At 44.6% G+C, this 285,954-nt stretch overlaps 8 protein-coding genes and 1 long non-coding RNA gene across 34 annotated transcripts; 6 read left to right on the forward strand and 3 right to left on the reverse strand.

The window, feature by feature from the left end:
• Positions 1 to 884: 884 nt before the first annotated feature.
• On the forward strand, positions 885 to 32,548 carry SUPT20H (SPT20 homolog, SAGA complex component). Of its 18 annotated transcripts, none has more exons than XM_060268924.2 (24): positions 885 to 933; positions 1,759 to 1,857; positions 4,076 to 4,111; positions 4,733 to 4,791; positions 4,871 to 4,937; positions 6,741 to 6,867; positions 7,672 to 7,775; positions 9,362 to 9,478; positions 9,601 to 9,654; positions 11,344 to 11,483; positions 14,145 to 14,301; positions 14,393 to 14,449; positions 15,283 to 15,354; positions 16,675 to 16,832; positions 17,388 to 17,420; positions 19,872 to 19,989; positions 20,875 to 20,983; positions 22,477 to 22,632; positions 24,303 to 24,615; positions 25,480 to 25,634; positions 26,382 to 26,440; positions 28,342 to 28,455; positions 29,857 to 29,965; positions 32,103 to 32,548. In XM_060268924.2, exons 2-24 carry the CDS (start codon positions 1,852 to 1,854, stop codon positions 32,216 to 32,218), a joined length of 2,436 nt encoding a protein of 811 aa, XP_060124907.1. In that variant the 5' UTR covers positions 885 to 933; positions 1,759 to 1,851; the 3' UTR covers positions 32,219 to 32,548. The 18 variants fall into 18 exon arrangements, with proteins under 18 accessions (XP_060124907.1, XP_060124908.1, XP_060124909.1 ...); XM_060268925.2 differs by having other exon boundaries at positions 32,106 to 32,548; XM_060268926.2 differs by having other exon boundaries at positions 26,385 to 26,440.
• On the reverse strand, positions 32,377 to 46,900 carry EXOSC8 (exosome component 8). 3 transcript variants are annotated; one of them, XM_088658299.1, is made up of 11 exons: positions 46,797 to 46,900; positions 44,669 to 44,705; positions 44,499 to 44,562; positions 41,741 to 41,814; positions 39,907 to 39,952; positions 38,852 to 38,957; positions 38,724 to 38,769; positions 37,929 to 38,025; positions 33,665 to 33,782; positions 32,974 to 33,075; positions 32,377 to 32,681 (listed from the first exon to the last, which is right to left on the reverse strand). In XM_088658299.1, the coding sequence occupies exons 1-10, from the start codon at positions 46,841 to 46,843 to the stop codon at positions 33,009 to 33,011; spliced, it is 702 nt and encodes a 233-aa protein (XP_088514425.1). In that variant the 5' UTR covers positions 46,844 to 46,900; the 3' UTR covers positions 32,377 to 32,681; positions 32,974 to 33,008. The 3 variants fall into 3 exon arrangements, with proteins under 3 accessions (XP_088514425.1, XP_034996367.1, XP_088514426.1); XM_035140476.3 differs by having other exon boundaries at positions 32,974 to 33,080; XM_088658300.1 differs by lacking the exon at positions 32,377 to 32,681 and having other exon boundaries at positions 32,927 to 33,075.
• A 1,082-nt stretch (positions 46,901 to 47,982) lies between these two features.
• On the forward strand, positions 47,983 to 60,103 carry ALG5 (ALG5 dolichyl-phosphate beta-glucosyltransferase). The gene is made up of 10 exons (XM_035140465.3): positions 47,983 to 48,083; positions 50,062 to 50,233; positions 50,362 to 50,408; positions 50,556 to 50,624; positions 51,754 to 51,846; positions 53,880 to 53,993; positions 55,487 to 55,546; positions 56,372 to 56,523; positions 57,513 to 57,598; positions 59,202 to 60,103. Exons 1-10 carry the CDS (start codon positions 48,024 to 48,026, stop codon positions 59,312 to 59,314), a joined length of 966 nt encoding a protein of 321 aa, XP_034996356.1. The 5' UTR covers positions 47,983 to 48,023; the 3' UTR covers positions 59,315 to 60,103.
• Positions 60,104 to 63,063: 2,960 nt separating this feature from the next.
• On the forward strand, positions 63,064 to 90,045 carry TMEM39A (transmembrane protein 39A). Of its 2 annotated transcripts, none has more exons than XM_088658298.1 (9): positions 63,064 to 63,259; positions 77,007 to 77,200; positions 79,767 to 79,989; positions 80,999 to 81,082; positions 84,467 to 84,621; positions 85,163 to 85,511; positions 86,571 to 86,758; positions 88,303 to 88,432; positions 89,585 to 90,045. In XM_088658298.1, the coding sequence occupies exons 2-9, from the start codon at positions 77,088 to 77,090 to the stop codon at positions 89,816 to 89,818; spliced, it is 1,476 nt and encodes a 491-aa protein (XP_088514424.1). In that variant the 5' UTR covers positions 63,064 to 63,259; positions 77,007 to 77,087; the 3' UTR covers positions 89,819 to 90,045. The 2 variants fall into 2 exon arrangements, with proteins under 2 accessions (XP_088514424.1, XP_034996829.1); XM_035140938.3 differs by having other exon boundaries at positions 88,303 to 88,423.
• A 2,305-nt stretch (positions 90,046 to 92,350) lies between these two features.
• Positions 92,351 to 125,856, reverse strand: LOC118097823 (uncharacterized). Its single transcript, XM_060268952.2, has 20 exons — positions 125,689 to 125,856; positions 121,662 to 121,718; positions 118,199 to 118,236; positions 116,088 to 116,228; positions 114,630 to 114,692; positions 113,556 to 113,676; positions 111,325 to 111,417; positions 109,695 to 109,855; positions 108,118 to 108,203; positions 107,595 to 107,678; positions 105,932 to 105,994; positions 103,748 to 103,825; positions 103,561 to 103,649; positions 102,898 to 102,934; positions 101,752 to 101,900; positions 100,877 to 100,939; positions 98,055 to 98,130; positions 96,556 to 96,640; positions 94,975 to 95,062; positions 92,351 to 93,584 (listed from the first exon to the last, which is right to left on the reverse strand). Exons 1-20 carry the CDS (start codon positions 125,854 to 125,856, stop codon positions 93,471 to 93,473), a joined length of 1,854 nt encoding a protein of 617 aa, XP_060124935.1. The 3' UTR covers positions 92,351 to 93,470.
• CHD1L (chromodomain helicase DNA binding protein 1 like) lies at positions 125,742 to 160,439 on the forward strand. Of its 4 annotated transcripts, none has more exons than XM_088658291.1 (23): positions 125,742 to 126,072; positions 130,731 to 130,843; positions 130,948 to 131,051; positions 132,250 to 132,364; positions 132,941 to 132,972; positions 135,423 to 135,504; positions 135,935 to 136,097; positions 137,135 to 137,290; positions 138,687 to 138,779; positions 141,587 to 141,683; positions 142,239 to 142,312; positions 145,199 to 145,309; positions 146,715 to 146,829; positions 147,348 to 147,501; positions 148,623 to 148,797; positions 151,242 to 151,387; positions 152,050 to 152,213; positions 153,991 to 154,199; positions 156,395 to 156,493; positions 157,949 to 158,019; positions 158,230 to 158,344; positions 159,191 to 159,299; positions 159,916 to 160,439. In XM_088658291.1, exons 2-23 carry the CDS (start codon positions 130,754 to 130,756, stop codon positions 159,986 to 159,988), a joined length of 2,547 nt encoding a protein of 848 aa, XP_088514417.1. In that variant the 5' UTR covers positions 125,742 to 126,072; positions 130,731 to 130,753; the 3' UTR covers positions 159,989 to 160,439. The 4 variants fall into 4 exon arrangements, with proteins under 4 accessions (XP_088514417.1, XP_034997013.2, XP_034997014.1 ...); XM_035141122.3 differs by lacking the exon at positions 125,742 to 126,072 and adding an exon at positions 127,542 to 127,954; XM_035141123.3 differs by lacking the exons at positions 125,742 to 126,072; positions 130,948 to 131,051 and adding an exon at positions 127,759 to 127,954 and having other exon boundaries at positions 130,731 to 130,875.
• Positions 160,440 to 163,677: 3,238 nt separating this feature from the next.
• On the forward strand, positions 163,678 to 169,524 carry LOC132591227 (uncharacterized). Of its 2 annotated transcripts, none has more exons than XR_009556840.2 (3): positions 163,678 to 165,677; positions 167,089 to 167,238; positions 168,230 to 169,524. It is a non-coding gene; the product is annotated as an uncharacterized LOC132591227 (long non-coding RNA). The 2 variants fall into 2 exon arrangements; XR_009556839.2 differs by having other exon boundaries at positions 163,678 to 165,672.
• Positions 169,525 to 175,277: 5,753 nt separating this feature from the next.
• VANGL1 (VANGL planar cell polarity protein 1) lies at positions 175,278 to 220,070 on the forward strand. 2 transcript variants are annotated; one of them, XM_035141198.3, is made up of 8 exons: positions 175,278 to 175,710; positions 180,902 to 181,140; positions 187,064 to 187,190; positions 189,580 to 190,187; positions 205,147 to 205,280; positions 208,398 to 208,530; positions 215,324 to 215,558; positions 218,375 to 220,070. In XM_035141198.3, the coding sequence occupies exons 2-8, from the start codon at positions 181,070 to 181,072 to the stop codon at positions 218,633 to 218,635; spliced, it is 1,569 nt and encodes a 522-aa protein (XP_034997089.2). In that variant the 5' UTR covers positions 175,278 to 175,710; positions 180,902 to 181,069; the 3' UTR covers positions 218,636 to 220,070. The 2 variants fall into 2 exon arrangements, with proteins under 2 accessions (XP_034997089.2, XP_034997090.2); XM_035141199.3 differs by having other exon boundaries at positions 187,067 to 187,190.
• Positions 220,071 to 231,642: 11,572 nt separating this feature from the next.
• Positions 231,643 to 266,817, reverse strand: CASQ2 (calsequestrin 2). Its single transcript, XM_035097320.3, has 11 exons — positions 266,092 to 266,817; positions 254,578 to 254,662; positions 250,223 to 250,323; positions 248,559 to 248,670; positions 246,379 to 246,452; positions 244,551 to 244,681; positions 238,624 to 238,669; positions 235,373 to 235,427; positions 233,424 to 233,524; positions 232,929 to 233,003; positions 231,643 to 232,059 (listed from the first exon to the last, which is right to left on the reverse strand). Exons 1-11 carry the CDS (start codon positions 266,323 to 266,325, stop codon positions 231,889 to 231,891), a joined length of 1,185 nt encoding a protein of 394 aa, XP_034953211.1. The 5' UTR covers positions 266,326 to 266,817; the 3' UTR covers positions 231,643 to 231,888.
• Between the last annotated feature and the right edge of the window lie 19,137 nt (positions 266,818 to 285,954).

Raw genomic sequence — 285,954 nt, forward strand, 5'->3', positions numbered from 1 at the left:
AATGACAAACCCAGACAGCATCTTAAAAAGCAGAGACATCACCTTGACGACAAAGGTCCGTATAGTTAAAACTATGGTTTTCCCAGTAGTGATGTATGGAAGTGAGAGCTGGACCATAAAGAAGGCTGATCGTCGAAGAATTGATGCTTTTGAATTATGGTGCTGGAGGAGACTCTTGAGAGTCCCATGGACTGCAAGAAGATCAAACCTATCCATTCTTAAGGAAATCAGCCCTGAGTGCTCACTGGAAGGACAGATCGTGAAGCTGAGGCTCCAATACTTTGGCCACCTCATGAGAAGAGAAGACTCCCTGGAAAAGACCCTGATGCTGGGAAAGATGGAGGGCACAAGGAGAAGGGGACGACAGAGGACGAGATGGTTGGACAGTGATTCTCGAAGCTACGAACATGAGTTTGACCAAACTGCGGGAGGCAGTGGAAGACAGGAGTGCCTGGCGTGCTATGGTCCATGGGGTCACGAAGAGTCGGACACGACTAAACGACTAAACAACAACGCACTCCCAGCCTAGCCTTACCTCACAGGGTTGTTGTGAGGATCCAAAGTGGAGGGAAAGATCCATGTTGCCATGGACGCCCTGAGCTCCTTGGAGGCATCAATGGGCATCAATGTAAATAATGATAATGTGCTCTTCTCTTTCACATGGGGGGATTAAGATTTTTATTGAAAGCGGTTCTCCATGTGATTGCTACTTGTCTGTGGAACCTGGGCCTTTGGAACTGAACGAGCTCCCGGCGGCGACGATGACGACAACGACAACAAGCAGCGCTTGGCCGCTTCCCGCGTTTCCGTGGCAACCGCGAGCGTCCGCTGCACCCCAGCGCGCCTGCGCGGGTCTCTCTCGCGCGCGCGCCCCGGAAACACTTACGGCGGAAGTAGGCGATGGAAGCGCTGCTCGGACAGAGGCGGAGGCGGGTAGGTCTCCCGTTCGCCTCGGGGGTGGGAAGGTAGGATGTAAAGGAAAGGGGTTGCTGAGCGAGGGGTCGTGCTGGGGGTGGGGTGGGGCGGCAAAGCATGTGTCCCCACACACCTGTGTCCCCTGCATCGAGGATGGGGGTGGGATAATGTGCGTGGAAGCAGCAGGGAGCGTCCGCCGCCCCTTCTTCTGCTTCTTCCTCTTCTGTTTCTTTTTTCTGCTCCTCTCCCCTCCTCTCCCCTTTCTGGAGGGGTTATTTGCACGGAATTGTGAAGCTGCGGCTGCTCTATAGGTGGCCATTTCCCCCGTCGTCGTTACATACTAACCGTACATATTTCTTTCACAAGCTTGCGTCTCCAGCTGTTGTTGGATTACATCTCCCATCATCCCTGGTCCAAAAGCAGCTAGAGACCCAAGCTTGGGAAACACTGATCTAATTAAATGAAATGCAGATAAACTTAATATCAGTGCTTTTTTTCTTTCTAAAAAAATGTATAGGGGGTTCTCTCATTTTCTTGTTCGTATTGAAATACTGCCCCTCAAGGATTGGTGGGAGTTGTAGTCCAACAACAGTTGCTGGAGACCCAAGTTTGAGAAGTCTATTAATTGCGCCTACATCTTTAGCTGCTCTTCTTTTTCATCAGTAAGCCACCTCAATGACCGGTGTATATGTGCAGGGAAACCCCAGATTCCTATCCCAGTCAACTCCCGTTCAACCTCCATTTAGATTTTATTTTCCTATTTTTGACAAGTACATAGAATTTAAATAGAATGCCTTATCTATTTTGCAATAAGTGCTTTTCCTCTTCTTTCACCAATTCTAGAGTGCCTTAAACATGGACACAGGAAACTGACAGTGCTCTTCTGCGCCCATTTCCAAAAACATCACTTTTGGATGTTGTCATTGGGCTTCAGTCATGATGGTAAGATTTTTCTCTCTTCTACTGTCAGATTCTGGTTTATGAAATGCGTGCTTGGGACAGGGGAGAATAAATTAACTGCATCTTCTCTTTTTAATATTTATAATTGGAATCAAAACACTGTGCTATAAGGCGTGTTCAGACCTTGGTCAAATTAAACCATGGTGTTTTAGACCAAGGATGCTACATCTGAACCAGTTCAGGGATTTTTCAAGATGATAGTGAAATGTGGATAGTGAACAGAGGAGCCAGATGTGCAGCGACAACCTTTCTTAAGATCTTTCTTGAGGCTCCTCTCTTTTCTAGTGAACACTTGCTAGCAAGATGGCGTGAAAGGGTTATTTGCTGATTGTTGTTCAGTAGATTATACAGGCAGTGACCCATTTGCGCAGGGTGTTACATTCTGGACTGCCATGTGCTTTGACCACACTGCCCTGTTCCTCCCCTTTTTGTGACTTTTGGGGTCTCTTGGATTCAGGCCAATGCACATGTGCACGGTTGCACACATTTTGGACAAGTGTAAAATGGCCATTGTCTGTATAGCATATGTGTGAGTGCTATTGACATGTCTGTTTGCCTCTGTTAGTCACTATACTAATAGAGTATAGTCTTGGATGGATGAAATAAAAAAGCAAGATGCAAATCTGATGGAAAGCTACTTTTAAGTGCTGTTACTAGTTAGTGACAAGTGATGAAAAGCCAAGAACAGCCCATTTCTTCACCAACTTTTCCAGTATTGCCTGAGATTATTAATACAAATACAGTGGTGCCTCGCTAGACGAAATTAATTCGTTCCACGGGTCTTTTCTTATAGCGAAAAATTCGTCTAGCGAATCCCATAGGAACGCATGGAAAAAATTTTGATTTTTTTTTTTTTGCCCATAGGAACGCATTAATTGAATTTCAATGCATTCCTATGGGAAACCGCGATTCGCTAGACAATTTTTTCGTAAAACGCAATTTTCTAGCGAGGTAACCTCCGCTCGAAAAATCCTTTCGTTAAGTGGAAATTTCGTTAAGCAGGGCATTCGTTAAGCGAGGCACCACTGTACAGTATTTGCATTTTTGTGACTATGGTTTAAGATTATTTTCTTTATCTTGTACTAACAAGCTTTATAGAGCACATGCAGTTGTGTATCTTACTATAATTAAAAAAACATATGGTACTTTCTTCAAAGTTCTCTAATCCAGGAAGTGAATTCTTAATTGTGATTAAGCATTAATGTTAACACCAATGTTAATTGTGGATTAGGCTACCCAGGCTTCCTGTTTAACCCTGATTTGAAATTAGCGCTAGTTCTGTCTTGAAACCATAGTTTCAAAACATAGTTCAATAAGAGTCTTGTTCAGCTGTAACCATAATTAACAACAGTTCTGACATGCTTAACTGCTAAAGGAAAAACTGGAGAATTTGCTGTCAAGGTGGGAGAGAGCAGCCTGCTCATATGTCTGCATCAGACTATAATGTAGGCATTGCCAGTTATACAACTGCTTTGAGGTAGCCGCTGCTGTCAAAAACCACAATGTAAGCAAACTTGTACTTGTCTCAGATATTGTCTTAATTGTCTGTGACTGGATGATTGTTGATAACATATTGCTTGCACTCAGGTCCTAATTATATTTACTCAGAAGTCTAATTTTAATGAGATTTGCTTCTAGGTAACTACACTATTAAATAAGGTTTTTGTAATAATTGGTCAAAACACTTTATCTGCTGTAAAAAAGATAGAATTAATAAATATTATATGATACTAGCAGTGTTCGAAATTAGCCAGGGGCCAGGTGCATTTTACACCTGAATATTGACCCCTTGTGACCAAGTGAAGATGCCTGGGTGCCAGAATGGCGTCTGGCATCTCCACCATCTGGAAGGATCATCGATTAGTGACTGTTTTCACACACTAATACCCCATCCTGTAGAATTCTGTCCGTTCTATTTTATCTGCACAATCAGAATGAATTTCCGGAACCAAAAAGTTGTATTGAAAAATATGATTTTGGAGCCACCTTTCCCCAAAATGGCAACTAGGCATTCCACTTTGATGACTAACCCTGGTTTTAGGAGCCATTTGGCGCCCAGCTGATATATCTGAGTTTCTAACACTGGGTACTATTTTATATCGGATGCAATAGTACAAGAATGTATATTAACATCAAGTCCTGCTTTCTTTACCTTTACCTTTACCCGCTTTCTAAGAAAGCTCTTTTTATCATTTTACAGCAGCAAGCTTTAGAACTTGCGTTGGATCGTGCTGAGGCAAGTAGTAGATTGTATGAATTGCACACATATTTTATGTTTCATTTAATAATCATCTGCATTGTACCAAAGTTTCCCCAGTTATTCAAAACACTGTACAGTAAATAAATTTCATGAGCTGAAAATGTAATAGGAGAGAGATTTATCACTTACTTTTTTGTTTAATTTAATGTAAACATAAAGGTAAAGGGACCCCTGACCATTAGGTCCAGTCGTGACCAACTCTGGGGTTGCGGCGCTCATCTCGTGTTATTAGTTGAGGGAGCTGGCGTGCAGCTTCCAGGTCATGTGGCCGGCATGACAAAGCCGCTTCTGGCGAACCAGAGCAGCACATGGAAACGCCGTTTACCTTCCCACTGTAGCGGTACCTATTTATCTACTTGCATTTTGACGTGCTTTCAAACTGCTAGGTTGGCAGGAGCAGGGACCGAGCGACGGGAGCTCACCCCGTCGCGGGGATTCGAACTGCCGACCTGATCGGCAAGCCCTAGGCTCTGTGGTTTAACCCACAGCGCCCCCCGCACTGTAAACATACTGTAAACATACACACTCCTAAATCCCCTAAAGCAGTTTGCATATCTGTGTACCACTAAGCTTATTTGTGTGGTTTTTCCCCCCCAGTATATCATTGAAAGTGCACGCCAGAGGCCTCCCAAACGAAAATATTTATCCAGTGGGAGGTAAGAATTATTTAGTGCCTCTTGTTTACTTCAACAGACAAAATGGTTACTGAATTGTGTTTCCTCTTCACAATTTTAGAAAATCCGTGTTTCAAAAATTATATGAACTGTATCTGGAAGAATGTGACAAAGAGCCTGAAATAAAGGTAGGTGGGACTTATTTGCCAAGCACTCGCTTCATTACTGTCTTGCTGGTGGTCTGCACTAGAGCTCTGATAAGCCCCACTTTCATTTTGTGAAACAAACAAACAAACAAATATTTAGAATATTTATATACTGCTTTCTAAAAAAAAACTATTAAAGGAATAGGCATTTTCACGCAATGCCCAGTGTCAACTCAGATTCTGACTTGGTGTTGAGGATGGGGAGGAGCAACACCTCCCTGAAAGTAAAATCCCAAAGCAAGGTGTGCTTCTCCACATAGTGCTTCCCAGAGGCAGGTTGCTCGATTGAAGGGTGCATGGTGGCCGTCAGGGCTTTGGTGGTACAGCAAAGAGCGCTTGCTTCCTAGATCTGATCTGAGAGGAGAGCAGATAATAATGTCTGGGTGAGATCCTGCTGTGTAGGTCTTCCTACAGATTTGTTGGCAGATAGAACTTGAGCAATGCTAAATGATTCCTTCCTTATAGAATCGAGTTTGGAAGCGGCGGCCCTCCAAATGTTGGAACTCCCATCAGTCCCAGCCTGCATAGCATGGTCAGAGATGTTGGGAGTTGTAGGACCAGGGGTTCCCCATTCCGCCTTTAGAAGGTCATGAGGAAAGCCCTCTTTGTGAGGGATCTAAAACCCCACAGCCCTTATTTTCCAGCAGGAGGAGTTCAAGGGTGCCTAACAAGAAAGAAATGGAGGCACTCTTTTGGGAAGCGATCAAGAGATTGTAGTTCTGGACAGGGCAACATTCTATGAAAACTCATTGCAGCAAACGCAAGCTAAAGCCTCGTTTTCTTAGTGGATGGTTTTATTAGAATAGAATAGAACAGAACAGAACAGAACAGATACTTTATTGTCATTGTACATAGCACAACGAAATTGAATGCCATCCCATAAAAAACAAAATAAAAACACAATTAAAGCGCCACACACACACACACACACACACACACACACACACACACACTCCAACTCCCCAGAACTCAGGAAAGTGGTGGTGTTAAATTATTTTGAGAGATTCAAAGCAGTTCTTAAAACCTTCACATAAATGAAGGTGCACCAACTTTGTTGAATAAAAGTAGGTGGAGGGGGGCACTGCAGAACCTGTATGTGCTGCCTTGAGTTCCGTGGAAGAGAGGCAGAATATACATGTAAGAGATAAACAGTAGACATAATTATTTGTTATTGGGAAGTGGAGTGGATAGGAATGGTTGAAGGCAGGCCGAGTGTAGTAATGGGTGAAATTGTCCTTCTGGGAGAGAAGTCTCCTGTTCTTGGCTCTACCTTCACCAGGAGAGCAGAGTGAATACAGTGGTACCTCTACTTACGAATTTAATGCGTTCCGAACACACATTTGTAAGTCGAAAAAAATTATAAGTCGAATCCCATAGGTATGCATTGGGAGAAAAAATTCGTAAGTCGAAGCAACCCTATCTAAAAATTTGTAAGTAGAAAAAATCCTATCTAAACCGCATCCAAGATGGCGGACGGAGCTCCATTTGTAAGTAGAAAAATTCGTAAGTAGAGTTATTTGTAAGTGGAGGTACCACTGTAATTTGTCCCTAGGCTTTTCTCAAGATTGCTCCAAAATATCGAGCCCTTCCCTTTTTGTTTCTTTCCCTGCAACCATTAGTTCTTAAGCACATAGAATGAAATGTTACTTACGAAACCAAGGTAGACTTAGTAAGGCAATTATAGTGAATAGCTGCTCGTTTCCATGTTCATTATTTCATGTTGTTAGTAAACAGTGTTAGCTCCTGGATTCATTGTTTTCATGAGTGTCACCCATTTTGAAACAGAAGCTGAGGCGAAATGTGAACTTGTTGGAGAAGCTGGTTTTGCAAGAGACATTGTCCTGCCTAGTAGTGAACCTGTATCCAGGAAACGAAGGTTATTCGCTGATGCTGAGAGGGAAGAATGGGTCAGGTAAAGTTAACACTAAATAGCTGTTAACCTCCTAATTGTGCCTTAAAATAAACAGTGCTTCAAGTTGCTGGTTTTATTAAAAACACTTTTGTGCCTGTTTAAAGGATCTTCTGGTTTTCTGTGCTCTGTGTGCCTGTTTGAATTCTTCCAGCTACTGGATTTTGTTTTACTTAGTAGAAGAAAGACCATGCCTGTCTTTCTCTTGATTGTGGTGGCTAACCAGTGTGCCCCTATCCCCAGATTTTTTTTTCCTCACCATGCCCTCAAAGTTGTCATTGGGGGAAAAGCATTTTTTGATACACAGATAGACAGGCTGGTCCGTGCGATCCTCCACTACCACAATGTACTCCAAGGCTTCTCTGAAACGTATCCTTTTTAAAAATCACTGACTTCTCCCTTTTATCCATATATTAAATTGTACTGATCACACCTGTCGTGACGTCAAAAGTATTTTTGTGACCACTGCCCCCAAGACTGTTAAAAATGTGCCCTTTACGTTTTCTGGCCATGTCCACTTTTAAACATTTTGGCTGCGCCCACTTTGACATGCCCCCTCCCCCAATGAGAATTGACAGTGTGGCCTTGATAGAACGAAGGTTGGCCACCCCTGTTCTAGATCATCCATTCATTTAAAACATTTTTAACCAGCCTCTCCTCGGTGTGGGGTAGCTTGTTACGTATCAGAATCACAATTTTGTAAGTTACAATACGGTTTTCTTCTTTTTTGCCCAAAAGGAATAATTGTGAAAGCAAATAGTTCACACCCGTATTCATAGTCAAATGCATTCTTTGGTTTTAACACAGATTCAGAAACCATTCGGCTTCCTTATGAAGAGGGAGAATTGCTTGAATATTTGGATGCAGAAGAGCTGCCTCCGATTTTAGTTGATCTCCTGGAAAAATCACAGGTTTGAAATGGTGTTTCTGGTTTTGTTTGTAGTGGTTGGGGGGGGGGGTAATGGAAGTAGCAGTGACCATACAGTGGTGCCTCGCTTAACGAATGCCCTGCTTAACAAAATTTCCGCTTAATGAAAGGATTTTTTGAGCGGAGCTTGCCTCGCTAGACGAATGCGTTTTACGAAAAATTCGTCTAGCGAATCGCGGTTTCCCATAGGAATGCATTGAAATTCAATTAATGCGTTCCTATGGGCAAAATTTTTTTAAAAAAAAATTCAATGCATTCCTATGGGATTCGCTAGACGAATTTTTCACTATAAGAAAAGACCCGTGGAACGAATTAATTTCGTCTAGCGAGGCACCACTGTATACAGTAGTAACTATAGGGGGGGGGTACCAAAAAAACAACATCACCCCAATGTGGCTGAACTAGAACTTTTCTTGCCATGCTTGCTGAGGCTGCTAGGAGCTGTGATTCAGCAGCCTTTGTAGGACCAAGGGTTCACCATTCCTGCTATATTTGGTATGAGTTCAACTAACTGACCAAATTCAGTGCTGAAGCAATGATTCTTCAACATCAACTTTGTTGGGCTGGTCATGTGCGGATGCCTGATTACTGTCTTCCAAAGCAACTACAGTGTTACCTTGGGTTACAAACGCTTCAGGTTACAGACTCCGCTAACCCAGAAATAGTACCGTGGGTTAAGAACTTTGCTTCAGGATGAGAACAGAAATTGTGCTCCGGCGGCAGCGGGAGGCCCCATTAGCTAAAGTGGTGCTTCAGGTTAAGAACAGTTTCAGGTTAAGAAGGGACCTCCAGAACGAATTAAGTTCTTAAACAGAGGTACCACTGTACTCTATTCCAAACTTTAAAATGGAAAGCGTAATGCTGGTGGTCAACAAAAGAGGTTTAAAGACTTTCTCAAGGCAATTTTTTAAAAAATGTATAAACACCAGCAACTGGGGAACACTTGCCTGCAAGCGCTCTCCAATTGGAGAACAGCCTTTACCAAAGGTGTCATGGGCTTTGAAAACACTCGAACTCAGAACTCAGGGAGAAACGTGCTAAGAGGAAGGCACGCTTGGCAAATCCACACTGTGATCAACTCCCACCTGGAAATGAATGTCCCCACTGTGGAAGGACGTGTGGATCCAGAATTAGCCTCCACAGTCACTTACGGACTCATTGTTAAAACTGTTTATGGAAGACAATCTTACTCGGCTTCGAGGGATCACTGACCAAATTCGCTATCCTGTCTGGAGACCAAACTACCATTTGGGTTCTAAAACTATGGTGACAACAAACCACAGTTTGGCATAATGTCTAAATTGAGCACTAGTATGAAATTGTAAATTTCAAAATTTATGAACCAAGCTTGAAAAATATTTCTAACCCTTAGGAACAAGCACCAGTTTTTACATAATTTGGTTATTGTCCCTGTTAAGTTATATAATATTAAGAATAAGAATAATACATGGAGGGTTTTTTTTTTTAAAAAAAAAAAGAGGAAGTAATCCCAGAGATCTAAACAGAGATCTGCTTAGTTCCGGGTATATGGAAGTGCTGATACGTACATTTTTGTTTGCTTTTAAACAGATAAATATTTTCCATTGTGGCTGCGTCATAACAGAAATACGTGACTATAGACAATCTGGTAATCTGAAATCTCCAACATACCAAAGCAAGTACATACTTCTGCGCCCAACAATGCAGGTAAACTCGTGTTTTTCAGCTTTGGTGTTACTCTAATTTTTTTTGAAAAAAACAATCCTGATGCATCGTATTTAGAAATCCTGTACTTCACAAGTAATAAAAGGTTTGCCTCATTTTTCTAGACCTTGGTTTGTGATGTGCATTCCATTACAAGCGACAACCACAAATGGACGCAGGTAACAAACGTAGCAGCTAAAGGAGTTGACTTCACTAGTGTGGGAGTTTCCTCGTATTATGGTATATTGTGATGACAATTTCTGGTGCAATATGGTCTTCCAACCCCAGGAAAGGCCATCTTGTTCAGTGGCATAAAGGTCTACTAGGAGATGAATAGGCCTAGGTCTCAGTGAAGTGACAAGGTTATGTCTGGGCTCTGCTATAGGTCTCAAGTGATTTAATTCAGTGCGATAGATAGATAGATAGATAGATAGATAGATAGATAGATAGATAGATAGATAGATAGATAGAGTGGTACCTCGACTTACGAAGATGATCCGTTCCGCGGCCGTCTCTGTAAGTCGAAGTCTTCAGTTGTTGAAGTGCCCATTCTGCGCATGTGCGCAGGGCGAAAAGACTTCCGGGGTTGTCGACTTCGGAAGTTGAAACCTTCAGAAGTCGAGTCGTTCGGATGTCGAGGTATGACTGTGGATAGATAGATAGATAGATAGATAGATAGATAGATAGATAGATAGATAGATAGATAGATAGATATTTAAAACCCCTCCAGATAAGAATGGAAAGCAAGCATGTTGGAGAAAAGGTTAGTTTAGAGTCTTCCCTGGCATCTAATATTATTTGTGCTGGACATGTTTTGTATGAAGAAAAATTTGCGCAAGACCCCAACCCTGCAGTTTGCCACTTCAGTGAGAATATGTCATAGTGAGTCGAAGGAGTAGACCTATTTTGCATGATTATATTTATTAATATCAATATTAGGCAGAATCCAGAACATTTTTTCTGCAAGATCTGTTTGTATTCTGGGGGGTACTCCATTTTCCTTCCCCTTTCAAGTTCAGGATCCTCTTAACACCTCCCATGCCATTCGGGGGGGGGGGAGCTGACCCTCCGGGCAGCTTTGGGGGTTGCCCACAAGCGGCTGCAGCAAGAAAGAGGAGGCTGAAAAGCATTGTTGCCCAAATAGAATTCCACCTGACCCCATCTGTAATTCTAATTGCCCACGCTCCGCCCTAAGGTTCCATTGTTATGGTGGATGGCAGAAAGGGGCTTGTGTGCATGCTCTGGTTCTTGAGTTATGCTCACATGTGCAATTTCAAATTGGGAATCTTCCGGAGATTCTGTTAATAGAAATTTCGGTTTAGATTATTGAAACTTTGGCAAGAACCATAGTAGTTCTGAAGAGAGATGTCAGATTTTGGGCAACTGTGTTTGCTGGTCCCCTCTCTCAAACACAATCTTAAGTCCCTGTGATATGAAAGTATAATAATCAGTTAGATTACAAGTCGAGAACAGCTACCTATTTCACACTGTGCAGACACTCAACTATCATGTATGTTAATGCCAAAAATACTGTTCAAATATTTACAAATACTGTTTAAAATATTTGCAACGTGCAGCCCGTCCTATGCATGCTTATTTATTTATAAAAATATTTATCTGTTGAAATGGTTTACTGCAACAAAACATAAAACTGTACTGTTAAAAAAACCATATAAAAAGGTTAAAAACAGACATCAGTTAACCATTGTGGAAAGACGGACTTAAGTTGCAGGGTTTTCAGCAAGCATTCAAAAGCTGGCACTGAAGTTACCAATAAGTCCTATTGAGTTAAATGGGACTTACTCCCAAGTAAATGTGTATAGGATTGCAGTCTTTACTGCGGTTTTAGAACACTCTCTGTATTATAGGAAGACAAACTCCTGCTAGAAAGTCAACTGGTACTGGCTACAGCAGAACCTCTGTGTCTAGATCCTTCGATTGCAGTAACTTGCACAGCAAACAGACTTCTCTATAACAAGCAGAAAATGAATACTCGTCCAATGAAAAGGTATTGGAAAGTCATAATATATAGATGGAAAAATTCTGAAATGCTCGTTTATAAAAGTTCCAGAAATGTTCTTGCTGGGAATGTTAAGTGAGGAAATGAAGGGAAAAGACAGGTGTCTAGTAATGTATGCAATCGCATCCGCCAGACTTCTTGTCACAAAAAATTGGAAAAATGATTTAATTTTAAAGGTAGAGGATTGGCAAACTAAAATGATAAGATATCAGAACATGGCGAGGAAATTAGGAGAAGCTAAAGGGATATCACAACAGAAAATTGATAAGGATTGGGAAAAAATTTAACGAATACAAAGCAAAAATTGTAGAAAATGTTGATCTCTTAGCAGATGGGTGAAGGGCTCAAGAAATTGTAAATAGTAATGGAAGAGAATGAGAAAAAGGTATACAAAAGAATTTGGAAACAGAAACTGGAATAGAGAAAAGGCTGGAAGTTATCACAAGGTGGTGGGTGGGTAAGGGGGGGCCATCCTTTATGTTCTTATGTTCTGTTTTGATGATTATTTTATGTTATTAATGTTTGATAATTGTTTAATTCCTTAATGTATTGTTTTTATTTTTCCATTTTTTTCTATCTTTATTCTTATTGTATCACAAAAACTGAATAATTTTTTTAAAAAAAGATTTATAAAAAAATCTGGCTGCTTTAATGGGGGAAAGTTTTTTGTTGATAAGTTTTGGAGAACATTTTAGTTGACCTTAAAAATCTCTACAATGACCTGGAACATCTGTAGAAATTTTACCCAGAAAAAACACCCTTAACATTTTGTTTGGAGCAGAACATATTTGTGATGAACTATGATCATTTAAATATGAATCACTCAGCAGGCCCTAGAATTGCATCATCGGATAGCTCTTTGAGTGAATGCAAGCTTTAGAGCAGGCATCCCCAAACTGCGGCCCTCCAGATGTTTTGGCCTACAACTCCCATGATCCCTAGCTAACAGGACCGGTGGTCAGGGAAGATGGGAATTGTAGTCCAAAACATCTGGAGGGCTGAAGTTTGGGGGTGCCTGCTTTAGAGCATGGGTAGGCAACCTAAGGCCCGGGGGCAGGATGCGGCCCAATCGCATTCTAAATCTGGCCCGCGGACAGTCCAGGAATCAGCGTGTTTTTACATGAGTAGAATGTGTGCTTTTATTTCAAATGCATCTCTGGGATATTTGTGGGGCATAGGAATTCGTTCATTGTTATTATTTTTTGCAAAATATAGTCCGGCCCCCCACGAGGTCTGAGGGACAGTGGACCGGCCCCCTGCTGAAAATGTTAGCTGACCCCAGCATTAGTGGGACTACTTGTTTGTCGTACAGAAGAAGAAGAAGCTGTTCACCACCAAAAGAGAGGGCCCAAAGTTGCATAGAGGGTTGCCCTCCTGTTACCACAAGGACTTCCACCTGCAGAAAAAGACTTTTCTTCCCTGCACTCCTAATTGGTGCTAGGGTGGTGCATTGGGTTAGATGAGGAAGAGGAAGTCCCGTTGTGCAGGCAGACATCCTTGTGCTATCAGGACGATTTTGTTGGCTACAACCCCAGATTTGCATACATTATACATTTATAGAAACAATTACCGTGGTACCTTGGTTCTCGAACACAATCCGTTCTGGAAGTCTGTTCAACTTCCAAAACGTTTGCAAACCGAGGCACAACTTCTGATTGGCCCCGGAAACAATGCCAACAAACGAAATGGATGTTGGGCTTCTGAAAAACATTCGCAAACTGGAACATTTCCGGGTTTGCGGCGTTCAGGAGCCAATTTGTTCGTCAACTAAGCTGTTCAGGAACCAGGGTACCACTGTATTAGAATTAGGCTCCTGAGAAGTTGAATAAATTAATTTCCCATACAAATTGCCTCAAATACATTAATTGGTTAATTTGTACTTCTCCCCAGATCGCCAAAATAAATTATTTTGGTTAATTTACCTCCCAACTCATTTCCGATTCAGATCCTGCTCCAGTATGAATTTCTCTTTAATTACCCTCACTCACCAATCATTATTACCCCCCACTAAAATAAATTCAACCCCTTGGCTGTGAGGGGATGTGACCAGAGAGTGTAGACATGGTCTTTCTTCCTTCCTTTATTCATTATCTGTTGTACTTCGCCTAGAGACATCTGTGTGGATGATGATTAGTAAATAATAATAATTCAGCCCAAGCTCAGCCGGTGGCCTGTTGCCATGACAGAAATTGAAACCTCGTTTTGCCGCTGGAAAATTGCCCCTGAGAAATGACTTCCCATTTCCATTTCCAGAGAAGTTACAAACAAAAATAGTGACTACTGTTTTAGGGCTTATATGGGCCCTAAATCTTTCCCCATACAATGCCCATTGAAAGAAATGGTAGTCTTCCATCACATACTATAATTTCTCAGAAGCATTTCGAGGTTCAGCTCAGCAGGCTGGCAATGCAGTCCAGCCAGTGGGTTGACATTGGATTAACTAGGGAAAAGAGAAATATTGACAACTCACTGGCCATATTGTCTCTTGAACTGATATCCCCTTCCCTGTATATCTGGTATCAGACACACAGTAAATTGCATTCTGGATTATCTGCTATGAAAGAGGATGCCTGGCCACTCTAGCAAGCGTGTATGAAAATTATCCAAACTGCCTGTATTCTTTCCATTAATATTTTTAATATTTTACAGGTGCTTCAAGAGATACTCCAGGTCATCTCTGAATCGGCAGCAGGAGGTGTCTCACTGTACAACACCACCGCAGCTCAGGTTGTTTGATTATTTGCAGAAAAGAAAGGAAAAGAAGGGAGCCCAGCAGTACGACCTCAAAATTTCCAAAGCTGGAAATGTATGCATGTTTTTAAAAGACAGCATATTAGATAATCTTTCTTACTCCGATAACCATTGTTCATTTATATATTTGGTTTCCTTTTTTCCAGTGTGTGGATATGTGGAAACAGAATCCTTGCTATTTGACGGCGCCATCTGAAGTGGATGTAAGTGCAGAGGCTTCTGAAACACACCAAGATGAGTAATAATTGCCATTCCTAGGATTGTATCCAAAGCCGTCAGTCTACTGGTGGAGCTCTGGCCCAGGAGCTTGTACATACAGATCTGTACATGCCAGTGTAATCTCTCCGCTTTTGAAGCATCTTGTTCAAGAAGTTCTGCTTATACTAGCAGAACAAGTTCAGCACCACCTCTGTTTAGCATAGCACTTGGTTGGACGTCACTCTTTGTCATTCTCTTCTGAAAAGAAGACAGATCCCAGTCAATAAGAATAAATTGGCTAGCCTAAGAAGAAGAACATTTAAAAATGAAAACGTCTAGATTCGAAATCAGATTAATTACACTGTTTTTGGAAGGCCTGTTAAAATAAGTCAGGCATAGGCAACCTTGGCTCTCCAGATGTTTTGGAACTACAACTCCCATGATCCCTGACCACTGGCCCTGTTAGCTAGGGATCATGGGAGTTGTAGTTCCAAAACATCTGGAGAGTCAAGGTTGCCCATGCCTGAAATAAGTGAACATGTAAGAGCCATTATTTAAAGGATGTACTATATCTGAAGAGGATGGGATCTATCAAGATACAAACTGGACTGAAAACATGTGAGGTTTATAATCATGCCTGTTTTGGGAATTCTTTTTCTCCCACTTATAAGGATCATCACAACTCAATAAACCCTCATTAGGATTGTCTTGCCTTAACTCTCTGAACCCATCAGTATGATTATAATTCTTTTCCCAGTTATAAGGACATTCACACTCCTCATCCACATCTTTAATCTGCTCTCATTGTAATTTACCGATCTCTTCACTGTTTCTGAAGGTGGAAAAATATGCCAAAGTGGAAAAATCTATCAAACCTGATGACTCACAACCCAGTGTCTGGCCCGCTCATGTGAGTAACAGTAGATTGCTTGCTAACCTTTTCGATAATTAAGAGACTTCTTGTTCCGAAAGATAGCAACTTGAAAGAACAATCAGTACTTGAATGTGTTTAGGTGAGTAAGTGAAGGCTCTAGGAATCATTTCAAATTGTTATTACGAAATACGGGGAAGTGGGTCTTGTGATTTTTTCAGGAGTGCAGCTGCATGGCATTGAGAGGTAACTCTGCTGTTGCTGCTGTTGATTGTGCAAGTAAAACTAACATAGATCTGTAGTCTTCTCCATTAATGAGTCATGTCTCATGTTGAGCCTCAGAAGCAACTGCCTCAGAACTAGGGTGTTTGATCAGTTAAACCTCCCAAGTCGGTGGGATTGGTAGCAGTTTAAAATGTGATTTTTTTTTAGCAAATTCAAACCACTTTGTGTACTCCAGGTAAAGGTAAAGGGATCCCTGACCGTTAGGTCCAGTCATGACTGACGCTGGGGTTGCGGCGCTCATCTTGCTTTATTGGCCGAGGGAGCCGGCGTACAGCTTCCAGGTCATGTGGCCAGCATGACTAAGCCGTTTCTGGCAAACCAGAGCAGCACATGGAAACGCCGTTTACCTTCCCGCTGTAGCGGTTCCTATTTATCTACTTGCACTTTGACGTGCTTTCGAGCTGCTAGGTTGGCAGGAGCAGAGACCAAGCAATGGGAGCGCACCCCGTTGCGGGGATTCGAACCGCTGACCTTCTGATCGGCAAGCCCTAGGCTCTGGTTTAACCCACAGCACCACCCGCATCCCATGTACTTCTCATCAATTATGTGGTCAGTTGCCCTGTGTTGTTTAATTTCTACCACCATCCCTTCTCAGTTAAAAAAACCAACACAATTTAACTCAGGGGTGTTTACTATTGGGACAGAAGGAGTAGGGTAGACTTTTACAAAAGGCACTGACATTTGTAGCTTCACTTAGCTGTGTGGCGACTTTGCAGCTGCCTTCCCCTGTTCCCTGAAACTGCTCCAATAGTGGCCCATTTGGAACTCTGGTGCAGCAATAAAACTGCTAGCACATTTGCAAAGCTAAGCAGGGACAAATATAGTTTCACATTGGATGGGGAACCGCTTGTTGAGATTCCTGCATCACCGGGGGTTGGACCAGATGACCCTTGGGTGTCCCTCCCAACTCTACGATTCTGTGATTCTATTATTCTTCCTCTAGAATTTACTTGGAAGCAAAATTTAAAAATGCACAGCCTGCCTCTTTTCTCAAGGGCTCTCCTGCGGTTTGTCTCCTTTTAATCTGTGAATTGGAGGAATCTTTTGAAATGTCAACATTTCTCTCTTTGACAGGAAATAAAAGATGATTATGTCTTCGAATGTGAAGTGGGCAGTCATCTTCAGAAAACAAAACTGACCATTTTTCAGTCGTTGGGAAATCCATTATACTACGGTAAAATACAAATGATTCAAAATGACGAAGACGACGAGAGCTCAACAATTCCATCACAGTAAGTGGCCTTCATCTTAATTTTGGACACATTTTTTGTGGGTTTATAGAAAATGGCATCTCTTTATTTTTCTTTGTTTTTTTAGAAAAATAATTTTTACCTGTTACTGTTTGAGTCATTGAAGAAATGAGGGTTAGTGAGGGAAGACAGCTAGCCAGCTCCTTCAGCATAAGAACCATACCGAGTTAGACCTTGCAGCCCAGTATTCTTTTCCAAAAGTGTTCATACAAAAATCTCTGGTACAATCAAGCAGAGCCTCAAGGCAACAGACCTTCCCCTGTGGCTCATTCCCAGTATCTGATACTTTGAAATACACGGCTTCCGAATATAAAGAAGCTTCCATTTGCAGCAATGACTAATGGTCATTTTATTTATTCCATTTATATTGCGTCTGTTCTCCAAGGAGCTCAAGGCGGTGTACATGCTTCTCTGTCTCTCTCTCCACCCACCATGAAAAAAGTTAGGCTGAAAGATGGTGACTTCTCCAAGGTCGCTGTGCGAACTTCAGGGCTGAGTGGGAACTAATCTTTAATTCCTGTATTGTATCCCCTACAGTTTTCTTATTGGCTCAAAGACAGAGGCAGAAAGGTAAGGGCTTCATCAGTATTTTTGTGATTCTCCATTCATGCTTCTTAGCGCTAGAATTAACATTGGTCCATCCAACCTGCATTTTCCGAGTTTATTTCCCAACTTTGCTGTTGGAGCACTTTGGGCTGGATCCATGGAAGGAGATCCCATGGAAAGGGACTGGCAGAAGCTGACTTTAGAGCCCTCTCTTGCTTGTCTGCTCACTGAATAGCCGCTTGCAAGGGTAGGAAGTCTTGGTGAATGAAGCATGCTTGGTCTGGGGGAAGGGGGAATCCCTAAATATCAGAAGGAGACCCTTAGGAAAGAAATAAGCTTTTTATTGGCCAGTCAAGGGGAGGAAGAGGTAGAAAAGTCAGCTTCAGCTCACACTTCCATGGGCATTATTCACACTTTTACACTAACAGTATATGTACTTTTTTTCTTCTTCTTCTTCTTTTAAAAAAGTACTCCTGGTGGTACTAGGTGAAAGTCGTCAAAGCATCTTTCACTCTTCTTTGTGTTCTGTAGTTGAAATGTTTCTTACATATTACTGAAACCCTTTTGTTGCTACAATTCTGGGGAGGGCGAAATTTCATCCCTCTAATAAGGCAAGGCAATTTGTCATCTAATCGCACTCCTGTAATGGAACCTGACTGCTGTTTCTTTAATTATACCATGCTAACGTCATTAGTCATTTATTGTCTCTCTCTAAATATTTCTTGTTTTGCTAAGAACTAAGTTCTCCTGCAGAATCTATTAGGCAGCTTTCCGAGCTGTGTTTATTTTCTGTTCCATCCTCCCTTCATACTTGCATGTATACCCTTGCTCACTAGCAAGCTTTTATTCCTGAACAGTCTCCACCCATTAGCAGTGTGCTTTGAGTGGCTATTCTTCTGCTCCCAGATCCAGCGGCGTCGCTAGCCTTCTGGCTGCCCGGGGCGGCAAACCAGAAGGCACCCTGCCAGGGGGCGGGGCATCTATCGCGCGCATGCATCACGTCGCGCTACGGAGCGGGTTGCCGGGGGGGCGGTGCTCCAGCGCCTGGATCGGCGAGGGGCGTCTCTCGCTGCTCCACCTGAAGAAGCACACGTCGCACTACGGAGCGGGTTGCCGGTGGCGGTGCTCCAGCGCCCGGATCCGATAGCAAGCCGATCCATAGCGCGACGTATGCTTCGTGTGCTTCTTCCTACTCAGGCGGAGCGGCGAGGGGTGTCTCCGCTGACGCCCCTTGCCGCTCCGCCTCCGCCTGAGTAGGAAGAAGACAAAGCGCGCCATGGATCGGCTTGCCGCTGCTCTCTGGCCCGCCCCTTGCCTCCGCCCCACCAGGAAGAAGCGAGGGGCGAGGCCAGAAACATCGGGGCTTCCGCGCTGGTGGTCACGCAACCGCCACAGTAGCGAGGGGGCGCTACGCTGCCCCCCGCAGAGCGGAGCCCGGGGTGCCCCGACCCCTATTGCGACGCCCCCTGCCCAGATCAGCTGTGTGGAAGATGCCGGCAGCTAACCGCCACCTCTATGGCGACCCTCAGTTTTCTTTGTCCTCTTCTTCAGGAATGAACTCAGTGCCATGAGGGCAGCCCTTCAAATGTTGCAGGGCTCCAACTCCTGTCAGCCTCAGCATGGGCAGTGGTCAGGGATGATGGGAGTTGTAGTCGAGCAACATCTGGAGGGCCACCATTTTCTCATCCTGGTTTTAGATCAATAGTTATCAATAGACTAGCCTCTGTGGTTAGTGCTGGTCATTTTCTGCATGACAGAATGAGGATTTTTATTTTTATTTTTTACAGAATTTGGAAAAACAACATGCACATAATCCAAACTCTCTTATTTTCCCTAGCCCTTAATGGTTTCAGCACGGTGTTTGGAAACAGAAGGGATCTCTGATAGCTCAGTCGGTAGAGCGTGAGACTCTTAACCTCAGGGTGGTGGGTTTGAGTCCCATATTGGGCAAAAGGTTTCTGCATTGCAGGGGGTTGGACTAGATGACCCGCATGATCCCTTCCAGCTCTATGATTCTGTGATTTTGTTGTTGTTGTTGTTGTTTTTTTAAAAAAAGAAACCTTCAGTGTTCATGGAAGAGTTTCATCCTCTACATGTTACCATGCTCATCCATCTCCTGGTTGCCTTTGTTCGTTATGCACACACCTCCTCATTGTACTGCTTTTTGTACTATCCCAACCCCATCTGCTTCTCAAAATAAATGTTGAGGTTGGTAGAAGAGGATGCCAAATTAGACTGTATTTGTCAAACAGGAGGATTTTTAACAATGGAGTAAAATCTGCTCATATCACTTTAATTATTGCATCTTACATGTGGTCTTTTACTTCAGTTCCATAATTTGTTGATTGGAAGTAATGAATAGAGAAAATGCAAGAATATAGAAGCCTCTTCGTTGTTTTGGTTCTGGAGATGCCTTCAGCTAGTACTTACCGTATGTGATCTCATGAATGACCTCTGCTTAATGTTACGTTACAGAGTAGTCAATCAATACCAGGAGCTAGTTCAAAATGAAGCTAAATGCCCAGTGAAAATGCTTCACAACTCCTGTGGATCTGTCCATCTAAGCCAGCTCTCTCCTGGGAAGGAAATGGAAGTAAGTTTTTAATGAATGAATTAAATGACATCTTTGTAACTCTTAAAAAATGCAGTGATTCCCTGGGATTCCATTTCATCTCAGTTTACAAAACAGGGACAATAATGCTTTCCCCTAAGACTTTTTAACTGCTTGGCTTTTCCCCCATCCACTTTCTTCCACCTTAAGGCTCTGCTTTTCGCAATATGCATGAATGAGAGCCATGAGGACAGGGCTAAATCTGTCCACTGGTGAAATTTTTGGCCCCTTTTAATTACATCTTCAACTACAACCCCAGTAATTTGTGTGATAGAACCAAATCAGCCCCAACTGTTTCCTGAGCAGTCTGAAACATTTTTAGAATGTTGGGAGAGTGGGATGGAATGCCGTGAACTAGTCTTAAAATAGAGGTACCAGTGGCGCTATGGGTTAAACCACAGAGCCTAGGGCTTGCCGATCACAAGGTCGGCAGTTCGAATCCCTGCTACGGAGTGAGCTCCTGTTGCTCAGTCCCAGCTCCTGCCAACCTAGCAGCTCGAAAGCACGTCAAAATGCAAGTAGATAAATAGGTACCGCTCCAGCGGGAAGGTAAACGGCATTTCCGTGCGCTGCTCTGGTTCGCCAGAAGCGGCTTTGTCATGCTGGCCACATGACCTGGAAGCTATATGCCGGCTCCCTCGGCCAATAATGCGCAACCCCAGAGTCGGTCACGACTGGACCTAATGGTCAGGGGTCCCTTTACCTTTTACCAGTGAATTGGGGACAGGTGTTTTCCAGAATCAAAAATTAGGAACTCGGGTGTTCGTTCTGTCAAATTGAGAAAGGGAAGAACGATAAAGAATGAAAGCTGGAAGAAAAGGTTGACATCTAGTAAGAAGGGTTGTTGTTGTTTTGCTTTGCTTCTAGCAGCCTGAGAGTGTGTCAGGCTATATTCAGTCTTCAGTGCTGGGGAAAGGTGTGAAACATCGACCACCTCCCATCAAACTACCTTCAAGTTCAGGAAGTAGCTCATCAGGTAATTGTTGGGTTTTTTTAAAAAAAAATTAGTAGGTTAAGAGAGCAAAATACATCACATCTGGCAACCAATGGTCCCCATCCTTTGCTTTCAGATAGTACATGGGGAAACGAGTCTAAAAAGCCCAGGACATAATTTTTCACGGCTCTCTTGCATCTATGGTGGCTCATTTACCAGAAGCAATATGTTTAGTGTTAACTCTGGAGGTGTATACTCGATTGTTACCAAACTAAGCCTCCTGGTGTATATTTTGCTCAAGGAGACTTAGTTTGATCAGAATTGAATATACTCTTCCACAGTTAACTCTAAATATATTACTTCTGGTAAGTGAGCCACCATAGCCGCTAGAGAGCTGTGAAAGTTTGTGTCCTGGGCTTTTTAGACTTGCCTACCCATGTACTACCGTATCTGAAACCAAAAAGGCACATTGGTTGCCAGATGTGAAATATATTTGCATTAGCTTCAGATTTCCTACCCCTTTGTTTCTCCTTTGTTTCAATTACTGCAGAGTAAACCTGGCTGTGCTTTGCTTTTTTTGTTTTTTGTTTTTTTCTCAGTGTCCAAATACATTCATAAATTTGCCCTGCTCATCCTTTTACCTGCTGTAGCAATGGCCAACCTCGTCAGCTTTTATTAAGGTACCTACCTGGCTAAATCTGCTCGAGGAACAAAGTCCCCTTGACTTAAACCGCCGTCATGCCCTCCCTGGCAGCAGTTTTGATTAGGGAGAGTCTGCCCTCCGAATAGACTGGCAGATACCCCTTCCACTGGGAAATGAGGTGAATCAGGCTTCGGGGAAACGGCTTCCTCCCTCCCTTTGGCCATGGATAAGCAGAACAAAGCAAAATTAGTCTCTTACCATTTAAAGAGATTTTAATGATCACAGGAAAAGAACAAAGCATCCATTCTTGGAATGAAGGTGCTCCCAATTAAGGTTTCGACCCACTTCCTGCCTAGTCACTTCCACACCTTGCAACCTGATCTCGCAACCACCATTGTTTTTTGTGTAGCCACCTTATCTTCTCTACATGACCTTGGACTGATAGGCTGGACACTTTCCAGCCAGAGAGAGTCTGTTAGCTCTCTCTCTTCTTCACCTTGCTGTTCACCCCCCAGTTCTTCCCAACTTTTGTCTTCACAACTATGCCCCTCTACAAACCACTGTTCCAAATCTATACTGCTCCACTGCTTCTGGGCAGGAGCAGGGGGAGGGGGAGGCCATTCCTCATCAGAGCTGTATTCCTCAGCCTGGTCTTTGACAGGTGTCATCCTAGAGGGTCCCTCATGCTTCAAACTTTGGCACAGGAAGGGGGTGAAGACGTCTACATCCCTGCAATATGTAGATTCCGGTTACCTTTTGCTGCAGGTAGCAATGGCAGATGTTGCTGTGCACTTCTTATTTTGCACACCTAAAGCGCACACTTTAGAGAATAAAGTACTCTTTTCTGGTATTGGTTCACAGAACGTAACGTGGATTATTCGTGCTTTTTCAGGTAATATTTTTAGTTCACAGCAGTCAGGTGGCCACCTAAAATCCCCAACTCCGCCTCCTCCCAAGCCTCCCACCGTGTCTCGGAAGCAGTCTCTGGACCTGAATCAACTGAGCATGCTTTCTCCAACCGCCATGTCTCCTGCAAGCTCGTCACAAAGTGAGTCCCGCCCTAAATTGTCCATTAAGTCTTCCTAGGCTTCTCGTGGTATAAACTTCCTAACCAGCTGATTGGAGACTCTAAATGTCCATTGTACCCTAGATTGTGTATAAAGTTTGCATCACTTAAGGCAGGCTGTATGTACTGTACTGTACTTCGTTTGCTGTAACTGTACTTGTTTCTCTGTATAAATATATGTATGCACCGTTTGTGTATACGTTCTATTCCGTTTTATGCAAGAAGCATTGGTCCCTTGCTTTGACGCAGCCTGGTAATTAATGTGACTGTAGAAGCTCCCAAAGGGCAGCCCTTTCTGCTAGTGTATAAACAGTAGCTTGTTTAATGCCTCCTTAAATTTGCATTTTTTAAAAGCAGCTAAAACTTCTTAAATGTCGTCAAGTACGGTGCAGTTGTATCTCTGTGTATGTAAATAACCTGATCAGTCTCGAGGTGGTGATACAATAAACTACAAACTGATTTTTTAAAACACTCCTATATCGTTTTACAAATCATTGCTGACGATGAAAATGTAAGAATAATTTCAAGACAACACCATTTTGCTAAGTGTTTACTCAGTTGAGTGGCAGGCAAGTTTTAATTTTGGGGCAGAATCACTGCATCATCACTGTGGATTTTTACCTACTTTTGAAATATTTACATGTCTCAATAGATAGTCAGTAGCTCGTAAGGAGAGAAAGAGGGAATCGGTACGAATAGCTCATAGCTGCCTGCTCAGGTCTTTAGTCTGCTGCACAATGTCCTGTCGCTTCAGTGTGGCATAATATAAAATTGTCTGGTTGGCTCAAAAGGTGTCATTTTTCTGCCTTCCTGTTTTGCACAAAGAAAACCTGTAAGGAAGCTTTGATCAATTTTCCAACAGTTTGATTCACACAACCCTCTCCCCTTCTTTTTATGTTGCTAGTAGTAATTGTATAAATCTGTTGCACACAGTTGTTGCTGTAAATAAGGCTTTGCTCACAGCTTCTGGACATTCACATTTCTTTCCTTTCTTTCTGCAGGACATGAAAGCTAAAAAAAACAAAAACATAAAACGAAAACACCTCAAGAGCTTTGGTTTTTTTGTTTTCATTCCATTGATATGATGTCATCATGCCAAATTTATGCTTTAAAACACACAAGTGTTTGTTTTCTGCCACAAGCACTGCTACTTCCTTCCTTTGCAAATTAGGCCTAAATTAATCAAGCTGGTTACCGATAACTATTTGTGCTGTGCCCCCCCCCCCGTTTGATCATAGTCTGTGTTTTTTGTTCAGATCTTTGTTTTATGACACAGATGTTCTATTACATGTGTTGAATGCATATATTTTTGGCAAGCAAAATGCTTTGTTTAAAGGTCTCTCTCAAACGGTTCATAGCAGTTGCACAGCTGTTCATAAGTGTGTTGGCTGTGTTAGAACGACTTAATTTGGGGGGGGGGTGTAACCTGATCAGTCTCGCAAATCAATCATTTGCAGGATTAAGCCTGATGGTATTGTTTGTGTGCACCTGTAATTAACAGCAATTACTAACCCTTGCGCTTCGCTGATTTTTATTTTTTATTTTAAACTGGAGCAAGCTATCAGAGCTAAGTAAGATTCCATGAACCTTATTTTACAAAAGGACTGGCCTTTTATAACAAACTAGTGCTTTTTATTTTTCTCAATGAGCAGGGTCTGGAGCTCCTAAGCCATCTACTCCTACTCCAACCAACACCCCTTCATCGACCCCACACCCTTCTGATGCTCAGAGCTCAACTCTGATTACCCATTCTGCCTCCCCTACTCCCCACGATTCAGGCTTCGCCCCTCAGCCCACTTTGCTCTCCCCGTTCGCTCAGCAGCAAATGTCTCTGAGCCAGGCATTGCCTGTAATGACCATTCCTCTTTCCACCATGGTAACGTCCGTTACTACAGGAACCTCCTCCAACCAGGTCATGGCAAACTCTGCAGGACTTAACTTCATCAATGTAGTGGGCTCTGTGTGGTAAGTTGCTTTTGTCTAACGGCGCTTCACACTTCTTGATTGTTACAGTCATTTTGCCCCGGAATTATGCTGTACTGGTGACACGATGCCAGGCTTGGGAAGGGCTTGCTCTGCTCTGCGTTCTTAAGTATTAAAAGATAACCGTAATTATGTGGAGTTGGCTCAAAAAGCAAAGAATTGCTAAAAGCTTCGTTTTTGCTTCGCTTGGAGACGTCGTTCCTTGTGAGATTCCTTCGCTTGGAGACGTCATTCCTTGTGAGAGCTTAAAGTTAACTATTACTCGTGAAAAGTGGAAAGAACAAGCAATTTCATCTAAAGACGAGTGGCAAAAAAAGTTGGTTGAATACACAGAATTATCCTGCATGATGACAAAAGTCAGAGATCAGGATGAGACACGGCTGAGGGTAGATGACGTAAAGAGAGAAACAAACCAAATGTCGATAAGCAGAAATTTTTGTTTTTGTTTTCTTTTTTATTATTTAGAAATACATGTTACGCCATAGAACTGAGATGTTATCATGTGATTCTATGAATGTAAATTAAAAGAAACCAATAAAGATGATAGGGGGGGGATAAGATGTATGAGCAGCAGTAATTAACAACCAAGAGAAAGACTAGAATGAAATAGGGTGGCTAAAGAGGTTATGCAGTATAACAAGTAAATAGGATTTCATTTTACTTGCAAGTTTCAGTACATTTTTTTTTCTATCTGAGTAATAAGACATAATTAAATCAGCTGGTGATTGAACTATATAACCTCAACCTTAATGATGCGAATGTCTTTGCTGTGTTAAATAGCAAAAACCGTGCTTCGTGCTGTTTTACGACATTCTGGTCTCATGCTTGCTCGTTCCTTTTGCACAGTGGAGCGCAGACATTGATGAGCGGCTCAAACCCCATGCTGGGGTGTAGTACCAGCGCAATAACCCCTGCAGGCCTCAACCTAAGTGGCATTTTACCATCCGGAGGCCTGGTGCCAAGTGTGCTGCCTGCTGCAGTGCAACCCTCCTCACAGCCAGGTCAGTAGGAAATTCCATCTTGGTTGAATGGGAATGGCGGAGTGTGGAACTACTTTCACCGTAATGGGAAAAGCCATGGAAAAACTGAATGCAGTAGTTGATTGGCTCATTAATGACCCGTGTAGTCGGTGATTTAAAAAAAAATAGAAATTACTTCCGATTACAATTGATAGCATGTGAATTAGTCATCTCCAGGGCTTTGGAAAAATTCATTTATGCCATGTGACTGAATCTCCTAAATACATTCGTTCCTTGGTTTTTGAACAGCTTAGTTATCAAACGTTTTGGCTCCCGAACACCGCAAACCCAGAAATGGCTGTTCCAGTTTGCGAACTATTTTTGGAAGCTGAACGTCCGATGTAGCTTCCGATTGGCTGCAGGAGCTTCCTGCAATAATGCGAGATGAGCGCCGCAACCCCAGAGTCGGTCACAACTGGACCTAATGGTCAGGGGTCCCTTTACCTTTTTAATATAGGAGAGGTTCAGTGCAGATGCTCTCAACCATTCTTCTGAGCCTTAATATTGTGTTGTTGAATATAATTAATAACCAGTTTTTTGTCTCTCATGTTCTAAATTTTGGCTGAGTCAATGAGAGAGTTTTTCAGAAAAGCTGTAGTTTCATTCAAAAGGGGTGAAATATTTTTGCTTTATCAGCTGCTTTTGTTTTATCAGCAATACAATTCTACCTCTAGTTTAGATGTAACTGGAGAGGGATGAAAATCACAATGTTCTCTTAATTAATCTCAGCAGGTGGCCCTTTTGGCTTAAAAAATGCTCCAGGCCTTCACCCTTTGAATTTGCTACAGGTAATATTGTATGGTGATGTATGTTGTCCTATGTTTCTAAATTGATCGGGAAATTGTTTTTGTTTTTATATACTGGTTTTGTGAGGGGCACATTAGATGTGAATTCAGATAGCTCCACACATTAGATGTGAATTCAGATAGCTCCATCCCCTTGGACTGATAATTAAGAATATTCCAGGCTGTTGAAAATATAGTTTCACATATGCAGATGGTTATCTGTCTCCCTTGGTGCATAGCAGTAGGAAAACAACTGATAAGAATGCTGTAGCCATGAAACGTTGAGGACATCAAAGCTAGAGCTGCCTGTTCCGTGGAGACCTGGGTCTCAGAATACAGTTCTCATTGGCCTTACTAAGCATTTTCCAAGACAATAATGCGCAAGTACACTAGAAAGAACTAATAACCCACTTACTCTCCGCAACCAGAAGCACCATAACCAGACACTGGAAAGACCTGTCAGGAGTCAGCATGGCCCAATGCTACCAAATAGTACTAGAAAATTTAACCAATAAGCTGAAACGGACACGGGGACAAATAGAAGAAAGAGGACTTCACCCCGGTATGGCTCCCCTTTATCATATACACAGCCCAACAAGATAATGACAAAAATCCACCAACAACATACAAATCAATATGGCTAACTGATCCAAAACACCCACCCCCCTCACACACAAAACAAAAACCACTACAGCCAACCACAAATGAACAACCATACCCTAGGCCAGGCATCCCCACACTGTGGCCCTCCAGATGTTTTGGCCTACAACTCCCATGATCCCTAGCTAACAGGACCAGTGGTCAGGGATGATGGGAATTGTAGTCCAAAACATCTGGAGGGCCAAAGTTTGGGGATGCCTGCCCTAGGCCAACCCCAACCTCTCTCACCACCAAAGGAACACAAGGGAACAACAGATAACCTGCACAAGCGACGCTGACAACCCCCCCCCCAATATATTAAGTGAAATAGAAACATCGTCACCTGACCCCCCAATCTCCTCCCATCTACTTCTATCCCCCTCTTTCTTCCCAATGTCTCAACAAATGAATCCGATTTGTAAAAATGTTACGAGAGACATTGCATATATTTCTGTAAATCAAGAAAATCTTTAATAAAAAAAATCTACAAATCAGTAGGCTGTGAATTCATAGCACCCGGGAGTAACACTTTTGCCCACTTGCCACACTTCCCTTGCAGTCACCTCTGTACTCTGTAAGGAAAAATGGATAGGGGGAAAGCAGTTGAAAGGGAAATTCAGCAAGCTAGGTTAAATGCTCTCATCCAGCATTTATCAAGTGCAAATTTTGCAGCTATTGGCAGAGATTCAGGTTCTTGGGGGGCCTAGGCTGGGCATAGAAGTCTGAGCAAATGAAGTAGAACGAGTTGCGGTCTGGTTGACAGTGACTGGATGAGCAGGTTACTTTTTTTGTGTGTGGCTGCACAAAACATAATTTGTTGTAAGACCCATTCGTTTTGCTTTTGGCTTCTTTCCTAGTTGTGATCTTGATCTAGATCAGGCATCCCCAAACTGCGGCCCTCCAGATGTTTTGGCCTACAACTCCCATGATCCCTAGCTAGCAGGACCAGTGGTTGGGGAAGATGGGAATTGTAGTCCAAAACATCTGGAGGGCCGAAGTTTGGAGATGCCTGATCTAGATGCACCACACTAGAATCCCCCAAATTTTGTTGAAATGGTGGCGGGGACTTCACCAGGAGGGATGCTCTTATAGCAGATACTTTCCTGCTGTCATCTTTGAAAACAGCAATACTAAGTTTATGTGAAGCCACAAATGAAATTTTCAAAGAATATTAAATGTTATCTCTCTGTCTTGGTTGTGATGTAGCTCATCACAGGAGAATGAGGCAAACTGACCTATCCCTCTCTTATCTTTAAACCTAATAGCTTCCAGGCGGCTCATTGATTTTCAACTCCCTCCAGCAACAGCAGCAGCAGCAGCTATCTCAGTTTTCATCACAGCAGCCTACAACATCTAGTCCTCAACAGCAGGGAGATCAGGTGAGGCATTCCTGTTGAAACTAATATTATAAGCACATACATACTGCCTGTGGGAATATGAGTAGAGAGATGGTCAGTTACTTGTAAGCTGCACATGAAAAGGACTTGGAATAAGGATAGCTGAAGTCAAAGTCAAGATTTAACCTCATTAAAGAACTATTGGAGAGCAGCTAAAGCTACCTTAAACTGATTCAAGCTATGTAGATTGGAAATGTCTATTTTGACTGGCAGTGGTTCTCAGCAAAACATATTTCCTAACCTTGAGAACCTTATTTCCCTCCCCATGCCCCCCAAATCATCTCCACGGTGTTGGGTGGGAGGGGTTCCATACAGGAAGAGGAAACCCTGTTGCATAAGCAGGAATCCTTGTCCTAATGGGATGACTTCATTGGATACAACCCAATAAAAATAACATATAATCACATGCATTATTTGGCATGATGCTGATAAGTGAACAGCCACATAGGTTTTGCTGAAACTGTTGTCATGCAATGAGGTTGCTTCAGGTGAGAGATAAATATTTTATATATCTGGATATGTTAAAATTGCTACTTGGGCACCGATATCAATTAGATAATTGTTCACCGTAGGACATAATTTTCAGAGTTATTACTTCCCATAGGTAGCTTACTCAGAGAAAGTCCTCTGTGAGCAATAAGCTTTTAGAAGTGTTCATAGACCTATCTTTATCTTTTTGAATTTTGCTTTGAACAGGGAAATGGTATGGTGATCCTTCTTGGATAGCACCTTAATAGTCCACGGATAGACAGCACAGACGAGAGCGCTGGTATAGATGGAACAATGGCTTCATGCAAACCATGGTTTGCAATTTGAGTCAGTGTTTTGAAAAGGACTTCCCTGTCCCACCCCCGCTTCCCAGAGTTAACCAGTTTCACGTTATGCACATTCCACTGTGAACTGTGGTTATGAGTAATCAGCATTTATGTCAACCATTGCTTCCATCAGCACCCACGTAAAGAGAATTATTGTGAATGCTGGAAAGGGGAGATATCGCTGTGGAGGGGTAGGAGTCCACATTCCTGAGACTGACTCCTAATTTACACACATGGCTTGCAGGAAACCACTCTTAGTTCTGCACCATCCTAGAAAATACTTGGAAATTTATCTTTTGATCCTCATCAGAAGATAATTTGAGGTTATGGCAGATAGATCTTTTAATCTTGATTTGTGCATAGGTCCTGCTTTTGGGCTTCCCATAGGCATCTTGCTGGCCACCAAGAAAGCAGCAGAGTGCTGGGCTGGGTAGGCCATTGGGCTCTTCGTATGTTCTTAAGAACATTGTCCAGTGCCGAGTGTTGCTTCCAAGCCCTGTATTAACCACCTTAACCGTCCAAGGGTCCGTTACCTTTTTTACCTATTACCCTCTTCTCTCTTTGCCAGGGTTCTGATCAAGCTTCCACGAATCAAGACCAGACTTTATCAGCTCAGCAGTCAACTGTAGTTAACCTGACTGGAGTAGGGAATTTTATGCAGCCTCAGGGAGCAGCAGGTATGTTGCTCAAGCATCCTTACAGGGCTGTTTTGCTGCAAATTTGTTTCTTAACCAGTTGCCCTGGAGGGCGGGTTTTTTTCTACCTATGCTCTATACCCGGCTTAGGCAACCTTGGCTCTCCAGATGTTTTGGAACTTCAACTCCCATGATCCCTAGCTAACAGGGCCAGTGGTCAGGGATCATGGGAGTTGTAGTTCCACAACATCTGGAGAGCCAAGGTTGCCTATGCCTGCTCTGTACCTTCTTTGTCATGCACCGACAGACTCCTCTTCCAGGAATAGCCATATCCCATTGGTTCCCTCCATTCCACACTGTCTATGGTCTTACTTAAAAGCATTCCAGCACTCCCCTTGCGGCTACCTGTTATTATTGTTTCCATCTTTAAATGCATTTTCCCTTGCAGACCTTCAGTTTATTTACATATGGGTGTTGCGTCTTATTCCACACTCATTTCCTTGTTCTAGCGTGTCCTCATTTGGAATACCTGGAACATTTTGATACTCATCCCCTATGGAATAATAATCCCAAAACCACATGCTGACAAGCCGCTGTCCATTTTCTGCACATTCCAAGTTTTAAAAGCTGCTCTGCAACTTTTTGATACTCATTTCCTACAGCTTGCCTCTGCTTAGGTTCAGAGCTTCCTTTCTACAGGCTCCCTTGCCCAAAAACATTTCCCAGTGCTTTACACAACCCCCCTCCATCTGACCACCACTGCGTTGACAGACCCCCATCATTTCTGAAGGCTAGGTGATTTGGTTTATATTTTACTTTCCACACACAAGTGGGATTGCAGCAGCATGTTTTTTCTATATAAAATGTGCAAACTGTGGCTGCTCTTTGTGTGGAGGAAAAAAAACTGATCTAGAGTGTATTCATACTGAAATTGCTAACTACCACAAGTGGTTACAAAAGCCATTGGCGAGGCTCTGTCCTCAGTGTTCCCACATGTAGTGGACAGGGCTGGTTATTTTGACTGCACCGAATTACATAAGCAAGTGCTCTGACTGCATGGTATATGACCTGTCTAATCAAACTGTAGTTGCAGAGACAGGCAACATCTAACCTGTTTTCACCCAACCTCGTCCACTGGGCATCATGTGGGACAGGGATAATGTAATAATTATAATTTATTATTTATACCCCACCCATCTGGCTGGGGTTCCCCAGCCACTTGGGGCAGATCCCAACAGAATATTAAAAACACGATAAAACATTTAAAATTGTCCTAAACAGGGCCGCCTTCAGATATCTTCTAAAGTCAGATAGTTGTTTGTTTCCTTGACATCTGATGAGAGGGTGTTACACAGGGCGTGTGCCACTACCAAGAAGGCCCTCTGCCTGGTTCCCTGTAACCTCACTTCTCACAGGGAGGGAACCGCCAGAAGGCCCCCAGGTCCAGGCTGAACGATGGGGATGGAGACGCTCCTTCAGGTATACTGGGAGACATGGCTTATTTGTGGCGAGTCGAAACCTGCTTGGTTGCTATCTCCCCTCACCTGACAGGAACTTTTGACTGGTGGGCAGGGCAGCCCACCTATCAGTCAGCTGGCATACCATGAATAAAAAGGATTGGTCACACCCACCAGTCCAAATTTGGCCACAAGCTTCAAGGAAATAAAACATCTGGGCCAAAAAAAAAAAGCTCCCTGCATCTACCTTAGTGAGAAGTCTAGCTGACTTGATAGTTTTCCTCCTGTGATAAGCCAAGCCTTTAAAAATTGGTAACTTTGTTTTTTTAAAGTTCCTAAGTTCATTTTTGAATATATTCAAATTTCTTTTCCTGCCTTCATGTGAAGACATGTGAAAGCCATATACAGTGGTGCCTCATTCCACGGGTCAATTCTTATAACGAAAAATTCGTCTAGCGAATCCCATAGGAACGCATTGAATTTTTTTTATTTTTTATTTTGCCCATAGGAACGCATTAATTGAATTTCAATGCATTCCTATGGGAAACCGCGATTCGCTAGACAAATTTTTCACAAAACGAATTCGTCTAGCGAGGCACCGCTGTATTTTCTATTTCTAATGTCTCACATGGAAAAAAGAAACCCTTATGTATCATGTCATCATTTTTTCTTGAAGTGAAAGCTCACCTCTAAAAAGTTTCTTCTTTTCTCCTTCCTGGCAGCAGTTACGCTTCTTGCGCCTTCAAATGGCTATGGCAGTAGCAGCAGTACAAGCAGCTCAACTACGACACCATCATTCAGGCAGGCAGTCAAAAAACAAAGAGAAGCACCTCAGTGATGCTAAAGTCCTAAAATCTGCATTTGAGATAGAATGTATATTTAAATTTAAAGGGTTTTTTAAAATAAAAATTATAGTTTTCTGGGGAAATTGAATGTTGAGGTTACACTGAAGCATGTAGGATTGCATTTGACAAGAACAAATCCTGAAGAACAAGATTTCTTTCCTTAACAAAAAATTTTTTATAAAAAGTTGTATTTTAAGAAGCAATTTGCAGTATTGTACATATTTCAGGGTGGACTGATATTTTGAAATAATTGAGCTTTATAAATGTAGTCTGTTTGAGAGAAGGAGTCTGTGCAACGTAGCAAATACAATTTTTACAAATTACTTAAGAGACCCATTGTTTATGTTGGTTGTACGCTTTTGATCATTTTATCCATTAGTTTCTTCACTTCTTTGTGCCGTACTGTTGCCCGGCTGATACAGTCTTGAAGCTTTGTGCCTGTTATTACACTTCCTCCTTAAAAGGAAACAGAAAAAACAATGTTGGTATAATTCCAACATTTCTATCACATTGGCTTTAAAAGAGAGCAGATTTGAGAGCTGCCACACTTTGAGAGTTGCATAGTACAACTTCATGGAGTTAAAGCAATACTTAGAATGGAAATGAAAATGAATGTAGAGCTTTGGGGCAGCTATAGGTGCAGTTAAACTATGCTACATTCAGTGCAGAACTGCAGTTTGCCAAATACTTTTAATGAAAGACTGATTAGTTGACCTATCCACAAAGTCATTACAGTTTGGCACAGTACCTGGCTTATAAACAGAACACAATTTGCCTTCTTCATCAGTTACAATAGTTAGATTCCCAGTTGCCAGGTCTTCCTCTTCTGCAGTTGGGTCCACAATTATTACTGTGCTTTTGAGGACACACAAAAATGCTAAAGTTGGAATAATTTTACATAAGAGGTACAGACATGTTGCTTGCAAGATACAGAAAGAGTTATGCAGGAATTTGCATGGGTTTACACAGTTCAGTGCTATTCTGAGATAGTCTAATGCAGGCATCCCCAAACTTTGGCCCTCCAGATGTTTTGGACTACAATTCCCATCTTCCCCAACCACTGGTCCTGTTAGCTATGGATCATGGGAGTTGTAGGCCAAAACATCTGGAGGGCCGCAGTTTGGGGATGCCTGGTCTAATGCATGAGAGTTAACAACAGCAAAGCTGTTTTGCTCATTTACATACGCCCTGAAATAATTATTAGAAAGCTCCAACAGTAGACTAATCTTGAAATAAAACTTTGCTCTTACAAGAGGGTGATTAAAAGTAATAATAAATTCTTAGAATGGTTTATACAGTGAAGGTTTTACTAAGCTGATGCTCTCAGAAACATTGAAGAAGCAAAATCATATGAGAGCTATAACATGGTACCTGCCCCCAATATTCTCCATTTCCCGATTCACATTTAACATGTATTAGGAAACTTTGTGGGTACTTACTCAAGCAGCACAAAGGATGTAGCCACTGGTTGCTTTTTAATAGTTAAAGGGGTCTTCTCTTTGAAGTTAACTTCTGCTAACCCCGTTTCTTCATTTACAGTAACGGCAGGCAAATAGACTGAAATAACAGAAGCAATTATTGAGAAAGCAAGACTGAGGTCTTGCTTTAATGCCGGGGGTGTGTGTGTGTGTTTTGATAGGGGCATTCTGGAAGGAATATGTGACAATGAAAAGAAAGTAATATGCAGGACTATGCTTCTGACTTAGAAGTATGGAAAAGCATAGAAATACTTGATTACTGTGTATTTGTCATTAGCAACCGGAACTAAAGTATAAAGTAAGATATTTAGGGTGCCTTAGGTCTCTGAAAATTCGTCTCAGGAGCCATAGGATAAATTGGATTTATCCAAAGGTAGACTCTGGTGTCCGTAGGGCCAATGTATCAAAAGACCACCTGATTTAAACAGAACCTCTCCTTTTGAAAAAGAAGAAAATGATTTTCTCAGCCAAAAAGAGAGAGAGAAAACACACTTGGAAATAGATGTAGGAAAACAAAGCTTTCCTCCATCCTTACCCTGCTGGCAAAGTCTTAACTTGTCTTTGTATCTCCCCCACCCCATTAAGATAAATTATCATATTCTTTTTGCAAACTGCAAAAGAGCATCTGAGGGAAAGGCAAGGATAACTGCACAGTGCAGGATTTGAGCTAGGTTAGAATTTCAAAGCTATTTGTGGTTTTTGATTTCTATTTTGACATGTGAGACTTACGACACAAATGGGGGGGGGGGTATCTGAGAGACTGGGTCAATAAAAAGCCAAGTACTTTTGCTTCTCAGTTAGGTTATTGCTTCTTCAGCTTGCTTGAAGGCTTTGCTGACCCCTTTTCCTGCTGCTCCTTCAGTTTAGTTTCCTGTCTTTTGCTTCAAGCAGAAGCATTCCTGTCTTCTCCAGCACACAAGCTGCCTCTACTCTTTACTCACATTGCTCTCTAACGCCTCCTTTGCTTTTTCCCAGTTTCCTGTCCTCCATCCTCTTCAAACAAAAACCCAACGCCTCTTCACTCATTCCCTTTTCAACTTCATCTCATAGCACCTCCTTTTAAACTCTATATTCCAACCAGGCAACGTTCTGCAGCTAAGGTCAAAATGGAGATTGCTCATTGTCCGACAGTCTCGTGCAATAATCCCACATGCATTGGACTGCCAGTTCTGCCTCTAGGTGGATGTTGCAGTGCCATTCCAATACCAATCAAATCTCAGCATTTTTCTGGCCACCAAATGGCACAGGAACATTCCATAAGCCCATATGTTCCTGACTGATGGCAATGCTACAAAGGGAACAACAAACTGATTGGCAAGAAGTGCCTGCTCTTACAGAATTCTAATACTTCTGAGGATCCCCTTTTAAAAGATGCTATTGCTGTTAAGTTTCCGTACAGAGTAAAAGGAAAGGGACACATGCTCATAAAAGTGCAGCCCTCTCTTCATTGTTCTCTGAACCGTCTCTTGTCAAGGGGAAGACCCACAGAAGGGTAAAGCATAGACTTGATTCTAGGAAAGCTACAGTGCATAGGATCCTTCCTTTGAGGTAGTTGCTTATTATTCCCCAGATCCTGTTTTGCTGCCCAGATATTTATCCTCTCACTGACCCAACAATCAACCTACTCAACCACTGGGTCCTCTTCCCATGAGAAATCAGGTGTTTTTTCTGGAATCCAAATTCCAGCAAAAAGTAAAAGTATTAAATGTACTCAAGGTGAAATGGGTTGCCCCTTTACTAAGTAAGAAACCCAGTAACTTTGCTCAAAGGCTTTCCATCCTTGAGCAGACCATGGAGGACCTTAATATCACTGCTTGAAGTACCCACAGCAGCTCTTTTCTGATGCCACTTTACCTATGAATGGGAATGAGGCTTTGAAAGATTCAGGAGAAAAATGCAGACAGGCCACCTTACAGCAGGAACCCAAGACATCCACTTTATCAGAAGTGCCTCTTCAGGCTCCCTGTTTGCATAAGCTTTCCTTCTTTTTCTGAATGATCCAACAGAAAATCCAAACCAAGATCCAGCCAGGCTTTGCAGAATGTATCAGAAACTCACTAAGCAATAGCTTTCATTACTGATGCCACCCTCGACTTTCCCCACTTTGCAGCCTGGTCCCTTGCAACTAATGCCTACGGCTGAAGCTATATAACATGAATACTGCTTCAAAATCTAACTTGGCTTCTGTTCCCTAAAAGGAAACCAAGTTGTTTGAGGTGAAGGCACTGGAAGGTCTTTGTGCAAAGGACAATTGCAAGACTGTGCCTTCTGTCCCCAAACAAAACAGATTCCACCCAGATCAGAAAGAAAGGGGAGAAATAAGTAAAGATAAGTTATGTGAGATACAGCTTTAATTAATACGGTATGTAGGTTAATAACCAAGACAATACGCTCCAACATCCCATCTGTCCTTTCGGATTGACTCAATAGTTTTGGCCAGACCTGCAACTAACCTTTTGGGGGTTTTTTCTTACTGTAACCATCATTGTCTACCACATTTTTCTCATGCTTTGTGCCACTACGGTGATTTTGTACTACTTTGTTTTTGTGAAAAAAGTTCAATAAAAAACTTATTTAAAACAAAAATGTGAATCCCCAGGGTGCCTAATGTCCTGTCTTCTGTCCCAGTCTGAAATTGTTCCTGAAGGTTAAGCCATTACTCAGCTGTCTAACTGTCCCCAGGTTCCACCCTGGAAACTGCACATCATCTTGCAGGGAAAAGCTAAAAGTTTCACATTTTGCAATCACTACAATACAGAAAGGGTGGCACTGTGGTCTAAACCACTGAGCCTAGGGCTTGCCGATCAGAAGGTCGGTGGTTCGAATCCCCGCAGCGGGGTGAGCTCCCGTTGCTCGGTCCCAGCTCCTGCCAACCTAGCAGTTTGAAAGCACGTCAAAATGCAAGTAGATAAATAGGTACCGGTCCGGCAGGAAGGTGAACGGTGTTTCCGTGTGCTGCTCTGGTTTGCCAGAAGCGGCTTAGTCATGCTGGCCACATGACCCAGAAGCTGTACGCCAGCTCCCTCGGCCAGTAAAGCGAGATGAGTGCCACAACCCCAGAGTCGTCCGCGACTGGACCTAATGGTCCCTTTACCTTTACCTTACAATACAGAGAATGATGGGAGCTTTATCCCTTTCCAATAGCCAGCTCTGCATAATTCCACAGAGGTAGGGGATCTTAAGGCCAAACCCTTCCTATATCCCAAATGTTTACTATCTCAGATCTTCCCTGTTGAATAAGTTGGATATCAACTCTCCTCTCTGGTGAGGTAAATTAAAGCATCTATAGCATGTGTTTACGAGACCCAAAAAATCACTTTGCCTCTTCATGTCAGGACTCAATTTAGTCAGGCTGGCAGGCCCTGCCAGCTAACACCCCCTACCTCTCATCTGTGGCGCAGCCAATCTCCCCTGCAAAGGTACATATTGTGGGCTTAGAAGGGTTTGCGATGTGAGACGCCACCTCCAGGCATGTCTGCTGGGTGGGTAAGTGGTCTTGCTGAGAACAAATGGTGAATGTAGTGCCTAGGGTTGCCATATTTCAAACAGTGAAAATCTGGACAGAAAAGTTGTTGAGCTTTCTTAGATGGGCAAACTCACTTTTCAAAAATGGCAAATTTTGAGCTATTTTTATGGGGAAACGGCACTGCCGTCATGGACTGCCATACGTCTGGATTTTCCCAGACATTTCACCTGATTTCCACCCAGGCACTGCTGCCAACTGCAGTATTCCAGATATGCCCGGGAAAATCCAGACATATGGCAACCCTGGTAGTGCCACAACTCTCATGAAGGTTGGGGATCTAACTTTATGATTAGTAGAACAGAATAAGAGTTTGGATTTGATATCCTGCTTTATCACTACCCGAAGGAGTCTCAAAGCGGCTAACATTCTCCTTTCCCTTCCTCCCCCACAACAAACACTCTGTGAGGTGAGTGGGGCTGAGAGACCGGTTCCCCAGATTACGAGTCTACCGCTCTTACACTACACCACACATAATTCTAGGGTATTGTAGGCAATTAAAATTGCAGCTGCTAACCTTCAGAGGAGCACTGGAAAAAGGGAACCAGAGCAGTGATGCCACACAGCAGTGGACCCAGTTGGCTTACATCTCTACTACAAGGTCCAGGCCTTCATAGGAAATTCACTGCATACTTTTAAAAATACTTTGTAGGCACAATCTGCAACTGTTTAAAAGTTTGCAACTATAACGGGGCAACTTACCATTTTTTAAGGCTGCTAGTAAAGCACACATACAGGCATCCAGGAGGTTTCCATCATAGTCTAAGCATATAATGTCGCAGTATAGAACCCAAGCAATCTAAGGAAATAAGATCTGTTAATTTAAATACTGAAAAGGCTCTTAAGGGGCATCACAAGAGTGAAAAGGTTTGAAAGGTAAGTAAGTCAATGTGTTCCTTCACAGGACTTTCCCAAAAACTAAGACTGAAACAAATTAAAGATGGCAAGCCATTATCCAGAAAACTAAAGTACCAGTCTGTAAATGCACACAATGAAATACAGCTACAACGTACTATAACAATGCACTACAACTTTATAAACATTCACTGGTTCTTGCACAAGAGCACTGGCTGCCTATTTGTTTCCAGGCCCAATTCAAGGTGCTGGTTTTGACCTTTAAGGCCTTTGTGACCTCCTTTTCCCATATGAAGTTGCTTAGATTTCAGCACATTTTTCTTTTCCCAGGCATCTCTGCATTATACTGCATTATGTAGTTAAATATGGACTTCGAGTTTATGGAAGTTGTAGTCCGGCGGAATCTGGAGGACACCATATTAGCTACCCCTGGGTTATACGCTTCCTGTCTTAATAATAGGAGTAGGAAGATATCACAATAATTAGTTAACTTACCCATATATCCATGGCACATGTGGTAATGTAAAGTAACACTTAAAAATTTTCTATGTGATGTGGAGCAGAAATGGTTCAAGGGTGCCCAACTAGTCCTCAAATCACTCCCCGATTAATATTCTTCATGAAGACTTAACTTTTACTTACCTTCTCCTCTACAATGCACAGGTCTTCTTTCTGAACCATCTGTGAACTAAACCAGTAATGCAGTGAAGACAAAAATCCATTTGATCTCCCCATTTTTATTGAAAAAATTAAATAATAACATTTCTTACTTTTCAATCACATCTGCAATGAATTGACTAGCTGCCTGAGCCTCTTCCCCTGGAGGTCCAGGTCGAAACCTTGATGAACAGAGTGGAGGAAGGTCCACATTAGGAACTGAGGAGGAAAAATGTGAATCAAAAAGCAAATTGAATAAATCTAGTTTGAAACACGTTTCTCAGTTGGTTGGTTGGTTGGTTGTTTATTAGTGGAGAATGAAACAAAAAGGCTATCTAAATTTTATTAAAGTACAAGGTTTGAAGTGGTGGGGGAATAAGAAGCTTCACTAGAAGCTACAAAGTAGAAGACTATTTTACAAAATAGTTTAAGCTGCTGTTAGAGCAGTGTTTCCTAACTTTTTTCTGACCATGGCCCCCTTTCGACCTTGTTTCCTGCCTGTGCCCCCCACCCCCATGAGCGTAGCAGCTAAGGAGGGCAGTGAGGGACTGCTATTATATACATTTCCCTGTGGGATTTTCTGGGCTTTATTTGAAATTACTTCATTTTTAATTTTTTGTGCTTTTATAAACTGCCTGAGAAGTGCAACTTAAAAATAAATTGCTTTCCAGTAGACATGCATAGGATAGTACTTTTACTGCAAGATAAATCATGTAAAATCAGCAGCATAGCAAGCTGGGCCGGGGGGGGGGGGGTGCACACTGCGCACAGGGGCAGGGTGTTCTGAGTGCCCTCCCGGCACCATGCCCCATGCTGTTTTTTCTGGCAGCGCTGGGCCCACTGGAGGGTGGCCACGGTTGAGCGGGAGGAGGCAGCTGGGGCGCCCTGCAGGCTGTGCACCACCTGTGTCCCATGGATTGGCCCCCCTCTGGAAGCTGATGCCCAGTGAGGACCACCACCACCCCGCCCCTCCTGAACTACGCTATTGTGTAAAGTGCAAGTATAGCAATACACCAATATGCTAATTACATTTAAGAATAAGTGTAATGTTGTAAAACATCAGGAGTACCGTGAATTCAAATGGAATTGCCAAAGTATCATTCTAATTACTAGAGAATCAACAAAATTACTCGTCGTTTCAGGAAAATAGTGACTAACCAAACCTTACCAATATATCCCTTGTTACTGGAATCAATAGGGGGTGCTGCAAATTCCTATATGCAAAATGATAAAAGAAAATGTTTAGAACTGGAAGTTTAGAAATAGTTTTTCTTGACCTCTTCTTAGGTTCAATACACATTTGGGGATCAATGTCTATTTCCCCCATGTTTTACAAATATTTAATATTTACAAATATTTAATGACAAAATGTACACATCATCCATTAAAATACCAATGGCATTTCTAGTATTGCATTCTCATTTATTCATGATGTAATAAATTTAAATGGAAACATTGTAAACAGCAGGCTGGGGGCTTTTTTCCTATCCGAGTACCGGTATAACACTTTAATCTTTTTCATGCCGTATGATTTAACGTCGGACTAATTTTTGGTTCTAACCGTTTTCAGGTAACTCCAAATTCTCTTGATGTTTTAACATTTTATCCCACCCAGCTTCTGGCGAATTGCAAGACGCACAGCATTTAACTCTGATATTTTAAAAATAGCAGAGAGGTAAAAATTCCAAACACACAATGACTCTAAATTTGAGTGGGCGGTGCTTCTGATACATGGGCCATATAGGCCGTCCCCCCACCCCAGGCCTGCTCCCACATCCAGCCTGTAGTTTCTCCTCCACACAACAGCTTAAACTAACTGGCATCTATGGAAGCTGATTTTTAACCCTAATTGTTGTGGGGAAGGCAAATGAGCAGAGGTTAGCTCCCACTGTGCCCTTGTGCTGCAACCTTCCTGAAAATCCCCCTAGTGCACCAATTAAGCTTAAAGAGATGGGGGAGAAAGAGGGGGTGCATATGAAAAAGAGGGTGGAGAGGAGTGGCTCTGGGCCCTTTGCACTTTTGGCTCCACCCCCACCCACTGCCGCCATGCAGTCCCTGAGAGATGTCCTCCAAGGAAATGTGGTGCACGCGCGCACACACACACACACACACTGCTTCTCTCTGGCTATCAAATTTTGCATACCTGCCCCCTGCCCCTGTAGGCAAAATCCAAGTATTCCATTATCCAAACAGCCAAGAGATTGCGCCTGCCAAATGGGCAGAGACAGCCTCAGGCATAGTCAGCGATCCCTATTCTGAGCAGTTCTGGTGGACAGGGCTTTATAGACACTATGGTGGGACAACACAACATTTCTACTGCCTATAGCAAAAAAGTGCTCTGTGCTGCAATCAATGAGCTACAACACAAGTTGCATGTTACCTGTGGATAGCCAAGGGCGTTTATCCACCCTCTCACTTCATCATCTGGGCTCTTCAGGAGAGCAGTTATAGAAGGCCCTTGGAAGACACTGATTTGGCTTAGCAGTAATGGAAAACTGGTTGCTTGTTATGGGAATGCACCATAACAAGCCTTAACTTCTATTTTCTCCACTTTCACACATGAAGTTTAAAGTTTCCTTTTGTGGTCAGTCATAAGCCAGTTTTCCTTTACAGTATGTCTGAATGTGGGGAAGTTGTGATCAAGGCAGTTAAATGACCAGGATGCTTTTTGATGCTCCTTTAACCATTTGTAGTTTGAACAAGCCAGCTTCACATATTTGGAAATACAAGAAAGCCTGTTTATTTCAAATCACAAAAAGCCTTCATTGCATATGAAGGAGGGAAGGGGAGTGGCTTAGTGCTTGAGGCCAAGGCTTACCACTAATGGGAAAAGATTGGTTTTCATCACATTTGAAGTGGATAACTGTGTCAAGTCTGTTATTCTGTCAACAGTGTAAGGCGGGTGGGGGGAATGCTACAGAGTTCTGAGGCCCTATTGGATCCATACGGATTCTGTAACCTGAAACTACATTAACTTAAAATAAAACTATTCACAAACCTACCGCCTTAATGCCGCAAATCACTGTTGTGTTTCCTAGCTTCACAAGGGCAGAGCCATCCGCAGTTGTAATTGAACCTAAAAAGAGACCATTTAACAAAAGCAAAGCTTTCTACCTGTGAAATAACCTTTGCAAATCACACTGGCAGCACTAACACTGCTTGCAGAATAAGACATTGGTTACAAATAGATTATTAGCTATTCAGAGTTGCTGATGCATTCCATACTCAGGGGTTTTGCTGATTATTATTTGGGGGGGGGAATGTAAGATTTGTTTTCTTGTGACCCTGCCTTTCTCTAATTCTGCAAGAAGCCACCCTCCTTTTGACTTCTTACTCTCTGGAATCAGAGCCATATTTTCTGATCCCTTTGGCTGTATTAGCAGCCAGGGGAAGAGAGCAAGGCTTATACGTCTAGAGCAGCCTAGTGAGGAAGCCCCAACTGATGAAGTGTCAAGCAAACAGGTGAGTTAAGCAGTGCTGAGCAGAAAGAGGCCAGGGCAGACTACTCTGTCCCTCCACACTTTGAACAAACTCCAAGTTCCCAAATAAAGTAACACAATAAACTAATAAAATAAATTAAAAGCCAAAGGGGGTATGGTGGCTTTCCAGCACATAATACAGTTTGTCACATGTAAAACTATCTGCTTGATGGACAGATGGGTCATGGGTGTGTAACTGGTGCAATGAGCTCCAGGCCCTCAGGGAACAAGTTTGTTCCCTTGAGGTCAAGTTGGCTGACCTGAAGAAGCTGAAAGAGGCAGACAGGGTGGTTTGGGATGAGATAACGCTGCCCCACTCCCAGGTAGTACAAGAATACTTGGCTAGTTTAGATGTATTCAAGTCTCCAGGGCCGGATGAACTACATCCAAGAGTATTAAAAGAAATGGCAGAGGTGATTTCAGAACCACTGGCAATAATATTTGAAAATTCCTGGAGAACAGGCGAAGTTCCAGCAGACTGGAGGAGGGCAAATGTTGTCCCTATTTTCAAAAAGGGGAAAAGAGAGGACCCAAACAATTACCGCCCAGTCAGCCTGACATCAATACCAGGAAAGATTCTAGAGCAGATCATTAAGCAAACAGTCTGTGAGCACCTAGAAAGAAACGCTGTGATCAATAAAGTCAGCATGGGTTTCTGAAAAATAAGTCATGTCAGACTAATCTGATCTCATTTTTTGACAGAATTACAAGCTTGGTAGATGAAGGGAACGCTGTGGATGTTGCCTATCTTGATTTCAGCAAGGCCTTTGACAAGGTGTCCCATGATATTCTTGTAAAGAAGCTGGTAAAATGCGGGCTAGACAATGCTACCATTCAGTGGATTTGTAACTGGCTGACTGACCGAACCCAAAGGGTGCTCATCAATGGCTCCTCCTCATCCTGGAGAGTAGTGACTAGTGGGGTGCCACAGGGTTCTGTCTTGGGCCCAGTCTTATTCAACATCTTTATCAATGACTTGGATGATGGGCTTGAGGGCATCCTGAGCAAGTTTGCAGATGACACCAAATTGGGAGGGGTGGCTAATACCCCAGAGGACAGGATCACACTTCAAAATGACCTTAGCAGGTTAGACAACTGGGCCAAAGCAAACAAGATGAATTTTAACAAGGAGAAATGTAAAGTACTACACTTGGGCAAAAAAAATGAAAGGCACAAATACAGGATGGGTGACACCTGGCTTGAGAGCAGTACATGTGAAAAGGATCTAAGAGTCTTGGTAGACCACAAACTTGACATGAGTCAGCAGTGTGATGCAGCAGCTAAAAAAGCCAATGCAATTCTGGGCTGCATCAATAGGAGTATAGCATCTAAATAAAGGGAAGTAATAGTACCACTGTATTCTGCTCTGGTCAGACCTCACCTGGAATACTGTGCCCACTTCTGGGCACCACAGTTCAAGAAGGATATTGACAGGCTGGAACATGTCCAGAGGAGGGCAACCAAAATGTTCAAAGGCCTGGAAACGATGCCTTATGAGGACCGGCTTAGGGAGCTGGGTATGTTTAGCCTGGAGAAGAGAAGGTTAAGGGGTGATATGATAGCCATGTTCAAATATATAAAAGGATGTCATATAGAGGAGGGAGAAAGGTTGTTTTCTGCTGCTCCAGAGACACGGAGCAATGGATTCAAACTACAAGAAAGAAGATTCCACCTAAACATTAGGAAGAACTTCCTGACAGTAAGAGCTGTTCGGCAGTGGAATTTGCTACCAAGGAGTGTGGTGGAGTCTCCTTCTTTGGAGGTCTTTGAGCAGAGGCTTGACAGGCATATGTCAAGAATGCTTTGATGGTGTTTCCTGCTCGGCAGGGGGTTGGACTGGATGGCCCCTGTGGTCTCTTCCAACTCTAGGATTCTATGATGAAAGTTCCCCTCTTCATGGAGAGATTCTTGAGGAAGGGAAATGATCCGTTAGGTGAGATCCATTCCTTGAGGGGAAAGCAGTTATCCTCTCATACTGAGGATACTCCTCCAGGGGGTGGAGGGATTCTGGTAGTGGATGACTCAATTGTTAGGAACAGAGAAAGTTGGGTGTGATGGACAGGCAGATCACAGGGGGAATTGCCTGCCAGCTGATGCTAAGTTGTTTTTTTGTTACATCATTAATTAAATTAGAATTTGTCTTTGGTGAGGGAGAGAAAAAGGGAATCTGTATCTGTGTTACACTTCTATCAGTTCCCACAGGAAAAATTCTGCAATATACAGAAGACCATTTCTTTTCTAGTACATTCAAAGCACAGTCAGTCTACCAAGAAACACTCACCTATGTTGACAGTTGTGGTTCTGAATTCACCAAGATCCCTTCCATCAGGCCGGCAGTTTTCTTTCTAAAAAAGATCATCAAGTCTCACATACTTATCCACTAGCAATGTAAGAGCTTAAAAATTCAGGACCAACAATGTTTTAACACACACAAATGCTCACTGTACTCACTAAGAATCTTCGGTAATATTCCAAAGGTTCCACAGTTCTGAAAACAAATAGAATTGTAAAGACAAAATGTTTTGCAAAGCGACTGCTTGCAAAAAGACAAAGGGCGAGAACCAGACTGAATAATGTTTTCAGTAGACCCAATGAAATAAGCAGTACAAAGTAGTCATGACTTACTGAAATCCCATTGATTTCAGCAGGCCTACTCTGAGTAAAACTTTGCTAAATATGTGTCTCGGGGGACAATGGAGGAGTGTGCCCTTAGGGCAGTGGTGGCCAAACTCGGCCCTCCAGATGTTTTGAGACTACAACTCCCATCATCCCTAGCTAACAGAACCAGTGGTCAGGGATGATGGAAATTGTAGCTCCAAAACATCTGGGGGGAGTGAGTTTGGCCACCACTGCCTTAGGGGTAAAGTCAAATCGCTGGAGGGCTACATCGTCTGCAATTGCATGGTTTTAAAACTGACAAGCAGCTCTGTGGAGCTGGTCCAAGAGTAAGATGGAGCCAAATTATTATCTATTGTGGAAAAATGGTTATTGAAGTTAATGAATTTAGCTGAGATGGCAAAGTTGACATGCTTAATTTGAGAAGAATCACTGTTGGCATTTACTAATGATTGGAAACCAAATTCTGAGAAAATTAATAATTTGAAATGGATAATACAAATTAATAAAAGACATATTTTAACTGCCTGGTTTAGTAGTTTCACCTTGACAGATGTGTCCTATTAACTCAGATACAACTAACCACAAATGTGAATTTGGTTTCAGTAAAAATAACTATTATTAGAGACTTCTCCAAGTTACTTTGCTGCCTATAAAGGGTCACCATTTTCTAAACAATAATTACACCCCTTCAAAGCTGGGTTGGTGCCATGATGGTCTGTGGCATTGCATTTATGTAGCCCTCTATATTTTTACATGAATAGCACATGTGTGTGTGTGTGTGTAGGCTTTTCTTCTTCTCTTCACATACAATTATTTTCCTCAATTGCTCTATACGACAACATGCTCAATGCTTGGGGTATGCTGTCATCCTCTTTCTTTTCTCCTTATGTGCCATCCTACATTACCAAAACATATTATTCTTGTTACGTCAATAACATAGATTTCTCATACACTTTCCTCTGCCAAATGACACTTTCCCTGCTAAGTCTACGAACTGAATATACAAATCCTATATATGTTATATATGAGTACTTAAAGTAGAAGGTGTTACCCGAATATCTACTTACCTATTTTATTTGTTCCCATTTGGGGAAATAATTTTTTTGTTTTCAACTCTAGGGAGGATAAAATTGAACTGAAAGTGAGAAATTTGGCATGGGAAAGGGAAGAAAACTCCAGATACCTGTCCAGCCTCATTCTGGAAAAGGGGGAAAGCTCCTTTGTAATGTATTCTGCAGTTGACCTCCTTTGTAATGTTTTATTCTGAAATCTTTAAGATAATATTTAAGCTTTCTGTTATGTTACTTTAACTGTGTACACTATATTTGACTTTCTTCAGATTGTTTTGTTCATGTTTTATTGATTTAATATGCTGCATTTGCCATTTTTCTTAAAAATATAAAGCGGTATAGAAATTTTAAAAATAAAATAAATAAAATTCTCATTCTTTTAAAAGTACACTTGCGCACCGAAATATTTTTAATACAATTATTTTCCAGAATTGCTCTACACGACATCATGCTCAATGCTTGGGCTATATTGCCATCCTCTTTCTTTTTCTCTTCCTGTAGTTTTTTTTGGGGGGGCATAGGTTTTGGGGGGGGGCAAGATTCGGACCCTCGGGGCTCGGCTTGCTCTCCGGCAACGTTAGGCAAAAAAATAAGGCGGCGAAACCCGCCATGAGGGAACTGCAGGTCCTCGGCCGGCGCCAAGAACCTGAACGAAAACTCCCGCCGCCAACTCCTCCTCCCACGTGCGGTGAGTTAGGAGTTCGCGCCCCAGGACCCCGCCGAACTCGCTGCGTTCACACGTGCAGAGCGTTTTCACGAGACCAGGGGGAGGGAGGGTAGCGGCGAGGGCCTGGGAAGCAGAGACGCCGTGTCCCGGCCGCAGGCTCCGGCTGAGAACCGGGCGCCGTGAGGGGAGAAGGGGAGCCGCCGCTCGAAGCGAGTTCACCTACCTGAAGCCAGCCGCGGCCGCCGCCGCCGCCATCGCCATCGCCATCATCGCCGCCTCAGAGGAGCCGCTGCTCTCTCGGCAGTTGCTGCAAGGCCTCCCAGGCGCAGAGGACGCTGCTGAGGCGAGGCCGGAAGTGGCCCTCCAAGGGCGGGGGAGGGGTTCTTGTAACGTTTCCGGTAGGGACGGGAAGCTGTCATTGACCGTCAGCCTCTCACGAAACACAAATATATTTTTTTTAAAAAAAAAATGAAGAGTAGGCCATCTCACCGTCTGGGTATGGAGCTTCCGGGTTTGCTTTGTAAGGCGGCGGCGCCTTCTTCTTCTTCCAACTCAGCGTGGAAGCGAGAGGCGCCCATCATCAACCAGCAGAGAAATGCATGAGATACAGCGAAGTAACCCACTCTCCCTCTCCCCCGGAATAATGAAACTTTATCTTAAAACAAACAATAGTTTAAAAACATACGGACAGTTCTAAGACCCTAATATGCTTGAGCAAATATGTAAGTCGTGGTCAGGCGCTGAAATGATTTTATAAGAGGTGGGGTTTTGGGTTCACTGTCAATTCCCTATGCAAAAACCAGTCAGCTCGCAGCATACATGAAATAACTAATTCTTATTTATTAAGTTATGCCCCGCCTTTCTCCCCCTGACAGGTACTCAAGACGGCTTACAGATAATTAATACCAATAGCGATAATAACAACACTTTAAGTGTACTTCAGATCCCAAACGGAACCCTAAATTGGACGCCATTATTATATTATTCATTATAAGTATTAATTATAATAATAATTATTATTATTATTTGTTGTTATTTTATAATATACCTCCCATCATACGACGATCACGGGGAGGTTTACAAGCACAAAATAGCAAAATGTAAAACACAAAATACATATCTTAATAAGAAACAGAACAGAACAATATCTGCCCTCCCTGTAAAAGTCTTGAATTCCACTGATTCTCCCAAAATTTTCAATCCTACAATTCCAGGTTTTGGTTCGGAGGGGGCGGGGAGAATGAGTCCAAAGTCGACTTGCAAGTCCGCCTCTTTCCACGCATCTATTTGTTATGGGTCTATGAGGACCTTGGTGTCGACCAATAGCAACGCTCGACGTCCCTCCGGAAGTGCTGGCGGAAGCCCCGTGCGCTCTCTCCCTCCTAGTCGTTCTCCACTTCCGCCTCCGTGTCCCTTGCTTCGAGTCTCTGCCGGCGGCGGCGCAAGGGCGATGGAGCTGCTTTGGCTGGCTGAAGCGTCCGTGGCTCTGGCGGTCTCGGGGCTGTTCCTGGTGAGGGGCGGCGGGGGGACGGGGCACGGGGTCCTAGTCCTGGAGCTTTCCCGCTTTCCCCATCCTAGTCTTCTTTCCATCCCTCACCGTCATAACCCCTCCCAAGCAAGAGGACCTCTGAGCTCGCGCAGAGTGCCTTTCACTGGCCGCCGAGTAGCCCCGCCGCATGACTGTGGCGCTTGGCATCCCCAGGCCCTGCAGCTCACGACTCCTCTTTATATGGGATTTAAACAGCTGGAACCTGTAAAACAGCAGTGCCCCCAAAGGGGGGCTGTTTGCATTTCGCTTTGAGGGTTGTTGTTTGTTTGTTTGTTTGTTTGTTTGTTTGTTGTTGTTGTTTCACAAGCATTGGATCGCAGTATTGTAGAACTGGAGGGGAGCACAAGGATCATCTAGTACTTCAATGAAAGAATCTTTCGCCCAATTTGGGGCCCGAATCTACAACCCTGAGATTAAGTCTTGTGTTCTGCCCAGTTTTGGTGTATAAACATTTATACAATCAGTGTAAAAATTGTATTAGATCAGACATGTCTACCAGGGTTAGGGTTAGGGCATGTCTACCAGTAGATCACTGAACGCCTGCAGTAGATCACCCCCCAAAGAAGCTGAACAACTGCGGCTCCCCTAAAAAAAGCTCAACATTTTACCTCCTCCCTTAAAAAACTCAACAACTTTGACCCGAACCCCGCCCCAAGATGGGCCTTCCTCCTTCCTAAAAAAATGCTCAACAACTTTGACCTGAACTCAAAAAAAGGGGGTAGATCATTGTCAGTTTTTAACTCTGTGAGTAGATCGCAGACTCTTGAGAGTTGGCCACCCCTGTATTAGATGAATAAATAAATTATATCAGGGCCACCTTCAGAAATTGATTAGAATCAGAGAGTTGTAGAGTTTGAAGGGACCCACCACAAGGGTCATCTATTCCAACCCCCTGCAGGTTGGGAATCTTTCAGACCTATGACCCTCAGGTTGAGGATCTCCTGCTCTGGAAGTCTATGTTCTGTGTTCAACACTAGATCATACATCTAGTCCACCCACTATAATCCAGCAATCCTGCCACAGCCATCCATGGGGTGGGTTCTCACCACCAGTCTTCTGATTAGCAGCCAGACACTGACCTATTGTGCCACTGGAGACCAGTAATTGTAATGCTCCCCACCCCTCACCAATATAATCTCCTATATTTTATATTGTGCTTTGACTTGCTGATCTTATTATTTTTTGATAGCAGACCAGAGAATTACTGCTTTTATTACTGTTGTGTGGAGGAGGAGGTCAATAGCCATGAAATGTCTCCACAGGAATCTGAATCCATGCCCACCTAGCCTGCATCCCAGTGTTCTTTTAACAGGAACATGCTGTAAATGAACTTCAACCTCTTTCTTCCTCTCCTCAATAAACTTAACTTGACTGGGCTATGAGTATATTGTAGTTTCTTCTTTCCCAACTTTTCTCTTGGAAGAGGCAACTGAACCTTTCCCAAATGACTGACATGCTTGCTGTCTGTAGGTAGATGCTAACCAGCTGATTGGAGCCCTAAGATTTGAAAATGTAGCAGAAAAGGTTTCTCGTTATTTCAAGCAATTTAAAGGAAACAGGCCACAAAGAAAAACTATTTTAAGTTCTAGGCAGACAGCAAAGCAGGAGCTCAGAAATTGTGAGGGTCTGATCTAATTTTACACGACGTGTCTACACCAAGTTACTTTTGTGCAATAGCAAGAGGCACTAATGCAACTGTTATAAGAGCTCAAAAAGGCTGAGTTGCAATAGCTTCTTACATAAAATGCAGGAAGCAGTTTCTTTCCCCCCACAAAACCCTTGCTTGCCAATTGTATTCCTTTTGATAATGAAAGGTACTTGGCTATTGCTGCCTCACCCTTTCTAATTTTAAGAGGAATTATTTTCTCTCTGCAGAATGCTATTGTGTAAATAATATATAACTCTTAGCTGCAAATCTTCTTTTCTCCCCCTCTCCCAGATTGCTGTCATTGCCCACATAACTGCAACAAAGGTTCCAAACCTTAATCGACACGAGGATGAAAAATACTTTTTGAATGCTGAAAATGAGAAGGAACATGTGCCCAGCATCCATGATCCCCCAACACGAGACCTTTCCGTAGTTGTGCCTTCATATAATGAGGAAGAACGGTGTAAGAATAAGTCCTTGTTTTCTTTGTGTGTATGTATAACACTGAATGTTGTCTTATCTTTTTTTATTTTACCTGTTCAGCATTACTCAGACCAGATCTGTGGTTTTATTTCTTTCTTTTTCTTACAGTACCATCAATGCTGAATGAAGCTTTGGACTACCTAGAGAAGAGACAGGTATTTTTTTAAAAAAAAAATCACATCTAATTGCAATATTTAATAACCATGAGATAAAAAATATCATTTTGCTCCTGTTCTAGTCATCCTAGTAAGAGAACATTTGATGCTAAGACAAATGCACAAGATCTGTGTTTACTTTTACAGAGGCAAGATCCTGCATTCACATATGAGGTCATAGTAGTTGATGATGGCAGCAGAGATCAAACCACAAAGGTAGGAGACGTATTTAGGACTCGCTGATTCTAAATATATTGACAGTGCCAGCAAAAGGTAGAAAATAAACAGAAGTTCATATTTACGATTTTGAGGGCCTGACTCAAGGCAGCTTACATTCGGGGCTGCCTCTCAAGGGGATGCCACTAGCTATTTATGTGCGCATATATCTAAAATTATCTATTGGATTTCTTTGAATTTGTACTTAAGGTGCCTCAAGCAAAAATTCTGTGAACATTAATAATTAAATAATAATTTGAAATGGATAATTAAAATTAATCAAGAAATATTTTAACTGTCTGGTTTCACCTTGAAAGATGTGTCCTATTTACTCAGATATGACTAACCACAGATGTGAATTTGGTTTCAATAAAATAGCTATTATTAGAGACTTCTCCAAGTTACTTTGCTGCTCATAAAGGCTACCGATTTCTAAACATTAATTACACCCCTTCAAGGCAGGACTAGTGCCATGGTGGTCTGTGACATTGAATTTATGTAGCCCTCTATCTTTTTAAATGAAAAAAAAACATTATATATATATATAATTCCCTTTCACTAAACAGATACAATTATTTTCCAGAATTGCTCTACACGACAACACGCTCAATGCTTGGGCTATACTGCCATCCTCTTTCTTTTCTCTTTATGTGCCATCCCACGTTACCAAAACACATTATTTTTGTTTCAACAATAACATAGATTTTTCATACATTTTCCTCTCTTCAAGTTCTGCCAAAGGACACTTTCCCTGCTGATAGGTCTAAGAACTAAAAATACAAATCCTATGTACAGTATATGTGATATATGAGCACTTAAAGTAGAAGGTGTTACACAAATATCTACTTACCTATTTTATATGTTACTAATCGGGGAAATAGAATTTTTGTTTTCAAATCTAGTGGAGATAATATTGAACTGAAAGTGAGAAATATAGCATGGGAATGGGAAGAGAACTCCAGATATCTTTCTAGGCTCACATTCTTTTAAGCACACTTGTACATTGAAATATTTATTCATATTTAATGTAGGCTTTGTTATATCATTAATATAAATGAGGAGAGAAGGAGACGTTCAGTTCCTATTTATGATTGCTGTTCTCTTATTCTGATTTGCACATGCTCTATAGGTTGCGCTGAAGTATACCCAAAAATATGGCAGTGACAAAGTGAGAGTCCTCCCTTTGGTGAAGAATCGTGGAAAGGGGGGAGCGGTTAGAATGGTAATGAATTTATACAGTTTTCCTTTCTGTAATTAAGATTCTTTTCTTGGTGAAAAAACCTCAGTATTGGCAAATACAGCATGCCCCCAACTTGCAGATATTTAACTTGTGCACATTCAGCTTTACGCAGTTGGGGGGGCATTAAAAAAGGGGGTGGGCATCTGGGGGGGAAAGACTTTGGCAATCCCATCCACCATTGAACCGAATCTATTTTGACTATACGCAGTTTTGGCTTTGGGTGCAATCCCAGGAACGTAACCCCTATAAGTTGCAGGCTTACTGTGGTCATTTTCTATGAATTTCCATATGTAAGGAGAGCCTATGCTGATAATTTTATCCTAGAGTGATCATTTCTGTAAGGTAAAGGTAAAGGGACCCCTGACTGTTAAGTCCAGTCGCGGACGACTCTGGGGTTGCAGTGCTCATCTCCCTTTACTGGCCAGGGGAGCCAGCGTTTGTCTGCAGACAGCTTCCGGGTCATGTGGCCAGCAGGACTAAGCCGCTTCTGGCAAAACCAGAGCAGCGCACAGAAACACCGTTTACCTTCCTGCCAGAGCGGTACCTATTTATCTACAGTGGTACCTCTACTTACGAATAACTCTACTTACGAATGTTTCTACTTACGAATTTATAGATAGGGTTGCTTCTACTTACGAATTTTTTCTCCCAGTGCATTCCTATGGGATTCGACTTACATTTTTTTTCAGCTTACAAATGTGCGTTCGGAACGCATGAAATTCGTAAGTAGAGGTACCACTGTACTTACACTTTGACGTGCTTTCGAACTGCTAGGTTGGCAGGAGCTGGGACAGAGCAACGGGAGCTCACCCCGTTGCGGGGATTTGAACCGCCGACCTTCTGATCAGCAAGCCCTAAGCTCTGTGGTTTAGACCACAGCGCCACCCACTTCCCTTTCTATAAGATAGGCATGAAGTAATCCACATCTCTGTATTTTCGACTATATTTCATGTGGTACGCTATTATTATTTTTTAATAAATTTTATTCCATTTTCTTTTTCAGTTATTACAAACATCACTTATCCATAACATTCATGTTACATTCCCTCTTCCCGCCCCTCCTGGGCTTCCCCCAACTTCCACTTCTGGTTTATCTTTCCTCATTTGGTACACTATTTGTATTTATATTAATCCTTTCCTGACACAAGAACAGAAACCTGGAATTGAAAGGATATACATTTAAAGGTTTCATTTCTTTGATGACATCTGAGCTGTTCTGCATTTGATTTCTCTGCCTACCCACAATGCTTTGAAGTCTGCCCTCTATAAGGGGAGGAGATGAAGAATGAATTTGCTCCTGATCGGATCCTCGTAAGAGACACGGGGCCTTTGGCCCACTGCCTGTTTAGAACTTGCAAGAAATGGAAATGCAGCCATAACTATATAAAAGAGGTTCCCTTGATTCCACTGAAGTTTAGTCCACAGCTGCAACACCATCACTTTCTAGGCACCATTGGGCTGATCGGATGCATCCCTGTATGGGGCCTGCTGATTATTTTGCAGGATTGTACGTTCAAAATGAGGGATGCGGGTGGCGCTGTGGGTTAAACCACAGAGCTTAGAGCTTGCCGATCAGAAGGTTGGCGGTTTGAATCCCCGCGACGGGGTGAGCTCCCGTTGCTCGGTCCCAGCTCCTGCCAACCTAGCAGTTCGAAAGCACGTCAAAGTGCAAGTAGATAAATAGGTACCGCTACAGCGGGAAGGTAAACAGTGTTTCCATGTGCTGTTCTGGTTCTCCAAAAGCAGCTTTGTCGTGCTGGCCACATGACCTGGAAGCTGTACGCCGGCTCCCTCGGCCAATAACGCGAGATGAGCGCTGCAACCCCAGAGTCAGTCGCGACTGGACCTCATGGTCAGGGGTCCCCTTTACCTTTACGTTCAAAGTGCAAAGAATTAGGCTAATACGTGCAGGTGGAGGGGTGGCTCTGTCAAAGAGGTGTTGAAGTCCTGTAGTTTCGCAGCATAATTTGCCGACTATGCCCTGATACAAGGCTTTTGATCATTCTTACATACAGGGTGTGTTCAGTTCACGAGGGGAAAAAATACTCATGGCCGATGCTGACGGAGCTACAAAATTTGAAGATGTTGAAAAAGTAGAAAAGGGTCTTGAGAGCCTGCAGCCCTGGCCTGTGAGTTTTCATTCGGTCACATTTTAATTTTATTTCCTTTCTACTTCCTTAAAAAATATATTAAAATCCTGCTTTGTTTACATGCCTGTATGCCAAGGTACTTCTTATATCATAGGCAGATGTTGCTGCTTGCAGTTCTTCGGCCCTTAAAATTTTAGGTGTAATCCAGAGAAGGCAATATGACTGGAGCACACAGCTTCTAGCAGAGATTTGTGTCCCCTTCTGCTTTCTCCATTCAAATTAGGTGTCCCTGACTTACTCCCTAAATCTTCAGTTACTTCTTGGCGATTCCCTCTTACCTAGTTCTGTTAGACAAGATCCACAGTTTTGGTCTTCTGACACAGTAAACTGTTCCCTGCCCCAGGTTCCTCATTTAGCCATTTGTCAAACTCTCCCTGTGTTTATTAACTTCCTATTTTAAATTCTTGCTCAAGCCTTCTCTATGTGCTAAGTTTTACTTCTGCTTATTCTGTAAGTGCCAACTGCTTGTAGGTATCCGTCGGTGTTAGGCTTCATGATTCTATGTCCCCATAAATTTTGAGTCTCCTTGAGTTCCCCTGTAATTGATAAGAAAATGATTCACTAGCTATATAAATAAATAAATAAATAAGCACACCTATATGTTTATATACACATTTTACAGTAGCCCCACATTATAGATTTTGTAGTTGGCATCTGTCTGTCTTGAGAGACAGTAGAGTGTCCCTCTGGGGGTGAAGCCAGACCACTGTGTTATCAGCACTGAAGTGTCCTCCCCGGGGCACAAGCCTGGGCAGTGTGTATGACCACCCTGTCGGCCCCACTGATGGGGTCCAAAGGAAAGCAGAGCAATATGTTTGGCGCCAGCTTGGCTGTGGGAGATGCCAGGAAGGAGGGACTCCACTCCGAATTTGTGTAGGGTTTTTTATTCCTTAGCTTTGTCTTCTCCCGAAGATACACCAAAAGGCAACAGAGGTTTAGGATCAGAGTTTTCCTTCACCAAGATGGGCTCCTTTCCAAGGTTGACGAGCCCCACCTGCCTTTCACTTCCCTCTACATCACATGCAGAAATCACCTTCTTGACCTTCTGGAAGAAGAGTTTGGATTTGATATCCCGCTTTATCACTACCCCAAGGAGTCTCAAAGCGGCTAACATTCTCCTTTCCCTTCCCCCCCCCCACAACAAACACTCTGTGAGGTGAGTGAGGCTGAGAGACTTCAGAGAAGTGTGACTAGCCCAAGGTCACCCAGCAGCTGCATGTGGAGGAGCGGAGATGCGAACTCGGTTCACCAGATTACGAGACTACCGCTCTTAACCACTACACCACACTGGATCGTTCTATGTTATGTTAATTGGTAACCCCATGATTGCATGAATCTTGGTGTCACAACTATCCCTTACCAGCATTGGGCATAGTTGAGGCATCAGCTGAATGTGTTCATAGGTATTCCTTGCCACAGAGGCTTGGTTTGATATATGTTTCTTAACTATTAATGTATTTTTTTTCTTCTAGGACCAGATGGCTATTGCCTGTGGCTCTAGAGCTCACTTGGAGCAAGATTCCATAGCACAGGTAAGCTTATGTTTGCTAGTTCTTTGGCTGGTGGTCCTTTGCAGTCAGAAGAAGTGGAGTACATGCCTTCCTAGCTCAGCTTCTAGCCCACTGTAACTTGCATGATTTTAAAAAATAATAATAATATGAGATTAGACAAGACCTTCCCCTTCCTGGGAGCTGCAAGGTTTTTTGGGGAGGGAGGGTAGAGGCTAGTCCTCCAGGTGAAGACTGTCTAGGCCAGGCATAGGCAACCTTGGCTCTCCAGATCTTTTGGAACTACAACTCCCACTGACCACTGGCCCTGTTAGCTAGGGATCATGGGAGTTGTAGTTCCAAAACATCTGGAGAGACAATGTTGCCTATGCCTGGTCTAGGCCATCAGAACTCGTTGACTTCCCACTGCCTTGCTTCCTTTTGACTGCCTGTATCTTCAGCAACAGCAGCCTGAGACTATGCCACATGAGAATACATGGGGGCTTGGGAAAATGAGCTGAAATTGGCTTTAGTGCTTGGTTCTTCTAGTTGCAGGGTAGCATTTGTCTTCATTTTAAATTATTTTAGGGTTTTATTAGAACGATGGCTTGTACTCGTAAGCAGCAGCTATCAACGAAAGATAAGTTGGCGAAACACCCTTTGAGTTGGATAGAATATATTCCAAAGCGTTACCGCAGGTCTATTGTGTCAGCATGCATACTTGTACATGTGGAAACTATAACGGATTCTGTGTTGTCATTTCTTTTAAAACTTAAGTCACAAAAATGTATAGGCATTATGAACACTTGACATTATAAAGTGACTGGACATAATTGAGCTAGTTCCTGTGCTATCTTACCTTTGCTGCAGCGGTCTTACTTCCGTACACTTCTCATGTATGGATTCCACTTTCTAGTATGGTTCCTCTGTGTTAAGGAAATCAAAGACACCCAGTGTGGTTTTAAACTATTAACCCGAGAGGCAGCTTCCCGGACTTTTTCATTTCTTCATATAGAGCGCTGGTAGGTATCGTCCTCAGTTTTGATTGTAAATGGCAGCTGGAGCTAGTGATATATGCATTTTCAAGAGCTTAGTTCCCGTGTGTGCTGTGCATTGTTATGGCTGGGATCTCAAGTCCCCTTTTCAGGCACGTGCCAACAGCTTTTGCACATTTAGTGGGATTTCTTACTTTTGTAATCAGCGAAGCTCCTCATCAATGGGCTATTTATGGAGATATAATGTGATGTCCAATGTTGGTCATATTTTGACTTCTGTGCATTCTGTGTTGTAACTGCTAGTAATCCAAACCTGTTTTAAAGTCCCTCTTTCTAAAAATCTCATCACGCCATCAATCAATTGAATATTTCTGAGATATTGGAGGCAAGGAGAGTATCGTAAAAGTAGCAAATGTTTGCCTAGGCTGCCTTGAATGTAATGAAAGCAAAATGAAAAAAGGCTAGTTACAGGTAGGTAGCCGTGTTGGTCTGAGTCGAAGCAAAATTTAAAAAATTCCTTCAGTAGCACCTTAAAGACCAACTAAGTTTTTATTTTGGTATGAGCTTTCGTGTGCATGCACACTTCGTCAGATGGGTATGGGTATCTGACGAAGTGTGCATGCACACGAAAGTTCATACCAAAATAAAAACTTAGTTGGTCTTTAAGGTGCTACTGAAGGAATTTTTTTATTTTGAAAAAAGGCTGATATCCATGCAGGTGACTGCAAATTGGATAGGTCTGCACTGCCTTTATTTTATTGGGAATTGTCCCTCTTTTAACACACCTATAAATACTAGCTTCTTTATAAAGGAAGAGGAGGAAGAAAGGCTGATACGCCAAAATGCTTTTTCAGGTTTTTTTTATTTCACCAGATAGAAAATAGTGAGTTGCAACATGTATACCTATATCAGTTTCATTCCAGTTCTTTGTTATGCTCAGAAGGTGGTCAGTAATATAAGCATAAAAGATTTGTGATTTCAACACAGTACTGAGCATTCATTCTGTTCTGTTGCAGGGCATTTGATGTGGAACTCCTGTATATAGCTCAGTGCTTTAAAATACCAATAGCAGAGGTCGCTGTCAACTGGACAGAAATTGAAGGTCAGTCTGTCATCACACTTTTCTGTCAATAGGGGTTATTCTAGAAAGCAGTTAGGCCAATTCCCCAGGAGACTGAACATTCCCCTTTAATGTCAGAATACAGTGGGTCCTCGACATCCGACGTTTTAGACTTACGAGCGGGAAAAGTGGCCGTGCGCTTACGATTTTTCCGACATCCGAACGGAAAACCCGTTTGCAGCTAGATGCGGTTTCCTCAACTTACGAGTTTTTAGATGCGGTTTCCTCGATTTACGAATTTTTCCATTTCCAATGCGTTCCTATGGGAAACCGCTTTTCCTATGGGAAACTCGACTTACGAAGTTTTCGGCCTATGAGTGTGCATTCGGAACGGATTAAATTCGTAAGTCGAGGTCCCACTGTATTAAATGCGGTCTCCACAAAACCCATATAGGGCAGTTGCCAAAAAATGAAGGTCGCTGCCTCCATTCAATGCCTGTTCTGTTTACTCTCTCCTGCCCCTTAACCCCCATTAGGATTTATACTTCATGTTAATACATTCCATGTACCTGTGGAAAACTGCAGACTTAACCAGAATCCCTGAGTAGTGTCTTCTCTATGAAGCGTACAGTCACATCACAGTGGGTGGGGCTGTGGCTGCAGAGCGTTCACTCTTCCCCATGTATCCATGCTTATTATTATTTTCTATTATAATTTATTTTTATTTTTTAATCATTTTTATTAATTTTCCAATAAAAACAGCCAATTAACATATCCATCTAATCATAATCTAATTAAAAACACTAAACTAAAAAACAAAAAACAAATTTCAATCCAAATTATTAATTTTTTCTGGCTTCCCTTAGTCTGGACCTCTGAAGTATATCTCCAATATCTTCGTTCCTGCCTTCTTCTTCTTGTTCTCATCTTTTCTACATTCCGATCTTAATGCTTTAAAGTTCTCCGTCCCTGGCTATGTGATTCTCAATCATGTCAGAAATCATATATCCTTTCATCCATTGAGTACAGCTTTGTGTGTATATATTTTTTCAACTGTCTATTTCCCAGCGCAGCTTTTCCTGACTTCATTCCAATCCGAGCTGTTGTCCAAGTCTATCGTTTAAAGTTTAATGATGCAGCAACTCCCAAGTTGTTAAATTATTCCAATCTGGGCCGTTGTCCAAGCCTGTTGTTTGAGCATACTGTTTGCAATATTGCAGTGTAAATAAACTGTATTCCACAGATCATTTGGTGATCGATCAGCTTTTCCCGGAGACCACACAACACCCCCCTCTGGGCCCTAGAAGGGGGGGGGGGTTACTAGACATCCATTTAGCCTTCTCTCTCACTCATAATGAAGAAATTCTGCAAACAGATGCACTGTATGTTATCCCAAATTGTTGTCTCACCCTGTCGCGGGGATTCGAACCGCCGACCTTCTGATCGGCAAGCCCTGTCTAAACCACAGAGCCACCCGTGTCCCATATAGATAGGTAGATAGATAGATAGATAGATAGATAGATAGATAGATAGATAGATGTTCATTCTTACTGTCTCCTGTGACATTTTCTGCCCATAAAAAGCGACTGACACTTATATGTATATTTAACAGATTACAATTTTTTCCTATATTTAATCACCATAGGTTCTAAGTTGGTTCCAGTCTGGAGTTGGTTGCAGATGGGCAGGGACCTTCTTTTTATACGACTGCGATATCTGACCGGTGCCTGGCAGCTTCGAACAAGAAAAAATAATTAGGTTATTTATACTTAACAAATGGGATGTTTGATACAAAAACTACAGAGAATTATTTCTACAGTATGAAATAAGGAAAAAGATGGGACTATTCTTCCTTACTGTTGTTCTGTGCTGCGCCTATTTCAAAAAAAATGGCCAAGAATGTGGATGTCCTATATAATAAGCCTTCTCAAGTGTTGGGTGTTCTTTTTTTAAGTTTTGCAACTGGGAGTCAATCTTTTTACTTTTGTATCAGCATTTTCCATTTTCACAAATTATTATTTCACAAAATGTACAGCAGAAATTAATCCATGCTAAAAAAAATCCCATGGACTACTTTTTTTATTATAAAGTCTGCCATTGCAGTTAGCCAAAGCATTGTTCTTTGTATATTAATGTACACGATGTCGGTTTCAATGGGGAAGCCCTTGTGTGTGAGATGTCTTCAGTACTGTACCTGCAGCAAACCACTTAATTTGGGCATCTGTTTTTGTACTTGAACTGGTCACTGGCATTTTAGAACAGCACCATCCATTTCTAGAATTGCCAAGGATGATGTAGACGTTTTTACATTAATTGGAGTTGTGCACAAATTTCATTTGCTCATTGAATTCAGCAGCATGTATTCTTCTCAGTGTACATTTGTGAGCTAGAACGGATTTCCAATAAGCCCAAGGAGTTCAGAAGACAAGGAAATGTTTGTGTGACAGGCATCAGTTTTCTACAATAATTTTTATGTTAAAATTCCACCAAATTGTCAAGGCATTCTCTCTAAATTATGGAACATTAAAGATAAAATGGTGCTGTCAACGTGTCTGAGGATCACTGTGGTCTCTACTACCACCGTCACAGGTCTGACAGCTTATGAGGGCTTGCAAGGAGCAAACCAGAATACACAGATACATTTGAACAAATAGAACGTTTTATTTTAAGCCTAATTCCCCCTGCCCAGCGTCATATTTCTATACCGGTATTTCTGTCATGGAAAAGCAAAAGGTTAACTGACATTCCCAATCAATATTTTCATTTCTCATGTTAGTACAGTGGTACCTTGCTTTAAGAACAGTCCTGTTTACGAACGATTCGGTTTACGAACACCACAAAACCAGAAGTAGTGTCCCAGTTTGCGAACTTTACTTTGGTCTAAGAACGGAATCCAAATGGTGGAAGGGCACCAGCGGTGGGAGGCCTCATTAGGGAAAGCGCACCTTGGTTTAAGAACGGTTTCGGTTTAAGAACGGACTTCCAGAACGGATTAAGTTTGTAAACCAAGGTACCATTGTATTTTAGTCTCTTAAAAACTGGCTGCTGGATTAACGGTGAATCACTATGCAGTCCTAGCCATTTATTTTTTAAAGTAAAGGACCCCTGACAGTTAAGTCCAGTGGCAAATGACTCTAGGGTTGTGGCGCTCCTCTCGCTTTACTGGCCAAGGGAGCCGACGTTTGTCCACAGTTTTTCCAGATCATGTGGCCAGCATGACTAAGCCGCTTATGGCGAAACCAGAGCAGTGCATGGAAACGCCGTTTACCTTCCCGGCGGAGCGCTACCTATTTACAGTCTTGGACTTTGACGTGCTTTCGAACTGCTAGGTTGGCAGGAGCTGGGACCGAGCAACGGGAGCTCACCCCGTCGTGGGGATTCGAACTGCCGACCTTCCGATCGGCAAGCCCAAGGCTCATTGGTTTACACCACAGCGCGACCCGCATATTTACTGATAAGTAAATCCCATTAATCCTGTCAACCTAGCAGTTCGAAAGCACGTCAAAGTGCAAGTAGATAAATACAGCAGGAAGGTAAACGGTGTTTCCGTGCGCTGCTCTGGTTCGCCAGAAGTGGCTTTGTCATGCTGGCCACATGACCTTGAAGCTATACGCCGGCTCCCTCGGCCAATAATGTGAGATGAGCGCCGCAACCCCAGAGTCGGTCACGACTGGACCTAATGGTCAAGGGTCCCTTTACCTAAATCCCATTAAATTCCTTGGACTTTACTCCCATAGGACTGTTGTCTTGGTTCTTGATGTGTGTTTGGAGTTATAGCATTATAGAAATGTATAAGGGAGGCCGGAAATTGAGGAATATAACAACAGCTTAATACTGGAGCTCCCTCGACCTTTCCAACACCCTCCGGATGTATCTGTGCCTCTAAACACCCACTTGAGTGATCTATTAGAGAGTGCATTGTAAGCTTCAAAATTGATCTTCCCTGATATTTCCCACCGCTTGCCACGTTGCAAACGGACAAAAACACAGTCTGCAATCTTTCAAAAAATGGTGGCCCATAGCATGGCAGAAGTCCTCAAAAGGGCCCTGCTCCATCTAAGCCCTCTGGCGCTGACCAAACAGACCCCATGGCTGCCCAAACCACAACGCTCCACAAATGCCTACCTAAGAAGTGAGATTAAGGGTTCTGGACCCTAAGCGATACTGAAAAAACCCACTGAGGCACTAGACCTTGACATGGCACAAGAAGAAAAAATAAATTCAAAAGCATAATTAGTACCCCAAAAGAGCCAGCCCTTAGGATTGCCGACCAGGAGAACCTTGAGTGTTGCATCCGTGGCATGAAAGGACTTCCTAGACAGTTTTAATAATAATTTTATTATTTACACCTTGCCATCTGGCTGGGTTGCCCCAGGCACTCTTTTAAGAGCTTACTTACTCTCTTTGTGGGGGGGGGGGAGACTCTTTATACCTGATGCTAATCTCTCACAGACTGCACATACAAGTCTTGAGTCTAAGCCTACCATGAGATGACATAATTGCCTTCTATAATAAAAGAAAAGCTTAACGAATGGAATAAAGGGGACCTGGAGCATTTAAAGAAGTTGCATAATGATCCTACAAAACTTTACTGCAGAGACTGCGTGTGTGTGAACACAGTTTTCAAACCTGTTGCAGAGCGACTTTGAGATGCAGGGATCAAGATATAAACATTTGCCCTCATAAAATGAAATTGACAGCATGTCCCAGAAAGCCAATACACATTTTAACCCTAAAGGTAAAATTCTGTGGGTGGAAGAGCAAGGTAGGGTGAATGGAGACAGCACCTTTGCCTAACAAATGCAGAAAGTGTGAAACGTGTATGTGTGTGTAGTAGTAGTAGTACCGGTAGTAGTAGGATCCCATAGGAACCTATTGCTCTGTTTCTTTGTGTGTCTAGTGTCTATAGGCGCATTCCATAGAATCTTTTTGTGTGTGTGCGCGCGCGCGTTTGTGCATGGAATTTTACACACACACCCCATATAGGAGTATTCTATTTCAGTAGTTGCGTAGCAACCGCTTGAGCGACGGGGAGCCCGTGAGTGAGCGGCTGGGGGGGGAGGCATAGCGTTGCTTTCAAGCGTACGCCTATGGTGCATAGCTGCCAAGTTTTCCCTTTTCTCGCGAGGAAGCCTATTCAGCATAAGGGAAAATCCCTGTAAAAAAGGGATAACTTGGCAGCTATGCTATGGTGCAACATATACGTAAATATATATATCGCACTGGCGACGCTTCCATCGTCGGCACCAGCCGAGCTGCTACCCGCCTCAGCCAAACGACGGGGCAAAGCGCCAGGCGGCGGGCAGCCGGACGAACGAACACGCGCGCATCTCCCTCCCCATCTCTGGAATGGGCGTCCTTTGCCACTCCCAACATGGCCGCCGCCGTCGCCGCCGCCACTCACCTTCGCGCACTCTTCCCTTCCCGGGTTGGCCGCCGCCGCCTCCGCCGCCCCTCCCTCGTCGCGCGCTGATGAGCGCATCAGCCCCTCATTGCCACGTCTCTTCAGGGCGGCAGGAGCTGCAGTCGCCGCCGCCGCTGCTGCCTTTGCGGCGACAACGAGCAGAGGAGGGACGAGGAAACGGGGAGCCGGACCGGGACGTTCCGGGACGGGTCCCCTCCGCAGCCTGGCGGGCCCCCGGGAGCGGGCAGGCGGCTGCTGCTGCGGCGGCGGGACCCCCTCATGGTGCTGCTAGAGAGGCGGTGAGTGGGCGCGAGCAAGCGAGCGGCCGCTCCTTCCTTCGTTCCTCCCTTCCCTCCCTCACTCTCGCGTTTTCCTCACGGCGAGGGGTGCGCGGACGGGGCGCCCCACCGTCCCAGGAAGGCCCTTCCAAGGGAGGAGGAGGAGGAGAGGGGAGCCTCCCCCGCCGGCCTAGCTCCCGCCCGCCTTTCTTTGTCTCTCAGCCAAAGGGGAAGACCTCCTTTTTTTTATTTCCCCTCCTTCTCCTCTTTCTTCCCCCTTCTGCAGCTCTTCATCCATCCATACCTCCTTCCCGTTGGGTTAATTGCCACTTTGCTGCTGCACAGTTACTCGCTGACATCCCAACCCGCCCCCCTCCACCCCAATACATACACTTTTCTTCCTCAGGTGCCTTTCACTTCTCTCTCTCTCACGCCCACCATTTGAGAATATTTCTTATTTGCTTACTTATGCATTATTGATGGATCGATTTAGGTTTCTATGCTGCCCTTCGCGTAAGGATCGCAGGGCGGTTTGTGATACAGAAACATGAAAACGCGCAAGAAGCAAAAACTATAGCCGCGTACACACACGCACCACAGTTTAAATGGCCATAGGTTGTATAATTAGCCAATGGCCCCGAGGAAAGAGGAACATGTTTGCCCGGCGCCTAAAGGTAGGTAACGAAGGGTGCCAGGCGAGCCTCCCTGGAGACAGCATTTCACAAGCAGGGAGCCACTAAAGAAAAGGCCCGTTCCTGTGTTATGGCCTTACGGACATCAATTGCAGGGTCCAGGTTGATTCATAAGGGGAGAGGCAGTTCTTCCTCCTCCTACCTCTCTCCTTGTTACAGTGTGGCACTCTTTCCCTCACCCAGTGGTATTTTTCTAGGAAAAGAGGTGCTGGACTTAACCACAAACACCTCCCTCGTTCTCTTAGAATGCCAATGGCACTCCCTGAGAGGTGGCAGAACTGAGTTCCGATGAGTTCCAGCTGAAAAAAAGTCATGCCTCCCACTTCATTCTTTAAAAAAAACAAACCCATTCTTGTATAGGAATTAGGTTGCCTCACATTTAAAATAAAGAAATGCCACCTCCCGTTCTCCTTGGGTCAGGCATGTCAAACCTGCGGCCCTCCAGATGTTTTGGACTACAATTCCCATCTTCCCCAACCACTGGTCCTGCTAGCTAGGGATCATGGGAGTTGTAGGCCAAAACATCTGGAGGGCCGCAGGTTTGACATGCCTGCCTTGGGTGATATTATGGTTGTAGATGAAAACCTAGGGTTACCTAATTTGTTCCCTCTGAACCTTGCTGGACTTCCAGCTCCCACCAAGACAACCAGTGACTGGGGTGGTTGGAATTGTAGTCCTACAACATCTGAACAAACCGCGGTGGCCATCCTTGACCTAGGCCAAGCAAAGGCAAACTCAGCCCTCCAGATGTTTTGGGACCACAACTCCCATCATCCCTAGGTAACAGGACCAGTTGTCAGGGATGATGGGAGTTGGTCCCAAACCATCTGGCAGGCTGAGTTTGCCTATGCCTGACCTGGGCTGATATGTATGTTTTTCCATTCTGTTGAGGCTTATTTAAACTTCTCCTTTTTCTGTCTCCAAAAAAAAAAATCTGGACTTGAAAGGTTTGGCTCTGCACTTCAGGAGTGTCCATCAGAATCAGCCATTCAACAGGAGCAAGCACATTTGACTTCCTCTCTAAACATTGTGTATCAATTTTGCCTAGGCTCCATCCTGTGCACACTTTATGGGGAAATAAAGTTCAATAAATTGAACTCAAAGAACCTCGTCTGATTAAACATGGCACAAGATAAGGTTGCACATCTGCTAAGCAGTAAGGCTTGCCACATTTCACTTAGAAGGACTAAACAGGTGGGTTCCAGGGCAAACCCCCCAAAACAGGTTCAGGATTCTGATCAATTTGGTGCCCATCTAAGCCAAAACAGACCCTGAAACTGACATGATTAAAGCATACCATTGTTACCGTACTCAGATGTGTGCAGTTTGCCTGTGTGAATGTAACTTGCATATGTGGGTGAGAATGGGATTTGCTTTTGTCAGTTATGCCCCAAATTTGCAGGTATTTGGGATCTGTCTTTCAAAACGCCTCCAACAGAATTGTGTGCATTAGGATCCACCTGTGGCTTCTTGCCCCAGTTGAGAAATTGCCCCAACAGGGCAATGTTGATCAGCATCTTGAAAGTGTTAATTACAATGCAACCGTTTTCCTAAATGTTACTACCTCTGGAAGGAAATCCTGCATGGGTGATGGTGATTGTTCTAAGGGGAAAGGTACTTTGAAATAATCTTGTATAGTTTTGCTGGCTCAACATGAAATGACAACATTTGTTATATTTTTAGTTTAGTCATGTATTCAGGTGTAGTTCAGTAGGGCTTAGCTCTCAGGAAGGTGAATTGCAGCTTTAATTTTCCAGTTTAAATAGCATCTCTGCCTACTATGTCAGGAAGCTATATCTTGTGGTCACTTGAACTCAGGATGTGGCTCATGATTTTTGGACTAAAATAGGTTTAGGTTTGGTTTTGGTTTTACATTAGTGCACATGTGAGTAATGTCTTCATTGAATAATAGATATGAAATAATGAATAATTCTTACTCTTAAAAGGGTAAATTCCCATTACTGTGAATTCATTTTTCTGAAGAATAGGCAGGAGAGGTTGGACACACAGGTGAAGACTGGAAAAACTGGGGATTTTTGGAAACAGACACAATGAGGGGGATTTTTTTGAAAAATTTGCTATTGGAAAAGTTTATGAAGGGTCTACTTCTGACTTACACTCAGAAACTTCTTGATACGAAGGGTCACCAAACAGTGTTTTCCTTTTTCTCAACCCTTAAAATGTGTGGATGCTCAACTTAATTTACAGCACTCTGAAACAAGTGGGTTAGCTGCTGTCTCTCACAGATTTTCCATTTTGAAGTTGATCATTTGAATATTTCCATTGGTATCTGCAAAGGGTGTGTGCCTACTTAGGTTCCTTGTAATTACTGGTGAGGAATAGATATAATAATAATATGATTTATTATTTGTACCCCGCCCTTCTGGCTGAGTCTCCCCGCCACTCTGGGCGGCTCACAATCAAGTATTAAAACAATACAGCGTTAAATATTAAAAACTTCCCTAAACAGGGCTGCCTTCAGGTGTCTTTTAAAAATAGGATAGCTGCTTATTTCCTTGACATCTGATGGAAGGGCGTTCCACCGGGCGGGTGCCACTACCAAGAAGGCCCTCTGTCTGGTTCCCTGTAACCTCACTTCTCGCAATGAGGGAACTGCCAGAAGGCCCTCGACGCTGGATCTCAGTGTCCGGGCTGAATGATGGGGGTGGAGATGCTCCTTCAGGTATACATATATATGCATATATGTATGCATCACTCTACTCTGCTAAGAACCATAGGTTGTGCTTACACGCAATGCCAACAAACCATGGCTATCAGCTGGTTTAGTATTCTGTGTTTATCTCCAAATTAACAATGAGTGAGAAGCCAGCTACTCTGTGATTTGTTTCTCTACTCCTTAGAAAAAGGAGCAAAGTAGGCACTCCTTGCTAATGTGCAGACTAATTGGGATTTGTGGGTAGCATTATGGACGAATGTGGCCATTGTGGTCCAGTGAATCGAGTGTTGAGTTTAAATCCAACCTTTTTCATGTAGCGCTGTACAGTGTTGTGCTGCTGTGAATCCTAGCCAAGCTGTTGTGAGTGGTGTGAGCATTGTCAACAATACTGGTAAGGATCAACAAGGCTGTGGTGCCATGTTCCTGGCTAGGAAACTGTTTTAATTCCTCCAGTTGGTTGCAGCAGTTGCCAGCTGTTGTTGCAAAGCAACTGGGCCATACGGTTTTTCAGTCCTAGGAATGTCCGAGCTTTGCCATGGGCTTTATTATACACATGGGCACCTGCATGGCAGTTTTAGTGGGTCACACCTTCTAGTAGCAATCCTAAGAGTACTGTCTTTTGAAATGAGACTTTAAAATAAGCATATTGAGGATCAGAGTACTGATACTTGTGGCGATAAATGATTAGATTTCATCCTCATCTCTGATTTTAAAGACAAAATGTGCTAAGGCATACTATATATATCCAAACCAATCCTTGTCACACCATCAGTCTATTTTAATTGAAGTCTCTCTCTCTAGATATATATCTTCAAGGCTAAATGCTAAGAGTAGCTTTATCTCTCCATTCCATCTGAATCAGGCTAGGTGTCTGAGGTTCTAGAACAGTGCCTAGAGGCAGTAATGGTCTGGATGGGGGCCAGCAAATTGAAACTTGAATCAGACAAGATGGCAGTATTATGCATGCAGAGTTTTCCAAGAACCGGAAAGACAAGGCTACTTTGGATGGGATTGCACTCCCCAGAGAAGGGCAGGTTCATAGTTCAGATGTCTTGGCAAAATGATGGTTGGTGCTAAACAGGAAACAGAGACAGAAGCCATGTAAGGGGAGGAAAGCATGCAAGTCCATTACTCATTCATGATCTTCCAAACTATGTTGGGAAAGTGTCATTCTTTTAAATATGCAGTATCTTGCTCCCATGGTTAGTTAAATTAAGAAGCAGGTGACATAGCTTCTGTGTGTGTTTTTTTAATTTCCCCCAAGCTTGGTTTCTAAATTGGTACGTTACAAAATATAATTCTGAATTTGGAAGCACTCAAAGGATATAAACAGTGTTAGAAACTGAGATATGAAAGCTAGGGGCTAAATGGCACCTTAAACCTAGGTTATGGGCGCAACAACGGAATGTCTAAGTGCACTTTTTTATAACAAGAATACAAAGCTGAAAATGAATGAACTGCAGCTAAAATCTTATCTTCATTTTTCACATGGTCAAGTCCTTCCCCTGCCCACCCCCCTAATATTCTTAAGAGGGTCTCTTCTCCAGTCTTCAGAGAACAGCTGGAAGTGGTACAGGTGAATCAAAACCTCTCACTTAAAAGGATGTCCCCACCCCCATCGTTTTTGCAGAGGATTCCATGCTAACCTGTATGGGTTCCTCTGCTAAAACAGTTTGGTGGAGGACTTCCCAACTTCAAGATTTCAAAGCACCTTGCACATGCCATTGTTGTGATGTCATGTGATTGACAGGTAGTTTGGCCCACTCACCTGTCAAATATGACCAGGAACTGCCTGTGGAACCAAAAAAAGGTTACTTCTTGCTTTATAAGCTTAGATCCAGACTTAGTTTGGTATTCAGTGTTAGTCATACTCAGAACAGATGCACTAAAATCAGTGGTCTTACGTAATTCATAGCACAATCCCATACATGTCTACTTAGAAGTAAGTCCTGTTGAGGTCAAAGGGGCTTACTTTCAGGTATATGGTGCAGGAGGTCAACCTAAATTGGGTATCACCCACAGTTCTGTCCCAGTGATTTTAGTAGGGTCTTCTCTAAGCATGACTAAGTATGGATCCAGTCTTGGTCTTTTTCCAGCACCTGTATCTCTTTCACTAGTGTCCCACTAGTCCAGAGGTTGCAAACGTTTTGAGTGGGCACGTTTGAGAATGTTGAGAAAGTAGTGGTGCATGTAGTGTTAGAAACTGAGATAGGAATGCTAGGAGCCATGTGGCTCCTGGGACCTAGGCTGTGGGCGCCAAAACAAAATGTCTAGGTGCCTTTTTTCTTCCTTCCCCACTACCAGACCAGGCAGCCCCACAACAACAACAACAACAACAACCAAAATGCTGCTGGGCCAATCTGGGGGTCTGCAGGGTAGCACTGCCGCTCTACCCCACCAAACACCTCATTTGCCCAGCAGCAATATTATTATTATTATTATTATTATTATTATTATTATTTATTGCTGCCCGGTGAATCAGGTGACTGCAGAGTAGCACAGCAGCAAAAAATGTGTCTTTTGCTACCGGTCTACCCTGCTAAACACCTGATTCACCTTGGCAGTGCGGCAACAAAAAAAGGAAAAAAGTGTATCTTTTGCTGCTGCGCTGCTGGACAAATCAGTTGTTTGGCGGGGTAGTGCAGCAGCAAGAGACATGTGTCTTTTGCTGCCCTGGCTTTTGCTGTCGTTGTACTTGGCAGACCAGCTGACTGCAGCTAGGAAAGTGAAGATGCTAGTTGCCAAACGTGGCTCCTGGACATTTCCATTCAGTCGCAAAATGTGACTGCCACCTGGCTAATTTCAAACGCTGGAACATGGCAGCTGTAGTGTGTCCGACATAACACAAAATGGCTTCCACATGTAAAGGAATGGAAGGAGACAGAAACACAAAAAGGTGTGGGCATCCCCCACAACTGCCAGTCTCATGCATTTTGGATTTTTGAGAAGATATTTACTGAGCCTTTTGCAGGCATCATAGGAAGACACACCAGTACCCATGGGCACCAGGTTGGCAATCTCTGCTCTAATGCTTTCAATCAATTCATTTTTCTAAGCTCAATGTGTAAACTGAGGGACCAGTTCTATGCTCTTGGTAAAATGATGCTGTATAAATAATAAATACTAATAATGTACACTAATAATGTAAACTGATTAAAAGGATTCAGTGAGTTTCTGTGGTGAAACAAAAATAAAAAAATAGATTGAATCCAATCCATGCTAGTCATGGCTAACAAGACTCATTGATTTTAATGGGACTTATGTGTGACTACATTAAACTGGATCCATTCCAGTATATTTTTTAAAGAAATGTCCATCAAGACAAGGCACCAATCATGCAAATTATGTTGAAATGATATAAAATACCTACCGTATATTTTTGGAATACTTTTAATTAGCCTGTCCGTCCATCTCCTGATTCTTAGGGTCATTAAAATCTCTTCCTGTCACTCAACATGCCATTTCCAGTGGTTTTCAATAGAAGCAAAAAAGATGTGTGCCAAGTTGACTGCTTGTATGTTTCCAACTGAAAGAATGTGTATCCCTAATTCACACCTGGTAAAAATATATCTGCTTTCAGAATCAGCCTTAATTGTAAAAATGTCACCATGTGAAAAACCTTTCTCTTGTTAACTAATTTTGTTTTCAGAATCCAGTCAAGTACTTACAATTACATCATATTATGCAAAAGCATTGCACTATTTTGTACATCTTATTTAGATTATCTCACTTGTTTTGATTCTCTTATGGTGTGGTGTTCCTTGGTGGACAAGTTCTTCGTGGTGTTCATGAGAAGGGATAGGTCCCCACCTCCCTTCATTCATTTGGACATTTGCCCTTCTGTGCATGCTACACTCTCTCTTGGACTACAAGAGAACAAATAGTTTCTAGTAGCAATTAATACAGCAGCATAGCGTGGTTTGCCAGTGCCCAGGGCGGACGTGCAAAGCTTCAGCTCTCACCACCGCCACCACTGGAATATGCCCCTCCCCACTAGAGCCAAGCAGGACCACATTGCACTGCCTGCCAGCCCACATGGGGGGAGGGGATTTGGCCAACGCGGCCCTTGGATTGCCCCAGCCTCACAAATTAGCATGGGACTGGCAGGGTGGGGTGCAAAGGATGCAACAGCCATGCTCCCTTTGATCCCTGCTTCGCAAAGCAAGGGAGAGGATGGTATCGAAAGGCACATGGCTGTTGCGTCCTTCTCATATCGCCCTGCCGGGCAAATCATTCAGATCAGATCCCAGCCTTGCAAAGCAGCACAGGGCTGGCAGGGCAGCGTGAGGGGCCAAATGTGCAGCGCCCCCTAAAAAAATGTGCCCAGGGCCATCACCCTAGCAACCCCCTCCACGCTACGCCCCTGAATTAATGTGTTTTTCAACCTTGCTTCCATGCATAGTATCTTCTTCTGAGGCTGCTGCATTCGTGTTGGCTTGTAAGAACTTGTTGATTTTTAATCACTTGTAAACATACCTTGTGGTGAAGCAATATGTTTTTCAGACTGCATTGATCCGGTCTGTAGCTGTATAAATATCTGGGATAACACACATAATGGAATGAACGCACCGAAATAAGAATGACTTAGATTCTGCTGGAAAAGTTTGCTGACCCCTGATTTAGGGCTTCCCAAAGAAAAGCAAGACCCTTGTCAGATTATTTGTTGCAGTGCAGTATCTTCTCTGGGACCTTAACTTCACGGTACTTGCAGCCTTGCATGTGAGTGGGAAAAGCTGCTTTCTGATGGGCATTAATCAGGTTGTGGCAGAAAAGCACGTGGTTCCCAGACTTCCTACCTGCATGCTTTTGCCAGCTCCAAACTATCTCCATTATGGAAAAAGCTGCTAAGCTGTGCAAAATTGTCTAATATGGGGAAAGTCTAATACTTTCCCTTCCCAGTACTGTTTACTTGCTCCTGGCTGCCCCCACTGACGGTGGCTTGTTGTGATTTTAATGGGTTCTTGGTGCCAAGTTTAAACATGGATTAAATATTTGCTACCCACGCGTATACCAATGATCGTATCTCTGTTACAGAGTTTAAATTGTCAGCTGCGCTTGGGCCAGCCCTGCTTCCGACTGTCTCTGGGAGTAGTCAGGTTTCGTTTGTTTGAAGTAAAGGAGCAAAGTTCCAGTGCTTGATGGTGCCCCACTTTGGGGCTAATATCTAAGCCTTAATCTAATGTCTTAGATGTAGGGTTCCTTTGTCAGGCAGCAGCTGTGTAGGTTCTGAGTAGTGCAACAAGAATGAGCCACATAACACTGGTTCTGCTGGTGCACTGGATGGTGGTTTGGGCCCAATTCAAGGGGTTAACTTTGGTTTATAAAGTTTTTATAATGACTTGAGAGCCAAATATCTGAAGGAGTGCCTTCCTTGGTACAGTATTTGCAGACCTGTGCCTGAGGGCCCAATCCAACTAATCTGTCTTGCTAGCAGAAGCGCACACAAGGACGTCCACAGCGACACTTCCTCCTCGACCACCAAATTGGCTTGGGTTAGTTGTAACAGCCCCCAGAATAGCACACCGGGACAGAGAAGGGGAAATCTTACTATCAGGCAAGCAAAAATGATATTCTTAGTGCTGCATGGAATTCCTACCTTAGGATTGACTGAGGAGGTCTTTCTCATGGTTCTGCCAAAGGGTGTGGCAGTTGAGAGGGAGCATAATGCAGAGCTTTCTCTGTGAGAATGCCCCATTTTCATAGCTGCCAAGTACCCCGTTTTCCCCGGGAAACCCCCGTTTTTACTTACCTTTTCCCGGTGGTCCCCCGTATCACTTTGTCTCCCGTTTTTCTCCGTTATTTTCTCCTGCCGGCGGCCATTTTTTTCTTTCTGATTTGCCCTTCTATGGGCACCAAAAATGACCGCCGCCGGCTTTAAAAGTTGCATCTACACATGTCTGGAAGTGCATAGATGCGACTTCCTGTGTCGGCGGCAGCCATTTTTGGTGCCCATAGATGGGCAGAGCGATACCGGAAGTTGCGTCGACGCACTTCCTGACATGCATAGAAGCGACTTTCGAAGCTGGCGGCGGCCATTTTTGGTGCCCATCGAAGGGCAAAACGATACCGGAAGTTACGTCGACGCAACCTCCGGTGTCACACAGCTGCCGGTCCCGGATTCTGCAGTCCGGGACTTGGAAGGTAAGCATTTTCCTAGAACTTTCTCCCCGTCAGTGGTGCATTGGTTGTGTACCACATTAAGCTCCTTTCCATGTTTAAACACTTTTTTATGCTCGTGTGCAGAGGAGCTGCTGCTAAATTACTGATTTGGTTCCATTGACTTAATTACATTGTATATCCATATGTTTATAATGTTAATTTTTTATTGATTTGTACATAAAGGGCAGTTCAAAAGTTCAAAAATAATAGTACGAGGCAACCTCCACTAGAAAAAACCTTTCGTTAAGCGGAAATTTCGTTAAGCAGGGCATTCGTTAAGCGAGGCACCACTGTAATGGTTCCTAATAAAACTGAAGGGTGCACAGTATGAATCATTTGGCTACTACGTGTAAGCAGACATGGCAAGTTATCTGTATGTATTATGTTTTTATGCAATGACACTGAATATGGTGTTTGCAGCAACAGTGAATACAGCAGATAGAATTGCTTAACTATTGGCAAGATGAGGCAGAAGCTGTTTACGAGTTCTTTTGATCTGTGGGCCTTCTACAGTATAAGAGGTGGAGTGTGTGTGTGTGTGTGTGTGTGTGGTCCAGTTCGCACATCGTTAACGTTAAGCGAGTTAAAACTTTGCGCCTGGATGCAGACCTAATGCTAGGCCAAACCACGGCTGAAACCTTAGGGTGAAGGGCGGATAATAAATTAGTACGTAGTAGTAATAGTCCCTCATTCCATATGATAACAATTCAGTGTTAGAAACTGAGATATGAAAGCTATGAGCTAAATGGCACCTTAAGCCTAGGTTATGGACGCAACAACAGAATGTCTAGGCACACGTTTTTATAACAAGAATACAATGCTGAAAATGAATTAACTGCAGCTAAAATCTTATGTTCATTTTTCACATGTGCCTAGAACAATGGGAATTTCAAATGTTGTAACAATTGTCCAAAATCTAGCCAAATTTTTCTCTATTACTATCCAAAGCTTAATGGGAAATTTTCCTTTTTAGCAAGCAAGTTTTTTTTTAATTCTACATTCTTTGAGTAGTTGTTCTTGCAATGCCAGTAGAATCACTTTTTCTACCAAAGTAGTACCTGTTTAGGATCTTGTCAGCCTTTGTCGCCAGTAATTCTGGCTTCCCTTAAATGCACATATGTGTTTGTGTTCTCTCGCGTAACATCATTTTGTCTACAGTCTTTAAAATGTTTATCTTTGGTCACAAAGCAATAATTGGGGAATCTGAACGAAAAGTCAATTTTATGTACATGCTGCTTTCCCCCCTACTAATAGTATTTTATTCTGATTGACAGTGTTATCCAAGGATCAGTAAATAAAAGATTTTGCCAACTTTGAACTCGAAAGTCCAGTGTGTCCATATGGAAGCTGGACTCCATAAGGCAAACAGTGTTGCTGCAATACATACAGGTCTTTAGACATACAAAATAATTGCAACTGAGCAAAGACTTGGCTCTCCAAATTGTAACAAAATGTTGCATATATTTTAATTACAGCTTTCAGTGATAAAACTCAGCACATTCTGATATCTCTCTCATTAGAATCAACAGGACTGAAGCACTTCTAATGTGGTTGGGCCATGCCCCTATTTTGTAAAAGGCAGTTGAAAGTGAATCCATGCTGTCATGTGATGCAGTTACTAAATGATCCCAGGAAATCCGTCTAGAGATGTATCCTGCCTTGCAGTTTTAATGTGGCAGTAGATAACTCCTATCATGGCCAGGAACGTAGATAACAACACGGGGAGTAAGAAATAGGAAGTGATTAGGACATTGAGTTCTTATCCCCTGAATAAGGGATAATATTTTGATCTAAGTTTGCATGGCCACAAAACCTATTTTGATATACACAATGTCCTCATTTTTCATTTGAATCTTTTGGCAGCCCCACCATATCAACATGCTTGCTTAACCTGTTAATTCTCAATAGAGGCCTATGCCTTGGCATCTAAATGTCATCTTGTAGCATCTCAACTACTGGTCAAGTGAAGTAACGCCACCCATAATCGAAGAGTACTGCTAGTTCAACAGTTCATCTATTTTGGAATCCTGTTTCCAGCAGTGGCTCCAACCACATATTTCCAGCCAAATGTCTCTAGGATGCTCACAAGTAGAGCATGAAGACAAGGGACCTCCCTTATTTTGATCCTTGCCAGCTAGTATCCAGAGGTGCAGTGCTTCTGAACATGGGCGCCCCTTTAGATTAATCAGTGACTAGTTTCTACGATCGCTATGCTCCATGAACTTGTATTACCCCTTTTGAAGTCATCCAAGGCAAAGGCCATCTTCACATCTTACAGAATTCACACTAATTATGCCTCACGGGAAGTACTTTCTTCTGTTAGTCCTAAATCAACTGGCATTTTCATTGTGCGACCCTGAGGTCTGGTACTGAGGAGGAAACAATTCTCTAGGCTGCTCAAGCACTTCCTCAAAGGGAAATTCCTATAGGAACTTCTCTGGAACTCCCTGCTCTGGGTGATCTGGTACCTGTTAAAGGTTCATCTGCTTTGTCAGACATTTGCCAGTCGTGTTTTCTGTGGCTCTACCTGCTTTTAGAAGTTCTTATTACACTACTTCTGACCTTGTTTTTTTATAATGTTAGTTGCATTGGGCATTATTAATAGAAAGGTACTAAAATACAAATAAATTAAGGGGCTCCAACCCTTTGAGTTTTGTTGCACTTCTCTGAACTTACACGGTAGATGAGGCAAGCAGAACTGTATACAGATTGCAAACGCAATGTACACCATACACACATATTGGCCTCTCTTTTTTTCATTTTCTCCCCTAATAATCCCTAACATGGAATTGTCCTCTTGTTTTTGCTGTGTAACAAGTTGATTGTTTCTGTTCTGGGTTTTCACCATCCCACATAAATCGGTGTCATCCACAACCTAGGCCACATCATTGTTCATATAAACCTCCCAATAGGAAACGTATGCTGGTTTTCAACTTTCAATGCTAATTTAATATAGGACCCAATAGCTATTACTGACAATTATTTTGAAGTAAAGGAGGAAAGCTTGTAATGATTGTTAGCCATGGCAACTTACTCCTTCGTGTGAGTAGATTAAAACAATGTCATGCACATTGGTGGTGCTATAAAAATGGTCTGCGGTATGTGCCCTAACTATATTATCTTCCTAATTCTGGTGGCTATGTGGGCTTCCCTAATGTCTACAATTCTATAGTCCCTGACCATTGACCATGCTGGCTGAGGTAGATAGGAACTAGGCATAGGATATTTGGGGGGGCCATAGATTCCCCACCTATCTTCTAACCTATAATGCAGGCATCCCCCAACTTCTGCCCTCCAGATGTTTTGGACTACAATTCCCATCATCCCTGACCACTGGTCCAGTTAGCTAGGGATCATGGGAGTTGTAGGCCAAAACACCTGGAGGGCCGCAGTTTGGGGATGCCTGCTATAATGGTTATGTTCCCTGGCATGGGCTGAGGGTGAGGTGTGGATTTCTACTCCCAGGTGGTAGTTGGGGATCAGTGAAAGTAGAAACAAAAGCGCAATTAATAGGCTGGGATCCAGAAAATCTAGGTACTGTCTCACATATGCCATTGTAGTGAAACAACACTGTCTTCATTCAAATCCGTATTTTCCGATGTATCAGAGCGGAAATATAGTAATTATTTGTTTTAGTAGGATCCAAAGTATCGTGCTTCAAGTTACACTTGCCAAAATGACGCTTGTCATATGAGGAGTCCAGTAGCATTGGCTTCTTTGCAGCTAGTCACCCAAGTGAGGATTTTGTACAGACATTTTGCTGAAGTCAAAACTCTTGGGTACTGTAGATTGTTAAGGAATGTTGCTAATATTTTAAATAAGAATGTAAGAAAAGCCCTGCAAAATCGGACCAAAAACCAATGAAGTCTTGCATCTTGTCCTTCCAATACCAATCCTAGGGGGATTTCACTTCATCCTTCCACTGGGAGAACTGCCTGTTGTTTCTTCTTTCTGTTTCCTGTTCCTTAAACTTAAGTTAGTACTCCATAAGTCCTGTTGTCTTATCTCATGGCTGATAAGCTGGTTCAGGATTCTTTGTTGCAGGATTTTATTGAAAGTGTCTGAAGTACACCATCCCAGCTGAATTCCTCCTATCTATATGCTTCTTGACACTCTGTAAAAGGCTAGTTTTGGGGCCATGGGAGTTATCCAAGGCACTTGGTTCATTTTAGCAGATGCTTGAGGCACAATTGAACTAATTTCTTTATTTCTTCTCTTTCCCCCCCCCCCCCATTTGCAGAGCTGGAAAGTCTTGCGAATTGTTACCTAGATCTCAGGGCAAAGGCTGCCAGAGGTGGAAGAGGTGGATTGGTTCCTGGTCATGCCCGGTGGAAGGAGGGGACCCAGTCGGCAGCAGCTAAGCCGTTCAGCTTTGCCTTCTCTCCAGACCTTGGTTGGTGGGAACTGTGGCAACGGCACTAGTCTAAGAAACAGGTTAAGTCAAAACGTAATATTGTGGGCTTAAATGTGGGAGGCAGAACTTTTGTTATTACTTGTCATCATCAGGTCACACTTGGGTTCACAAGAATCTTGTTTCTTTTCACTTGTTGTTGCCCTGAATTTGACAGTGTGTGTTTGCCTGACTCTGTGTTTGGCTCATTTTATATCCCATACTCCTGTTTTGCAGTGGAGATATTCAGGTGGGTGGTCGCCTCAGGCATTTGTCTGGAAGGCAGAAAATACCTGACCTGAAAGCCTTTACATACCCCTTTTCCTCAGGTGGCCCATCAGTTCCAGTTCATAAGGTATAATAATAATAATAATAATAATAATAATAATAATAATAATAATGTACAGTGGTACCTCGACTTATGAAGGCGATCTGTTCCGCGGTGCTCTTCATAAGTCAACTCCTTCGGTTGTCGAAGCGTCCATTTTGCGCATGCATGAAGCATGATTTTGCGCTCCTGCTCATGCGCCGACCACACACGCGCCACTTCTGCGCAGGCGTGGCGAAAAGACTTCCGGGTTTGCCGATTTCATAAGTCGAAACCTTCGGAAGTCGAGTCATTCGGATGTCGAGGTACCACTGTATTATTTGTACCCCGCCCATCTGGCTGCGTTTCCCCAGCCACTCTGGGCTGCTTCCAACAAAGATTAAAATGCTTTAAAATATCACACATTAAAAACTTCCCTAAACAGCTAAATAAGGTACACCACACATGAAAAGAAAGCAATAGTTCTTATATCAAGGTTACACATGCAAGTGTTTTTAATCTAAGCATCTTTAAGTGTTACATAAAACCAGTTGTTTTTTGTTCTTCTGAGCATTCCAAGAGTTGGTGCTCAGATTTGGATATTCACTGGGTCCTGGGGTGTCTTTTCCAGCTAGTTGGATTTTAATTTCCAATTATTCCTTCAAATTGTGGCCTTGAGTTGAGCATTGCTCATTAATAAACATTGCTTATCATAGAAGTTTTGAAGGTTGAGAAAGCTAAGATAAGGAAGCCAGAGGATTGGAATGCACTGCTAGGCATCTCATGTCAGGGGGTTGCTTGGTTACATTATCTTATTCTTGGTGCAACAGACAAAGCTGGAACAGGATTAGGCTGGGGGAAATTTGGTATCTCTGCTTGATGGTCTGAGCTCCATTTTTTCTGGCATTGGCTTCTGCAGAAGTGGAGAAACATGGAAGGACACAGGACATATGTGACGTGTGTTTCCATCCCACCATTGTTGTTGTTTAGTCGTTTAGTCGTGTCCGACTCTTCGTGACCCCATGGACCAGAGCACGCCAGGCACTCCTGTCTTCCACTGCCTCCCGCAGTTTGGTCAAACTCATGTTGGTAGCTTTGAAACTCATGTTAGTCTAGCATCCCACCATACTAGACTAAAAAGTGTCAAATTCTTGACAAAGGCATGCATCGTGCTCGCCTGTGGTGAGGTGCTATTCATCATCCATGTCACAGCCTATACTACCAGAGGCTGTGTGGGGAGAGAGAGAAATCCCTTGTTCGGAATCATTAAGAGTGCTGTATGTAGTACTTTGCTTTTTGTGTTAAGGCCTATTCAGTGTATTACAGTGGTTAAGCTGCATATCAAGAAGTGCCCAGTTCAGACCTTGCTTCTGTGATTTTCTTACTAGTTGACCTTAGAGAAACCTGCCCCGTCTCTGCAATATGGGGATGATCATATGTTGACCTATGTTAAAGAATTGTAAGGATCTCTTGAGGTAGTTAACGCTGAACAATTTAAACCCGGTGTGGGAAACTGGATCCGGCCAGCACACCAAATCCTTTCTTTCCACACCCTCCCAAATGCTAGCTTTGACAGGAGTGAGCAAACTTTGCAGGACTTTGGAACCGCTGGAGCTCATGGTGGCACTTGCAGCACTGAAGGTCACTTGGTTGACGGTGCTTGCAAAGTGTGCTATATTTGCAAGTAGCAATAACCAAGGTAGCACTTTGCAGGCAGCAAAAATAGCTTGATTTGCCTGTTCTTGCAAAGGAAAGGAAGACCCTACTACAGGAGCCATGGCTAGAGCATGTGGGTGTTGCTTGGCCAAAATGGCATTGCAGGCAGAGGTTTCCCCCAGCACTGATTTAAATATTCTAAATGCTATGCATTTAACCCACAATAGGGGGACCCAGGTGGCACTGTGGGTTAAACCACTGAGCCTAGGGCTTGCTGACCAGAAGGTCGGCGGTTCGAATCCCTGAGACGGGGTGAGCTCCCCTTGCTTGGTCCCAGCTCCTGCCAACCTAGCAGTTCGAAAGCACATCAAAGTGCAAGTAGATAAATAGGGACCGCTACAGCGGGAAGGTAAACGGCGTTTCCGTGTGCTGCTTTGGTTCACCAGAAGCGGCTTTGTCATGCTGGCCACATGACCTGGAAGCTATACGTCGGCTCCCTCGGCCAACAATGCGAGATGAGCGCGCAACCCCAGAGTCGGTCACGACTGGACCTAATGGTCAGGGGTCCCTTTACCTTTACCTTTTAGGGTGAGATATCCCAGGAACACTGGCAAGAGTTAGTGACATGTTATTTCTCTCTCTTTCAGGAATGGTAGTGCTATCAGCCTCTCTGCTCCTCCAATTACAGCCTTGATCACCCCTGAGCCTGTGCGACACTGCCGAATCCCTGAGCTGCCTGTAGACGGGAACCTTCTGTTTGAGTTCTTCTTTTTCATCTACCTGCTGGTGGCCCTCTTTATTCAGTATATTAATATCTATAAGACCGTGTGGTGGTACCCATACAACCACCCTGCCTCCTGTACGTCACTGGTGAGTCCATGTTGCTGGCTGCATGCCCTTCTTGTGATTTGCTTAGGGAAGTTTAATCACGGTGTCTCTGTAGCTCAGCTGACATCACCAAGTCTGCCATCCTTTCTTTTCCCCAGACATTATGAAATACACCCCTTTTCTCCCTCAAAGGCAGCCTTTGGGTTACGACTTCTCAAGGCAGCTCTACACTTGGGGGAGTGGGAAGGAAGGGCAGTTTGGAGGTTTTGGCCATGGGGTTCCTGCCCTGGGATGTACTGTCTTTCAACATTCCTTAAACTAGCTGCCGTCCTCCCCTAAGGGGGGCAATGAATCTTCTGGACTTGCCTGTGAACTCCTGTTTTTATCAAGGGAACGAGGGCAGCCAGGTCTTCCCTCTACTACATGTTCTCTTTATTGGGTGACTATCTATTGGGCTAATGGAGTTCTAAAAGGTTTCCACTCTGCCCCTCCCTCCTTGCTTTGTGACTCATCCTGATCTGGTCTTATTCCCACTTACAGCCCCTTCCCCCACCTCCTGTTTTCCTTCAAGGGAGTGAGGCTGTTGCCAGTGCAGTTTTGTGTGTTTGACCATTTTTCTCTTCACTTAATGTTTGAGTGTGTGTGTGTCACTGTCGTGTCTGGAGATTGAGGGGAGAGTCCCTTCCTCCAGATCCCAAAGGCTGCCTTCACAACCCCAGAAGAATGGGGCATTTCCCTCTATGCTTACTGCCTTCCTTCCCTAAAAACAAAACAAAAAAACCCAGAAATTCACAGGTAACTACAGAATGTCTGCTCCTAGGTTTTCCTTTCTAAGTGGCAGTTGTAAATACGGTAGCCTTCCCAAGCTGCTTCTATGTGCTTAATCTGTCCCCTTCTCTTCCCTCTTTATCTGGCAGACTTGGAATGGTTCACAGTGTGTCCTGGTTCTCCTTTATAGGAATTTCCATGCTTCTGCTATGTCATCTCAGCAGCTCCTGCCTTTCTGGCCTCTCCTTCACCCTGGTGAATACGCTGTTCTTTTCTCCTTTAGAACTTTCACCTCATTGATTACCATCTGGCAGCATTTATCACAGTGATGCTGGCGCGGAGGCTGGTATGGGCCCTCATCTCTGAGGTAATGTCACAATTAACTCATCCAAAGAAATCGGAGGTTTAGAATGAGCTCAGTATGATGCTTGTCTTCTTTTTATTTGCCACGCATGAAAGCCTACATCATGGGTAGGCAAACTAAGGGCCGGCGTTCCAGATGCGGCCCAATCACCTTCTCAATCCGGCCCATGGACGGTCTGGGAATCAGCGTGTTTTTACTTGAGTAGAATGTGTCCTTTTATTTAAAATGCATCTCTGGGTTATTTGTGGGGCATAGGAATTCATTCATTTTTATTTTTATTTTCAAAATATAGTCCGGCCCCCTGCTGAAAAAGTTTGCTGACCCCTGGCCTACATGTTCACTCACCTTGGTGAAGTGCTGCCATTTATTGAGGTTAACAGCTGCCATGTCAAGTGAAAAGAAAAGGAACTGAGGGAGGATTTGTTGGGAATGGTCTTAAATTTTAACAAACAGAAAGTGGATTAGCCCGGCGTGATTTGCACTAGTGGTAGGGTCAGTGAGGTTCCAATAGGAACCTATAGCAATACATCAGGCATAGATTAAGCGAACAGCACTTCATTTCAAGCAAGATTGACAGTGTCAGTAGAGGTTGCATCGTCAAAGTATTAACAAAGGGAGAAATTGTGAGATTAACAGACGAGGAAACAGGGTGGGATTCATTGGTGAGATATCTCTCTAGTGCCAGTTCGAAAGTTAGTTGTTCATAGGTCTTTTTAAAATGTGCATGGCATTCCAAGTCCAAGCTTCTGATGACTTTATACAGTATAAGATTTTGGGGTTGAACAGAGTTTGGACTGTTATTGATTGGGCACAAAATAGTGGTTCCTAGACCTCTGATAGTGCATCTTCTGTTTCCAAAACTTACCTTGCTACTAGGATCTCAAATTGCTCTAGATGCTGCATGCGCAGCAACCTCTCAGGCCACTGGAAATTAAGAGAAAGGTTAAGAAACAAAAACACAACAAAACTAAAACACTGCAAAATAGGCACTTAGGGCAAAGAAACATTTGTCCAGCTTGGAAACCCTGTGTTGGAACAAAAATGTATTCAGTTGTTTTGAGAAAGTGCAGATAACAGTGATAACTCAGTTTTCGAATGTCTGCGTTGACAAACGTTTCGGTTTTTAAACGCCGTAAACCTGGAAGTAAATGCAGTGGTACCTCGGGTTACAGATGCTTCAGGTTACAGACTCCGCTAACCCAGAAATAGTACCTCGGGTTAAGAACTTTGCTTCAGGATGAGAACAGAAATCGCGCGGTGGCAGCGGGAGGCCCCATTAGCTAAAGTGGTACCTCAGGTTAAGAACAGTTTCAGGTTAAGAACGGACCTCCAGAACGAATTAAGTTCTTAACCCAAGGTACCACTGTGCTTCAGTTTTCAAACGCCTTGGAAGTCGAACATGCCACACAGCTTCCGCCGAGTGCAAGATCCTAAAGCCTAGCTGTCGGCTATTGAGTTTTCGGTTTTCGAACGTTTCAGAACTCAAACAGTCTTCCAGAATGGATTATGTTTGAAAACCAAGGTACCACTGTAGTGTGTATCTTTCCACAGAACAGGAGCAGCCACTATTATGTATAACTGTGGAGCAGCCTTCTGAGATCTTTAGATCTTGCAAGAGGCACTGTCTTGCAGACCTGAGGGATCTACTGGGTACATAAGGGATAAGACAGTCTCTCAAGTAATCTGGTCCTGAGCTTTATAGGACCTTATGTTAGTACCATCACCTTGAATTTGGGTCCCAATGTCCTAGGCTGTGATCTATGGAAATTACTCTTTCCATGATTCCTCTGATCTTGAATGCCACTGCACTTGTTCATGACACCAACTCAAGCAGGGATAGTCAACTTGATGCTGTTGTACAACTCCCATCATCCCTGACCAGGCATCCCCAAACTTCGGCCCTCCAGATGTTTTGGACTATGATTCCCATCTTCCCCTACCACTGGTCTTGTTAGCTAGGGATCATGGGAGTTGTAGGCCAAAACATCTGGAGGGCCGCAGTTTGGGGATGCCTGCCCCGACCATTGGAGTCAATGGTCCATCTGGAGAGTAGAACATTAGCTATCCCTTATCTAGAGCCTTGTTGCCATCGACGTTTGGAAAAGGGAAGTGGTTGGCTCACTTGATCTGCTTTTGGTTGGGTCTGATCTTAGATGGATCCCCAAGCATGTTCCTCAGAAATCCAGTGTTTGACACATGTGCACACCCATTCAAAAGAGGCATAGCCAGCCTTGTGTCCTCCAGATATTTTGAGCTCCCATCAGCCCCCAGCATGGCCAGTGGTCAGGTGTAACCAGAGCTGTAGTCCACAGCATCAAATTGGCTACTCCTGATTAAACAAACTATGAAAAAACAAGGTTTGTTATTTACTGAAGGTACTATAGTGAGGTGGACCCAGGTGGCGCTGTGGGTTAAACCACAGAGCCTAGGGCTTGCTGATCAGAAGGTCGGCGGTTCGAATCCCTGCAACGGGGTGAGCTCCCGTTGCTCGGTCCCAGCTCCTGCCCACCTAGCAGTTCGAAAGCACGTCAAAGTGCAAGTAGATAAATAGGGACCACTCCAGTGGGAAGGTAAACGGCGTTTCCGTGTGCTGCTCTGGTTCGCCAGAAGCAGCTTTTGTCATGCTGGCCACATGACCCGGAAGCTGTCTGTGGACAAACACCGGCTCCCTTGGCCTATAGAGCGAGATGAGCGCCGCAACCCCAGAGTCGGACACAACTGGACCTGATGGTCAGGGGCCCCTTTACCTTTACTATAATGAGGTAACACTCGCCCCTTGTGGCAGGTTTTGTTTTGATTGGTTCTGCATCTTAACAATAGTCGTACCTTGGTTTTCGAACAGCTTAGTTCTCGAACTTTTTCGCTCCCAAACACCGCAAACCTGGAAGTGATTGTTCTAGTTTCCGAACTATTTTTGGAAGCCGGACGTCCAGCGGGGCTTCTGCGGCTTCCGGTTGGAGCCAATCAGAAGCCGTGCTTTGGTTTCTGAATGTTTTGGAAGTTGGAACAGACTTATGGAACAGATTCCATTCGACTTCTAAGGTACGACTGTATTGCCATTCTTTCCCTGTCTCTCTACCATCTGAGAGAACACTAAGCTAATATTTTACCCTCACAAACACCTGCAGTATTAAGGAGGATATAATTTAATTTCTCTAGCGTTACTTGCTTTCAGTACTCTCCCCCAAAAAACAATATTTTAAGCATTCATTACTAATTTGTTAAGTCTAGAAATAAAATAAGAATAAAAATGGTTCCCTTTTGGCTTTGAGAGCCATGATATATCCTGTGTGGGGGTGGTAGATCGGGCTGTTTCTTGGAATATATATCATGGCATATAGGAAGAGAAACTGTAGGGCTGATGGTTCTTTGTGTTTGAATTTGCAGGCCTCTCAGGTGGGAACTACGTCAGTGATTCACTACACGGCACTGATTTTGGCACGCCTGGTGCTGCTCACCTTGTGTGGATGGGTGCTCTGCTGGACTCTAGTTAACCTCTTCCGTAGCCATTCTGTTCTGAATCTCCTCTTTCTTGGCTACCCGTGAGTATCACTCTCTTGTATCCTGAATGTAATAAATAGGAAAGGGCCCAAAAGCACAAGGCATGGCAAAGAGAAGCCCTGTTGGCAGAGAATCGACAGGGTTAAAAGCCACCAGTTGAATAGGTCTTTGGGGGGGAAATGGATAGGAGGAAAATGATGCCTCTCTCAACATCTTTTTCCCCGCTAGAACCATTATAAAGGTCAAGGAGACACCTGGTCCATCGACTTAATGCAATGTATGAGCCAATGAGGAAGAGTAGATTTTAAAGGTGGGTAGGAAAGAGGAGAAGAATGGCAGCAATTGAAGAGACAGAGCCAGCACAATGATTGTGCTCCTTTACCTATGGCCTCGCTGCTTAGCCCTGGGAGTTGAGGCATGCCACAAAAAGTAGCACATGAGGCCATAGGTAAAGGAGCACAATCAACCTGGGTGCAGGAATTGCAAGCCTCTTGCTCAGTAGCTCCTTTCAGATGTTCATGGTTGAAATGCCTAATATACCACAGGCTGTAATCTCACCTTCACCCTTTCCCTTCCCTGCAGGTTTGGTGTCTATGTCCCACTGTGCTGCTTCCACCAAGACAGCAGAACACAGCCTCTTCCCACAGACTGTGGCTATTTGGTGCAGGATCAGCTGGTAGATTCTGGTGCCACGGGGGTTGGCAGCCTCGTCAAGCCCAAAGACTTCCTCTCTCTCCTGAGAGAGTCCCTGAAAGAACAGTTCAACAACCCAGTGCCCATCCCCACGCACAGCTGCCCCTTGTCTCCAGACCTCATTCGCAATGAGGTGGAATGCCTGAAAGCAGACTTCAACCGCAGAATCAAGGAGGTTCTGTTCAACTCCCTCTTCAGTGCCTATTACGTGGCATTCCTGCCACTGTGCTTTGTGAAGGTAGCTGTTGCTTTACTCCTTCGTTGCTATTGCTGCTGCTGCTGCTGCTGCTGCTGCTGCTGCTGCTGCTGCTGCTGCTGACACCTTCTAAATCTTGTCTGTGGATTGTTGACACAGTGGGTTTCTGGTTAAATTTCCATTTCTCTGTCTCCCCTCTGGCAGCCTGGATGGCAGAATGTGTCTGATTCTGGAGTATCACTCCCGATTGGCAGATAGGTCTTGCCATACATGCAGTGCCGCTGTGGTTCGTCCACTCATCTTTCATCGCATCTTCTAGCCCCGTCCTCTTTCCCAGACAACTGTAACACAACTATACAGTGGTACCTTGGTTCTCAAACTTTATCTGTTCCAGGAGTCCGTTTGACTCCCGAAACCATTCGAAAACCAAGGTGCTGCTTCTGAATGGCTGCAGGAGCTTCCTGCACTCAGACAAAAGCCATGTTGGACGTTTGGCTTCCCAAAAACATTCGTAAACCGGAACACATAACTTCTGGGTTTGCTGCGTTCAGGAGCCGATTTGTTCGGGAGCCAAGCTGTTTGAGTACCAAGATACCACTGTATTTTGGTACTGTTAGTAGGCATTTGATGCCCAGCTCATGTCATCATTTGGCAGTGCCTGGGGTGTTCATACTAAGGATTTGAATTAATTTGGTTAGGGAATAGGGGCAGCTGTGATATCCAGGCTGACTTACCAGAGACCTCAGAAAGCTGTCCAGATAGATCACTGGAGGTTTTATCAGGCTAATGTCTAATGTGCAGATTTGGACCTTCCACAGCCAATCCAGTTTTTCTCTGTGTATCCAAGAAACGTTCTTGGGCTTGCTGTTTTGCTTCCATGCCAGTGACCATGCGTGTGCACATATTCCACAGTGGCATATACATCGGCTGTGCAAAAATTTCATGTAATGTATGCCAAGGAGAAAGGAGGATCTCAAAAGAGTCTTTTGCTGGCCTTGCAGTTCCTAGGTAGCTACTTAAATCTATGGCTGTAGGGCACCGTCTTCTCATTCTTGAGATCTCTGGGGCGTTGGCATTAACACCCTCTTTGGTTTCTTGCAGAGCACACAGTACTATGACATGCGCTGGTCCTGTGAACACCTCATCATGGTGTGGATCAACGCCTTTGTCATGCTCACCACCCAACTGCTTCCCCCCAAGTATTGTGACTTGCTACACAGATCAGCTGCCCACCTGGGCAAGTGGCAGAAGCTGGAACATGGTTCATACAGTAATGCCCCCCAGCACATGTGAGTGTGACCTCAAAGCATTTGTTGACAAGGGTCAAGGGAAAGAAAATAGGGCAGCTGAAGGTATCCTAATTTTGTACCTTTCTTCAGTTGGACCCAAGACTTACATTGTCTGTGTCAGTACTCATCAATGGTTTTGTTGTGCACCGTACTTTATTTGCTGTTACTGAGATCTGTTTTTGATAGGCTTACCTGAGACTCTTCGCAGAATTTATTGTGGTAACTGGCAGGGTGGGGGTTTTTGTTGTGTTTTGTTTTTTGTCTTCTCATCCAGTGAGAATTGTAGGAAGAGGACGCAGAGAACTAGTGTAACATCATTCTTCCTATCTTAAGTCACTTAATAGACAAATCACAAGTTTTCAAATCATCATTTCGCCTCATTTGAATTTAGGTGATCTAGTGCCTGCCCTTTAGGCAACAAAGTGGGTCACCCACAAATAAAGCAGTGGGTTCTACATACTTGGGGCACTGCCCAGGTATGGATAAAAATGGGTCCACAAACCAAACAAAAAATTGTGGGCGCCCAGGACCCTACCTCTCTCTTTCAGTACATTTCTATTCTGAAGCAAGTCCGGCTGTGTTTAATTGGGCTTGCTGCAAGGTAACTTGCAAGCATGTGCATGCTTAATTGGAAGTATATCGGATTGAACTCAGTCGGATTTATCTGTGAGTAGACAGGTGTAGGTAAGGATTAGACTGTGATTCTTGACCTCACACTGTGGCTAGGGATAAATCTCTTGCTTCCCTCTCCCAGCTCCAAATTTAAAATAGGACAAAGATAGGGTTCTTGCAGTTAATACAGGGCAGTTTCTGCTCTGTGCAGATTATTGGTACTAAAGCAGGCCTTCTCATCAAGTTAGCTTACTTCATTGCTAATCTTTTCCCCCCAAAAGTCCATTTGCTTATTTCAGCTTTTAGTGTCTATTTTTCATAACTTCATCTGTACACCTCCAGAACAAAAATAAAGAAGAGTATTAGGGATTCCTATGAAATTTGTTTTTACTTATTCAAATTCACATCTAATTGTACAATTGGCTATGTAGTCCAAAATATTTTGGAGGGTACCAGGTTGGTGAAGGTTGGGTTTTATGATTTGTATATGCAAAGCTATTTATGATTTTACCCTCGGGGTTTCTTTCCTTTTGTTCTTCAATATATACCTGAGGTATTCTTCTTTTCAGTTGCATATATTTTTAACTTACGTACATGAAGATTGTCAGCTTTATTACATAACTCAAGGTATCTTTGTTTTGTGTATTTTATGGCTACCAGTGAAAGATTCTACTTTCCAAAACAGAGTTAAAACCTCAGATTTTATGTATGTTTGTATTGACCAATCTAACTCAGAATTTACAACTCGGTTGAAACCTCTTGCTGTTATTTCAGTGCCTACTGCTTGAAAATATGTGTATATCAATGCCTAAACCAATCAACATGAATTCGGGGCATATATATTACCAGCTGTATATATAACATTTTGAATCGTGAAATTACTCCAGGTTGGCTTTCTGATGCTCACCGAGTCCCTTTGTCATACTCCACAGCTGGTCTGAAAGCACAATATGGCCACAGGGGGTGCTAGTGCGACATAGTCGGTGCCTATACAAAGCAGTCGGGCCTTATAACGTAGCAGTGCCTTCAGATGTGTCCCACGCGCGCTTTTATGTAAGTACCGTAAGTATTATTACGTAAGAATTCATATACCCCACCACCACATTTAAGCACAATTTTTCTGACGCCTGCAAATAATTAAATTAATTGATGTAAACTGCGGAATGGGCAAAACCGGCCCCCAAATAGCGGGAAAACAGCTGACAATCCCAAGAGCCTTTGCAACTGCAATCCCATGAGTCTTTTGAGGCCTGTGGAGATTTGGAGTTGGAGTGACTGTGGTGAAGTCGGGAGGATTGTTGTGGGTTTTTGGTGGAGTTTGGCTTTTTAAGATGGCGTTCCCCCACCATGTGCAGTTTCACGTATACAGCAGTACCTGGGAACATAACCCCAGCGTACGCTTTTGTAGTCCAAGAACAACTGGAGACGCAAAATTGGGAAACCCTGTATTAGCCATATAACGGGGTGGATTTCAGTGTAGCGCTAAGCCGAGGAGTAGTATTTATTTATTTACTTACTTACTTACTTACTTACTTACTTACTTACTTACTTACTTACTTATTTCCTGCCCACTCTGGGCGGTTCCCAACAGAATATTAAAAACACAATAAAACATCAAACATTAAAAGCTTCCCTGAACCAGGGCTGCCTTCAGATGTCTTCTAAAAGTCAGGGAGTTGTTTATTTCTTTGACATCTGATGGGAGGGTGTTCCACAGGGCGGCTGCCACTACCAAAAAGGCCCTTTGCCTGGTTCCCTGTAACCTCACTTCTTGCAGGGAGGGAACCGCCAGAAGGCGGCTCTCTGAGCTGGATCTCAGTGTCCGGGCAGAACGATGGGGGTGGAGACGCTCCTTCAGGTCTACTGAGGAGACTCTTCCATCAGCACAAGCATTCCTGCTTGCCCGACAGAATGATCTCACATCTCCTTGCCTCTAGAGGTTTGGGATAGGCACATGGTGGGGGGGGGGGAAGCCCTGTTGCACTAGCACAAGTCCTCACACAGCTTCCTCTAGCAGAACCGAGTAGTTGGATGTGATCCAGTGGTTCAAATAACAGAACCACACAGCAATGTTCCTAGTGGCTGCAGCCCTGGGGCTTCAAATGCAGTTGTTGGGCCTCTCTTCATTTTCCCCTGCCCCCCAGAATTCGATTTTCATTAAAAAAAGGTCTGCTTTCTGACCCTTCAAGCACTCTCTTTTTTCCCTCCCTACAGTTCCTCTTTCACCGTCCATTACGGCTTCTCAACCTGCTGATTCTCATTGAAGGCAGCGTGGTCTGCTATCAGCTCTACTCCCTGTTGCGGTCAGAGAAGTGGAACCATACCCTTTCCATGGCCCTGATCCTCTTCTGCAATTACTATGTCTTATTTAAACTTCTGCGGGACCGTATAGTGTTGGGCAGGGCATACTCATATCCTCTGAACAGCTACGGATTAAAAGCCCATTAATCACCTTGAAAAAGGGAAGGATATTTTCATACAGTTCTATTTTTTCCTTGCAACTGTTTATAAATATTTAAAAAAATATTTTATATTTTGTATACTGCTGGTTTTTTTGTGTGGGTTAAGGAAGGGCCAAGTGGCAATTAAATGTCGCTATATAAACAAGGTGTTATTTTATATAAAGCAATCATTGTGTATATACTGTATTATCAACATACATCTATGAAGCAAGAGCTTTGTATGTGTGGTCACTCCATCTACTTTGCATGCACAGGCTTAGTGTCCCTGCCCCCCCCCTTTCCCTCTTACCACTTCTGTTCTTGCAGCTCAGCTGAAGCATGCAGCTTGTGGTTTTGCCTACCCAAAAACCCGACTCTGAGAATGAGACCGCTAGAAGCCTAGACTTGTGGACTACCTCAAAACAGCAGAATGAAAAGTATTCCGCATCTTCTTGCGAGGAAGGCAAGGTGGATTTTTTTGTACTCTGCACCTGCCCTAATCTGAAACCACATGTGCACTTCATGGGATCTATGAAGTGAGAAAGCAGCAGAGGTAGAGAGGGTTCAATACCAGGTGAATAGAAGGGGAAAGAACTGCAGCAACCCCACCCCCCACCCCTGCCACACGATTGCTTTTTACAGCTACTTCCAAAGCTTGCCTATACAGTATATAGTTTAAATGCAAGCAGTAAGGTATATATATCCAATATAAGCAGCAGGGTTCAATGCACTAAGGTGTAGACACACATTCAACCCACTGTAGAACGCCTGGGAGTTAAAAGGGTTGGTGGCTAAGGCCCTTGCAGGCTAGCCCTCACCCTAACAGAACTGACAAGTCCAGGTTGTTCCTTCACCCATGGAAATGAGTGAATGAATGACAACTACATGTGAGAAACTAAAGATCAGGATGGGAGTGGGTACTAAGCTTGGCCCTTTCCCTTGGTACTGCTAGTCCCAGCCTGCACCAATTTCATTTGAACCGCACTGAACCTAATAGGACCAGGTTTGATTTCAGGTGTTTAATTTGAAATGTAAAATTTGAAATTTTAATAAAAATTATTAATGAAAAGAAAGAAGGAAGGAAACAACCAACAAGGAATGCACCCCTGCATTTTGGGGGTGTGACACTTGAGTCACGTTACAGTGGTGCTGTCTTTAGCTCAAAACTACTGCGCAACCGAAGAGGCAGGTAAAAAATTGTTTTTAAAATATACGTTGATTTCTACCAGAGCGGAACCAGGAAGTTTTGACGTGATCAGAAAATGGCATCTCTATGCTGCACGGGTGGCGCTGTGGGTTAAACCACTGAGCCTAGGGCTTGCCGATCAGGTGGTCAGCGGTTCGAATCCCTGCGACGGGGTGAGCTCCCGTTGCTCGGTCTCAGCTCCTGCCCACCTAGCAGTTCGAAAGCACGTCAAAGTGCAAGTAGATAAATAGGGACCGCTCCGGCAGGAAGGTAAACGGCATTTCCGTGTGCTGTTCTGGTTCGCCAGAAGCGGCTTAGTCATGCCGGCCACATGACCTGGAAGCTGTACGCCGGCTCCCTCAGCCAATAACGCGAGGTGAGCCACGCAACCCCAGTCGGTCACGACTGGACCTAATGGTCGGGGGTCCCTTTACCTTTACGCTGCACCCAGTTCCTCAAATGTGTGGCTGTTGGGTGATAGAGGTGCAGCAGAACGTATGTTTGCATGCCCAACGTATTCTGTGCCAAGCTCCAAGTAGCTAAACTTAGTTTACCTACTCTTGAGCTCTCTCAGGAATTGGGTACAGCTAGGCACAATTTTCTCTCATTCTTTTTGTGATTTGATGTCTACCCACCTTTATTTTACACTGTTGTAGTACCAAGTGTGCTCACCCTATTCAAAAGGGAGGAAGTACTGTACAGGAGGAGTTGAGTTGAGGGGGACTTTGATAGAACGTTTTGTTTTGGACTGAGGGTCAGATTTAGTCAGATAAACAATTACACTCTCCATTTTGTGTCAATGTGAACCAGTGACCAAGTGAAACGTTATTGGTACATATCTGTCCCAAGAGACAATGGGTGCACCTCTGGGGGTGAAATTAAACCACTGTGTTAGCAGCACTGATCTGCCCGGGATGCAAGTCTGGGCAGTGTGTATGGAGGTCTTGGGCTGGCCAGACAAGAAGACCCTCCTCTCAGCTTCACTGATGTGGTCCAAAGGAAAGCAGAGCAATACATTTGGCACCAGTTTGGCTGCAGGAGTTGCCAGAAGGAGGCATACACGGCCAAGTGCAGAGCCTCAATTTGGCCTGATCACTGTGATTAACTATAACCTAGGAACAATAGGGCATGCCATTTTAGCGAGTGAAATCAATTTTTGCAAATTTCTATAACGAGGGGTCTTTAAAAATACATCTTTGGGGGCTAGAAATTCAAATCTTCTATTACCTTTGTGATTGGACCACATTTAGCTTGTCGAGTCTACATTTGATAAAGCAGCACATAAACTTTCAGAAAACCAAAGAATTTTACCTTCCGAAAATGTCAGGTAACTAGAAATAGAATAACGGCAAGTACTTGGTAATCCTTTTAATGTTTCTTGCGCAATTTTACCAAGGAAAACTAAATTATTTTTATTTAACCAAAATATCTCTTGAATTCCCAGCTCGTGTTGCAACTTTTTAGAACCCCTCGTTTTTGGAATCTTAAGAGTTGCAAAATTCAACACGCCCTAACAGGACAACTTGCAGACCACAACCTAATTTCATGGAGTGGTGAGGAAAGCTCCCCCCAACTCATCAGTTCAGACCTCTGGCAAGAGCAGTCTATCCCTGCCATGGCCTCCTACTTGAGCAGGTAGGGGGAGAAGATGTGGGGAGTTGCCCGAACCATGGCATGCAGCACCAAACAGATTATCCCCCTCTTCCAGCCTGGTTCATCAAATCCTGGGTGGAGATGGCAGCTATGTTACATCTATAAATATATAGATATATATATATATTCGTTCTTTGGTTCCTCACCAGTTTGCCTTCTGTATAACGGTTTTGTACACCTGCCAAAATTTTGTGAATGGGCGCATGCCCCACAGCCCTCTTAGTTGGAATTCTGAGAAAACAATCCTGTCTCCATCAGTGCAAAGATCCTGGCAACCCCCAAGCCTTAACCATTTTGAATGCATTTGTAAGAGGACCTATATGGGAACAAGCACTTTTTCATGCCCCCCATGATCATGGCAACAGATCAATATTAAGGTAATGCCATTTCATTTTGTGGGGATGGGCAGTTTTTTATGCAAAAGCCTGAGGCCCATCATTCCTCTGTATGTTTGGTTCAAATACTCTCTGTAACCATGGTCATTCTCCCCAATATATTTTCAGCTATGTTTTTAGTCTATATGATTTGGAGGGCTATTAGTTCAGAGCACCTATTTCTGCTGGCCTCTGCGGTATGCAATTTAAGCCAAGGAGCATTCATTGGCTCAGGATCGGGTACCCTAAATTTGGCCAGTCCCAAGTAGCGTGGGTGTAGATCTAAAGATGTAAAACCTCAACCCAAACAATTATTACTTCATATTCCATGAATAACAAAGATTTTTATGCACAGGAAAAGTGCCTGTTCTCCTGCCTCAAGCCACCCAAAACTTCCAAACGCTTAAAAAAAAGTTTTACTTTGTATTGGTTTGAGACAGCTGGCCCTATTGCCCAAGAATGTCGTAATAAATGTCTGGTTTTGCCATTATGCCAAGAAATTGTTCCAGCTTCAGGCCAATCTGGAACAGTAGTGCTTCATTCCACCACTTTGCCATGATCTGTGTGAGAAAGAGAAGAGTACAATAGCAGGGATACACTCTGAGGAAGAATACTTCAAAGTAGTTACTAGAATACACCATGCAACGTGGGGGGGGGGGCAGCACCTCTATCAAGGTCATTTGTGCTCTAGGTAGACCAACTGAAAGGGCCTGGAGGTATCTCAGTTAAGGGAAAGGGGACTTGCTAGCCGTAAGAGAAATGGGATATGAAATAAAGTCAGGTTGGGAGGAGAACCAGCACAACTTTAGTGTTTTACGGTATTGGCATTTTAGAAGCCTGCCCCTTATCTATTTGAAGGAGGCTCAACTAGACATTACGAATGCCACAGAGGGAGCTTCCTGCAGAGTCAGTTCCCCACTTTCTACGAGCCATGAGGGCTAGTGTTTACCTCGGTCGACTGGAGCCCATCCCAAGCTATGGCTCTGGGTTGGCCACTGTGAGAAGGGGATGCTTCAAAATCACACCCTTTGAATGTCCTTGTTTGGCAGGTTCTGCCAAACCACGGGGGCAAAGGTGTCTCTTTTGAGCAACTGCACCTGCCAGCGAGTGGATGCATTTCATCATATATGACAGTGTGTGAAAAAGAATGGGGTAGTTGCCTTTCCCTTGTTAATGTGGCATTCGCATTTTACGTCTGGGTAACACATCTAGATTTGGTCACTGTTGAAACAAAAACCAGCCAAGGGCTTCTTGGCAAAGAAGGAGGAGGAAGAGGCCCACATACATTTCAGTAGGATCCTGCAGTAATATAAAATGTGACCAGAGAGCACCCCTCTCTTCAGATGAAAACTAACCAGCTTCGAGAGCGGCGCACATGATCCTTGGCCGGGAAGGGGCAAAAACTCATCCTCGTCGCCACATTTGAGAGGAACCAGGGCGAGAGGCAACAGGCAGGTGCCAATGTAGGAGTGAATTTATGTGGCTGTTTCTGCTATGTGTAGGGGGATGAACTATTGAGAGGTACCAGCCACCTGGGCAGTAGCAGCAAGAGAGGGAGCTGTGGTCTCAACCACTAAGCCTCTTGGGCTTGGTGATTGGAAGGTCGGCGGTTCGAATCTGCACGACTGGGTGAGCTCCCGTAGCTTTGCCCCAGCTTTCTGCCAACCTAGCAGTTCAAAAGCACACCACTGTAAAGTAGATAAATAGGTACTGCTGCGGCGGGAAGGTAAATGTGTTTCCATGCGCTCTGGCTTCCGTCACAGTGTTTCATTGCGCCAAATGTGGTTTGGTCATGCTGGCCACATGGCCCGGAAAGCTGTCTGTGGACAAACACCGGCTCCCTCGGCCTGAAAGCGAGAAGAGCGGCGCAAGCCCATAGTCGCCTTTGACTGGACTTAACCGTCCAGGGGTCCTTTACCCTTTTTACTAGCAAGAGAAAGTCGTATTTACCTGGATGCTGATAGGAAGCCCTGAAATAGTATATCCAACTGGTATTACCAGCGCTGGGATGCCAGTCAAGTTGGCCAGTTGCATGTACCTACAAATATCAAGAGAAGGGGCACATCAGAGGTGGTCCAGCAGACATCTCTCTGATCCTTAGGACTCCCTAGTCCACACCCTCTCCCTTCTAGACAATTGTTTCCCAAACCAGTTGTTTTTAGACTACAATTCCCATCACCCCTGACTGCTGGTACTCCTAGCTAGGGGTGATGGGAGTTCTAGTCCACAAACAGCTAGAGAACCAAGTTTGGGAAACTGCCCTAAGACCATATCCCTCAATAGCCCAACTTCACATTATTCTTGAGTACTGGAATGTGAACTGTGACAATGCCCCTTTCTGGCCTGGATAATAATATTATTATTATTATTATTATTATTATTATTATTAATTATTATTATTTATACCCCGCCCATCTGGCTGGATTTCCCCAGCCACTCTGGGCGGCTTCCAACAGAAAAATGAAATAAAATAATCTATTAAACATTAAAAGCCTCCCTAAACAGGGCTGCCTTCAGATGTCTTCTAAAAATCTGGTAGCTGTTTTTTCTCTTTGACATCTGATGGGAGGGCGTTCCACAGGGCGGGCGCCACCTACCGAGAAGGCCCTCTGCCTGGTTCCCTGCAACTTGGCTTCTCGCAACGAGGGAACCGCCAGAAGGCCCTCGGCACTGGACCTCAGTGTCCGGGCAGAACGATGGGGGTGGAGACGCTCCTTCAGGTATGGATGGAAAAATGTGTTTGTAGAACCCTCCAACATCTGCATGCCTTGAATGCAGCCTACTGTTCAAGGGTCACATCCATGCCCACTTTTCCCTTTGGCCCCATCCTCCACTGGCATGCAGCTCCCAGCCCTGCTATAGCGGATATATACTTGCTGAGCAATGAAGGTCAAGCTGGAAAACGACTTGGGCTGCACATCTAGAACTTTCTCTCCCTCTCAAAGAAGTCTAACCAACTGGGGTGTTTCTATCAGCTGAAACCCAGCCAACATGGCGTGTTAATAATCCAGAGAGCATTATTTCTTCTTTAAGATGGCAAAGACAGCAAACCAAAGCAAGTCTCAGTTTCCATGTATCCAATGGCCAATTTCACTTTGGAGGGAGCCAAGTCCCCCTAGAATTCTTCCCTGCCAGTTTTTGTCAGTGGCCTTCCTACAGGGAGCCTCCTCTCCTCTTGCTGACCAGCACTTCACCCAGTGAGAGCAGCAGCAGTGGGTCAGGTGAGGGGAATCAGGAAGTGAGCAGGACGGAGGTGTCAGGGCTCAGCGCCAGGACCAAGAGGTGGAGGGGAGCAGGCAGCCTGACCAAACATAAGGTCGGGAGGAGGCGTTTCGGGGCGCCCAAACTCTTATGCTGGTCCTGTAGCCGGAAACGTCCACTCCCGGATTCTGCGAGTGACTGAGAGGTCATGTTTTCTGCTATCTCTGCACTATGCACAATAAAAACTCTTAAGCGGACTTGGGCGTCTTTACTCAAGAGTAGCCACAACAACACCATTACAGTTTTGCTTTGAAAAACACATGTCCTTACCTCATGGTCCGGAGAGTTGTCCTAATATCGCTACACCCAGTCAGAAGATCAGAGCCCTGGATTCTTGGGGCAGCGCATGCAGTACCTTGCACAAGAGAAAAATGTGTGTGTGGTGTGGGTTTCTGGTTGTTGTTTTTTAAAGTTGCGTGCTTTTATCCTGAGTTATTTGGCTCTTATCCCTCACTGTGACCCTTTCCATTCAACCCCCAGAACCGTTTCCAGTAAAAAAAGGTTAAGTATGCCACACATAAGAGCTGAGCTGGTTCTGAAAGCCAAAATTTCTGTATTTCTCCCTCTATTTTCTCTCTCTTTTCTTTTGCTTTTTTCTTTTCTTCTCTATTTAGATTAGTTTGACTTTTATTGCATTGTATGTTGAAAACTTTCAATAAAAAAAAAATCAGGTAATGAAAAAGGGATGTGAGGTCAAAGGTGAAGAAAAAAACATTTTTATGCAGATGAAATCTGCCTGCAAAACAGAAATCCTTTAAACAGGTACTATGGATTGAATCTGAAATGATACACATACCAAGTGCACGTTCTGCCATCTAGGTAAAGGTAAAGGGACCCCTGACCATTAGGTCCAGTCGTGACCGACTCTGGGGTTGCGGCGCTCATCTCGCATTATTGGCCGAGGGAGCCGGCGTACAGCTTCCAGGTCATGTGGCCAGCATGACAAAGCCGCTTCTGGCGAACCAGAGTCGCACACGGAAATGCCGTTTACAGTACTCGCGGGGATTTGAACCGCCTACCTTCTGATCGGCAAAGTCTAGGCTCAGTGGTTTAACCCACAGTGCCACCCATGTCTGCCATCCAAGTACCACTTTAATTCACCTAGTTGGTCTCTAAGGTGCTACTGGAATGAATTTTTTTCATTTTTTTAAGACTACGGTAGACCAACACTGCTACCTACCTGTAACTTTAATTTACCTAGTTCAGCAAAAAAATCTTTAGTATATTTCTGGCTGCGTTAGGCCAGTTGTTTTTTTAAGTATATACATTTTATGACATAAATCCATATATTTCTTTACTTATTTAATTTATATTCCATGCTTCCCCCCCAAAAGTGTCCAGGGGCGTAAAAACTTCAAGAAACTGAGCCAAGCCACGAGTTACAGTTCAAATCTCCCTTGATATGCCTTATGTGGCGAGGGCATTACACATGTAGAAGATGGCTTAGGAAACGTGCCCATTTTAGAGATTCAACGCCTGGTAGGTGACAACACATTTAACCTCCTTTTTTTAACATACCCAGACAGAGGTCATACCAACCAGTCACAAAACACACACCACCTCCCTAGGAACAAACGGGGGAACCGTGTTGACCTCATACCCTGCTGCATTTAAAACACCCACCGTCATTTGGCCAGCCACTACTATACTCAGACAGTATGAAAACATTTTAATTTAGACCAGAGCACATGCAGGACGGGAAGCAAATCAGGCCAATAAAGCCCCTACAAGTTAATATAATAGTGTTCAATTCAGCTGGCGTCAGATACCTGGGGTAATAAGACAGTTCACATTCGCAAACATCTGTCGTAGAAGGGCCATGGTGCGGCTCCGCTGCCGATTTGCCTGCAAACAAGTGGGAATTGAGTCTGGGGAAAACTGCATACTGGCCCATAGAAGGAACAGTCAGAACTTGGTTCTCAAACACCTCGTGACTCGAATGTCTTGGCTCCCGAACGCTGCAAACCCGGAAGTGTTCCGATTTGTGAACATTTTTTAGAAGCAGAACGTTCAATGCAGGTTCCAATTGAGTGCAGGAAGCTCCTGCGGCCAATCGGAAGCTGTGCCTTGGTTTTTGAACCTTTTCGGAAGTCAAACGCACTGGCGGAGGAAGAGGAGTGGGGGGGGGAGTGCACCGCCCCCGGCAGCGAGATCCTGATGGGATGCCATTGTGACTGCCCCCGCGCCCGCACTGGACGCCACGCCTCCGCAGGCAGTGTGCCGCGCCCCTACGGTGGCGCGCCACACCCCCGGGATGCGCATCAGACTCGCCCCCGCCTGCTCTCTGTCCCCGGTGCTGGAGCATGAAGCTCCGCCACTGGTCAAACGGACTTCTGGAACGGATTCCATTCGAGAACCAAGGTACGGCTGTACTTGCAGCCTGATGGCCAAACAGAGGGACACATGCAAATGCTGGGTTTATTTAAGAAGAAAACCCATGAAAAGCCCCTGCAGAGGGAGACGCACACCTGAACATACCGCAACCTCTAGGGCAGGCATCCCCAAACTGCGGCCCTCCAGATGTTTTGGCCTACAACTCCCATGATCCCTAGCTAACAGGACCAGTGGTCGGGGAAGATGGGAATTGTAGTCCAAAACATCTGGAGGACCAAAGTTTGGGGGTGCCTGCTCTAGGGTGACCAAACCCCTTGCTGTGGGATGGAACACTGGGACAGACAAGTCACAACAGTTCCTAGAGTGTCCACTAAGAGGAACTCACCTGGAGGGACACCTGACTAAGCTCAGTTACTGTTCCTCCAGATATGCAGATGAGATGGATTAGCTGGCAGACAAAAGCCCCTAGCCAGCAGCCATTCTCTCTCTTAGCCTTTTCTTCTTCAACGGGAACACATCTCCAGAGAATCTCCAGTTAGGATGGTTCTCCCTCTTGCCCTGCTGCCAAGAGAGAGACCAGATGGAGCCTCACTTTACTAAGTAGTCTCCACATGTACATATTTGTAACTTTTCTACGTAAGCCTGCCTTTCTGAGATTATGCTGTTAACTCAGGATGACATGTGAGTAAACTCTATCTTATTTTAATACTATTGTGTTGTGCATTTCTTTTAAGAGGGACAAAGGGGATTTGCCAGGAATTATAATATTGGAGTATAATATTGTTGCAGAGGTTCTAACAAACCTAACGCTCACGCTTTACTGCGCACAAAAGGGGAATGTCACTCTGCTGATATTGAAAGATTGCTAACACAAGCTTGGATAGGATCTATCTTATAATATATCCTAACCCACATCCCTAACATTCCCACACTTACCTGCAGGAAATGGCTGTCCAGCCTGCCTCCTCATCCCAGGCTACACCTGGAGGTGAGGAGGAAGGCCTATGCTACTCCACTACCACCCTAAGGCCCCATAGCTTTGGGTTGATTAAGCAGTTAAGCCTCCGGGGTGGCCAGTGTTCTATCCCAGAGCCACAGGACCCAGAGAGCAAGCCTCAGGGCCAGCCCATCACCCAGAAACGGAGCCACCAGGCTGGAGCACAACTACTCCCCACACCTGAACCGCCAAGAGTGACCCATTAAAAGACCAGGTTTACCTAACTAACGGTACAGCAGACTACCTATCGCTCAGCAGCTATTCAGTAGGTGAATGAACCACCTCAAAACAGCTGGATCAGCCAAAAATTCTTACACAGCCCCAAAGTGACCAACAAGCCACACTGAGGGACAGGGAGCAAGGGCAGATGACCAGCCCTTAAAAGGACGGCCCGCCCACCTCACCCACAGGTGTGTGAGTGCACAGGAGCGACAGATAGGTTGCCTCGGTCTGAACAGGCCGCAAATACGCCCACCACCCACTGAGATGACCCTCTAAGTGTCCTTATTTTCCAAAGACAGCCCAGGGTTTGACACAAACCGTCCCAGTTTCTGATTGGATCTTGGAACGTCCCGCTTTTCCTTAGGATGTCCCTATTTTCATCAGAGGAATGTGGGAGGGTATGGAGTTATGCGACCCCCCCAAACCAAGGAGGTAATTAACTGTAACAACCTTGACAATTTTAATCGGAGAAATGTTGGGAGGGTATGCCCTAAGGTGGAACTTTGAAGAGGGGGGGATTTGAGGTAAATGTGTGTGATTATTTAAAAAGTAAGGAGCCTGCAGTTCACCAGATACAGTGGTACTTCGACTTGCGAAGACGATTCGTTCCGCGGCCGTCTTCGTAAGTCGAGGTTTTCGGTTCTCGAGCGCCGCTTTGGCGCACGCGTCGCTCTGCGCAGGCGCAGAACGCGCACCCTGGGCGCGCGCAGAGAAAAGACTTCCGGGGGTTGTCGACTTTGGAAGTCGAAACCTTTGGAAGTCGAAGCGTTCGGTTGTCGAGGCATGACTGCACTGCTGTCCTACAACTCGAGTCATCCCTGACCACTGGCCACGGTGGGTGGGGCTGCTGCGAGTTGGGAGGACATATTTAACACCGCCAAAAGCAAGCAACCTTCTTTCCACTCACAACCAAAACAAAGGGCGAAACCTGAAGAACAGGAAAGCATACCCTACTGTAATACAGCAAATAATAATAATAATAATAATAATAATAATAATAATAATAATGGTGCAATCTTGCAGTTAATTGCCTTTTACCTTAATATAATCCAGAGCTGTGAACTGAGAAGCGATTGCAAGATTAAAACGAGTCTCCAGATTCTGGAAAAGGAAGAAACACGGGGGTAATTCCTATATAATCATGGACAACCTGCCCACCTAGAACAGACATGTAGGTATTGTAATAGGGCACAGAGCTATGCTGAATTAAGACCCCTCCACACACAACCTTCCGCCAGAGAACAGAGACAAAAAGGCACAGATACGGGCAGAGCTGAGCCATGTGTTTTCCTCCTCCTCGCCTTCCTGCCCATCATCGTGTCAGAGCAACATCTGCTTGGATCAGGCACCCCCAAACTGCGGCACCCCAGATGTTTTGGCCTACAACTCCCATGATCCCTAGCTAACAGGACCAGTGGTCGGGGATGATGGGAATTGTAGTCCAAAACATCTGGAGGGCTGAAGTTTGGGGGTGCCTGGCTTGGATGCTCCAGAATTTCCAAGCCCCTTCATCTGAAGGGTGGGCTTTAGGAACAGATTTTAGGACAATACATCGTCTTCCCGCTGCATAGCAGTCACAAAACCAGCAAAATGGGTACACCGAGCATTACACGTCAACCGTGTTTACAGAAGAAAGGCGTAGCCTTGCAGACAGTTCAAGCCGAGCAAGGTGTGTCGCAATCTCCGCAGGGCCAAAACGGAAAGGAATATGGGAACTGCTAGGCCAGTTCACGTGCCACTCAGTGCGGAAAGCAAGGGGGGGGAAAGCACCCTTTCTGTGTTTGCAGAAACTATGGCTAATTGGTGGCCCTGGGGAGGACGATGCGGCTTCACAATCTATCCCAGGGTTTCCAAAACTTGAGTGAGTCTTTGACTGTTTTTGGACTACAGTTCCAAGTCAGCCCTCCACTTACCATTTGTCCAAAGGAATTGTTGAAGTCAGGCTGCAGGAAATCTCTCATCTCACTAAGGATGCAGATCACATGAGCCACTCGTATCTCCTCCAGTTCTGGCAGGGACACATCAACCACGGAGGCACCTAAACCTTCTAGGAACTTCACGGCTGATCATCAGCGGCAGTGGGGGAGGGAAATAAGAGAAACTTAATAGCCTAACAGGTGTCCCCATATGTTTCAGCAAATCTGCAATGAAGTTTACCTTTCTTTTTTGAGTTTAATTTTTTTAAAATTAAATTTCTGTTTTACATTTTAGAATGCTGACTTGAACAACCTTAAAATATCAATGACTTCCCTTCCTATCTTTCCGTGGTTCATTTTGCACAACATAAATCCCTGAATATTTTATATAAACTAAACCATTCAGTATTCCAATATTAAAGGTAAAGGGACCCCTGACCGTTAGGTCCAGTTGCGGACGACTCTGGGGTTTGCGGCACTCATCTCGTGTTATTGGCCGAGGGAGCCGGCGTACAGCTTCCAGGTCATGTGGCCAGCATGACTGAGCCGCTTCTGGCGAACCAGAGCAGCACATGGAAACGCTGTTTACCTTCCCACTGGAGCGGTACCTATTTATCTACTTGCACTTTGACGTGCTTTCGAACTGCTAGGTTGGCAGGAGCTGGGACCGAGCAACGGGAGTTCACACCGCCGCGGGGATTCAAACCGCCAACCTTCTGATCGGCAAGCCCTAGGCTCTGTGGTTAAGACCACGCGTCCCATTCCATTATTACATCTGTCGAAATTTATTTACACTGTTGAATTTATCTTAATGCTGCCCACGTCTTCAAATAAACACAATTTTCCTCCATATATTCAATAAACATTTTTCTTCTTTAAACTTATGTTCTTCTTGTGCTCTTATTCTACAGTATATGTTAGGTCCGCAAGCTGCGCATATTCCATCAATGTAAGTTGCCAATCTTCTCTGGTTGGGACTTCGCTCATGTTCCACACGAGGCACGGTAGTGGCATACATAACCTTTTCTGACCCCATGGAATTTCCTTCTGAGTTCTTCCTAACAAAAAGGACTCTGGTTTGGGTTTTTTGGGGGGGTGGGGAAGTACTTTTAAACTTTTTTCAATTCATTATGAATTATTTACCTTTCTGGCAGGTGGCTAGGATTTCAGCATCACACGCCTGGCAGACAAGCAAAAAATCAAAACAAAAAAGAGTTATCCCCAAGGATCCACCTTTGCAGAACCAAAATTAAAGAACTTTTCTCCTCCTCTCGTCTATGGCACCCACCACGCTCCCAGTCATGTGACAGAGTCATAGGGTGGCCTTATGTTTCCTTAGGGGACATGGAATTGCATATAAGTTGCATATAAGGCAATGGGGTTGTGACAATCTCTTTATTCACAGCAGACAAGTAAAAGACAAAGACCAACTCCCAGCCTACTGCTATATATATGTAGCCAACTGGGCCAACCTACAAACTCCAGGTAAAACTAATTTAAACTAACTAAAACAGTCACTCCTAGCCTTAACTCCTTCCTGGCTACTCTGCTCCTGTGTTGTGCCTGCTATTCAATACACAACAGAATTGTAGAAATTAAAAGGGGACCCCGGGGTCACCTGGTTCAGCCCCCTGCAATGCAGGAATCTTTTGCCCAACGTGTAGGGCTCAAACCCATGACCCTGAGATTATGAGCCTCATGAGGTGCCTGGAACCCCTCACCTAACACCTAGTAAGCATTATTCTGAGGACGGAGTGGCCCCACCTCAATGAAGGATGCAAGAGAAACAAGGAGGCAAACGGGCACCTTAAAGAAAGTCCAGTCAACCCCCAACTTCAAGTCCTTCAGATCAGGTGTGAAGACTTCAGAGAGGGATGGTTTGGGCTGGCCTAATCCTGAAACAGGTGGAAAAGGAACAGTCAACAGGCACACAATGGAAGGGAAGATACGTCGCGGTACCTAGGATGGGAGCGAACGGGCAGTTAAGACTCACCGTACGGGTAGCGGGGGTCAGGACCAGCCAAGACAGCATAAGCGACAGCCGCGTCTGCCACTGATGTAGACAAGGGGCCTAGCCAAAAGGAAGAAGAATAAACAGAAGTTGCATTCTGGATCCTTATAAAAGAAAGAACCTTGCAAGTAGGAAAAAAATCATAGCAGACCAAGTTCCCGCTGGACCTCTTCCCCCCATGTGCTAGCTTTCTATCTGCAGGGAGTTATACGGGTGGAGCACTGGAAACAATCGGCTGCACGTATATAATCTGATGTGACGCTGTCTGTTCCACCACCTCATCCCGATCCCCTTCAGGTGTACGGAAGAATGTGTGAGGGTTTGAACTCGGCAGTGGGCGTGGGAGCTCCATCTTCGTCTGCTGTTATAATTGTTCTCTCTGTTTTATTATTATACAGTGAAATAAGAAAGTACGTCCACAACAAGCAAGTTTCCAGTTCGTATAGAAAGCTGCCTGTGTTCTCAGGAATACGGTAGACATAGATCTCTCTCTCACTCACTCACTCACTCTCACACACCCCAAATTCACACATCACATTAAGCCAAACCACAGCTTAGGACAGGCATCCCCAAACTGCGGCCCTCCAGATGTCTTGGCCTACAACTCCCATGATCCCTAGCTAACAGGACCAGTGGTCAGGGATGATGGGAATTGTAGTCCAAAACATCTGGAGGTCCAAAGTTTGGGGATGCCTGGCTTAGGAGATTGCAGTTGTTTTGCTTTTCAGATCAGTGTAGCACAGCAGCTAAGCCAAAAGTCTGGTTTAGCGTGTCATCCAAATCCAGGATTGTGGTTAAGTTCTTAATAATTACAACAACAACAACAACAACAACAACAACAACAACAACAACAACAACAACAACAACAACAACATTGTTTTATTATTTATACTCCGCCCATCTGGCTGGGTTTCCTCAGCCACTCTAGGTGGCTCCCAACAGAATTAATGATAATGATGATGATGATGATAATAATAATGTGATAAAACATCAGACATTAAAAACTTCCCTCAACAGGGCTGCCTTCAGATGTCTTCTAAAAGTCAGATAGATGTTTATTTCCTTGACATCTGATGGGATGGCGTTCCACAGGGCGGGCGCTACTACCAAGAAGGCCCTCTGCTTGGTTCCCTGTAACGTCACTTCTCACATGGAGGAACCGCCAGAAAACCCTTGGCACTGGATCTCGGTGTCCGGGCTAAACGATGGGGGTGGGGATGCTCCTTCAGGTATACTGAAGCCACATTTGCAACAGGTCCTGGTTGCAACACGCTAAACCAAACTTTGATTTAGCTGCCAGCTCACACTGACCTAAAAAGGCTAGGCGTGAGCTCGTCTCTGGAAGACGGCTTGTTCACTTTACAGTGGTACCTCTACTTACGGATTTAATGCGTTCCGAACGCACATTCTTAAGTCGAAAAAATTTGTAAGTCGAATCCCATAGGAATGCATTGGGAGAAAAAATTCGTAAGTCAAAGCAACCCTATCTAAAAATTCGTAAGTATAAAAAATCCTATCTAAACCGCATCCAAGATGGCAGATGGAGCTCCGTTCGTAAGTAGAAACATTCGTAAGTAGAGTTATTCGTAAGTCGAGGTACCACTGTAATCTATTTCAGGCTTTAATCCATTTATAAATATGCCACAATTCATTTAAAAAAATCAGGAAGTCATACAATTAAAAAAAATGATATACAAAATTAAAATCGGAAACCAGCCAACTATTCTGCCCGGACACTGAGGTCCAGCACCGAGGGCCTTCTGGCGGTTCCCTCGTTGTGAGAAGCCAAGTTGCAGAGAACTAGGCAGAGGGCCTTCTCGGTGGTGGCGCCCGCCCTGTAGAACGCCCTCCCACCAGATGTCAAAGAGGAAAACAACTACCAGACTTTTAGAAGACATCTGAAGGCAGCCCTGTTCAGGGAGGCTTTTAATGTTTAATAGATTACTGTGTTTTATTTTTCTGTTGGAAGCCGCCCAGAGTGGCTGGGGAAACCCAGCCAGATGGGCGGGGTATAAATAAAAAATTGTTGTTGTTGTTGTTGTTGTTGTTGTTGTTGTTGTATTCATGATGGAACAAGTTTTCAGCAGGTGCACTGGGACATGCAAACCCCCACCAAACACACACTTTCTTTAACTAGACAGACAACTCCAAAGACCTCCTTCTTACCAAGGCTTACGGTAGAATATGAGAGAGGATGACAGCCAAATTCACTGATGCGTCCAAAGGTACCTTCAGATAACACAAAGCAGGTGGGTTAGAGGCACGAAGTAGCAGGTGGCCAAAAGGAGAGGCCAGAGGCTAGTTTGGCCTGAGCGCTGGATCATGCCAGGCGCCAAGCAGCAGCCTATGGAAGGGGAAATGGCTGAATCCAGCCCATATTCTCCTTTCCCTGCTTTAAGCACCAAACCAAGCAAGGGTCTTAAGTCCAAGGGACCGGCTGGTATCCAGGATGGAGTGCTGGATTTGATCCCTAGCTCAGCCATGAAGCTCCCTCGGTGGCTATGGTGCCATCTCATGATGACACAGAGAATTATCCACCTCTAGATAGACCTCTCACTACAGTTAATTGGTTAATGGTGGGTTGGTGCTTTGCCGCTCCCAGCCAAGATACCCAGGCAAGCACATGGCTATTACCTCTGGACTGGTCATGTTGTGCGGATGCCTGATGATCGTCTTCCAAAGCAACTACAGTGGTACCTCGGTTTAAGTACACAATTGGTTCTGGAAGTCTGTACTTAACCTGAAGCGTACTTAACCTGAAGTGAACTTTCCCATTGAAAGTAATGGGAAGTGGATTAATCTGTTCCAGACGGGTCCATGGAGTACGTAAACTGAAGCGTACTTAACCTGAAGCGAACTTTCCCATTGAAAATAATGGAAAGTGGATTAATCCGTTCCAGACAGGTCCATGGAGTACTTAAACTGAAGCGTACTTAACCTGAAACGAACTTTCCAATTGAAAGCAATGGAAAGTGGATTAATCCGTTCCAGACGGGTCCAGGGAGTACGTAAACTGAAGCGTACTTAACCTGAAACGAACTTTCCCATTGAAAGTTACAGGTAGGTAGCCGTGTTGGTCTGAGTCGAAGCAAAATAAAAAAATTCCTTCAGTAGCACCTTAAAGACCAACTAAGTTTATACCTGAAGCGTACTTAACCTGAAGCGAACTTTCCTATTGAAAGTAATGGAAAGTGGATTAATCCGTTCCAGACGGGTCCGCAGAGTACTCAACCTGAAGTGTACTTAACCCGAAGTATGAGTGTAATTGCTTCTGGAAGTCCGTACTTAACCTGAAGCGTACTTAACCTGAAGCAAACTTTCCCATTGAAAGTAACAGAAAGTGGATTAATCCATTCCAGACGGGTCCGCGGAGTACTCAAACTGAAAGTACTCAAACCAAAGCGTACTTAAACCGAGGTATGACTGTACTCTATTCCCAACTTTAAAATGGAAAGCGTAACGCTGGTGGTCAACAAAAGAGGTTTAAAGACTCAAGGCAAATCTAATAAAATGTAGTATAAACACCGACAACTGGGAAACACTGGCCTGCGAGACCCCCAATTGGAGAACATCCTTTATCCAGAATTGGCCTCCATAGTCACTTACAGACTCACTGTTAAAACCGTTACAGGTAGGTAGCCATGTTGGTCTGACGTAGTTGAAACAAACAAACAAACAAAATTCCTTCCAGTAGCACCTTAGGGACCAACTAAGTTTGTCATAGGTATGAGCTTTCGTGTGCATGCACCGTGTTTCGTGTGCATGCTGCACCATGTTTATGGAAGGCAATCTTACTCGGCTATGAGTGATCGCCAAATAAGATGATTACCTTTGAGTCCCACAATGCCACAGAAAGACGCAGGGATCCTCACCGAGCCACCCCCATCTGTACCAAGAGCCAACGGGCAAAGGCCTACAAAAAGAAGCAGAATTACGAGCCTTCCATGGAGGGAAACCGTCTGGTTCTGCATTCCCACCCCCATGCACACAGTCTCCTCAGAATCACAGAACTGTAGCGTTGGAAGGGCCCCTGCCGCTGCAGGGAGGTAGGGCGGGACCCTCTGCCGCTGTGAGGAGGCCCAGCAATGCTCGCTGCCGATATATATAGTATAATGATATATTGAGATATCGTGATATTTAGCTTGCGATAACCAGCTATCGCCCAGCTCTATCGCTGACGGCGTGCAAAAGGTTACGAAAAGCAAACTCGTTGAGTTTCTGGTCCCTTGCAGTGGTATGTGTACGGGGGGGGGGTACATTTCCTTGCCAAAGGCACAAGGGAACCTATGGATGCCTCTGTTGAACTGCCACGGTCCTCCTTCCCGCCTCCCCGCCTCCCTGGACAACCTCACCTGAAGCCACAGCTGCTGCTGACCCACTAGAGCTGCCCCCAGTGAAGTGTTGGGGGTTGTAGGGGTTCCTCGCTGTACCGTGGTATCTGGAGGGAGGCAGAGAAACATTCTGAAGGCAGTGCCACCAAGACTGTTGGCAGAGGGAAGGATCTCGACATCCTGACATACAGGCATAGCTGCCAAGTCTCCCGTTTTCCCCGGGAAACCCCCGTTTTTCTAGCTGTCCCCAGCCGAAAAAACTGATTTTTTTTGTTTTTCCCCGGTTTATTCTGGCGCGGCGGCCATTTTGAAACTGGGCGGAGCATGCTCAGAAGCGACTTTTGATGCTGCTCTGCCCAGTTCCAAAATGGCTGCAGCGCGACTTCTGGTGCGGCGGCCATTTTGGAACTGGGCACAGCAGCATCAAAAGTAACTTCTGAGCATGCTCCGCCCAGTTCCAAAATGGCCGCCACGCTACTTCCGGTATGTTACTTTCGGTCCGGTCCCTTATTTTCCAGAGAGGAACTTGGCAGGTATGCATACAGGTGAGCTTCAAGGCAGAGGCCACGAGGTATGGCACCCAGTCTTCATGCTCTACCTAGCCCCGTGGTTCCCAACGTGGGGCACACGCCCCACAGGGGGGCAAATTGATTTTTAAGGGGGGCAATTCGAGAACAAGTTAGACCAAGTTAATGGCCTTTTAGGTTTCCTCCACGTGAATAGGAGTTCACTTTTTGAGTAATAAGAAGTATATGTCACCGGGGTGGGGTGGGGGGGCATCAGGATTTTAGAGATGCGTATGTGGGGCATGGCCAAAGATGTTGGGAACCACTGACCTAGCCTCACAGAGCCACCAAGACCTCAGCATTGGTTGCGCTGGGCAGAGACCATGCAAATGGCAAAGGACAGTCTCCTCCTCAAATTCCAATACCTTCTATTTTCTCTTTAGTGGGCAGGGGGGTTATTGGGTCATTCTTGCTTTTATTTTTATTATACGTTCTGTTTTTATATTGCTATTTTACCTTGTGAACCGCCCTGGGACCTGCAGGTATAGGGTGGTATACAAATTTAATTAACAAGAACAACAACAATACACATATTATCATTTAAGGAACCAGTGTTGATGCCATAAAGATTTACAGTGGAACCTCGGTTTACGAAGACTTCGGTTTACGGATTTTCGGTTTACGAACGCCGCGGACCCATCTGGAACGGATTAATTCACTTTCCATTACTTTCAGTGGGAAAGTTCGCTTCAGTTTATGAACGCTTCAGTTTATGAACAGACTTCCGGAACCAATTGTGTTCATAAACCGAGGTACCACTGTACTTTAAACTCTTCCTTTTTCACGTCTCTTCCTTTAAAGTGGGTTTTGCTGCTGACAGCAATAGCTAGTGGTTCTAAACATAATCACAATTCGGACTTTGTCTGGTCCCTTTTGACCAAAAATGTTCACCAACCTTTTAACTTGAGTGTTCCAATATAGTGCTTTTTTGCTTCACATTCATTACCTTTCTTATTCCACTCATGTTTTAAAGAGAAAGCTCCATTCAGTGTTATCAAAAAGTCCCTGTTTAATGGATGTGAGATCCCTTACCTGTTGGGGTTACAACCAGTTGTTCCAATACCCAATTCATGCATGTTTGAGACACCGATAATAATGGCACCAGCCTCTCGCAGTTTTTGGGTCACAGTGGCATCTTCGATTTCTGGCTCCATGCCCAGGTACTGCGTTCCACTTCGGTGATGATAGGGCACCTTTAAAAATGCAGGTAATCAAGGGGTTTTCCCCCATACCGGTAGAATCATAGAATTGTAGAGCTGGAAGGAACCATGAGGGTCATCTAGTCCAACCCCCTGCAATACAGGGCTATCTTTCGCCCAACGTGAGGCTCGAATCCACAACCCTGAGATTAAGAGTTTCATTTCATTTCAGTGATGTATAATGAAATGAGAAGGGTGTTTAAAATAACCTTTTTTGGGGGGGACCAGAAGCTTTTCTTGGGGGAATTATAGGGACAGAACTACCTAAAATGTATAGAAACTTATTTATGTACGGTACCCTACTACAATGAGGGACCCAGGTGGCGCTGTGGGTTAAACCACTGAGCCTAGGGCTTGCTGATAAACGGGTGAGCTCCCGTTGCTCGGGCCCAGCTCCTGCCAACCTAGCAGTTCGAAAGCACGTCAAAATGCAAGTAGATAAATAGGAACCGCTACAGCGGGAAGGTAAACGGCGTTTCCATGTGCTGCTCTGGTTTGCCAGAAGCGGCTTTGTCATGCTGGCTACATGACCTGGAAGCTGTACGCTGGCTCCCTCGGCCAATAATGCGAGATGAGCGCCACAACCCCAGAGTCGGTCACGACTGGACCTAATGGTCAGGGATCCCTTTACCCTTTACACTACTACAGCGGCAAGAATATTACTCGTCCAAAAGTGGAAAGAAGCAGAGGTCCCAGCAAAGGAAGAAGGGATACAAAAACTTATGGATTAAGCAGAAATGGTGAAACCAGAAAAATAAGAAACCAAGATAACAAACTTTTTATAAAAGAATGGAAATGGTTTATTGAATACTTACAGATAATTTGTAAACAGATAAGAACACTGGCAGGATTATTGTAATAACCTGCAGTTTTATAATATGTAGTACATATTTAAAGTAGATGAATAAATGAGCAAATTACGTGAATTTGGATATGCAGAAGATATTAAAAATAAATGCAAGGAACCGCAGAAAGAGGGGAAAGAAAGTCAAGTTTTGAAAGGTCAAAATGATTGTAAAAATACTGAAATGTATAAAAATTAGTGAAATGTATAAACTTGAAAAGTATTTTTTTTAAAAAATTAATAAAGTGATTAAGAGTCTCGTGTTTTGCCGGTTGAGCTTTCCCCATTTCACTTCCCACTGAATTTAATCTGCTTTATCTTTTCATATGCTCGCCAGTTTAGGATGACATTTCATTGTATTTGATGAAGTGGACTGTGATCCGAGGAAGTCCATTTCATAACAAACGTGTTTGGTCTTTAAGGTGTCACAAGACTCTTTTGTTAAACAAACACACAAGCTACAATGTGCTGTGATTGCTGGCGAGCACAGCCAAGCTGCCCCTTTCTTCCCCCTGTGGCAGTCCACGCGGGATTCCCAAACCCAGCAGCGATAATCCAGGCAGACCACCACCTCCCTTTCTTAAGACCGGCCTTATTCAGCAAAGCAGACTGTGCCTACCACTTTAATCTCCTCCTTCACGCACACTGGGATCCCGTCCAAAAGAGAGAGGGTCTTCTTGCTTTGATAGCGAGCGGTGGAGTCCTCCGCCATCTGAGCAGGAAGAGATTTGTAAAGTCGCGTGGCATTCATCATCATCATCATAATAATAATAATATATTATTTATACCCCGCCCATCTGGCTGGGGTGCTCCAGCCACTCTGGGCGGCTTCCAACAAAATATTAAAATACAATAATCTATTAAAGATTAAAAGCTTCCCGAAACAGGGCTGCCTTCAGGTGTCTTCTAAAAGTCTGGGAGTTGTTTCCTCTTTGACATCTGATGGGAGGGCATTCCACAGGGCGGGCGCCACTACCGAGAAGGCCCTCTGCCTGGTTCCCTGTAACTTGGCTTCTCGCAGCGAGGGAGCCACCAGAAGGCACTCGGCACTGGACTTCAGTGTCCGGGCAGAACAATGGGGGGGGTGGAGACGCTCCTTCCTGCTGAGCAGGAAGACAGATAGGAACAGGTGGCGGACCAAAGCAGCCCCAACCTGAAGTCAGATTCAAAGGCTTCAGAGTCAACAATCAGGCCCTCCTTCCCCCTCGCCAAAGGCTGTAATGAATGCAGTGGTTCTCAAACTTTTTTTCTCTGGGCCACACTTTCAGAACAAAAATTTGCTTGTGCCACACTGATTTATTTATTTTAACTGATACAAAATACATTGGAAAATAGAAAGAAACAACTCCCAGCAGTGCTTGATTTACAACACAGAACACAACGACTTTATAATATGATGATAAAAGTACAAAACGACGTACTGTAGCTACAGAAGAATACGAATCCTTTCCCAAATATAATGATAAACGGGCCTCTTACATATGTACCTTAAGTAGGTATACAAACTAAAGGAGAGGTGTGGAGCTTGCTTTTGCTGGGTCATCTCAATTATATGACGTCTCACTTGAGAGAAACAAAAACATCTCATCCACACAAAGAAGCCTTTCTCTTTTCTGATCTTCTATATTTGTCAACGAGTTTAAAATCCCTGCTCACAACAATATGTTGTGGAGAACTGTAGAAAAATAGCCGAGGCTCTCAAAGAGAGGCACAGAAGCAAAGAAGCGTAGAATTGGAAGGGACCCTGAGGATCATCTAGTCCAACCCCCTGCAATGCAGGAATATGCAGCTGTCCCATATGGGGATCGAACCTACAACCTTGGTGTTATCAGCACCATGCTCCATCCAGCTGCTATATTGGGGTCAGCAACCTTTACCAGCAGGGGGCCGGTCCACCGTCCCTCAGGCCATGTGGTGGGCCAGACTATATGGGGGGAGGAGGTGAAGAAATTCCTATGCCCTACAAATAACCCAGAGATGCATTTTAAATAAAAGGACACCTTCTACTCATGTAAAAACACGCTGATTCCTGGACCGTCCTCGGGCCAGATTGAGAAGGCGATTGGGCCGCATCCGGCCCCCGGGCCTCCCTGTATGCTATAACGTGGATACTGTGTGTGTGTGTGTGTGTGTGTGTGTGTGTGTAGGGACGCTGTGGTCTAAACCACTGAGCCTCTTGGGCTTGCCGATCGGAAGGTTGGCGGTTCGAATCCCCACGACAGAGGGAGCTCCCGTTGCTCTGTCCCAGCTCCTGCCAACCTAGCAGTTCGAAAGCACGCCGGTGCAAGTAGATAAATAGGTACTGCTGCGGTGGGAAGGTAAACAGTATTTCTGTGCGCTCTGGTTTCCGTCACGGTGTCCCGTTGCGCCAGAAGAGGTTTAGTCATGCTGGCCACATGACCCAGAAAGCTGTCTGTGGACAAACGTCCGGCTCCCTCAGCCTGAAAGCGAGATGAGCGCCGCAACCCCATAGTCGCCTTTGACCAGTCTTAACCTTTTATATATATAAATTATTTTGATACTATACTAAATTACGCTTATATGTCTCTTTGATTGTCCTTGAACCTTCCCTCCACACTTGTCATCCTCTCCTGCCACACCAGGGTGGCACACTGCACCCTTGGAGAACGAACCTCTGCTGTAATGTTTAGACGAGCCCTTTAAGTAAAGTAGCACAGCTTCTGCCTAATAATAATAATTATTATTATTTATTTATACCCCGCCCATCTGGCTGGGTTTCCCCAGCCACTCTGGGCGGCTTCCAACAGAAATATTAAAATACAGCAATCTATTAAACATTAAAAGCTTCCCTAAACAGGGCTGCCTTCAGATGATGGAAGCCCAACCTACTTTGAGGATTTCTTTCCGGTCCCACTGAACAATTGCTTGGAGGGGGAGACTGGACCTCTCGTCATCTTCCAGTGTGGCAATAATGTTCTTGGCGACCTGAAGTGGTGAAACCTCACCGGATCTAGCAAACAGAGAGCAGGCGAGAATTCTTGTAAGCCTGCACACTTCCCCACAGTCAGGCTGGGGCCATGGGAAGCTATACCCAAGGGGAAGCTGTACCCAAATCCAGCTCTAAATGGCAGAGTCTCTATTATTCATTATGCTTCTATCCATAGCTGCCAAGTATCCCGTTTCCGCCGGGAAAACCCCTTTTTTCCTACCGTTTCCCGGCGGTCTCCCGTTTAGTTTTTAATCCCGATATTCTCCCTTAAATCGGCTTCTGCCGGCGGCCATTTTTCTGGTGCCGTTTTGCCCTTCTATGGGCACCAGAAAATGGCGCCGCCGGCGCCGGAAGTCGCTTCCGCGCATGACCGGAAACACGTAAAAGCGACTTCCGGTGGCGCTTTGCCCTTTTATGGGCATCAGAAAATGGCGCCGCCGGCGCCGGAAGTCGCTTTTACGTATTTCCGGTCATGCATGGAAGCGACTTCCGGCGCTGGCGCCGCCATTTTCTGGTGCCCATAGAAGGGCAAAGCGCTACCGGAAGTTGCGTTCACGCAACTTCCGGTGTGCGCGCGCTGCCGATCCCGGATCTTTCCGTCCAGGACTTGGCAGGTATGCTTCTATCCCACCTTTCCTCCAAGGCGTGCTTTTCCATCCTCACAACAGCCCTGCGAGGTAGGTTAGGCTGAGCGAATGTGGCTGTCCCAAAATCACCCAGTGAGCTTCGTTGCTGAGCGGGGGCTCGAACCCTGGTCTCCCAAGTGCTAGTCCAGCACTCTAACCACTACACAACACTGCCTCCATGTAGGTATCAATCCCTGGGTCTCTAAAGAGCTGGAAGCCTCGATTCCACCCGCTGGGAGCCCGTTTCTGTTTTGGGGAGGCTACGAAGTCCCGCTTCTGTCAAACAGATGAGGAGGGTGACCCCCCAGGGACACGTGACAGTTTTGCTGAATACCTGCAGTCACTTACCGGTAGCAGTTCAAATAATCCTGGATCCCTTTGAAGCTGAACATTGGGCGAGCAGAACGTGAACTGTAAGGAAATGAAAGGAAAGGTAAAGAAGACCAAAAGAGAATGACGCCAGTCGCCTGAGAGCGAGAGATTGATGATCAAGCAGGCGTGGGCCCAGCACTCATATCTCATCATCCACAGCTAAACAACTTGTGCCAATGACTAAGAACACTTCGCTTTCTGCTGCCTGTTAGGACCTTGTGGCAGCAACTGCACGTTGCTGGCAGATGCCGCCAAATTCACATGTACAGGGAAGATTTTAATGTTTGACGTTTTATTGTGTTTTTATATTTTGCTAGAAGCTACCCAGAGTGGCTGGGGCAACCTAGTTAGATGGGTGCCATATTCTTATTAATATCATAAAGAAAATACTCTGCTTAGAACACCTGAGATCTTGCAATGAAGGGCAGGAGAGAGGGAGGGAGGGAGGGGAGAGAGAGAGAGAGAGAGAGAAAGGGGAGGGATACTGTACTTTTCTATGTATAAGACGAGGTTTTCTTACTAAAAATGTTTAAAAAGGAGGGCAATCTCCCAAATTTTCTTAAATTTGAGCCCCACAAAATAGGGGGCATCTTATACACAGAAAAATAGGGTACATGACACTCTGAGCTCTGGTCCCACCACCAAAATTGCCCTCCAAGGGAACATGGCACTTGACAGGAAGAAGATTCCCTCACCCATTCCGGAAGGATTAAGTAAGTCACAAACAGCATCGTACATGCCTATATGTTCCGTATACAGTGGTACCTCTACTTACGAATGTTTCTACTCACGAACGGAGCTCCGTCCGCCATCTTGGATGTGGTTTAGATAGGATTTTTTTCTACTTACGAATTTTTAGATAGGGTTGCTTCGACTTACGAATTTTTTCTCCCAATGCATTCCTATGGGATTCGACTTACAATTTTTTTCGACTTACGGATGTGCGTTCGGAACGCATTAAATTCGTAAGTAGAGGTACCACTGTACATAAAGAACAGTAGCCAATATGGTAAATATGCCTGCCCTTCTTACCTAAACATCCATTTCCCATAGAAGCAGCTGCATATTTAACCACTTGCCTAGTAGTCATAGGTGACCAAGAATTCCACTCAGACGACTGAGTGGACTGGCAGGGAAGTGGTGGATCAATGTTCCACATCCGCTTTGTAGAAGCAAATATTTTTGTTGGCAGGCTAAAATGTTGTAGCAGCCTGCAGTTCCGTGTTGGTCGTGTGGAAGAGGTCTTCAGTGGCTTGTTCCCTCCATCACCAACATGGAAATGCAGGCCAGGAACTTCTAAGGGCTGAATACTAAATGGCTCTTCCACTTTTCCTACAAATGATTTTCCCAGAGCTATCTAGTGTCCAAATGCAGCTCGTTTCCACCCGTTCCCAGCGCCCCAGATCCCCCACCCCTTTTCATTTCTGTACTTGCCTTATTTCCATCAGTTTGGGGAGAATTTTCAAGACATTTTCAGACTCTGAATGGTGGTTTTTCTCTTCCTCGGCGACGACTGGCACAAACGTAGGGTCTTCGGCAATATCAAGGTAGCGCAGGGCGGTGAAGTTGTTGAGCCTGCAAAATAAGTGCGTGAAATGGGGGCTTGGAACGGAAAAGGGTGTGGGGCAACATTTTAATCCAGAATTGCACTCGTTCTCGCTGTTGCCGAAAGTTTTCATTCAACAAGATGCTACAAAGAAGGTCTTGCGGATCCTGCCAATAAAAATCGTCTTGACAAACAGACTTTATCAGAGAAGACCAATTTTTACACCAGTAGTTCCATCACTGTCAAGAAACAGCTTTTTTATTATTTGAAAAAAGAAAAAAAAGCAAGATCAGGAGGGTACCAGAGCCCAGAGTGTCACTTACCATATTTTTCCGAGGGGCTCAGAAGGATGTCTCATTGCATCCATTAACCTTACAGATTGTAAGTCACAAGTTAAATCACTTTCCCACACCTCCAACATCCTACCTTCAGAGGATCCTCTGAAGCACAAAAACCACCATGAGGTGCAATGCCTTCTTCCCTGACATTCATCCAGAAGAGGAGACGCTTCCAATCATGGTTTCAAACAAACAACAGTTTCCCATGTTTGGGTAAACCAGGAAACTGTGGTTGGAAGTTTCGTATCTCCTTCCTTTGCACCCAGAGGAAGATGGGGAGAGCATATGGGCACAAACCTTGTGCCTGATCGTTGTTATAATTCCAAGTAACAGGGAGAAGGAAACAGCTGGTTTCCCAAACTCTCCGTCTATTTATTCCTCCCCACCCACCCAAGTAAGGTTGTGATCACGTATGAGAAGCGAGCCAAAGTTGCTATTCAGACCAAGTGAAATAAATGAACATGGCTAGGTTAGGCCCATTAATTTTGATGGGTCTGCCATGAGTAAAGCTTAGCTGAATCTCACCCCTTGTATCCAGTATCTTGTTGAAGTGGCCCCCAATGAGTACCATTAATGCCAAATTGATTAAAAGTTAATTGGGAAACACAAGACCCACAGTTAGTTTTGCATATCTGCACAGCTAAAATTGTCAGATGTATTCCCTGCTGTGGGACATGGGAGTTTTCTGCGAATTCTGGACTGTTTAATCCAGGCATCCCCAAACTTTGGTCCTCCAGATGTTTTGGACTACAATTCCCATCTTCCCCAACCACTGGTCCTGTTAGCTAGGGATCATGGGAGTTGTAGGCCAAAACATCTGGAGGGCCGCAGTTTGGGGGTGCCTGGTTTAACCAAACCAACCACATAAGATATACCCCAAAACACAACTTTATGGTGCATAAATGCAACAAGATGCTGTTGCAAAAAGCTGGCTGCGCTCAGTATGCATGCAAGATAGAGGAGTTGGCATCTGAAGAATTTTAAACCATCTGTTTAAAATGTTAGTATTACCACACAGAAGTGCCAAGGTGCCACTCATCTTTGCCTTGCCTGGGATACGGCGCTGCTTCTGCTCCGACCCGACCCTTCAAGATGCCAATAGCTTGTATCAGGCATTAGCAAGTGCACCATGCTTGATACAGAATGTGTATTAAGGCAAGCAAGGCGTCAAAGTAGGAAACAGTCCCCTTCAACAGAGAAGGGAATACCAGCACCCAGATAATTGCAGAGTTCAGCAAAACTGGAAGCAGGAGCCAAATCAAATCAAAGCCCCAGAAGATGCTGAAAAGCAACAACCATCCTCAAGTTCCTCCATATACGGCCTATGGGAAATCTGTAAAGTGTAGACACTGGGAAGCATTCTATGAACTATTTGCGCTAGTGCAAGGATTGGCACTAATGTAGCAAATTTCCACCCTCCCTTTTCGCTGACATGTGCGCTGCACTGTCCCCAAATCTGCTCTGGAGAGTTGATGATCCCCTTCCTTGCAGATATTAGGGCGCATAGGGAGAAGAAGGGGGGAACATTCCATTGCACAAAGAGAAATCCTTGCGCCGACAGAATGGTCTCCTTGGCGCTCTGTTGAATACAATCCACTTCTTCTAGCAACACAGACCTGCTCCCCAGTTTGAAATCTAAAATAAATAAATAAAATACTCACCACATTAGAAGTGGCACTAAAAAATTCTGTCCGAAAGCCTATAAGTGGGTATAAAAACAAATAAAATAATTGCAGTTCTAGTAGATTTGCTGTCGATTCTCTTGAGGTGCTTAAATATGCACATAATTTCAGGGGCAAACCTGCTGGACATTCAACACATTTTTGAGCATATGGCTCATCTCTTCTCTGGGATTATATTCAGCAGAAACACATTCTTTCAGCAGAAGCCAGGTTTGCACAACATTGACTGGTCAGGCCTTGCATCAATGATAAGGCTCCCTCCACTGTTTCTAGAACAGTTTGTGAAGTGCAGAAAAGCCATTAAAAAGAATGTGACCAGGAGCCCAGGTGTGTCTCATCGCAGGAGCAATGATGGAGAGGCAGAGAAAACAGGAGTAATAAGTGGAACACACATTCTGTGTCCCACATCTGGTTTAGATGCATAGGAAGAAGAAGGAGAAGGAGAAGGAGAAGGAGAAGGAGAAGGAGAAGAAGAAGAAGAAGAAGAAGAAGAAGAAGAAGAAGAAGAAGAAGAAGAAGAATGGGACCCAGGTGGCGCTGTGGGTTAAACCCAGAGTCTAGGGCTTGCTGATCAAAAGGTCGACGGTTCGAATCCCTGTGACGGGGTGAGCTCCCGTTGCTCGGTCCCAGCTCCTGCCCACCTAGCAGTTCGAAAGCACATCAAAGTGCAAGTAGATAAATAGGGACCGCTACAGCAGGAAAGTAAACAGCGTTTCTGTGCGCTGCTCTGGTTCGCCAGAAGCAGCTTTGTCATGCTGGCCACATGACCCGGAAGCTGTATGTGGACAAACACCGGCTCCCTTGGCCTATAGAGCGAGATGAGCACCGCAACCCCAGAGTCGGGCACGACTGGACCTGATGGTCAGGGGCCCCTTTACCTTTTATTATTATTATTATTATTATTATTATTATTATTATTATTATTATTAATTACTTCTACCCCGCCCATCTGGCTGAGTTTCCCCAGCCTCTCTGGGCGGCTTCCCAGAGGAGATGAAAAATACATTAAAACATCAGTCATTCTATTGCGTTCAACAGTACAATAAGTCACAATCCCGTTCTGATGCCTTGCTTGTCCTAAAAGTGTATATGCACTTAGAGAGCCCACCCACTTTTTGCCTACAGTCAGGAACTTCTGCAGTACTGTGGGGAACTGTGTAAACTTCATCTGATCCAAACGAGTATATGAGCTTCGTCACCAACATACAAAAAGGAAGCGCCTATCCCAGTGGTCGGCAAGGTTTTCCTACAGTCTAGTCCAGGCATGTCTAAAGTCCATTTCGGGGGCCTAATCCGACTCCTGTGGCAGTTCATTTCCCAGGGTAAAATCCTTTAAAAAACCTCAACAACTTGTACCCTAAAAAAGCTCAACAACTCCAATCCTTAAAAAAAGCTCAACAGCTTTGGGGGTAAAATCCTTTAAAAAAAAAAAAAGTCAACAACTTCGGTTGGCCCTTTGGTCGACCCTTCACTTCATCAAATCTGGCCCTCTTCTTTTGTAATATAATCTTCATTGGTTTTCCAAACTTCATACTTCCCATATATATTACATTACACTGCACATTTGTAGCTTGCTCATACAGTACGAGCTGACTTCCTTTCTTCCTTCTTCTGACTTCTTTTTGTCGCTTTTAAATTATGTCTTTGTTTGTTTTGTACACTATTGTTTGTTTACAGACTTATCTATAAATTGTTTTTAAGTAGATAAACTCTTCTATACATACAGATCTTGTTGCCTGTCTTACTATTTGTAGATACATTAAATTAATTTAGTTACCTTGTAGTTCATGTTGTCATTATTACTGTTAATCCAATAAAAATATTTATTTGCACATTATGAGGTTTAATTCAATTCTACTGGTTTCTCTATTTCACACAAATCTTATATATATATATATATATATATATATATATATATATATATATATATAATAAATTTCCCCATTCTTTTTGAAATGTTTCATCACCCTGTTGTCAAATTTCCCCCGTTAATTTAGCCATATGCCTTACAGTTCTGCACATCAAACCCAGACTGAGCTAGATGGTCCATTGCTTACGTCTAAGTCAGTCACATGCCTGGAAACCATGAAATGTTTCAGTGTGGTATTTTTTTTTCCATGAAAGTCAAAGGACCTACAGTAGTACCTCTACTTACGAATAACTCTACTTACAAATGTTTCTACTTACGAATGGAGCTCCTTCCGCCATCTTGGATGTGGTTTAGATAGGATTTTTTCTACTTACGAATTTTTAGATAGGATTTTTTCTACTTACGAATTCTTTCTCCCAATGCATTCCTATGGGATTCAACTTACAAATTTTTTCTACTTAAAAATGTGCATTTGGAACGCATTAAATTCGTAAGTAGAGGTACCACTGTACTACTAAGCAGTAACTGAAAGTACATCTCCCTTTGACTGCCAACCCCCATTCTCCTTTCACTTTCCTAGTACAACAAAATGCTTCGATAAAGTGCTTCCTCTTCGTTTCCACCATTGCCTCCCAATTTTCCCATCCCGCACGCCACTTTGCCACTCAGCATTCTGTGCTGCCGAGTCCTTATCAGGCTGGTTTCTGTGGCTTCCCCTCCCATTTAAGGTTTAACTGCTAGAGGTTTTTTGTCCTTCCGCAAATCTTCAAATTCTTCCCAGCCTGCCCTCTAGTGCAGGAGGTATTATGTTGCTGTCCTGGCTACCCACGTGAAGGCATGGGGAACCCGAATGCTGGAAACGGGTGGAATGATTGCTAACAACCGGAGCATAGCTGCCAAGTACCCCGTTTTCCCCGGGAAACCCCCGTTTTTACTTACCTTTTCCCGGTGGTCCCCCGTATCATTTCGTCTCCCGTTTTTCTCCGTTATTTTCTCCTGCCGGCGGCCATTTTTTTTCTTTCCGATTTGCCCTTCTATGGGCACCAAAAATGGCCGCCGCCGGCTTCAAAAGTCGCATCTACGCATGTCCGGAAGTGCATAGACGCGACTTCCGGTGTCGGCCATTTTTGGTGCCCATAGATGGGCGGAGCGACACCGGAAGTTGCGTCGACGCACTTCCTGACATGCGTACAAGCGGCTTTCGAAGCCGCCGGCGGCCATTTTTGGTGCCCATAGAAGGGCAAAGCGACACCGGAAGTTACGTCGATGCAACTTCCGGTGTCACATGGCTGCCGGTCCCGGATTCTGCAGTCCGGGACTTGGAAGGTAAGAACCAGAGCCCAATCCCAGGAAGCTCAAGTTCCTGCAGCCGTGCTCAAAACACAAAGCATGGTTGGGCAATTCTAGGCTGCTCAGGTTCCTTCATTATCACTGCTCCATTTGCTCCTGGCGGAAGTGGAAGGTCTTGGGAGGGTCTGGCTTCACTGAGAACGAGGATAGGAGTTCTAGATATGCACAAGATCCTTTCAAAAAGGACAAAGACTGATCAGATTGGAACGGCTGTATACTCACCGTGTTGACCAGGTGTACGCAAAGTTGCAGCGAGAAGCCAGACAACCTGGGACTCCACTGTGAGGGGAGAGAGGGGAGGGAGAGACAGAAGAGTTTAGGGTTAGGGTTGTACCGATAGCCCCCCTAACTCTCCTGGCATTAAATCCAACAGCATTCAAAAACCAGCAGAAGAAGATTTCAGTCTTCTAAAACACACCGCTGCTGACCTGGGGGAAATCACAGGACACTGTACTGACCTTGCATCAATATGACCCACAGATAAATTCCCCTTTTGTACAGAGGTTTGGACTGCAAAACGTGGGGAAAGGGGAAAGGAGATAGATGATTGCACATGCATATTGATTTGGAATGATACTGGGTTGTTTTTGCAATCCAGTCTGGCTTGCCCAGATTTGATTATTCCTGGTAAGTCCCCTTTGATCCCTCTCTAAAGAATAAAGACACAAAAGTAACATATAAGTAACAAGAAGTTTACTTACATTCAGTTCACAGTATGATCCCTGAAGGCAGGCTTTGGCTTGTAGCTACAGTTACAGAGAAAGCCGGGGATTCATCCCATGTGGGGATTCATCCCATGTGCTGCTGGCTAAGAGCCAGCAGTGCAGTCCAAGAGAACCAAAGAGTCAAAAGGAAAAAGAGAGCAAAAAAGAGAAAGATGGCTGTGTGACTGGACCTTTTGTGGCGCCTCCCGAGGTCACGTCCACCCACCTGGTCACATGCAGGGGGAGGATGCTCCAGACCAGGTGTAACAGGAAGTTAAAGTGGCTGGAGAAACATCCCCCTGTCTGTGTCCACTCTAAGGAAACAATGAATGCTGCATTTGACTGCTCCAATGGATTACATCCCACGGTTTCTGTTTTTTAATGGCCCTAGGCTCTGGTATAGGGACGCAGGTGGCACTGTGGGTTAAACCACAGAGCCTAGGGCTTGCTGATCAGAAGGTCGGCGGTTCGAATCCCTGCAACGGGGTGAGCTCCCGTTGCTCGGTCCCAGCTCCTGCCAACCTAGCAGTTTGAAAGCACGTCAAAGTGCACGTAGATAAATAGGAACCGCTACAGCGGGCAGGTAAACGGCGTTTCCGTGTGCTGCTCTGGTTCGCTAGAAGCGGCTTTGTCATGACCTGGAAGCTGTACGCCGGCTCCCTCGGCCAATAATGCGAGATGAGCGCCGCAACCCCAGAGTCGGTCACGACTGGACCTAATGGTCAGGGGTCCCTTTACCTTTACCTTAGGCTCTGGTATGGCTACAGTCCCAAAAGTATTAATGGAACCAGAGGTTATATGGGAATGTTGCCACAACACCCACAACAAAATGATGCCACACTTCCTCAGCCCAGCCCCTAAGGCAGGAGTGCTCCTGTTCAGCCTGGAATAAGGTCCTTTGGGGCAAGTGGCAGAAGGTAGGGGTGGTTTTTCATCTCCCAATGTGCATCTGCTTTCATCTCTCCTTGGAATAATCTATTAAGAGCTCAAGCAGGCGGATCGCTCCATCCCCAGCCGACATGCTCAGCATTGTGTAGGTCCCAGAAGCTCAAGGGTCCTTACCAGGACATTTAAACAACATTTTAATATACAAACTAATACATTTTAATGTACAGCGGTACCTCGGTCGTCGAACGTAATCCCTTCCGGAAGACCGTTTGACTTCCAGAACGTTCAACAACTGAAGCGCAATCGGCAATCGGCAATTTCTGTTTGAAAACGGAAGCATTTACTTCTGGGTTTTCGGCGTTCGAAAACCGAAACGTTCCGACTTCCAAAGCATTCGACAACCGAGGTACCACTGTACTAGGAATCCTCCCCTCACCAAAATGACTTTATTTTGGGGTGGCGCCATTTTGCTTCCAAATCTATAGCCATGGGTCCACTCATGTTCAAATATTTTTCTTTAGTACCAAATTTTTAATTCCATTACAAAATTAATATCAGAGAATGACATTTAGGTTTGTACAGTTAATACTCTCAGCCATAGGTTCCTGTTTTAGGTAAGAAGCCGAGGGAAGGAGTAATGTTATTTTACTATCCATTTATACCCCGCCCCCCCCATCTTTGTTTACAAAAATCAGCATGATACAAAACCAGATTAAAAATACAAGACATATCAGGCAAAGGCAGCAATTCAAAACAGCAGACAAATTCAAAAAAACAATTTAAAATGCTGCTCTGAAGGAAAGCAGTAGTGGTAAGGCAAGGAAGGCTAAAAATGACCTTTGCACAGAGATGAAGTATCTCTTGAGGTGTCGACATTCAAAATGTTTGCTATACGTAGCAGCCAAACCAGTCAACATCTGCTCTTTCTGGCTAGAGACAGAATAGGTTTTAAAGGGAAGAGAAAGTAGCTTGAAAGAAAAGCCACTTCCCACAGTGTCACATGCATTTTATTTTGTCCCACTATCAAGTATAAAACCTTCTTTCCAGAGGCAAAAAAAAAAAAAGCAGCAATACACAGTTCTGAGGAATCCTCTCAGGTGGGTCCCAAAGCCCGTGTAAGTGGGTCGTGGGCTTTATAAGTACTGTAAACCCAAAATAATGTACAGTAACTGCTTTTAGTTCTTAATTGGTATGATGTAAACCTCTTAAGAACTTTCTGTTTCGCTGGCACGTCGGAATGAGGCGTCAACCTATGTCTGACATTCTAACTCTTGGCAACTGTTCTCTGGCAGGAATCAAGTCTGACTTGAAGTTTGCTTAGGCAACATTTGTCCATTACCCTTCCCCTGAATAAACAGAGAAGTCTGAATTATGTTACTCAAAAGTGGTGTTTCGTCATGGCTCCAAAATGGCACGGCTCCATCAGCATGCTTAGGCTGTTCAGAGAATCAGAGCATCTTAAGAGTTGGAGGGGACCCCAAAGATCCTCTAGTCCAACCCCCTGCAATGCAGGAACCTCAACTAAAGCATTCATGATAGATGGTCATTCAACCTCAGCTTAAAAACCTCCAAGGAAGGAGAATCCACCAACTTCCGAGGGACTGTCTGTTCCACTGTTGAACAGCTCTTACTGTCAGAAAGTTATTCCTGGTGTGTTGTCGGAATCTCCTTGTGACTCAAAGCCATTGGTTTGAGTCCTACCCTCCAGAGCAGGAAAAACTAGCTTGCTCCATCTTCCATGTGACAGCCCTTTTAGGTATTTGAAGATGGCTATCTCCTCTCTGTCTCCTCTTCTACAGACTAAACATACCCAACTCCTTCAACCATTCCTCGTAAGGCTTGGTTTCCAGACCCTTGATCATCTTGGTCACCCTCCTTTGCACATGTTCTAGTTTGTCAATATCCTTCTTAAATTGTGGCACCCAGAACTGGACACAGTATTCCAAGTGTGGTCTGACCAGGGCCTTTGATCTGGACACAACACTTCTGTTGATGCAGCAGGGAATAGCATTAGCTTTTTTTGCTGCTGCACCACACTGCTGACTCATGTTAAGCTTGTGGTCCACTATAAAGGTGCCATCTCCCTAGGACCCTGGGTGCCCAAGCACCCACAAAATGTCCCATATAGGGACCAGGCACCCACAAAATGTGGGGGGCAAGTGCGCGGCACCACGCCCCATGAAAAGAGCAGGGAGTTCGTGTCGGGGTGTGGAAGAGAGAGCATGGAGATTTTGGGGGGGTTGAGACGCCTAGATCCTTTTCCCGTGTACTGCTAGTGAGCCCAGGTGTCCCCAATCTAAGGGACACCAAGAACCTCCCTTAGTTAAGCAAATTATTTTATTTCCTCGAAGGCAGCTGCCTCTCTTGGCTAGCTCCCTGCATCTTATACTGGAGCATCTGATTCTTCCTGCCTAAGTACACAACCTTGCATTATTTGTCCCGCGGTATTATCCCATTATTCCGTGGTAGCCGAGCAGTTTTTGGTAACAGGAAGCCCCAAATTCAAACTCGAGGAGGTTCCTTTGAGGTTCCTATCGCAGGGCGCTTAAGGACCTTGGCTGGCAGGGCGATCATCCAAGATCGACCCCCTTCCAGCCGCGGGGCCAGCGGAGAGCGAGCGCATCGCTCCGACGCCCCCCACTCGCAGACCGACTCACCGAATCGACCGGCGGCCTACCGCCTCCTCCTGCGGCTCGGCCGGGCTCCCTCCGCGGGAAGGCGGTGCGCGCAGCCCCGGTGACGCGCCGCACGAAGCCCAGGTAGAAGAGCAAGAGCCCGGCGAGTACCGTCGACCACAGCAGCAGCGCGCAACTTTCGCCCTCCATCGCGGTGCAGGCAGGCGGCTCTTCTGTCCGGACTGCAACCCCGGCGGCTGGCGAGCGCCTCCTCCTCCCCTCCGGCCTTCGCGGGCTGGAGGCGGAGTCGAGCCTGCGGGTAAAACAAGCCGGGGAAGCGGCGTCCGAGGCCGGCAGCTCCCGCGGGCTTCTTGCGCCCTCGGAAGGAAACTGCAACGGTTGCTGCTGTGGTTCTTTCACTCCGGGGTAACTGCCAGCTTACGCCTAAGGGGGAACTCCGCGCTGAGACTTTGACATCTCCAAACTTCGGCCCTCCAGATGTTTTGGACTACAATTCCCATCATCCCTGACCACTGGTCTTCTTAGCTAGGGATCATGGGAATTGTAGGCCAAAACATCTGGAGGGCCGCGGTTTGGGGGTGCCTGCCAAAGAGGATTAGCCCCTTTCTGACCCCAAGTGAAAGAACTGCGTTAGCCGAGTCTTTCCGCCAAGTTGGATAAAATATGGGAGGGGGGCGATTGTAAGCCCTACCCCGCATAAGCGATCACATGACACTATTTGAATGGCAATGCCCATCAACTTTGGGGGGGCCCTGAACACTCAAATTTGGGGGGCTTGGCCCCTATGCTTTCTGCAGACTTAGTTTTTTAAAAATAAAAAATTCCGTCCAGTAGCACCTTCAACTAAGTTTTGTTATTGGTATGAGCTTTCGTGTGCATGCACACTTCTTCAGTTAGTTAGTTTTTTGTTCGCTTTTATGCACAGCGCCGGTGCGGCAGGAACAAATTCTTATTATTATTATTACCCCGCTTTTAATTGATTTCTGAATCTTTAATTCAGCCTGCAGACAGAAAGACAGAGACCTAGCGCAATGGGGATAAGCAGCCATATATAAAGGATTAAGATTTAGGCCGAAACACGCTTTTACATAGCCTACTGATTGTGGAACTTCTGAATGTACAAATACCGTGTTTAATGGCAGCAGCAAGATTTAAACTTCCTTTATCTCGCTCCTTTGCTAGCGCACAGCCTCCCTTGCAGTTCAGTAACTTCCTTCAAAGGGAAAGAGCTCCAATTACGTTTATCAACAGCCTGGGAGAACCTTTGATTAAAGTCCTATATCAGCTCTTTGCCTCTCCCTCTACGATGAGATTAAAAAAAATTGCACTCCCCACCATGGATTCCCTTATATCTTGCAGCTGCGATTATAAAGGTGATGAGCTTGTAATCAGAGCAGAGATCTCACCTCTCGCAAATGCAACCTGCCGGCCCGGAATTGAACCGCAAGTCAATAAACATTACATACGGCTTTTCATTATTGAACTCGATTTCGAGGTGCTGCTTAGTCGTTTTTGGCACTTTCCTTGTAAATAAATACATCGCACCACTAATTTCGGGTGTTAAAAAAAAATCACAAAAATTCCTTCCAGTAGCACCTTACGAGACCAACTAAGTTTGTCATTGGTATGAGCTTTCGTGTGCATGCACCCTTCCAATCTTCAAGTGTGAAGAAGTGTGCATGCACACGAAATCTCATACCAATAACAAACTTAGTTGGTCTCGTAAGGTGCTACTGGAAGGAATTTTTTTATTTAGTAGTAGTAATAATAATAATTTATTTATACCCCGCCCATCTGGCTGGATTTCCCCAGCCACTCTGGGCGGCTCCAGCCACGGTTACGAAATGGTTATCAAATGCTTATTCATTTTAAAGTTTTTAGCTAACAGTCGCAGGCTCCCGTGCAATGAAAACAGTGCAAATGCGCTATCCTCGCCTGCGCACTTTCGCCTACCGCGTTGCAAGATGCAGTTCCTGGGTTATGTTGCCAATGCAGCAGCAGCAGCCAATCGCAAAGCGGGTTTCCTTCGGACGAGCCAATAGGCGCGAGCCCCTCTGTCGCTTTCCTTCCGGGAGTCGCTTTGCAAACAAGCTGGGTCCCGGGTCTCGCGCCCGAGAAGAAGAGGCAGGGACTTTTGCGCTGCTTGAGGTCTTGTTGCAAGCGTGCAACCACCAACAGCAGCGGCCCGTGATGTCTCGCTTCTTCCAAAGTGTCTCTGCTAAGCGCACAGAGAGCCAAGGGGGACCAGGCGTGGAAGAGCAGCACTTGAGGAAATGGGGGCTGGCAGGTGAGTGGGATCGTTGGCTTGGCTGCTCTGCGCCAAGTTGCCCCTAAGTCAGAGGTTTTCAACCTTTTTGATTCCACGGCTCCCTAAACCAACTACCGGTACATTCTTTCTGCGGCAGCGCTGTGAGTGCGGCTCAGGAGCCCAGTTATGTCACCACCACCCTCAATTTGGGTATGCAGAAGATATTAAAATTAAATTAAATTTTTAAAATTAAATTTAAGGGGGAAGGAAGTTTTGAAATGTCAAAATGATTGTAAAATTAGTGACATGTATAAACTTGAAAAGTATAAATAAAAAAATTGAAATCTTTCTTTAAAAAAGAAGAAGTTAATGTCACCCTTTGCCTGCAGAGCTGACAGCCTCTCAGCCTTTTTTCAAAACAAAACAAAAAAATCCTTTCAGTAGCACCTTAGAGACCAACTAGGTTTGTCATAGGTATGAGCTTTCGTGTGCATGCACACTTCTTCAGATACACTGAATCAGAAGTCACCAGACCCTATGTATAGTCCCAGGGAGGGGAGGGGTATTACTCAGAAGGGGGGTGGGAATGGGTGATTGACTGATAGGAGTGGAAACCTGTGGATGACTGTTAACGACTGCAATTGGTCTTGCAGGAAAAAGCAAGGGCTGAGGTGCTAAAGAAAGCTTTTTTCAAACACCCTTCCTTGGGGAGAGTTCCCTCAGCCTCCTCTCCTTGGGTGTCCTCTGGGCAGCCGCCGCTGCTGCCACCGCCACCCCTGGTCCCCTACCCCGCCCCAAAGAGAAGTGCGGTACCTCCCAGACTGAGACCCCATTCACCACCAGGGCTTTTAGCCAGGGCTGCTTCAGTAAACAGATGCAAGCCTTTGGGATGGAGAGACAGGAGAGGGCATCAGAGGAGGGTGGGAAGGAAGAAAAGAGGGACAGAGGCCAGTGTTGCCCGCAGCCTCTGAGACCATCATTCAGGGCACTGTGGCACACTGGTTGAAAACCACTGCCCTAAGTGAGCAAATTTAGTGGCTCCTAGGGGTGCGGCGATAGGGACCCAGGTGGCACTGTGGGTTAAACCACAGAGTCTAGGGCTTGCTGATCAGAAGGTCGGCAGTTCGAATCCCTGCGACGGGGTGAGCTCCCGTTGCTCGGTCCCAGCTCCTGCCAACCTAGCAGTTCGAAAGCACATCAAAGTGCAAGTAGATAAATAGGTACCGCTCCGGCGGGAAGGTAAATGGCGTTTCCGTGTGCTGCTCTGGTTTGCCAGAAGCGGCTTTGTCATGCTGACCACATGACCCCAGAAGCTGTCTGCGGACAAACGCTGGCTCCCTTGGCCTATAGAGCGAGATGAGCGCCACAACCCCAGAGTCGGACATGGCTGGACCTGATGGTCAGGGGCCCCTTTACCTTTACCTTTAGGGGTGTGCCAAGAAAACTGCTAGCACGTTTGCAAAACTAAGCAGGGCCCAAAATGCTTTCAAGATGCGGGGGGGGGGCATGTGTTGAGAAGCCTGCATCACAGGAAGTTGGGATGGATGACCTTGGAGGGGGGGGGGTTGTTCCCTTCAAACTCTATAATTCTATGTTTCTGTGGGATGCTGCGCTTAAGTGGTTCAGATGTTTCCCAGCTCTGGCCAAATTGCATATGTCTGGAGGGGGGGGGTATTGTTTTGTCTTTTTATACTGCAGACCACGTCACGATCTTCAGAGCCCACTCCTAGGAGCCGAGGTCCCTTTGGCTCCCCCAATAAAATACAGTCATACCTCGGTTTGAGTACTTTCAGTTTAAGTACTCCACGGACCCGTCTGGAACGGATTAATCCACTTTCCATTACTTTCAATGGGAAAATAAAAAAATTCCTTCAGTAGCACCTTAAAGACCAACTAAGTTTATATTTTGGTATGAGCTTTCGTGTGCATGCACACTTCTTCAGATACAAGTGTGCATGCACACGAAAGCTCATACCAAAATATAAACTTAGTTGGTCTTTAAGGTGCTACTGAAGGAATTTTTTTATTTTGCTTCGACTCAGACCAACACGGCTACCTACCTGTAACTTTCAATGGGAAAGTTCGCTTTAGGTTAAGTACAGACTTCCGGAACCAATTATGTACTTAAGCCGAGGTACCACTGTATTTGAGTGGGACACCTACCCACCCCGAAGTTGATGGGCATTGCCATTCAAATAGTATGTGTGTGCCATGTCTTGTGATTGGTTGCACACGGCAAGACTTACGTACTCCCCCCCCCCCCGCAACATTTTATTCAAGTTGATGCTCCTGCGCAGTAGCATAAAGCACATTTAAGCTTGAGGCATAATAGATATGCCAAGATAATTTATTTCTTCAAGATGCACAATCCGTCCAGCCTCCCAATACCTTGGAGCTGATCTCTGCGTTAACCTTAAAGGTAAAGGTAAAGGGACCCCTGACCATTAGGTCCAGTCGTGACCGACTCTGGGGTTGCGTGCTCATCTCGCATGATTGGCCGAGGGAGCCGGCGTACAGCTTCCAGGTCATGTGGCCAGCATGACAAAGCCGCTTCTGGCAAACCAGAGCAGCACACGGAAATGCCTTTACCTTCCCGCTGTAGCGGTTCCTATTTATCTACTTGCATTTTGACGTGCTTTTGAACTGCTAGGTTGGCAGGAGCTGGGACCAAGCAACGGGAGCTCACCCCGTCACAGGGATTCGAACCGCCGACCTTCTGATCAGCAAGCCCTAGGCTCAGTGGTTTAACCACAGCGCCACCTGGGTCCCGGCGTTAACCTTACCACCAGTGTTATGCCATGTTCTCTCTTTTTAGGCATTCATCTACGCCCCTATCAGATGGAAGGAGTAAACTGGCTGACACATTGCTATGAAACCTGCCATGGCTGCATCCTGGGTGACGAAATGGGTCTTGGGAAGACTTGCCAGGTCTCTCATTCTCTCCTTCCCGTTTAATCATTGTAAGAAGAGAGCGGTTATAATAAGCACTGCATTTCTATGAATGACGCCATGTATTTCCCCATGTATTCCAGGCTATTTCTCTGCTTGTTGTCTTAAGTGGGAAGCTTAATAAAAGGCCGTTTTTGATCCTTTGCCCTCTGTCTGTGTTAAACAACTGGAAGCAGGAACTGGAAAGGTAAACTTTGTAAATGTTCATAATCTTCTCAGCAGTGGCATGCTGTCAGTGGACTAGGCTGGCCCCCTAAACGTTCCTGGTAAATTAGAATATTAAAGCCTGGAGCCTCCTTCTCAAAGCCTGGGAAACCTCTGCCCGTCTTAGGGAGGGAGGTGCAGTTGCTGGCCTGCATGATGTCGGCCCCTGCATCACCCTTGCAAGCTGGCGCCTCTGGCCCTAACTGTTCCCCTATGAAAAAATTCACCCGCATGCCCCTGCTTCTCAAAGCAATGAGGCCCAGCGATGTTAAACTTCATTGAAAAATCCTGAAATCCCAAATTGTCCAAGTCCTCTGGTGAGTGCCTGCAGAAAGTCCACACAGCGACCATGTAGCAAATAAACTGTTGTGTTTCTGCTTTTTATTATCATCAGATTGAAATAGTAATTTTTAAAAGGGGCAACTTGCTGTAAGCAAAGCCCATGACAGCTCTATGCAGTGGGAAGCAGTAGAATAAAACCTTTGTTTGTTTAGCCACTTCTGCCTTTCCACCATCTCCCTTGATCCTGATATGTGCAGCTGCCCTCAAATGTGAACATTTACCATTCATAGTAGCCCACAAGATATATATATGGGAAGCTTTTAATGTTTAATAGATTATTGTATTTTAATATTTTATTGGAAGCCGCCCAGAGTGACTGGGGAAGGGGAAACCTAGCCAGATGGCGGGGGTATAAATAATAAATTATTATTATTATTATTATTATTATTATTATTATTATTATTATTATTTATTACAGATGCCATGTTCAGACCTACTGTTAATTAGGAAAGAGACCACAGCTTAGAGTACCCATTGTGCATAGAGAAGACCCCATCTCAGATTGTCTAGGCCAGGCATGTCCAAAGTCTGTTTCGGGGGCCTAATCCGGCCAACCGGTTGATCTAATTCGGCCCCTGTGGCAGTTTACTTCCTTGGGCAAAACCTCAACAACTTCAGTTCTAAAAAAAGGTCAAGGTCAGCAACTTTGGTCAGCCCTCACGGCCCTTCACTTCATCAGATCTGGCCCTCTTTGAAAATTTTTTGGGGACCACTGGTCTCGGCTGTCGGACGCTAGTATCAGGCTAGATAAATCAGCTTCGTATGTTAATAGATTCTGATTAGAGCAGTGTATTCTATGTCTTTCCTCAAAATATTATTATTGTTATTATTATTAACAGATTTTCTCCAAGCCTTTCCCTCATGACGTATTCAGGAAACAAAGAAGAAAGAACTGAGCTACAGCAGGACTTCAAATCAAATCATGATTTCCACATTCTGCTGACTACTTACGAGGTACTTGGCATCGTCTAGGGGTACAGGACATACAAAGCACCTGATTTTCTGTTAATATTTTGGAGGTATGCATCAGGCCGCCACCTCTACGTCATACCTCTCCCACCTCTAAATTCTCTATGGTATTGCATTTGTCTTTGTTTGGGGTAGCTCCTCACAATAGATTAAATATCAATCTGCCCGAGCACTGAACTTTCTCCCCAGTGGATATTACACTCTTGTCTTCGATCAAAATTACAATGTGGGGAAAACAGTCAGTGCCTCTACATAGCTCCATCCTTATTTCAGACATCGTGAAAAATCAGTATATCGCGATGTTTAGCTGTTGATGTATCACAAAGTTGAGAATCCAGCCCTAGACAGCATCATATAGATGCTGCGGTTGGGGAAGTAGGCATGAGATGCAGCAATTAAACAAGACACTCCTGCCTGGAAGCTCTAGCAAGGGGTGGGGGAGAGCAGGATCCACCCTTTGATTCATTCATTTCTTCTCCAGCTAAAATATCTTTCTGAGCCTCCATTATTACAGTTCTGCAGCAGTTAAGTGACCGACACCTTTCTTATGCTTGATTGCAGGTATGCCTTAGAGACGCAGTATTTCTGAAACGGTGAGGACATTTACAGTCATACCTCTGGTTACGTTTGCTGCGGGTTGCGTATTTCCAGCTTAAGTACGCGGCAGGGGCGTAGGAAGATAGGGGCGGTTGGGGCGGTGCGCCCCGAGCGACGCGATCCCAGGGGTCCCATCGCCGCTGCCCGCCTTGCCCCAAAACACACGTCACTGCACGGTGCACCCCACCCCACCCCCAGAATGCGCGCCACGTCACTGGGGGCAGCGAGACTGCTCTCCGCCCCCGGTGATGGAGCATGAAGCTCCGCCGCTGGTACGCAGCAGACCCAGAAGTGTTTACTTCCAGGTTCCGCCGCGTGCACATGCGCAGAAGCATTCTGTGCGCCACACGCAGATGCGCTCTATCGGTGCTTTGCGCATGCACAGAAGCGCCGCTCCAGGTACATACTTTTCCGGGTGAGAACTGCACCCCGGAACGGAGTAAGTACTTATCCAGAGGTGCCACTGTATACCAAGGGCAAAATAGCTTCCCCATTACATATGGGGTTCAGATTGGTCATATTTCTCCTTGTGCTCAATTTTTGCAGCTGGGGTCTTACTTAGAGTTTGCCTCTGATGCTTTCTTAGTCTCTGTCTCAAACTGTGCTTTCTCTCCACAGAAAATCACCCAGCTCATTCTTAGCAGGGGGGCAGAGGAGTGCCCTTTCAGAACATTCCTGTATCAGGAAAAAAAATGTCTCCCATTTAATTCCCATGGAAGCACATCACTTGAATAGCCTGACTCTTTCAGTATAGGCAAGGTGTGACTTGGCCTACTGGCCATTAGGAAACATTCAAAGCTATTCATACAGTACTTCATTAATGCTCTCCTGTCCAAGCCCACAATTTCATAACAAATTAATCTTGGATAAAACTCATGGGCCCAGATTGTGGGATTATTGGGCAAGTTAAATAACTACCTAAGTCTGTGTCAAACTTTTCTACAGTGGTACCTCTGGTTAAGAACTTAATTCGTTCCGGAGGTCCGTTCTTAACCTGAAACTGTTCTTAACCTGAAGCACCGCTTTAGCTAATGGGGCCTCCCGCTGCCACTGAGCTGTCGCCACACAATTTCTGTTCTCATCCTGAAGCAAAGTTCTTAACCCAAGGTACTATTTCTGGGTTAGCGGAGTCTGTAACCTGAAGCGTCTGTAACCTGAAGCGGATGTAACCCGAGGTACCACTGTATGTGTTTAAGATTCATGAGGCTTGTGCTTCCAAAGAAAAGCACCTTTTTGTGTGGTACTTATTTGATTCGGCTAGGGAAGGAAAACCAGTAGCAGTTCTTACTGGAAGCAGAGTTTGGGAACATGTTGGCAACAGCAGCCGAAACAGAAAAAGACAGAAAGAGCAATTCTTTTGCTCCCCCCCAAATTTGCCTTGTGGTACAAACGGTCTACGCTGTCAGGATTTAATTAATTTAAACCTTACATATAGGTTGATGCTGAAATGGAGGTGATGCCGAAAAGCCTTTTTTTTCTCATAGAGAGAAAATGTATTTATTTGGGGAGGGTGTCATTTTTTAAATTAAGCCTCCATGTGGCTAATGAGTTGTTTTCCTAATCAATTAAGCAGAATTTTGCTGTGATTTTTTCAAATAACAGGACTGTAATCTTTTAAAACCTTCAGAAGACTAATAACAGCAGCTAATATTTTGAGTGCAAAAAGAAACAGATGTTTTAGAAGCAGTAAGACGAGTTTGGTGTTTGTTTGTTTTTCTTTTTAAAATTTCGGCTGCTGTAACACATCAACAAATAAACCGCACTTTTAAGTTTCAAAATATTCTAATGTTTAAGAATCCAATGTTTTTCTAGACTAAACGTGAAACTCAACATCACATTCTCTAAAATATTTGTTTTCAAGGACCTCAAGCAAGTAACCAGCTTCTCAATCCAGAATAAAATGGTTCCTTGAATTTCAGGAAAAGAGAAAACCAAAGTACATTGTGAATAAATAGCACAATAGCACTCTTGTGGGGATGATCTCAATCAGGCATCCCCAAACTGCGGCCCTCCAGATGTTTTGGCCTAGAACTCCCATGATCCCTAGCTAACAGGACCAGTGGTCGGAGAAGATGGGAATTGTAGTCCAAAACATCTGGAGGGCCGAAGTTTGGGGGTGCCTGAGTTTCCCTTCAGCCAGAGGAAGTTGAGTCGCTACTGCCCTTTCTGGTTTAAAGCTTTTTTAAAACTGTTCAAAGTGCTCTTGAAAGAGTTCATATCTTAATCAGACTAAGTGCTGACACCTTTCTGTACCTGCAAGCATTGGCATATGGATTTTAAAAAATTCAGTTGATGCAATAATGGAGTTCTCTTTTGTGTATGTGTGTGCACAGAAATCTGGGAGCAAGAAGAAAGCAACCCTAGTATGTAATATAACCCAGTAGCTCTGAGTGAAGAAACAGGGCAAATGGTTGTGGTTCCTGTAACTTTTCTTCCCCATGTTTAGTTTCAGCTGGGCTTGCCTTGTTGTGGACGAAGCTCACAGACTGAAGAATCAGGATTCACTACTTCATAAAGTACTCTCTGAGGTAAGGAGAACTACAGTCTACTATAATCTAACTCCATTATCTCTATAGTGCTTGCTACATTACAAGCATTATTGCAATCCTGCTAGTGTTTTCATCTGCTTACAGTGGTCTCCAAGATAAATTATAAGTTTTTCCCATTCTTTGTTAAAGTTCGGTCTTCTTGGTTCCTGAGCTTTCCGGTCAGTTTTGCCATTTCGGCATAGTCCAACAGTTTAATTTACCATTCTTCTCTGGTAGGGACTTTATCTTCTTTCCATCTCTGGGCTGATAACATCCATACAGCTGTCGTCGCTAGCAAGTTCTCTGTTCAACCTGAGCAAGAAATTTGAGATGTAAAGCAGTCGCAGGAGGAACCACATCATGACCCTGCCTTACCTCCCTACCTTATCCCAGGCGTGCCTGAACTCTACATATTCTGGATCTCTTTCAGTTTACAACAGATTTCAACCTCCTGCTGACTGGCACTCCCATTCAGAACAGCCTCCAAGAGTTATATGCCCTGCTTGCTTTCATTGAACCAGCTACGTTCCCCAAGGAGCTGATGGAAGAATTTGTTTGCTATTATCATGGAATTGAAAAGGAAAGCAAAGTAGGCAAGTAAAAATGTGATAACTGGATGTTGGCTATTACAGTGGTACCTCGGTTTAAGTACACAATTGGTTCCGGAAGTCTGTACTTAACCTGAAGTGAACTTTCCCATTGAAAGGAATGGAAAGTGGATTAATCTGTTCCCGACAGGTCCGCGGAGTACTCAACCTGAAGCGTACTTAACCCGAAGTATGAGTGTAATTGGTTCTGGAAGTCTGTACTTAACCTGAAGCATACTTAACCTGAAGCGAACTTTCCCATTGAAAGTAATGGAAAGTGGGTTAATCCGTTCCAAATGGGTCCGCGGAGTACTCAACCTGAAGCGTACTTAACCCGAAATATGAGTGTAATTGGTTCTGGAAGTCCGTACTTAAACTGAAGCGTACTTAACCTGAAGCAAACTTTCTCATTGAAAGTAATGGAAAGTGGATTAATCTGTTCCAGACGGGTCCGTGGAGTACTCAACCTGAAGCGTACTTAACCTGAAGCGACCTTTTCCCATTGAAAGTAATGGAAAGTGGATTAATCCGTTCCAGATGGTCCGTGGAGTACTTAAACTGAAGCGTACTTAACCTGAAGCAAACTTTCCCATTGAAAGTAATGGAAAGTGGATTAATCCGTTCCAGACAGGTCCGCGGAGTACTTAAACTGAAAATACTCAAACCGAGGCGTACTTAAACCGAGGTATGACTGTACCTGCAGATAGTTGTCAATTGAGATGAAGGTTTTCTTTAAATGGAATTATGTAGAGCAAAAAGTCCTTTGACTTCACAGCCAAGATTTCCATGGTATGCTATGGAGGAGGATAAAGCTTCTTTGTTTTTTAAGAAACAAAAAATTAAAATATGTACTGAGTTGAGTGTGTATGTGTGAGAAGGCGAGTTGAGTCACTTGGTAAAATTAAGAGCATCAGGCAATAGATGCCTGTGGCACTCAAATATGTCACGTAGCATTCAGTATTATGGACTTAGAAACCCGCCCCCTTTAGGCCTTTCTGCCCCCCACTTTATATTTAAAATCTGTGTTTGTCTCTCCCTTATAGCCAAAGAACTGCACAGTCTCTTGAGGCCCTTCTTGCTCAGAAGAGTGAAGGCTGATGTGGCAGCCGAACTCCCCAAGAAAGAGGAGGTGGTTCTCTACCACGGGATGTCAGCCTTGCAGAGAAAGTTTTACAAGGCTGTTTTGATGAAAGACCTAGGTAACTGGGCAAGCGGAAGACTTTGGAATCGGAATGAAGGGAGCGTGGTGGTTTTACGGGCGCCTGGGAGGCAGAGACTTTGGGGGTCCATCCACACTTCTGCTTGTCGTGTGCCTAAAAAGCTTGGGTCCGAGTGCTTTTCCTGTGCTTTCTAGGCACGTATCTGAGCGGTTTTTCATTTGCCCGCCGCTTTCTCTGGGAAAACCTGCTGAATCATAGCAGTTCGCAGAGAACCCAACTGACATTTGCTCCAGATCAGCAGTAAAGAGCAGATTTTCCCTGGGAGAAGCGTCAGGACAAGCAGAAGTACAGTGGTACCTCGACTTACGAATGACTCGACGTACGAATGTTTCGAGTAACGAACAGAGTTCCGTCCGCCATTTTGGATGTGGTTTAGATTTTTTCGACTTACAAATTTTCAGATAGGATTTTTTTCGACTTACGATTTTTTTTAAAAAAATTCACCATTGGCTTCGACTTACAAATTTTTCGACTTACAAAGGTCAGTTCAGAACGGATTAAATTCGTAAGTTGAGGTACCACTGTATAGAAGAGCCCTCTGTTGTCATTTCAATCCCTATGTTTACTATTTTTGTTAAACATTACAAACAGCGAACATAACCACCCAATATTTTTTCAGTTACAAGTTACCGTACTTTCCCATGTATTAGATGAGGGTTTTTTACTCCAAAATAAAGTAAAAAATGGGGGGGATCTTTTACATGGGTAGCGCAGAGGGGGAGCGGGCGATTGGTTGCCTCCGCAAGCAGGATCTAGCGATTGGGTGGGTGAATGGTGTACGCTGCAAGGGCTGCTTGGTATTGGCTGCTGTTTTGTCAATCAGGTGGGTTATTTGTGGATGCGTAAAAGGCTGCTTTGGATTGGCTGCTGCTTTGTCAAATGGGTGGGTTATTAGCTGCCGCTTTGGCAATTTGGCTTGCGTTGTTTGCGATGGTTAGCGTTTGCCAGTTGGATGAGTGATCTTTGGTTCGACATTGCCCCCGCCCAAAATATTGCTCATTTTCTTAAATTTGAGCCCCCCAAAATAGAGGGCATCTTATACACTGGGGCGTCTTATCAGGGCCGTCTTAAGCATATAGGGCGCCCGGGCGTCGTGGTACGATGATCGCTCCGGCGCCCCCCGCCCCATTTCTCACCGCGGCGCCCTGCACCACCCGGGCTTGCCTTAAAGCCAGCCCTGCATCTTATAGACAGAAAAGTGTGGTACTCCACTCTCAGCGAGCACCCAAGTGATTTAACTGTTGAATTTGTGGAATGGCAGTAATCAAACTTCTGGCTTGAATGGAAAATAAACTCGCTAGTTAATCACTGCTTTGACTGACTAAATACAACATTTTTAATTTTTCTTAAAAATACACTTTGTTCTATATTTTAGATGCATTTGAAAATGAATCAGGGAAGAAAGCGAAGCTCCAGAATGTGTTAGTTCAACTCCGGAAATGTGTAGCTCATCCATATCTGTTCAATGGTAAGAACGACGCCCAAGAGGATCGTTGCCGGTGCTGCTTTCGAGGCAGGTGTGGCAGTCATGTCTCAGAGGCTGAGCAGATCTCATCATGGTTCACTTGCCCATTGGAATGAGAAAGCGGGAAGGTGCTGATCAGGGACTTAAAAGCAGGGGTCAGCAAACTTTTTCAGCAGGGGGCCGGTCCACTGTCCCTCAGACCTTGTGGGGGGCCAGATTATATTTTTTTGGGGGGGGGGGGAATGAATAAATTCCTATGCCCCACAAATAACCCAGAAATGCATTTTAAATAAAAGGACACATTCTAGTCATGTAAAAACACCAGTCAGGCCCCACAAATAACCCAGAGATGCACTTTAAATAAAAGGACACATTCTACTCCTGTAAAAACATGCTGATTCCCAGACCGTCCTTGGGCCAGATTTAGAAGGCGATTGGGCCGCATCCGGCCCCCGGGCATTAGTTTGAGGACCCCTGCTTAAAAGGGAAGAAACCTCAGAGATGAACAAAGGACAGATCTCTACTCATGCTTTTTAATGTTAAGGAAGGGATCAGAAATGCTTTTGATAACATAGATCGGGTTAGCAAACTTTTCAACAGGGGGCTGCTCCACTGTCCCTCAGACCTTGTGGGGAGCCAGACTATATTTGGGGGGGGGGGATGATGCAAGAGCACCACAAGCCCCAGTAGCTGCTTACTTGTGTCTTGCAAGTGGCAGGGGCTGGCGGTAGTGAAGGGACAATGAGTGGCGCACAAAAGGGCTCTGGAGAGAGGCTGCTTAAAATGGTGGCCGCTCAAGCACTGCTGCTGCTGGACCCAACAAAGCCAAGCCCCCTTCCTCCTCTAGGCAGGGCGAGGAGAAGTCGAAGGGAGGGAGGGAGGGAGGAGGCGGCGCCGCTGCCATGGGAGGGAGCAGGAAAGAATGCACGCACTCGAGATCCACACAGCGATTCCCAGACCCTCCACAGACCAGATCAGGCCCAATAGCCTTCTGGATCCAGCCCGTGGGCCTTAGTTTACCGACCCATAACACAGATGGACACAAGACATCCTACCTCTTACATTCATAACACGTTATTACCCTGTCTTTTATATCGCTTAATTTTTAATTATTTTATGCTGCTATATCTGTGTAAAACACATACGTCCCTATGTAGCATTTTACTTTTTTTTTACTGCATTCAAACTCCGACTCCATTCCAATGGTATTTGAGGGGCAGATAACAAAGGACATAAAGGGAGGGAGAGAGGAAGGAAGAATTAAACAGCAAAGGGTGGAGCAGAGCAACCAGCGACCAGCAAGGAAAGAAAGAGCATTTCGGAAAATGATGTAGCCGGGTATTACTTACTTTTGACGAAAAACCCAAGGTGAAACGTTTTAGTTACCAAGTATGCCCTGTGACATTTTAGAACGACATATCTAATACCCTTCTACTAGGGGGATATGACATTAAACTGGTCAGTGTAGACACCCTTTATCTAGCCCAGGCAACCCCAAACTGCGGCCCTCCAGATGTTTTGGCCTACAACTCCCATGATCCCTAGCTAACAGGACCAGTGGTCGGGGAAGATGGGAATTGTAGTCCAAAACATCTGGAGGGCCAAAGTTTGGGGATGCCTGATCTAGCCTTACTGATTGCCTTAACTTATTTTACCAAGAGGTGTATGTCTGTCTCAAGCATTTCCTTTCAGGAAGTACTTTCAGTTGGTTTGCTGTCTGTTCTGCACCAGCTGAGAAGGTTTGCCCATGGGCGCAGATCCAGCGTGCAACTTAAGGGCTGCTTCTCACCCTAGGGCTTTCGTCTGTAATATATACAACTTGCAACTTGCAAGTTTCCAGCACATCCTTGTTATGGAGTGATAGAGCCAGAACTTGCATTTGCCAACTCATAAGAGGAAGTGGAGTTGCTGTGATTTGCAGAACTCCCCTCTTCCATGCTAGGTTGCCTAGCCAAGAAACTATCTCTTATCAAGTGTGTTTACCTGGGGATTCTGCTGCTGGCTTTATTATAGTGTATTTCAGTGATTTTTTTAATGTATTACAGTTTTGCTTTGTAGGCTCTTTGTAGTGAAAAGCTATTTCTCAGAGTGGGATTTTAAATGCAACAAATAATGGAGGTGTGTCAGCAGATGCAAAGCCTATTTATGCGGCTTAGTGGTGGGGCAAGTGCAGTTTTTACCTCTCCTTATTGGGTTGTAGGGACCCAGGTGGCGCTGTGGGTTAAACCACAGAGTCTAGGGCTTGCTGATCAGAAGGTCGGCGGTTCGAATCCCTGCAACGGGGTGAGCTCCCGTTGCTCGGTCCCAGCTCCTGCCCACCTAGCAGTTCGAAAGCACATCAAAGTGCAAGTAGATAAATAGGAACCGCTACAGCGGGCAGGTAAACGGCGTTTCCGTGCGCTGCTCTGGTTCGCCAGAAGCAGCTTTGTCATGCTGGCCACATGACCCGGAAGCTGTCTGCGGACAAACACCGGCTCCCTCGGCCTATAGAGCGAGATGAGCGCCGCAACCCCAGAGTCGGACACGACTAGACCTGATGGTCAGGGGTCCCTTTACCTTTACCTATTGGGTTGTAGGGAATTGAGATGCTTCTGTGTGCCAAGATTATGCTCTTCTGACGGTCCTGCTGCAAAGCATTTGATCAGGAAAAGACTTTCGTTTTCCTCTGAAAGTATATTTAAGAGTGTTTGGGCAGAGCAGGACGATTATTTGCTCTGCCTTGGAGTACATACCCAGAGGCAATCCTTTTGTGGTTAGTTGTCTGCAGTGTTAACAGAGAAGCTTCTTGCTAAAATTTCTTTCCATTTCAGGTGTTGAACCAGAACCCTTTATCATTGGGGATCATCTCATTGAAGCCAGTGGGAAGCTGAGCTTGTTGGATAAGCTTCTGTCTTTCTTATACCTAGGGTATGTGTTTCACTACTGAACTATATTACTTTCCATAAATCAGCAGAGTAAAGGACCACCTTTACCTGCACGACTCCTCTCAGGTGTTGTCATCTACCTTAGAGCACCTCGTCACAAGCCTGCCTATAAAGTCATTTCAGTTGGCAGGCATGAGAGACAGGGGCCTTTTGGTGGTGGCCTCCAGAATTGTGGAATTCCCTCGCCTAGGACAGGCCTCAGTGTTGCAAATCTTCAAGCGGGTTTTTAAAACCTCCTTTAAAACAAATTACAGTGTTTGGATTTTTAAAACCTCCTTTAAAACAAATTACAGTGTTTGGTTTTTGTGTGTCTCGAGTGCGGCCTTCTGGTGTCACCTCTGCAATTGCAAATTGAGCAATGAGGTTGGACTCTTCCTTCATTTCCACAAGGGCAACCCCACCCCTCTATCTGTTAACTTATTCTCAAATCAGAGCACATTGGGTTGCAGTCTAAATCTTCCTTAGCTGAGGCGAGCTTATTTACGCTACACAGAAAGCTGAGCTGAAGTCAGAGCCTTCCCTTCCTTTCTCATTCCAGTGGTCATCGTGTTTTGCTGTTTTCCCAAATGACACAGATGCTGGATATCCTGCAAGACTATATGGATTTCAGAGGTAAATGCCCCTGTTTCTTGATGTGTCTGATCCTGATTCTGGGTACAGAGAATGGCCCCAAAGAAACAGTCTCAACTAGTGCTCTGTGAATACACTCCAAGGCTTAATTTTGAACCTGGGTCTCGGCCCAGAATCAGTCTCAGTGCCTTGAGTAGCAAATGAGTCAGAACATGCTTCCTCCCTGTCTCAGCATTTTCCATAGGAGGTTGTGAGGTCAATGCGTCTGACCAGGCTGCTATCTCTTGGGGAGGAGGGGTTGATCTTGATAGGCATCTGTACCCCTCCCTTGGCTTCTAACAGCCCCCCACTGGTTTAGGAGTAGATCTGCCATCTGCAGTAAAATACGTTCCATAATTCAGCCATTTTATATACAAAGTTTGTTGCTCTTGTTGTTTAGTCGTTTAGTCGTGTCCAACTCTTCGTGACCCCATAGTCCAGAGCACACCAGGCACTCCTGTCTTCCACTGCCTCCCGCAGCTTGGCCGTAGCTTCGAGAACACTGTCCAACCATCTCGTCCTCTGTCATCCCCTTCTCCTTGTGCCCTCAATCTTTCCCAACATCAGGAGTTACTTGCCAAATCTGCCCAGGAACACAGATAGGAGAGTTACCAAGATGCCTGCAGGTGCATTGTGGGGAATGAGTCGTCTCTGCTAACTCATGGAGAATTGACCCATTAACTGCGTTCCTTAACAGAGGTGACACCAAAAGGAGTCCTCTCTTTTGGGTTTGCCCAAGTGTGAGCGCACCACTCCTCTTTGGGTTTTTCCTGGAAAGTTTGCTTGAATTGTCTCCTGTCTTGTTCCGTCTGATGTATTTTTTCCCAGGGTGAGAGAAGTGCGATGTGTTGAGGGTTGATTGTGGGACAAAAGCTCTTGCCCCCTCTTACTTCGCCTGCTGTATTTCAGGATCAGCTGGTCTACTAATGGTGTTATTAAACTGAGAACGGAACATCTACCACCCACTGTTTGATGGTGGGCGAGAGGCCAACTTTGTGTGTACAACCAAGACCCGGGCAGGGAAACTGTGCTAACTCAGCTGTGTCCAGCCAGGTGCTCAATGCATCACTATTCTAGGTTAAAGGGGTGCTGGGGGAAGGTCACTACCACCCATTTTTTTAAAAAAAAAAAACCCTCTCTCTTGCCAAGAGACTGTCCAAGTTCCAGGGCAGGGATGTCCAACAGGTTGATCGTGATCTACTGGTCGATCCCTCCGAGGTTGTGGTCGATCGTGGTCGATCGCTAGCCCCCTTCCAGCTCTGCCCCCTCGCCCCACCCCGCCCTCCATGGTTAGAGAACGGAAGATGGAGTTTACAAATCGAGGCTGTTTTCCCCCCCAATGATCTTTAGGTGTGTTGCTGTTTCTCTTTGACCCCAAAATAACGTTAAAATGTTGTGTCCCCCTCCCAAAGCCAAGCAACCTATGCCTCCTGAACCCCCTAAAAACGTGGCTTTCCCCCCTCCATAGAAAAGCTCAACAACTTTGACCTGAACCCCTAAAAAACGGGGGTAGATCACTTTCAGTTTTTAATTCTGTGAGTAGATCGCAGTCTCTTGGAAGTTGGCCACCCCTGTTCTAGGGCAGTGTTTCTCAACCAGTGTGCCTCCAGATGTTTTGGGACTACAACTCCCATCATTCCTGACCACTGGTCTTGCTAGCTAGGGATGATGGGAGTTGTAGTCCCAAAACATCTGGAGGCACACTGGTTGAGAAACACTGTTCTAGGGTGTTGGGCCAATAAACTAAGTAGGGATGTTGTTAGTGTACCACCCCCTGCTAACCTCTCTAACTGAGCTGGCAGAAGCAGTCTCAGATTCTGTTTAATGGGAAGTTTTGGGAAGTTTATAATGACTGATGTTTAATGTATTTTTAATCTTTTGTTGGAAGCCGCCCAGAGTGGCTGGGGAAACCCAGCCAGATGGGCGGGGTATAAATAATAACTTAATATCCTTATTTTTATTTATTATCATCATCATCATCATCTATATTAAGCCTCTGGAAGTGGTCATTAGGGGATCAGGGGCAGGGTGCCATCAATATGCGATTTCTTCATAATACAGTGGTGCCTCACTAGACGAATTTAATTCGTTCCACGGGTCTTTTCTTATAAAAAAAAATTCGTCTAGCGAATCCCATAGGAATGCATTGAATTTTTTTTTGCCCATAGGAACGCATTAATTGAATTTCAATGCATTCCTATGGGAAACCGCGATTTGCTAGACGAATTTTTCGTAAAACGAATTCATCTAGCGAGGCAACCTCCGCTAGAAAAAACCTTTTGTTAAGCGGAATTTTCGTTAAGCAGGGCATTCGTTAAGTGAGGCACCACTGTATCTGGGTTGGGAGAAGCCGTGCAGACCTGGCCCAGTGCCTTGGGTACTGTGCTGGGACGGATGAGGGAAAATAAGCTGAGCTTGAATCCTAGCGAAAGGGAAGTGTTGTAGGCAAGTGGTATTTCTTGGGTCCAAGAAATAGGCCAATTGCCTGCCCTGGGTGGAGTTGCATCCCTCTTGGAGGAGCAGGTATGCAGTCTGGGGATGATTCTGGATCCAACTTTGTCACCCTTACCAAACTACAGTCCCCAGCGTTCTTTGGGGGGAGCCTGTTTAAAGTGGTATGGTACCACTTAAAATGTGTAACGCAGGTGGGGCCTAAGATGTGTCCGTGTAACTTGAAAAACTAGTACAATAGGGCAAAGGGAAATGGCTTAATTAGAAAGGAATAGGAAGGGGAGAGTAAAAGGGGAGAGCAAAGAGAAGACTGCGGAGAAAGAAAATTGAGATGTGGATTGGGTGACAGTGTAGGATAAAGCTCCTAAAAGGCCACAAGCGCAGAGGCTTTTTGAATGGCTGTGATTAATCCATTTAATTTTTCTTCTAACCGAAAAGGCTACAGCTACGAGCGCCTGGATGGATCTGTCCGAGGTGAAGAGAGGCACCTTGCCATCAAGAATTTTGGCCAGCAGCCCATTTTTGTCTTCCTCCTGAGCACGAGGGCAGGTAAGGCAAATGTTACAAAAGGGCAGGATTGCTGAGGTTTCCTTTGCTGCCTCCCCAGACGGCGAATAGAGATGCACACAAAAACGCCTTGAACTGAGTGCAACTTGACTTACCCAAATAGCCTGGGGGTCAAGCAGAAATTTTTATGTAAATTGAAGTCGCAGTTGTACTGGTGCTGCTGTGCTAGACTTTAGCATTACGCCTGTTCTCAGAGCCGGTCTTCAAAGCATCTGTTGTTTCCTTCCTACTTGCCTACTTCCAGCACCCGAATTGAGGCGTGCGCCCAAACGTAGGGTGAGAGGGCGGCGTTTTGGGGTGCCTAAGTTATTATGCTGGCCCCGAAGCAGACGGGCGCCATTGCCGGATTCTGCTAGTGACTAGGAGGTCATGTTTTCTGCTCTCTCTGCACTGTAAATAGTACGCACAATAAAACCCTTAAAGGCAAAGCGGACTGGAGCGTCTTTACTCGAGAGTAGCCGCAACAATCCCCTGACACTACTCAAACGATTTCATTTTTATTGTTTTTTTAGCGCAGTCTTTAGCTCTTAAATTAAGTATTGCAGCTTAGCAAAGACCAGCGAGGTGAAATACAGTAAAATTCAATTTTACCCTGTTTCTCTCAGTATGGTATAGTGGACCAGAGAAATTCAGATTCAAGTCCCAGCCCAACTGAGAAGCTCGCTGGGTCATTCTGGGTGTTCACTCTGGTTAATCTACCTCACAGGTTTTGAGAAGTTGAACAAAAACTGAGGTGTAAGCTGCGCATGAGAGGAACACATCCATGACTCCAAAGATGGCTCAGCTACATTTATATGCAGTATGGATGAGAGGGTCCATTGGATCAGAGGGCTTTTAAAATCGTGTTTTAATGTAATTCTATGTAACAATATGCTTATTTAAAAAAAAAATACTTTCTCTTTGGGATGACATGGTTTATTCATCTAAATCAGTGTTTCCCAGACTTGGGTCTCTAGCTGTTGTTGGACTACAACTCCCATCACCCCTGACCACTGCTCCTGCTAGCTAGGGATGATGGGAGTTGTAGTCCAAAACCAGCTGGAGACCCAAGCTTAAATGCAGATATGCTTAATATCATTGCTTTTTTCTAAAAGAAATGTTTAGAGGGTACTCTCATTTTCCTACTTATATTGAAATACTGCCCCTCAATGAGGCCAAACTTAGATTCACAAAATGTTTAGGGGTATGCGTACCCCCCGAAAAAAGCACTGCTTAATAGACTGTTTTTTATCAAAATACTGTTCCATGCAGTCAGTCAAATTAACTAGCAGTTTCTCTCTCTAGTCACCATTTGCTTTGGGGGCTGTAAAAAGGGGGAACGCGTATTTCATTTGCAATGCTACTTCCATTACGAAAACTTCAATGCCACCCTCCTTTATTTCCCAAGGTGGAGTTGGCATGAATCTTACAGCAGCAGACACAGTTGTTTTTGTTGACAGTGACTTTAACCCTCAAAATGACCTACAAGCAGCAGCAAGAGCCCACAGAATCGGCCAGAACAAGTGAGGACAAATCTTTTGTGTGCTTTGCTTCTGCTCTCCCTAAGGATATGTTCCACCCATCCTGCTGCGTTGCATTGATGCAACCCTTCCCAGTACAACTGCATCCAAGTCCCTGACCATACCAAAAAAAAAAAAAAACCTACAAAGACTCCTCCAGATCTATGATTCTACAGCAGGCATCCCCAAACTTCGGCCCTCCAGATGTTTTGGACTACCATTCCCATCTTCCCCGACCACTGGTCCTGTTAGCTAGGGATCATGGGAGTTGTAGGCCAAAACAGCTGGAGGGCTGCAGTTTGAGGGCGCCTGTTCTGCAGGTTGCTACCCCAGCACGAAAGGCGTCAGCTCACATACACACCCTTCCTCCTGGAAAACTTTGTGAATGATTTGTGAACGATAGCTGTTCCTGAAATTTCTTGTTGTGTTTTTTTTTTTTGTTCTCCTTAATTATTGCATAGGTTGTGATCTAATGCAAACCATCATCTTTAAATTCTTTCCCCACCCCGATGTTCTGCAAGGCCTGTAAAAATTATTCGTTTGATTGGGAGAGACACTGTCGAAGAAATAATCTACCAGCGAGCGGCATCAAAACTCCAGCTAACCAGCACCATTATCGAAGGGGGCCAGTTTGCGCTCGGAGAGCAGAAATCGCAGGCGGAAGCAGATATTCAGGTAAAGGAGAGGCCAAATGTGGCTGGCTCTGGATAGCAGTCTAAACTGCTGTGCAAAGCCAGCCCCACTTTTATTAAAAAGTTGTGGAATGCAGCAAAGAGATTTAGCACTGTTTGTGTTGGATCGGGGAATCCAGGAAAATTTAAGGCTGGAGAGGAAAGCTGTGGTTTTGTGCTGCTGTTGTTTTTTTAAATTTATGGAAAGGCTCAAACCATGTTGTATCATTAGCACCTTACTGAAATCATAAGCTTTCATTTGTGAGGCGAATGCAGGTTGGAATTCGGTTTTTCTGTGAAATTCTGAAGTTCAGCCCAAACGCCAAGAAAACTAGAATCTATAGGAAGTAAATTCCCAGGAAATTCTCCCCTCCCTTATCCTCACTTTATTTTCACTTCCAGACCAACAGAGCCTTATGACACAATAAAACACAGTTGTTTTACAGTACAGTGGTACCTCGGTTTATGAACACAATTGGTTCCGGAAGTCTGTTCATAAACTGAAGCGTTCATAAACTGAAGCGAACTTTCCCATTGAAAGTAATGGAAAGTGGATTAATCCATTCCAGACGGGTCCGCGGGGTACTTAAACTGAAATGTTCATAAACTGAAGCATGGGTGTAATTGGTTCCGGAAGTCTGTTCATAAACTGAAGCGTTCATAAACTGAAGTGAACTTTCCCATTGAAAGTAATGGAAAATGAATTAATCCGTTCCAGATGGGTCCGCGGCGTTCATAAACCAAAAATTCATAAACCGAGGTGTTCATAAACCGAGGTTTCACTGTATTAAAAATGCCTTCCTTTGCTGTTGTAGGATTTGATCTTTAAACTCAAAGCAAAACAGCAAGGCAAAGGTGATGCAATCTTCAGCTTTATGTCTGAACGTGCAGCTGCTTTCATGATGATTGCTTTATCACTATGAAAAAGGCTTCTGTTTTGTTGGCTCTCTAAGCAGGTCATACAGAAGTACAATGGGAACTTGATCAATAGGATCTTCTTCACGCATGTCCAAGTTCCTATTTCTTCCTAATATACCCATAGGAGCAGCACTCCGGAAGCATTAGAGAAGGTGATAGTGAAGCCTTTTAGCTTTAGCCTCCATTTTTCTTTTCATTTTTTGAAAGCTGAGCGAAGTCCTGAAATTTGGCTTGGACAAACTGTTGTCGTTGGATGGAAGCACCATCTGTGATGTGGACCTGGGAAGTATCCTTGGGGAGACAAGAGAAGGATTATGGCAGATGGAAACTGTGCTGTCTACCGCGGAGGGACATGTAGAAAAGGAAGAGCAAAATGCAGAAAGTATGTTGATGACTCCAACACAAATAGGTTTGGGATTTTTTTTTCAGAATTGGCCTCAGTTTGAAAACTGACCTTTGTTTCTAAACCCTAGCCCTACTCTTTCACCCTTCTCATTTTTTCCAAACAGCTAACCATTGGCCTCTGCTTAAGAAAGATAGTTCTGTCTGCTCCTCACTGCTTTCATGGTGACCTTTCCTTTCCAAAACTCCAGACTCTACTTAAACCTACATCCCCTTAGAACCTTGTTTCCGTTCAGAAGTTGGTTTGGAAGCAGAGCTATATAGTAAACTAGTGTCATTCAGCCCATTAAATAAACGGGCGCTAGAACATTCGGCCTGTTTCGGTGGCGCGTGGGGGGGCCAATTGGCCCCTCCCACGGCCGCCGCTTCGTCCGGGCGCTCCGCTGTGGGCAGCGGGCGCCCAGGAGAAGACCGCGATTCGGCCTCTTTCTGCGGCGACGCGGGGGGGGGCGGCTGGCCCCTCCCACGGCCACTGCTTCGTCAGGGCGCTCCGCTGAGCCCAGCTAGGCAGCGGGCGCCCAGGAGAAGGCCGCAATTCTTCTGAGGACCGCGAGGGAAACGGTAGGCGGGGGGGCGCGCGTGTGTGTCCAGTCTCTGCATCCAATCCCTGTGTCCGTGGGGCACATGCGCAGTAGTGCAGACACAGGGAGTGGACGCAGACACTCTTGCACATTATTATATAGGATTAAGTGTGGGTTGTTCTGCCTTGGCTTTGAGACAATTAATGGAGGATAGAGCTGCGAAGATCTAGCTGAATGGGGCTTTCAAATCCAAAGGCAGTAGACCTCTGATGCAGGTGGGGTGGGGGAACTACAAGAGAGGGCTGTTACCTCCATGCCTTGCTTCTGAGTTTCCTTGGAGGCATCTGTCTGGCCCAGGCATCCCCAAACTTCAGCCCTCCAGATGTTTTGGACTACAGTTCCCATCTTCCCCGACCACTGATCCTGTTAGCTAGGGATCATGAGAGTTGTAGGCCAAAACATCTGGAGGGCCGCAGTTTGGGGAATGCCTGGTCTGGCCATTCTTGGAAATGGGATGCTCGGTTAGAAAAGCAATTGCTCTGATCCAAGAAAGCTGGCCTTGCATCAATATTCATCATTTTGAAGTTTGTTCCTCTGAAGTTGTGTTTCATCCAATAGCCAAGGTGTTTTTACAGGAGACTGGCGGTGATGGGAGCAGCCATATTTGCTGCTAATGGATCAGCCCATTCACATATAAAATAGGGTTTGTGAGTCTACTTTTTGCAGAAAAAGCTGTGCATGGGTGTGAAAGTGGTACAATGGAGCTCTGTAGGTTGAAGCTCTTTTATATCCCAGCTGTGTCTGAAGCGATGAGGTGAAAGGCAAGTTCAGCTTTACTCACCTTTTGTGGTGGTGCTGGGATATGGCCTATGCCTTTAACATCCACATGCAAACTAGGCAGATGTGAGAATAAGCAAACATAGTTAATCTGAAAAATAAGGTTTGGAGGAGATACTGGGTATTGGAGTCCTATTCTTCATTTGCTTAATTAGAATTTCTTTTTTAAAATTTTGGATTTATTAATTGGTCAAATAGAAGATACCCTGTTTTTTTATCAGACCTTTGTGTGATAGGGAAGGAAGTTGATGAAACATCAGCTAAAATACCCCCACTGCAGGAAACAATCACTGTAGACTGAACTCGTTGACCTTTACGTCCAGAATTCCGTAGTCGTTTCCTATCTGGGTGGAACTGTGGAACATAAGGGCAGTTACTTTGTAATTTGATTTTGTCCTTTGTCCAAAACCGTTCACGTAAGTTCCTCTAATGCAATTATTTTATAAATCATAGAATCATAGAGTTGGAAGAGCCCACAAGGGCCATCCAGTCCAACCCCCTGCCAGGCAGGAAACACCATCAAAGCACTCCTGACAGATGGCTGTCAAGCCTCCGCTTAAAGACCTCCAAAGAAGGAGACTCCACCACACTCCTTGGCAGCAAATTCCACTGTCGAACAATTCTTACTGTCAGGAAGTTCTTCCTAATGTTTAGGTGGAATCTTGTTTCTTGTAGCTTGAATCCATTGCTCCGTGTCCGCTTCTCTGGAGCAGCAGAAAACAACCTTTCTCCCTCCTCTATATGACATCATTTTTTATATTTGAACATGGCTATTACATCACCCCTTAACCTTCTCTTCTCCAGGCTAAACGTACGCAGCTCCCTAAGCCGTTCCTCATAAGGCATCGTTTCCAGGCCTAATTGGTCAGTCATGTTGATGCTAATCTGTTAAGGGCATAGGTGGGAATTATATAGCCAGGTTGTCTGATAGCAGGTATTGTTGTCAGAGCACACTAAACAAAGGAGGCAACTTTTTAAAAAGAGCATTGCAATGCTCAACCTTACCTTAAATCAAAAAATCCGCTGTGGTGTTGGTGGCTCATTTTGAGATGCTTGTTGTTTTAAGGCCACATGTACCTATATGAAGGCAAAGACTACTCAAAGGAACCTAGCCATGAAGACCAGAAGGCCTTCGATCTTCTGCTGGGTCTTCAGAAATGTCTTCTTGAAGATGGAGGACAGGAAGGAAGAGCTCTCCGAAATAAAGCAAATGTAAGGACACCGTGAGCTCTTTGGGTGGGTGGCAATCCAGCTTCAGGCATGCTTGGAGGAGAATGATCACAGTGGTACCTCGGTTTAAGTACACAATTGGTTCCGGAAGTTTGTACTTAACCTGAAGTGTACTTAACTTGAAGCGAACTTTCCCATTGAAAGTAATGGAAAGTGGATTAATCTGTTCCAGACAGGTCCGTGGAATACTCAACCTGAAGCGTACTTAACCCGAGGTATGAGTGTAATTGGTTCCAGAAGTCCGTACTTAACCTGAAGCATACTTAACCTGAAGCGAACTTTTCCCATTGAAAGTAATGGAAAGTGGATTAATCCGTTCCAGATGGGTCCGTGGAGTACTTAAACTGAAGCGTACTTAACCTGAAGCAAACTTTCCCATTGAAAGTAATGGAAAGTGGATGCATCCGTTCCAGACAGGTCCGCGGAGTACTTAAACTGAAAATACTCAAACCGAAGCGTACTTAAACCGAGGTATGACTGTATCTGAATTCATATATCAATCTGGCTTGAGGACCAATCAGGGCACTGAAACCGGCTTGGTCACGCTGCTTGAGTGTCCCTGGAAAGCTGACTAAAGGAGGACATGAAAGTAGCTTGAGATGGAAAACGCTCTTGCAGGCCATGAATATATTTCCCTTTTCCAGGTTCTTGTCACGGGCATTCAGCCAGGACCCAGCAAGAAGCGGCGTAAATTGAGCCCAGAAGAACTGGAGGCTCGGCAGAGGAAGCTGCAGGAGGCAGCAGCCAAGAGGGCCAGGCTCAGGGAAGAGAAGAAGCAGAAGAAGGCAGAAGCGGAGCACCAGAAGAAGTAAGGTTGCCTCTGTTGGCAGCGATCTCACAGCAGCACCAACAGTCGGGGTGCTCCACAGTTCTACTTGCTACTGCAATTTTATTTTTTTATTTAATTCCATGTATAAATTGCTTCGTATAAATCATCTCAAAGCAATTTAACAATTTAGGCACCGAGGTAGGTGTGTGGGTGTGGGTGTGTGGAAATCTCATATAAAAAGCAAATTCAAAACCAGTGCAGATACAGGCTGTGTGTAATGAGGAAGATTTATTTCAGCTGTAAAACATCGTTGATATTTATATTATTTTCGTAAGTGTATCCATAGGCTATGACGTCTTAGGTTGTGAAAAATACAGGAAAAGCATCTGAATGAGTTTCAGCTCTAAAACGGGCTGTTGATCCATTGACTGCTGTGGAGCTGCACAATTTCTCTTTCTTTAACACTCTCCGCCATTTCCCCTTCCGTTTTGTGAAGCCAGAAAATAGTGTTTCTTTCTAACTTTCTTTGCTGTTACTCAGAATGCAGCTTAACTTTGAGACGAGCTGCTTTTGGGGGCCAGAAAAAAGCATATTTGTGTTGAAATTTTTTGTTTGGTCTAGGTTGTTTTCTTTTCAGCACTGTAACATGATGGAAATAAGAATGACGTTCTGAATATTTACTGGAGGCATTCGGCTGTGATATTTCCGGACAAATCTCAAAAACGCTGTTCAAATTTTAAGACTTACTGCTAAAAGCTAGCAAGTTCAACGTTATTTTCAACTTGCGGTACTTGTTGACTCATGAAAATATTTAGCCTTCAGTTGTGTCACTTTGGGCTGCCTTCTCAAACAGCCTGACTCCAAGAAGACTGCCAGTGTGCCCTAGGCCTCATAAGAACATAGTGGCCCATGTAGTCCAGCATCCTGCTCTCACAGTGGCCAACCAGTGGTCCCTCGACTTACAAAGTACTCGACTTACGAAATTTTGAGTTACGAATGAAAAAAAAATGGCCGCACACTTAAGTTTTTTTCAACATCCGAAAGGAAAACCGTTGCGGTTTAGATGGGGTTTTCTCGACTTACGAATTTTAGATGCGGTTTACTCAACTTATGATTTTTTCTGTTTCGAATGCATTCCTATGAGAAACCGCTTTTTTTGACTTACAAACTTTTCGACCTACGAATGTGCATTCGGAACGGATTAAATTCGTAAGTCGAGGGACCACTGTATATGGGAAACCAGTGAGCAGAAGACGAGCACAAGAGCCCTCTCCTCTCCCATGGTTTCCAGCTACTGGTACAGTGGTACCTTGGTTTACGAACTTAATCCGTTCCGGAATTCCTTTCTTAAACCAAAGCGTTCTTAAACCAAGGCGTGCTTTCCCATAGCAGCAGGGGACTCAATTTACAAATGGAACACACTCAACAGGAAGCGGAACATGTTCTGCTTCCAAGGCAAAGTTCACAAACCAAAACACACTGTATTTGGAAGCATTGCTGCCTTCAACTGAGGAGACAGAGCATAGCCATTATGGCTAGAAGCCATTGATAACCCTCTCCTCCATATATCATCCCTGGGCTGTGCCTTGATCAGAAGGCTGGAACTCAGTTGACCATTTATATACAGTATTTTACTTATTTATTATTATTATTATTATTATTATTATTATTATTATTATTATTCTCAGTTGACCATTTATTTGTTTGTTTATTTATTATTGAGGTTGCAATAAACTAGGAGGTGTATTGCTAATACAAAACATGGGAAACCTCTCTTAACAACCTGATGTATGCTTGTTTTTTTTTCCAAATTCAGGATGGCCTGGTGGAAAGCAAATCACTACAGGTCTTGCTGCCTGGATTCAGAAGAGAGCAGCGAAGAGGAGATGGAGAGAGATTTAGAAAGTGGGATGGGTGCGGATTTGGAGTACGCAGACCCTGACCTGAGCTCCATCAAGTATGTTATAGGTGACGTTACCCATCCCTCTGCAGGAGAAGAGGATGCCATCGTTGTGCATTGTGTAGGTAGGTGGAGCAGACTTTGCTAGAAGAGACCTCGTTTTTTATTCACCAATTGGATTGGATTTCTGAGCAGCCATAGCCTCCTCTTAGGCCACATTCACACCGCGCATTTAAAGCACTATGATACCGCTTTAAACAGCCATGGCTTGGAGCTGTAGTTTGTTAAGGGTGCTGAGAGTTGTTAGGAGACCCCCCTATTCCACTCCCAGAGCTACAGTTCCCAGAGTCCCCTGTGAAGAGGGATAAACTGCTATACCACCCTGGGAACTGTAGGTCTCTGGAAGGAATTAAGGCTCCCCTAATAACTCCCTGCACTTCCTATGATTCTTTGAGGGAAGCCATGGCTATGATATCATACTGCTTAAAGGTATGGTGTGACTATGGCCCTAGTGTCCTGTTCTGGTATTGGGTCTCTGCAGATTCTAGGATGCGTGAAAAGTACAGGAGATAGAAATTCAGTCTGATGGGGAATTTCTGGAGTGCTCTTTCCTTTAGCAAGAACACAGCAGGGTGGTGGTAGAAGGAAGGAGTGTTCTTTCTCTCTGCCACGGTCCTCTTGGTTTTGTCATGCGGCAGGGAGTTTTGTCCCCTGCACATTTAATATAGAAATGCAGTGAATTGATAGAGAAGGGACCATACCTCTGCCAGCAACCTGTTTGGTTTCTACAACACAGAAATGCAGATGGCTCTTCCTCTCTTCTGGCAGGTCATTCACTTGCCAGGGTGAAATTCCTAGTCACTTAAAGCAACAAGGCAGGCAGTTTAAAGCAAGGCTGGTATATAGAGAGGTCACTAAACTCAATTGGCTGCACAAAGTATGAAAATAATATACTCGTTTAATCGAATGTCAAATGATGAGTAAAAGTCAAATAGTTAAGGAGAGATCTTGTGTCTGTAAATTTTCTTGTGAATACTGTCTGTTCCCGAATGTCAAGAACTTCGCTCAGTCTTTGAAGACATTGGTGTGGCATTAAGTCTTCCAGCATGAAATATGAGCGGAGCGCTTAATTCAGTCACAGTCATGTACTATATCAAACTTCTCTGCAGCTCTCTGCCGCCTCTTTAAAAACTCTTCTGACCGTTGCTAACAACAATTTAGCCTTGGCCAACAAATTTCTAATCAGTTGACTATTTGCACTCTGTACACAACTATGTAAATCATTTAAGAGAAATACTTGTTAGGATATGAAGCCCTCTGATTCCCAGCCTCGGATTTGCACGTCTTGTTCTGCCACTATAAAATACCTTTTCTTAAAACAAGGTGGTCTATAAGTGAATATGTTTCATTTAGCATCATAAAGCACATCCAGGCTGCCCTGGATTTTCCCCCTCCAAAATACATCTTCGCTGTATTAGTGACCACCAGAAACAGTTCAGGTGGCACAGTCTAAATGGATGAGGAACATTTGGTCCTCCAGGTATGCTGGATCACAGTGCCCGTCATCTCTGACCATTGGCCATGCACCTTTGGGCTGCTGGGAGGTGGATCCAACAACATCTGGAGGGATACTGGTTCTATATCCCTGGTCTAAATGCATAGCACGTGTCTTTAAGCAACGGTTGGTCACTTATGGCCTGAGTATCTGAAGTCAGAGATGCTAAAAATTACATCACAGGAGATATTTTATTGCTGTTGATCAGAACTTGTCTGGGGGAGTGGGATCACTCTTCCACATTTAAGCACCCAATGAAGAGGTTTATAATGCAGCTACAGATCCATAACTCTTTACCGTCACTAAGCCATACAAGATTAATGCATTTACACCTGCCAAGGCAATATTTAAGAGCAGATTAATATCAGAAGGTCTTGCACATGGGTAGGCAAATTAGGCCGGAGGGGGGGCAGATCTGGCCCAACCGCCATCTAAATCCGGCCTGCAGACAGTCCAGGAATCAGCGTGTTTTTACATGAGTAGAATGTGTCCTATTATTTAAAATGCATCTCTGGGTTATTTGTGGGGCATACAAATTTGTTCATTTTTTTTTCTTCAAAATATAGTCTGGCCCCCCACAAGGTCGGAGGGACAGTGGACCGGCCCCCTGCTGAAAAAGTTTGCTGACCCCTGGTCTTGCACTTGCCTTAGAAGGCCAGATTTTAATGGATCTCCTACGAACCACTGGAAGCTGATCTATAAGAATTGCTGTCTCATGGACCTTTTCCCTCCCTTTAAAATAGTATTTCTAACTCTTTGCTTCAGATGACTCAGGCCGTTGGGGAAGAGGAGGCCTGTTCACAGCTCTGGGGAATCGCTCTGACCAGCCAAGGAAAATATATGAGCTGGCAGGAAAGATGAAAGGTAAGCAAGAGATAGGTAAAAGCTTCTGTAGTTTTAGGGGATTCCTCCTTTTTAAACTGTTGTTTTTAATCAAATGATCTCATTTATAGTGTAAGCATTTAAGACTCCTCATTTGAAAAGTCTGTATTCTGATTTTCTCTGCCTTAGATTACCCTGTTTGGAATGAACAGGAAATTCTTCCTTTCACTTTCTTGTTTGTTATTGTCTGCGAGGAAAGAGCTACCATCCCTTCTAGGGCAGAGTAAAGCTGTAAGAGAAGCCTGTGCTAAGATCAATTGGATGACAGTTGCTTCATGTGTTCACTTCCACTCTCTTACTTGCCTGGTGTAGGTAAACTTACAAGCGAATACTTGTCTGTTATGCTACATAGACAGGGCCTTCTTAGTGGCTGCTTCCAGACTTTGGTATTCCCTCCCTAGAGTAGTTAGACTGGTTCCCTCCTTGTTGACCTTCTGCCAGCAGGTGAGAATACCTTCTTGTTCCAACAGGAATTTGGGAGCTGACTACTCCCAAAATAGTCAGTTTATTGATGAGGCTGTGCCTTGCTGTTTTTGCTATGATTGTATGTTTTTCATAGATCATATATTCTATTAATGTTTAATGTATATTAATGCTTGTTTTTTTAAAATGATTGTGGGGTTTTTCCATGTTTTAGCTGTTCTTATTTTATCTGTAAGCTGCCTTATGTCCCTATCAGGGAAAAGGCAGGGAATGAATGAATGAATAGATAAATAAATGTCCCTGAATCAGCTAAGAGTATAAGCTGGATTCTTCGCTCAGATCTCATTTTAGCCATAAACTCACCATGTGGCCTTAAACAAATCTTTCTCTTTTTCTCATACTTTGCTCCCCAGTTGCAAATTTGGAATAATAATACTGGCCTACTTTACAAGATTAAAGAATACTGAGAAAATGTGGGTGAAATGCTACATAAAACCAAGATGAGATACCTGTTAATCCCATTATTCATATCCCCACATCCCTGCAGTGTGACATTTCGGCACACCTGTAAACAGTTGGTAACCTGTAATCCAATGAATGCTGGCATCGAAAGCATTGCCAGCTGACTGGTGGAACACACAACTGTTGCAGTCATAATTTAGAAATTTCCTTCTCTATCGCTTGGTCCTGGCAACTTGATGGAAACAATCTGGATTAAGCTACACAGAAGACAGGAAAGCCCAGTTAAGGAGCTAGAAAATATCATACTCTGCTAATTAATTAATTAATAGGATTAATAGGAATAATTAATTAATAGGAAAGCTATTTTATTTCTTTTGTCTTCTGTTTTGTCTACTCTGTTCACCATCTGAGAAAAATCAGCATTATGCTAAGTGCATGAAAGAGAGAGCAAGACAGCCCATCTGAGTTTCAGAAATTCACATTGAGTGCATTTTTCCTCAGTGTTCCACAGAATTCAGTGTTTTTCCCCACTGTTCTTAATTATTTTTGTAGACTTGACATTGGGAGGAACGCTTTTATTCCCCATCGATGATAAGGAATCTAGAAACAAAGGACATGACTTGGTAAATATACAAACAGATGGCTTGCATTTCTTTCGTTTTAGTATTTCCAAATTTTGTTCCCAACATAAAAGCTAGAATATCAGAATTGTTTCATACTTAATCCAGAAGTATTTTTTTTTAAAAAAAGGAGTGGGAGTGTTTCTTGCCTATAAACCATGCAGTTAATTTTCTGTTTATCTAATCAGCACAGCATATATCATTTCTTCCTAGCTGGCCCTTATTGTAGCACAGCACCGAGACCGTTCGAACAACTTGTCTGGAATTAAGCTCCCTGCCTTGGAAAGGGGATTAAAGAAAATTTATCTGGCGGCCAAGGATAGAGATGGTAAGTGTGCCTGTGACAGCAAGAGTGCGAGTTGTTGAGAAGGTTAGTGCCTGAAATCCCGTTTAAACAAGTTGAAAGGGATAGCTGGGACATTCTGATCCTCTAGAATTCCTGCCATTATGGAGTTATTCTCTGGGAGGAGGACTCCATGTCGACAGCAACCCCAACTGTGGTGAGTAATGTCAACCATTTGGAATCGAAAGCTTCCCACGTTTTCTGCAGCACACCTGCACTTTCTGTCCACAGCTTTGAGGAGTCTCAGTTCCCTCACTGCTGATAAAAGCATGGGATTCTCACCATCACCACCACAAGCCAAAACAACTAAACGTTTCTGATAATTTAACCTCTCACTAAAGAGGTTACGGTGTCCTTAACATTCCTAGGCTATTCCCTTTGCATATCTTTCCCCCATGTGACTAGGTGTTCTTGGTACTGTCTTTAATAGGGTTGCTTATGTAATTATGTTTTAATTATTATTTGGATTGTGTATTTTAGTTGCATTTTTTAAAATTCATTCGGTAAGCTGCCTTGGGTCCTGTGCTGAGAGAGAGGTGGGGTATAAATAAAATAAACTGTGCTGTTCTTCACACAGGGTCAAAGGGGGTTAAATAACTCTTTGCCTGGTACAGGTAGGAGAAGGTCATTGGGATTTGTGGCTAATGTTTAGGGCCAGGTTGCATCCCTGGCTTCCATTTACCTATCCTTAACCTTCTTGGTCCCATGACAAGAATTTCATTTGCAATATTAACTACCTAGTTACACAGAGCAGAGAGTTTCTTATACCACCCCTTTGTTTTTCATGTGAGCTGAAACTCAAGACAGCATTTTTTCATTTCTTTTTCTCAGCAAGTGTCCACCTGCCCCGTATTGGATACTCAACCAAAGGTTTTAATTGGTATGGAACAGAGCGTCTCATCCGGAAGTACTTGGCAACAAAAGGCATCCCCACATTTGTGTATCCTTCTGAAGTGCACATCTTGCAGTTCTCAGTCTGCCGTATCTGTAAAAGCCAGAATCTAGAGGTTGGGAATTAATTGCATCTGTTTTACACAGCAAGTTGGGACCTTCCAAATGTTAAAGCACCAGACTAGCACTGCTTGATGAGTAACAGGCCTTTTTTCCCTTCTTCTTCTTTTTTTTTTACCAAGGACATTGTACCACTTTCCCAACAATTGTGGAGGTCATGTATTGGTTTTTAGTGAGGCCACGAGGTAGTGGTGGAACAGAAAATCTCTGCTCTCTCCCCAACCTCCCTTCACAGGTTTTTAAATACAAAAGGTAGATAAATTGCAGTTTGTCCTGCAATTCTGGAAGAATACAGCATTACATTTTTATGTCTTTGAGGGAAATGTTATTGCAGCTCAATCCTACACATATTTACTCAGATATGAGTACCATCATTTTGAGTGGTGTTTATTCCCAAGTAAGTGTACACAGATCACATTGAAATCTGCAGTCATATGTAAGCAGCTCCAGCACGAGCTCTATGCGTAAGTAAACGTTTTCCTTCCTGACGAAAGGTAATAATGGTTAAAGGTATTTGCTGGGAACTCCTTGACTATTCTCTTTAGATACTACTTTCCTAGAAACAAGGCATCATCTTCACAAGCATCCACAACATCAGCATCATCGCTACAACCATAAAAAGTTCAAAAATCAATCAGAATTCACAATTCACAGCGCTGCTTCCTGCTCTGTCTGCAGCCAGTCATAATTCATGTTGACTTTCTTTATAATTGTTTATTTAAGCAGGCACACAAGAAGCATGTTTATAAATCTGTCTCTCTATATCGCTGATGTGCACCAGAAATTTAGACAGAGTTCCATCATGCATCCACATTTTTAGAACAGAAGCTGTAGTTTTGCACTTCACCACAAACAAGCATCCTAAAACTGCCTTGAGTATTTGGGCTTGGATAAGACCTGTTGACGCTGAGTACAGTTGGAGCCACGCAGCAGACAAGAGCAGCAATATAGCAGTGTGACTTGGGCTTCCATCTTCCAGTGAAGTACTTTTTTAAAAAAAAACTTTATTTTTTTCAAAACATTTGAGAACAGCTGTGTTTTTAAAATAAACTACTTTTGTAAAATATGACTGAATTGTCTAAATAGTTCAGTTGTCTAATCTTTAAGTGAAATGGGTTCTACTACTGTACTTGGAAAAACCTAAAGCTTTGTGATTAACAAGGTGGGCAAAGATACCAAATTAAAAGCTGTCTTCTTAGGGCCACTGAAAATGCTGTGTAGATCTTGCAAGGGCTGACATACAGGTGAAACTCAGAAAACTAGAATATCGCCGAAAAGTGCATTTATTTCAGTAATGCAACTTATTATTTATTATTTTTCTTTTAATTTTTACAAATGCTTTCTTTTGGAAATTCCACAGTACCCTGTTTCTCATATTTTAAGACATACCCATAAAATAAGCCATAGCAGGATTTTTAAGCATTCAAGAAATATAAGCCATACCCCGAAAATAAGACATAGTGATAGGCACAGCAGCAATGCTGGCCGTGGCAGGAGGAGGAAGAAAAAAATAAGACATCCCTTGAAAATAAACCATAGTGTGTTTTTTTGAGGAAAAAATAAATATAAGACATGTCTTATAATATGAGAAACACGGTAATAAAACAAATAGTTACAATAATACAAAAATAAACATTGCTATTACATTTCATTAATTACATTCCATTTATAATTGACCCACCTAACGACAAATAATTATAACTGCAACAAATAAAGGCTTGACATATCTTGCTTTGCATGTCATGCATCTATCTCATATATTGGTTTCACCTTTTAAGTTGCATTACTGAAATAAATGCACTTTTCGACGATATTCTAATTTTCTGAGTTTCACCTGTATTTGCAAACTGCTGATGAAGTCAGTCAGCCCAGTTAGGTTAATCTCTGTGCCAACAGTTTCCAGGAAAGTATCTGCTTTGTGATGTAAGCTTGGCCCAAAATGTTGCCATGGAAACTCATTCACTAAGGGTGCTTTAGGAAAGGGAGCAGAAAAAGGCACAACTTCCTCCCTTGACCCTGGCAGGAGGTGATGCCATCAAAGTGTTTGCGTGCTTGAGGGATAAAATCAGACAGTTCTGGGACTGGGGCTGGAAAAGACAATAAGGCCTAACTTGCCCTCTGTGAGAACCAAACACTGACGGTTTGGGTGATGCCCCTGGAACCCTAATGGGGTCTCTGCTGGAGTGTTAATGTTGGGAACCCCTCCATTTCCGTTCAGCCTGAATATATATGTAAAATAAGCCTCAGACCATCGAGAAAGCCGCCACGTCTCCAGTAAATCTTTGATCCCAGGAAGCCAGATGGAAGGTATGTCCTGAAACACTTGGGCTGCTCCGAGGCTGGGGGGGTGGAGAATGATAGAATATTTAGAAAAATAAAATAACTTGCCCAGGATGCTGCCAATGACCTGAAAGGCTGCCTCCATTCCTATCAACCTTTTCAGGAGTTAATACCTGCATGTTAGTTCCACCCACCATCAGAAGTGTGGGGAATGGAGGGCAGGAGGTGGGGTAGACAGGGCTTTCTGCATGGCAGCCCCTACATAGCAGAGCTCCCTCCCCATGGAGGTGTACCTGGCACCCTCACTGCTGAAGATTTCATATTTTTTTAACCCTAACATTTTTGTCACACTCCTTTTGCTGAAGTTTATACTGTTCTCCATCTGGAACAGTTTTACCTGCATTGCAGAGGGTTGGACTAGATGACCCTGGGTTCTCTTTCCAACTCTGGGCTTCTATTATCTATTTTTTATATATATAATTGCATGCTATATGGCTTTCACCACCCTGGGACCTTCCTGTGAAGGGCAGGTAAGAAATCTTTAAAGGGAAGAGGTATATGCAAAGAGACATTTTTCTGGGACTTGGGTTCCTGGGCCTGTTTCCAGTAAGGCCTCTAGTGCTTCTTGCGGGATGCCAGTATCCAACTAAGGGGGGGGGGAAGCATGCAGCAGGAGGAAGAAGCTGGAAACCACCTCCCCAAAGGTGGACAAACTGGGCCTTGGGGGGGACGGACTCGCATTGGGAAGACTTGAGAAATACCTACAAGAAACGGGAGGTGGGGAAAGCAGAAATCTGGCAAACCCTGAAGGCCAGCAGCCCCATCCCCTTTGCTCCCATCCCTAACTATAAGCCCATTTCATGAGGGGAACTGGGAGGCCTGAAAGACTGAGCATGGCCAGGGACAGGACTATTTGCAGGTGTGCACAGTTGCAGAACAGCTACAGTCTTGCATGCTACAGAACTGCCATGATGTCTGGGCCTCGCCAGGATGTTTCGCAGGCAGTGCTGAGCCAACCCACCAGGAAACCAGCACAACCAGGCCTTGGGAATCAAGGCCCGTGACATCCCCCCCAAAAGCCAAACTCGGAATGTCAGAATGACAAAACCTCTGAGGCACCTTCAAATATGTAGTGCAATTTGTTGGCTGAGATCAGTTATCAGGCCCGTCCTAGCCATAGAGGCTAGTGGCACGGAGAACCACGGCGCTGGAAGGGCGCCAAGTGAGCGCAGGGTTCTGGCGATCTGGCCAGGAGGACTGCGCTCCACGAGCTGAGAGGCTGTGCCACGTCTCCTTCTCCGAGGACTCCACGCTGCGCCTCCTTCTCGTTTCCCCAGCGCTGGGTTCCCCTCAATCGAGCTTCGCCACCAGCGTGCGCACAGCGCCCAAGCAGCTCTTGCTGGTCCCGCGGTGCGCGCGCTGGTGACGAATCTTGACTGAGCGGAACCCAGCGCTGGGGAAACGAGAAGGAGGCGCAGCGCGGAGTCCTCGGAGGTGGCCTCCCGCTGCTGCTGCAGTTCGCTTGGCGCTCCCGGGCCCTTGGAGAGGCTCTGGAGCGGGGCGCTGGATGGGCTTAAGACGGCCCTGTCAGTTATTTTCAGAAGTAGGCACACCTTGAAAGAGGAGGCTTTCACCCACCCAGTATGGCTTCCCTGTATCGCATATGCAGCCCAACAAGATAACAAGAACCCACCGATGGCACCCAGATCAATATGACCCAGCAATTCCTACACACAGATGCAAACAAATCTCAACTGCAGCCAACTAAAGACAACCAACCATGCCCTACCCCCCACCCCCACCCCTCTCACTACTACCAAGGAAGAATATAATAAAATGAATAGAAAGAGAACCTGCCCAAGTGACACTGGCATAAAAAACCCCACAGGCACACTTAAGTGTTATCATACCCTCTCCCCCCTTCTTCCTCCCCAACCTTATTTTGTATCCAAATACAGCCTTCTATACATGATGTTTTTACATCAAATATTTAAAAAATATAGAGAGAATGCACATTCTTTTGTAATCCAATGAAATCTTTATACAGTACAGTATAGGCACGCCTATGCTTATGCAGCAGAACCAGCAGATAAGTTTTGAGTGATACTATTACATGTTTTATTTAAACTATCCCATATTTATTTGCATTTGATAGCTTTACAATGGGGGTGGTGGTGTAATGGGAAGTTGAGGAACCTGCACAGTTCCTTGGGGCTGTTTTCAGTTTGTGTGAAGGGGCTCAGAGGCTCCTCTGAAAATTAATTAATTGCCCCTCATCCAAAAAATCTCAGGGCATAAAAATACAAGACAGAAACAAAAAATACAGAATAAAAACCAGGGGGGGGAAACAAATAACTGCCCCTCTCTGCCACAAACACATTCAAAAGAATATAAGATGTTACTTCAGCCCAAGGCCTCAGTTGGCGAATGTTTTTCCTTGGTATCTATAGGTAGTATAATGAAGGCACCAGGCGAGCCTCACTTGGGAGAATAAAAAGACCCTTTTATAAAAATTCCTTCTCGTTCTTGGTGCCTGCTGGTGGACCCAGAAACATGACACCTCTTCCTTCAGCCCTTTTCTTGGAAATGCAGGCAGGGCACTGCTAGAAAAAGGGAGAGAGGGCAATGTCTTCCGCTCCAAATCTCTCTCACTGTTTATGTGTGTTGGGGTGCAGGCTGGGGACAGAGAGATTTAAAGGCCAAAGGCCTGGTTATAGAAGAAACCTTTTTGCCTAGTGCCTAAAAATATATCATGGTTAGTCCCAGTGCAACTATACAACTGTGAAGCCTTTTCCATCTCTGCTAATTGACTAATTTGTCTGTGAAAGAAAGAGTTCTGCATCCATTTTTTGTTTTAGATCCCTTTTTCCAGATTTATTTCTTAACATTTCAGTTTAATATTAGTTGAACGAGGGGCTATGTTTCATTTCCAAGAGGGATTCAGCATCATAAGTTGGTTTGTGTTGTAGTTTATCTGGGTCTGAGGTAACTTCTGTTTCCGCTTGTCTAACTTTTGCATTGTTAAACTTTGGCCGTATCCGCGCCACACATTTAAAGCTCTAGGATACCATTTTGAAGAGTGGGGTTGGGGCTCCCTCAGAGTGAACCCCCCATCGTCCAGCTCTCAGCCCCCAGGGTGTGGGGGGCATTCTTCAAAGCCACCATAGCCTCATACTACTTCCAGTATTGGAGGCAGCCTAGCTTACCTCAGAGGGTTATTGTGAGGTATAATTTTGACAGGGAAAGCACACCATGTATACCACCTTGAGTTCATTGGAGGAAAGGTGGGGTTTTCAAGTAAAAATAAAGCACCAAGGAAGACCCCCTGAGAGTACAAATGTGTTTTTTTTAAAGCGGCCGCGAGGTGATGAGTTAGCCAGGTGGAGAGAGAAGGTGTAGCCCACACCCTAAAATGAAAAGGCAAGAACTTTCAAACCACTGGAACCGATAATACACAATGACTAAATGAGGAACAGCCAGCCAGCCAACACCTTGGGCAGGCAGGTGAGGTGCTGGAAACAGGATCACAGTCACGGCCCATTATGTTCCCTTCAATTCCCATAGGGATGCAAGGCAGGCAGTGTTTGGGGTAAACTATAAGGGAAGCCCGGATCCAGCTGCCCTACTCCTGGTAAGGGGTAAATTAAGGGGCAGGCCAGGTGCTTGGAAGTTGGGTGAAGATACCAAGTGTTGACATGGGACTCAGATGGAGACAGAGAGAAAGAGCCCGCAGTCCATTGGGCGAGGCCTTGGCCAAGATCTGACTTCACAATGGGCTGTGGAATGTTTTGCTGCCCAGGAAACCGGGTGAGTTGTTTGAAAAGATCCTGAGATCAGTTAAAAGCTCATTCAGCTGCCTCCCTTCAGATCAGTTGACACCAGAGATGTCTTGCTGCTTTAGAGAACTGTCTTTTTTGGATCAGTTGGCATTGGAAAACATGTCTCCTTCGGACAACTATCTTTGGCTTGGTTGAAAGCCCAGAGAATGGTCTTCTGCCTCCCCTGCTGCCACAGAAGGCAAGGTAAGGTAAGAGGCGAAGGGGGGAGACATTCTGAAGCCTTCTTCTTCCCCCCACCCCATGGGCAGTTTTAAAAGATGCTCCTTGGTTATTTGGACCCAGGGCGGAGCAAGCTGGGGGCGGTACGCCCCAGGCACCGTCCTGGAGGGGGTGTCACTCAGGGCCACGCCCCCGCCCTGCGATCGGTGCCTCCAAAGCCACGCGCCTCGCTCCAGCTTTTTACTTGGAGTTTGTAGCTGGAGCGAGGCGCGCGGCTTTGGAGGCGCGGTGGGGCGGCGATACCCCACCACGTAGCGATGCCGTGCCCACCCAGGTGCATGGCAATTTGCCGCCCTGGGTATCACAGCACCTAGCTACATCCCTGTTTGAACCTTCATAAATCCTATGCTCCCAGGGAGTGTTCCGGTTAATTTTCTGAGGGGTTTTTTTGGGTGGTGGGGGTTGTCTCCATCCAAATGACAGGATAATTACGACCTTCCCACAAGAAAAAAAAATCAGTAATATGCTCCCCCCCCCGTTCCCAACTTCACCACCCACAAATAGGAAATTCTAGGAGCTCATTTTTCACTCAGCCCTAAAATACACAACCCACTTCTATAGGGCCCACACCTGCACCCTTAAGTACTCCTTCCGTTGGGTGCACTTCCAGCATTTTGAATTCATTTCTCAACTCCCAACTCCTATCAGCCCTAGATAGCAGATCCAGGATGTCAGATGTCATGGAGGAGGGGGACGAGGGCAGTCTCCTTTCTTGCTTCAACAAAACCCCTTTAACAGGGAACTCTGGGATCGCCGCTGCAGGGGGTGCATGTGTCACTACTTCAGCCCCCCCCCCATTTAGGGAAGATAGACTAAAGCAGGGGTGGCCAACTCCCAAGAGACTTCGATCTACTCACAGAGTTAAAAACTGGCAGTGATCTACCTCCTTTTTTGGGGTTCAGGTCAAAGTTGTTGAGCTTTTTCTAGGGAGGAGGAAAAACCTTGACTAAAGGATTCCGCCCAAGGCCTAAAACCGCAAAGGTTATGACATTTTGCTACGAGGAAGGCAAAACCTGCCAATGCAGGGGAAATTCCTCCCTGATCCTTTAACAGCAACTATCATATTCCCTTTGATACCCATAGGGATGCGAGGCAGGCAGTGTTTGGGGTAAACTATAAGGGAAGCCTGGATCCAGCTGCCCTACTCCTGGTAAGGGGTAAATTAAGGGGCAGGCCAGGTGCTTGGAAGCTGGATGAAGATACCAAGTGTTGACATGGGACTCAGATGGAAAGAGAGATCCCGCAGTCCATTGGGCGAGGCCTTGGCCAAGATCTGACTTCACAATGGGCTGCGGAATGTTTTGCTTCCCAGGAAACCAGGTGAGTTGTTTGAAAGGCTCCTGAGATCAGTTAAAAGCTCATTCAGCTGTCTCCCTTCAGATCAGTTGACACCAGAGATGTCTTGCTGCTTTAGAGAATTGTCTTTTTTTGGATCAGTTGGCATCGGAAACATGTCTCCTTCGGACAACTATCTTTGGCTTGGTTGAAAGCCCAGAGAATGGTCTTCTGCCTCCCCTGCTGCCAAAGAAGGTAAGGTAAGCGAGGAAGAAGGAAGACATTCTGAAGCCTTGTTCTTCCCCCCACCCCATGGGCAGTTTTTAAAGATGCTCGTTGGTTATTTGACCTTCATAAATCCCATGCTTCCAGGGAATGTTCTGGTTGATTTTCTGAGGTTTTTTTTGGTTTACCACCTCCTCCCCCCCACAAAAATATCAGTAAAATGCTCCTCCTGCCCCCAATTTCACCACCCACAAATAGGAAATTATAGGAGCTTATTTTTCACTCAGCCCTAAAATACACACCGCACCTCTGCAGGGCTCACATCTGCATCCTTAAATATTCCCTCCCTCGGGTGCATTTCCAGCATCTTGAATTAGTTTCTCAACTCCCAACTATCAGCCCTAGAGAGCAGATCCAGAATGTCAGATGCCATGGAGGAGGGAGAGGACCAAAGTGGAAAGTGGACCAAAGGACCTTTTTAGGAAAGCAGACCTTGCGATCAGTTCTGCACTCAAAATGAAAAATTGTGTCACTGTGTGGAAAGAGAAGTGACCAGCTGTGACCTTTGTCTGTTTTTAAAAAAGGTGACTTAACGGTGCCCTTCTGGAGGCTTCACCCAGGGCAAAAAACCTGGCTAGCCCCCCTCACCCCCGTAGCTCTGGGTCATAACTCTTTGTGAAGCATATGCTCTGCATGCAGAAGATCAATCCCCTATGGCATTTCTAGGTAGGGCTGGGAAGGAAAGACTCCTGCCTGAGGCCTTGGAGAGCCACCTGCCAGCCAGCATGGAGCTGGAACAATGATCTGACTGGACAAGGCAGCTCCTTAAAGTCCCAGCAAGGGTGTCTCTTTAGGCATCACTCCCAGTCTAGGAAGAGAGTGGAATCCATCTCTCTTTGAAAGGCAGAACCCAACTCTTTTTTAAAAGGGGGGGACCTACTTTAGCTGTGTTATTTCCAAACCCTGGTGGGATTTGGCCTCTATCTGACGTTCCTCCTCTTTCTGCCTTTTTTGTGCACAGCTGTTTATGATGGAGGCCTCTCACCTGTGATTCCTGCACATCCCAAATGTCCTCTTCTACCACTTTCCTAACCTTGGAGAGTTGCTGAAGATCCCAAATAAGGCTACCTCTTTTGCTCAGCTGGAGACCCTCCAGATAGTTGTGAAGTCCATTGCCTCCTCGTGGTTGGCTCAGGATCAGAGGGAGAGGGTCCCTCTCCCCATCTCATAGACCTTGCTCAGGAGGACAATTGGAGGGCAGCAGCAGAAGAGCCCTGCAGCAACTGGATCAGGCCCAAGGAACCCTGCTAGAGTGGCAGCCTGTTCTCAAAGGGGCCTACAAGCAGCATGGCGAGAGGCCAATGATAAAAAGGGGAACCATAAAACCATGTTTCCTCGTTCAGAGATGGGAAACGGCACAGGACAGTCCTGGTGTGTTGACTCTTCCTCCATCTTGCCCCTCTTCAGATCCACAAGTGCTCTACCACGTCATTGGCACTTCAGAAGTGGCACCTCAGGTATATAAGCTGGTGGCGTCCAGCCCTTCTGAAAGGAGGCAGGAGCTTAAACCACAAATGGATCAGATTTGGAGCCAGACTATTCTATGTGTGGCTGTGGCGCATTCATCCTCCACTTCCATGCTTTTTCAGTCACAGATGTTTCTTGCTATTCAGCTGCTTGCTGTCCAGCTGCGGGCGATCCAAATACTTTAGCCAAGTTTAATTTCAAGATGTTACTCACGAAGGTCCAATTGTTGCAATCTCGGCTAGGAAGAATCCACCGCTCTGTTTACGGCCTGCTCGGAGCTGCACACGGGAAAGGTAGCAGTCAGATTGGGATGGTTTTGAAGCTCCCACCACAGTCCTCTACCAAGAGAAGCGGACAGCAGCCATCCCATAAGAAGGGAGCAGCCCGCCTCCCCAAGATATACTCCCAGTGTATGTTTCTTTAAAACATATTAGCATGTTTTCTTTTTATTAATTTTTTTGCTTTTAAATTACTTTATTGAACTTAAAAAAATAATAATAACACAAAATCAAAATTATCCATAACAAACTTAAAAGAATTGTCAATATCTATTACACTTTATTACAGTCGTCTTCTAGTTCCATTGACTTCCCGCCAACTCCATTTAGCTTTAAACGTATATTTATCTAGCACACTGTTTGTGTCTGTTTAAACTAATTGCTTAGCCAAGTTATTGTACTTTCTTAAACCTGTTTGGTGTATAACAGTAGCTGTTCAAAGGCTGCCACAGATTTTATGTTGTTGCAATCTTTTATGTAAATGTTAAATAAATCCCATTTATTGAAAAATTATTAATGCTTTCATTTATTTTCTAAATTACAATAGCAGCAATGAAACAACAAATTGTCCAACAACAAACAACTAAAATTTGTCCTGCTATTTGTACAGACTTCTATCATTATAATAAAGTTGCTTCCCCCCCTTTTTTATATACTTTTAAAATTAGTTTTACATTTTTAATTTTACATTCAAACATAAGGTACAATAATAAAATATACAATTCTCTGACTTCCTTACTCCCCTCCGTGGAGGCCCTTAACAAACATTTTCTTCTGCATCTCATACCATCCTGCCTTTATCTATAAAACTCAAGTCTTAACCATAGCCTTTTTCACATTTCATGTGTTATTGTTTTTAAATGTTTACAGTGTTCTTTCAAATAATTTATTTAAAAATTCCCAATCTCTATTAAAGTTTTTATCATCCTGGTTTCTGATTTTTCCAGTCATTTTTGCCATTTCAGCATCGTCCAGCATCCTTGTTATCCACTCTTCTTTTGTGGAAATCTTCTTGTCCTTCCACTTCCGGGGCTTAGAGCATCCAGCCTGCAGTCATAGCATACATGAACAATATTTTCTGCTCCCTTGGAATCTCTGCACCTGAAATTCCTAATAAAAAAACTTCTATTTTTTAAAAAATAAATGTTATTTTAAACATTTTTTTAAACTAATTATAGATCATTTCCCAGTATGCTTTTATCTTTTTACAACTCCGCTGCATATAAAAGGTGCTCTCTTTTTCTTTACATTTCCAGCATATTTTTGAACTAGTCTTATGCACTTTTGCTAGTTTACTGGGAGTTAAATACAATCTATACATAATTTTCATATAATTTTCTTTTAATGTACTGCATGCTGTAAATTTTAAATCTTCCCTCCACAACTTCTCCCATGCAGAGAGTTGTATATTATAACAAAAATTTCTTCCCGATTGTACCATTACCAATTTAACCTCTTCATCCTTAGTATCCCATTCTAGTAACATCTTAAACATTTTAGACAGTATTTTTACATTATTTCCCACGGGTTCCTTTTCAAACCTTAAAATATCATTATTAAATCCATTCCTTTTGTCTCTTCTAAATACACCATTTAATTGGTGATTATAATATCACCAATTATAATAAAGTTTCATTGAATTATTCCTAAAGGTCTCATTTGGTGGTTTCCTTCTGTGATCTAAACCATTGTCTCTCAACCTTGGGCCTTCATCATCCCTGACCACTGGTCCTACTAGCTAGGGATAATGGGCGTTGTAGTCCAAAAACAGCTGGAGGCCCCAGGTTGAGAAACACTGATCTAAACAATTAATATATTTGATAAACATTTGCCATGTATTCAGTGTTCAGATCCTCCCCTTTCTTCTAGGACAGGCACCCCTAAACTTCAGCCCTCCAGATGTTTTGGACTACAATTCCCATCATCCCTGACCACTGGTCCTGTTAGCTAGGGATCATGGGAGTTGTAGGCCAAAACATCTGGAGGGCCGCAGTTTGGGGATGCCTGTTCTAGGATCTGGGCAAACTGCATCTGTGCAGGTGTTAACAGAAATGCTAGAAGCTCATTATTGGGCTAACCTTGAGTGATCAAGAGTCTTAATTCCTAGTAGCATCACTGCAGGAGACAATTTAACCACCGTGTTACATACCAAGTTATTTTTTTTATGCATTGCTCCATAAAGTTTTAATATTATCACAGTGCCAGCACACATGTATATAAGTACCTTTAACAGCACATTTCCCTCAACAATTGGGGCTAACTCTTTAGCTATCTAGGATAGCCTTACTGATGCATAATGCCACCTATGCAATAACTTTTAACGCAGACTCCCGGATTATGACAGAAACTGATTTCACTGTCAGACCACAAGGCGGCCTATTTTTCATTAGTTATTTGAATTTCTAGGTCTATTGCTCAGGGCATTATTGCACTTAAAAGATTGCCATATTCAGGGGCTTTTAGCGCCCTGTATATTGAAGACGCTATCTCCTTAAACAATTGAAAAGTTAGCAAAAATGTCTTCTAACAATGATTCCTGCATGCCTGGGGTTTTAAAGGAATCCTAACAGCTGGTTAAGGTGAAACCACAACCATTTGAGATTTGGTAGATTGACAAGGAAAAGTTCCCTCCATGTGGGAATACTATTTACATTAACAGATTTCAACTGTTCTGTTCCCAACTGCTCCAATCCGGCCATTCCCCCCCCCCCCCGCCTCCTGAAAAGTCAGGTGGAATCAGTGGGGTGGGGTGGGAGAGGAGAGACCAGCGGGACTAGCTTTAAAAACTTTTGATTTCCATATGGTCACTGTAGTTCATAGGAAGGGGTTTGTGTCTTAGCAAGCACAGTAAGTAAGAAAATACCTGCTCTATAGAATGGTTCTGAAAGTTCTGTTTTCACACATGGTTCCCCCTTCAGCTGGTGGATTAGTGCCATCAAGTTTTTCAATGGAAAAAGCATTCTACTAGGTTCAGAGATGTGGGATTCAGAATCTGCCCCCACAAACACTCCCATATACAGTTCCAGCTCCCAGCCGTGCCCTCTTCCCCTCATGTATGAACTTGTCTGTTGTGTGTTGTCATATTTTGAATTGCTTCGGCATAATTACAATTGGCAACAATGGAAGAGAAATAAAAAGCTCAGTTGGTTATCTTATTTGGTAACACCCCTGAATCATTTTACTCCTCTGTTCCACCAATATGTGTGGGAATAATAAATACCGCCCTGACCTATGCAGGGGTTTCTGTAAGGATTTATGATATGATGCATGTGAAAGCTCAATACAGTAAATGTATGCCTTTTTTCTGTCATGGTGGAGCACTGACATTTTGATTTCTTTTTTTAAAAAATGTTTCTGGTTGCTTGGTGCTAATTTTTAATTTTTTCCTTTAATTTAGATGCTTCATGTCACCTAGTCTTTAGGATTCAAGACATAAACCTATACATGCTTACTCAGAAGTATCTCACTGCCTTCCCAGGGTATCTGTAAAATTCATATCCAGACTGGATATTGAATGCATCTTCTCTCTATCAACATGAACACATGTTGATCTGTGCACACTGCAAGTCCCCATGCAATACAGAGGTGGCCTTTTTGCATACTAGGGTAGGGGAGCTTGTTTTAAACTGTATATTGTAAGACAATAATGTTTTTCCCAACCATATATATTTTAAATTTTATTTCATTCCATTTATCTGTTGGAGATTAATCCTTTTCCTTGCACATTTTCCCCTCACAACAAACCTGCAAGGTAGGTTTGGCTGAGAGGTTGTAATTGGCTCAAGGTGATCATGTGAGCTTCACGAGGAAGCCGATATCTGAGTGTGATACTATGTAGGGGGCAACACACAATGATCTTTGGTATCAGAACTGGAATGCTAAAAACAGGTAACCTCTTCAAAGTTCCAGAGGGCACAAAACACCACAACTTGGTTTTTTGTTTTTTTTTGCATGTGTGTGCTTCATTGCATGGGGGCTACAAAGTGGTGTGTATTGGAGTTGTGCCTAGAAGTTAGGTTTTGTACTTTTCCCAGATAAAGCAAAATTTTGCCCACACCATGACCTCCATCTCCATCTCACTAAACCGGTGGCAAAGTGGGGTGCCAATTTGTGGCTCATCTCAGGTGCCAAAATGTATTGTTCTAGCCCTGACAGTGCACACATTGTACAAAGAGGTGAGTTTTATTTGGGCAGTAAATAACAGCAGAATGCACTCAGGACATCCTCAACACTTACTCAACACTAGATAGACTGTGAGCAGATGTTTCAGCAAGTCATGCACACAGGGTTCTATTGGGAGAGCACTTCACACCCCCAAACAACAAGTTTTTGAGGCTTTTATCCAGGCGTCTCATGTCTCCATGGCCCAGGTGATTCTCAAGACATTATGAATGCTACAGGTATTTTGCACCTTCAAAACGAAAGGTATATGCTTGCCTTTTTGTATACTGAAACCTCAGTAGGGCAGCTCGAATATTCAGTGTATCTGATGTTGCATTTTGACTCCGACAAGGACCAAGGTAACTGATCAATTTCCAGATATGTAAAGTTATTAATTAGCTGGTTGTAATTTGCATGCCCATCCATCCAGGGTCTATTTCTATTTCTTATCTAACTTTATGAAGTTGTATAATAGTTGATTGTTAACCATTCAGGCATGTTGTAGTAGTGAAAGTTAGTAGTGTTGTTGGCATATAGTAAACAAAGGGATTTCTGCTACTAGCTAATCTCAAACATATGGTTTGGGGAGAGACATATGGTGTTCTTCAAATAAAGAACACATCCTTGCCTTTATTAGAATGGAGTTGGTAAGATTGCCCTTGGGATTACATGTAATATCTGTTTGTTTGTTTTCTTAAGAAAAAGCTTTCCCTAGAGTTAATCTCTTTTGAATCAAAAACAGACTTAAAATATACGGTACAGAGAATATAGTTTTCTTTTCTGATGTTAGAAAATACAGGCTGAAAAATATTTCAGCCCTCTGCTTCCTGGCGCAGAAATATGAATATTACTGTATTGGCCCAAATACGGTATAAGTCGTTCCCAAATATAAGCCGCATCTTTAAAATTCAAGGGAGGGGGGAGGAGAAAAAAAATACCCAAATATAAGCCGCTCCCTTAAAATTCCGCAGGCACTCACACCCGTTCCGTTTTACCGTATGTCTGTTTCAGCAGCGATATTGTAAAAGCCAATTTTTGTAAGGTCGCGAATTCAAGCCGCACTTTAACTTTTCACGGTCGAAATTTGGAAAAAAAAGTGAGGCTTATATTCAGACCAACACAGTAATAGTTTTTACTGTATATAGAATTCCCTGATAACCACTGCCATATCATGGATCACATCCATGTCCACACCCATGTCCACCCAGTGCTTTTTGGAGTTCTGCCTTTCCTGTATCTATTTGTTCTATGCAACACTAGGAGGCAATGGATCTGAGATTCTTGTGTGCAATGGGGTAAGTATGGACCTTTGAGTTGAGGGTAGTGAAGGTTTTTTGGGGGAAAACCATCGGAAAATCTAGAGAACGATTATTTCTTATGTGATGTGTGGTCTGTAATTGTGTACTGAGCAGTCTGCGGGTGTAATTCTTGTAAAAGTTATGTTTAATGTGCATAAAGGGCTACATTTGTGTGCCTCGAGTATGACACTTAAGAGTTTGCATTTGCAGAGAACTGTAGCAAGTGCAAAAGGTGCATGCACAAAGCTGTGAAAAGAGGGTGGAGTCTTTCTTTCAATACTGTACTGTACTGTACAGTAGTATTATGTAAGCTGAAGCCTCACCCCTGGGAGTTTGGATCTCTCTCAGAGGCTGCAAAGCATATTGAAGCAGCAAGTTGCTTATCTGAATCTCTGAGTCCATAGAGAATATGTAAGAACCCTAAATAAAACTGGACTGCATTGTTAGTTGCTTAACAGCGGCGTATCGATTTGTATTTGCAACTTTTTTTTGGTAACAAGCTTCAAGACAGTTTGCAGAAAACCCTCGAACTCCTTCCTTGGTGTGGAGCTTATTGATGCATACTCGGCACAAACTCCAGAGCAGGGGATTCCGGATCTGGAGGGAATGCTACACAAAATCCAGGGGGGCCATCTCTCAGATCCCACGTTTTCCATGGCAGCGCCAGGAAGCCACGGACCCGTAACTTCTGGAGCGCAGCCCGCGCCCAAGCGCGCAGCGGAACGCTTGTAAAGTAACACTACTCAAGCGCAGCTTTCTGTGTGTGATCCAGCTAGCCCCGACTTTTGGAGAGCGTGCGCACAGCAGAGCGGTGCTGGCTTGCCGTTAATAAGCATGCACACGATCGGGCTACACCTCTTTCTCCCAACCTCCCGCAGAGAAGCGAGCCATTCCCCGCCGCCACCCCGGCAGCCTGTCTCTCCACCGGGAAGCGGCTGCAGTCCTGTGCGCGCTGACTCGGCAGCCGGCCCCGTGGAGAGCTCTCCTTCCGAGGGAAGCGCGCCTCCAGGCCAGGATCGCCTTCGCTCCAAGCAGGCCGAGGCGAGGCAGGGCTAGTCTCGGCAGCGGGCGGGGCGGTGCCGCCGCTGTCCTGGGCACAGGAAGCGGAAAGCGGCGCTGAAGCCGCCGAGTCGGAGCCTGGAGCTGAGCTGGAGAAGGAGGCGGCGGTGTGCGGGCAGGCTGGGTGGCTGGCGCTCCGTCCACCGGGAGCTGCAAGATGGAACGGCGGCGGGCGAGAGGTCAGTCGCCGCCTTCCTTCTCTTCCTCCTCCTTCCCCGGCACAACCTTTCTCCCCTTCCTCTCCAGGGCGCGGCTTCTCCCACTCCTTCGCCCAGGGCAGGGACCCGTCCGACTCAGCCATGCGCGATCCTCCTCCGAGAGCCCCGGAGACGCGCCGGGCCAGCTTCGCCTTCCCTGGCCCGGTTGCCGCGGGGCTTCTTTTGCACTCTGCGCGCCCGGCTGCACCGGCCGGGAACCACCCTAAAGCGCGAAACCCCGGTGCGGGGATTGGTTGGAGCCTCTCTGCCCTCTGTCTCTCCAGTTGCGCAGCTGGGTGAGAACGGAGCGCGGCAGCCCAGCACCCACTGCCACCCAGCACCGACCCACTGCCACCCTCATCCCGACAGTACTTTCTGGAACCCGGGAAAGTGCGGGTCTGTGTGCCAGCCGCTCCTGGGGTCGAGCTGCGTTTACGCAGAACTGCTGGGGGAGGCAGCTGTCTAGGGAGGCCCTTTCGCCGGAGGAACAGGCCTGACTGCCGCTTCCCATTGAGCCTGGGGCTAGTGGGTGGCCCTGTTCAAAACCGGGGAGGGTGTATGTGTGGGAAGGGGGGCGGTGGCCGGGAACTACAGCTTCTGAATTTGTGTTGCTTGAGCTCTGGGCTACAACAAGTTGTCATCCGCTTTACAGAGGAAAACCCACTAGCCACTTTTTCTCTGTTAGCCGCATCCTTGCCATTGCATCAGGACTTGGGTTGCTTTTACCACATGCTACAGACTGGTGCCAACTCTGGGGGTGCAAGCAGCATTAGCTGAGACACCCTGTTTAATGAGTGGGGACGTACACTGATCTGCAGGGAGAAGGGCAGCGAGGAGGAGGGCCTTCTGGTTGGGGCGCTGTTGCTCGAAATTGCCTTGGGCACCTCTTGGCAATGGACCCCCAACCCCAGGGGCCTTCTGCAAGGCCAGCAGGAAGCATGCAGGGCTGAGCGTCGCTGCTTTAAAGTGCCCTAACTGCCTTCAAGCTGCAGTGTGCAACACCCACCCTTTTCCACCCCTCCTGGGACAGTTGGGACCTTCTGCTGTAAAGTGAGAGCTCTTTCAGGGAGCAGCATCCATCTACCGGTTCTGCTTTCAAGCTGGAAAGGTGGCAGGGGTGGGCAGGCAGCAGGTTGGTCGGCATGGCCAAGGCTATCCAGCTGCCTTTGGCCATGCAGCTGCCAAGCAACTTCCGGCCTTCTTCCCAACTTTGGAAGCTGGGAAGGACAGGGAGAGTGACTAACTGGATGCGGCCACCTTAGCCAGGTTGCTGGCAACCACTTCCTACCCTTGGAGCTTTGGACAGGAAGATTCCTCCCAACTTTCAGCAGGGACAAATGTGCAGTTGCCGAGATGATCTCCACCCAGCTCTGCAGCTTCAGAGTTGGGAGGAATGCTGGCTGCTTCTTGTGCTTGCCAGGAGGTGCCACCGCAAGTTGCCATAGTGAGCATGGCGAGGGGAATTGTTGAAGGCTGGTTCCTCCCACATTCCTTCCTTTACAGGCACAGTTGCTGCAAAGTGAATGGTGTTTTAGGGAGTCATTAACCAAAATAGGCTAATTCCAGGCAAAAGCATTGAGCGACACCCTATCCTGGAGGTTGCTTGGAAACTTGGGCAGAAGTCTAGTGCTGGTTATGATTTGGGATTGCAAGATTTCTTGCTGTAATGGTAGGTACTTTCTAAAGCCGTTGTTTGAGTGTATGGGTGAGTTCCATGTAGGAGATGCAAAAATATCAGCAAGAAAAGACAATGTAAAAAAGCAATCCATTGCACAAATACTTAGATACACTGTGGGTTCTGGGTTATACACCAATGTGTCTCAAAATCTGCTTAGATATTATGCATACCGGTAGAATTAGGTTGCATGCAACCAATGATTCAACAGGTCTTTCCTACAGTAGAGAAAATATTCCCTTGATGAATGGAAAGTGTGTTGCCCCATAAAACTCTGGTGTTAAGTAAAAACGAGCTGTTAATTAGTTGATGCAAGTTGGAAAATACTGCATCTATAAGGTAGCCCTGTGTGCCAATTTAATAGTCTCAGTTGAGACTGATTAGCTGGAAAAGACTGTAAAGCCTTAAGGAAGAAATCAGTTATGCTCAATTTTATGAAGGGAACATCCTTCAAAAAACCTCTGAGCTTGTGCTGTTGGGTGCTTTTAGTAGTGTGTTGTTGTGAGTTACATCTGCCAAAGAAGAATGTTATTACACTTTTATTTTCTTTTATTTACTTAACTCATTTACATAGTACCCTTAGTTAAAAGTAATGTCAAGTTGGTTTACAAAATATGCACTGCAATAAAATATACAGCTATAGCATCCGGGGTTGGGAAGGAAAGTGGAAAAAACCTTACAAATGCCTAGGTGAGTTGATGTTTTGCCTCCTGCTGTAAATCTGCTGAAATAGCTGGTGTCTGATGGAACTCGGAAGGGAGATCATTCCGCACGGTGGGTGCCATCACAACTGCTCTCTGGACCACTTAGGTAATAAACTAAATTGGGCATCATCAAGATGAAGCTTGTCTCAAGGCAGCCCTGTTTAGGGAAGCTTTTAATGTTTGATGGATTTCTGTATTTTAGAATTTCTGTTTTTTTGGAAGCCTCCCAGAGTGGCTGGGGGAACCCGGCCAGATGGGCGGGGTATAAATAATAAATTATTATTATTATTATTATTATTATTATTATTATTTTACCAGCTGACTACAGAAATGGTGGTAGAAGAGATACCTAGTTCAGTTTCATTCAAAAGCTTGTAACAGGTTGATATGTTAGTCTGTTAAAGCAATCGGGGAGAAAAAAAGTATTGTGTGACTTCAAAGACCAACTGAAAATTTATTGTGCCATAAGCTTTCATGGAGAAGAGCGATTCAGCTCAGTGTTTAATTCTTGAGGGTGCAAAGCAATTCTACTTTTCAGCAGAGGGCAGCAGCTGCAGGATAGTCCTGCATTACACACACAAGTTGCAGATGGATGTTAATAATTGGTGGCAAAACACACTCTGGTTTGGTTAGGGTGCTTTTGTGTGTAGAATAGAGACAGGAATAAGCAGCAGAAACATTTTTTTTTTTTACAGAAGTTCTTTATGAAAGCACTAATATTAACAATGTTAGAATCTTAAGTAACATTAATGCATCTGATGTCCATGATACCTTACAATAACAGTGCAGTCCTTTACTCAGAAATAGACTCATAGAATTGTAGATTTGGAAGGTAGCCAAAGGGTCATCTAGTCTAACCCTCTGAAATGCAGGAATGAAGATACAAGATACATTAGTTCACGTACTGCTTCTTTGCTGAGTGAACTGTAGACAACCACCCAGTGTGAGAATAAGCAGGACTTGAACCCATGGCCTTCAGAGATGCTGGCAAGCTCTTTAACCACCAGGCCACTTTGCATCTCATGGTTTTCACTATATTTATTGACGCTAAATGTCACAAGATTATTTGTTGTTCTAATAAATATTTGTAATGCTTCCCAACCAATTTAACTGTCCTAAACTTTATATTTTTAGATTTTTTTAGATACGGTAAGCTTCCAGCTTCCACCTCCAATGCAGACCAAGGTGATTTTAGTGCTTTCTGTCATTGCCTACACTGAATCATTTATTGGCTTAATAAACTAAGATAAGAGATGGACGAGCCTTTTGCTTCTCACATGTAGCTCCTTTGCCCCTCCCTTTGTGATGTGAGCTGTCAAGTCAGGAAGCGTCTAAAGAACTATAGTTCCCCATTTAATCTAAACTGGGGGACTGCATTTGCCAGCCATGAAACAAGGCAAGATATACTGTAGAACCGAATTTAAACCATGGTTTACAGTGCAATTATATACAATAAGCATCTTAGCTCACTTGGTTAGAGCATGGTGCAGACATGTCCACTCAAAAGTAAGTCTCATTGAGTTGAGTAGAGCTTACTCCCAGAATAGCGAGTCTCCGATAATAGCCTGGCTTGTTACAATTTCTGCTTCAGACAAAATGGTAATTATGCCTAATTATAGACTTATTGGTTTGATTGTATATGACACAATGGGAGGGCCAAAAGAGCTATTTGCATGGGCAGAAGTCTTGTTCGTTCATATCTCAGCTTATTGAGCAGAGATGATTATCCAAACCATTGTGGTCTGGTTCACACAGAATGCTGGTTCAGAGATAGTTTAGGTTGACATGCATAGACCACAGTGAACCTTAAATTAGTTTGACATTTAACTTTTAGTTCTAGCAGGTGATCAACAAGAAAGGCTTTGCTGCATTGCCTTGGGAGGTCCTGAGTGATACAACAGAGTTGTGTTTTGACCAGTGTCTCCAGAGTCCTGGCTGCAGCATGCTGATAACAGACCCTTCTCTTGGTTGTGACCCTCACTCTAAATGTATCCTGACTTTATACTGTCTCAGTGATATTTTTTTAAAAAATGTTTATCCGCCTTGTATGCAATTCCTTTGCCCCCTACATGGTTGTTTCATTTTTTTGGTCTTATTTTATGTAATGGCCATTGTAAAACACAACCTTGCTTCAGTCGTCTTTTGAACACATTAAACAAAACCAAAAGCTTTTGAAAATTACAACAATTACTTCCTAAATTCGGGTATTCCCCTTCTAGCATGCAAGGTAAAAAACACCAATCCAGGATTAAGAAAATGCACAAATTGAACAACAGCATATTGGATGGTATAGTGCAGGCATAGGCAAACTTGGCCCTCCAGATGTTTTTTGGGACTACAACTCCCATCATCCCTAGCTAATAGGACCAGTGGTCAGGGATGATGGGAATTGTAGTCCCAAAACAACTGGAGGGCCGAGTTTGCCTATGCCTAGTATAGTGCTACACTGATCAGAGTGCAGCAGATCTAGGTGTGACTTCATCCTCTTTATTCATATGTTCAAATAGTTAAGGGCCAAATTGCATGGAAACTTCGGCATGTGTAACAATTGTCATCTCACCATGAGAAAAAATTCTGAGAAATTCTACCCGGACGGCAATTTTCAAGCCCGTTTCCCGGCAATGTCTGGGAAAATCCAGACATATGGCAGCCCTATTTTCAACACACAACTATAAAAGACACCACAGGTTCAGAGTGTTTGAATATTAATCCCCAAAACCAGGAAAAGCGCCACTGCTGGAAAACTTAGTAATTGTTTAATAGTCTGTCTCATTATTAATATTTATTTTCCTAGGTTTATGTTGAAGATGGTTCCCTAGAACTGAAGATTGAAATTACTGTTCTCTCAAAATTCTGTACGTGCGGATTATCGAAAATCGGAGGCAACCACCAAAGTGCTTCCTTCGGACTTAGTGGCCTTCCTGGGTGCCTTTCTCTCCTGTAACCTGGCATCTCTTCCACCATGGATACTGAGTCAACCTACTCTGGATATTCCCACTATTCAGGTCACTCCAAAAAGGCCCAGAGACAAGGGTATGAATATTTTTATTGCAGATCTGGTCTAAAGTCTGCCTTCTCTGAAACCTCCTGCTTCCTTCAGTTGTGTAATGAACCTTTTGTACTGCTTGAGACTTGTTAGTCTTGGTGAATGCTCCAGCACAAATCCACAAAAAGAGAGAATGGTCTTTGGGAGAGCCCTGAACGCTTTCTTTGGGGCCTATTGTGTCTCTGGTTCTATGCAGGACTAGTATGGGGATAGCTGTGGCCCTTCAGATCTTCTTGGAGTCCAGCATGCATCAGTACCAGCCAGCATGGCCAATGGTCCAGGTAATGAGAATTATAGTCCAGCAAAATCTGGAGGGCCACAAGTTCCCCATCCGTGATATAGTGATATAATGCTCTGGACCCACATAGTCAGGATACCTCATTCCCTTTGCCATCACTTTGCCACTTCCTGCAATTCCTAAGGACCCAACTACACAATTCCCAGAGTTCCCTGGAAAGAGGGATTGACTGTTGGAGGGATCAGGTATCCCCTTAAACCTGTGACCCTGCATTTGCTGTAGTAGCAGAACCACTGCAAAACATTGCCTCCTGCTCCCAACTCAGTCTCCTCAGACAAATACCATGGTCAAGGGGATTGAAAGCCACCAAGAGATCAAGAAAAACCAACAGAGGCGTATTGCCCCTGTCCTTTTCCCAACATAGGTCATTATACAAGTGACCAAGGCTGTCCCTTTGCCTTGGTCACTTGTATAATGTATAATTCAGTAGGCCTGAATCTCAGTTGTAACAGAGCTAGAAAATTTTCCTCCTCAAAGGGTGCCTGGAATTGTCTTAGAACTCTTCCCTTTTTAAAATTATATTTTCTTACATTTCAACATTTTAAACAATTTTGTATTTTCCCTTATTTCTGTCGACTTCCTACCCCATTTTCCAAGGAGTTGTTGTTTCTCCCCTTCTGCTGCATCCTGTATTCTATAATCAGATCATAACCACAATATTATAATCTAATTACTTGTGCTGCTCATAGCTCAAATCCTGCTCACGAGTTCATCATGCTGTAATCTTTCTTTAAATAGTCCAAAAAGGCATCCATTCTTCCATAAGGCCTATAAATCTTCCTGTTTGCTGCACCAGTTTGAAGTAGCAAAGTGGTTCCCAGTTAGGGGTCCTGGGACCCTGGGGGTCTGTGGAACGCACCCAGGGGGTCTGCGGCCCCATCCCTTGCCTCCCCCCAACTGAATTTTTGTAATTTTTTGCGTGGTAATATCACAAATTTTACGGTCTGTTTTAGCGCTGTTTGCTGTTTTTCAATATATTGGCCAAAAACGGTTTTGAAATCGCATTGCGATAACGATTTTGACCCGGCAATATGCAGCAATATATCTCTTCTCACTCAAGGGAGAGCTTTCCTTATTCAGCCCCTAATAAGACATGGGATGAGCGATATCTGGTTTTCAACATCGTGCTATATCAGCAGCTAAACATTGTGATATTCTGCTATATCGCAGGACATATATACAGTATGTTCTATGCTTATTAGGGGCTACCCCACATTTTGTTCAAAAAATTGCTTTGCTAACTACCATAGAGTTATCAAAATTTTCAAACAGTTGTGTGGGGGAGAGTGTCAATGGCTTGGCTTTTGAAAAATCTGGGATCCTCAGTAATTAGCTAACTGGGAACCACTGATGTAGCATAATTCCCTATCTCAGATTTTCTATAAAACGTATTTCCAAAGGGGCTTGCTGTAACTGGTGCTTGTTGGTTTGAGTGATTCCTTTTAAAGTCCGTCTGAAGTTTGCCGAGGAAAAAAACCGCTCCGTTTTCAGCAAGTGGGTTTGAATTCAATCAGATTTCTGTAAAACTGGCTTCAATTGCCCATCAGCTGATCTGTGCTTAGGAGAAGCCGCTTTGGAGGCATGCTTCCAGCCCCAGTGGGGGTCCCGGTCAGGAACATTCTTGATAGCTCCTTCGTAGACGCCTCTGTTCCTTCCCCACGGCTGACGTCACATATAACGTTAGGTGTGGGGCAGGTGGACATGGTGTGGCCTTGCAAGCCAAACTGAGACTTGTGCCAGGTTTAATTAAGCTTGTCCAGTCCACACTACATCTAACAATTTGCGGGGGTGGGAAATCTCAGTAGCGTCATTCTTTCAAGTGGTGTCTGTTATCAATACATATTAATCACTATGTATTATAAAAACAAATAACTGTTTGAACAAAATTTTCAGTCACATGTCCAACTTGCAACATAAAAACAAGATTCCAAAGAATCTCTAGGACTTCCCTCCTCCCCTTTGTGGGTCCTATTGTTAATCATTTCCTCCTGCATCTTTTATGATAATCCAAAATCTTCTACCTCTCCATTTGTGTCTAAAATTCACCATTAAACTACAAGTGGTATTCCAATCCTACTAACGATTTAAACTGTTTACAACGGTTTTTAAGATAAGTTATAAATTTCCCCCATTCCTTATTAAAATTTTTGGTCTTCCTGATTTCTGATTCTTCCGGTCATTTTGGCATAATCCATCAACTTGGTCTGCCATTGTTCTCTAGTAGGAGCTTTATCTTCTTTCCATCTCAAAGCAAGCTTTTTTCCAACTCCTAACTCTCCGATCCTCCTGGTCTCTCTCTATACTTTTTGTGCAGAATCACTTCCCGTTAGCTTTTCTCTTAATCTGCGCCCTTCTCTCCATGTCACTTAAGTTTCTCTCCCAACCCTCTTACTTGGTTCCACGTCCATTGATCCATTTCCCCTTTTTCAACTTCGACAAAAGAAAACAATTATGAAAGTTAACTATATAGTTTCAAAGGTCCATAGGCCCCTTTGAATTTAGACATAGTCTTTCAGGAGATGAGGTTTCTGTGCTACTCGACTTGCCCGAGTCTTTGTCTGTTTTACCACAGGAGACATAATTGTTTCCTGCTTCTTGAAGTTGCCTCTCTTCCAGATCACACCTGTCAGTTTATGCATCATTGCCAGCGCCACACTTTTCATTAGCTGTTCCTGGGGAGATGGTGAATTTCGGTCCTTGCCCGCACGATCTTTGGCGCCATTAACAAGATAGAAGCTATGAATCTTAGAGGGCTGGAATCTTGAGGAAGTGCTGTGCGTGCCCATCACAAAATGGCTGCCATAGCGGTGGGTGTTGTCCTGACACAAAATGGCAGCCACAGCTAAAGCAGCAGGAAAGGGCCCAGGACCATAAAGTAGCGCGGGCATGTCCCCTGCATCAGTCATCCCTCACCTTGGAAAAAAAAGCATCCACGGCAGCCATCATTGTGGCTTAGAGAGAGAAGATACTTGTTTCAAGTGGTGTTGGTTATCATTAAGGATAAAGCAGGAGTATTATGAAACAAATAACTTTCTTTTCGGCCAACTCTCTCCGACCCTCCTCTCTCTCTCCCTTTTGTGCAGAATCACTTCCCAGTACAGTGGTACCTCGGATTAAGAACTTAATTCGTTCTGGAGGTCAGTTCTAAACCTGAAACTGTTCTTAACCTGAGGTGCCACTTTAGCTAATGGGGCCTCCCACTGCTGCTGCGCCACCGCCGCCCGATTTCTGTTCTCATCCTGAAGCAAAGTTCTTAACCCAAGGTACTATTTCTGGGTTAGCGGAGTCTGTAACCTGAAGCGTCTGTAACCCGAGGTACCACTGTAGCTGTTCTCTTAATAATAATAATAATAATAATAATAATAATTTATTTATACCCCGCCCATCTGGCTGGGTTTCCCTGTGCCTTCCCTCTATGTCACTTAAGTTTCTCTCTTTGAGTGTTGTCCTAACCCTCTTACTTTGTTCCCCATACCTTGAAACAATAATCTCTACCAAGCAGTGGCGTAGTATGGGGGGCCTGAGAGGATAGTTGCCCCGGGCCCAGTTTATTTATTTATTTTTTGGGGGGGGTGCCCACATCATGGCGCCCTGCCGTGTCTCGAGCTGTTGCATCCTTGAAGCAACAGGCGTGCAGCTTGGCCCCTGCGAGCCCAGCACTGCTTTTGCGAGTGGCGCTGCTTACGGGGAGGGCGCCGTGAGCTATTGCGTCCTTTTCACAGCTCCCTCCAGTTGAGGAGGGGAGCTGAGAAGGATGCCACAGCTCCCGGCCCCCTGCGAGCCCAGCAAGTGGGCAGGGCAGGGGTCACTCTGGTGGCATGCCCTGCCCCCATGGTCCTCCCCCCCCCACGACACATTTTTTTTAGGGGGCACCATGCCCACATCTCCCTCTCCGCGCCCCTGCTTCTCCCTGGCGGCAATCAGGGATGCAGTGCCCCTGCTACCAAGAAAACGCCCTAGCCCTGAGCCTTGCTTGGAAGAAATGTTAAAAGGGAAATACATATCCTTTGAAATGCAAGCTACCAAATAATTCAGTACACAGACGCCATCTGTCAAAAGCTCTGAATTTGTATTGGCCATCGTTGTTGTTGTTTAGTCGTTTAGTCGTGTCCGACTCTTCGTGACCCCATGGACCATAGCACGCCAGGCACTCCTGTTTTCCACTGCCTCCCGCAGTTTGGTCAAACTCATGTTTGTAGCTTCGAGAACACTGTCCAACCATCTCATCTTCTGTCGTCCCCTTCTCCTAGTGCTCTCAATCTTTCCCAACATCAGGGTCTTTTCCAGGGAGTCTTCTCTTCTCATGAGGTGGTCAAAGTATTGGAGCCTCAGCTTCACGATCTGTCCTTCCAGTGAGCACTCAGGGCTGATTTCCTTCAGAATGGATAGGTTTGATCTTCTTGCAGTCCATGGGACTCTCGAGAGTCTCCTCCAGCACCATAATTCAAAAGCATCAATTCTTTGGCCATCATTATATACCTGGAATAAGTGTTCTGGAATCTGTTCCTTCAGTGCTAGAGAAGGAACATTTTCTTGCTTCTTCTAGCCACCATGGTTGACTGCTAGTCACAGGGATGCCCAAGTGAGGAAGATAAATTAAGTCAAAACCACAGTCAATCAAGTAAATGTTGGACTTGCAGGGTATTAGCTATTCTACGGTAAGGCTTTAGGCAGCTCTGAGGGAGGGAAAAGTTACTTTGTCGTACTTAAATTTGTCAAGTCAAGAAACTGTAAAGAAAAGTTTTTTAAAAGGAATGAAATTATATGATTGTAATGTTGGGCTTTCCCCCAGTTTGACAGCCCCAGTGCAGTACAACTTACTGCCTGACCAGAAGTTCTCTGTCTTGGGTATGTTTTGAACCTTGGACAAGAGAGAAATTTAAGATTTGGCTGCCAGCGATGGTTAGCGTATGTGTGGGTTGGTGCGAGATTCCAGTTCTTTGCAGATGGGAGAATTTGAGCCTGCCAAGAATCCCATCCTGCTGCGGCTTCCCTTGCGGGGTGTGTGTGTGTGTTTGTGTATATAGACTCCTAAGTGAGAGCTGTCAACCAGATTCCAGAATATTTGAAGGGCTTGCCATGTCCTCAGAAGTGCTTGTTGAAGGCAGCAGATTATGGATGACCTGTTGCCAGTGAGGACACCGAAGGTTAATGAAATAAGATCTCCTCAGATCTTCCTTACCGAGGTGATACTTCAGAGCAATGCTATACTGCACTTCCTTCGTAATCTTAAACCTCCTCCTGAGGAATTGGGTGGCTATGCAACGTGGCCCTCTCTCTCTCTTCTTGGGAACACTTGAAAAGCCTTTGCATGCCAATTAGTTTTATTTCATTGACATTTGCATATATGTGTGTGTGCATGCGTGCAGTGCTATTTTTCTAGAAAAAGAGGTGCCAGAACTCACCATGAACACCTCCCTCGTTCTCTTAGATTAGAATATCAAGAGGTATTGGAACTGAGTTCTGACAAGTTCTGTCTGAAAAAAAAGCCCTGTGTATATGTATATGTGTGTATATATATATATGTATATTTGCTTTTCTACTGTTCGTTGAAGGACAGAACAATCAGCATGTGAAACATGTTCTCCTTTTTATTTTTTAAATGGAAAAAGAAGTCGGGACAGGCACAAATCACCACGAAGTAAAGATGGAAGCCGATCGGAGAAGTCTGTTACCATTCAAGCGCCAACAGCAGAGCCATTGCTGGGGAATGATTCTTCTCGGGCAGAAGAAGCTCAGGTAAGGAGCAAGGAAGGTGAGCAGCAGAGTGTGGGCTGCAGGTGCAGGATTTTGTTGGCAATGAATATCTTGGCACCTTGCTATTATTACTGTGTTTTTCAGGCTGATGTCATTTCAGGTGTGGCAGCAATATGCTTAGATTAACTCTTGATTTTTGTTGCCGACATGCTCCTGATATGACATTTTTTTGGCAAAGGCTGTCACAGAATTGCCTTGGAAGCTTTAGAAGCTATCAGCTGTTCATGCCTACCTTCAAAGGTCGCAGACTTGGAATATTTAAATGTGCCTAAATGCTTTTGACCAACGCTCCAGTGTCCGCTTGTAATCTGAGTTATTCTTGACACAGGATGCTGCACTATAAATAGCACATATTTGAAAAATATATTTCAACTGATCTGTCTGGGTGGACTGACTGCTAATGGCTTCCATAGGAGCTGATGCTTTCTGACTGCAAACGAAAATAGCACAACTCATTTCTCCTGTACCGCTCACTAGAGACTTCAGAACTGATTCACATTCTCTGTCTCTCTCTTTCTCTCTTAACACACACTCTTCTGCCTTGTTGCGGTAATCTCTGGTGAGGCACACTTGGATGGGAATCTTGTTATTTGAATCTAACAGATGTTCGGTTTCTTTGCCACTCCCGGTAAACCTGACTTTTAAACAAAACAAGCCAACCAAGCCCTTAGTAATCAAACAACTAAATGTGTCCTGGACCTGACAGCCAAGGTAATTCAGTACAGAGATGGACTCGCATTTGAGAGATTGCCTCATCTCTGCCTCGAACTTGCCTTGGACAAGTCTTTTGCCATCTTTTAAAATAAGACTTCCAATGGCTTGCCTTAAAGGAAAAGTGCTTTGGCTGTGGAAAAGTTTACCAGTATGCAAGATTCACCTTGCATATGGTAACTTGCAAAAGTTCTCTAATCCAAAAATGTTTTGCAGATTGCTAAAGGGCAAAGGGGAAGCAGTGGCTGGCTTATTGCCATCTTTCTGTGTAGTTTCATTGGCCTTTGGCTAAGATGACGTGGGGTGAAAGATCTGCCAATTATATGTACCATCGGAAGTTTACTGCAATTTGGAGAGCATTGGAGTAAGCGAAAGACCTTTGGCAATCTAATTTCCTAAATGCCAGTTCTATTTCAGATCCATACTTGGCAGGCTAAATGTCTTGACACCTAGAACAGGATTACATGGGCAGAGCACAACAGCGGTGATTTTACCTGGCACTATCTTTGGTAGACTTTCCTAGCTAAACATTGCAGGATAGCAAAGCTTCTGCCACTGGCTACTTGCTATGACTACAGTGGCAAAGGAAACTTCCCAGTGAGTAGAGTGTTGGATGATCCAGGTTTAAATCCTCAGCTGTGAAAATCCTTAGGGCTAATCCTTAGCTTTGGGCTAATCATCATGTCTATCTCACAACTGGCTGCTAGGATAAAATGGATGAGGGACAGAAACAACGGCAGTGCTTGCACATCTTAAGAAACTTGACTTTCTGTGAATAAGCCTGATGACTCCTTCCCTGGAGAGAGTGGAATAAACAAACAGAACTCTTGGATTCCCATTTTGTGGCTCCCTAAGCCACAAACCTGAGCCATAGTTTGGTGTTGACTTGTTGATCATGACTTGTTACGGAGCAACAAACCATGGCCCATGGTTCAGATGTAATGGGGAGGGCAAGATTTCCTGGTTTGTGTATCCTGCTCACACCACAGGAGGAACAAAGTACTGTAAGAGCTATCGGGCAATGTGTGCTCTGCTTGCTCTTAGTAAACCACGCTAAACCCAAAAGACTGGCTTTATTGCGATGTGCAAATTCTCCTAGGAGGAAGGCAGGAATAATTATTTTTAAAAATAGTTTGTAATGATGACACCTCACAGTTTTGTTTGGTAAGTAGTGTATTAGGCCTGTTAATTGTTGTTCCTCGTAACACTATCTTTTAACTATGTGACTCGTCAACTGGCCAAATCTTTTTTGACCGCTCAGATGTCAAGTTCAAGCGCTGAGAGATGAGTAACTGGCTGAGATGTTTCAAGTGAAGTATGTTCTTCACAAAAGTAAAGCTAACGACGAGAGTATGGAAGGAAGTATGCAGTGTGCCGTAATCCCAGGTGGCTTTGAGGACAGTCAGTATTGGGGAACATCCTATGGAAAGGCTTTTGCCTATTTCTCCAGGGCGTCCTATTCAGTGTGGGGAAGCCATAAATGGAGAGGGCATGGCTTGCTCTGGTCTCTTATCAGCCGTGTGGCCTCATACGCCCATGCATCTTGACTGGGGGATTGGAGGCCCTGAACTAGCCCTCTTCGCCTGCAAAACAAGGGCCATCTGAGAGTGTCCTGACTACAGGAGTTGCTTATGAATGTGTTCTCTTCTTTTCCGCTTAGGATGACAACTGGGGTGAGACCACAACAGCCATCACAGGTACCTCTGAACATAGCATGTCCCAGGAGGACATTTCCAGGATCAGCAAGGACTTGGAGGACAGCGTTGGCGTAGAGTGCAAGCGCTATTTTCTCTTGACGTTGGCTGCTGTCCTGGGACTCCTCGTCTTCCTCACCCCTATTGCCTTCATTCTGCTCCCGCAGATCCTGCGGAGGACTGAGTTAGAGCCATGTGGCACGGCTTGTGAGGGGCTCTTCATCTCTGTGGCTTTCAAACTCCTCATCCTCTTGATTGGCACCTGGGCTCTCTTCTTCCGCCAGCCCAAGGCTGACCTCCCCAGGGTGTTTGTATTTCGCGCCCTCATTTTGGTCCTCATGTTTCTGCTGGTGTTTTCTTACTGGCTCTTTTATGGCGTCCGCATTTTGGAATCCAAGGACATCAATTACCAGGGGATTGTACAGTTTGCTGTGTCGCTGGTGGATGCTCTTCTTTTTGTCCACTATCTCGCCATTGTGGTGCTGGAACTGAGGCAGCTGCAACCAATGTTCACGGTCAAGGTGGTTCGATCGACAGATGGAGAATCACGCTATTATAGCCTGGGACACTTGAGGTAGGTCAAAGTAGATTTGGGAAGCCAGAGCAGCAATTTGCATTTAATCTACTTCCTGCTTTATTTTTTTAAGGTGGGCTTCCCCCCCCCCCTTTAAATAGATACAAAACTTAAACTGGAGCCAGAAGAGAAATAGAATCTCCCCTTTTTAATTTTGGTCTTTAGCTCAATTTCTGTAGCCCGTTTACATGTACAGTCGTACTTCGGAAGGCGAACGGAATCAGTTCCGGAAGTCCGTTCAACTTCCAAAATGTTCGGAAACCAAGGCGCAGCTTCCGATTGGCTGCAGGAAGCTCCTGCAGCCAATCGGAAGCTGAGGAAGTCGCATCAGGCTTCGGGTTCCAAAGAACGTTTGCACTTCCGGGTTTGCGGCATTCGGGAGCCAAAGCATTCGACTTGCAAGGCGTTCGGGATAACCCACCAGCTCCATAGTGACCCATGCATATAGCACCGATGTCCGAAAAAAGAGAGCCCTACCCTTATTGGTTTCCATGCAATTTGGGGCTACCTACTGCACAAGCTCTTTCTTCTTCTCTGGTGGGGGCAGGATGCCCTTGATAGCACTGGGCAGCCTCTTACCTGAGGAGAACTTTGAAAGTGTGGTTGTCGGCTTTCTCTCTCACTCTCAGCCAGCACTGCAGCCAAGGTGGCATTAGGTGCTGATGTTCTCTGTCCTTTACAGTTTCGCAGCTGTACAATCTAAAGGTAGTAAGGGAGGTGTGGCAGCAACATGGAGCAGCAACCAGTGGTGCTGCTTAGTAAGTATGCAGGGTTAGAAGCTTCATATCTGTTCTGAATGGAAGACGCACCAGTCGGTGAGGAACAAAAATGCCATGTTCTGCCTGTTTGGTTAGATCAGGGGAAGGGAACAGTTGGCTTTCCAATGGCCAGAGATGGTGGGACTTGGAGTCCAAAAACTTCTGGAGGAAGAGCCCCATGTTGCTGGACAGCAGGTGCCGGGTTGAATGTTTGAATGCTCGCCTAGATAAAATGCTATCTCCACATCCAAAGCATGGCATGTTGAGGAAAAGGCTAACCTAGAACCTTCCCTGTGATTTTGTGTGTGTATGTTTGTAGCGCTATTTTGTTGCATTTTGTTTCTATGTCACACACACACACACACACACACACACACACACACAGGGTTTGCATATAACAGTTCAACTTTGGACTTCTGGGCTCCCCCCCCCCTCGTTTTAAGACGTGATCTGCAGATTATGCTGAGTATATACCTGGACTGTACCATTTCAGATTGCAGGATGTATGGGGTTAAACATCCCATGTAAAACATTTTATTTATGTAGTAAACTAGCACATTAGAACAGGTACTATAGTCGTAGCCCTTGCTGTGATTTGTTCAGTTTATTACATCTGGGAAGTCTATGTACATGAGGAAACTCTCAGAAAGTTCTCTTCCCCCAAACTCGCACATATGCCACCTGAAATGGAATTGCCCAAATTCCGCCGCCACACTTTGTGCAGTAATGTGTCACATCAGCATTTAGATGAACCTGTTTAAACAAAAAAGCAAAAAACTGGCAAAGGACGAATCAGTCTAAACTCTGGGTGTGGCTAACATACCAGCTGGGGTAAAATTGAGCTGAAGCTGTGCTCTTTTGTGTGTGTGTCCTCGTTTTCTTCTCTTTCCCCCCAAAGTGTGTTGCTCCGGAGAAGCACATCAGGTGTCGAGAGGCATAGTAAGGCTTGGATCAGATTTGCTGTAGCTCAGGAGTTTGAAATCATAAGCTGCAGTTGGAAATGGGAAACAAAAGCGGGGACAGAGGGAAAATCTCATTCTTTGAATGAGCAATGGAGGGTATTGTAATAAGAGGTTGCATGGACCGTAAAATTGCGTTTGGTTTCAGAACATTTTCACACAAGGTTTTTCAGGTATACACCTAAAACCACGTAACAGGCACATGTATAATCCCAAGTACACATGAACGAGCCAGAATTGGCTGCAGTTTTCTGTTGTCTGTACATTTGCCGACAAACCCGGTCTATGCCTCTGCTTATTCTGGACTATTACTTTGGTTCATTACCAACCTTCAAGAGGGTGTACCTTTGTTTTCTAGTCTTTCAATCTGTCATTTTCTCCTCTGCCCATTGTCCATTCATGCTAGTCTAGATGCCTCAGGGGAATAATGGGTTAGAGAGATGCACAATAATTATTTGTCTGTAAACATGAGTGACTAAAGTTCCCTTCAGGTACTACTGTCTTAACATTTCCATTTCCACTGTGTGTCTTTCTCCTCCTCGCACACTGACAAGTGAATTGTTGTAAGAGCAAGCTGCAGTCAAGCAATGTAATTAAGATCATAGAATCGTAGCATTGGGGGGGGACCCCAAGGGCCATCTAGTCAACTCCCCGGCAAATGGACATTTCTTTGTGGCAGCCGCAGCCCAGGCATTTGGCGCCTAGCTTATATATCTGAGTTTTTAATTCTGCTTTCAGGTGCCTGCTTGATTGTGGCTTAGTGCCACTTTCTTGATTCCTTGGAAGGGACATGAGGTTGCTGAGAATGTGAATCATTTGTGTTGGTTCTCTTAGGATGGCTGCTGTTTGGTCTTCACTTTGTATTTGTACATTGCTGGATCTCACTAGTACAGGAATCCCCACCAGGGCATCCCCAGGCACCAGTTTGGTGGCCCTTGTGCATTTTTTATATTATTTTTTTCTTTTAATTGCAGGCACTTCCTTCACCTGTGGAGGGGCTTTTCTTTCTTTTTTTGGTGGGGTGGTCAATTATGCTGTGTATGTGTGCGTCTCAGAGAGATGCACTTGGGCAAAAAGAGAGGGAAAGACGTATATGCAACTGTATAGTGCAGGCATCCCCAAACTGCGGCCCTCCAGATGTTTTGGCCTACAACTCCCATGATCCCTAGCTAACAGGACCAGTGGTCAGGGAAGATGGGAATTGTAGTCCAAAACATCTGGAGGGCCTAAGTTTGGGGGTGCCTGGTATAGTGTATGACGGAGAGATGCATGTGCTGCTAGTAAGCTTTTCCCTATGCAATAGGGAAGGTTTACAATTTTCCTCTCCCTGCAATTCCCCTTGTGCTGAGAGTGGCAAAAAGGGGGCTGGGCTGAAGAACCAAGTTAATCTTTATATGCTGCCCGGCCCCTTCCTACTGCTTGACTGATCAATAGGCGGGTGCATTATTGGCCATGTAAGCGGAGGCAGCAGCCCAGAAATAGCCCAAGCAGCAGAGATCGCACAAGAAATAAGGGAAAGGCATGTTTCTTGGACACTACATGCTACCCAGAGAATGTGCATACAGTCATACCTCATGTTGCGTCCGCTTCAGGTTGCGTGTTTTCGTCTTGTGTCCCGCCGCAACCCGGAAGTACCGGAACAGGTTACTTCCGGGTTTCGCCGCTTGCGCATGCACAGAAGCACTGAAACACGCTGTGCGCAGACATGCTTCAGCTTACGTCAGTTCTGTGTTACGAACGGGCCTCCGGAACGGATCCCGTCCATAACACGAGGTTCCACTGTACTGCTAGGAGAATCTACAAAATGCATTGCAGATAGCGTACTTTCCCTAAGGCCTGTTTGGAATTACAGCATATGTGATGCCAGGTGTGGGAAAGTCGAGACGTAATTGCCAGTGTGCAATCAGGAGACTTGAAGTGCGCACTGGCTTGTGCATTGGCAAGAGAAAGCCGGTTTTGGCTCTACTCAATCAGCTAAGGGGCAATAGGGCCTAAAGCTTGAGGCGCTTTAAAGCACCTCACAGGGCTCTTTACAAGCCCTGCATAGTGCTTTGAAGTACCTGACTTTGGGACTTCAGGGTGCTCAATCCTGGTGGATCAGACCAGAGGCACCTGAGTGCAACAGTGCTTTCAACAGCAGTATGCCTTTTCTCTTTTTCTCCTATTCAGTGTCCCTGCAGTCCACACTGTTCAAAGCCCAGCATGTGCCGAGTGCAAAGGAAACTCTATAGGATGCTGTCTTGGATCTCCATAAGGTGTAATGAATGACCTGGCCGTTCACTGGCATTGCTGGGTGAACATGAGTGGGCTTTTAATTCCCTCCAGTTCCAACAGATCTTATTCTCAAAGGTTCATAGGGTTGCAGCCCCCAGTTCAACTTTTCTTGAAAAATTGCTTAAGCTCCTTTGAACTTTTCTGTAATGCGTGCCTTTGGGTTGGATTCAGTCTGACCCCTTTGTTTTCCTCCCCCATGGTTTTGATTTATGGACTACTTAAAATGAGGCTGCATTTTAAATTCTAAATTTTAATATTGTATTTTAATCTGTATTTTAATTAATTGTTTCCTTTTCTTTTATGTCTTATTGTAATTTTATTGGGGTTAGCAGCCCTGAGCCCGGTTTTGACTGGGGAGGGCGGGGTATAAATAAAAAATTGTTTATATTATTATTATTTTACTATATATAAAGACCAGTTTGGCTCAGAATAAAGCATTTACTGTTCTAGATTTGTGGATAAGCACTGCCACTGAGAAAAAAGTAAGTTGGCTACTAGAGCTTAATTTTCAACTAAGCATTTTATCTGTTCGTTTTCCTCCTTGGTGCTTCTTCTTCTTGTCTCCCCTGTATTGACCTCTCAAGTTTATCAATAGAAAATGCTTCTAGTTCAGCAATGTCAGTTGGTGGTTTGGGAAGAGCAGTTGAAATAACAGCTGACTTAGTACAGCTTGTTGGTCCTGCCTTGTGTGCAAGTGTAGTGCAAAAAGAGGTTTGCCATGCTGGCTGCACTCTTTGGAAGCCTTTCCAGATCAGGAGTTTGAAATTGTTTCTGTGGCCAGCAGTTTCCTGAGGAATTTGGGCTGCTTTAACTAAGGCACTAAAATGTTTAAAACTAAATAAATAAAAAGCTTAACTGGAAGTTCTCGGTCTGTTAAGAAAGATGCACCCTCAAAACTAAAGGATTAAGAATATCAGCACCTCATTTTTTGTATTCTTTTTGAAAATATAAGAGCTTCAAGATGCTTTCACAACCCCCTGAACATTTCACATACCTCATGCTTACCCTGAGAAGTGTAAAGCATTTTGCCTTAGGATTAATTCCTCCTTTCTAAGCCCCTCCTAATGACCAAATCAATAGTCATGCTTGATTTATAAACAGTGTAACTTGAGGATACTCTGGCGAGACTTGAGAAGACTGTTTAATCTTGAGAAGTTTATTTGAAAGATTAACGGCCCCATCTCCTTCCGGGTCTTTTCTGTGTGTCAGATTCTGCTTCTCTCAGCAGAGTAATGGCAGAAGCTGCGCCTGCCAAACTCCTCTCTTCCTGCCTGCAGTCAAACAGTGAGGGCTCGTCTCGTCCACCCAGGGCCGGATTTTAGGTTTGATGAGACCCTAAGCTACTGAAGGTAATGGGGCACTTTATATGTCCAGCTGCCCTTTGTCAACAACAAATTGTCGCTGTTTTTTTGCGTTGAATATATGCTATGGTAATTTATGGACCAAATAGATATCTAAAGCCATTTGCACATAACAAAATATGTATTTCATCAAAGTAATTGTTGAAAAGTCCATGCAGAATGCAAAGTCCATGCAGAATGTAGGCACGCTATATATAGAAATGAGCAAACCAGTGATATTTTAGGGAGCAAGCTGGCAGGAGGGGCCCATTACTTACATCATAGGAGCTGTTGCTGTATGTAGGTTTTATTTTATTTGTTTTTTTATCTTATATTTTGGAAATGCACATCTAGTTTTTTTTTTCCTTTAATTTTTTTTGGGCCCCCCAAGAGAGTGGAGCCCTAAGCTTCTTTAGCTTATACATACATCCGGCACTGCGTCTACCCCTCTGTTTGCCCTGCTGCTTTCCCCAAGGAAACCTGCAATTTACCGCTGAATCAGGCCAAATGGCAATTAGGTTTCCCATGGATTGCATTCAGTGGTAGACAGTGTGTTTTTCTGGGGGAAGCTGTGGCGTAAACACAAACTGCTTACAGGGGTGTCAAACTCAAATTCATCGGGGGCCGCATCAGCAGTTTGGTCACCCTCAAAGGGCCGGTTGTATCTGTAGGACTATGTGTCCACTCTTTATTATCGTAAATTATTGTCACTGCATTCAATTATTACTGTTTTTTTGTAATAATGTAAGTAATAACTAGCTAGGAAAGCAGAAACATAGTCAGAATAATGGCAAGTAGATATTCAAATGTACAATTATTGTACAATTTATTGAAAAATGATTTTTGGTAACTGCACTGGGTGGTGAAGGCTCGCTAGGGTTTCATGCAGGACCTTTGCAGAGCTACTAGTACCTGGAGATGCTGGGGTCCTTCTGCATGCAGGACAGATGTTCTGCCAGTGAGCCACCACCCTTCACCAAAGGGACTGGCTGAGGTTGACTCACTGGAGCTGCTCTCCTGGTTCCAGGGTTTAAGGGCCAGAAGTATAAAGCAGAATCCTATGTTTCTGAGGAGAGGGAGAGGGAGAGGGAGAGGGAGGGGAGGGAGTGAGGAAGGAAGGAGGGAGTGGGAGGGAGAGAGGAAGGAAGGAAGGAAGGAAAGAGGGGAGAGAAAGAAGAGTAGGAAATAAGGAAGAGAATAAAGAAGGAAAGAAAAAGAAAGAGGGAGAGAAGACGGAAAGGGAGAAAGAAGGAAGGAAGTAGAGGGAAAGAAAGAATAAGAATGAGGGAGAGGAAGAAAGAAAGGGAAGGGGGGGGGGTCGCCGCCTTGATTCAGCGCCAGAAAAGAGCGCGAAGGGACCCAGGGGCAAAAAGCATTTCCCCGCCCCCAGCTGTTTGTCGGCACTTTGTTGGCGCGGCGCTTCAGCAGCAAGGTCCCACTGCTGGGTCCCGCTGGCTGGGGCGCTCGGCGGGCCACATGACGAGGTCTGGCGGGCCGGATTTGGCCCCCGGGCCTTGTGTTTGACACCCGTGGCTTAGACCCATGCTTTCTAGGCATGGGGCAATGTGAAGTGTGGACGAGCCCTGGCTGTTTCTTCTATCCAAATTGCCGATCCATAAAGCTCATTTCTTGCTCAATGCACTCTTGTCTTTTTGCACATACAGAGTTGCTCTGGAAGTGACCCTCCTCTGTGCCGGAAACTTTTGAATATCAATATGTTTTGGATCCCTTCCATACTTTGGGGGAAAGTGCGTGGATTTGCCCTTAGTAAACTGTCTTTCAAAAAAATACTCTCTCTGTGCTTCTCATGGAAAAGGGTGGTGGTGGTAAACAAAACAAATGCAGGGTGTATATATAATTTTTAAAAGGTGGAATAAATTTGTATGCACAAGACTTTCCAGCACTCCTGGCACCTGATGCAGCTTTAGAACAGCACATACTACTATAGGTGCCGCCTTACTTGCCAGATCATGCTCTGACATGACCCACTTGCTGAGTTCACTGCAAGAAGGGGAAATGCTGATGCTCGAGTCTACTAGTACAGCAGTGGGCTAGACAAGACTGAAGCAAGTTGTTGCAACGTCAAAGTGAAATTGCATGCCTGCTTCTGAAACACCCCATTAAAAAAATCAAAAGATTTATAGCCCAGCAAGCCTGGTTTTCTACAACCATTATGCATGGTATCATAAGTTTTGCCTTCTTAATTACTGTGAAAGGACAATTGGTTGGTGGCCAGGGAGTTCAAAAAAGAACATTGCAGAACAATTCTGTAGGTGTCTATTCAGAAGTAAACCTAATTGGGTTCAATATAGCTTAAAGGTAAAGGCACCCCTGACCATTAGGTCCAGTCGCGGACGACTATGGGGTTGCATGCTCATCTCGCTCTATAGGTCAAGGGAGCCGGCGTTGGTCTGCAGACAGCTTCCGGGTGATGTGGCCAGTATGACTAAGCCGCTTCTGGTGTACCAGAGCAGCGCATGGAAACGCCGTTTACCTTCCCACCGGAGCAGTACCTATTTATCTACTTGCACTTTGACGTGCTTTCAAACTGCTAGGTGGGCAGGAGCTGGGACTGAACAACAGGAGCTCACCCTGTCGCAGGGATTCGAACTGCCGACCTTCTGATCTGCAAGGCTAGGCTCTGTGGTTTAGACCACAACGCCACCCGCATATATAGCATAAGTGCCCAGGCGAGTCCCCATAGGTCAATCCTACCCACGAGAGGAAAGCCATTCAGACAGCACACATTTCCTTGCCCTTATCAAAGCTTCTTCTTTCTAATGCAATAGTTGGCACAGTGGGACAAATATCTTACAAAAATGCTTCCAGCGACACATATTTTGAAGCCTGAGGTGGGAAATCCAACTTTCTTTTACTTCATCCCCATGCTGTGGGCTCCCCCCCCCCAAATACATTTAATAACACTGCCTATGATGTTCTCTCCAATGCACCAGTAAAGATAGATAACAGATTTCTTCAATATAATGTGGTGTTCCTTAACAATCACAGGGTCGTTTCCATATTTACTTTATCATGCTCCTGTTCTGTTCTAGGTGCCTCACACACAGCTGCTATGTGCAGTCTCTCTGCTTTCCTTGCATGCTGCCGAGGTACATAAACCTCTGACATAAACCTCCCAGGCGGTTTCCCTTTGAAGCATAACAAACCTCTTAAAGGGATATCACCACATCTCCCTCTTTTTTATATAATAATACTAAAAACTGATAAACAAAAATGCATTTCAGTAATAGTAACACATGATCACTTTCAGCGAGTCCGTCTGGCTTCTTATGACCCTGTTGGACCTCCCTTAGCTGTACGGTATTTCAGTTTCTGGTGCCTATTTTCTCATACTGTTTTGTTTTGCTGGGTTTTGGGGAGTTGTTTCTCTGCCTTCTTCCCCCGTCATGGATTTGAGTCCCTCATTTGGTGCGGAGTGGTGTGGGTCGTCCACAATTGCTTCTGAGTGAATAATGATGATGATGATGAAAATGAATCAGTAGGAGATGCCTTCTCTTCCATCGTAAAGGAAGGTTCATGGGGTGTAATCGCCTCATATGATATTGAAGCCACTTGGTGGTGGGACACTGTCTGTTTCCCCCTTTGGATTCCCATTCCTATTTGAACTCAGCACATAATTTTCTTTCAGTGATAGCAAGTCTTTGGTACCCTTATCATACAGTCATACCTCGGTTTAAGTACGCTTCGGTTTGAGTACTTTCAGTTTAAGTACTCCGCGGACCCGCCTGGAACGGATTAATCCACTTCCCATTACTTTCAGTAAGACAGGAGTGCCTGGCGTGCTATGGTCCATGGGGTCACGAAGAGTCGGACACGACTAAATGACTAAACAACAACAACAACAACATTACTTTCAGTGGGAAAGTTCGCTGCAGGTTAAGTACAGACTTCTGGGACCAATTGTGTACTTAAACGGAGGTACCACTATATTACCATTTTCCCTCAGCCTTGCACAGATTTTTGCATGGATAGATGTCAGTGTCACATTAACCTTGCAGTGCAAAATGTTTCACAAGCTGAGCATAAGCCTAATGGAAGCCTCTTAAAACAGCAGCTTCCACAGAGTGAGTTAAAAGTGCACAGCTTTGCCCTTTCCCTAACTAGGAGCACCTGCCCAAACCCTGCAGATTCTTTCCAAGTGAAGAAACACCTGGCACCTGCCATACCCCCAGAGTTCATCCCTTGTGGGAATGAGAAAATGATAGACCTGTTCAGTTGTTTGGGATCCAGGCATAACAGCAGGCAACTTTTTCTCACAATTACTAAAGGATGCACCCAGGGAGCTGGCTCTTCTGCCTTTCAACAGTGGCCAGTGCAGTTAGTCTGCCTAGCTCCTCTTTCAGCCTTTTCCTTATGGCTAGGGGCACATTTCTTGAGACAGGAGTGGTAGGTGTGTAAACTTTTTCTCCTATGGTGTTTGCTCTCTTAATCACGCTTAGGTCTCGGCATGCTTTTAACCGTATGATGGGGGTAATCTTCAAAGTTTTTAGATTAATCTTCTTGTACTCTAAATAGAGAGGCTTGACTTGCATTTTGTAACTTCACTGTGTGGCCCCCATGTCTACCTTAAATGTTGCCGTGTCGAGGGAAATGATTTGGTCTTGTGATGTTTCATCCTCTTGCAGCTTGCCAGTACAGAAATCTTCCCCACCCTCACCCCTGCAGTCGCTGTCTTCATCATGCAGGGCATGAACTCTCCGTTGGTGATACTGCATGTTATGGCTTTAATTGCAGAGCCTTGAAAATAGTGCATCTGCTTGCATATGTTGCGGCGTATTCTGGGCACTTAATGGGCGCATGAAGGCAGCCGCATTTAGTGCAGTTTTTTTCTGTTTCCTTCCTTGTGTCTTGCTCCAGTTGCTTGCTTCCACTTGGAGCTCTCAGTTTTGTCTTGGTTCTGCATGGACTTGTGGGGTGGTGCTTTCCAAATTCCTAGGACTTCTCTAGGGTCCTGCTTGCCTTGTAATGTTTGCATTCCCTAATAATTGGGAATATTTTTAAGGGAATTTTGTGGGATTTAAAAATTAATTAATTATATGAAGATTTAGATAGTAGTATCAGATGAATATGTTAAATGGGGAAAACTGCTGAAGTTGGGATTGAAATGGACTCGGGAAGGGAGGGACGGGGAAGTCGAAGTTATGTAAAGAATATTAGATAAGATTGAATATTTTTCTTTTTGTTTTCTTTTTATTTTTTTCTTTTCTATGGTTTTTTGTATGCTCTTTTTTCTCTTTTTTGTAGTTTAAATTTTTATGTTATGATAAATGTTTTAAGTTGAAAATCTTCAATAAAAATTATTTCCAAAAATAAAATAAAATAATGTTTGCATTCCCTGCACTGTTGCTTCGGCTGTTTTGCAAATTCTGAATGCCTTTTCCAATGCGAGCTCATGATCTTCCAGCAGTCTTTTCTGGATGCTGTTGTCTTTGATTCCTAATACATACTTGCTGCTCTCTTAGGCAGGTTTCAGTTAACTCTCCATAATTGCATGTTTCCGTAGCAGGCTGAGAACAGCCACAAAAGCCTCAACCGTTTCTCTCTCTCTGCTCTGATTTTGAATGTACAGTACAATGTTCAAAGATCTCATTGCTTTTAGGGAGGCAGTTTTCCTCAAACCTTTCCTGCGCTAACTTGTAGTTAAGTTTTTTTTCCCAGTGGCAGAACGTTGTAAGCCCAATTGTATAGATAAGTTGCTTCTATGTCCACTACATTGAGAAAGAAAGGGAGCTGTCTTCTGTGCATCATCCATTTCTGTTTTTACCCGGCATCACATAGGCTTGTTTAAAACGTTGCCAGCCTTCTGCTTCATTGCTGGAGAGGCTCAGTATATAGTTGGTAGTCCTAAATCAACATTCTTACTTTTCCATGAAGTTTCTTCTCTTCTAACGCGACGGGCTTTTCTGGAGACACCCTCCTCCTGCTTCCATTTTCTCAGATGCACCTATAAAGTCTGGTACCAGATTTCTTCAATATAATGTTGTTTCATTTATTTAACTATCCGGAGGGTGTGTGTGTGTCATGTCACTATTTGCCTTCTCATGGTTCTGTTCTGGGCGCCTCTCACACAGCTCCCACCTACAGTCTCCCTTCACCCCCCACCCCACCTGGCCCCAAAATATAACAGACCTCTTAAAAGGGACATCGCCACACTTGCTTTTAATGGCACTGAAACTCGGTTATATGAAGTGGCTGCCTCAGTTTGACGTCTTTTAGACCTGGATAGGCTGGAAAGGGCTTGTCTGTTATATTAGAGATGTTATCCTCGAGAATTGTAGAGTTGGAAGGGACCCTGGGGATCGTCTAGTCTAGGAATATGCAGCTGTCACATATGGGGATCAAACCTGCAACCTTGGCGTTCTCAGAACCTTGCTCTGACCATCTGAGCTATCCCTGTTGCTTTTAGCAACAGAAATTAGTCTGGAAATTAGCATGGAAAGAGAGAGCTAACATGTGGCATTAATAACCCACAGTAACCTAGACTAAATTAATCTAATAACTTTTAGAGCAGCCTGGTGTCCACCTTTCTCCCTGTTTTCATTCATTAGCTGAACGCCTTTGCAAGCTTTTCTCTCTGCTGAGATGGTTTCCATTCTCTGCTACCTCTTGGTAGTGTTTGCTCATAGAAGTGAATGCCTGTGTGGGAAGAGAAGGGTGTGTACATGCGCTAATGTTGGTGGTGGTGGGGGGAGGTTCCCATTCCTTTATGGCTCATAACATGCAGCCGGCAAAGCTGAGTTACAAAGGGTGGTGCTTCTCCTTGATGTGGGTAGGAACGTTTAAGCAATGCAGCCCCAGGGGTCTGTTTCAGGCATGTGCTCATTCTGCAAATGATTGTGACCTTTCTGGTTTTCTTGTTGGTGCCGTCCATGTAATTAAGGTCTGCTCCTCCTTGCATTTCAGCTGCCGCCTCTTCTTTAGTGGGCAAAGGAGCAAGTAAAAAAAAAGGGAGGGGGTTTAGAAAACCAGGAGGATCGACATAGGGTGGTGACAGTCACAGGGATTAGCCACAGCAATGTGTGGCAGGGCCAGCTAGTATTTATAATGAAAAAGCTTGGTAACTGTGTCCACAGTGTTACCTCTGGTTGTGAACGGGATCCATTCATGAGCAGCACGCAACCCGTGTCTGTGCTTCTGCGCACGTGCGGGTCACAATTCAGCGCTTCTGCACATGCACATGACGTCATTTGACGCTTCTGCGCATGTGCGAACCTCCGAACCCGGAAGTAACCCTTTCTGTTACTTCCGGCTTCGGCGCATTCGTAACCTGTGTTGTACGCAACCCGCAGCATTCGTATCCAGAGGTATGACTGTATTTTATAAGATATTAAATTAATAAAGAAGTATAATCATTGCATGTGTGAGGAGTTTAAGATACTGGAATAATACATATAAATATGTATATACTAAGGGCTGTGACCCTATTTGCTTCTCTTGCCAGCCACAGCTTCCCGCCAAAAGAAAGTATTTCTTTGAACATAGTGCATAGTTGAGCTATGGAATTTGCCCCTGTAGGGGACAATGATGGCCACCAACGTATTTGGCTTTAAAAGAGGATTGGAGAAACCCATGGAGGAAAAGGCTCTCAGTGGTTACTAGCTGTGATGGCTATGCTCTGCCTCCAGCTGTAATTCTTCCGAATACCAGTTGCTAGAAACCACAGGACAGGAGAGTGTTTTTATGCTCAGATTTCTCACAGGTATCTCATAGGTCACTGTGAGAACAGCATGCAGGACTAGATAGATGGGCCATGGGCCTGATCCAGCAGGCTCTTCCTTCCTTTACACCTCCCCAACCCACCGTATCTCCATGGCTCACCTGAGCTGCTTACCTGCCCATATCTCTGTCCTCTGGTTCCCTCCTCCTCACCTTGCCTGGGCTGCTTACCTCCATCCTCCAGACCCCTCCTCCTTGCCTCGCCTACCACCCTGATCACCCACCTGCGTCTCCATCCTTCAGATTGCTCTCCCTCACCTGGGCTGCTTGCCTGGTCCACTTGCTTGCTCGCTTCCCACATATCCATCCTCTGGCTCCCTTCTCACCTCACCTGTGCCTTCATGTTTGTCCTCCAGATACCCCCTCCTCTCTTCACCTTGCCTCACCTGGGTTGCCCTCTCAGTGGACCAGCAGCTCTCCATACTGTAGGTCCCTTCCAACGCTACTGTTTTAGGATTCTATTATTTTATCACCTGCCTGTGGCCAAGAACACTGCGGCATGATTATATCCTTACAGTTTTATTAGAGAGAAAGCTATCATAGTAATTAATATAGAATAGATAATATATGTATCAATACAATGAAAATAAAAAGCAACCAGTACAAAACTATTAGGACTTTTAAAGTTGCAAATGATGTTACCAAGCTTTGTTATCAATAGTTGTATGAACAAATGATTTGATTTGCCTCTGAAGTTTTAAAATAAAGGAAAAGGGAGAACTATGAGCCAAAATGGTGAAAGACCACCACCAATAATAAAATTATTATTACTTGATCTCTCAGTAATTATAGCTTAAAACAGCTGCAAGTAATCCCCCTCCCTGCCCCCAAATTAGGTTGGTGTTAAGATGCTAAGAGAGGGAAGGTTTAACCCAGGGGTCAGCAAACTTTTTCAGCAGGCGGCCAGTCCACTGTCCCTCAGACCTTGTGGGGGGGCGGACTATATTTTGAAAAAAAATATGAATGAATTCCTATGCCCCACAAATAACCCAGAGATGCATTATAAATAAAAGGACACATTCTACTCATGTAAAAATATGCTGATTCCTGATCCGCGGGCCAGATTTAGAAGGCGATTGGGCCGCATCTGGCCCCCGGGCCTTAGTTTGGGGACCCTTGGTTTAACATTTCTCCTGAACACTTCTCCTGATCTAAATCATACGTGATACCTATATGTGGCTCCTCTGGGAAACACATAACTTTTGATCAGGAAAATTGTAGTATCCTTATGTGTAGGGGGAAGGGTTAAAAAAAAAATTCCATGCTGCTGCAGCCACACCCAAACCCTCCCCCTAACTCACAGAGAGAATTTCTTAAAAAAATTAAAACAGCAGCAGCAACAACAACAACACAGCCCTGTCCTCTAATTACAAGAAGCTGGATAAAAAGCAGTGTTTGAGGAGGCTTATGAGAAGCATTACTGATGGGTACTCTGGCTCATACACTCAACAGCATTGAAGTTACGTGGTGGGGGTGGAATATGCTTCTTGGAAGGCTGAGTCTTTCACTGAACCAGTTTGATGGCGAGAAATTGAAAGGCACAATGGTGGCTCTTCAGACACAATGCATAAACAAGTTAAAAACGGCTGCTTTATTCTCCTGGCACTATAATGAGTAGACTTGAGGTGACCTAGGCAGCTTTCCCCAACCTTGGGTCCCCAGATTTTGCTCCCATTATCCCTGACCACTGGTCCTGCTGGCTAGGGCTGATGGGCATTGTAATCTAACAACAGAAAGTCTTTATGTGAGTTAGGGTTAAAATGAAGGCTTTCCTTGGGTTTGTGCTTGCCAAAATACAGAGACTATGGAAATTGTTCTCATATAATGTGGTTTTCATGAACTACATTTTTAATATATATATATATATATTTCTCCCCATTTCTCTTTCCAGTATCCAGCGTGCTGCTTTAGTCGTTCTGGAAAATTACTACAGAGACTTTTCTGTCTACAACCCGCTGTTGTTAACAGCTTCCAAAGCACGTGCAGAGAAGCACATGGCGGGTCTGAAGGTCTACAATGTCGATGGTAGGTTGAGAGAGGGCAGATTAATTGATGGGAATGTTTGGAAGCTGCTCTATGTCCTTTCCCCCCTTCCCTTGCCTCTATTATGATCCTGGGTTGAAGCTTCCAGCTTACTTTTCACATGCTGAGAGATAGATTTTGGATGATGGACACAGAGCATCCTTACCCCTCCTTGAGGATAATTGAGCCCCCAAAAGACTGCCTGGTGCCGCCTGTTGATGTCCACACATTGGCATGACCATCTGGAGGGAAGAGCTGCTCACAGATAGGCTTCTACCTGCAAAATATCACACCAATGTGTGGATCTCTGTAGCTGAGACTGGACAGCATGCCCAAAGACAGAGATGTGCAAAGTTTCCAATAATCATCTGGTGCTCCCATTACATGAGTATTGCATGATGAGGGTCTTGTATTTCTCCGCCTTGCCCAAATGTAATGTTTACAGGTAGGGGCCCTTGACCAAAAAGTACTAAACAGCTCAGAGTCACCTGAGCACTTAATTTCATGGCACACATTTCTCTCTCTCCCTGCCCCGTCTCAACATTAACACTCACCTCCTTGATACCATAAGGCAGAGTTGGGGAAGCCAGGGCCCTTCAGATGTAGTTAGACTAATAATTCCCATCGCCCTTGACCATTGGCCACACTGGCTGGCGCTGATGGTAGTTGAGTCAAACAGTGTCTGTAGGGCTCCAAATCAACTGCTTCTGCTCCAAGCTGTGGCCATAGGCAAGCTAGTTCCCCCTAAAGATGCTGGTGAACTTCTCCACACTTGGACTTGGTGAAGAATGTGGAGCTTGCCTTACAGCAGTGATCATCTCAGCTCAAAATCTGAATCAGAGATGAAATCCTTGCTTTTGTCCCACCAGCCATTGGCCCTAAACCCCCTCTCCCTTTTCTAACAAGCAGTTGTGGAAACAGCCGGTGCACAGGGAAAGGGTCAACCTTTCCCCATTCCTTCCTCTCACTTCTTCACTCTTGGGTGCTAGGTGTCAAGACCAGGGAGCTATGGGTGCTCCAGCCACCTTGGGAGACTTACCCATCTTCCATTCCCCTCTCTTGCCTTAATTTTGCTTTTTGTTTTTATTTTCCAGCTCAACCATAGCCATCATTTCTAGGTTTGCAAAAGGGATCCTTTTGACCAGATTTTGGCTAGCCTATGGGCAATATTCACACACACACACCCCGGAATTTCTAGTGCCCCCCCCCATTAGGCCGCAACAACTTGGCTTCTTTTTAATTTTGTGTGTGTGTGTCAAGCAGCAGGGGACACTGTTGAGCAATGTGGTTTCAACCCCTCCATCAAGACCAGGCTGTCTGCAGGTCCTCCCGGCACTCTGCTGAGTGTGTGTATGTCTCGGCCTGCCTTCTAGCCTTCCTGTCTGTACATCCCCTGCCACTGCTGCGTGGAAGTGAATGTGTGGACATCTGCCTGTGCATATGGGTGGTGAATGTGTGCTGGTCACACCCACCGCTGGCATGCAGACCTTGGATGCATGGTCAATGGGGTCCTCGAATGGTTAGCCGCCGCAGCTTTAGCCTCTTTAACCCCTTCTTTCTGGAGTGAAAATGAGACACTCCCATAAAAAACTGGGCAAATCCAGGACTCTTGCGTGGCTGTGATTAGGAAGCAACATGCTTCTCTGTCCACCCCCATCAAAGGCAAGGAGCAAACAACAGTTCCTGTCTTTGGCATTCAGTATGAACCCAGAAGTTCCTTCTCCAGTTTAATGAGATGAGTTCATTTCTTATATCTCTGCCCTCAACACTTTGCTAGTCGAGGAAACTCACACGGCCATTTTGACCTTTTTTCAAAATGACAAGCATACTGTTCTTTTCGTTTACAGAATGTCTACCGTTTATATACTTCTGCACGTTGCTTCTTTTGTTAAAAATGAGATGGTGGTGCTCATATAATGATAAAAGTTCTGTGGGTGCCAGCACAAAATGGCTGCCACGGGCAGCAAAAGAAGAGGTGTCAGTACTCTGTACCATTGAGTACTGTCACAAAAAGCCCTGCTTCTTCTGTATGGCCAGGAAGCCTTCTCAGTACATGGAAAAGATGATCTTATTTTGGGGTGGGCCCATTTTGCTTCCAATTGGTGCACACCAACCAGAGCTCGCTCTCAAAAGGGGTCTGTCCCTCCCATCACCTCCCCCACCCCTAACGGGGAGATGTGAAAGATCCCAGGACAAAAGCAGTTTGTACATCTCCCCCTTCCCTATTTAGGATGAGAGCCAAACTATAGATGTGATGGGAGACCTGGACACATTTGAGGAGGGACCATAGCCTTCCCCAGAGAGCTGGACAGCACATGCCTTGCATACAGAGTATCCTGGGTTCATTCCCTGGCATTTTTTAAAAAAAGGATTCCAAGGCTTGGAATAGTCCTTGGAGAGCCATTGAAGGTTGGAGCAGACAACTGCTCCAGACCCAGGGGTATAGGGCAGCACCCCATGGCCTGCTTGTCTGGTAGGCGCCATCTTGCTTTACCGTGTCTGTTTCTGCCTAAAAAATTTTTCACCGGTTTTGAGAAGTTTATTTTGTCTGGCACTGCTTCGCTTTGTTTTTTGTCCGTCTCATGTCACTTGATGTTCTTATTTTCTGTCTTTTTTTTCCTTTTGAATCTCTCCCTCCCCTCCTCTCCCCTCCCTCCCTCCCGTTTTTTCCTTTCACACTCCCTCTTTCTTGTCGCTGAATTGCCATGTGCTCCAGCTGCCCTTGTGGCCAAACTGAAAATGCATTTAGCAGATGGTAAGTAGCATCTTTGGTGTATGTGTCCTCTGTCTTAAGTGTATTCACTCAGTTCCAGTTCTGTGTTGCTGCTGTATCTTTCCGTAAAAGTTGGTTATACGGTGCTTACATCTAAGTTTCCTTTCCCGGTTTACATTTTGTTCTGCTGATTTCAGTACGCCAGGGAAAAAACATCCCCTTACTGCACAGCCGCACCCCAAGGGAATATTTGTGGTCGGAAAGTATTTTTCCATTTAGGAATAAGGGGGGAAATGAAAGGTGGTGTTAGGTTATCACCCTTGTTGGCAAGCTGATGGGCAAAGACGGATTCTTCTTTTTAAAATGCTTTTCTTTCTTAATTCTCAGTCTTTCTGCTCTCTTTCAAGGGCCAGATAACAGTGCTGCTGGGCAGTCCAGGGCCATGATCGCTGCTGCAGCTCACCGCAGAGACTCCAGTCACAATGAGCTCTATTACGAAGAAGCAGACCACGAGCGGAGGGTCCGAAAACGTCGAGCAAGGCAAGAATTTTATCTGCAGGCCAACCTCAGGAGATGATACAATTCTTCCTCAGTCTGGAATGGGAGTGGGGATGGTACAGAGTTCCTCTTTATTTATTAAATTTATATACCACCCTTCTATCAAAAGATCTCAGGGTGGCTCACAGAAGAAAATACAAGATAAAACGCAAGTAAATGATTACAACAAAGCAATACCCCCCCCCCTTTCCCACAGATACATTTAAGAGGCTGTAGGATAGGCCTGGTTGGATAGGAATGCTTTTGCCTGGCACCTAAAAATATATAATGAAGGTGCCAGGCAAACCCTCCTGAGGAGAGCATTCCACAAATGGGGAGCCACTACATAAAAGGCCCGTTCTCATGTTGCCACCCTCCGAACCTCACATGGAAGGCACATACAAAGGGGCCCCGGATGATGAATGCAGAGTCCAGGATGGTTTATATGGGGAGAAACAGTCCTTGAGGAATTGCAGTCCTGAGCTGTTCAAGGCTTTTATAGGTCAAAATCAACACTTTGTATTGGGCCCGGAAACTAATTGGTAGCTAGTGCAGTCGGGCCAGGATTGGTGTGCTATGCTCAAACCACTTATACCCATCCCAATAGATGTGTGCTGCGCCCTTAACTGGGGAAGAGAAATGAGAGAGACCCGTGCCAAGCAAGATGAAATGGCAAAAGCCATTGCATGTTCCAAAAGGCTGCTGGGACTAGAGTGGAGTGCATGGCTCAGCCCAGCTGGCCGGCTTGGGAAATGACAACACACACCTGAGTTTCCCAGGCTTGGGCAAAATGGAATGTCTTTCCCTTGCGGACTGGACTCACAGCTTCTCTGGTATGTCCAGGAGGTAGCCAATGTGCTGCAAAGCAAGAACGGAGGGATGGAACAGGGTTGGGGTTAGACATAGTTCCTAGCTAAAGTGGAGATAGTGGGATGGGCTGTCCTCACCGTGCTATCTTCCCAGAGCATTCAGATTTCTCTCTGCTAGCGCAGGCAGGGTGATGCTACTGCAGCTTGCCATATACTTGATAACCCCCCTGCTTTTTGCAATCCACGACAAGCAGCAACACTAGGAAGTCTCTGGTGGCCCACCAAGCGCTTAAATCACAGCTAATGGGCTGTGTTTGGCCTGGCTGATCACAAGTGCTTACAGTAAATCCTTCCCATTTTTGACCTGCTCAGTGCCCCTTCCCACAGCTATTAAAGTGTTTCTAGCAGCACATCCAACCTTGCTAAGAGCTTGTGTGAAAGCTCCTGGCTGAAAGAGTTTAACTTGCCAGATCTGCCTCTAACTAGATGGCCTCAGGCTGTCTCTCTTAGACCTTTCCCTAGTCTACTACAGTCGTACCTCAGAAGTTGAACAGAATCTGTTCCGGAAGTTTGCTCGACTTCCAAAACATTCGGAAACCAAGGCATGGCTCCCATTGGCTGCAGGAAGCTCCGGAAGCCGCACCAGACATTCGAGTTCCAAAGAACATTAGCAAACCGGAACACTCACTTCCAGATTTGCAGCGTTCTGATACAACTCTCAAGGTGTTTGACTTCTGAGGCACCACTGTATATGGGTTTTTTATAAGGCTTACAACACAGTAATGCGTTCACAGCGCTTTGAACACAAAGCGGTTGGAGAGTGTTAAGTGTTCTTCAGTTGTTTGTGATAACCAACCTGTCTTTGCTGCGTACACGTCGTTCGCTCACAAAACGCAGAGTACAAGTAACACAGGTTACTGCAATGCCACAAGGAACTTGGGGTCCATCTCATCCACAGAGGCTCCGGAAATGAAATCCTGCTATTGCCAAGCTCAGATTTTTCTTTAAAAGGCAGGATCTGCCTCGATATCCATACTATGAAGCTACCTGATGGCAAAATTATTTTCCACCACAAGAATATATATTTAACCATGTGCACTGCGGAAACAGAAAAGGGGGGCAGGGAAATGAAAAGGTTGAGGATTCTAGAGCAGGCCAATCACCAGAGACTTTAGTGCTGCAAATTGGTACCAAAGCATTAAACTTCAACATTAGTGCCAAAGAGAATTGGGATTGGAAGGATCCTGCTTCTCTCAGCTGCTGCTTCATACAGCTGCCTGGTATCATGGAGCTGAGTCACTTGCTTTTTGGAAATGTAACATCATTGCAAACAGGGAAGTCAACAGAGTGAGAAGATCTTGATCCATCTCTAGTTTATATCTATGTCTCAGTTTATACGCTCTGCCAGGGCAACATAGATATTCTCTGCAGAGGATAATGAAGTAGGAACCCACTCTTTTGCCACACCGACAATATGTATATAGCAAGCCACCCACCACAGTTTTTTTCCAACTCTGGCCTCAGTTAATTATGTGAACTCGGACTGTGCACTTGCGTCAAGAGTTCATGTTGGAGGCCATCTGCGTAGGGGAGTAGAAGGGCTTGCCCCAGTCCTCCACCACTGTGCTGTTTTCATTGCCAAATCCTGTTGAACATTTACTATCAGCAACTGACATTCCTTCTCAAACCCATTAACTAGCTCCCCCTCTAGACAGCCACAAGTTCCTTCTGCCCAGCAGTGTGCTCAGTTTATGTGTCGGTATTTTGCTGGCTTCAACGTGTGTGTGTGTGTACACACACACACACACACACACACACCTTCCCAGAGAGTTTGAATTCATCAGTAAACAGTATTTGATTATGTGTTTAGGCGGGGCAGATTTGAGCAGCAGCCAAACAATGGGAAAGAAAATTACATGCGGAGATTTCCTGAAGGGATCCCTTGCTGTTTTATTTGTCTATCTGAGTGAAGCTTCCGGTCATCTCCGAGGCTTCTATATTTACAACCTGTCAGGCTGACAAGATTTACTATTGGCTTCATTCTTTCGCAGGAAATTTAGTAATGGGATTCTTACGGCCAAACTACACGTGACATTAATCACACCTCCTTATTCTTTTTAAAGCATGCATAACACTTCTGCTTTTCTTTTGAAGGAAAGGCAGTCCCTAATCCAATGTTATGCTCTCTATCCTTAGATGAGTTTTCCAAAATGCCCACCCTGGGCTGCTATTTGAAGGTGCTGGTACTGCAAATAGCAGGGGTATGGGCACAGGGTCTTGACTGGGTGTCTGTGCCGCTGCTTTCCTGTCGAAATAAAAGTGAACTGCAGTTTTCCTTTTTGTGATCTGAAGGCCCAAGCTAGGAGAGATGGGGATTATTGTGTGCTGTTTAAACTATTTCCAAAGCAGCTGTAGGGCCTGGGGAGTGGGTCAGGGTGGCCGCACCCTGGGAGGGAGCTCAATAGCAAATAACGGGGAAGCAGTTCCATCAGGAAAATGCGTAAGAACACAGGAAGCTACCTTGTACAGAGTTGGACCCATCTAGCTCTGTACTGTTGGCACTGAGCATCAGTGGCTCCCCAGGGGTTCATCCGGGATTCCCAGCCCTACCTGGAGATGCCCGGGATCAAATATGGGACCTTCTGCATGCAAATTAGATGCTCTGCCATTGAGCTATGACCATTCCCTGATGTCCCCTGAGAAGGGTCAAATACCCCCACCCACACTTTTGTTCTAATGCAATTTCTTTCACTTAAAAAAAAATAAGAAAAGGGATGGGAAATTAATTCTTCGCCTCTAACTATGATGAGGTGTAAAAAGAAAAAAAGAGCTGCTTCTTTATTTAGCATCATATATGTACACAAGTCTTTGCAAAGAACAAGAGGACAGGATTAACAGCCTTCCTTTGAATTCTGCTGTCCTTCTTCCCCCCAGTTTCCTTGCTGCACCCAGCTCTGGTTGCTTGCAGATCTTCCCTTGCGTTTGCTAGGCACTGTCCGGGAGAGTTTGTTTGCTCAGCTGCACAAAACCAGGGGTGCTTAGCAAAGGTTCCTGCCCTGCAGATGAAGAGAGCTGAACATAGTCACTCGAGCAAGCTGCCTGGATTGCAAGGGAAGGGGCCCACCCTGGCTGCAGTCTTCTCCAATGGAGTCAACAGCTGTGGAAACCACAGACCTCAAGATATCGGGTGTTTTTCAGGGCTGCCCGATTATCAGCCTGGAATTTTCATCTCAGAGCCACAATATTCTCTGTTTTTGCTTTGAACTCTTGTGTTTTGGGTGTGTGGAGAAAAGAATCCAGTTGTATCCATGCTTGGCACTCGACCTCCTCTCTCTCTCTCTCTCTCTCTCTCTCTCTCTCTCTCTCTCTCTCTCTCTCTCTCTCTCTCTCTCTCTCACACACACACACACACACACACACACAGCCTCGCCACCACCACAGGGAAAGGCCCATAGTGGCAGAGCCCATGTCCTAGATTCAGTTCCCAGCATCCCAGAGGGTACCTGGGAAAGATATTTCTCTGTTAGCTTAGACAGCTGCTACCATACAGTGTGAAGTAGACGGTAGAGAGCTAGATTGATTGATTGATTGATTATATTTCTTCCTTTTTTCCAAATAATATTTATTAGTTTTCAAAAAAATTAACACATAAAGAAGAACAACAAAGCAAAATTAAAACATAATCAGAAAAGAAAAGAAAAAACATATCAATTCATTACATTAACAATAACATTGTGGACTTCCTCCCCCCACACTGGGTCCATTTATTAAATCTAAATTAAGCAGTTTTTTTTTATCATCTTAAATCATTCTGGCACAATTTCCCCATTATTTCCCAAACCAATTCTAATCTACCCAAAAAAGCAAAAAAAAACCATCAAATACCCTCAACCTATAATTCATTAATTAATCCAAATCTAACTTTATTTTCAATCCATCTCCTATTCTTCCTTTAGCCTCACATTTTATACCCCCAAAATTACCCATATATTCAAATGTTATTTCTTCTATCATACCTTTAACCACATTTGTTTAATTCTACTCCCCTTCCCCTAGACTCCGGATCTCCCAGATGTATCAACCAGTTCCATAAAACGTTCCAGTTTCGGACCATCTTAATCAGTCAGAAAATAACCCATTGTTGCTCCTCACCCTATTCCCACTCTTGATTGATTATATTTCTATGCCGTTTTTCATTCACATGAATCGCAAAGTGGCTTGCAAACAATAAATAACATAATTTTGTTGTTTAGTCGTGTCCGACTCTTCGTGACCCCGTGGACCATAGCACGCCTACAACATCCCAAATAATATAAAATCATATACCATACAATAATGGACATATCATCAGTAAACCAGTTACAAACACTATTCACAAAACAACTAAAAAAATAAGCTAAATAGCACAATTACAACAAAAGTCATATTATAGGATTCACTGCCTAAAACAACATTAACAAAATAGCAACCAAAAAATAAATAAGGCACTGTTGATTTAATACACACACTTTCCCCACCTGCATGACTTATAATCTTCCATTCCATGCAGTTCATCAAAAGACACGTACACACAATGTCCATGGCAGCAACTCCATTCTGAAGGCTCCTAGGGCAGGAGGGTGGGGCAAAGCAGGTGGAACAAGCCATTGCCTGATGGGCAGCACAAAGTTTCATCCCCTTCACTGTTCTTCCTCTGGAAACAGCTGTATTATGAAGGCTGGAGGGTGGGGCCTCAAGTGTTTACAAGCCACTTTTTCTCAAATGCCCCAGGGACATGATTGCTGTGTGGATTAGCAGTTTCCCTCTCTTGCCTAGCAAAACTAGGCATCTCTGCAGTCTCTCACACCCTCCCTAATTTTGAGGGGCCTGCTCTCTTCACCCTTCAGGCAAAGGGAAAGTTGCAGCATGAACCAGCTTGGTGCACTTGAGCCAGCCAGAATCAATGGGCATGCATAACTTTTGCATGCAGTTGTCCATAGCTGGAACAACAACAGAGAGAACCTGGCCACCCTGCTTGGACCTCTCTACTCCTGTTGTGTTGGAATGTTATGTGTAATTAAATATACTGTACTTTTCATTCAGAATCATAGAGTTGGAAGAGACCACAAGGGCCATCCAGTCCAACCCCCTGCCAAGCAGTAAACACCATCAAAGATGGCTGTCAAGTCTCCGCTTAAAGACCTCCAAAGAAGGAGACTCTACTACACTCCTTGGCAGCAAATTCCACTGTCGAAGAGCTCTTACTGTCAGGAAGTTTTTCCTAATGTTTAGGTGGAATCTTCTTTCTTGTAGCTTGAATCCATTGCTCCGTGCCCGGTTCTTGGAGCAGCAGAAAACAACCTTTCACCCTCTTCTATATGGCATCCTTTTATATATTTGAACATGGCTATCATATCACCCCTTAACCTTCTGTTCTCCAGGCTAAACATGCCCAGCTCCCTAAGCCGTTCCTCATAAGGCCTTGTTTCCAGGCCTTTGACCATTTTGGTTGCCCTCTTCTGGACACGTTCCAGCTTGTCAGTATCCTTCTCGAACTGTGGTGCCCAGAACTGGACACAGTATTCCAAGTGAGGTCTGACCAGCGCGAAATACAGTGGTACTATTACTTCCCTTGATCTAGACGCTATACTCCTATTGATGCAGCCCAGAATTGCATTGGCTTTTTTAGCTGCTGCATCACACTGTTGACTCATGTCAAGTTTGTGGTCTACCAAGACTCCTAGATCCTTTTCACATGTACTACTCTCAAGCCAGGTGTCACCCATCCTGTATTTGTGCCTTTCATATATTTTTTGCCCAAGTGTAGTACTTTACATTTCTCCCTGGATGAGCTTGACTGTCCGTGCAGATAAGCATTAGATGAAAGTACTACTGTGGATGGGCAGCCCCTATAATGTTGGGAACATTATGCAAAGCAAGCTGGACCACATTGCTTTAGTTCAGTTTACCCTGAATGTTAATCCCTGTTCATGTTCTTTGGCATGTAGGCTTGTGGTAGCAGTTGAAGAAGCTTTCACCCACATTAAGCGCCTTCAGACAGAGGAGCAGCCAAAAGCCCCAGGGGAAGTGATGGATCCCCGCGAGGCAGCTCAAGCCATCTTCCCATCCATGGCAAGAGTGCTGCAGAAGTACCTCCGCACTACAAGGCAGCAGCACTACCATACCATGGAGAGCATCCTGCAACACCTGGCCTTCTGCATTGCCAACAACATGACGCCAAAGGTACTCCAGGAATGCAGCTATTGGGTGCAGAGTTCAGCTGCCTGAGCATCTCGGCTTTCTTTTACACGTTGCTAGCCATTGCCATAGGTTGCAAGGATATGCTTGAAAGTGTGTAGACACATAATTGGGACAGGGTTGCTGAATTCTACCTTTTTTGGTGCAAAAGTCTTCCATTTGTTCATTTTATGCCACTGGCTGCCTATAGTCCTTCCGTGTGTGAACCCCAGACTCACTTGGAGGCAGGCAAACAACAGTGTTGGGGTGTGCATGTGGAAGAATGGGAACAGCAGATTATAGCCGCCTTGGAAATTCAGCGTTATGGGATAATTGGCCATCCCTTGCTCTGCTCACTTAGGGACACCCCTTCTCCCTTTGCTGACCACATCCCCACACTTGGTACTCCATTCCCCCCTTGGGTTTGTTTCTAGAGAACAAGAAGGGAGCCACAAAGGGGGTTGCAAACATTAGGATTCTGCTGCCTTGCACTGTGCCAAGCTGTGCACTTCCTTGTTTTGCCTGCTGGCAGTCCCCATTTCAGCTGGGTTGTGTTGAGCCTGAAGCAAAGGCCTTCCTGCTTCATAGGGAGACAATGTCCAAAAGTGACATGTGGGGTCCTTTCCTCTTGTGCCTTCTTCGCTGCAAGAGAGCCCCACAAACTGCTTCCAGGATGTTTCTCTGCCAAGTGAGAGAGCACCTCCTGATTCCTTCCTCCTTCCTTTGTATGAAGAATAAGCAAGGAGTCAGGAGATGCTTTCTCGCTTGGAAGCCCCAAACTTTGTATAGCATCTCTAAGGCAGTGTTAGAAGCTCAGGTATATAAGCTAGGGGCCAAATGGCTTCATAAACCAGGGTTGCAGTTGCCAAAACTGAATGTCTAGTTGGCATTTTTGGGCAATACGGCTCTAAAGTCTTATTTTTCAAACGATGGACCGACTGTGATTAATTATCAGTTAAACATTTGGCTCGTTCAGATGACTGCCTTGAGGTAGGTTAAGAACTTTGAGAACCTTATCCAGTGACTGTCCACATATATATTGGCATATTCCTATGTCTTTTTCTTAATGGTGACATGGAGCTTTCTTAACGTAAGAATATTATTCACAACTGTGAACAGGGCAGTGGAGTGGAGTAAGTGAAAACAAGCTACGACAATGAACTATAACCTTGTTTGCTGCTCCTGCTCAGGCTGCACAGAAGAAGCATTTTGGTTCTTGAAATTCATTCTCATTGTGCAGATAGAATGTAACTGATAGAATTCCACAGGATGTGATATTGGTGTGTGAAAACAAGTCAGGATTAAATGACCCCCCAGGCATGCACATCCAGATGGTTAAGATGTCAGGCGACATCCTGGCACCCAGGCATCTTTGCTTGGTTGCAAGTGGCCAATAGTCAAACTGTGCCTGGTGTCTGGCTAATTTCAAACACTGCTCTAAGGCTGCATGCTAGATAGCGTTGGTGTTTGCTTGAGCTTTTGGTTTTGGGGAAAGGAGGGAAGAGAACATGGCTGTGCTGTGAAGCTTCCTGTGGAACGGTATCCCTTCCTCCTTTTTTGTGCCCCCTCCCAATTTCCCAGAGATGGTTCCTGCATTCTGCCTTCGGAATATCTCCTCACCCCCATGCTTCCCGTTTTAAGAAAGGATGCTGAGTGCTAAAGATAGCACACGAGGGCTGCTCTCAGCTTGCCCCCAGAAAAGGCAGATGAGAAGATAAGACAGTTCCACAGGTAGCTTTTGGAACACAACCCCGAGGGGAGCGTGGGAGGGGCTGCCCCCTTCTCTTTTCATAGCAGGGAGAGTAGGAGCTTATCTGGGAACAATTCACATTCACAGGTGAGTGGTTATCAGCCACCCTGGCTTATAGAGATTGAGCAAATGGCACGGAGGATTAAAGCACAGCTGTACAGTAGATTTGTCACAAATTTCCCTTTGCTTGCAGCGTTTTGTGCCTTCCAGCTTGCCTCATTACAGAGCGTCATCTGCACAAGGGCAAATGCCTTATCACTCCTAGAAATCTCCAAATTCTGCTGCCATTATGGGCAGGTGCATTTCCAGGTGTCCCTATAGGCGCACAGAACCACAAGTTCTAGATAGCAACCCTGTTATTAATGCCCTCTTTCCAGTTTTACCCTTGGGCTCTACGTTCACAGTAGAGTGGCTATACTTCAGCTTCCTGTCTTGAGTCCATCCATCCAGCTGCTAAGTGATCTAACCATGATAGTTACCAGCAGTTTTAGTGTGCATGGGAACAGTTTATTGGCTCTGCTCTTCGCAGCAGTGAGTTCTCAACAAGCTTGGCATCACGCATTCTGGCAGAGTTTCTCTGCCACACCCCAGTGTTTGCACTGAATAAAACAGAAGTGGTATCGAGCAAGCACCTGAAAGCATAACTTGTTCTTCCAGGTGTGTAAGCCAAAGCACTTTGCTTCCCAGCCGGTATTTTGTCAGCTGTCTTTGCTTTTGCTCAACAGAGTTCCGCTAGTCAAGGATAGGGGCCTTCACTAAAGAGTTGGAAGGGTGAGGGGCTGCTGGTCACATGGATCTGGTGTGAACAAAATGACCTCGATCCTGCGCTATTGGCAGAGCAGCTCATTTCATTGGGCCTGAATGATACTGCTTTTGTAGTTCCTCTAAAATTCTGAAGTCTTCCTTTGCATATGGCAGATAACACAGAGACTTGGAAAGGGGACTAGAGAAAACTACAAGGGACGTTGTCCTGTATTAATCAAATTAAATTGGCAGTTTTTGAGCTGGAAAGTTCCTGGATGACACTGGACCTAATTTTCCCTTCTTTCTTTTCCCGACTGCTTTTCTCTAGGCTTTTCTGGAACGTTACCTCAGTCCAGGCCCAACCCTGCAGTACAACAAAGATCGTTGGGTCTCCAAACATTGGACGCTGATTAGCGAGGAAGCTGTTACAAAAGGATTAAGAGATGGTATTGTGTTCGTCCTCAAGAGCTTGGACTTCAGCCTTGTTGTTAATGTGAAGAAAATTCCATTTATCAAACTCTCAGAGGAGTTTGTAGACCCCAAATGTCATAAGTTTGCCCTTCGCTTGCAGTCTGAAACATCAGTCTAGCTTAGAGGCCATAAACATGTGTAGATGATGAGAAGGTAATTTCTGACTTCATGCTTTCAGGGGTTTTTTTTGGGGGGGGGGGTGTTGCTTCATTTTTGTTCAGATTAAAAAACAACAGACGATGGACCGTCCACACTTACCTGGAAAGAGAGTGGAGGAGGGTCTCTTTTGACAGATCTGAAGAGCTCACTGATTGGGTTGGGCACATTCATTGGGACAGAACGGCTTCCCCTTGGGTCATGCACATTGCAGAGGCCTGTAAGCCCATGTAGTGTTCTGCTTCTGCCTGCCACCCTGCCTTAGATCTCCTGGTGTGTAAGTGGTACTTCTGTTCCACCCCAGACTGCCTCTGTATTCCTCAACATGCAGCTTTTCACAAACTCTCATAAGCTTGCTTGGCTTTTGGCGGTCATCTCTGTGGCTCAGTTCAAACCTCATACAAAGCCATGGTTTACGGAACTGAAACTATGGTTTGAACGTCCAAACCTATGCTAGGCAGTTCACGGTTTAAAGCAGCCCACTTGCCTTCACTTTCCGTTCTCCAGCATTCAGTACCACAAATTCGTTCCCATGTTGCATATACCCAGCTTCTGGAGGGGAAGAGATGCCTTCCATTGTGATTTGTCCATGGAGACATTTCGTTGTATTACAATGGTTAAAGCTTCCTTCCCATGGTTTGTTAGGATGCCAGAACTGAGCTTCTACGAATGGGATTTTCAGTTATTGCTATTGGGCACTATCTGATGTGGGAAGGACATTCTGCTTCTGAAAGAAGGTAATTTGTGTATTTTGAAGGGAAATGCTTCTACATAACTCTACCTTTCCAATGACTGACAAAGTTAGTTCCCCCCCCCACCAGCACTCTGTTTTATAGCTGTTTGAATAATGACCAATGGTGTGTGTCTGGTACATAAATAGGTTTGTCATAATGGCTTTCATTCCTTTCAGCCTCCTAAAGCTATACACTTGCCCTACTGGGTTAAGCACCCCTCATCTTTCCTTGTGTGTAGACTTCTGTTAATCTATTTTTCTAACCTTTCGAGGGTTTGTCCATTACTCCCTCTCCCTTATATATATTTATGCAGTTGCAGAACGTTTGAGAAGAGTGTGGAGTTTTACTGGAGTCTGACCAATTTGATTGTGAAAGGGGGGGCGGGGTGTTTCCTATTTAAAAGGGTTTTCTATTCCCCCCGGAGAAGAATAGGAATTTCAAGTCTCTTTATACCAGCACATGCCTACAGGGGAGGGGAATGTTAGATTCAGAGCAGGGAAGACTTTCAGAGATTCAGGCAGCTACTTAGCATTTGAAACCAAGCTGTATTGAACGTTTCCAGGAGCCCACATCACTTAGCTGACCGTGGTAGTCAGCTGTGGTTGCCACTGACGCTTTTATCCTGGCAAGACGTCAGTCATACCCCAGCCTCTCACTCCATTTTCGAAAGCAGCAATTTTCTTATTGTTTCTGAGTATCTCCATAGCCTGAAGCAAGTGGAAAACCACTCAGCAAGGGAGAGGGATTTTATGCATTTGCTACTCTGCTGTTTTTTCCCCATACACTGGAGTTGCTGTTTTCAGGCATGGAGAATGGGTGGGGCGGGGGGTGACTGGTTTTTGCACCAGCCCTGTCACTCTGCATGTAGGAGAGGGCAAGTCCTGTCTCTCCCGTGTGTGGGAAACTCTGGAAAGGGCAGGGGAGTGGGAGCAACTTGGTTGTCATTCTGGTTATTTCACAGCTCCATTTTGGTGGATCCCTGCATGTTTCCTTGGCCATTGTGGTTCTCCTGCATCCTAGTTTCCAGGTTTTGCTGGCAGCTGCTCTTGTTTGACGAGGGTTTCTTTTAATCTTAGCTTATTTTCTAAGGGATATGAAAAGATATAATCGGATAAAACCTAACACTTAACAGAAGGAGTAGTCCCGTAAACATAATGCTACCACAAATTGTTCACTCCAGATATATCCTTCATTAATGTTAAGCCATAGCTAACACTGCTTGGCATGTGTCTTCTTCAGGTGTTCCAATAATTAAGAAAATGAGGCCAATGCTTGCTTACTTATGCAAAAACACAAACACACTCTCAAGTTCAGTGTATTTTCCCATCCCACCAATGCCTGCAACACATTAATTAATTATTTGTGTCTACCTTTCACACTTTCCTCAACTTTTCATTCAAATCGGGAAGCAGACTGTTTTCCCCAAAACTTTGGTAAGAACACTATAGCTAGCTAGCAATAACAAATCGGCCAATTAATCTCTGATTCTTCCTCACAGTACCTGTTAGATAACTACTAATTTCTTCACAACATTTCTTTAATTATTAAAACACGTTTCCAGTATGGTTTTACCGATCTATACTACTCCATACTGGCATTTGTGGTTTTTTGTTTTTGTTTGGTCTCTGTTAATGTTCTGTACAAATAGCACACACTTTTCTTAATCTGGCAGATTTGTATTACCAACATGTAAGATTGTGTAAAAAAACACACATGTAAGATTGTGTAAAAAAGCATTGCCGGTGACACATTGCATATAATTTTTAGAAGGCTTTTTGAATCGGTCTGTAAACGCTTGGTCTAAATCTGAACATCTTAGACGGCACATTAAATTGGGCTGAGCCTGAAGCTGGTATTCCAAGCTGAGGACTTCCCTGCTGGCTGGCTGGCTGGCTGGCTGGCTGATAACATAGCAAAGGATCCAAACTTTCCATCCGAAAATTAATCCCAGCCGAGGCATAATAATAGAGTGCGGGTATAAAGACTCATACATATCCCAAGCCAACAAGGCCCTGACTCACACCTTCAAACCCTTAGTTGAATTTGGAGCCATAGCTAAATAATTTGGTTTGAACTCCGTGTTTGGGGCTTCAACCCATGAATGACACCTATGCATTATGACACTTGTCCTTCTCAAAGCTGAAGAAGAGCTTTCTGCTGTGGATGTGTGTTTGGTAACCCCTTCAATTCCTGCAGCGGCATTAAATGAGGTAGCCAAGTCATTCAAAGGGGGTGGGAACAGCAGGGGGGTACACCAATGAGATTTCTTCTTAATAAGATTGACTTTTTGCTTCTACTTCTTCAGCTGAGTGTCATGCTAATCAGCTTAGCTTGTGTGCTTTTTATTTAAGGAGCAGTAGTGCTTTCTGCCCCTTTAAATCGGAACATACCTAATGGTTTTAAATGAAGGAAATGACAGCCCTGTTTAGTGTCTTCATTGCTACAAACCCATTTTATGGAAACTGCTGCAGCTGGGTGACCACTTCCTAAAAATGAATTCCATTTAACTGTTTTGGGTTGGGTTTTTTTTTTTTTGCCTGAAACTATCTTAACTGGAAGGGAATGGAATGTCACATTGACACGTGAAGTGTGAATACAGAGCCAAAGAGGTCTGTAGCTTGGTTGCTGCAGAGGAGTTTATTTCAAGCACTAGTTACCTTATATTTCCCCCCTTCTCCAGTTCCCTAAAGTTTGGAGGTTATTTGCTCAGGAAATGTTGACATTCTTAACCTTCTTTTGTACTCTTAGGTGACAAATGCTTGTGAAATGTAAAAAATGTATGAAAGAACCAAATAGAAGCAACGTTAATTGCTTTGGAATTGGGGTTTTTTCTTTAGCTCTAAGCTGCACCCTCTGATTTAGAATGCTGTAACTTTTTTTGTTGTTGAAAGGAACTCTCCGGTATGTGCTCAGTTGAAAGTTATTGCCTGTTCTAACACCTTAACTGCTTAAACCTGAATGAGAGGACAAACCTCTCCCTATTTGCCAGGTGTGTTTACTTTTGCATTCTTTTGAGATCTGCAAAGTTTGAAAGAATGTGGGTGGTTGGGGTCTCTCCTGTTGTCTTTTTTCCGCCTGCCACCAGCTGAGCGTGTGTTTCACTGTAGACAAATCACTTCGCTCTCTCATTTTCTTGGTGCCTGCGTTCCTTGCTTGTAACACCAAAAGGACATTGTTGCTGCAAAGTTGTGATCCATCCTTGTAAAAAGAAAAGAAAAGTGTGTTTTTAGACATCAAATATGCCACACTGACAGTAATACAGTAGCAGTAAAATTACAGAGCTTTTCCGGAAGGGAGACTATCCTATTGCTGCTTTGTGATGTCCATTTGAACTGTGCAGTTTTTACGAATATGAACTTCCTGCACTTGAATCCCAGAGGGCTAGAGCGAATAGAAAACTCCTCTTCCAGTTTCACTTAAAAATCATTTTCTTTAAAAATAATTCTTGGTCATAAGTGTAGCTGGTATGTTTTTCAATGTTGTGTAAAGCTTTTGGGGGTTTATTGACTCTGGGATGATTTAATGTTACCACTATGAGCTTTGGTGTGGTCATGTTCCTCCTTAAACCAGTAAAGTCTATACCCAGGAACCGGGTGGGCTTGTGGATGGCACGCTACATTCCCTTGGCAGATGGCAACATTGGCATGGGAAGTGGCCCTGCCACCCACTTCTTTGACTTGGGTGTGGATGCAGTCATTTACAAGTGCTGTGTAAGACTTGACCACTCGTAAGCAGTTCCCATGCTGCAACTGTGATTCCACATTGGCCCTAGTTCGCTTCCACTGTGATTTGGGTGCCTTCTTACCTAAGGCCAGCTGGTCAGTTTGCAGCCGACAACTTGCTTTGTGCTGCACAGCGCAGACTGCCAGAAGGCTAGATCCCCGTTTCATTGATACGTCCTGACAAAGCAAATGTTTTTCTGTGTGGGAACACCACTGTCCATTGTCAGTGATTTGCTTGTGCTGCTTTTCCTATGTCGAAACTTAGGGCTGTACCCCCGATAGCGTTTTCCTTCTGTGGCTGTCTTTATACCTGCTGTGGTGACCACGTATCTGATTTAGTATTGGGGATGTGGGGGGGAGTGGAGAGATCATGTGGTGGAAATGACATGCATCTATGGGGAGGTGTGCACGGCCAGTGAGCCCACAGATCTATGTGTTGCTTTGTAGGGTTATGTGACTGAGTCCATAACCCTTACACACACAAAAAATGTTCTGTCTGAGTTAGTTCTTGTGTGAACAGATTAATGTAATCGCCCTCATCCCACCTATGAAAAATCAAATATAGCTGACACTGAAAAATGACTTTGAGCAGGGAACTTGAAATATACTCGGAGTCAAGAGTGAATTTCATGCTCTTTATTCAGCTCATAGTCATCAAGGAGGAGAAGAGAAGACGAATGGCTCTTTTCCCAAAACCATCTGCTTATATACATTATTTACACAATGGGCCTTGCGTGATTGGCTACTTCAGGGCTACACCTGTGGGCCAATTATATTGTGGATTGACTTTTGCCTGCAGCCTGATTGGCTGCTCCTACAGGCCAATCAGGTAGCAGATTCACTTCTGCCAGCCGCCTGATTGGCTGCTCCAGCAGGCCAATCAGGTTGCGGATTCACTTCCACCTGGCGTTGGATTGGGTAGCTCCCGCTGATTCTGAATCCTATTGTTCTAGGATTCAGCTCAGTACATAACAGAACTGTAGTCTGAATTCCCATAATGATTTGGGGATCCTGTCCATTTGGCATACAAGGTGTTTGCCTGGACAGGAAAATGAATGTACGGATTGGAGGGAGACAAGGAGGAGGGAAAGGTTTTGTTTCATATGGTGTCGACATTTATTCCTTAATTTCTACTTCACACCTGCCGCGATTCCCTACACGGCCCTTTCTTTCCACTTAGAAACACCACACATGTATATGGGGCTGCAAACCTATTTACTTTGCCACAGGATCTCACAAGTTGTGGAGTAGCAACAATTCATGTGCTTGTTGTAGAAGAGAGATGTATAGGAAATCAACTTAAGCGAAACAGCCATATGAATTCTGAATAATGCTCAAAATTGGGACCAGGACAAGCACACACAATTGGGATCCCCATAAAATGACCATCTTGAGCGATGGCCAGCGGTGAAGCAATGTTTTCTGGCAGACATTATCTGTGTGGATCGGTGCCTTCACGCAGAGTGCTGTACAGTGGTACCTCTACTTACGAATTTAATGCGTTCCGAACAGACATTTGTAAGTCAAAAAATTTTGTAAGTCGAATCTCATAGGAATGCATTGGGAGAAAAAATTCGTAAGTCGAAGCAACCCTATCTAAAAATTCGTAAGTAGAAAAAATCCTATCTAAACCGCATCCAAGATGGCGGACGGAGCTCCCATTTGTAAGTAGAAAAATTCGTAAGTAGAGTTATTTGTAAGTAGAGGTACTACTGTAACACAGCGATTTCTGCTATGTTAGTGGCACTTCTTGGAAACAGGACTATCACAGAAATTGGTGCAGAACCCATGCGGAAGTTTACACACCTCCATGTGAGCATGCCCTGCATCAGGCATCCCCAAACTTTGGCCCTCCAGATGTTTTGGACTACAATTCCCATCTTCCCTGACCACTGGTCCTGTTAGCTAGGGATCATGGGAGTTGTAGGCCAAAACATCTGGAGGGCCGCAGTTTGGGGATGCCTGCCCTGCATCTTCCAAAGGTGACTGCATACATAGCCCTTGGTGCTTTCAGGTTTCCCTGTCACAAAAGACTATAATGTTGGTACTCCATGAGTTCCCTTTCATGGAAGTTAGACTTCACACCCAGCCGCCAGCCTTTTTGAGGCTCATCATTTACTTTAATAGCATGAGAAACGATGGCTTTGAAAGGATGGGATTAGCTCCATTAATATGCTACTTAACTGTCACCCGTTAACACACGGTCACCGATTTCACAAATTACACCAAATTATCAAGCAGCTACTACTGTGTGAATAATGTCAAGCCATAAGCCTATCCATATTGTTCATAAAATAACTAATATCAGATGTGGGTCAGATACATTGGCTGCTGTGGTAACCAAAAACTCGCTTTGCTGATGCTGACCAGTCCTTGGGAGAGACAGACAATATAAGCTTCTCCAGATGTTTTGACGTGAGGCCACCAGCTTTTCCCCAACTACAACAAACATGTGGAAACCACACTTGGCTGCTCTGGTCTGCTGCTTACACAGACCTAACTGTGAAGTATTGTAATTCTCCTCAGTGCCTGTTGTTACCTAATTTAATCCAGCATTATTGTGTATTGGGAGTAGGTATTTTCCGCTGAACACTCCCCTACCTTGATCACTGTGCACTGTTCAGCCTGACAACTTTTTTTCTGTACAAATTGTATTAAGTATGACAGTCTATTTGTCCCTGGGTGTTTTTTTAAGACCGCTTCTCTGCACACGTAACTTTAATGTCAAATATATATACGGCGTGAACTTCTTCCTTTTTTTTTTGTTCTAATTGTGGATTGAAGTAAATTAAGTGGAATTCCTAATTGCCCGTAACACTGAATGTACTGTGTGTCAAACATGAACAAGTGTTTGTAATGAAACTGGTTCTTGATAGCTGTTTTTAAAAATTGAAACCCTTTTACACTTTGCATATTTGTACAGTTAATTTGAAATAAACCGGAATTGGAAATTTTTATGTTTGTGGTGTTGGCATTTCCTTTGATTCAGTAGGTGGAGCTTGTTTTCCTTCTGGAAAGTTAGTGTAGTGCTGGGCTCAACTAACAGAGCAAAAGCAAAGTAGCTGTTACGACTGTTCCATGAACATTTGCACAAGAGAGAACAGAGGAGTATACAAGTGCAAATTATTGGGGCAGGATTGAGCTAATGGGACCTCCTAGCAGAAGCCTGCACAAAGACTTCTGCTACTGCAACAGGGCTTCCCCACACCTCCTCCTGCGTCCTTGCAGTTGGCTTGGGGGGGGGGGTGTCAGAAGGACACCCCCCCAAAACAGCACACGGAGGGAGGAGAGGACAGCTTGTTCCCAGCTGTAGAGGAAGCCGATCAGGCCCCTGGGGCGGCGCACATGCCCTGTGCCCAGGGGCGGGGCAAGCCAGGGCAGGACACTCTGCGGGGTCTCCGAGGAGTCTGCCTGTCTCCTCCCACTCAGCCACCCTACAGCCATAGCTACCAAGTCTCCTGTTTCCCCTGGGAAACCCCCATTTTTCCGGCTGTCCCCAGCTGAAAAAACGGATTTTTTTTGTTTTTCCCCGGTTTATTCTGGCACGGCGGCCATTTTGGAACTGGGCGGAGCATGCTCAGAAGTGACTTTTGATGCTGCTCTGCCCAGTTCCAAAATGGCTGCAGCGCGACTTCTGGTGCAGTGGCCATTTTGGAACTGGGCACAGCAGCATCAAAAGTCACTTCTGAGCATGCTCCGCCCAGTTCCAAAATGGCCGTCGCGCCACTTTCGGTCCGGTCCCTTATTTTTCAGAGAGGAACTTGGCAGGTATGCCTACAGCTGAGGGGGAGGCAGCAGGCGGACTGTTTGGGGCAGCGCGGAACCTGCAGGCGCTGAAGCCACCGCGTGACTCCCAGGAGAGATGCATGGCTCGGGCGCGCTGCAGGCCCCACGGTTAATGCCGCCCGGCATTTTGTCACCCCACCTCAGGGGGGACACACCCTTTCCTCCGCCTCTGCTTGTTCCATCAGACAAGTAGAAATGTTTGTGCTGAATTCTTCCTCTGGTGTTTAGTTTTACTCTCTGGTGTTTAGTTTTACTCTAAGTGAGTTACAAAACAGATCTTTGATCACCCTCCTTTTTTGGGGTTTTATACCAGCCACAACATTCGGTCTGTATCCATCACTTTGGAAAACAACTGTTTGAAGTCTGTCCAATCTGACTCGTGTTTTGGGTCCAAAGCGGTTTTGTGAAAAAATGAAGCTGTTTCACCTCATTCACTATAATGGGAAATAAAAAAAAGTGCAGCTGTAAATCCCTCGCCCCGTTTTGAAATACGTAGGCATAGCAGTCCCTCCAGAGTGGATTAAGCGTGACAAGTAATGAGCAAACATGTCCAGGGGTTCTGGAACTGAACACCTTCAACTTCCTTTTTTTTCCTTTTAAGAAATTAGAAACATCATTTAATTTTGGAGGCAATTTGATGAAACCTGCGCCTTCTGAGCCATGGACCCTACCAGATTTCAGAAGAGCAGATCATAGAGTGCCAGTGTGGTGTACAGTGGAACCTCGGTTTATGAACAACTCGGTTTACAAATTTTCGGTTTACGAACGCCGCGGACACATCTGGAACGGGTTAATTCACTTTCCATTACTTTCAATGGGAAAGTTCGCTTCAGTTTATGAACGCTTCAGTTTATGAACAGACTTCCGGAACCAATTACACCCATGCTTCGGGTTAAGTACGCTTCAGTTTGAGTACTCCGCGGACCCGTCTGGAACGGATTAATCCACTTTCCATTACTTTCAATGGGAAAGTTCGCTTCAGTTTATGAACGCTTCAGTTTATGAACAGACTTCCGGAACCAATTGTGTTCATAAACCGAGGTACCACTGTAGTGGTTAAGAGCGGTAGACTCGTAATCTGGGGAACCGGGTTCGCGTCTCCGCTCCTCCACATGCAGCTGCTGGGTGACCTTAGGCTAGCCACACTTCTCTGAAGTCTCTCAGCCTCACTCACCTCACAGAGTGTTTGTTGTGGGGGAGGAAGGGAAAGGAGATTGTTAGCCGCTTTGAGATTCCTTCGGGTAGTGATAAAGCGGGATATCAAATCCACACTCTTCGTCTTCTTCATAGCTGCAGTGGTTTTCTTCAAGGGTAGCTTTGGGGTGGGTAGAAAAGAATCTTTTAATTTCCCCATGTGTTCTATATTGGCAATTAATATGAGAATTGCTGATATTGCAGGGTCACACCATGTGTTTGGGAGAGGCTAATACAGCCCTTGGGGTATCTCTCTATTTACCAGGAAAGGCCAGTAACCTGAGCTCACTAACATTTCAGGCCTGCCTGTCTTTCAGCACCCTCTCAGTCACTCCCCTGGTTGACGCCCGAAAGCTGTTCCTTCCTGCATTTTATGGTGCGATGTTACGCTCAGTTTGGAGCAATCAAATTGCAACAGCAAAAGGCTGTTACAATCAGAATCACAGCCCTCCATAGCAGCACGTCAGTACGAAAAAGCAGCATTGAGAAACTTGAGTTTGCATCTTGCAAACTGTTGTCTAGCTTGACCCACTGTTATTTTTTATTTATTTAACTTGTATACTGCCTCAGACTTCAGGCTGTTTGCAGTACTGCAGGGTTGCTATGTGGTCAAGCAGCAAATGATATTGACAGCAGTCAGCAATCAATGTGTGTGTTTTTTTGGGGGGGGGGCAAATAAAGGGTATCATGCCCAATGGGCCTCAAAAGGACAGGATTACAATAAGGAAGACACCTTAAATCAGTATTGTATTGCCTGTAACTTCACACACGCAAGTGGGTTTTCCCCCTTGCCTTTTTCAATTGTTCTACACAACCACATTCTAGGTTCAGTCCTTTTTAATAGAATCATAGAAACGTAGAGTTGGAAGAGACCACAAGGGCCATCCAGTCCAACCCCCTGCCGAGCAGGAAACACCATCAAAGCATTCTTGACATATGCCTGTCAAGCCTCTGCTTAAAGACCTCCAAAGAAGGAGACTCCACCACACTCCTTGGTAGCAAATTCCACTGCCGAACAGCTCTTACTGTCAGGAAGTTCTTTCTAATGTTTAGGTGGAATCTTCTTTCTTGTAGTTTGAATCCATTGCTCCATGTCCGCTTCTCTGGAGCAGCAGAAATAGAATCAAAAGGTTAAGGATCAGAAAGCTCTTCCTAATGTTCAGTTGGAATCTTGTTTTTCCGTAACGAATTGCAGGATTGGCAGAGCCCAGTTCTGACTCTGAAGGCCATGAAGGGGAGACTGGTATCTTTTCACTCCCCCACCAAGATCAGAATGGAGATCACTCCCACCAGCATGACTAGGAACCTTATGGGGAAAGTCCCCAATGGAGCCAGGGGACTCCTGCTCGTGCCAAAGGTTCCTAGCTTGCAGGGAGCCCAGTATATTTTCCGACCTTGGTGGAGGAGCAAAACCAGAGCTGGCCCATGCATGAGGCAAGAGGTGGTGACTGCTTCAGGCGGCCAAATCCACATGGGCAACAGATAAACCCTCCAAGAAATGCACAACCTGCTGCCATAGCTATCAACTTTCAGATTTGAAAATACAGTGGTGCCTCGCTAGACGAATTTAATTCGTTCCACGGGTCTTTTCTCATAACGAAAAATTCGTCTAGCGAATCCCATAGGAATGCATTGAATTTTTTTTTATTTTTTTGCCCATAGGAACGCATTAATTGAATTTCAATGCATTCCTATGGGAAACCGCGATTCGTTAGACGAATTTTTCATAAAACGAATTCGTCTAGCGAGGCAACCTCTGCTCGAAAAATCCTTTTGTTAAGCGGAAATTTCGTTAAGCAGGGCATTCGTTAAGCGAGGCACCACTGTAAGGGATCAGCAGCCTCACCTGTCCCGGGGACAGTCTACGGTATATCTAACAATCCAGGATAGCGGTGGGATACGGCCAGGGCCGTCTTTGGCACCGTGGTGCGACGGATCCCTCCGGCGCCCGCCCCATTTTCCAGCGCTGCGGGCGGGCGCAGCTGCACGGCGCCAGCCCGCCAGCCTGGCCGTAGGGCCGGCCCTGGATACGGTGCTGGAATATGGGAATTTCCAGCAAAAAAAGAGAAGGCTGACAGCTATGGCTTGGAATAAGGGAGTTTCCCGCGAAAAAAGGGAGGGTTGACAGCTATGCCTGCTGCTGCTATGGCGGCAGTCAGGGGTGCCATCTTGTGACGCCTCTGACTATGGTGGGCCACCCCAAATATTATTTTGGGGGGGAAGGCCTCCCCAATGTTCCAAGCCATCAGGGGTGGAGGAGGCTGAGCGTGGAGAGGCTTCCATGGCCGCTGCCTCCTATGGCTGCTGCGGAAACAGGCCCCAGCTGCTTCTGGCATTGTGATGCAACGTCGCGTATGTGACATCACGCCTCTCCATCTGCTTCGTAAGTTGGCACCTCTGGTGGCAGTGACAATTGTGGCACACTCCTCAAAGGCTGGTTCTGCTATCTCCTTAGCAGCACACAGATCTGCATTCTGCCTCTTGGCGAATAGGAGGTGTTGCTCATCTCTTCCAATGTAGATCTTTATTCCTCTCTTGTCCTGATGAAGCTATTCACACACTACTTCTTCCCTGGCAGGGGGTGCCATTTTGCAGTTTGCAGCCTTGGGCTGGCCCTGAGCAAATGCCTCTCCTTTCCATGCGCTGCCTATGCAGTGAGAATCAGGCTTATAGATTTATTGGGGAAAACAAGGTGCGTAGCTGTTCCCTTTGCATCTAAACACAACTACTTTATCGCCTCCTTATTTGTCTCTTATTTGTTCTTCACTTACTTTAACCCATTTTTTGCTTAGTTAGTAGACAAAGCTGCTTTTAAAATTTCCGGAGCTCCGTTTAACTGCATAGCTGGTAATACTAACGATACAGGGTAAATAGCCTGATCATTCTAATCAGGAGGATTACAATGAAGTAAGGGGGCTATGGGATGGCATAGAAAGCGGGTGGCGCTGTGGTCTAAACCACAGAGCCTAGGGCTTGCCAATCAGAAGGTCAGCGGTTCGAATCCCAGCGACAGGGTGAGCTCCCGTTGCTCAATCCCTGCTCCTGCCAACCTAGCAGTTCGAAAGCACCTCAAAGTGCAAGTAGATAAAACAGGTACCGCTCCGGTGGGAAGGTAAACGGTGTTTTCGTGTGTCTGGTTCGCCAGAAGTGGCTTAGTCATGCTGGCCACATGACCCGGAAGCTGTACGCCGGCTCCCTCGGCCAATAAAGCAAGATGAGTGGCGCAACCCCAGAGTCGTCCACGACTGGACCTAATGGTCAGGAGTCCCTTTACCTTTTAAGGGGGCCATAATGGATTTCTTAAAGAGGTATCCTACAAAGTCTGCTTGATTATTCTTCTTGGGTTCACCCTGAGAACTTGTTTTAAAAATACAACTTGGGCAAAGCTCAACCCAAAACATTAAGATCTTTTTGCGATAATCCAAGAAGCTCTCAGCCCCTTGTAAAGAATTATCCATCTTGCCACTGGGGTAATTCCATGCTTTTTTCTACTGCTATTACCAATAAACAGAGAGATCTGCAGAGAGCAAAAATGCCATGCAGTCACTTTTTTTTTAATTGTCTTATGCTTGGGAAACAGCTTTTGGAAATTAGAATAGGAAATATGTTGGAGATGGGTACAAAGGAAAGAAAACAAGGCAGCAAGCCTTCAGTGACTCTTAGAAACAGACTTTGGAAGTCCTAAATACAAATGTCTTCCCTTTAAGGGAGAACACTGGGAGGCATAACATCTTGAGGAATATAAATTTAATGTCCGGATGCTTTCAAAGTGCCATAACCTAGTCGTCATCGTCATCATCGTCATCATCATCTTCGTCACCATCATCTTCATCAACATCATCGTCTTCAGTGTTTATCTTCCCAGAAAGCACATCCTCTATCCAATCTTCCAATTCCTCGGCTGTGGGGAGGTCATCATCATCTCTGATATCCATCCAGACACTATCAGCCTAAAAGAAAAGGCAGTATAGAAAGAAAAATGAAGATTTGCTTCATGTAAAATGTAAAATAGCAGGTCATTGAGCCAAATAAAGGCTTGACATATCTCGCTTTGCATGTCATGAGTCTCTTCTATATTGGTTTCACCTTTTAAGTTGAATTACTGAAATAAATGAACTTTTTGACGATATTCTAATTTTTTGAGTTTCACCTGTATTTACGTTCTCTAAGAGATTTCAAAGCTCAAATTTAGCTCTTAGGATCAATTACGCAAGGCAAGAATCTTGTCTAACTTATTCTGAAGTTCGACTTCTGAAACGTTCGACTTCCAAAGCACGGCTTCTGATTGGCTGCAGGAAGTTCCTGCAGCCAATCGGAAGCCGCGGTAGCCCCGTCGGACATTTGGCTTCCGAAAGAACGTTTGAAAACTGGAACACTCCTGGTTTTCGATGGTTCAGGAGCCGAAACGTTTGACTCTCAAGGAGTTTGGGAGCCAAGGTACAACTGTATGTGATTTTTTGTACCACTTTATTGACTTCATGAATCAAAGAAAAGATGCCATAACTGGGAATTAGCAGGCTTCGCTCCACCCCCCACTCCCACTTGCTACTGAACTGACTTCCAAGCTATCTACAATGGACACCACTCCTGAGTCTGAATACGTATATGATCATCCTCAGCATGCAACTATAGTTTCTGTCTCTGAAATAAGCAAGACTTCATTTGGCAGAGGACTTCCTAGTGGGATACGTGGAAGAAGAGAAGAGTATGGGTGTGCCAAACGAAGAAATCCAGTTTTTGGGCTTTGGATAGGCCCCATGTCAGTTTGTCTCTTCCTCGAACCTAAAGCTACCAGGTACATGAACTTGCTGATACTCACATCTGTGACATTGACCACACCAATCTGGGGCTTGAATAGGTCGATCTTGAAGGTCTTTTCCCAATACACAATGAGCTGTAGGAGCAAAAGAAAAGAGAAGCATTGAAGATTTCATATAAACATGGCGATTTATTAAGCGGTGCACAAATCCAAGTCCACCCAAATAAATAATCGGGCCTGACAAGTGGGAGACAAGAGGGAAAGAAGCGAGGTTGCCATCTAAATGTATGTGCAATTTTTGTAAGACTTGGGCTGTTGTTCTCCGTTTTTGTTCAGTATTTTCTTCCCCTTTCCTCCTTTGTCTCCACCAAAACATTCCCGAAAGTAAGGGTTGATTTGAGCCAAGTACAGCTGACAGAACGGTACTTTCTGTGCCAGAGTTCATCTCTAGGAGATTTGCCGTTGTAGAAGTAGACAGGAGAGTGCCTATGAATCTATCTGGAGCGCTGGAAAAATTACGACAAAATGACAATAACGCCAGGCCATCGTACTCACCAGAGGAAAGTCGTCTGGGTCAATCCACACAATGCTCAATTCAGGGTTGTCGGTGTTGTCTTTAGCAACCTGCTTGACAATTTCCAGGAATTCAAAGCCATCTGAAATGAAACACTGTTTAAGTTCCTCTCATGCACAGATGTCAGAAGAATCCACTAAGCTATCACAGTCGTCGTCATCAGGGTGAGAACAGGATGTTCCAAGCAACCCTGCCAGTGGCAGAAGAGAATAAATAAAAAATATTGGCCCTCTGCATTTTCTCAGTGCCCAGGCCCGTCCTAGCCATAGAGGCTAGTGGCGCGGAGAACCACGATGCCAGGCACTGGAGGGCACTGGAAGGGTGCCAAGTGAGCGCAGGGTTCCGGCGATCTGGCCAGGACTGCGCTCCTTCTCCGAGAACTCCGCGCTGCGCCTCCTTCTCGTTTCCCCAGCGCTGGGTTCCCCTCAGTCGAGCTTTGCCACCAGCGCGCGCACAGCGCCCAAGCAGCTCTTGCTAGTCCCGCGATGCGTGCGCTGGTGGCGAAGCTTGACTGAGCGGAACCCAGCGCTGGGGAAACGAGAAGGAGGCGCAGCGCGGAGTCCTCGGAGGTGGCCTCCCGCTGCTGCCGTGGTCCGCTTGGCACTCCCGGGCCCTTGGAGAGGCGCTGGAGGGACCTAGCGCCAGGGCGCTGGAGGGACCTAGCGCCAGGGCGCTGGGTGGGCTTAAGTGCCATTCAACTGTCCTTTCTGTTCTGGACATGGGGAGTAGCCCGGCAATCTCTTCATCTCTTTGCCCATCTTCTCCTCTGCATTAAGAACCCGCCTCATGATTGTGAAAGAGGATCAAGTATTATTTATGTATGCGACAACCGCGGCTAGAACTTTATTAGCCCAAAAATGGAAAACTCAGGAGTTACCGACGATTGAAGAGTGGCAGACAAAAATGATGGACTATGCGGAATCAGCAAGACTGACTAGCAGGATCCGAAACCAGGGAGAGTCAAGGTTCCAAAAGGATTGGAGTAAATTTGTGGACTATATGGAAAGGAACTGTAGAAGTTTAAAGACATTTGCAGGACTGAAATAAATCCTACGAATTGACTTTAGATAGAAGGAATAAAGAAACTGTAAGACAGGAATGGACAAAAAAACCCACTGGGGGGAGGGAGGGAAGTCAAAGCTCGGCAGAGCAAAGGGAATTGCAGTAATCGAGAGATGTGTAAGAGAAAATTTTTGTTGTTGTTTGTTTCATTTTGTTATTTGTTAAATGTGTTTAATTGGAAAATTTAATAAAATGCCTTTAAAAAAAAAAGAACCCGCCTCATGACTTAGATGGCATGTAAACAAAACATTACTGGAGCAACAGAGCCATGTTGGAAGACCCTGCAAAAAAAGGAGCTGAGCTGAGGGGAAATGGCTCCTGTGAGCAGCAGTAGTTGGCTGTACAATGTGCAGATTAGCTTGTGCCTGTGATATCACAGGGCCACTTCCTCCAAATCCCTGAGGTAGTTTTGCAACTTAGGAAAAGCTGTACACTTAAAGAAAAAAGAATATTGAAATGAAGCAACATATTTGCAGAGCTCGTAGCCAGGAAATGCAAGAACTGTAGCCTCCGATAGATTTACACACTCTCACATAAAGGAAAGGTGTGTTCACAACAATTCTTTCAAACAGTAGTAGCTTGTTCTTGCATTAACGTCAACAGTAAATCACTTCGCATTTGTGCAGTTCAAACACAGCCAAAGCATAAGGGAGCAAATTACTGCTGCCTTTACTTTGTCCCCAGGGTAAGTAGAAAAGTATCACTGACCAAGTATGAATCCTACAGACGTTAGGAGGGTTAGAGATACCCAAGCAAATGGTTTTATTCCATGATCTGCTCTCTTGTGGTCTTGCACGTAGGAAGGGATATGTGGTAATTTCCATTGATCTCTGAGCCCCAGAAAGGTGGACAAAGAAAGATCTCTTACCTGGGTCATCTTCTTCAGCAAATGCCACAATGTGAATGCCATCAAGGTCATCCTCCTGTGGACAAGAAAGATGGGATTGGTGAGTTGAAAGTTAGGGATGAGAGTGTGCTGGGCATGGAGAGATGGATCTGAAGATCGGTCAACCAGAGAATGTCAAGAATTCCCGTTTTCATTGTAGACTGTCTCGCCAGAGTGGTGCATGCTCTGGTTATCTCGTGCTTGGACTACTGCAATGCGCTCTACGTGGGGCTACCTTTGAAGGTGACCCAGAAACTACAACTAATCCAGAATGCGGCAGCTAGACTGGTGACTGGGAGCGGCCCCCGAGACCATATAACATCAGTCCTGAAATACCTACATTGTCTCCCAGTACATTTCCGAGCCCAATTCAAAGTGTTGGTGCTGACCTTTAAAGCCCTAAACGGCCTCGGTCCAGTATACCTGAAGGAGTATTTCTACCCCCATCATTCAGCCCGGACACTGAGGTCCAGCTCCGAGGGCCTTCTGGCGGTCCCCTCCCTGCGAGAAGTGAGGTTACAGGGAACCAGACAGAGGGCCTTCTCGGCAGTAGAACCCTCCCACCAGATGTCAAGGAAATAAACAACTATCTGACTTTTAGAAGACATCTGAAGGCAGACCTGTTTAGGGAAGCTTTTAATGTTTAATAGATTGTTGTATTTTAATATCCTTCTGGAAGCCGCCCAAATAAATTATTATTATTAATGTTTGATGTTTTATTGTGTTTTTAATATTCTGTTGGAAGCTGCCCAGAGTGGCTGGGGAGGCACAGCTAGATGGGCGGGGTACAAGTAATATATTATTATTAGTAGTAGTAGTATTAGTATTGGTATTATTATTATTCCTGTGACTGAGCGGCAGGTTCCATGGTCCATAAGGCTCTTCCCCCACAAGTTATTTTTCTTGCAGAGGGATAAAGTGTCCCATAACTCATATGGCAAGTCACTTATTTACAACGACTCAAGCAGAAGACTTGGAGAGTACATAGATTCTGTCCAATCCATGTAGCACAGTTAGTAATCTGAACTGCACCTGTACGACTGCTGACTAAGCATCATATTTGGTCAATCAATCAATCAATCAATCAATCAAAGCTTTATTACGGTCATATACCAGCTATTATATTTAGTCAATTCACCAGCTCTCTCTTGTGGCCCAGCCCAAATCCCAGCAATCGAAAACTCCCAACGGAAAACTCCAGCCTTCTTCACACAACTCCGCCATGTGTTCAGTGAATGTATGAATGGCAAGCAAGAACACACCAGATAGTGAACATCAGCAAATCACTCTGCCCAACTCTGATGGCTCCACATGAAAGGAGCTAAACATGTATGGCTGAACACAAATGTTGGGCTTCCACAACATCAGGGATCTGCATTATCAGGATTTTCAATTATTTGAAGAACAAAAGAAGCCCAGGGGCGTAGGCAGGGAGGGGCGATGGGGGCGCTCCACCCTGGGCAGCATGATCCTGAGGGCATCATGGCTGCTGCCCCCCGCCCGTGCTGGGTGCCCCACCCTCAGAACGCGCGCCAGCCCGCCCCTGCCTGCTCTCTACCCCCGGTGCCGGAAAATGAAGCTCCGCCAGTGAACAAGCCCTCTGCATATGCAGTTGCATGCATGTAGGGACTCCTTTTATGCATTCAACTTTATACGGTGAGATGGAAATGCCAACATAGGAGGCATCGTTGCATGGTTCTCCTGTAATTTAAGAGGGCTCCCATCTTTCTACAAAATTCTGATGGGTATAACATTTCAAAGACTGTAGAGAGACTCCCAAGATATTAAGGGCCATTCAAGTACAGGTCTCGATCACCCATAAAGTTTGCCAGGCAAAGCAATAGATCAATTCATGAGAAACAAGGCAACCAAACAATCACAGAAGGTTCTTTCTGGTGTTGTCCAAAAGTGAGAATTGAAGGGGACAGTTGGGGCATAGGAATGGGAGAGAGGAACAAAAGGATTCTGGCAGGGGTGTCTGTAAAATCTAATAAGAGGAAAAGAGAATTGAGAAAGGTTAGCATTTCCCCCCCAAAAAAATATGGGATGGTTTTCTTCCTAAAAGCCACAAGGTTGGCAGCAAGGCCTTGGGTATCTGGGCACAATGAAAATTATATTGGCAAAGGCCATCTGAGTTGGCAGTCAGGTTGTTTATTGTGCACCTGCTATGAATGTCATCTTGGAATTATACCATGGAAAACCCTCATGTTCCTTGTCTTCCACCAATCCCAGCTTTCAATTTCAATTGGTATTAATGCAAGAGGAAAAAAACCCATCTAAATGCTAATTTCTTTCCCCTCTGAGCCCACCAGTTACAGAACCCCCATAAAATGAAGAGCTAAAAGAATAAGTGGAAAACATCTCTGGGGGGAAGGTGGGGGAGTTGTAGGAACGAGGCTTTAGAGATGTTTGGAGCAGATTTACTACTGAAATGAGAGCAACAATAGTCCACTGTAATGTGTGGTTTGTGTGTTTCTTTTCTTCCAACCCCCCCCCCTTTTCGCCCCGCAAGACAATTCAAACTGTCTTAGCACAAACACAATTCCAAAGTCGATAACTCATTAAACAAGTGGCAGAGGCTCATCTCTGATGCAGTGGAAGAAAACCAGGCTTCATTTTCCTAGCATCTCCCGGTGCCAGTGTGTTAGAGAACATAGGCTGCCATTCAACTACCGGTGGATGGATCTGTCCATTTTGGTTTCTCTGTGCTTCTAATTTTTTCCCCCCACCTTGATTTCAGTTAAAATCTGTATTCATTTTCATGTGCATTTGTCCTGATGCATGCATTTGGTCATGGTTTTGCCATATATACATATGGCAATTTCCCTTATATTTGTGTACACTATTTTCACTAATACTGCCTTTGACTTGGGGGTGTGTGTGTCCTTGAGGGTGCCCCCCTGGTGAATGCTGGACAGCAGAGCTACACAAGTGCCAGGTTCACATACCCAAGCTTCAAATAGCAAGGGGGGGGGATTTCTTCCCAATCCTTTGCTGCATGGCTGCGGTTTGCCCCTGTTAACATGCCCAGGAGATACAAGGGCTGTGATTCTTCCTTATGACATAATCCACCATCCCAGATGCCATTGATTTGGTTGTAGCAAGTATACCCATTTTACCATATACTTTGCATCCTGAGTCTTCTTTACGGGCGTGCTTGACAATGCAGCTAGCCCAGATACTTCTTCTTGAAAATATCCCCATCCCTACAGCTCCCAATTTGTTTCACTTACCCAGGTCTCAAACATATCTTCTGGGCGCAGTTTGCGCAGTGTGGCTCTGAAAAGAAAGAATAGAGACCTCAGTTTTATGGGTACATCTGTATGGTCATTATGACTAAGATTCTGTGTAACAAAAGGAGACTCAGAAGACAGGATCTTCCACTGGCAGGCGTGAACCAGATTGACACAGTGGTCCATCTTTTTTACAACTGCAGTAAGTCTGATTCCAAACCATACGGGAGCATCAGCAATTTCCATTAACACAAACAGCAACAACGTGGGAGCGAGGAGGAATAGACCCTATCCGGGCTCAAAATATGATGTATTTTTTTTCTTTTTTATTATAATTTTTATTTATGATTTTCAATTTCATGCATTTCAATAATTTTACAATCATTTTAATGTTTTGAAACTCAACTTCCTTCCCCCTCTCTCTGCGGTTCCTTAAATTTAATTTTTATATTTTCTGCATATTCCAAATTAACTCAATCATTTATTCATCTGCTTCAAATGCAAACTCTTATAAAACTGCAGGTTATTACAGTAATCCTGCCAATGTTTTTATCTGTTTACAGTTTGCTTGTAAATATTCAATAAACCATTTCCATTATTTTATAAAATGTTTGTTATCTCGATTTCTTATTTTTCCAGTAAGTTTCGCCATTCCTGCATATTCCACAAGTTTTTGTATTCATTCTTCTTCCGTCAGGACTTCTTCTGATTTAATAATAATAATAATAATAATAATAATAATAATAATAATAATGTAATAATAAATAAATAAATAATTTATTATTTATACCCTGTCCATCTGGCTGAGTTTCCCCAGCCACTCCATTTTGGGGCAAGTAACATGTATCTTTTTCTATCCACCCACTTTGTGCATACGTTTAAAAGGTTAGCATCAATGGTGACCACCAACATGCAAACAAATTCTCAAGTTTTTATGTATATTATTTAAAACCAGCTACAATCTCCTTAAGAAAATGAGAGAGAGAGAGAGAGAGAGAGAGAGAGAGAGAGAGAGAGAGAGAGAGAGAATGAATGAATGAATGAATGAATGAATGAAAGAAAAGGTAATAAATAAATAAAGAAATAAAGTATCATACGGTAGAATTGTAGAGCTGGAAGGGTCATCTAGTCCAACCCCCTGCAATGCAGGAATCTTTTGCCCAATATGGGGCTCAAATCCATGGCCCTGAGATTAAGAGTCTCATGCTCTACCCAATAAGCCAGTGTTTCCCAACCAGTGTGCCTCCAGATGTTTTGGGACTATAACTCCCATCATCCCTAGCTAGCAAGACCAGTGGTCAGGAATGATGGGAGTTGTAGTCCCAAAACATCTGGAGGCACACTGGTTGGGAAACACTGCAATAAGCTATCCCAGATCTCCTGGGATCTTCTGAGAGAGAAGTGTCTACAGCATCCATTAGCACTTAAAATACCACAACAGGTAAGTTAAGTACAGCCAATGGACTTTAGGTTAGCTAAATAAAGACCCTTTAAATCAGGAATAGGCAAACTCGCGCCCCTCCCAGATGTTTTGGGACTACAACTCCCATCATCCCTGACCACTGCTCCTGTTAGCTAGGGGTGATGGGAGTTGTAGTCCCAAAACATCTGGAGGGCCGAGTTTGCCTATGCTTGCTTTAAATTGTTGCACAATCATTGATTGCTCCACAGGAACTAAGCTGCCATCTTCCTCCATCTGTTCTGGTAGTAGGCAATATTTAGTGGTCCATGCTAGGAACTGCCTGTGTCAGATGATGTGTCTGCTGAGATGATTGCTCTTGTTTCTTTTTCTCGTTGCTTCTTGTGCTCCTGGGATAAAGCTTCAGGGGCCTTGACTGAGATTCCCAGACATTCCTCTGTGGGAGCTGTCCTATGAGTGTGTCTGCTGGAGTCATCATACCTGGAGGTATACTGGCTGGCAGCAGTTCAACTGTTTCAGAGGAGGGGACTATTCAGCAGATGTGGAACAAGGTGGTGTAGCCAATGCTACCACCAACTTTGTTTAGGCTTATGGGCTACCTGGGTGTGTTCAAGGGTCATGGTGGCCCATTTCTGAGATCTTCCAGATAACATAGAATCATAGAGTTGTAAGAGACCACAAGGGCCATCCAGTCCAACCCCCTGCCAAGCAGGAAACGCCACCAAAGCATTCTTGTCTACCAAGACTCCTAGATCCTTTTCACATGTACTGCTCTCAAGCCAGGTGTCTCCCACCCTGTATTTGTGCCTTTCATTTGTTTTGCCCAAGTGTAGTACTTTACATTTCTCCTTGTTAAAATTCATCTTGTTTGCTTTGGCCCAGTTGTCTAATCTGTTAAGGTCATTCTGAAGTGTGATTTTGTCCTCTGGGGTATTAGCCACCGCTCCCAATTTGGTGTCATCTGCAAACTTGCTCAGGATGCCCTCAACATTGTCATGGAGAAATGAAAGGGGAGGGGGGTACAAAAAATAAAATAAAATGCAAGAACAACTGATTGGTTCAAAATTGGGAAATGAGTACGACAAGGCTGTATATTGTCTCCCTGCTTATTTAACTTATATGCAGAATTCATCATGTGAAAGGCTGGACTGGATGAATCCCAAGCCGGAATTAAGATTGCCGGAAGAAATATCAACAACCTCAGATATGTTGATGACACAACCTTGACGGCAGAAAGTGAGGAGGAATTAAAGAACCTTTTAATGAGGGTGAAAGAGGAGAGCGCAAAATATGGTCTGAAGCTCAACATCAAAAAAAAACTAAGATCATGGCCACTGGTCCCATCACCTCCTGGCAAATAGAAGGGGAAGAAATGGAGGCAGTGAGAGATTTTACTTTCTTGGGTTCCATGATCACTGCAGATGGTGACAGCCGTCACGAAATTAAAAGACGCCTGATTCTTGGAGAAAAGCAATGACAAACCTAGACAGCATCTTAAAAAGCAGAGACATCACCTTGCCGACAAAGGTCCGTATAGTTAAAGCTATGGTTTTCCCAGTAGTGATGTATGGAAGTGAGAGCTGGACCATAAAGAAGGCTGATCGCCGAAGAATTGATGCTTTTGAATTATGGTGCTGGAGGAGACTCTTGAGAGTCCCATGGACTGCAGGAAGATCAAACCTATCCATTTTGAAGGAAATCAGCCCTGAGTGCTCACTGGAAGGACAGATCCTGAAGGTGAGGCTCCAGTACTTTGGCCACCTCATGAGAAGAGAAGACTCCCTGGAAAAGACCCTGATGTTGGGAAAGATTGAGGGCACAAGGAGAAGGAGACGACAGAGGATGAGATGGTTGGACAGTGTTCTCAAAGCTACCAGCATGAGTCTGACCAAACTGCGGGAGGCAGTGGAAGACAGGAGTGCCTGGCGTGCTCTGGTCCATGGGGTCATGAAGATTTGGGAAAGACTAAACGACTAAACAACAACAAAGTGCTTTAAAAAATGTAATGACATTAAAAGAAGAGAAAGATAGAAAACAGTGCAGATTGGGTTAAAAAAAAAGACAAAACTAGAGGAGAAAAGAGCACACAGAGACATAAGCAACAAACAAACAATGCAGGACTGAGGGAATAGAGATCTGTGCTGGACAAAACCAGGAAACAAACTGAGGCTCTAACAGGAAAAGAGAGCTTGCATCAATTCCTTGAGAAACAGGGGTTTTTTCCCCCAGCCAGAAATCACCATAACTCAGTTCCTGCTCCTCTCAGGTGGGTGCCGTTGCCATTCTAAGAGAACAAGGGAGGCTTTCATGGTGAGTTCCGGCACCTCTTTTTCTAGAAAAATAGCTCTGTTGAGAAGTCACATGCCTTTAAAGCAGTAGGAGGAGCTACAACCTATTTGCCTTCACCATCCACTGGAGAACTCTGAGGAACCACACAATCCAAGGGCATTTGAGTCAAACAAATGTGCCCCAGCATCACCTTCTGAAAACATCCCTCCAGGAAGGACCAGAATCACTGCAAGGCCGTGCCTCTAATGTCCAGCCGAGATATATGATCCAGAAGGGTTGATGGTATTTTAATACCACCAAAGAGTTTGGCAGAATCAACAGGGAAGTCATCTACTAAGGCAGCAAAGCCCATGACCAGACTTGAAGCCAGATTGAAATGGGCCTAGAAAATCAGTTTCATCTAGGCAAACCTGGAGCCGAGACACCACCACCTGTTTCTGTTTGGGCAACACTTGGCCCCCAAAGGAACTATTTCAGACTGACCAATAGTTATGCAATGCTGTCAAGTCCAATGACGACTTTTCAAAAAGTGGCCTTACCACCTCTTATGTGAAGCCAGATGGCATTATATCTTGCTAAAAAGAGAAATTGGGCACAACACAAACCTATGTGGCCAAGCCTTCTCTGGCAGCTTTTATTAGCCAGGGTGGGCAAGGATCTAAAGCACAGCTGGTGGGGCCCATATTTCCACAAATCCTAGCTACAAAATTGGGCAACAAGCTGCAAATAATTCTTCATTGCAATCCATGTACTGTATGTGTGTGGATGCAAACATGGTCATTGTAATGTTGTATGCCATTCAGTAAGCCTCCAGTCTATTGTTCTTTTCACAAATAAATAAACCCTGCAGGATTTCCAAAATATTGGTCTATTGATACATCCCCGTTTTGTGTTACCAAATATATGCAAATCACTCATGAAGAGGTTTTGTGCAGGCTGTGAGAAGAAGAAGAGGAGGAGGAGGAGGAAGAAGAAGAAGAAGAAGGGGAGGAGGAGGAGGAGGAGTTTGGATTTGATATCCCGCTTTATCACCACCCTAAGGAGTCTCAAAGCAGCTCACAATCTCCTTTCCCTTCCTCCCCCACAACAAACACTCTGTGTGGTGAGTGAGGCTGAGAGACTTCAGAGAAGTGTGACCCAGCAGCTGCATGTGTCACCCAGCAGCTGCATGTGGAGGAACAGGGAAGCGAACCCGGTTCACCAGATTACGAATCCACCACTCTTAACCACTACACCACACTGGATACGATAATCAAGAGACCTGCAAAAGCAGGGCCTGTAAAATACAACCCTTCAATAGGATGTTTGCCACTCTCAGATGAGGGACAGATTGGGAAGATCTGAACTCATACCCTCCAACATATCTCTGACGAAAAGAGGGACGTCCTATTCCATTATTATTATTATTATTATTATTATTATTATTATTATTATTATTATTATTATTATTGTTGTTGTTGTTGTTGTTGTTGTTGTTATTATTTCATTATTTCATTATTTATACTCCACCCATCTGACTGGGTTGCTCCAGTCACTCTGGACAGCTTCCAACATCTATAAAAACAGTAAAACTATTTTTATTGCTGCTTTCAGTTGTTTTCTAAAATTTATAGTGTTACTAATCTCCTTTGATTAGACTCTTGAGAGTACTATGGACTGCAAGAAGATGAAACCTATCCATTCTGAAGGAAATCAGCCCTGAGTGCTCACTGGAAGGACAGATCCTGAAGCTGAGGCTCCAATACTTTGGCCAACTTATGAGAAGAGAAGACTCCCTTGGAAAGACCCTGATGCTGGGAAAGATGGAGGGCACAAGGAGAAGGGGATGACAGAGGACAAGATGGTTGGGCAGTGTTCTCGAAGCTACCAACATAAGTTTGACCAAACTGCAGGAGGCAGTGGAAGACAGGAGTGCCTGGCGTGCTCTGGTCCATGGGGTCACGAAGAGTCGGACATGACTAAATGACTAAACAACAACAACAACAATCTCATTGGCTTGGGAGTCGCATAACTCCATATCCATCAACATTTCTCCGATTAAAATAGGGATGGCCTTAGGAAAAGCGAGATGTTCCAGGAACAAATCAGAAACCAGGGCGGCTTCTGTAACTCTGGGACTGTCCCTGGAAAATAGGGACCCTTGGGGGGTTTGCACTGCAACTGGGATGCCCTGACCCTATAGGACAAGGGGTACTATTCTGAGTTCCATGACTGATACCTTCTGTGCTCATTCACAAAATCAACCAGTTCTTCTTCTGTATATGGCTTGTCCGGGATGTGGACCGGTTCATCCATAAAGGGCTCATAGAAATCCACCTCATTTAGCTTCAGGCCCAGTTTCTTTGCAACCTATAAACAATCAAAGACAATGGTAAATGTATGGGGATTTCTTTCGCAGAAAAACATTTCTCTCTAATATATTGGCAGCTCACACTGATAGAATTATTCAACATGTAAGTATGTGGAAAGTTAAAATACCGCAACAAAGAAATATAGCACTACATACTTCCATAAGAATGAAACACTGCTTTCATCAGAATCAGCAATGTTCTTCTGAAAACTAACAAAGCAAAATTGAATCTAGCAAGGTTCAATGGCAGTTATCGTTTGTTTGTTCTTTAATCCCACATGCACAGTTTTAAAATACCCTTTCTATATATACAATAGTTTATGATAATTTACATCTGGTGCAAATATTTTAAGCAGCTTGCAGTTAACAACATAAATAACAACATTAAGAAGTTAAAGCAAGAACATCCTAGAAAAAGATCTAAAACAAGTTAGCATTGAAAGCGTCAGGCAAAAAAAGTGTTTATCTGGTGCAGGACAGATATCAAGATCGGCAGCACTGAGTGAGTCTCCTTAGGGACAGTATCCCACAGCCAAGATGCCAGAACAAAAATACAATTTCACTGGTCACCATCCACCTGACTTCAAAAAATGTGGGAACTGAGAAAAGTGGAATCTCGGACGGCAAGGATACTGTTACATGTGGGCAGATTATAGGAGTGAATGATTATTACACACAAAATCATCATCATCATCATTTATACCCCACCCTCCCCAGCCAAGACTGGGGGCGCCTAACACCAGTTATAAAATAAAGAAATACATAATACCCTTATATGTCCCGTAGCAACTATGAAACACTGTAAATTAAAAAGAATCAAGCTAAGAAAAATGTAAAAGAAATTGAATACTCTCCTCATCTTCTTTTGAATTTCATTCCAAGTCATCGAGCTTTGAGTATCAAGACCCCATATAAATGGCAATAAAAATTGTGGACCACACCCCACTTTATCAGATGAATGAAGTGTTATCCTGAGTTGCAGGAACACAGATATACGATTGGGTGTGAGATTGTAAAGAATAAGGTCAGAGGGAGATTAATTTTTGAAAACTACAGATAATGATAATTACATTCTCAGCAGTGGTAATTCACAAAACACAGACATCAGCTCAACTACACGGCTCTCATAAGCCATTCTTGAGTTCCTATACCAGTAATTTAGGAACTTTCACCACTTTGTAACTAAGCGAAGTGCTACTGCCTCTGCAACTTTTCTGACTGATGTATGGGAAAGCACATGACTCTGGCCTTTGGAGAGCTTGTAAGTAAACCATTTTTAAGCTTACTAAACATGGTCTTTTTCCTATGCTGGGGGGAACGGGAAACTTTGGAAATAAACTTTTGAAGGGGACATTCTGGAATTCACTTCTTAGAGGATATTTAAAAGGTCTAACAGCCTATGTTTCCACACATTACTTTACTGCATATTTTGTGACTTTAAACCTCTGCTAAGGTTGTCTCTCCAAAGAGTACGTGCCCCAAAATTGAATCTTGGCATTGAAGAATTCTCCTTTACACACACACATACTTTACACCAACACCTAGGACCTTGTACATTAGTTCTTGCAAGCCACGCAGTGAACAACTTGCCATGGGAGTATTGCATGACTCATATTTAACCACCACCAGATTTAGCCATTGTTGCAATCCTTCCTAACAGCTCTTATGTGGAATTTGCGGGGTTCCAGCTGCTTACCCCTTTGTCAAAGGTGGCAAAGAACTTGACGTAGGGCTGGAAGTGTTCCGCCGCCTCCTCAAATGCTTTGTAATCTGAGAAGCAGAAAGGAAGGAGGAGATTATTTCACATGTGGTCATCTTAAATGAAGATTAACACATGCACTGGCATCAGCTTCTGAAAGCTGGATCAAAAGTAACTCCCACGGTAGCCAGTCTAGAAACCAACACTGAATTTCCACCCTTGCTGCTGCCGTGCTATGCAGCCTTGCCTGGTTCTGCCATTCCGGAGCCCCTCTTTCCTCACAGAATAAGTGGGAAAGAGGAAAAAACACAGAATCAAGCTATTCTCATAATATGAAATGGGTCATGAATTAAAATAATCATTTATTAAAAGCACAGAGAGCCTTTTCAAATGAGATTTATTTGTCTATATTATTCTCGTTTGAAAACCACATGCCTCCAACTCCAAAGTTTAAGGACTCCATGTTGTGGATTTGCGAGAGCTCACATGCTTTTTTTAATCTCTAGCTTTTGCAGTGAATGGGAAAGTGAAAATGTTATGTAGTTAGGAGAGGTTCATGGAGCTGGCAACCTACCTGCGGCTTGAACTGAAAAGTTACATTATTATTATTATTATTATTATTATTATTATTATTATTATTATTATTTACTATTTATACCCCACCCATCTGGGCAGCTCCCAACATAATACTGGTATTAAAAAATTCCCTAAACAGTGCTGCCTAACTTCGGCTTGAACTGAAAAGTTAAATGCCTCAAGAGCAGGGGTCTCCAAACTAAGGCCCAGGGGCCGGATGTGGCCCAATCGCCTTCTAAATCTGGCCCGCAGACGGTCCGAACATCAGCATGATTTTTCATGAGTAGAATGTGTTCTTTTATTTAAAATGCATCTCTGGGTTATTTGTGGGGCATAGGAATTCATTCATATATTTTTTCCAAAATATAGTCCGGCCCCCCACAAGGTCTGAGGGACAGTGGACCTGCTGAAAAAGTTTGCTGACCCCTGCTCAAGAGGGTGAGAGACACTCTCACGATGGAGCACAAGGGGCTACTTATACAGAGGGGGCGGGGATCTAATCACCCCAAATCAAGCTTGGATCCTAAGAATGGTTAAGGAAGTTCATGTAAGGACAGCCCCTGCCCTGCACTCCATCCCACATTGTTCAGGAGGACCCCATTCTTATGGGATGTCTTTTGAGGGATGGAGAAGTCTGTGGAGGCAGGAGGGGATGAGAAACTTTACTTCTGTGTGTAAGCCTACACGCTTAGGATCTGCTCAGACTTTTGGATGTGCTGAGGATGGGAGCAAGAGTGTGGGATGGAACACTGGGGCAGACAAGTCACAACAGTTCCTAGAGAGTCCACTAACAGGAACTCATCTGGGGAACACCTGACTAAGTTCCTGTTCCCCCAGATATGCAGATGAGATGGATTAGCTGGGACAAAAGCCCCTAGCCAGCAGCCATTCTCTCTCTTAGCCTTTTCTTCTCTCCTTCGATGGGAACACATCTCCAGAGAATCTCCAGTTAGGATGGTTCTCACTCTTTGCCTGCAGCCAAGAGTGAGACCAAATGAAGCCTTACCTTACTAAGTAGTCTCCAGATGTATATATATTCGTAACTTTTCTAAGTAAGCCTGCCTTTCTGAGATTATGTTGTTAACTCAGGATGAAACTGTAAGTAAACTCTATCTTATTTTATAAACACTGTTGTGTATTTCTTTTAAGAGGGACAAAGGGGACTTTGCCAGGAAGTATAATATTGAAGTATAAAGTATAATATTATTGTACAGGTTTTAACAAACCTGAACGCACACGCCTTGCTGTGCACAAAAGGGGAATGTCACTCTGCTGATATTGGAAGCTTGCTAACACAAGCTTGGATAGGATCTATCTAATAATATATCCTAATCCACATCCCTAACATTCCCACAAAGAGCACCAGCCCACCCCCTTGCATTCCATCTCCACTGCACACATTTCGTGATCTCTTTCAGTTTTCCGCTAACCTGCTGAACAGAACATGGGAATTGCATCACAAGACCAATTCGGTAGCAAGGCGGACAGAGCTCCCTTAAGCAAGTCCGTCTATCCTGCTACAGAATTTGGATGAGAAACATTGAACTTTTTAGCCCCCTTCAGAATCCGCCCAGACCTAAGAATCCCCCAACCAAACCCACGTTCTGAGTCTTCTCCTTTGAAGTAGCCAATGAGTTTGGTCTCTTCTTCCATGTGGTCAAAGGCCTGCAGCTCCAATTTGCTGCCGATGATCTCCACTGGGTCTTCCATCAGCTGCCGTGAAGAAAGAATTTGGTCAAGGACAACTTATTAGCAATGTAAATGGGGTGCTTACTGCCTGATATGAAACAAAGGGTGGATCTACAAATAGGGTTGCCAGGCTCAATAGTGGACAGGACTTCTGTGCCTTTAATTGCCCTGCTCTCTTTTGAATCTGGAAACCTTAAAGAGAAACCAGCAGACCCTTTGCTTGGAAATTAAACAAAGGGTCTGCTGGTTTCTCTTTAAGGTTTCCAGACTCTAAAGAGAGCAGGGCAATTAAAGGCACAGAAGTCCTGCCCACTATTGAGCCTGGCAACCCTATCTACAAACAGGGGGGGAAACATGCTATAAATAAGTCAGAAATTAAATCATTATAACAAAAGGGAAAAAACACTATGGAAAATAACAGATTTTCTTTTGCTCTCCAGCACCATCTGGCGTTGCATATTTATAATGCATTCAAAATGCTGTCTTTTTTTTACTCATGTAGCTGAGTCCAAAGTGTCTCATTGAGCAGGACTATTTCTCTATATGCCATCTGGGATTATTCACTTGGCTCCATAGTATTGAGTACCAGCCAGATATTTTTGACTCTAATGCCCATCTGTCCAGCCAGTTATGCTGGCTTGGAGTGACGGGAGTTATAGTCCAAAACAGATCAGGGAAGATTGCTGTATACAAACTAGGTACTGAGGAGGCGGCTCTACAAGAGCTGAATCTTCAGAATCAGCATTTAGGGGATATGTCAGAAATAGCAGGTATTATTGCATCATAATCCATAAACAGGTTCACTCAGGAGTAACCCTGTGTGGGCTAACATTCTAGTGTTGCGATTTGTGGCATTGCAGTCCAATCTAATGCACAACTATTCAAAAATACAGTAAGTCCCATGATATGTAAAGGTAAGGGGACCATTAGGTCCAGTCGTGACCGACTCTGGGGTTGCGTGCTCATCTCGCATTATTGGCCGAGGGAGCCGGCGTATAGCTTCCAGGTCATGTGGCCAGCATGACAAAGCTGCTTCTGGCGAACCAGAGCAGCACATGGAAATGCCGTTTACCTTCCCGCTGTAGCGGTTCCTATTTATCTACTTGCATTTTGACGTGCTTTCGAACTGCTAGGTTGGCAGGAGCTGGGACCAAGCAACGGGAGCTCACCCCGTCACAGGGATTCGAACCGCCGACCTTCTGATCAGCAAGCCCTAGGCTCAGTGGTTTAACCCACAGTGCCACCTGGGTCCCGCATGATATATAGTGAAGTTTATTCCCAGTTAAATGTGCATAGGATTGCAGTCTTGGGTAGTGGTCATGCTTGGAACAAAACAAGAGTTCAAAATTTCCACTTGAACAGTATTGGAGAAAAAAGCAGACAGCGTTGAGAACAGTCCTGTTTAGACAAAGTGTGTTTCCATTCACAATTTATGGCTTATATATTACATTTGCCCGGAGACCAAGAATAAGGTATCGCATAATAAAAGTTGCAAAGAGCGCTGACACCAATACATTATTTCTAGTATGAATGTGAGAGAATTTATTGGGCCAGTTCTGGTTTTGTTTGCACTTACGTCTAGGAGGAATTCAACCAAGACGTCTGCAGCCATTTGCCCATCAAACTCGATGATGTGATCCTCCTTAAAGATGTAAAGGCTGCCTTCTTCATCCAAACCTGGATAAAGGGCACACAGAGAGAGCAACGACTTTGCAGTTAGACTAAATGGGCTGGTGAGGTTCCTTCTAGCCCTGTGATTTTATAACTGTAAAACTGGATTATGTAGAAAAAGGGACTGCTACAATGGTCGCACTAGGTCTATTAAGAATCTGCTGTGTAATGTTAGCTGGAGACCATTCTGGAAGGTGAACAGCCTTCCTTGGTTGGAGGTGGTGTCAGCAATCTGAATCTGAAATAGAACAAAGGACAGTCGGGGCTCATCCACACTGCCAATTGTCCCACAATTTCTATTTGTCCTGTGATTTCTAAGTTCTTTTTTTTGTCCTGCTGCTCTGCCCGGCAAATCACGGGACAAACAAAAGTGTGGATGAGCCCTCAGCCCTGGGACTGGAGCTGAAAAGATTCAGATAGCATACCCTCCAACAGTTCCATATTCTCCGGGGTCACAGTATACAGCAAATATTCCTTTTACTGTTTAGATATTTCAGAGTGTCACACTCCTGGTCCTTTCCCTCTTGCTAGACAATCATAGAATCATAGAATCATAGAGTTGGAAGAGACCACAAGGGCCATCCAGTCCAACCCCCTGCCAAGCAGGAAACACCATCAAAGCATTCCTGACAGATGGCTGTCAAGCCTCTGCTCAAAGACCTCCAAAGAAGGAGACTCCACCACACTCCTTGGCAGCAAATTCCACTGCCGAACAGCTCTTACTGTCAGGAAGTTCTTCCTAATGTTTAGGTGGAATTTTCTTTCTTGTAGTTTGAATCCGTTGCTCCGTGTCCGCTTCTCTGGAGCAGCAGAAAACAACCTTTCTCCCTCCTTTATATGACATCCTTTTATATATTTGAACATGGTTATCATATCACCCCTTAACCTTCTCTTCTCCAGGCTAAACATACCCAGCTCCCTAAGCCGTTCCTCATAAGGCATCGTTTCCAGGCCTTTGACCATTTTGGTTGCCCTCTTCTGGACACGTTCCAGCTTATCAGTATCCTTCTTGAACTGTGGTGCCCAGAACTGGACACAATACTCCAGGTGAGGTCTGACCAGAGCAGAATACAGTGGTACTATTACTTCCCTTGATCTAGATGCTATACTCCTATTGATGCAGCCCAGAATTGCATTGGCTTTTTTAGCTGCTGCATCACACTGCTGACTCATGTCAAGTTTGTGGTCAACCAAAACTCCTAGATCCTTTTCACATGTACTGCTCTCAAGCCAGGTGTCTCCCATCCTGTATTTGTGCCTTTCATTTTTTTTGCCCAAGTGTAGTACTTTACATTTCTCCTTGTTAAAATTCATCTTGTTTGCTTTGGCCCAGTTGTCTAATCTGTTAAGGTCATTCTGAAGTGTGATCCTGTCCTCTGGGGTGTTAGCCACCCCTTCCAATTTGGTGTCATCTGCAAACTTGCTCAGGATTCCCTCAAGCCCATCATCCAAGTCATTGATAAAGATGTTGAACAAGACTGGGCCCAAGACTGAACCCTGTGGCACCCCACTAGTCACTACTCTCCAGGATGAGGAGGAGCCATTGATGAGCACCCTTTGGGTTCGGTCAGTAAGCCAGCTACAAATCCACTGAATGGTAACATTGTCTAGCCCACATTTTACCAGCTTCTTTACAAGAATATCATGGGGCACCTTGTCAAAGGCCTTGCTGAAATCAAGATAGGCTACATCCACAGCGTTCCCTTCATCTACCAGGCTTGTAATTCTGTCAAAAAATGAGATCAGATTAGTCTGACATGACTTATTTTTCAGGAACCCATGCTGACTTTTAGTGATCACAGAGTTTCTTTCTAGGTGCTCACAGACTGTTTGCTTAATGATCTGCTCTAGAATCTTTCCTGGTATTGATGTCAGGCTGACTGGGCGGTAATTGTTTGGGTCCTCTCTTTCCCCCTTTTTGAAAATAGGGACAACATTTGCCCTCCTCCAGTCTGCTGGAACTTTGCCTGTTCTCTAGGAATTTTCAAAGATTATTGCCAGTGGTTCTGAAATCACCTCTGCCAGTTCTTTTAATACTCTTGGATGTAGTTCATCTGGCCCTTGAGACTTGAATACATCTAAACTAGCCAAGTATTCTTGTACTACCTCCTTACTTATTCTGGGCTGTGTTTCCCCTGCTGAATCATCTGCTCCATATTCTTCAGGTCGGGCGTTTTTTTCTTTCTTGGAGAAGACTGAGGCAAAGAAGGCAGAGTTCTGCCCTTTCTCTGTCCCCTGTTTGCATTTCACCATCTTCTCCTCTGAGTGACCCCACTGTTTCCTTGTTTTTCCTTTTGCTACGGACATACCCATAAAACATCTCTGGGCAGTATGAAGCTATCTCGTTACATCATCAGCACAAGGATTTCCACTTGTGCAGTGAAACTTCCCCCCTCTTCTCTCCCCATGCCCTCCTCAAATCTTCTCTGGAGGGTTCAGGGGGGAACACAGAATAGATTTGGGGGTGTATGGTGGAGTGCTCCATTGCGCACATGTAAATCCTTGCACTGATGAAACAAGTTATTTGGAGGCTGCCCTTTGTCTTCATCTTCTCCTTTTAATCAGCTGCCGTTAGCTCTGTATACAGATTGAATTCTTCCTCTGCTTCCATTGCTGTGCCAAGATCTTTGTGTGGCAATCCAGTTCTCCTGGAGATGCCAATGCCTCCATGTTTCTCTCAGTCTGCTTTACTCCCTGCTGGGGCCTTGAACTCTCCCTTCTTTGGACTCCTTCGGAAGGTGGTGGACTCTCCTTCCTTGGAGGTTTCTAAGCAAAGGATGGACGGCCATCTGTCAAGAATGATTTAGTTGCAATTCCTGCATTGCAGGGGGTTGAACCAGACAGAGGACCCTCGGAGTCACTTACAACTCTATAATTCTATTATGATTATTATTATTATTATTAGCCTTCATCATCATCATCCTAATTTACATTTTAAAATATTCATTTAAACAAAACTAAATCAATGGCTTCCCTCCTTCTCTTTCCGTGGTTCATTTTGCATACCATACATCCCTGCACATTTTACATGAAGTTAACCATTCAGTAATCCATTGTTACATCCATCAAAACTTATTTACACTGTTGATTTTATCTTAATGCTACCAGCGTTTTTAAATAAACACAATTTTCACCAATATATTCAGTAAACATTTTCCAGTCTTCTTTAAACGTACATTCTTCTTGTTCTCTTATACTATATGTTAAATCTGCAAGCTGCGCGTATTCCATTAATATAATTCTATGATTCTCATAGCTGCCAAGTACCCCATTTTCCCCGGGAAACCCCCGTTTTTACTTACCTTTTCCCGGTGGTCCCCCGTATCACTTCGTCTCCCGTTTTTCTCCGTTATTTTCTCCTGCCGGCGATCATTTTTTTTCTTTCTGATTTGCCCTTCTATGGGCACAAAAAATGGCCACCGCCGGCTTCAAAAGTCGCATCTACGCATGACCGGTAGGACGTAGACGCGACTTCTGGTGTCGGCCATTTTTGGTGCCCATAGATGGGCGGACCGACACTGGAAGTTGCGTCGACGCACTTCCGGTCATGCGTAGAAGCTACTTTTGAAGCTGGTGGCGGCCATTTTTGGTGCCCATAGAAGGGCAAAACGACACCGGAAGTTACGTCAACGCAACTTCCGGTGTCACACGGCTGTCGGTCCCGGATTCTGCAGTCCGGGACTTGGAAGGTAAGATGATTCTGTGTTTGTGTAACCAAAGAGATAACTTCCCAAGTAATATAGACTGTGTACTTTATCAATATAATTTCTTATAGGGCCTACTCCTAGCCTCTCCATCACTTTCTGTTCCTCCTTGAGGCTTTGATTCCTGCTACTGGCTGCTCTCAGCTTTGAGTGCCATACCTATTTTTAAGTAACCCGCACGGTCCTTTTAAACTACCACAGAAGGACAGCAGCTTTAGCTTTGCTCCAGCTTAGCCATGTCATTGTTGTCAAGGGCTGTTTCGTTCACGCTGGTATCATTGGAACAATTGCAGATGAAAGATTGAATTCATCAACTGCTCTAGAGTGAAATTTGGGCAAGGGCCTCATCGCAGCCAGCCTGAGGCCAGATGGTTGCTGCTGCAGTGCATCTTGTTGGATCGGGGCCCTGGCAAGGGTAGCCTAGGCGCTGGCAGTAATGCGTGAAAATCCAGCAGAACATTGGTTGCTCTGTGAATAGTAATTTGACTTTGGTCACTGGAATCCCCTCAACATTCACTCGTGATTATCTGCAGCGTTATAAACAGATCGCACTTACCCAGCTTTTTGGCAAGTTTGGCATCTTTCTTGGAATCCAGTAATCCAAAACCAATGCCTTTCTCTTCGAGGACCTGTGCAGCGAGCTGAAGGAAAACACAGACAAGGTTGTCAAACTTCCTCAGGCCAGTATCCCACAGAGAGCATTTGATGGAGCAGAAGGCAGAGTCGGCCTTCCTGTTAAGTGAGGTGCAGCAGTTGCCTCAGGGCTCCAGCCGCCCCACTGCTTCCGCCCCACTGCACTGCCACTCAGGGCCGTCTTAAGGGTATCCAGCGCCGTGGTGCAAAATCCCTCCGGCGCCAACCCGGCTTGGAACGGCGGCTAGCAAGCCTGCTGTTGCAAGGGGGCGTGGTGGGAACAGCACACTGAAATGAGCCCTTTCGGGCGCTGCTCCCGCCACCCCAAGCCCGCCTGGGCTCAGGAGTGGCGGAGCTCTTTCCGCAGCATGCCGTTACATGGGCCGCGCAGCTCCCCCACTCATTGGGGCGCCCCTGAGAGGCTGGCGCCCTGGCGCAACGTGCCAGTCAGCCCATTAGGAAGGACGGCTCTGCTGCCGCTCATCTTCCCCACCCCTGGGACGAACATCAGGTGGCAAAACAAAACAGGATGGGCTGCCCCTGGTAGAAGACCCTTCAAGCATCCCAATTTTCCAGGGACAGTCCCAGAGTTACAGAAACCGTCCTGGTTTCTGATTTGGCTCTGGAATGTTCCACTTTTACTTAGGACGTCCCTATTTCCATTGGAGAAATGTTGGCGGGTTTGTTACACCACCCCCGAGCCAAGGACCTTTAGAAGACATCTGGGCAGCTCTATATAGAAAAGTTCTTTCATGTTTAATATTTTATTACGGTTTTTATATATATTGGAAACCACTCAGAGTGGCTGGGGCAAGAAACCCAGTCAGATGGGCGGGGAATAATAATAATAATAATAATAATAATAATAATAATAATAATAATAATAATAGAATAGGACATCCTTATTGAGACATCACCTTGCTGACAAAGGTCTGTATAGTTAAAGCTATGGTTTTCCCAGTAGTGATATATGGAAGTGAGAGCTGGACCATAAAGAAGGCTGATCGCCGAAGAATTGATGCTTTTGAATTATGGTGCTGGAGGAGACTCTTGAGAGTCCCATGGACTGCAAGAAGATCAAACCTATCCATTCTGAAGGAAATCAGCCCTGAGTGCTCACTGGAAGGACAGATCCTAAAGCTGAGGCTCCAATACATTGGCCACCTCATGAGAAGAGAAGACTCCCTGGAAAAGACCCTGATATTGGGAAAGATGGAGGGCACAAGGAGAAGGGGACGACAGAGGACGAGATGGTTGGACAGTGTTCTTGAAGCCACCAACATGAGTCTGACCAAACTGTGGGAGGCAGTGGAAGACGGGAGTGCCTGGCGTGCTCTGGTCCATGGGGTCACGAAGAGTCAGACACGACCGAACGACTAAACGACTAAACAACAACAACAACAATGTAGAAGTTCTAAGTACAGGGCAACACAAGGGAGTGATTCCCTTGCCTTTCAATTTTGATATACTCTTAATGGCCTGACCAACTTGTCATGGGTTACAGAGGGAAGGAGGGGAAACACTGGCTATGTTGAGAGGCCAGCTTTATCAGGCTTCCCTTCTCCTTCAGTTGTTTCCATTAAAGCTGCCCATTTATAAGAAGTCTGCAACTATAAGAACTATTGCCTGAGTTTGCTTGTTTTCTTCTGTCCTCCTCATCCCCTTTCCATTGTGTCTTGCAGATTAAACCTGAGGGCAGAGACAGGCGTGCTTGTTATTGATCTTACATAAGCTGCCCTCAAAGCCAGATGAAGAATGGGATAAACATGCTTTCAGTATATAAGCAAACTTCTTCTTGCTGTCAGATCTTTTTAGCCATTTCCCCATGGTTCTCATAATTCTCCTCTTTTCTACATTTTCCCATTTTGAGGCAAGGTGACACCCAAATTGCTTTTACCCCAGACCCAGAACTGGGGGGGGGGTGTTACTGATGTTTTATAATAGTGTTCCTTTGATATTCTAGACTTGGGACTTGGTTTTATAATTTCAATGTAGTTCCCAGTGTTTTCTTGTGTTTGAGGCATTTTGAGCAAATGCAACCGGAAAACTACCTAATTTGGTTCCAAGATCTCTAGTGAAGTTATAATATAATAGGTGGAAATATCCAAATGATATCCAAAATCATGCCGGAGGTATTATTATGGTTTTATTAATTGATGAATCGCCTTTCATATAAGATTCAAAGTGTTTTACAATCATACAATAAAAACAGCTAAAATAGCCTTTAAAACAATATAAATACACACTGAAAGCACCATAAAAATGTTTTTTCTCATCCAGCTGGGAATACTTGGTATAATATGGGTTGAAATAAAATGGGAACCAGGGACAGTGTCAATGCCCAATAAGTTGTGCTTTGCAGCTGACATGACTTGTGAGGGTTAGGAAGTGGAACTCACTTTCATTTTTAGTGCAGAGGGAGAAAATTTGCAGCCAATCTTTTCTCAGCTCTGCATGACAATTTGCACTTGCTGAAATTCTGCATATCTGCTGGAGGTATCAGGGCCCCCTTGCTCTCCTTTGTATCAGGATACCCATTGCCATTGCCATAACAATTGGGGTCATCGACAGAACACTTTGATCCCACTGAGAATCCACAGATTTTCAGTTCGAAATTGATCTCAGCGATTCTGATCTGTGTGCATTTGCAATTGATCCCTTCAGTAGGGTTGCCATATTCTGAAGAGCAAAAAAAAAAAGAAGACGCTGTGAGGGCCATTCAAAGCAAATAAATGCAATTTGCCCCAAATGGAAAAAGAGGGTGTGTCCTGGAAAAAGAGGACACATGGCAACCCCACCTTCAGCGCAAATTTGGACTTTCACATCCGCACCATGGCTGCTCCATTGTGGGAAGTGTATAAGACTACTTTTTAACCCAGGAAAATCTTCTCAAAAGTCGGGGGTCGTCTTATACGCCGGGTCATATTTCTTATACGGCGAGTATAAACTCTATATTTTAACTGGAAAAGTTGGGGGGTCGTCTTATACGCCCAGTCGTCTTATACGCCGGAATATACGGTATACACAACTGCCACAAAAGAAATGTGAGATAAAACGGAAGTAGAGGTAATAGAAAGAAGAGTTGGAAAGAAGAAACCAGATCTGATTCAATTTGAAAACATCCTGCCCCGCCCCCTGTTTTTTTATTATTATCTGTGAATCCAGTAAAAAGTATTGATTGTTGATTGAGAGCAATGTTATGTAGACAAAGCTCCATAAATTTCTGTATTTTAATGTTTTGTTGGAAGCCGCCCAGAGTGGCTGGGGGAACCCGGCCAGATGGGCGGGGTATAAATAATAAATTATTATTATTATTATTATTATTATTATTATTATTATTATTAATGGAGACTCTGGTTTTATTCACATTTACCTTTTGCCCTGCTCTTTCCAGGCACATGTCCACACTTAAAAGCTCTGTGTCCCGGTGTGTTTTCTTTTGCTCCACGCTTTCCCCACAAAACCACATTCGCTAGTGCTGGATCGGAACAAACATAAATTCGGGTTTTCCACAGATTCGGGTTTGCTCTGATTGAGCTTGAAGGACCGAGTTTTCATGGGGGAAAGCTCCAGGGCAAGAAAAAAGGTTCTCAGACACAGACCTTGCCTGGAAAGAACAGAATAAAAGTAATATGCATAAGCCCACAGATAGATTTTAATCCACACTAAACTCCAGCGTGGACAAGCCCTTACTCAACATTTAAAAAGTGTTCCAAGAATTTAAAAAGTTCCACATATATTATGAAGTTTGTTATGTATTCTTCAGTGGTCTGTGTTTGCCTGACCTTGAGTCTGGACTAAGGATTCTGAGCTCCTGTGTTCTGATTTGATACATGATATCCAATCACAGAACATTTCAGGATTTGGGCCTCTGCCGTAGGCCCTTAAACTCTGAGTCGTGATTCGTAGCTTGGAAGTTTAGCCAGCCAATCACGTTGGGAGCGGGAGTGGCCCAGGCCTTCAGAAATGTATATAAGCAGTTGCTTTGCCCCTGTTGTCCAGTTCTGTTAGTTCATAGAATCATAGAGTTGGAAGAGACCACAAGGGCCATCCAGTCCTACCCCCTGCCACGCAGGAAACACCATCAAAGCATTCCTGACATATGGCTGTCAAGCCTCCGCTTAAAGACCTCCAAAGAAGGAGACTCCACCACACTCCTTGGCAGCAAATTCCACTGCTGAACAGCTCTTACTGTCAGGAAGTTCTTCCTAATGTTTAGGTGGAATCTTCTTGTAGTTTGAATTCAGTGCTCCGTGTCCGCTTCTCTGGAGCAGCAGAAAACAACCTTTCTCCCTCCAATAAAGGTTCAATAAAGGTTCTTGCTGTTATCACTGTGTCTTGCCTTGTGGGGACCCACCTACACTTCAAAACTGTAATTCTTACAACAGGTAAATCTACGAACTGCTCCCTGTTTTGTTGTAAACTCAAACCTCTCTTTTGCTCTTGCAATTGGAATCTGTTCTCTTGTTATTTCTCCCCTGTTACTGGGGTGCAAGGCAACTCAGCAGCCTGCAACTCCAGGCCCAAGAGCATGGAAAGGCTTCTTCTTTTGGTGACACATGTACAACATATTCCCCCTGCAATGCATCAGCATTTGAACATGGCCACGCCCACTGGCCTTGCAAAATTGGCAAAGGGGGCATGCGACACTTGCAGGCAGATAGGCCGATTTTTAGAATTCTGCCCACAGTAAGCATAACACCCGGGAAGTCTGAGCATAAACTCAGGATTTGGGGCAGGTTGCTGTCTTAGCACATGCCAAGACACATTCCCAAAGTGGCAGCTCTTGGAAAGGGGTTTGCCCGACAGCTTGCTTTCACCTTCCCATTGTGTTCAAGTGACACACCTATGCCTGGAATGGAAACATTCAGATTCAGGTCAGGCAGAGGAGAAAAACAAAAGCCAAGCCCTTCACCAGAAAGGCCTGTCTCTCTTTCGCTCCTCTGCTGTCCATCTGCTCCCTTGTTTGGCAACACTTGGTTTCAAGTGTTTTCCTTGCAGTCGATTAAAGAAAAAAAAGACATTTTGTCATTTGAATTTGAAGAATTCAAATGCAACTGGGAGAACCTCTAAATATTTTTATTAAGGAAAAATATTTTTTGTATCCAAAATCTATGTATCATTGCAAGAGTTATTTAAAGCCTGCCAAAGAGTTCATGTGTTTACAGTGGTCTTCCAAGTCCCGTTCTTTGTGGTGAAGTTTTGATTCTTCCGGTTTCTGATTTTCCTGGTTAATCTTTCCATCTCTGCGTAGTCCAATAATTTCATCTGCCAGTCCGCCCTGGTAGGTATCTTGTTGTCTTTCCATCCTTGGGCAAGATACTATTATACAATTCTAGGATTCTCTGTCTCCAAAGAAAGCTACAGGGATGGTTATGGGCACTATCGCTGTACAGCAGAGGTCCCCAAACTAAGGCCTGGGGGCCGGATGCAGCCCAATCACCTTCTCAATCCGGCCCGCGTACGGTCCAAGAATCAGCATGTTTTTACATGAGTAGAATGTGTCCTTTTATTTAAAATGCATCTCTGGGTTATTTGTGGGGCCTGCCTAGTGTTTTTACATGAGTAGAATGTGTCCTTTAATTTAAAATGCATCTCTGGGTTATTTGTGGGGCCTGCCTAGTGTTTTTACATGAGTAGAATGTGTCCTTTAATTTAAAATGCATCTCTGGGTTATTTGTGGGGCCTGCCTAGTGTTTTTACATGAGTAGAATGTGTCCTTTAATTTAAAATGCATCTCTGGGTTATTTGTGGGGCATAGGAATTCGTTCATTTTTTCCCTTCAAAATATAGTCCGCCCCCCCACAAGGTCTGAGGGACAGTGGACCGGCCCCCTGCTGAAAAAGTTTGCTGACCCCTGCTGTCCAGGGTCTCCTCCCATGTCCAGGACCGTCTTTACCTAGGGGTGCAAAGGGTGCGGGGCACCCGGGTGTCGAATTCTGGGGGGCGCCAAATGTATACCTACTGTATACTGATCCCTCTTGATCGGCGCCAGTGAAAAGCAATGGAGCAAAAGTCCCAGCCCCCCCCCCCGTCACTGTGTTACTCCGTAGCGTCAAATATTCCTGACGAGTCAGGAAACAAAAGCAGTTTGTTACAGGTGAGCGATTTCCCCCCTAAAACAAGGTCAACAGTTTTGGCTCACCCCCCCCCCAAAAAAAACTCAATAAAAGTTAATTTGGGGGCACTGGGCGTCTTGTATTGTGCCCCTCACTCTATCAGATCCTTCTCTACGGGATTACTGAAATGTCATACAATAGCATGGCTCTTGTGGAAGTGCAGCATGCCCTAAATCTTTGTTATAAATAGCCCGAGCCCAAGTGTGCTCTGAAAGCACCAGGAGGCTGAAGAAGATAACAAATGCCAGCTGGAAGCCTCTTGGGGCGGGGGGACGGGTCTACCACTAAATCTGTTCATGGCGCTCACTGACAGCAGTTCAGGCTTTAGTTGAAATGTTAGAAGCGAGGGCAGCGCAGCCAGTTTTAATCTGAGAGCTCTTTCCGAGGAGAATTAGGCTATTAATTCGCAGGCAAAACTTGGAAGAGCGGTGTGGGCTATTTGCAAAATGGATTTCGAGCAGTCCGTTGGTGTGCTCTGAAGTCCCAGCAACTGGGGAAGGTGGCGATTGGTTAGCTTGGAAAGTTTCGTGCATATTGCATGCAGCGGTATCTCTCCCAGGCCCGTCCTAGCCATAGAGGCTAGTGGCGCGGAGAACCACGGTGCCGGGCGCTGGAAGGGCGCCAAGTGAGAGCAGGGTTCCGGCGATCTGGCCAGGACTGCGCTCCTTCTCCGAGGACTCCGCGCTGCGCCTCCTTCTCGTTTCCCCAGCGCTGGGTTCCGCTCAGTCGAGCTTCGCCACCAGCGCGCGCACAGCACCCAAGCAGCTCTTGCTGGTCCCGCGGTGCGCGCGCTGGTGGCAAAGCTCGACTGAGCGGAACCCAGCGCTGGGGAAACGAGAAGGAGGCGCAGCGCGGAGTCCTCGGAGGTCCGCTTGGCACTCCCGGGCCCTTGGAGAGGCTCTGGAGGGGGGCGCTGGAGGGACCTAGCGCCAGGGCGCTGGATGGGCTTAAGACGGCCCTGATCTCTCCTTATGCATTCTGATATGAATATTTGTAATTGTGTGAGGAAAGGATATAAAACAGAATGTGCGATTGGTTGTGCCTAACACAGTGTCCGACGAAATGATATCCCAAGTCCAGCAAAACATGCCTCTCCTGTATTAGTCTCTACGGGCACAGGAGGCGATGCAACCTTCCAATAGTTTGACTTCACTCCCAAAGACCCACTCCTCCATTGTCTCCTGAGAGCAATGGGATGTCCAATAAAGTTTATATTAAACTCTACGTATCTGATGCTCCACTCTGCCTGGGTCATATTGGCAGCATGATCCTCCTACTCATGTTTACTCAAAAATATGTCCTGCTGAGTTTAATGGAACTGCGTTCTGCAACCCTGTGAAAGACTGCAGCTCTAGCCAAAAATCCTGTACCAGTTGCATATGCCAGCGAGGAAAATGAAATCCTGCAATCGCTGGATTTGTTTCTTTTACCAGATTTGTAACAGGGCGTAGGAATGAGTTCTGGAGTTCAACATAGCCTCACCCTAGGTTCACAGGGCTGCAAGATGCCTTTCGCTTAAGGCCACTAAAATTAGGAACACCCAGCCCAGCTAAAAATATGACCTAGTAAGACTATATGAAACCTTTTGTGAGGCACTGTGCAGATCAGAACACCATTGTTTGTCCCAGATGCCTGTAAACCGAATTCCTGGAGCGTGAGCAGAGAAACCTCTCTCCTGTTGGTGAGGTACCGGTAACTGGAGAAGATACGCTCCGAGGGAGATTTAACAGACATGTGTGCCTCCCTGGTAATTGGGGGAAAGTCAAAGATGTGCATCTCTCTCTCCCTCACCCCTCCCTCTCTCTCAATCACCCCATAACCTATCATCTCAAAGCTGAGATGGGGAACTTTTTCTATGTTGAAGGCCTTGGTGGGTAATCTGGTGGGGGCCACATACTGGTGGGTGGGTGGGGCAGAAGCCAGCTGTGGGTCAGATCACAAATGGGTGAAGCTACTCCTTTCCTGTTTTTCTCTGCTTGCATTTTGTGTGCTGGCTAGGAAGAAAGGGACTTCTTTTCCTCTCCACCCAGTACAGGAACACACAGGACTTACCCACCCTTACTTACTTTTTGCCTTGCTCTTTCCAGGCACAGATATGCACTTAAAAAACCCTTGTCGAAGTGTGGGGTTTTTGGGGGTGTGTGTGTGTGGAGATGCCCTAGAGCTTTCCCTAGCAAAAACAAAAGAAAACACTCTTTAGCACTCAATCGGAGCAAACATCAATTTGAGTTTCCTATGGAGTGATGTTTGCTCCAAATGAGCGCTAAAGAGCAAGTTTTCATAGGGAAAGCTCTGGAGCAAAAGAAAAGGGTGCTCGGACACAGCTTTAAAGTGCGGGTTGTGCCTGGAATTTGCAGAGGAAAGGCAAATGTGGATGAGCCCTGACATGAAGGATGTCAGGGCAGAGTCAGTTTGTAGCCGGTACCTAGTTTTGGCGAAAGGAATGAACTGGGGAAGGTTTTGCATGGCTCTTCACACCATTTGCCTATAGCGGCTCAAATCAAAGTGATCGACACTGGCATCGGGGCGGATGTTGGTAATCTTTCGTAATATGGCACCCTGTGCTAGGCCAATATTTGGTGACCCCAAATGGATCTTCTCAATTATCAATCGTCTCAATTTTGTGCCCCTTTGGCTTGGCGCCCTGTGCGGGGGGACCACACGCACCGCTCTAAATCTGGCACGGCTGTCATCTGAGTCAAGCTTGCCAGCAAACCCAAGGGAATCTGCTCCTGCTGGCTGCTGGTCATCTTCAGCTTGCTCTCCCTCTGCCTTAACACACCCTTGTCCATCAGATGCCGGCCTTCCGCTCTCCTCAGTTGTTCCCATTATACCTGAAGTATACCTGAAGGAGCGTCTCCACCCCCATCGTTCAGCCCAGACACTGAGGTCCAGCTCCGAGAGCCTTCTGGCGGTTCCCTCCCTGTGAGAAGTGAGGTTACAGGGAACCAGGCAGAAAGCCTTCTTGGTAGTGGCACCCACCCTGTGGAACACCATCCCATCAGATGTCAAGGAAACAAACATCTATCTTACTTTTAAAAGACGTCTGAAGGCAGCCCAGTTTAGGGAGGTTTTTAATGTTCGATGTTTTATTGTATTTTTAATATTCTGTTGGGAGCCACCCAGACTGGCTGGGGTAACCCAGCCAGATGGGCGGGATATAATTATATTATTATTATTATTATTATTATTATTATTATTATTATTATGCCCTGGACTAATTGCTAGGCCTAGCAAGACCTGTAATGTCTTAAACCAGGCATCCCCAAACTGCGGCCCTCCAGATGTTTTGGCCTACAACTCCCATGATCCCTAGCTAACAGGACCATTGATCGGGGAAGATGGGAATTGTAGTCCAAAACATCTGGAGGGCCGAAGTTTGGGGATGCCTGTTTAAACAAAGGCCACCCAAGCACTCGCTTCAAAAGAAGAAGAACGCGTTAAGGGTTGGTTTCAAAGAGATCTACACAATGTCGAAGAGTAGCCTCGTGAGCCGAGAATGGAACATCCCTTGGAATGGGACGGAGCTTTAAAGGGCAGGTTTTCGTGCGGAAATCTCCAGAGCAAAAACAGAGGCGCTCAGACTATGCCTGGAAACAGGAGGGGAAAGGTAAATGCGGGTAAGCCCACAGTCTGTCTTTCACTGGTTGAGAATGCACCATGGGCCGATTCCTCACCCCTGCTTTACAGAAACGATTTGCTACAATTCGTTAAACAAGTCTCGCCACCGCTAGCAACACTTTGGCACACTTAAGCCCCTTTGCTATAACTGTTTCCGTGAACAAATATCCCAACTCTCCCTGTGTTTCGGCCCCTGTCTCTGCTACGTTTCTTGGCCCCCTATTTTTGCCTATTGGGCTGCGGTATTAAAAGGTTTGGCAATGCGATTTCTTTGGGGATGTGCCAGGGCTGCCGTTCCCCTGTGGTCCCTAGCTATTAAATCTCCGAGGGGAGAGGATGCAGCTCACTTCTGGCATGCATACCTGAAGATGACCTGCTTGCAGCAGGTGGGAGATGCTAAAAGTTGCCACTGTCAACATGAATTTGCTCTACCTGTGATTAGTAAGGGAACAGGCTAGGAGAAGACTTCCTTCCTTCTCATATCATACAGTTGTCTTGCTTTGAGACACCCACAGAAGTTCACAAGGTGCAGCACAAGAAGGAGGCCACAGTAGGATTTTTTGCTGGGAACAGGGCAATGTAGGACGGCTTCTCTGTAAGAAGTAGCTGTTGCATCTCTTTCTCCCAACTAATATTCTTAGTGTGGCAATTTCAGGAGAATCAGATTGCCAAAAGTTATCCCTCTACTATGCCTTGTAGTCCTTTACATGTTTTACTTACTTATAGGATTCCTCTGGCAGCCAGTACAGCATTTTGTTTTGCTCCCTGATAGTGGAACCTTCTTTACCACCAGAGCATTAAACACATTCTTGGCTCAGAAATAGGTTTTGACAATAAATAAACATGAACAGCAAGCGGCGAAGAGATCTGAAAGCAGGCAGCAGAGAACAAACCGGCGTCTAGCACAGACTGAGGCTTTCTAAGTGATGGAATATTTTTTTTCAGCTTGATTTAGCAGAGGCTTGCTTGGGTCGGATTCCTGACAGGGGCAGAACAATGGCTTTGATACCGGAATGCAGATGGAGGAAACACTTGGATTAAACCTAAGTGTCTGGGAAATTCGTTCCGAGAGTTTGGCTAGTGGAAGGTTGAGGGGTGATATGATAGCCATGTTCAAATATATAAAAGGATGTCATATAGAGGAGGGAGAAAGGTTGTTTTCTGCTGCTCCAGAGAAGCGGACACGGAGCAATGGATTCAAACTACAAGAAAGAAGATTCATTCCACCTAAACATTAGGAAGAACTTCCTGACAGTAAGGGCTGTTCGCCAGTGGAATTTGCTGCCAAGGAGTGTGGTGGAGTCTCCTTCTTTGGCGGTCTTTAAGCAGAGGCTTGACAGGCATATGTCAAGAATGCTTTGATGGTGTTTCCTGCTTGGCAGGGGGTTGGACTGGATGGCCGTTGTGGCCTCTTCCAACTCTACAATTCTATGATTCTATGAAGCGGGCTTTTGTGATCTTGTTGAATCGCTCTGATGCTCCCCACTTACTACAACTCGGAGGCAGCGACCTTGCCCCATAGAAACATCGTCAGCTTTAAGGAGGTTCATCGGCACGAACCTTGCAGAATGGAAAAGTTAAGCTTCAGGTGCAAATCTGCACTCAAGCATATTTCAAATCCTTCTCTGGACGTCCCCAATTGGGTCCCGTCCCCGCAAGGTGCTGAGTGTGATCGTGACATGCAACCCACCACTTACCTCCAGCACCATCTCGGTCATTTGAAAGCGCCTCTGCGAAGTTTTGTCGGACGCCACAGGCTCATGAAGTAGCACACCGACCATGTCATACTTCTTGAAGGCCTGCTTGTAGTTTTTCTCGCTCAGGTCAATCACCCGATCTTTGCCATCGTAGGTAGGGAATTCCAGTCCTTCTTCTGCCCTGCAGCTAGTGAGCATGTAAAAAGCTGCCAGGAGCCAGCAGGCTGCTTTCATCTCGGGGTGTTTCTGCTTGTTTATCGTTGGGGGAAGGAAGAGGAATTCCAGAGCCTGCGGAGGTCCAGCTCTCTGGTTGCCAGCTTGATTTGCTAGCCTCCTGCCACCCTCGGCTTTCCCTACGAATCCGTCTAGATAGATTGAGGTCACTGAGAAGCAGCCACGGCAAACTAGCAACCCTGGTTGGAAGACAAAGGCGAAAGACAGACAGGAGAAGCTGGGAGACCAAACCCTGGATACCTTACATAGCTTGGCCCGGCTTCTGGGTCATTAAGAACTCCATTTTTAGGAAGCAGTTGTTTCGGGCTATAAATAGACCCTGCAATGAATAAAAAGGACAGATATGACACGATTGAGGGACTTCGCTGGCACTCTGCTTTGCCTCAGAGAGAGAAAGGGAATAGCGGAGAGGGGAGGAGGAACAGGAATGCTCAGAGATTCTTCTGCCAGACAGAAAATGCACGCATCTCCCTTTGAGTTTCAGAAGGGGACAAGCAACTCCATGGACTTTGGGGGTAACTGGCCTTAAAATACCTTCGTTGTTTATCGGGAGGCGGTTAGGGGTTTTCCAAAGAGATGTTTTATTTTCTGCATTCTAATTCGCCTCCATGAAGGAGAATTCCCCCTAGGCGTGTTTGGCCGCTGTTAGACTAAATACAAACTTGGACTGATCCAGCAGGCCTCTCCCTGTGTTCTTATGAAGAAGGACCAAACCCCCATAGTTGACGCAACCAAGAGGATTTGTCGCACTCCCCCACCCCTGCTTTTTTTGTGGGAATGAACCAAAGGGACACATTTTAATTCACACGGGCCGTATTTGTTTATTAAATTTCTAGTCTGCCACAACAGAGCTCAGGGTGGGTGCCTGTTCATAAACAGATCTACAGTGGTGCCTCGCTAGACGAATTTAATTCGTTCTGTGAGTCAATTCATTTTGCGAAAAATTCGTCTAGCGAATCCCATAGGAATGCATTGAATTCCCCCCATAGGAACGCATTAATTGAATTTCAATGCATTCCTATGGGAAACCATGATTCGCTAGACGAATTTTACACAAAACGAATTCGTCTTGCGAGGCAACCTCCGCTCGAAAAATCTCTTCGTTAAGCGAAAAATTCGTCTTACGGGGCATTCGTCTAGCGAGGCACCACTGTATTTATTTCTAAGCTACACTGCTAAGCCCTACCAGCTTTTTGAAATGGTTCACAGATCAAAAAAAGAAACAATGCTATTCAGACTCTCCAAGTGTCCCTATTTTCTAGGGACAGTCCTGCATTTACAGAAGCCACCCCGGTTTCTGATTTGATCCCAGAATGTCCCGCTTTTCCTTAGGACTTCCCTATTTTCATCAGAGAAATGTTGGAGGTTATGGAGTTATGTGACACACATACACACCCAGCCAAGGAGAGAAGTAACTATGGAACCTTTAGAAGACATCTGAAGGCAGCCCTGTATAGGGAAGTTTTTTTTTATAATGTTTAATTATGTTTTTATATATGTTGGAAGCTGCCCAGAGTGGCTGGGGCAACCAGGTTTCAGGCTGCAACACAGATTTATCCCATACCTGAAATGAAACACACAGCCCCCTGGCTAGCAGAGCGCAGGAGTACAGAAAAAACATGCTAATCTTTCTCTGGTTGTAGATTCTGCCCCAAACAGCTAGGTTTTGGTATTTTTCAAGGCACGCATAAAGGCAAGACTTTAAAAGGTTTTGTTGAAACAAATTTCCATTTCTTGCATCTAGAAATTACACCCCCGCCAGATGGACTTGCTGAAAAACTGCTGCTTCTCATTTGATCTGAACAAAGCATTTCCAGGAGAAAAGTTATGGGCAGTTTTATTTACACACACTTTCTCACTTCACCCCACTGGTTCGAGATGATTCAGGTCACCAGGTGGTAAACCGAGGAAGGGGGGGAGGATGTAAAGAAGATGCAATTGCTTCTGTCCGACACTAGATAGAGATGTTGCACAAAACATTTAGCGTTAACTGCTCAAGCTGAAGGGACCACAAAGTTTGTCACAGGGAAAGTTTATTCAGCTAAGGAGGGGTTTTTGCTTTTGCTTGAGAAAATCCACGATATTTTTCAGCCACCTGGTGGTGAATTAGCCTCCAGATTCTTCTGTCAGGTAGGTAATCCAGTTGCTGTTCAATTCTGCTATATCAGGCATGTCCAACAGGTAGATCATGATCTACTGGTAGATCACTGGACGTCTGTAGTAGATCACTGGTAGATCACTGGCTCCCCTCAAAGAAGCTCAACAACTTTGACTCCCCCAGAAAAGCTCAACAACTTTGACTTGAACCCCTAAAAAACAGGCTTGCTTCCCTTTAAAAAGCTCAACAACCTGAATCCCCAAAAATGGGGATTCTGTTTTTAACTCTGTTTTTAACACTGCCTGTTTTTAACTCTGTGAGTAGATCACAGTCTCTTGGGAGTTGGCCACCCCTGTGCTATATGAATAAACGCAATCTGCATTGAAATATCATATTGCTACTACAATGCTGTAGCATATAAACACGGAAAGTTAAGGGTATGCAAGATTTATTTTTTTTCAATTTGGGAGTCCATTCATTACTGAAAACCCCATTTGTTTCGTGTTTCTATGTTAGAATCTCGTTTCACTTACAACATTTTTATTTGTTTGTTTGCTTATTTGTATTTTTGTTTATTTAATTTCTATACTGTACCTCCTTTCATCTGAAAATCAGAGGGCCGTTTACAGTATAAAAACACAAAAATACATATCATTATAATAAACAAGAACAATACCCCTAGTTTAAAACATCGTAGATTTACTATAATCATTTATCCCTCTTTCCATTTCCTCCTCCCGCCACCCCCCTTGTGTTTTTCCTGCTGCCTGCAGTGGAAACAGGCATTTTATTTTACCAAGGGGCATTTTGGGGGAAACAAATTGTTAGTCACCCAGAGCATCCATAAAAGGCAGGTACAGTTTCAGCCAGTGATGCCATAGCATTGCCTATTCACAAATGGGACCCCATTAATTTCCCTCTGTGTCAGCTTCTGTATGAATGGAAAATAAACTGAATGGGCCCTTCTAGATTCAATTGTCCTGAAATCTGTCCTGAAATGAAAGTACATTCCTACAGGAAACTTGTTATAGTAGGCAGGGCCGGCTCTAGGTAGACTCCTGGTGGCGTGGGGTGTTAGGGCGCCGGGCCGGTAGGCGGGGCGCTGCGCGACGAAGCCGCGCGGAAGCCATACTGCACCCTGCGAGGGTGCCGGAGCGATCTCCGCCCCTCAGCACCAGGGCGCCCGACCTGCTCGAGACTGCCCTGATAGTAGGTATCTCTGGGAGGAATTCAACATCACTCTTTTCTGATCATTTTGTCAGCACAAGTATTTGAGTTTGCTGGATGAAACTACAGTGGAACCTCGGTTTAAGTACACAATTGGTTCCGGAAGTCTGTACTTAACCTGAAGCGTACTTAACCTGAAGTGAACTTTCCCATTGAAAGTAATGGAAAGTGGATTAATCCATTCCAGACAGGTCCGCAGAGTACTTAAACTGAAAGTACTCAAACCGAAGCGTACTTAAACCGAGGTATGACTGTATTTGCCTCTTCTTGCCCTGCACACTGTTTTGGGGGTGCTCTCTACCCCCCCCCCCAAAAAATTATGGGAGCCTGTGGGGGGAAAGGGCAAAGCCCCACTATGCAAGACGGAAGTCCTTGTGTAGGGCTTCTGCTGTTTGGACTCCTCAGGTGAATCCCCACCCTATATATTTTTTACCTTTGGGTACTATTTTTTCAGCTTCTGGCAAGTGGTCTGAGCTGATCAGCTCATGTCCCTAAAGCAATTTTAAAAGACAGCTGTGGAAATTAACAAGATCACTAATAATTAGATTGCCAAAGTCATTTCTCCACTCAAAGGCAAATGTATGGGTCAAGCAATGTAAAAGGATATTGAAAACTAATGTTCTGAGTTTGAGTGAAGAGCTAGGAGCTCCTGATTCAAATCTATAAATTGCTATAAACACAGTAGGTGGCCTTTGGAAAGTCATTCTCTCAGCCTCAGGCCCCTCCTCATATTATTGTCCCTATATGGGGCAACAACAACAACAACAACAACAACAACAACAACAACAACAACAACAACATTGACCTAGACGGCTTTATTGGTAAGGATCACTATGCTAATGTATCAGAAGTGCTTTGAACATTCCAAAGCACTATAGAAATGCTTATTACTGATCTGATAAGTCTTTTAAAATTATTTACTGCATTCCCAACTACTATCCCTGGAAACCCATGTCCCCACTGTGGAAGGATGTGTGGATCCAGAATTGGCCTCCACAGTCACTTATGGACCCATTGTTAAAACCGTGTTTATGGAAGACAATCTTACTCGGCTACGAGTGATCGCCAAAGAAGAAGAAGAAGAAGCAGACTGAGAAATGTCTCAGGGCCTGGACCGTACCAAACACCTATTGCTCTAAAATCGTGTACTTTGACAGCCTTGGTTACACAGACAGCGTCTGTGTAAATGCTAAAGGGTTTTACAAGGAATCCATTTTGCTGCCCTTCAGCATGCAAATTCAACCATGAGGTTAAACAACAGATCCGGAACATAATTGCTCAGGTCGGCCTGACATATTCCTATTTTGACATTTTCCTGTGGCTGAAAATATTTTTGAAAGGGATCCCTATATAAATCAGATTTGCAGTTGCATTGGCCACAAGATCAGTCCCGAGAAGACAAGATTCAAGCATTGTCATTGGCATGCGAAGCCCTGCGAAGAACATGAATTATCGGAGAGCAGTTCAGCTAACTGATACCAGCTGGGCCATTAACACATCACAATCAATGATATAAGAAGGATCCTTTGAAGACTAAAAGGCCATAATGTCCCTCTGTTCAGTTTCATTGGGGTGGCTGGGCAGAGAAGTAGCAGAAGGAAATACTGTATTTTTCCATGTATAAGACTATATTCCCCCCCCAATTTTTTAAGTTTAAAATTGGGGGTCGTCTTATACACGGAATGTTGCAATTAATTATTTCTTCATTTTGGGCTCGACAAATAGGGGTCGTCTTATACATGGGGGCGTCTTATACAGGGGAAAATATGGTAGCTTAGAACCTCAGGGGTGCCTTGCTGGATCAGATTAAAGGCCTGTCTAGTTTAGCATCCAACCAAACGCCTCCGGAAAGCCCCACAACCCCACATAAGGGCAATAACCCTCCTGTGGTCTTGCTTCCTAGCAACCTGTAGTGCCATCATGGATGTACAATTTAGCAACCATGCAACTAAGAGCAATGTATAGACCTCATGAATTATCTGAAAAGCCATCTAAACTAATGGCTATCACCAAACCTGGCAGTGAATTCCATAAGTGAGCTATGCACAACATGCTACTTTCTGAATCCTTGTAAGACACGGACTCTGTGGGCGAGGGCTTCGGGAAGTTGATAAGTTGCCTGCCCTGGGTGATGTCATAGTCTAGGGGGTGCCCCTAAATCCAGCCCTGTTCCTGGAGTCCCCGATGTTTTCCGTTGCCTTTTACCAGCTTTGGCTGGCAAGACTGCTACAGCCATTCCTGGATTTGTATAGCTGGACCACAGTTTTCCTTGCATTGGTAACCTCAAAGTTAGACTGCTGCTTTATGTGGGGCTACCTTTGAGGTAGATATGGAAGCTGCAGCTGGTGCAGAACACAGCAGCTTGGGGGGCAAACTACCGTTGTTTGTGGGATTTGCATTTGCTGCCAGTCTGCTGCTGGGCCAAGTTCAAGATTTTAGTACGAGCCTATAAGGCCCTGTATAACTCAGGACTAGGTTACCCAAGAGACCAACCGATCCTTTATATACCCAGCAGGTCACTGCATTCTGCAGGAGAGGTTTTCCTTCAAGTCCCAGAAACATCAGAAGTCTGCTCCGCAGGAAATTCAGAAGAGGGGTTTCAGCATTCCTGTTGCAATACAACAGTCCTTTGCTATCTCATCTTAACGGAAACAATTAAAGGCATTTTTTTCTTTTGACCAGCTTTAACTTAACAGAAGGTTGGAAAGGTCATTGCCTTAGATGTTCATTTTGCAATGTTTTTGAACCTGTTGGGTTACTTTTTTTTATTTACTTTTGAAAAAACTGTTTCTAGCTGTTTGCATTACGTTTGCAAATAACCTTGACACACATGTAAAGGATGATTCATAAACTGCAACTGCTAATAATGATCAAAGTGTAATGAAAAATTCACATTGTCACTGAGGGCTAACTTACATGTGCCTACGTTTCCCTTCTCTGCTGTGTACAAATCTGCCGGCTTCATTAACTACGAACCCTGAAATTTTGGGATCCCCTCCAAACCTGTGCCAAAGTTTTGAAGTTGTTTTGCAGCAAAAACCCGTGTTTTTGCAGTGTCACCCATGCTGAGTATTCTTCAGAGGAGTTCCCAAATTTCGGGAATTTTAGTTACGGTAATGAAGCTCCACTAGTCTATCTGTTGCACAGGGACCCAGGTGGCGCTGTGGGCTAAACCACTGAGCCTAGGGCTTGCTGATCAGAAGGTCAGCGGTTCGAATCCCTGTGATGGGGTGAGCTCCCGTTGCTTGGTCCCAGCTCCTGCCAACCTAGCAGTTCGAAAGCACGTCAAAATGCAAGTAGATAAATAGGAACCGCTATAGCGGGAAGGTAAACGGCGTTTCCATGTGCTGCTCTGGTTTGCCAGAAGCAGCTTTGTCATGCTGGCCACATGACCTGGAAGCTATACGCCGGCTCCCTCGGCCAATAATGCAAGATGAGCGCACAACCCCAGAGTCGGTCATGACTGGACCTAATGGTCAGGGGTCCCTTTACCTTTACCTTAATGAAGCTCCACTAGTCTATCTGTTGCACAGGGTGAGGTGATCTGCATCTTACTGCTAATTATAAATGTAAACAGGGGCTGGATCTCTAGACACATCAAAAAAGCATTTCAGGAAAACACGTAAACTTCATAACGGGAAATCACATTGGCGAAAGACGGAACTCCACAGCGCCGTCTGGTGTCACAGTGTTATAACGCATACAAAACGCTTTTTCTTTACTAATGTAGCTGAGTCCTTTGTCAAGCTACAGTACTGTATGTAGAACTGCCAATGCTCCTTCTTAATTGTAAGTCCTCTGAGAAGGTGTTCCTACCTAAAATAGTATTCCTGCAATCAATGGGTTTGTCCTAATTAGCTGAAGGCAGGGGACACCTTTTGTAACATGTCTGCCTGAATTGCAGTGCCACTGTTATGGCTGCCACTGGTTCTCAAGCATATACTAAGAGATGGAGCTATTTCTCCCCAGTTGGGTGCTGCTTATTTTGTCCTGTTCAGAGATGAAAATATGTCAGTGCTGGATTTACGTATAAGCTAAACAAGCTATAGCTTAAGGCTCCACTCTCTTGGCCCCCCCCCCAAAAAAAATTAAAGAAAAAAAACCCAGGATGTACATTTCCAAGATATAAGATAAAAAAACAAATAAAATAAAACCTACATACAGCAACAGTGTTTTGTGTTGTGTAGGCTCCTATGATGTAAGTAATGGGCCCCGCCTGCTAGCCTGCTCCCTAAAATATCACTGGTTTGCTCATTTCTATATCAATTACTTTTATATAATAATAATAATAATAATAATAATAATAATAATAATAATAATTGTATTATTTATACCCCGCCCATCTGGCCGGGTCTCCCCTGCCACTCTGGGCAGCTTCCAACACACATCAAAATACGTTAAAATATCACAGACTTAAAACTTCCCTAAACAGGGCTGCCTTTAGGTATTTTCTAAATGTTAGGTAGTTGTTTATCTCTCTGACCTCTGATGGGAGGGCATTCCACAGGGCGGGCGCCACTACCGAGAAGGCCCTCTGCCTGGTTCCCTGTAGCTTTGCTTCTTGCAGTGAGGGAACCGCCAGAAGGCTTTAGATACCTATTAGGTCCATAAATTGCCATATATTCAATACAAAAAAAGGCGACAATTTGTTGTTGATAAAGGACAGCTGGACATATAAAGGGCCCCATTACCATCAGTAGCTTAGGGCCTCATCAAACCTAAATCCGGCCCTGGAATATGTGACCCAATTTCATTGGGAAATTTCCCATTGGCTGCAGTCTTTGTTGGAGGGTCTTCTCCACATGACCCTGCCATGAACATAGACAAGAGGAGGGCAGCTCCCCCCCCCAGATCAAGTAAAAAATACTTAACTAACTGTCTGGGGATGGTCTGAAGATGAGGACTGGGGAATGCATTCTATGGAAGGCCAGCTTCGATGGAGAGCTGGAGGGGGAAGAGTTGCCCCCCCTTGTCTACAGCGTGTCCAGAAGCATAGAGAGAGACAGAAGCTGAACAGCTTAGGGAGGAGTTACCCAGTTATGAGATAATGACAAGGGAGCCAGAAAGGAGGGGACAGCTAGTCAAGACGTCACTTGAGAGTGTGGGTGACCCCTGCCCTCACCACATTCTTGGAGGTCCGAACGTATCAGAGAACAAAGGACGCAGAGGGAGGGAGGAACTTCCTGTTGGCACCTTAAATGCTACGGAAGTTGGAAGGGGGATTTAGAGTAGCCAACTGCCCTCCCTTGCGGAGAGCTGTATATTTGTGCTTGCAACATGAAGCTGTAATAAAAGGACTATAAATATATTAAATGCTTGTTAATTATTATCTGTGAAGTTACCGAAGGGAGAAGAGGACTCTCCACGTCTGACACTAACTGACCAATCACATCGGTTCTGCCCCCCCTAAAAAAATCCCGCTCACCCCAAACAAAGTCCTGCCCCCCCCCAACATAAATCCTGGCTAAACCCATGGCACCCTGCCATAAAAAGTTAAAGCTGTTGGTGACTATAGCCAGAGTCTTTTGCCTTGGTAGCTGCCTTGTGTAGGTTTGCTATAGGCAACTTGTGAATAAAATAATAAATAACTCGGATTTTGAGCCACTTGTGAAAAGTTGCAATAGTATGAAGCTGTCACAACAAAATATAGAATGGTGAAAATAAAGGTATTTTACCTTTAAAACACACTGAGCATGTTGTGCAATTATGGACATTTTTGTTTCAGGACAATTTGAAGAGTATGATTCTGAAGAATTTTTTTAGTCATAATCAAAGATCTATACATGCCCAGTGTTTATGGACAGTGTCTAAAAGTCATAAGGACACACAGTCATATGTCTGCAATTTATGAGTACCAAAACTCAAGGTTTTAAGGTAAAGTTAAAGGGACCCCTGACCATTAGGTCCAGTCGTGACTGACTCTGGGGTTGCGTCGCTCATCTCGCGTTATTGGAGGAGGGAGCCGGCGTATAGCTTCCGGGTCATGTGGCGAACCAGAGCAGCACATGGAAACGCGGAAACATTTAGGGGAGAATAAGTAGCTGAATAATGGTTTCACCACAGAATATAAGTAAATATTGATGGATTTGGAAATAAGGAGAAGAAAAGACTGCCAAAATAACTCCAACCTTGTAAACTTTTGTAGAATGAATTATTGAACCACTCAAACATAGCGAGATAGAAGAAGAGAAGGTTTGGGAAGGAAAAACAATTAGTTCAGTTTTCTGCATGTTGATTTTCAAACTGCCATTAGACATCTATGAGGAAAAAGGCACATTCTAAATAATAAAATGAGACAAACACCCAAGTGAACATCCTATGCACAGAACACTGTAAATCAAATAAAGAAATAAGGGAACCAAGGAAGACTATGGTTGTGGGGAGAGAGAAAGAGAGAAACATGAAGCCGATTGGAAGCCAAATCCCCAAGGAACACTAAGAGAAAAGTCATTAAAAAACAAAATTCTTACTACCGGTATTTATTGTTTATTCTATAGCACCCCTCCTCCTATAGGAGCCCAGGATGCTTTACTATACAAAATACAATCATCTCAAAGTATTACCTAAAACATCAAAAAATCTAAAAGCACCTGAACTTAACGCAAACAGACCATAGTAAAGCTACTTGCTCTTTGGGTTTTCATCTCTCAAAAGCCTTGGTGAATAAATACATCTTTGGCTGACATCTGAAAACAGGCAATATGGAACTGGCAATGTGACACTTCTCCTGAGAGGAAATTCCCCAGTGGTGGCACCTGCCCTGTTTTAGGTAATCATTCCCTGGACCAGACCATTTATTTTATTTTATTTTTTTGCAGAACCACAGGCAGGGCCTCCCCCCTCTAAATGTAAGTCATCTATTGAGGACAAATCCTGGGAGAGCCAACAATGTGAGCCAACATTTTACTGTCCAGTTCTCTGAAACTTTCGACGGGGGTGTGGTCATGGAGAAAAATATCATACCCTCCAATATTTCCCTAGTGAAAATAGGGAATAGTGCTATTCCTCTATTATTATTATTATTATTATTATTATTATTATTATTATTATTATTACAGTTGTACCTCAGAAGCCAGAAGCCTTTAAACTCAAACCTTTTGGCTCCCGAACGATCGAAAACTGGAAGTGATTGTCCCGGTTTCTGATTGTCCCGGTTCAGAAACTCCTGCAGCCAATCAAACAGACTCCCGGAATGGATTAAATTCGAGAACCAAGGTATGGCTGTATTCTTATTCTTATTCGTGCCCCAGTCACTGTAGGTGACTTCCAACATAATTAAAAACATAATAGAACTTTTAAACATTAAAAAAACTTCTCTATGCAGGGCTGCCTTCAGATGTCGTCTAAAGGTTTTATAGTTACAGTGGTACCTCATGTTGCGAATGGGATCCATTCCAGCGGCTCGTTCGAAACATGAAAAGGCCACAACATTAAGCGCTGCATCTGTGCACGCACATGACGCAATGCGGCACTTCTGCACAAAGTGCAATTTAACGCTTCTGCGCATGCGCGCAGGTTACAGACGCGCCGAACCCGGAAGTAACCCATTCCGGGACTTCCGGGTTCGGCGCATCTGTAACCTGAAAAGACGCAACATGAAGCAGATGTATCATGAGGTATGACTGTACTTATCTTCTTGGCTTGGGGGTCACATAACTCTATACCCTCCAACATTTATCCGCCAAAAAGAGGGACATCCTAAGGAAAAGCAGGACAGTCTGGGATCAAATCAGAAACCAGGACCGCTTCTGTAAATCCAGGACACTTGGAGGGTCTGAAATATGCTTCAGGAGAGGCTATTGTACACAATGTCCAGGGCCAGTGCTAGGGCTTTCTGCGCCCTAGGCAAAAACACCATCTGGCGCCCCCCGGGTGCATGCGTCATGACGCATGCACAACACCGCTGATGCCCCTGCGTCCCCTCCATTGGCAGGAGGAGTGTGGGCCAAGGGGGGAGCTCAGCGCCCTCCCGCCTGTGGAGGGGACGTTTTGCGGGCACTTGCCGCCGCTACCGCCACAGCTCGCTCGCTGCAGCCACCTCTGGGAGGCTCTCGGTGTCCCCTCCATAGGCGGGAGGAGCATGAACGCGCGCCTTGGGAGGGCGGCGGTGGCGCAGGGGTTTTGCGGGACAGGCTTGCCAGTGCCGCCTCCATTTTCGTGCCCGTGGGAATTGCCTAGTCCGCCTAAATGGACACACCGGCCCTGACAATGTCATTGGTACTGGTGTTCATCTGGGAAGAAGCTAGAACTGGTCACATTTGAAGAGAAGGAAGGTAACCTGGACGAATGGTCTGTCCGTCATTTCTGATATTCTTCTTTTGGTTGGGCAAGTCCTCCTGATACAGCTCTGAATATTTAACACACCCGTCAAGAAATCATTTGAGTCCATAGTTTAGCTAAGGCGTGATAATAATCAAAAAACACAAGGCGGTCTTGTTGTTTTTTGAGTTATGGGGCTGAATAACATGAATGAAATTAATGGTTATTATTTGATATCAAAATAGAGAGGGCCCCTTAGGTAAATGTCTAATTTTTGTGTGTGCATCTTGTGTCTTCCTTTTGTACGTGGGTACATATGGCCACAATTTGTGTGTGGAGTGAAAGCAGGCCTGTTTCCTGGGTCCCCAGTGCTCAGGTCTCTGTTTGTGTACTGGGAGAGTTAATGAGAAGAGACTGCTATTCTTTCCCTCTGTTTCCCAATCCCATCTGTTCAAACAAAAGGCTGAAAGGGAGAGAGAGCTGAGACCCTGCTGGTCAAGAGGGGAGGGATAATAACACATATCCTTGGGCTACATTTCAGCACATGCAGCCCTTTCAAGCTGTGCTGCCGCTTTCATCCAGGCAAGAGAAAGAACAACTTGTATACAGAGCATATTAAAAGCACAAATAAAAATGAAATAAAAAGCACCAGACCTGGACAAAGCATCATTCCTTTCCTTCCTCGCAGAAAGCTCGGGCAAGCGGCTGGGAGAGGAAAAGAGACAGGCCGTTTGTATCATACCGCACAGAAATATGGCACATGGAAAATCTGACCTCCAAACAGGGTATGCATAATAATAATAATAATAATAATAATAATAATAATAATAATAAATTTATTATTTATACCCTGCCCATCTGGCTGGCTTTCCCCAGCCACTCTGGGCAGCTTCCAACCGAATATTAAAAACAGTACAGCATCAAACATTTAAAACTTCCCTAAACAGGGCCGCCTTCAGTTGTCTTCTAAACGCTGGTGAGGTCAGTACACTGAAAGTAACTAAAATCTTGTGTTATACCGCCAGCCGATTTGCGGCTTGCTGAATTGCTGTTGTGGTGATACTGTCAGGATACACAGCCGATCGCTGTCCCCAGGAGTTGACAACCCAAATGTCAACAGCAGGAGAGACAGCAAAGGGAGGAGACAGAGGCATGTGACCAAGCGCCCCTTCCACACATGACACACCTTTCAGGTGTATCGGCAGCGAAGAATAAAGCCAGGGGCACCTGAAAAAAACGACTAGCTCTCTTGTGAGCAAACATACCTGCACTGAGCTGGAGGGCAAGCAAATATCTCGATCTGGGATGCTCCCAGATCTGCCATTGTTGCTGGAGGCCCAAGTGACCTCAGCAGCAAGGAGCATCTTTTCCACGTTTCAGATCCAACACCATTCCTGAATAAATATAGCTTGGCTGATGTGGTCCATACACTAGCATGGCTGGAAGTCCTGGAAGACCTGCTCCCTGCCTTGCAGGCTTTCTTCCACCGGGCCTGAGAGGGCAGGATCTGGATTGACTCCAGCTACAGAAGCTGAAGCTGCTAAGAAGGCCAGACAGAGACCATCTTGGCAGACCTAGGTCATTGAGCCTGAGCTTCCACATCTGCCTGCCATGAACCACCACTGGCATCACCAGTAGCAGATATGTTCTATGCTTACTGTACAATGTTGCTACCTTGCTAATTGCATCTTATATTTTTAATGTGCATCTTATATTTGCCTTCCATTAGCAATGTTTTCTTTTGAAATGTAAAGATAATTGTTTTTGTTAACTTTGCTGCATTAAATGTGCATTCTGTGCTGGGCCTCCTTTGTAATGTTTTATTTAGAAATCTTTTAAGATGATATTTCAGTTTCCTGTTAATTATGTTGCTTTGGACGTATACTTTACATTGGACTTTCTTCTGCAATGTTTTATTCTGGATTGCTTTATTTGATGTTTTAATGTACATTATAAACCACTTTGACATTTTTTCATTTAAAATACAGTGGTGCCTCGCTAGACGAATTTAATTCGTTCCACGGGTCTTTTCTTATCACGAAAAATTCGTCTAGCGAATCCCATAGGAATGCATTGCATTTTTTTGATATATATATATTTGCCCATAGGAACGCATTAATTGAATTTCAATGCATTCCTATGGGAAACTGCGATTCGCTAGATGAATTTAGGGGTCGGCAAGGCTTACCGGGCATGGGCCAGATCACTCCCACGGAGACACGATTCCGGCGTCTGGGCATGCGCAGAAGCAATTTCCAGAGCCACGGAAGAGAGTTCCCGCGCTGCACTGCGCCGGTTGCTTGGTTCGGGGGCAGCTCGGGGGCTGCTTCCGGCCCATGGGCCTTAGGTTGCTGACCCCTCCCCAAGTTGAAGGAGCTGCAGCTGAGCTAAGTTTAAGGTTTCAGAAACCTGACTTTTCCCCTTGATTTGTTCCTACCATTCTCACCAATTCACCACGAATACATTTGTCATTATAAAGTGGAACGCCCATTCTGAGGTTGATTTTTCCACTGGTGAACGTACAACTGCAAACATCCTGCAGTGGAGACCTGAATGCAGATTCAGGAGTGTGGGTTGGCAAACGAAGGCCCACGGGCTGGATCAGGTCCCTATTGCCTTCTGGAATTGCTGCGTGGATTGCCAGCGCACACATTCTTTCCCTCTCCCTCCCTCTCCCTCACACGGCAACACCTCCTCCGCCTCCGTCCCTCCCTCCTGACTTCTCCCTGCCCTGCCTAGAGGAGGAAGGGGGCTGGGCTTTGTTGGCACCAGCAGCAACAGCAATGCTCAAGCGGCTGCCATTTTAAGCAGCCCCTCTCCGGAGCCCTTTTGTGCACCGCTCATCGTCCCGCTGCTGCTGCCGCCGCCAGCCCCTGCCGCTTGCAAGACACAGGTAAGCAGCTACCGGGGCTTGTGCTGCTCTTGCATCATTTATTTCCCCCAAAATATAGTCCGGCACCCACAAGGTCAGAGGGACAGTGGACCGGCCCCCTGCTGAAAAAGTTTGCTGACCCCCTGGTCAGGAGGAATCTGCACGACTTCTTCCTTGGCAGGAAACATAGCTAAGGGAAAGGGAGAGAGACATCAATGATGAGAGGTCCTAATATGAAAGGAAAGCCAGGACAACAGTATCAAGAAACTTGGAGAAAAACCTATGAGTAGCTCACTTCAGATTGGGCTGACAGGCAAAGCGTATTGTGACATTTGTCACTCAGCACTGTGGAATAAGCCAATGAATACTGTATGTGCTAGCGTAGGATTGTTTTGTTGCATCATAACCGGTGGGTTGCTGCATAGACAAGATGCGTCAAGGTAGTGAAACTTTGCAGATAATCATACTGTTGCACACCACCCCCAATCTCTGAGCGGTGGGATATTCCACACTGTGTAAGATAAACAGATTTCAAAAAGTTACCTTTCAGAGGTGTGCTTATTTTTTCCCCTGATAATTTTTTTAATTCATAAAAAACAAAAGCAAGCAACAACAACAAAGATTGAGGATCCTTGAAATATTCTTCTTAACTCTAATAAGACTTCATTGTACCCAGCTTATTAACATTTTAGGTATTACCTTAAAAATCCAAGTCCACACTATCTGCAATATATCAGGTTATCATATTTCAGATCTTTTCCCCATTTTCCTTTACCGTATTGGCCTGAATATAAGCCTCACTCCCCCCCCCGCGCCCCCAAATTCTGGCTGTGAAAAGTTAAAGTGCGGCTTAAATTCGCGACCTTACAAAAGTGGGCTTTTATGATATCGTGGCTGAAACAGACATACGGTTAAACGGAACGGGTGTGCAGAATTTTAAGGGAGCGGCTTATATTTGGGTATTGTCTTTTTTCCCTCCCCCGCCATATATATTCGGCTTATATTCGGGTGCGGCGTATATTCGGGCTAATACTGTATATGTGAATTTCAGCAGAATGGACTTGATACCAGAAATTAATCTGTTTCTTAGATTAAGGACTTAACATTACACTTGTGAGAGCCATGTCTGTCATACTGTAACACTGCAGTTAAGTTGTTACTGTTTGATTTGTTCATTTGTTGATTTCAATTTCGCACTTCTGCTGTTTGATAACCTCACAGCTCTGTATTGGTGATTGCAAGAACAGCACTGTCTCAGAGGCTGTGGAATCCGTTTGTTAATACAGTGGTACCTCTACTTACAAATAACTCTACTTACGAATGTTTCTACTTATGAATGGAGCTCCGTCCGCCATCTTGGATGCAGTTTAGATAGGATTTTTTCTACTTACGAATTTTTAGATAGGGTTGCTTCGACTTACGAATTTTTTCTCCCAATGCATTCCTATGGGATTTGACTTACAAATTTTTTCGACTTACAAATGTGTGTTCGGAACGCATTAAATTCGTAAGTAGAGGTACCACTGTATCAAATTTTAAGAAAAGTGTAAGTTAAAAGCAAAAGAAATCAGTATATTCTACTGAATATCCTCACTGGATTAGCGCTAACCAGTATATTTTAAAATGTAGTGTTCTGATGGGGCATTTACAGTAGCTATTATTCACTCTAAAACATGCCTAAATTGAATATATTGAAATAATTCAGGTTTTATTTTGATTCATTAATATAGTTACTTGGGTATATGAAAGTATACAGTGGTGCCTTGCTTAACGAATGCCCTGCTTAACGAAATTTCCGCTTAACGAAAGGATTTTTCGAGCGGAGGTTGCCTCGCTAGACGAATTCGTTTTATGAAAAATAAGTCTAGCGAATCGCGGTTTCCCATAGGAATGCATTGAAATTCAATTAATGCGTTCCTATGGGCAAAAAAAAAAATCAAAAAAAATTCAATGCATTCCTATGGGATTCGCTAGACGAATTTTTTGTTATAAGAAAAGACCCGTGGAACGAATTAAATTCGTCTAGCGAGGCACCACTGTATAACCATCTTTTAGCTGAAATGCATAATCTTTAGTTGAGACCAAATAATGACCAAATAGCCCAGTAGAATTGCTTACCTGTAAATGCCTTTGTTCCTATGGATGTCAGGAATGAGAGCCCAGTCCCAGTTTGGGTGAGAGATTATTTCATACTTTCAAAATAAATTTAGTAGGGGGAAGGCATTAGAGATCAGAGATAAACATTGCTGGTCTGTGCCACAATATTTCCCACAGCTGTCAACCTTATAGATCTTTCTCTGCTGTTGTCAAACTATCTATTTCAAACCATTTAGTCGCAGCGGCTAATTCTGTGGCTTGATAATAGCTAATAATATTTGAAACTCCCAAACCTCCCTTGTCTGTTTTTCTATATAGATTTTTGTTTGCCGTTCTATGCAGTTTGTCCATACAGATGCATTTCATAATACCATTCTGCTAACTTGCAATTTTCTACTCTCAACGGGAGCGTGCTTAATAAAAATAATATTTTAGGTAAGGTGATCTTGATATTACTTCTATTCTGCCCAGCCAAGATAATGGATAGCGTCTTTATTTTTCTAGATATTTCTCCATTTCTGTTGCCATTTCTTTACAATTATGTTCTTGTATTAGTTTTATTTCTGGATGCAACCATATCGCCAGAAACTTGATGGGACGCTTACATCTGTCTGCCCTAATAAGTCTCCTCATAGCCTAGCAGAAATATTGATCCCAAAATATTCTGACTTGGAGGTGAACATTAGTTCAGGCACACGGATCTGCCCTATATTTTCCACTGTGAAGAGCGATGGAATGGATTTATCCAGCTTCTTGCAATTTCCTTTTCCTCGTTTAGAACATCATTGACTTCCTTGTCACATAAGATAGCAGGTGCACCAATGGCCTCCCTAACTGGTCTCCTACTACTAATGTGTTTAAATAATTTGCCGTTTTCGTCTTCATGTTTTTAGCAATGTGTTCTTCAAATTCTTTTCTTAGTATCCCTTACTGTCTTTGCCAAAGCTTCAGTTCCTTTCTGGCCTCATTTGGGCAAGGCTTCCATTTTCTGAAGGAAACCTTCTTGACTTGAGTAGCTCCTTTGACTCTGCTCTTTAACCACACAGCCAATCTTTTGGTAATCCCTGCTGGTATTGTTTTGCTGAACTTCTAATACTGTAGTTTTATAAGCAACTCGCAAACTTTACAGAGATCTGACCCTCTTGACTTTCCCTTTCACCATCCTTTTTACTAATCTCCTCAGTTTTTGAAATGTTCCTCTTTTGAAGCAAAATGTGACCCATCCTTGGTTTTCCTCACTTCCTGACTTGGGCCACACCAACTCTTGGCCTTACCTACTGCATATGTTGGTTGCGAAGATCTAGAAGGAGCTATAAAATGGCTGCAAAGGAGGACTAAACACTTATAGGCATGAAATGTTGCTTCCTTTAACCAGAGCGATGCACCTTCGGGACATGTTACACAGCTCAGGACCTCAATACCTTAAGGATTGCTTCTCCCTGTATGAACTAGCTCAGACCCTGCACTTGCATTTTAGGCCTATTCCAGAGAGATTCAGAGGATGGCAACATGAGAACGGGTCTTTTTGGTGGTGGCTCCCCGATTGTGCAACGTTCTCCCCACAGAGACTCACCTGGCACCATCATTACATGTTTTTTTGACACCAGGAAAAACATTCCTCTTTACCCAGGCCTATGGCTATGAAATAATCTATTGCCTGTGAGGGTGTGGGGTGGGGAGGGCTGTTATTATGATGACTATTTTATTACAGGGGGTACCTCAGTTTTCGAACATAATCCGTTCCGGAAGGCTGTTCGAGTTCCAAAACGTTTGAAAAACGAGACACAAAGGGTGATCTGCAAATTTTATAGAGAAAATTGAGAAAAATAACATACACACTCAGCGGATTTCTGAGGCGCGTTCGAAAACAGAAGCATTTACAGCATTCTAAAACCGAAACGTTCGTCAATGGAGACGTTCGAAAACTGAGGTACCACTATATTAGGCTTTCTGTCAGTATGTTTTTAATTATGTTTTATTAAGTTTTTATCATTGATGTTCTGTAATGTGATTTCAATGTTGTACACCATCCTGGGATATTTTGATAAGGGGTGGCATATGAACTGATTAATAATAATAATAATAATAATAATAATAATAATAATAATAATGTTTTTCTGCAAATTAGTACAGCTCCAAAGCTTCAACCAATCTTAATCCGACCTGATTATTGCATGTTTAGATTCATAAGTTCTGCGTGTGTAAGCCACCTGGGTCCCTCTCACCACAAACTCCTCTCTGCACCTTCCTCGCAAAAAGCCTAGGTTGCAACCCTGCAGCCACTTAGCAGGGAGTAAGCCCCATTCGATGGGGAACTTTGATTGACACCACCCTTTTTGCTGGCACAATTTAGGCCTGGTTGTCAGCAGAAAGAGGTTTGGAGTCGGCATAACTCTCGCCTCTCCCACCCTATCCCTGCCACATCCCTTTTTGAGGTTTGTGCAGTCTTCAGTTCTGCCAACTTAATTTCTTCTGGCGCAACCTGGCTCAGCCACAACAGCCCACTGGATCCAAACTTCCCCACTGTGGCAGATCTGGGGTTTAAATTGTGCAATAAATTGGTACATGGTCAAAGTTCCGGATTAATATAATTAACAGCACAACGAAAGGGCGTGATGAAGAACGATATACTGTAGTCTTGTCCCTTTGGGATTCAGAACATTCTCTTATTTATCACCACCCCCTCCGAAATGACAGCTTTTAAATAGCTTACTTTTGTAGTCACGCCAAACCGCTTACTTGAACATCAGACCTGCTTTATGCAAGGACTGTTAATAGGAGAAAGGACTCCAAGATACGGCAGGGTTGCTGCTGAGGCAAGGCCTCTTAGCGAAGGCATTAATGGCTTCTGGGAGGACATGGCCCCTGTGTCATTAGTTTAATGCCTCCTAAAGTTATTGTATTTGTTTGTGCTTGCAGAACTCTGGGGAAGGATGCCACACTTAAAATAAGAAAAAGGTATTCCCATAAATACCATTGAGGAAAAACCAGGTTGTAGGATTCCTAGTGTAGATCCTAATTTCTTCTTCAATTCATAAGCACATTTGCAAACTAGGGGACTGAAATTTGAATGGTT

This window comes from Zootoca vivipara, chromosome 15, assembly GCF_965207765.1.
Source record: "Zootoca vivipara chromosome 15, rZooViv2.hap1.1, whole genome shotgun sequence".
NCBI lineage: Eukaryota > Metazoa > Chordata > Lepidosauria > Squamata > Lacertidae > Zootoca > Zootoca vivipara.

Bases quoted from the DNA above. Each gene is read 5' to 3' on its own strand.
- CHD1L (XM_035141122.3), top strand. From the start codon at position 127,573: ATGAAAACAGTGCAAATGCGCTATCCTCGCCTGCGCACTTTCGCCTAC. The intron at 137,291-138,686 runs GTAACTGGGCAA...TCTATATTTTAG, and splicing joins TGTTTTGATGAAAGACCTAG to ATGCATTTGAAAATGAATCA. The intron at 147,502-148,622 runs GTAAAGGAGAGG...ATTTTTTGAAAG, and splicing joins AGGCGGAAGCAGATATTCAG to CTGAGCGAAGTCCTGAAATT.
- CASQ2 (XM_035097320.3), bottom strand. From the start codon at position 266,325: ATGAAAGCAGCCTGCTGGCTCCTGGCAGCTTTTTACATGCTCACTAGC. The intron at 254,663-266,091 runs GTAAGTGGTGGG...GTTTTCCTTCAG, and splicing joins TGACCGAGATGGTGCTGGAG to CTCGCTGCACAGGTCCTCGA. The intron at 248,671-250,222 runs GTAAGTGCAAAC...TCTTCACGGCAG, and splicing joins TGGTTGAATTCCTCCTAGAC to CTGATGGAAGACCCAGTGGA.
- TMEM39A (XM_088658298.1), top strand. From the start codon at position 77,088: ATGCCCGGTGGAAGGAGGGGACCCAGTCGGCAGCAGCTAAGCCGTTCA. The intron at 77,201-79,766 runs GTTAAGTCAAAA...TCTCTCTTTCAG, and splicing joins GGCACTAGTCTAAGAAACAG to GAATGGTAGTGCTATCAGCC. The intron at 84,622-85,162 runs GTGAGTATCACT...CCTTCCCTGCAG, and splicing joins CTCCTCTTTCTTGGCTACCC to GTTTGGTGTCTATGTCCCAC.
- ALG5 (XM_035140465.3), top strand. From the start codon at position 48,024: ATGGAGCTGCTTTGGCTGGCTGAAGCGTCCGTGGCTCTGGCGGTCTCG. The intron at 53,994-55,486 runs GTGAGTTTTCAT...TTTTTCTTCTAG, and splicing joins AGAGCCTGCAGCCCTGGCCT to GACCAGATGGCTATTGCCTG. The intron at 55,547-56,371 runs GTAAGCTTATGT...CCTTTGCTGCAG, and splicing joins AGCAAGATTCCATAGCACAG to CGGTCTTACTTCCGTACACT.
- LOC118097823 (XM_060268952.2), bottom strand. From the start codon at position 125,856: ATGGAGGGCGAAAGTTGCGCGCTGCTGCTGTGGTCGACGGTACTCGCC. The intron at 121,719-125,688 runs GTGAGTCGGTCT...CTCCCCTCACAG, and splicing joins GTAGGCCGCCGGTCGATTCG to TGGAGTCCCAGGTTGTCTGG. The intron at 105,995-107,594 runs GTAATCATCTTA...TGTTATCTGAAG, and splicing joins TGGCATTGTGGGACTCAAAG to GTACCTTTGGACGCATCAGT.
- SUPT20H (XM_060268924.2), top strand. The intron at 22,633-24,302 runs GTGAGTCCCGCC...CTCAATGAGCAG, and splicing joins TCCTGCAAGCTCGTCACAAA to GGTCTGGAGCTCCTAAGCCA. The intron at 24,616-25,479 runs GTAAGTTGCTTT...CCTTTTGCACAG, and splicing joins AATGTAGTGGGCTCTGTGTG to TGGAGCGCAGACATTGATGA.
- VANGL1 (XM_035141198.3), top strand. From the start codon at position 181,070: ATGGATACTGAGTCAACCTACTCTGGATATTCCCACTATTCAGGTCAC. The intron at 187,191-189,579 runs GTAAGGAGCAAG...TTTTCCGCTTAG, and splicing joins CTCGGGCAGAAGAAGCTCAG to GATGACAACTGGGGTGAGAC. The intron at 190,188-205,146 runs GTAGGTCAAAGT...TTCTCTTTCCAG, and splicing joins TATAGCCTGGGACACTTGAG to TATCCAGCGTGCTGCTTTAG.
- EXOSC8 (XM_035140476.3), bottom strand. From the start codon at position 46,843: ATGATGGCGATGGCGATGGCGGCGGCGGCGGCCGCGGCTGGCTTCAG. The intron at 44,563-44,668 runs GTGAGTACAGTG...GATCTTTTTTAG, and splicing joins AATATTACCGAAGATTCTTA to AAAGAAAACTGCCGGCCTGA. The intron at 41,815-44,498 runs GTGAGTGTTTCT...GTCTCTTTTTAG, and splicing joins AACCACAACTGTCAACATAG to GTTCAATTACAACTGCGGAT.